The sequence below is a fragment of the Dipodomys merriami genome, unplaced genomic scaffold (genome assembly GCF_024711535.1).
Source record: "Dipodomys merriami isolate MVZ:Mamm:240054 unplaced genomic scaffold, mDipMer1.0.p SCAF_9, whole genome shotgun sequence".
In the NCBI taxonomy this organism is placed as follows: domain Eukaryota; kingdom Metazoa; phylum Chordata; class Mammalia; order Rodentia; family Heteromyidae; genus Dipodomys; species Dipodomys merriami.
This window is the reverse complement of record NW_027206512.1, coordinates 58,747,418-58,989,367: the sequence shown is the minus strand read 5'-3', so window position 1 is coordinate 58,989,367 and position 241,950 is coordinate 58,747,418. Positions and strand designations below refer to the sequence as shown.

The 241,950-nt window shown below is 42.0% G+C and overlaps 5 protein-coding genes across 11 annotated transcripts; 3 read left to right on the top strand and 2 right to left on the bottom strand.

The window, feature by feature from the left end:
• Positions 1 to 14,833: 14,833 nt before the first annotated feature.
• On the top strand, positions 14,834 to 92,683 carry Cc2d2a (coiled-coil and C2 domain containing 2A). Of its 3 annotated transcripts, none has more exons than XM_070012292.1 (37): positions 14,834 to 14,939; positions 21,594 to 21,649; positions 24,027 to 24,110; positions 25,780 to 25,903; positions 33,467 to 33,555; positions 33,877 to 33,978; positions 37,646 to 37,744; positions 38,433 to 38,591; positions 40,707 to 40,869; positions 42,257 to 42,393; positions 42,897 to 43,028; positions 47,444 to 47,653; positions 48,740 to 48,846; positions 53,436 to 53,576; positions 56,488 to 56,644; positions 57,204 to 57,436; positions 58,574 to 58,751; positions 60,868 to 61,024; positions 63,906 to 64,053; positions 65,367 to 65,505; positions 66,130 to 66,333; positions 68,040 to 68,132; positions 68,636 to 68,727; positions 71,405 to 71,572; positions 73,506 to 73,611; positions 73,775 to 73,884; positions 75,835 to 75,931; positions 77,096 to 77,194; positions 80,566 to 80,742; positions 82,760 to 82,963; positions 83,757 to 83,846; positions 84,213 to 84,326; positions 85,071 to 85,205; positions 87,856 to 87,978; positions 89,312 to 89,370; positions 90,999 to 91,176; positions 92,393 to 92,683. In XM_070012292.1, the coding sequence occupies exons 2-37, from the start codon at positions 21,611 to 21,613 to the stop codon at positions 92,579 to 92,581; spliced, it is 4,836 nt and encodes a 1,611-aa protein (XP_069868393.1). In that variant the 5' UTR covers positions 14,834 to 14,939; positions 21,594 to 21,610; the 3' UTR covers positions 92,582 to 92,683. The 3 variants fall into 3 exon arrangements, with proteins under 3 accessions (XP_069868393.1, XP_069868394.1, XP_069868395.1); XM_070012293.1 differs by lacking the exon at positions 14,834 to 14,939 and adding an exon at positions 15,230 to 15,434; XM_070012294.1 differs by lacking the exons at positions 14,834 to 14,939; positions 21,594 to 21,649; positions 24,027 to 24,110 and adding an exon at positions 24,508 to 24,582.
• Positions 92,684 to 97,468: 4,785 nt separating this feature from the next.
• Positions 97,469 to 133,678, bottom strand: Fbxl5 (F-box and leucine rich repeat protein 5). Of its 3 annotated transcripts, none has more exons than XM_070012855.1 (11): positions 133,515 to 133,678; positions 123,455 to 123,670; positions 121,833 to 121,928; positions 120,427 to 120,613; positions 117,311 to 117,493; positions 114,760 to 114,885; positions 112,459 to 112,610; positions 111,783 to 111,865; positions 109,991 to 110,713; positions 104,195 to 104,343; positions 97,469 to 98,228 (listed from the first exon to the last, which is right to left on the bottom strand). In XM_070012855.1, the coding sequence occupies exons 1-11, from the start codon at positions 133,596 to 133,598 to the stop codon at positions 98,152 to 98,154; spliced, it is 2,076 nt and encodes a 691-aa protein (XP_069868956.1). In that variant the 5' UTR covers positions 133,599 to 133,678; the 3' UTR covers positions 97,469 to 98,151. The 3 variants fall into 3 exon arrangements, with proteins under 3 accessions (XP_069868956.1, XP_069868958.1, XP_069868957.1); XM_070012857.1 differs by lacking the exon at positions 133,515 to 133,678 and adding an exon at positions 132,163 to 132,183; XM_070012856.1 differs by lacking the exon at positions 133,515 to 133,678 and adding an exon at positions 131,869 to 131,946.
• Positions 133,679 to 134,244: 566 nt separating this feature from the next.
• On the bottom strand, positions 134,245 to 135,018 carry LOC138820658 (uncharacterized). Its single transcript, XM_070012399.1, has one exon. It carries the CDS (start codon positions 135,016 to 135,018, stop codon positions 134,245 to 134,247), a length of 774 nt encoding a protein of 257 aa, XP_069868500.1.
• Positions 135,019 to 154,930: 19,912 nt separating this feature from the next.
• On the top strand, positions 154,931 to 179,404 carry Bst1 (bone marrow stromal cell antigen 1). Of its 2 annotated transcripts, XM_070013162.1 has the most exons (9): positions 154,931 to 155,159; positions 156,964 to 157,090; positions 160,163 to 160,298; positions 160,834 to 160,916; positions 162,670 to 162,746; positions 163,127 to 163,219; positions 168,852 to 168,938; positions 172,755 to 172,814; positions 178,783 to 179,404. In XM_070013162.1, exons 1-9 carry the CDS (start codon positions 155,002 to 155,004, stop codon positions 178,886 to 178,888), a joined length of 927 nt encoding a protein of 308 aa, XP_069869263.1. In that variant the 5' UTR covers positions 154,931 to 155,001; the 3' UTR covers positions 178,889 to 179,404. The 2 variants fall into 2 exon arrangements, with proteins under 2 accessions (XP_069869263.1, XP_069869264.1); XM_070013163.1 differs by lacking the exon at positions 168,852 to 168,938.
• Positions 179,405 to 207,449: 28,045 nt separating this feature from the next.
• Cd38 (CD38 molecule) lies at positions 207,450 to 237,756 on the top strand. Of its 2 annotated transcripts, none has more exons than XM_070012425.1 (9): positions 207,450 to 207,464; positions 207,748 to 208,028; positions 225,857 to 225,986; positions 226,643 to 226,778; positions 228,627 to 228,709; positions 231,044 to 231,117; positions 233,182 to 233,274; positions 233,560 to 233,646; positions 237,453 to 237,756. In XM_070012425.1, exons 2-9 carry the CDS (start codon positions 207,766 to 207,768, stop codon positions 237,505 to 237,507), a joined length of 921 nt encoding a protein of 306 aa, XP_069868526.1. In that variant the 5' UTR covers positions 207,450 to 207,464; positions 207,748 to 207,765; the 3' UTR covers positions 237,508 to 237,756. The 2 variants fall into 2 exon arrangements, with proteins under 2 accessions (XP_069868526.1, XP_069868525.1); XM_070012424.1 differs by lacking the exon at positions 207,450 to 207,464 and adding an exon at positions 207,497 to 207,618.
• Positions 237,757 to 241,950: the final 4,194 nt, after the last annotated feature.

The window sequence follows — 241,950 nt, the reverse complement described above, 5'->3', positions numbered from 1 at the left end:
CCAGGCTAAGGGAGGCTGGGGAACAGGCAAGCGGCTTCACTTACCTTTCCTCGACCTTGTCTGTCTTTCGTGGGACAGACAAAGACCCAACAGGGCATACCAAGGAAATCTCTGACCCCTGGGCCTTAAGAGACAATAGGACATAAAGTGGTCCAAGACAGAGACAGTGCTCAGAATCAGAGGTGTTGAAATTATTTGATTGGGGAATAATTTTTTAAAAAGGAGAGAAGCCTATAGATTAACTCTATTAAAAACAATATTGGTTATTTAACAAGTTAGCTAACATTTAGTTTGATTATATAAATAGAAACACCTCTTCACCTATTTTCTAAATGTTCCTTTCTTATAGCTTGAAAATATTGAGTATCAGCCAATGTTAAGCATAGTCTATCAAAATTAAGACGGCCTGGCTAGACGATGTGGTTCAAGCTTGTAATACTAACTAGTTGGGAGTAAAGATCAGCAGGCTGTGATTCTAAGCTAGCCTAGTCATAAAAACTTGTTAAACCCCCATCTTAACCAACAGTTAGGTACAATAGAGCAGGCTTGTTATCCCAAACTACAATGGAAACACAATGATGGGACAAAGGAGAGCACAAACAGGAGGATTGCAGTCCAGGCCAGCCTAGGGGGAAAAAAAGGCAAGATTCTATCTTGAAACTAACCAACACAAAAAGAGTGGTTCGATTGGCCTGTTAAGCAAGAGTAAGGACCTGAGTTTAAGACCCAGCACTACTAAAAAATAAAAATATGAAAACCTGGCACATTAACTTAAAACAAGCAGAAAATGTGATAAGGCAACAAATGACTCCAGTGTTGAAATGTTTGAATGTATGAAAGGCCAAACTGTGACACAAAAGGAAAGGGGAAAGGAGGTGCCAGGTTTAGAAAAGAAACATGGGTATTGGCAGTCAGAAGCAACAGGTGACCTCCCCAAAATATTTCCATACAAAATCAAAACCACATTTATTTTGTCTGGCTGTTGCAAAATAAATGAGTTGCTAGGATTTTTTTTCTCTGAGATAATCTAATTTTTGGTAACATTTGGTCAGAATTGACTAAATATGTTGTACCATATGAGCTCAGCATTTGTGATGATCCTCTTCTATGGGTGATCACAATCCTGACCTCTAACGAACACTTCTAATGAGAGAAGATGTTATTCTTGACAGAAGTACATCTTCCCCTCAAACCCTCTGATGTTTATATCACTACCCTAGAAGATGCAATGATACATATAATTACCTGTTTTTTTGTTTTATTTTGTTTTCTTTTTGGCCAATTCTGGGGCTTGAACTCAGAGCCTGGGCACTGCCCAAACTTCCTTTGCTCAAGGCTAGCAGTTTACCACTTGAGCCACAGTGCCACTTCTGGCTTTCTGTTTATGTGGTACTGAGGAATCGAACCCAGAGCTTCATGCATGCTAGGCAAGCACTCTACCACTAAGCCACATTCTCAACCCCACATGCCAATTACCTTTGAGAGATGCCTTGGGGAAAGGCATCCTATGAGTTCTGCCTCTCTGTGAATCAAGAAACACTGGTAGGCCCATTTCATTCTTAAGACAACATAACAGCACTGAAAAGTCAGCCTACAAAACTCAACACTGCCATTCTGTTTTCTTCCTGGGTTTTTATTTTGTTTTGTGTTGTGTTTTTTGTTCCATTGTTATTGTTGTTTGGTCAGTAGGTTGGTTTTAGATTCTGGTTGGCGGTTTGGGTTTTGAGATAGAGTCTGACTATGCAGCTCAAACCATCCTTGACCTAATGATATTCCTGCCTCTGTCCCCAAACCACAGTCCCAGAGTTTAGAAGTTATAGGCATGAATTATCATGTCCAAAGTTTTTTGAGAGATCACACATCAATTCCTAAAGATGCCAGCAGCTCCCATTGATACTGTGTCCTTCATAAATGACTGTGTCATTCATAAATGGCACTGTGCCAGGCGCTATTGTACTTGTAACATGTCATTGTTTTATGCTGAGGAAGAGGCCAAGACATTAAGGAGAACTCAGTACCACTGCCACGACCTTTGCCATAAAAGGAAGAGTATTCATGGATGTGTCAGGGGCCTCCGTTCATGAGAAAGGAGGAAGACAGTGCGTCTTGAGACCACATGACAAGGTCTCTGAGTTCTTCCATCTTGGAAATATGCTACAGAAGCCACAGACTGGAAGCAGCCACATAACTCAAGATCAGTTTGCTATGAACAGGCAAACCAAAGGACTGTATTCAGAGGTGCAAGCAGGGTTAAATGCTCCAAGTAAGGGTGTTGGAGTATCAAAACAACAGGAAACCATTACCACCCAAAGGCAGGAGAGGATGAGGTGGTAGCAATGGTATTGCTGAGCTGAGCATATGAATGCTGAAGATTTAGAAGAGAGACCATTTTTACAGATGGTCCCTATCGCTGGGCCATTCTACAGAAGCTATACCTAGAGAAGAGCCACTACCAGGACCTCACAGATGCCAGGAGGAAAACAAAGCAATAAACCCTTCTCTTCCCTTCTTGATCAATTCTAGAAAGTAAAGGAATCTGGGTGATGCAGGATGTAGACATGGCCTTCTACATGACGAGCAGAAAGGAGGAGGGGAGATGGACAAAAGAGCCAGAAGACTTAGTAGAGGGAATTAACCAGCACAGAATCCCCTCCTAGATCCCTTCCATTCTAAAGTATCCAAAATCCCGTACAGCCGCTGCAGTAAACCTGGCAGCCTGTCCTGAGAAGGGCAGAGGGGACCCCTTCCAGCACGGCTTAGTGCTCCCCATAACTTAAGCTCCAGGCGCCCTCGGGTCTCCAAAGTCATCCAACTCCACTCAGGAGAACATTGGGTGGGAGTGTGGATTCAGGGACTTGCAGAGAGGAGCAGAGGGTTCTCCCGAGTCCTCTCTAAGCCACCCTGCTATACTTACAACAGCAACGAGCAGCTGGCGGAGTATCAGGGGCTCAGAATCCTAGCCAAATAGCTTTCCAGCTCATCATGAGTTCAATGGTCTCCTTGATACTCTAGAAATGAGAATCCAGAGGCTCAGTACACGCGTGATTTAGCCGCCGTAAAGCTTTAATAAGCATAGTTTTACTCCCGTCTATCTGCCCCCAAGTCCAGGCTCACACTGTACTCCTTGGCACAAATGGCATCTGCTTTAAGGTACAGTTTCACAGACAAGGTTGTGACCCACAAGGCATTAAGACTGGACCTCAGGGTCCAATGTGGACCCTTTGCATTGGGTCTGACTCTGCGAAGAGTACCCAGGCATCTTTGGCACATCATAAAGCTTAAAAAAAATACTTCTTTTCCTAACAATAAAGTCTCCTATAACACATACTCTCTCTCTCTCTCTCTCTCTCTCTCTCTCTCTCTCTCTCTCTCTCTCTCTCTTCTCAGGATTCTTCCCACTAGAAGGCAAATGCAAGCAAGACCACACACTTCCCATGGGTCTCATCTATTCCTCAAAATGGTTTGTAGACCAGAATCTTCCAAATATTTTCAAAAACTGAAGAGTCCTTTAGGAAAGAAAAAAATTTTTAAAGACTCTATTATGAGCCTGGCAGAAGCAAGTGGGTCAAGGGTTTGATGCCAGCCCAAGCAAAGTTAGTAAGATCCTGTTTCAACCACAAAATATAAATCAAAGGGCTGAGGCATGGCTGAAGTATCAGATCGTTTGGCCTTGTGGGGACCTGGATTCAATCCCCAGTATCCCTCCCTGCAAATGTAGACACTGGTGGAAACTCACAATGCCTTACTGTGGTTCCCAGAGATGTGTTCACACGGCCTGCCTATTTTTGCTCTACGGCATGAGATCTCACCCTCAGTAACGTTGGCATTTCCAGCCAGAGCATCCAACAGGAAACGTATAGGATGTTTAACTCTGGCCTCCACCCCTACATGTCAGTAGCCCCTCTTCTCCATCATGACAACCAGTAATGTGCTCAGAGATCAGCAAGTATTGAGAAGGTCAGGATTGCCCCAGTTGAGAACCCAGTATGGCACCGATCTGTCCAGTCCCCGACCTACCAATTTGTACAGAGCCATTTTCTTTATTTTGGGGCAGTACTGAGATGTAAGCTCAGGTCCCTGCACTCGCTAGCCAAGGGATGTACTTCTCGAGCCAGGCCCCAAGACCTGCCCAGAACCCTTTCCTAACTAGCCTTTTCTTCTCTTCACTTTAGGTAAGATATATATTTATTCCTTTGTAATCATTTCACAGAAAAGTGGCAAGACACTCTGACCTAGGGGGTTGGCAGTGTGGCTCAGGTGGTAGAGCACCAGCCAATGAATGAAAGCATCAGATACCAAGTTCAAGTCCAGATCTCAGACAAAACAAATTCCACTTCCCTAGCCAGAGTATTTATTTTGTATCTGACAGAGAAACTGCAAAGTCTCCTAGTACTAGGCATGTACTCCCAGAAAATAATGAATAGTGTTTGCAAAGGTGTAATTACACAAAGAGTCTTGCAGCAAACCCTGTGAAATGGCACACTGAGAAACAGCCTAAATGTCTGATAATAGCATGGGTATTAAATGAGCTGTGGCACCATCTCCCAGTGGAATACAGCCAGTAAAAATGAGCTGGAAATGCATTAGTACCACAGGATGATTGAGAAATATTAACAGAACACAGTTGATTTCTAAAGAATAGTTTCCATCATTATTCTATTTTTAAACTGTGTTTATACATTTGCATATGTACTATGTAATTTTTTTTGTTTCTTTGTATGTTTTTCCTCCATGGTACAACCCTGTCATCACTGTATTCGATTCTGGTGTCCTGTATCTTGTAAATACATTTTTCTAATTTGGGGAGGGGAAGGGAAATAACAAAATGCTGAAATAAGGATACAGGATGACCCATTGTAACAATGAGATGTACAAGACATTATGTTGAAAATGAACTTTACAACATTGCAGTGGGGAGGGGAGAGAAAGAGGAGGGAAGAGTTGGGGAGATGGGGAGGGAAGGGATGGTAGGGGGAAAACAAAGGAGGGGGTAACAATGCTCAATAGGAAATGGACTCATTATCTTGCTCGTGTGACTGTAACCGCTCTGTACAGTATCTTTACAAATATATATATATATACACACATATATATATGTATATATGTATATATATATATATATATATATATATATATATATATATAAACAAAAGGAGCCTAGCACTGGTAGACCTGTGCATATAATCTTAGCTACGCAGGAGGCTGGGATTAGGACGATCAATGTTTAAGACCAGCCCTGGCAAAGAAGTAAATGAGACTCTGGCTCAAAGCACAGAGCTGGACAGGTGGTATAAACCTATTGGCTACACCTAGCAAACAGGTAAGTTACACCCAAGCACATATTGGGCAGGAAGTGGGACCCCATCTCACCAACAGCGAGCATAAAGGAGGACTGGAGCCTCAGTGGACAAATGGATCAAGAAATTGGTTTATATACACAATGGAATTCTATGCTTCCATCATAAAGAACGATATTGCCCCATTTGTAAGGAAATGGAAAGACTTGCAAAAACTTACATTAAGCAAAATAAGCCAGACCAAAGGAAACATTGATTGCATGGTTTCTCTCATTTGTAATCATGAGAATGTGCCTATAAATCTACAAGTAAACACAGTGGATGGTAAAAGACAAAAAAATCACATTTGGGGCTGGGAAGGTGGCTCAGTGGTAGAGCGCTTGCCTTGCATGCATGAGGCCCTGGGTTTGATTCCTCAACACCACAAAAGCAGAAGAAGAAAAAAGCCAGAAGTGGTGCTGTGGCTCAAGTGGTAGAGCGCTAGCCTTGAGCTGAAGAGCTGAGGGACAACGCCCAGTTCAGACCCCACGACCAGACCCCCCCCAAAAAAATCACATTTGGACATGATGAATTATTATACAGAACTCTAAAACATTCACACAGTGAGACCAAAGGAGGATATTCTCAGGAGAGGATCACAAAGGCTCAATAGCTGTATGTGCATATGATCATGTAAAATGATGTTTACTGAAATGAACTCCAAGAAATGGAAACAAGAGATTTTTTTTGTAATTTTAGTTTTACTTTTTTCCCCTCTTGGTTGCTGTTTTTGACTTCTGTACTTTTTGTCCTGTATGTAAGTTTATCTGTCTTTGGGAGGGTAAGGGGGAGCAAATGCAACAGTGGTGCTCACCAGATACTATGTGGAAAATGAACTATATATCTTGGGCGGGGGGGGGGGGGGGGAACTAGGAAGGAAAACCTGGGAGAAAAGAGGGAGGGATGACATTGTTCAAAAAGAAATGTACTCACTACCTGACTTATGCAACTGTAACCCCTCTCTATATACATCACCTTTATAGTAAATAAATAAGAAAAATGGGGCTGGAGTTGTGGCTCAGAAGTAGAGATCATCTGCTTACCAAGTGCCAGTCCCTTAGTTCAACCACAGCACCACTAAAATAATAATAGTAATAATAAATAGGTACAAGAGGACTTTATATTTCTACCCATCTGATCTTTATTTTATTTTTTTTCCTATAAAGGTCTTATTTATCTTGCACAATACTTTTTATTAAAGTTTGGGGATCGTAAGGTAATTGCGATTTTCATTGTACTGCCACAGAAATGCAGAGAAAGTAATCTAGAGAGAAACAAAACTAGGATGAAGTATGAAGGGGCATCATGGTTGCATTTTCTGATGGCATACTTGGATGTCTATTTCAGAAGATTCTTTTAACATAAAAAGTAAAAGAAAATAATACTGGTGTATCTATTTTTTAACTAGTCCACCCTAATTTGCACAGGGTAGGAAATGAGTCTTGAATTGACATCATTTTGCCGAGTTTTTATTAGTCCAGAACTATAAACCAGTGCGTTAGCCACAGCATGAAGTCACTTGACACCAATGCATTTGTCAGATGGTAACAGAGTTTACGAGCACCAGCATGAAAAGGCCTGGACCTGTGGCTCCTCTCCAGTGCCAACACGGACATGGAAGGACTGATGGCAAGACTTGCCCCATCTAGCCAGCACTCCAGGAAATGATCACAGAGCACTGCAAACAGTGACCAGAAACTCTAAGGGGTTGCCCACGCTCTTATGTCACCAAAGTACTCTTTTACAGGGTGATGTGTGAGACGCTGTCTTGGCTGAAAGTCAGCAAGAGAAGGCAAAGTCTGTGGTTCTATCCCACTGAGGACTCCAGATAACAAATTGGGCCCGCCATGCCTCTTTGCAGTTACTGGAATCACTCCCGAGCAACAAGCATAGGAACCCACAAAGATGTTCTGCAGAAAAAAAATCCAGAGCCACAAGTATAACCAGCTGGGCACTTCAGAGGTCAGACTTCTGGCAAATAATAATTAGACGGCCAGCATGCAAAATGATCAAGATCTATATACTCTCAGTGACTAGCCAGAGGAAAGCATATCATTGTATATGTGAAGACCTGATTCCAGAAAAGAGTCATTTTCCATTTCTCTTGCCTTCTGCCATCCAGATAAAATGTATTCGGCCTGCTGAGAAACCATAACTTCTTCCCCAACAAGGATTTACCCTCTATTCAGTCATCTCCCATACAAAGCTGTTGGTAAACTGAACTGAATTCTCAACTATAGGAAGGGTTGATGTCAAGTCCAAGGTTTCAATATGTGAAGAAAAAAGAAATCCTGTTTCTTAGCAAATGTATGTTCCTAACCCAAACAAGGAAAGAAAATAGTTACTATCTTGCTTTTGCTTTCCAAGCTTATTTGAATAGTAACAGAATGGAATGTGGCCAGTTTACTTTTTAAGGTACTGACCTCTAGTGGCCAGTAACAGTAATGAGTTTGCTACGGTTTTATATACACATTTAAAATCCAATTGAGGGCTAGAAAAAAAACTTCACAGGACATCTGTCTCCACCCACTTCACATTACAGGAAAGGAAACTGAAACCCACAGAAGATGAGGACCTGGTCAATGGTTCTAAAATGGGACTTGAAACCAAGTTCTGCTGTCTTTGTTTCAGTTCATTCTGTTCCTCTTGCCTGGCACAAATCTAAGAGTTTTTTTTTTTTTCCTTTCATACCACAATTGATAAATCCTTTAAAATGACAGCACTGAATTTTCACAGTGAAATACCAGGAAACATATTTGGATAAACGTGGATAGAGGGGTTTCAACCCATGATCCATGGTAAAAGCTGAGGATGAGGGTTTTATCTTAATCTTCTTTGAATCTAGCTCTTTGTAACAGGTAGTAAATAATTATCCAGTGAATAGGTAACCTGGTGGACAGGTAAACTTTAATTTGAAATTAGACATCAACTAACACCAAAAGCAATATATTTGCTTCATTATTCAATTAGCAAATGACAGATCTAAGATTAGAAGCTAGCAGTTCAGTCTTGCATTGAATACTATCAATTCCTTAGAGACCTCACACTTGCCCTACTAATAATGACCTTCCAAAATTTAACAGAAGCAATTTTTTTGGTTTCTCTGAATCACTGCCCTGACTCACATGTACATTGTGTTTTCAGACTTCAAGATGAAAGTTCTGGTTCTCAAATAAGAATCCAATGGAGACTTTTTTTCTCTCTGTTCTTTCAATCACTCAACATTGTCACTGAGTGTCCACTACCTGCCACGGATTCCTTATGTAATGAGAACCCAAGAAGAAAAACAAAATGATGTATGAACCACAAGAGGAAATCAAAACAGAAGAAAGCCTTGTTAATGACAATGGATCCTTCACCAGGGTGAGAAGTGACTCGAATTAGGAAAGAGCCTTAACAGTATGGCACACATCAATATCTTGCAGAAAGCATGAGAAAATCTCCAGATACCTTGGTAAAATCGCCCAGGCTGGCAGTAAAAACAGGGAATTTCTATATGAGAAGAGAAAAATCTCATGTCCAACACCATTCCCCAACCATTGTTCCAGAGTTTATGTCCCTTCTGAGGATTGTAGCATTCTTTGCTGATACCATCATTCGGACTCCCCAAATCATTCTTCCTTTTCTTCTGTGGTTATATATAACCTACTCAGCAATTCCCCCATAGCACAGATGAGATGGTACAGGAGAAATTATATGACTTTATTACCAGAGATAAGCATCAGAACACAGAGTTGCTAAAAGCTGTTGGCTAGCCATGAAGTCACCAAGAACCCACCCTCGTGAGGTTGAGCTCCACGCCCATCCCTCCTTATCTAACCTACCTTGGAGAGGATATGGAAGTGTAGATTTTTTTTGGGGGGGGGGAGTTGAGGGGCTTTAACTCAGGGCCAGGGCACTGTTCCTGAGCTCTTTTTCCCCAAAGCTAGAGCTCTACCGCTTTGAGCCACACATCACTTCCTGTTTTCTGGTGGTTCATTGGAGATAAGAGTTTCATGGACATTCTTGCCTGGGCTGGCTTTGAACCATAATCTTCAGAGCTCAGCCTCCTAAGTAGCTAGGATTGCAGGCGTGAACCACCGGTGCCCAGCTAGTTTGTGTGTAGATATTTTTTACTATATCCTCAGGAAAACTCCTCGAGTAGAGCAAAGTTCCTCAGAATTCAAGGCCAGGACAGTGGACAGTCTAGTGGTAGGGATTCCTTAGCCCTCTATTTGAGGATACAAACAGCTACCCATTCACAGATAGTTTTGACTCCAGACATCTGTCTGCTCACAGTTCTGTGGACTCTTCCATGCATTTTGGAAAACACCCACAGTAGTTGAGATCAGAAGCAAGTCTGTGAAAGTTGTATGTATACCCTAGTCACTCTAAGGAAAGTAGAGACATACCTTCCCAATTTAACAGAAATCAACACATGAATGGTGATGTCTGGATAGTAACAATACATCCTCTGTGCCAATGGAAGCACTTGAGTCCTTATAGGGCTGCCTGAATTTTCATCAGGAAACCACAGTTGCTGTAGTTCAGGCAGCAAAAACCTGGAATCAGGAAAGAAGCCAATTCTAAACTGAGTCTAGCAAACTACCCATTTTTACAAGTATTTTAGCACATAGTGCTTTGGAGGAAAAGCAGCACAACAGGTCACATTACATGATAAATGGGTTGCATACCCAGAGAACAGGAAGTATTGTGGGGTTTTGTTGTTGTTGTTGTCAGTTGTGGAGCCTGAACTCTGGGCCTGGGTGCTGTCCCTCAGCTCTTCAGCTCAAGGCTAGTAGTACTCTATCACTTGAGTCACAGCACCACTTCCGGCTTTTTCTGCTTATGTGGTACTAAGGAATTAAACCCAGGGCCTCATGCATGCAAGGCAAGCACTCTACCACTGAGCCATCTTCCTATCCCAGAAGTGTTGTTTAATCAGAAGGAATTGTCTGCCTTTTTTTTTTTTGCTCTATTGTGCCCAGAAAGTCTCTTTGTGCATAGTTGTATTCAGTGAGGGTCCTCTGAGTAGCTTGTTCTGATCATGCAAATGGATGAAGGTGGACACATTCTCTAGGAGTCGGATATAAAACAATTTTCTTTAGGGAAATTGAGGGGATGGGTGGAGTTTGGAGAGAAAATGATGAAAGGGTGGACCTGCGCAATGAGCTAACTGAAACTGATCCACCAAGAAAGACGCTTGGTACCATAAAGAGCCATGCTGCACACAGAAAAGGAATTGATGGACTGGGCATTGGTGATCACTGTGAAAACTGCACTCAAGTGGTATGGAGATGGGAGGGTGTGGCTTACAGCTGAGATCCACCCCATCAGATGCTAAACACAACAGAGGTACCACATTGAAAGACCCAGAGACTCCTTCCTTCCTTCCTTTCCTTCTTCCTTCCCACCGTCCTTCCTCCCTCTCTCTCCTCATTCCTGTCTCCCTCCCTTCCCTTTCTTTGTTTTCTCTCTTTCTTTCTCCCTTCCTTCCTTCCTTTCTCTTTCTGCTGTGGGTCCTGGGACTTGAACTCAGGGCCTAGACACTGCCCCTGAACTTTTTTACTCAAAGCCAGCCCTCCCCCCAGTTTGAGCCAGAGCTCCACTTCTGATTTTTTTGGTAGTTAATAGTAGTTAAGAATCTCCTGGTTACCGGTTCTTCAGAGCCCAGGGCGAGACATGCCATGCATTCTGTTGGTCCAGATGTAACTGTTTTCAGTCAAGCTATGGACCAAGGACATTTTTCTGTAAAGGTCAACCAATTATATTTGCCCAGCTTAGCTTGCTTTAAATGTTAACCAATCATGTAATTTCTTATGTAAAAGTTCCTTAAAGTTGTTTGTTCAATACTATAAAAACTGTGCTGATTCTATGCTCAGGGCCTCTTAGTGTCACTGGTTACCGTGTGCATGGAGGACCAAGCTCGAGCTTGCAATAAACCGGCTCTTTGTTGCTTTAAAAAAAAAAAAAAAAAGAATCTCCTAGTTCTTTGTACAACCACTTAAAGATAATAAAAACATTTTTTTAAAGAGCCTCCTGGATTTTCCTGCCCAAGCTGGCTTCAAACCATGATCCTCAGATCTCAGCCTCCTAAGTAGCTAGGATGACAAGAGTGAGCCACCAGAGCCTGGCAAACGCAGTGTTTCTTAATCCAGCAGCTGTTACATACAAGGCTGAAGGATGGTAAAGATGACAATGATGCTGATGGTGATGATGGTGGTGCTGGTGGTGCTGGTGCTAGTGGTGGGTATGTGTGTTGGAGATGCTATAACTGTCCTATGTTGTGTGGGATGTTTAGAAGCATCCCTGGCTCTTACTCAAGAGATGTCAGTAGCATCCTCCTCTACCTACCCCCCTCCCCCCCCACACACAATTGCAACAAACAAAAATGTCCCCAGACTTTGTCAAATGGCCTGGGAGTCTCAACACTGGTTGAGACGTGTTCATTTAAGCTAAAAGAGTGAAAGACCGAAGTTTCAGGTGTGTGGTATCTAGTAAGAGCAGCTGGACTTCTGGGTGTATCCACGCAGCTGAGACCAACTATGGCTCCAATATCCTAGGAACCATTTCCTGCCGTCACTGGCTCCCTGCTGCTCTCCTCTTTTCGCTGGCATTTGAACAAAGGGTTACCCTTTGAATCAAGGAAGCCCTCAAGAGTCGTGAGCAACTCAGTGGCAAACAAGCATCAAGGAGATGTTGGGTCTCCTGCTAAAAGGGCAAGCGTAGTTTCAAGTGACTAATTAGACACGAAAGCCGTGTGGTGATATTTGTATGCTAAGCTGATGAAGCCAGCCCTGGCATCAAGAGGCACTGGAGTAAAGAAATGAGAAAGGAAAAGTGTTAAGAGCTAGAGCAAGGTAACCTTTTCAATGAGAAGAAAACAGGAAAAATCACTGCTCATACTCAAGCAAGCATTTCCTCTGATATGTAAGAGCCTCTGCAGTTATTTCAAATGCTGACATGAATCTCCAAAGAAAATGAAACTTGTGGGGTTTTTAATTCAACAGTTCTGACAGCTTTTTGAGATAGTGGGCTGGCAAATTTATACGAGAAAGTGTAACTCAAAACAGGTTGGAAATCATAGTGCTGTATGAAGCAAATTAAATGCTTTAATATATACAAAATAAAATAGGCCACACAGACAATCTCTCTGAGTCAGTAGGGGTTTCTATTTGCTAGAGTAACAAAGGTTTCCAATTTATGTGAATTCACGCTATATTTCCTGGGGAAAAAATACTTAATTCAGTAAATGGGAAACAATAAAGCCCAAGTCAAAGAATATGATCTTAAAAAGTTTATGACTCAAAGGTGATTCCAACTTGAGCTTTATCTTGGTGGTATATTTTTCCCTTGTGACATATTTTTTATTCTTGGAGAATGAAGGAACTATAATCCTCAAGTATTATATGAAACTCAAAGAACTGAGTAAGAACAACAAATTCACCAAAAGATGAAAATGTGTTCCAGATACCCAGATGTGAAAAGTGTATGCTAGCCATTTCATCCAGCCACAAGAACAGAGTCTCAGTTCCTACCCCAGCCCCAACACTGTTGCAGAGAGCATTCTAGCATCAGCTTTTTGAGGGTATATAGCAGAACCATAGAACATGGCACGCCAAATAAGGCCACAGGGGAAAACTAATGTTAGTCAGGGATGGGTACAGGATGCTATCACGTGAATCATTTCTGTGACTTCTGAGCCATAGACAGGGTTCCTAGTTTCCTGGTACCTGATCTGGCTGTAGCTTTGGATGGGGGAATAATGGTACACTGTGTGTTTGACAAAGCTGATGGCTGGAAGAATGAGTTTACATTCGCTAGTTTGTCAATCAAAAATGGAATGAGTTAGGAGAAAATGAAGCAGACGGGGAATTGCAGACTACAGAACTTGCAGGTGGCTGGGTAACCATACTGCAAACCCAACCCTACCTGACAAGGAAATGGAGGCGGCTAGCTACAAAAGAATGAGGAGATAAGGAAGGAATAGTACATCTTTGGTGTCTCCACCCTCCAGGAAACAGAAAGGAGAGTCAGAAAGCCATCTTCAAGGATTCCAGTCCTCAGTATTTAACCCAAGGCCAAGGCCTGTAATAAAGAAGGACACTGAAAGATGGCTGACATGGGCTAAACAGCCATCTTCCCTGGGGCTCATCCCTCCCAGGCTCCTTCTCTATCTCCTTTAAGCTCTCCTATCACTGTTACCTAGAATCACATCTTACCTGAATTCTTCTCTTGCGAAGACCAAGGTGGTTTAGCTACCCTAAACTTTCTGGTATTCTATTTGGTATGTTGGCCAGGAAGTTAGGGGTTAAGTATGTCTTCTTCTGACTGGGCCTCATTGAACGGTACAAAAGAAGAGTCATTCATTTGTGTTGTAAGGTGGGAAAACAGAGAAGCCACATTTTGAGAGGTCGAATTGTGCAGTCTTTATTAAAAGGCCAGTGACTGCATGGTGGACTCCTGTCTCAAAGACCAGCAGTCAGCAAATACACTCAACACTGTTAGAAAACTGAGCCACGAAGGCCAGAGAAGAAAAAAAGAACAAAAACAATACCAACAAACCAGTTCTGCTCCAATCATGGTGACCAGAAAAAGAGCCAGGAAACTGGACATGAAGTGCCTGCCCCTGCCTCCAGGAATTCAGGCATGCCCATCATGGGGAGGGGAGTGGGGTCAGGCTTCACCTTCCTCTACCATGAAGACAAGACTTCTACCATCCACCATATGGCCAAGATGGCGTGGGCCAGACCCAAACTCCCTATTTCATTAGCTATCTCTAAGAATTAGTTATGTCTAGGAGCATGAGTGTCTCCAAGATATAGACCCCAAATGCCAGAGCATCAAGGATACAGAAAATAACATAGTGAATGTACATATGCATGTATGCTGTGCACATGCATGCACACACACACACACACACACACACACACACACACACACACACACACACACAGGTGTTGTCCCTTGATCTACCCATTCCATCACTCGTCAGTCTGCTCGCCTTTCTCCTGTCTCCATTAGCATTTTTAAGCCACAACATTTATATTCCACTTCAGTGACTGTAGTGGCATTCCAAAAATAAGCAGAGCTCTAACTCCTGCATTCAACCTTTCAGGGTTAGCCCAAAAACACCCCAGTGTGCCCTCCACAAAGATCTGCCCCAGTTAATCAGCCACCTGCCCCTCATATTAATGGCTTTTTAGGATTTTAAATCCTCCCACCTCTGAGCATGTCTTGTGCATTACCAGAAACGACTCTACAACCGGGGGGCAGGTCTGCCCATTTTCCCCACTTAAGTGCCTTTCTCTTTTTCCGTAGCTTGAGTTCCTCTGCTGACTAGTCTGCTCCTGTTCTGAGACTAGCAGTAAACGGTCACTTTAAAAGGAAAAAAAAAAAAGGCGCTGCCTGGTGACCTTCCCTGCGAGCTGGTTGCTAAGCTGCTCAATTTGCCCAGAGACGTGGCTGCGGCTCCAGAAGCAGCCTGAGATTCTCCTCCACTCAGCTCTGCCCTTCCGACTATTTCAGGAGCTTTGTCCGCAAGCCTCGCCTCTCCTCCTCCTCTCTCTTCCCTCCATCCTGGAGAACAGAATCTGCACGGTGCTTTTTGTAAAGTTCTTTAAGGTAAATCAGCTCTTAACAAAACCCCGGCTGCAGTCATGGTTTCCCATTTTCAGCTAGCGCCTAGAGTTCCGCCTCTCGCCGGGGTGCCTGGGAGCGGGCTCAGTGCGTTACACACTTAGGAGCTCCGTTATCTGCATTTTGAGTTTGCGCCCTGGGGATGTGGAGCGAGCGTTACTCGGGCGGCTTTGATTTGAGCTACTTGTCTGGTTGGCAGGAGAAGTAAATCCGGTTCATGAGGATCCCTGGGTGGAAATCCTCTTCGCGGTGCATTTCCGGTCCTTTTAGTTTCCAGTTGGTGCAAGGGTGAGAAGTGCTGGTTCCAGCGGAACTTTCCTTTTCTTTTTTCTTTTTTTTTTTGGTATTGGATGGACAAAGGGCTCTTAACCAAAGGCTGAGGTCCAAGAATTCAGGAAAATCTACTGGCTGTGGTTTAAAACCCATTTGCCTTCTTTGCAAAGAGGTGCTACGGAAAGCTAATAAAGTCTAATGGGAAATGTAAGTCTGCATTTTTATATGCACTTTTTTGCAGACAAATTCAGGGCCAGTAGGAAATAACCTCCTCTCTCTCTCTCTCTCTACACACACACACACACACACACACACACACACACACCCTAGCGCACACACACACACACACACACACACACACACACACACCCTAGCACACACACCCTAGAGCTCATTTGGAAATAACCTCCTCTCTCTCTCTCTCTCTCTCTCTACACACACACACACACACACACACACACACACACACACACACACACAACCTAGAGCTCATTTGTAAGTCATTCATTCTAACACCAGACATGCTGAAGAGGGTAGAAAAGGAATTAAACCTGGGAAGATGCTGGATGTGTGCTGAGAAGACAGATCTATAAGCAGACAGTAATAGCACAATGAGCTAAGTGCCAGAAGAGATTTAGGAAAAGGTCTAAAGAGCTTGGAGGGGCAGGATTCTTTCCTGGGAGGGGCTTCTGTACCTCCTCTATTCTGTAAATGTGCTCATTTGACAGGGCACACAGAGTGCTGGCAGGGTACCTACTTCACTCTTCAAGGGAAATATACATTGTATCTACAGGGCTAATTGGCACTGACCTTTAAACTTTCTACTTTACACTATGGCTAGAATGACATACAGATTTGGATAACAAATCCCAGAAGGGATGTGGCCCTCCTGATATTTCTGAGCTTCCAGAAAGATGGGTAGAAAATTTCTTTCAGGGTTGCAGGAGAAAATACCCAAGGACTGTAGGACAGGATGTTTCACAGCACTATAGATGGACAAAGACCTACAAGTGAGCTGAGCATGGCTGGAGAAGGGGGAGGGTAGATGGCTGGAGAAGGGGGGAGGGTATATGGCTGGAGAAGGGGGGAGGGTATATGGTTGAAGTGGCCAGGGATTGTATGTGAAGCTGAAGTGGGAAATGTAGGCCTGGCGATCCCTAAGGAAAATCTACTGGCTGTAGTTTAAAATCCATATAGCTCATATGGCTGATAGCTCTTCTCTGCACCCTAACAAGCTCTTTTCTCTTCTTTACATCTTTCTCCAGATGCTTCCCGCCCTTGCCAATTCTAAGTACTATAAACCGGTAATACAATCTACTACCACAAGAGGCACTCTACTACACAATTTCTTTTATATGATCTATCTAATCATAATTTTACAGAGAAGTGGCAGCATTGTTCCACGATCTCTGGCAGATGAGTGAGTGGAGCTGGAATTTGAACCAAGGTCTATGTAATAGCTTTTACAAAGTCCTCACTCTTGCTATAAACCCATGATTTCATTGTAACGATTCTATTCATTTTAGGTAGCCGTGGGCAAGATGCATTGCCTTATAAGATTGCCTCTTTCCCACATCTTCATTCTTCTTTCTCTGCATCCTGCATCATAGATCCCTAGATATAGTTCTCATCAGCTGCTGAACCTTAGGAATAGTCCATTTGGTCAAAAGTTTCCATACATTCCTTGAATAACCTAATATAGTCTAAGTGTGTGTCACTGGTACAATGCTTCACAATACTCCATTAGAGGTATTTCCAGAATATTAGACTAGAATAGGGTAATTTCTGATAATTGTGCAAAGGCAAGACTAAAGAGTGAGACTGACAGACAGCAGGGAATGGAGGAAGCCTTTAGAATCATAGAACCTTGAGTCAAATTCTGAATATGACTTATACCTTGTACAACCTGAGGCAAACCACATAAGTGGGAGTCTCGATTTCTTCCTGTATAAACTAAAATATGGAGTCATTGTAGGGGGCGAAGGAGGACATCTACCTCAAGATAGCACAAAATAAGTATGCAGTAAATCCATGGCCCCTACTTTCCTAGCAGTCGCTAGGAACGCATTAGCACGTACCCAGTACAAGTGATGCTACAAGCAGCATATTAAAGTGGGGGTGATGTTGATTTATCTTTTCTAAGCAACAGCATTCATAAGAAAAAAGGATTTGGGTGTCATTGGATTTCCTTAGAAATGTATTCAAAGATGACGGTCAGTAAAGGATGAGGAGAGGAAGTCAACCCCTTTCTATTTTTCATGTTCTACTTCTATTTTTTTCTTCCATGGTTGATTTTTTATGGAGAATCTTTCTTTTTACTTAATAAAATATTTCACATCCTAGCCGGGCACCGGTGGTTCATGCCTGTAATCCTAGCTATTCGGGAGGCTGAGATCTGAGGATCACGGTTCAAAGCCAGCCTGGGCAGGAAAGTCTGTGAGACTTTTATTTCCAATAAACCACTAGAAAACCAGAAGTAGCATTATAGCTCAAGTGGTAGAGCGTTCACCTTGAGCTGAAGAGCTGAGGGATAGCACCGAAGCCCAGAGTTCAAGCCCCACAACCGACTATATATATATATATATATATATATATATATATATATATATATATATCACATCTTTTCTTTTTCCAGGTCATCACTACCAGAGTTCTTTATTAGACAGCATTGTGTTCTTTCACTCCTGGCTGTCTCTAGATTATCTTTTCAGTTCTTTATCTTCTGATATGCTTTCCTCATTTCCTCTCTATATTTTTGTAGCTGGTGAGGGGTTGATGCAGAAGATCCTTTATTTCTGTGTAGCTGCTAGCTCCCCCTGAAGGGCAGGAAGACCCTGAATGAGCTGCCCCATGACCAAGGCAGAGCTAACATTTGAAACCCATGGCATTAAGGACACTTTATGATTTGCAACTTGTGTGTAGTACTTCTCTACTTGGTCTCTCAATCTTAACCTCAGACCTCAGAGGACAACAGAGCTTTAAAGGAAAGGGTCCAAATGTGGCCATCAAGACAGAAACAAGCCAGGTACCAATGGCATATGCCTATAGTTCTAGCTATCAGGAAGGCGGAGATCTGAGGATCACAGTTTGAAGCCAGCCTAGGGCAGGAAAGTTTGTGAGACTCTGATCTCTTATTTACACACACAAAAAAATCCAGAAGTGGCTCAAGTGATAGAGTGCTAGCAAAAGTTGTGTTCAGCAAAAGAGTTCAGGGACAATGAATGACCAGGCCCTGAGATCAAGCCCAAGACAGATACCCTGCCCCCCTCCCCAATAAAAAGACAGAAGCAGTAGCTGAGTGCCAGTAGCTCATGCCTGTAATCCTAGCTATTCAGGAGGCTGAGATCTAAGGGTCACTGTTCAAAGCCAGCCTGGGCAGGAAAGTCTATGAGATGCTCCAATAAACCACCAGAGAACTGGAAGTGGTGCTATGGCTCACGTGGTAGAGTGCTAGCCTTGAGCTGAAGAGCTCAGGGACAGTGCCCAGACCCAGAGTTCAAGACCCATGACAGACAAAAAAAAAAAAAGAAAGAAAAAGGGCAGAAGCAGTAAGCAGTGAGAATATCTACTGTGTTCCAGTACCCCATGACCCAAGACTCTGGGAAGAAAACGTGGATAAAATACTGTCCCTGCCCCCTTACAGTGGGACTTTTTCTAATGGTAGAGAGGCAAGCACATACATTGATCTGTGTTAAGTACTGCAGAAAGATCTTAAGGCACTCTGGGAGTTGTTAGAGAACTCTCAGAGAACAGAGGCGAGAAGTTATCATTGTATTGAGAGCCCTTGTGGAAGACTTCTCTGAGAAAAGGAAATTCCAGCAGAGACCTTAAGGAAATGAGAGCGAGAGGGAGAGTGGGGTAGGGAGGAATCGCTGTGCAAGTTATGGAACACAGATTCTAGGCCAAAGGGACAGAGAGTCCAAGGCCCTGGAGCAAGCGCGTGCAAATGTACAATCATGGAGGGACTTGGAAAATCCTGAAATCACTGATGGATTTTCAGTCATTGAAAGACATGATCATATTGAAATTGTTTTCCAACCACTCACTCTGGCTTCAACATACACAATGTTGTAGCAAGGCAGTGTGGGAAACAGAAAAAAAAATGAAGAGGAAGCTGTAGCTATCTGTGTGGTCTGAAAGAAGACGTGTGAATGGGAGGCATGGCTCAAGTGATAGAGCACCAGTTGTGACCAAGAAAACTGAACGTGAGCTCAAGGTCCTGAATTCAAACTCTGTTACCAGTACAAAAAAAACCTAATTAATTAATTGGGGGTGTTAGAAGTGGCTGGATCTGAATATAATTTGTAGTCAAAGCTGGCAGTGTTCTGATTGGTTGGGGCCAACAGTCTCCAGAGAGACAGAACCAATAGGATACATATGTAAATATATGAGAGATTTATTAGGGAGCTAGCTCATGGAATGATGGTTTCTTTGGTGCCCCACAACAGACTGTCTATAGGCTGGAGACTTTGGAAAGCTGGTCCAACTCACAAGGTCTCAGGCCCAGGGGAGTTCATGGTGTAACCCTAGAGGCTGCTGGACTAAGTCCTAGAGTCCAAAGGCCAGAGAGCCTGGACTTGAGGACAGGATTGTATCCGAGCTCTTAGAGGTTGGAAGAAGAGACCGACTCACCTTCCATATTGTTTTCTCTGGTGGCTGGCTGTGTAGATGGTTTTCCCACCATGAGAAAGGGTCTTCTCCCACCCACCCCACTCAGACTCACACACTAACCAAAGTATTGCTGTCCCAAATCCCTAGGTATTCCTTAATCCAGTCAAGTGACACCTAAAATTAACCATGTCAGGCAGACACGGTGTGTCTAGAAAGAGTGGGAGAATAGATGAGGAGACCTTAGGTTTCTGGCCTGGGCAGAACAGATTTCTGTTTGTTGATAGGAAAATTGTAACACAAGCAGACTTGAGGATAGAAGTAGAACTTCCATTTCAGGCTCATTAAGCCAAACGAAGGTGTCCCTCACACAGCCCACACTGAGGTCTGCCATTCTAGGGAGATGCTTGGACTCAGGCTATCCTTTGAGGAATACACATATCTATCTACCTATATCTGTATCTATATAGATATAGATATATGGAGAGAGAGGATTGAGAACTGCCCTTCAGTATGGAGTTAGAGATGAAAGAAAACAGCAGCAAAGGCATTCAAAAGAAGCAGCAGCCAGTGGTTGAAGGAAATTAGGAATGAACTGGACCCAGAAGTCAAGTGAAGGAGAGGGAGAGGGAGAGGGAGAGGGAGAGGGAGAGAGGGGGAGAGAGAGAGAGAGAGAGAGAATGTGTGTGTGTGTGTGTGTGTGTGTGTGTGTGTGTGTGTGTGTGTTTGTTTGTTTCCATCCTGGGTCTTGAACTCAGGACTTGGATACTGTCCTTGAACTATTTTGCTCAAGGCTAGTGTTCTACCACTTGAGCCACAGCTCCACTTCTGGATTTTTGGTGGTCAACTGAAGATACATGTCTTACAGACTTTGCTGCCTGGGCTGACTTCAAACCCAAACCTTCATTTCTCAGCTTCCTTAATATCTAACATTACCAGTGTGAGCCACTGGCACCCAGCTTCAATTGAAGTATTTCTAAAGGAAATGATAGATTTCCCTCATTGCTAAATACTTTGTATGAGATCCAGCAGGTGAGGACTGAGAATTGAGCCTAAGATGCATCAATGCAAAGGTCATGGTCATTGAGAGATGCTGGCAAGAGCAATTGCAGACAGTGCTAGAAAGAGAGGGTATATACTCAGAGATTTTCCTACAAAGGTTGAAAAATTGAGCAACAGCTAAAAAAGAAGTGAAGTATCTAAGGACTAATTCTAGCATTTCTAAATACTAGTGGAAATGAGCCAATAGAACAGGGAGAAATGATTGCACAGGTGAAAGAGAGAAAGTGTGAAGCCAACTTCCCAAAGGAGGGAAATGTTGGGGCCTGCTGACCTGCAGAGGAACTGGCTGCAGCAAAGCAGAGACAACTCCTGGGAGATGCCACGAGGTGGGTGAGGTGAGGAGGATTTGGGCATCTCCCTGGCTTCGTCTGTTTGTTCAGTAAAGTGAGAATTAAGGTCAAGAGCAGACTGAGAAAGGGCAGAAAGGTGGAAGATGGTGGAAGCATAGAAGCTATGAAATTCTCCACTGGAGCTGGATTCCAACTAAGAATGTGAACAGTAAAGCCAGGTTGCTGGGGATTGAGGCATCTTACAGCCTTCTTTCTTCCTGCCAATTCTGGGGTCTGAGGATTCCTGGTGAACTGGAGAAAGTCTTCTCAGCTTAAATGCTTGCATAACCATCAGTCACCAATGGTAAGAAGAACAATATTTCCGTGGTTTCAAAATGCATGACATCTTTGTTCTTTCTTTGTCAAGGACCCATCCTAGCCAAAATGAATCCCAGAGAAGAAAAAGTAAAGATAATTACAGAGGTAAGTGTTTGCTTGAGACACTCTATGGAGTATATTTGTGGATGAAGAAGTAAGGGCTACCAACAAGCATTTACCCCATATTGAAACGAAAGGAAAATGTGTATTGAAATGAAAACTTGTAACAAATTAAAATTTGACAGGCGTTGGTGGATCAAAAGGCAATTCATGAATCCAGTAGCCTTTGGACTAGAAGAGGTTTACAGGGCTTCACTCTCAGGCAGTATTTAAGGGTGGAAAACAGAAGTGACGTATAGGAACAACTTGATTGGCTGTTGCCCAGGGGTGTTATATTCAAATGTTGCTTCATCAGCCTGTGGCCTGTGATTGGCTAAGCTTGGTTGCTTTGATTGTTGAGGCTCAGCTCTTTGTCACAAAAGTTACTTTCAACATAAACATCCAGTTAGTTTTCATACCAAGTTAGGGTACAGATTGTTAAGTAAATACTTGAAGCACTTACCGCAGGCCAAAATTTAGATTAATGTAGCACACAGAAACTGCATGTGTGGTCAGGGTAATCTTTCAGATAGACAGAGGAGATAGATAATGAAGGGCTTGTAGGAACCCCAGAGGTCTTACCTCTACTGATTTCCCTGAACTGTCACCATGTCATGAATTGCAACACCCAGCAGCTCTCATAATCCGCTGCTGGGCCTAACTCTGCCTGAAGCATCTTGATTTCATTTTTTTAAAGTAACAATTGTGGATTATAATGCTAATGAAATCTGTCCCTGGAGTCTTGCAATTTCTGATTCATGTTATATATAACCGCCTTAAATCACTTCCCAGAGCAGGGGAAGTTAATGGAAGTTATGCGTCTACCTCCTGGAGAATGCAATCACTAAGCAGCAAGAGTTTTTCTGGGGATCCTTACAAGTCCACTGGGACACAAAGGCAGACATTGTCCAGTTTCCGATGTAGTGCTTTAGAGAGCCCCAGAGAATGCCTCAGAAAACCATCAGCTTAAGCAAGATCTCAAGAACAAAACCACACAATCTCTTTATCCATGGGACAGATGTTCTGTAGCCTCTGGGAATCTAGCAATAAAGAAAAGCCCGTGTCTTCATGGAGTCTACATTCCATCTGACTGGAAGTCCTACTTGGCAGCTTTCTATTGATTCAAGATTAGAACATTAAAAAACAAAAGATGGCATGTTGACTCTAGTCCATTCTATGTCAGTAGAATTTAGGAATCATACTTATCATTAGAACCATTTATAATGAAATTCAATTATGTAGCAGATTCAAGTAAAGGAGGCCTGAGTGAGCAGAGGCCTGGACTCAGAGCATGAACCAGAGGCGCATTGCCACAGACCAGAAGTCTCTCTCCCTCCTTTCCCTATCCTCTTCCTCTCACTCGCTTGAAACAATCTTATTATATAGTCCAGGTCAACCAGGAACTCAATCCTCCTACCTCAGCATCCCGAGTGCAGGGACTATAGCTGTGTACCATCACACCCAGCTACTTTACAGTTTCTGTTCATCCAAAAATGCTGATACCCCAGTTTATAAAAGTCTGAGGTTAGAAAACTTGAAAGCTGAAATACTTTTAGACTTTTGAACTCTTGAGATTTGATTCTAAAACATTTGAATGAATAATGTACAACAAGGAAAAGATGTTTGTAGTTTTCCCTTCTCAAAAAGATCTTCCGAAATTTAGCTGGACACCTGGACAGAGAATGAGACCTGTAAACCTAGTTACTCAAAAGGCTGAGATCTGAGGATCATGGTTCAGAGCTAGCCCTAGCAAAAAAGTCCATGAGACTCTCATCTCCAATTAACTACCAGAAAAGCCACAAGTAGAGGTGTGGCTCAAATAGTAGAGTGCTAGCCTTGAGCAAAAAGGCTCAGAGACAGTGCTGCCCGGGCCCTAAGTTCAAGCCCAGGACAGGGGTGTGCGCGTGCACACACACACATGCGCACATACACACATCTACCAAAATTCATACTAAATTTAAATTCTTTTGGTGATTTAATGTAGCTTATTTTCCAATGTAGTATATTTTTCCCTCCCAGCTGGTTAGATTGCCTCCAAAGTCTGCCCTTTGTTCTGGTTCATCATCTGACCTGCCTGGCAGATCCTTGATGATCTTCCTCAGAATGTGACTTTTGAGAGGGGGAAGTATATTGTATTTTTCCCTGTGCCTCTTGGACCTAGAACTCAATATGTGCTCCATAAACGTAGTAACCATGAACAAGGACTGGCAACAACAGCAGCTCCAATATCATTTCATATGGGATGCTACACTGTAAAGACACGATCCACACCGTGTCTGTTTTAAGAGGAGTGTCAGTGAGAGCCACTCACGTGTGTCTTGCCTCAAGATCCAGGTCAATGCTTTCAATGTTAATGCCTGAAAGTCACCTCTTCCCTTTTCAGGAGTTCACTGAAAATGAGGAGGACGCAGACGTGGGAAGGTGGAAGAAGAATTCAAAGGCCCAAAGACGACAAAGAAAGAAACAGGTAGGAAGGGAAGAGAAACTGTGTCTGTCTGCATTGTGTGTCTTTGCTTAATGACCTGCCAGCACTGCCAGTGACCACACGGAATCTGACACAGAAAAAAAAAAAAAGCATCTTCCTTTGGATACCAATTTTTAGTCTGCTTTGGAGAACTAGGAGGCAGACCTGCTGCCTGGCTGTCCCTGTGAGCATGTCCAGATGGTACTCATACTAAGGCTCAAACCCATGCTTCTTTTTCCTCAAGTTTTCTTATCTCCTGAGCCAAGTCTGGAGAAGAGGGCTAGTTGCTGTCACTGACAGCTATAAACGAGGGCAGGCAGTAGATGGCAGTGCAGGATTGCAAATGTTAGAGAACTCCCTCTCTTGCTCCAAAGCCTAATTCCTTGTTAGACTGAGCCAGAAACCAACAGTGCCTGCTCCTCCCCCACACCTCTCCGCAGAAGTTCCCTTCCCAGGCTAGAGCATCTCTCGCAAGGTAAACCCTTTCCAAGCAAATCAATTCTCTTAGTAGCAGCTGCTGCCCTCGGAGAAGGGGAGCAGAGGATGGGGGGTGTGCAGAACGAGGGGCTAGGCAGGCATGACTGAGATGCCAGCCAGGGAGGGAAAGGGAGCGCCATTTTGAGGCAGCAGTCACATGACGGGGCTGCTCCTGGAGCAGTGCATCCTCCCGCAAGCCGGACAGAGAAGCTGACTGCCCTGCAGACCCACGCGGGCTGGGGTGGGGCAGGGCCTGCTAGCCAGGCCACGTGAGCCAGTGTCTGGCCACTCCCGGGAATCTGAGAGACTCACAGCCATGCCTGACTGCTGGAGCTTTAACCTCTTCCCCGCTGGTCACCTCCTACTCTAGAGCCCTGGGCAGAGAAGAGTTAGGTGGCTAAGGAAAAGCATGCAAGACTTCAGGTCCAGATACATGGCACAGCGAGCCGCAGGTGACCAGAGCTCAAGCTGCTGTAAATCCTGGATGGAATAGGAGGATGGGGGGAGGGGGGGTTGACACTGCTGTTTCATAAGTCTGCTTTCCACTTTTATAGACATCCTCCCTTTCACTGATCCCTGATCCCCACCCATGGCTATGTGTGAATTCTAGTCAAAATCTCTGGGTATCTCCTAGATTCTTTTATAGAGGAGAAGGTAATTCATGAAGAAGTGAAATTCTCACCCTAAGTCCACAGTCAGTCTGAGCTGATGACAAGCTTTCAGCTGTCTGGTTCGCAAAGGCATCCTTGCCAACTTTGCCTCCTTGGCTTCCTCCCCCCTGAGACTTGGGGGGAAGGTTCCAGAAGCTCTTCCTAGAGACACCAAAGTTGTGAAAATAATGTTTGTCCCTGATTAGACAGCAAGTTTCTAAAAGATGCTTCCAATATGTCTGGGAGTGCATAATAAAGTACGGCCTTACGGTGTTCTGTAGAGATCAATGCAATACATGTTACCAAGGAAAAGTGAAGATAATGATCTTATTCGGGATGTCAATAATGTTTGAAATTTTACTAGAACAAGCCAAGGTGCGCAGTCCTTCCCTAGCGCAGGCCCATTATGACTCATGCCACAGGAATGTCGCGGCCCCAGGTCTAAGCTCCATCCCTTCACGGGTGACCTGGCTCATCCTGACTGAAGATCTAAGGTGAGCTAAAACTCAGGGTGTCTCTGAACCCTCTGCTCTTCCTGTCCATAGCCTCCAACCACCGACCCTGAGGAAATGGTGTCCGAAAAAGCTCACAACGGCTCCCAGCAGGAGCCTGCACAGGAAGAGCCCGAGACGCATCTTCTGGGCATGACAGCCAAGCGGGGCCCTCGAAGTAAGTATCTCTTTGGTTCTGATCAGATCAGACTTCAAATTGATACTTGGCTCAGCAAGGGAATTATGAGCGATCTCTTAGGGGTATTACGTTTCATGCATAGTTCTGGCTGCTGAACCCCACTTTGTTACAATCCTCATTGCTAGGGTAGCAATTGTGTGGCACAGCTTCGAGATACTTTCTATAACCAGGGCAGTGAGGCAGAATGAATTGAACTAGAAATGGTGCTGATAAAGCCTGGTGCCAGTGGCTCACACCTGTTATCCTAGCTATGCAGGAGGCTGAGATCGGAGGATCCTGATTTGAAGCCAGCCCCAGCAGACAAATCAGACAGACTCCAATTAACCAGCAAAAATCCATTGGCAAAAGGGTGGCTCAAATGGTAGAGCACGAGCCTTGAATGAAAAAGCTAAGGGAGACTGTGAGGCCCTGAGTTCAAGCCCCATTACTGACACAAAATAATGATCACTATAATAATAATAAACAATAACAATAGTGGTGTTGATAATCCAGTATGTAGAAATTACAAGGAAGACAATATCATTAGGGGAAATGGAGCGGGACTTGAACTGGATGTTGGGAGAATGGGTGCAGTTTCTGAGATTCTCTGTGACTGTGTCTCTTAGGCCACCTTCCAAGAGACTTCGCCTATACTTTATAGCATTTGTGTTTCCCCAGCACATGAACCATTATTATTTGCTCATTATAGGGAAAACCACTGCCCACATTAGGGCTTCTCATGAGAAGAGAGATAAATATAAGTCGAGAAACATCTTAGATTTTTCGGTTGTTAGGTAATTGTTACACTATTTCACTGTGGCAGAGCTGGGAAATAAAATAACTGTGGAAAATTTAAGGGCCTTGGAAGCAAGTTGATCTGATGTCCAACCCTAAGAAAAATGTGGCTCTCATCAAAAGACCACAATTCAATGAGAGCTACAGGGAATTGGGAGAAACAGAACCAAAATTTATCCCATATAATTGTTCCTTCCTCTAAATACTCAGAATTCTTCATTATTAGGGTCAGCTCAGGCTACCATGACTAAGTATCAGAAACTGAACAACTTAAACAATCAGAATTTACTTCCTCATAGTTCCAGAGGCTGGAAGTCTGAGCTCTTGGTACCAGCATCAGCCAGTTTCTAATGAGGACCTTCTTCCTGGCTTTTAGGCAACTGCCATCTTGCTCCATGCTCATGTGACCTGTTCACAATTGCTCCAGGAACGGGGGTCACTCTGGTAGTTCTAATAAGGATACTATTCTTAATATATTAAGGCCTCCGCCCTTATGATCTCATTTGCTCTTAATGACCTCCTGTAGGATTTATCTCCAAATATAGTCATATTGGGCACTAGAGATTTAACATATGAATTTAGGGTAGACAATTTAGTCCTGAGCACATGGACTAGATATTAAGTCGTTATTTTTATTACATCATGAGGAAAAGTGTCAGAGAAGGTAGGTTGTTAGTCCCAAAGGCACCGTGCTATAAAAAGTAAATTCTTAAAGGGGAAACAACCATTCAGTGTGACCTTGGGACTGATTATGAAGATCAAAATTTTAAAAACAATGTGGAAGTATACTAAATAGTATAGCATATTAGGTGAATACATAGTAGCTAAGGCATAGGAAACTTTAGACAGGAGTTTGAATATATGCATTTGTCAGTGAGTCACTTATCTCCAATAAACCACTAGAAAACCAGAAGTGGCGCTGTGGCTCAAGTGGTAGAGCACTTGCCTTGAGCTGAAGAGCACAGGGACAGCGCCCAGGCCCAGAGTTCAAGACCCACGACCGACCAGGAAAAAAAAAATTCTGATTTGGAATATGGAGAGGTCTAGCGTTAATACAAAGTTAATCATCCCTCCTTGGTTATAGGCAACTGGAGTCTAGCACTGAACGTTGTTGCTAATGTTGACAGCACTGGTAGACTCCAATATAGAGAAAGCTATCCCTAGCAGAGACGTGGATGGCCTGAAGGGTAAGCAGCCGGAGAGGCCAGAGTGGGTCAGAAGTGAGAAGTCAAAACCAGCAGAGTCAGCGACTCTGTCCAGTCCTGTCTTCCATGAGTCCAGTGCGCGCTGGAAAAGCAGGAGGCAGGAGACAAGCCACAGGGAGGGGGAGAGCTGCACGGAATACAACACGGAGTATGGAACGGCAAACGCCCCATGCGTCTGGGCTGCCCCTTCCTGCTACCAGCCTAGCTCCTTGTCTTGACCTTGGACTCTGTCACACTGCAGCTCCTACGTGCTTCCCAGTGTCTTCAAGGTCAGGCTGCCCTCAGATACTGACGCTGTGGCCGCTGAGGCTGTACCAGACATCATGCCCATGGGTGCCATCTCCCCGTAAAACAGCAGCCCAGATCCATCCCTTGCCTTCTAATTTGCTAACCCGACATTACAAATAGAGAAAGCATTTCATGGCATACACACTCGTTTCAAGTTAAATAGCATCTAATTTTAAAGTCTGCCCAGCCTGCTAGCCTAAAGCCTGTAATCCTAGCTACTTGGAAAAGTAGAGATTGGGTGATCTGGTTCCAGACCAGGCAAGTCAGAAAGTCTAAGAGATTCTGTCTGAATCAATGGCTGGGTGTGGTAGCACATGCCTGTCACTCCAGCTACCGGGTAAGCACAGTGGCACACACCTAGTGTGTCACCCCTCCAGGGACCAGGCAAGCACAGGTAGAGGGGCGGAAGCCTAGCCCAGCCAGGGTCAAAACAAGACCCAGACTTGGAAAGTATCAATGCTGGAGGTGTAGCTCAAGTGGTAGAGCCAGGTGGGGCCTGGAAAGCATGAGGCCCTCCATTAATAACAATCATAATCATATTCATAATCATAATATACACATCCTCATGATTCCATCTTGTACCACAGCATATCTTCAGGGAATCACTGCCAAGTGTTAAGTCATTTCTTCTGAACATAAATTTCTTCACTGCTAACATCTGCTTTCCTTTCATTCACATTAGTTTCTCTGATTAAAATACCATTTCAGAGCCAGTTTCTCAACATTATCTGAAAAGACAATTGAGAATCCAGTGAAATTGGATATAAATGAAAGAGATCATTCATTTGAGGCATAGTGTTTTAAAAATAAATCACCAAAGCCTGGAAAGGCAGATCCAAGACACAAACGCCGTGATGTACAATATGGTGTGAGCTCAGCCTCAAGCACTGAGCCTCAAAGAGATATACATTGCAACCAACAGCAAAACACTGCGAGGGAAAAGGGAATCACCAATCACTCAGCACCTCTCGCTACTTAGATGATTAAGATACAGTACCAAGAAACATCCAGATTAAGATCACCTAAGTTACAAAGAAAGGCATGACCAACCACATCTTCTCTAGTCAGCTTCCATTCAAAACAGAAACCTTTCAGTACAATTTCTCCAGACTCCTCTTTCTCCATTTCTATTGGTCTCCAGTCCTCTTTGGAGCCCAGTCCATAAGTTAGCACACATGCCACTCATCTATTTAAAAATGGCCTTATCAAAGTCACCGAGGAACCACACAGTCATCAAATTGAACAGTCAGTCAGAGCTTGTTCCTTACCTTCCCTGGCTTTCCACCATGTTTGATGTGCTGTACACTCCTTCCTGCTTCTTGACTTGCTCTGAGAAATCCACTCACCTGATTTTCCTTCTGCCGCAGTGACTTCTCTGTTGCTTTCTGCCGGTCTCCCTCACATCCCAAGAACTCTATGTTGGAGAGCCACAGGATCCAGGCTTGGCCTTGCCGGGGAGGGAAAGAAATTTGCTCATTCTTCTTGTCACCTTAAAATCATTCAATTCTATCTAGACACTGACCAGTCCCAAATTTTTATCCCTAAATATAGAACTGCCTACACAGAATTCACTTTTGCATAGCTAATAAGTCGTGTTTCAATAGTCTTATTCAGGTAACTTTACGTGATGCAGTATCACCACAATCTGCTTTGGAACATTTCCATGACCCCTAACGTTCCTTTGTGCCCATTTATCTCCACCCCAGATCCCAACACTATACAAACGGTGACCTCTGTCTATCCCTATAAACAAGACTTGGTAAGACATGACATGTAAACAACATCATCTACACTGATTTTCATTTGGTTTCTTTCACTTACAGATTCACTGCTTTTAATATATATCCGCATTTCATTCCCTTCCATTAGTGAAATACATCCCATCCAATGCATATACCACCTTTTGCGTATTCGCCTATTGATAGACATTTGGATTTCATTCACTGGGCGTAACGAACAGCATTGCTGTGAACACTTGCAGCCGCGTCTCTGTATAGATTTGCATTATTTCTTTTGAGAAGATTACTAGCGTTAGAAGCTCTAAGTCACAATGAGCCATGGGAATCTCCCAAACATTCTGCTGGGCTGGCTTCAAATTCTGATTCCCAAAATCCCAGCCTCCTGAGTAGCTAGGATTACAGACCTGAACCACCTGCAATCTAATCATTTCAGTTTCTTAACTCAGAAGAGATAGTAGTTAATAAAATACCACATCTTGTTTTTTGAAACAATAATTCAAAAGGTTATTCTAATAAACGTGTACTCACAGCAACCATTTTGAATAAGCAGGAAAGCATGGCTGTTATTTTGAAAGGATAGGAGCCAATAAGAAAAAATTATTTTACATGCCGAAAGACATTGTTAATTTTAAAAAGGGATCTTCTGGGGAAGGAGAGGGCAGAGGCACAATAGGCAGTCAGCCTGAGAAGGACCTTGACACCCAGCCTAGAAGGTCCACTGCCACTTGGCATCTGTCACACACACAGATCCAGTGTGCACTCTGTATGTGGCGAGACCTTAGGAGCGGAAGAGGAAGCAGGTGTGAATCCCAAAGCCACACAGACATGCCCATGAATGCAGAATTTGACAAATGCAATTAATTAAGAAAAGCCTCAGGACTCTAAGCATAGAGACAGGGATGCAGTCTGAAGGTTGCATGAGCCTTAAAATGGAGAATGATGATGTAGTGTGAAGTGAGGTTAGAAAAGAGTGCCAAGGCCACGTTACTGAACGGATCAATGTTCTCACGATGAATTTTGAACCTCAACACACACTTGGGCTGCTATCATACTTACCATAAGTATTTCAGGCTTCTGTGGATGAATTCAGTGACATGGTGAGAGGCATGATATAAGCAGTATTTTGTGTCTTCCAATCACAAGAAAGAAAGAAGCACACCCCAAGAACTGGCTGCTTGGGATGATTGTCCGTGTTTGCAGAACGCAGGCTCTGGGAATCTGTGGTGTTTGTCTCTCCTTCTCCTTCTCTCTGCCAGTCTTGTTCCATGTCCTCTCTTCTCCCATCTGTTAGCCTTTTTGTCTTAACCGCTGTGATGTACAATGTACGTACAATGTCTTGCAGCGTTTTCGCCCTGAGGAAGCAGTCTCTTCTTAGAACTTTAGCACTGTTCCTGGTCCCAGTGCTTCACCTTTATGCCCGACCTGGGCCCTCGAGCTCAGCATTCTAGACAAGCACACATTCTTCCAGGCTGTAAACAAATCCCCTCTGAAACCTCCTTAGCCTGGCTTCCTTCCCCACCTGTTTCTCAGCATCTCCACACACCTGGCAGCCCTCAATTCATTCACCTCCACCACCTTCCTTCTCCAGACCAAAGCCTTTACACCTGAATGAGTTTAGAGCCTCACTCTGCTAAGCTGTACCGGCTTCTGATTCAGCAGGCCTGGAGCATAGCCTGAGATTTGTGTACCGAAGGTTTCTAGATGCCATTGCTGCGGCTAAGTCTTCTTGGCCCTCTGTCTCCCAGTCTCCATAGCGGCCTTTAGTATTCTTCCTCATCATCTCCTACCAACCCTCCTTCCTCATGACCTAACAGCAGAGCACGCTCGCTGAGGTTCCCAGCTTTCATCCATTCCACCCAACCATCCTATGCCTTCTGCCCAGGCAGCTTCTGAAAGGCTTCTGGCATCAACTCCCTCCTCGTCTGCATTCTTCAAGACTTCCACACTGTTTGTAGAACATGGTCAGGACTTCTTACAGGGCATAAGCACCTCCTTGTCAGCACCTCCCAATTCTGGAATCTTCTCTCCTCCATCCCAATAGAGACTCACTACTCCATTGAAGGTAACATTCTGTCCACCCGAGGCTACTTGATGTCTACCTCGTTGGGAGTGGGGAAAATCATCAGGGAGCATAGAACTAGCACTACCTACCAAGCCCTTCGCCTCCTACATGTGTGCTGGCCCTTGTAATTCAGTGAGGCAGGGCCTCGGTGTCTTCATCTTCATTCTACCTGGTAGTGACAACACCTGAGCCTCCCTTGTGAGGACGCCAAGTCTGATGGGGAAATGCATTGCATATATCTGCAATCCCCAGCACCCAACTGCTGCCCGATGGCCCAAGATATTGACATCTGTACTCAACACTTTCTGTGAAATATGTGTTGTCTCTAGTTTAAGGTCCTACTTGTAGGTCTGTACATAGTGTTTCTCTGAAGTAAAAGTTAAACTCTGGGACCCCCAACTCACTCACCTGAGAAAGTGCTTACTGAGATCAACCCACAAGGGAGAGCCTCTTCCCAAGGCCATGGAGTTGCTGTTTGGTTGCCTTGAGAGAACAGGTGGCCTTCATTTTATTCTCAGTTTAAATCAAGATTGGTAGGCCCTGGCCAGATGGTTATCCTCCACACTCCATTCCAAAACAGCCCAGATAGGTACTTATGACATAAAAAAGAGCTGTCAGCATACTCATGTTCACTTATGTGAGGCTCAGAATTGGCACAATTCCATTCTCTCATTTTGGCAAGTTTTATTTTCCCTTTGGAAAAATAAATGGTTAAAAGTAGCTGGACACCAATGGCAGTTCAAAGACATAAGAAAGTCCAGGCAGGATAGTCCATGAGCATCTTCTCTCCAATTAACCACCAAAAACCCAGCAGTGGAGCCGTGGTTAAAATGGTAGAATGCCAGCTTTGGGCCAAAAAGCTAAGGGGTGGGGTTGGAAGTATGGCTCAGGTGGTGGAAGGTCAGCCAATGAGTGAAATTGTTAAGATTGTGAGTTTGAGTCCTGTCTCTGAACAACAACAAAAAAAAAAGCTAAGAGACAAGTGGCCAGGCTCTGAGTTCAAACCCTAGTACTGGTAAGAAAGGAAGAAAGAAAGAAAGAGAGAGAAAGAAAGAAAGAAAGAAAGAAAGAAAGAAAGAAAGAAAGAAAGAAAGAAAGAAAGAAAGAAAGAAAGAAAGAAAGAAAGAAAGAAGAAAGAAAAAGGAAAGGAAGGAAGGAAGGAAGGAAGAAAGGGAGGGAGGGAGGGAGGGAGGGAGGGAAGGAGGAAGGAAGAAGGAAGCAAGGAAGGAAAGAAGGAAGAAAAGGAGGGAAGGAGGGAGGGAAATCTAGGTTTAAACTAATTTTCCTTTTCCGTGTGTGTGTGTGTGTGTGTGTGTGTGTGTGTGTGTGTGTGTGTGTGTGTGTGTGTGTGTGTGTGTGTGTGTGTGTGTGTGTGTGTGTGTGTGTGTATTGAAGTCAGGACTTTATAGTAGGTAGCTCTACTGAACTACATTCCTAGCTCTTAAACATTTAATTTTCTTTTCTTTCTTTTAAGGCTTACCTCCAATTCCTTCAGCTTCCAGAACAGGCTTTGCAGAATTTTCCATGAGAGAACGCATGCGGGAGAAGCTTCAGGCCGCCAGGGTAAGGGGCAGCGGCATTAAATGGCATGATTCGGGCTCGCCGTAGTCTCGCAGGGTTTAGCCTGGCTTGCTTGCTACCCTGCAGACAGCTCAGATGTGGACCCCCTTCAATTTCCCTGTCAAATTCTGAGTGTGAATACGGACTTTGCATTGATCAGGTGAAAATGATGGATGAGAATGTCATTCTTCTCAATGATTTCCCCAGCTCTTAAAAAGAGACAGCACATATTTCTTACCAATTATGCTCGATTGAGACGGCAAACGAGCCTTTGTAGCATTCCTGGAGTGATCTAGCAGTAATTTCCCTGTTTTGACTTTGCAGTCCAAGGCAGAAAGTGCGTTGTTGCAGGAAATACCTATCCCCAAACCCAGGCGCCTGCGAAGCCCCAGTTCCAGGGAATTGGAGACGGAATTTGGCACCGAGGTGAGAAATGGAATCTCTTTCCTTTCACATGTGGCTTCTCTACTCTCTGGACCCATTTCTAGTCCTGTGCAAAGGGACAGAGGCAGAACCAAATTCTCTGTGTGGTTTCATGGACTACAAGCAACCTTGTTCTCAGTATTTCAGAGTCCCCAGCACAGGGTAAGTGCTCTCGAGTATGAGCCATGGTCAGAGGCTGGAGTCCAAGAGAAAAGAACACGCTGGGAATGTCTGGCCCACAGGTCAAGTTCCCCCAAGTCAGCCACTGTTGGCAATCTTACATTTCCTCTCCCTTCATGCTCTGCAGCCTTGTAACACATGAACAAATGTCAGTATCAAAGAAGCCGGATCGAACAACATAGCCACCACTAAATAGGATCTCATTTTCTCTATGTGTAGTCCCTGCTTTCTCTCATGAGACCCAACATCTGGCTCTTCACACAGCCTACCTACTGGCCAACTAACCACCCCAAAGCCAGCATGTACAGCCAAGTCTTTCCTGCCAGGGATGGCATAGCTCTGATTACACAGCAGTGTGAAGAAAAATCTGCTCTTCTGGAGTTGTTCTGTGGGGTGACAGACAGTAGAGGTACTGAATAGTTCAGCTCCTTAGTAGCCCAGACAAATAACACCTAACTCCAGCCTTAGATATGGGTTGAATAAAATTTTTAAGTATCTTGAATTAGGCAATTTTTCTCTTTAAGAATATGGCACCAGGGGCTGGGAAGTGGTAGAGTGCTTGCCTTGCATGCATGAGGCCCTGGGTTCGATTCCTCAGCACCATATAAGCAGAAAAAGCCGGAAGTGGAGCCAAGGGTCAAGTGGCATAGTGCTAGCCTTGAGCTGAAGAGCTGAGGGACAGTGCCCAGGCCCAGAGTTGAGGCCCTACAACTGAAAAAAAAAAAAAAGAATATGGCACCAAACACATAAGTAATGAAAGAATAAATAGATTGGAAACCAAAGTTAAATTTTTCTGTGCCTTAGAGGATATCATCAAGAAAAACACACAAACCCAAAAACACAAGAAAGAGTGTTTATTTATAAATCAGGCAACTTGATTTGTATCAGAACTAGTATTGAGAATAAGTATCACTGTAGCACCTAGCATGGTTATCACCCTTGTAATCCCAGTTTTAAAGGAGGTGGAGGTTGGAAGATCTCAGTCTAAGGCTGGCCAAGTGTATGACTTTATCTGAAAAACAAACCAGAGCAAAAAATGGGTGGGGGCAGATTCAAGTGGTAGAGCACTTACCTATCAAGGCCCCGAGTTCAAATCCCAGTACTGCCCATAGATAGATAGATAGATAGATAGATAGAGAGAGAGAGAGAGAGAGAGAGAGAGAGAGAGAGAGAGAGAGAGAGACAGACAGACAGATAGACAGATAGACAGATAGACAGATAGACAGATAGATGGATGTAGGCAGATGTTGATTAGTGGTTTGGAGATGAGGGTTAAAACTGATCCATTTTATAATTATACTGTAATAAAAGTAATGAGGCAACATTGTCCAGTTCAAGTTAGAAGTTCGTGGAAACTTCTTGGAAGATACAACCAATTTAAAGATGAGAAAAAATTCTTAGCTGGATGTAAGCACATGTGATGTTAGGCACTCAATATTTGATTGTTGGATGAAACTGAAAGTAATTCCTTTAAGACCACACATACATTGTTTGTATATTTCTTTAAAAGTTAATTTATCTCTGGGTGCCTATAGCTCATGCCTGTAATCCTCGCTACTCAAGAAGTTGAGATGTGAGGGTCATCATTTGAAGGCAGTCCAGGAAAAGTCCATAAGACTCTTACCTCCCATTAATCACCAAAAAGCCAGGAGTAAATCTGTAGCCCAAGTGGTAGAGTGTCAGATCTGAGCAAAAACACTAAGGGACAGCAAGCACCCAGGCCATGTGTTCAAGCCAAATATTGGATAAAAAGAAAAAAATTAATTTAACAAATCATTTTAAGCATATTTAATGGCCTCAAATGTGCATAAGCTTTCTCCTTTAATTTTTTTAGATTTTGACAAGCAGTATTATAAACTTTATCGATTCCTCATATATTGTAATAAAGCCATCAGTTCTGTGACAGTCATGGAATTATCTTCTTTGTCAAACCAGTGTAGAAAAGATAGAAAGAAACAAAAATAAAGTAAAATAGCCAATCTCCATATAACCACTTATTTTTATTATTGTTATCATTACTATTATTTTAACCTATATTATTCTCAACTCTTATAGATTTGTCTGCCTGACCCTGTGTTTAATTGTCAGATCTCTGCAACCCATAGCTCTCTTAGGCAAAGCCAGAATTCTCTCCTTTCTCCAGGGTTCACCTCTTGCTTTGTTTCCCTCAGTGAAAACAATCCCATCTGCTATTGGGATTCTAAAGTGGACAAGAGAAGGGCATCATCCAAAGTGTGTAAAGCAGCCACAGCTCTGTGTCACGAGGGAGACAAGGCAGAATCTTGGAAAACTCTCCCGACCAACTGTAGCAACCCAATCTTTATTCTAAATACTCTAGATCTGCTCTTATTCTTTATTTACCCTTATACAATGGAATTCTCACCTGCTTCTTTCCTCCTCCTCAAAACAACATTTAAAATTCTGAAACTCACCGAGACAAACAACCAAGTCCTTCACTTCACATTGCGTTGTGGATTGTAAGTAGGAGCAGAACTTCAACTTTCCTGTAAGTGAGCTGGAAGCTAACTAGTTCCTAGGAACAAGACCAAATGAGAAAATAGACAAGTGTAGAATTTTACATCAATCTATACGATATAGTTTCTGTGCTTATTGTAGTCAATTATATCCTACCACATATTCCAGTCCTTGCTTTACTTGGGCCAGATTTTGGCTCATTTCACCTTAGCTGTACCAAGCACCCTTAGCTTTCATCCCAGGGTTTTGTCTGCTCTTCTTCAAGCCCTTTGGTACTCACCGAGTCATTCTCATGAAAACACCAAACATATTCAGACACTTAGAAGCACCAGAGGCTCAACACCCCCAGGGGCCAGCCTTAATTACTTAAGAAACAAATCTCTCCCTTTTTTATGTTCTAAGGAGATAAAATTCGGAGAAGCATTCTACATAGCCTTGTGATGACTTTCCTGTTTCAGTCACCAGCTTAACAATATTCTCTTGAATTGACTTTCAGGGCCGTTATCTTTTCCCCAGCCCACAACTCCTGGTTTTGGAATCAGTTCTCAAAATCAAGCTCAAAAAGCCCTTGCTTCAAGCTCTGATTTTCAAGCAGGCTAAAATAAAACATTCACAATCACATTTATAGACACAGAAAGTAGACATGTAAGAGAAAAATCATGCCATAGTTAGAAGCACAAACTTGGTGCCAGGTAGACTATGTATATTTACATCAAACTTTAGGGGTAATTATTTAATAGATGGTTCAGAAGTTATCTTCTGTAAAATGGATAATCCTTGATCTACAGGATGAAATAACACTTGTGTTTTTATTCTTATGGGGGATATAGTTTTATATTTGTTTAGCCTTAAGAGAGACAAGGTTGAGAAAGATTCAGCAACCTTCACCTTCAGGTGTAATTGAAACTTGTATATATTTTACTCCGTGAGTGAGATGTATCAATGGTCAGAAGATTAAACTCTCTTCCTTCTCTTTGCTTAACCAGCTTATCTGTTATTTTTTCCACTCATGTAGCCAGGTAAAGAGGTGCAAGGGACGCAACAAGAAGATTCCCAGAGTTATTCAAGAGTAAAGTTCCGTGATCCTGTACAAAAAACCAAGTCTAAAACCCAGGTGAGAAGTACTGTGTAATGCCAGCTGCTAGGAAGTGGAGATCAGAACTGAGAGTGCACGTTAGCCCAGTGAAAAGGTAGGGAGACTACATCTCAACCACTAAGTTGGGCATGGTAGTTCACATTTGTGATCTCAGCTATTCAGGAAGCCATATGTGAGAAGACTGCAGACTGAGGCCAGGCTGGAAAAAATACAAGGCAAGATCTGTAAGATAACCAAAGCAAAAAGGGCTGGGGGGAGGTGGTTAGCTCAAGAGGAAGACTGAATGCCTACTTACCAAGTGCAAGGCCCTGAGTTCAAATTCTAACACCAAAAAATAAAAAATAAAGTGAAGAAGAAAGGAAGATGCCAATTCAAGAAAAATCAAAAAGAAAGGGTAACTTATTTTTTTAAGTTAAAATTTATATTTCTAATGAAAATGATCCATTTTTGCCACATGAAGAACCTTTTCTAAAGTTCTATGTGCTTATTACAGTGTAAATAATTGCTGCTAGAGGTATTCATATTTTACACCTCCTACTGCTATCGCTATTGTTAAAAGTCACCACTGGTAATCCAGCTAACCTTCGACAGAGACATCACAGTTAGAATGTAGTGTATGGCAGTGTTGGGGAGCCAGCTGGGAGTTGCTTGTTCCCTGCCAGCTCATTCTTTTGGATATAAGAAGCTCTTCTTTGCTTTCCTCTAGGCTCCTCCTGGCTTCCCTTCTGCAGAAGAGGCCTATAACTTCTTTACATTCAACTTTGACCCTGAACCAGAAGAACTAGAGGGAAAAAAACAAATAAAAGGTAGAGATGGAAATGACCAAGAGGAGGAGTCAGGGGAAGAAGAGCTGCCTGCCCAGGGAGTAAGTGCAACAGTATTTCATGTCCCCATGGTACAGAGGAGGGGGAAGACTCAGAATCAATGTAGACAGATTGTGTAGGGGTGGGCAGAAAAGTCTGTGAGATCCTTAACTCCCATTAACTAGTACAATGCTGGAAGTGGAGCTGCGGCTCAAGGGATAAGGTGCTAGCCCTGAGTCCAAAAGCTAAGGAACAGCACCCAGGTCCTGAGTTCAAGCCCCAGAACCAGCACAAGAATAACTAAACTACAAGCATAAATATAAATAAATAAATTCTGAACACCTGGAAGCCCTTCTCTGTGGTCTGCACTCTGCTCTGCCCAGGTGCTTTTCAAATCTATTCAGATTCAAGTGGATTTCGTCTTTCTGGGTGGTTTAGATAGTTGGGAGAGCACTGGGCAGCTTCTTCCTTCTGTCTTCCCTGCAGTTTTCTCTTAGTGAACTTTTGTTGGTCCCCCAAAAGAGGAGGTGAGGCACAGGCAAGGGAGCTTATGCATTGTTAAGGGTAATCGCTCTGATTTTGTTTTTGTGCTTTTTGGGGGTTTTGGGGTTTTTTTTCTTTTTGGGTGTTTTTGACATTTTACCATCTTCAAGTTATGCTGAAAGCCTGGTTTCCATGGAGATTTGCTTTTTGTTTCTTATTGGGTGGTATAATTGGAGAAGAAACATCAGAAGGCAAGTAGCCAGGCTGCTCCCATTGTCTTCAGAAAAATGAACTCTTCATAGGATTTTAAAAGATACTGCCTAAGTTAAGAAGGAGGAGAAGGGGGTGGGGGAGGAGAAAGAGGGTGAGGAGAGGAAGGAAGGAGGAGGAAGAGAAAAAGAAAGGAGAGCAACAGAAAGAAGAAAAAGAAACTAGAAAAAGAAGTTGGCTATCACTTGTAATCTCAGCCCTGGGGGGAACTGAGGCAGGAGAGTCACAAGTTTGAGGCCAGCCTGAGCTACATAATTAGGCTCTGTATTAAAAAAAAAAAAAAAAAAAAAAAAAGAGGAAGAGGAAGTCATGAAAGAGGAGAAAATGTTGGGGAAACACTCAAAGGGAAGAGACATAACTACCAAATTATAACCACTGGGCATACAATTTTTTCATGCATCATTTAATTTTATCCTCTCAAAGTCCTAAGCAGGAAGATTATTAATATCCTCATGTTACAGCAGAGGGTACTGAAGATCAGAAGGCTAAATTTTCTCAGCCCAGACAGCACAAGGACAAGCTGACACTCAAACCCAGGCCATCTGAGCTGAGCAAGGTCTCTGCAGCTGCCCACTCGCTGCCTTTGTCCTTGGGATGGTACTGAGTGGACATGAGACATAAGTAGGAGCTCAAGTTCTTTAAATAAGTGTTCACATGTAAGCCTTCCAAAGGTGGTCAAGCTTGTTGAGATCTCAGTTGCTTTGTTTATCCCTTTCTGATTGCCGTATATTATAGCTGCATCGAATAGTGAAAAACAACCAATGAAATCCACTTGCAATATGTGAAAGGACAGAGAGCTCTATACTTATTGTTTAAAAAAAAAAGAAAAGGAAAAAAAACCGGGTGGACCACTAACTAGTGGTTCACAGATTACATTGCAAAGGAATCCTGCGCAGAAAAATTTATGAGACTCTAATTTTCAGTTAACCAGCAAAAAGCTGGAAGTGGAGCTGAGGCTCAAGTGGTACAACACCAGACCTGAGCAGAAGTAAAAAGAACAAAAAGCAACTCTCAAGCAAGAGTGTGAAGCTCTGAGTTCAGTACCAGTACTAAAAACAAATTTTAAAATGTTTAATTCAAATTGGTTTAGAACTTGAGAAGCTTAATGAATTTAGTGCCAGTAATTATTTTTCTAGGCAAATAGAATCTAAGTGTAATTTTTTTTTTACTTTTTTTTTTGTCCGGTCGTGGGGCCTGAACTCTTGGCCTGGGCGCTGTCCCTCAGCTCTTCAGCTCAAGGCTAGCGCTCTACCACTTGAGCCACAGCACCACTTCCAGCTTTTTTCTTTTTGCTTATGTGGTGCTGAGGAATCAAACCCAGGGCCTCAGGCATGCAAGGCAAGCACTCTATCACTGAGCCACTTTCCCAGCCCTAATCTAAGTGTAATTTTGCTTGTTGTTTTTCTTTTTTTGACATTACACAGGATGAAGAAGAGCTTCTAAGTGATCAGGGTGCTGAAGACTTCTTGTTGGGCTTAGACGGTGCAGCCCACGATTTTGTGGCTGTCAGACCTGCAGAGTATGAAAGTGCTCATGTTTGGCTACAGAAGGAAAAAGAAATCCTCTTTATCCCTGGTAGACAAACAGGTACTTTTTTTTTCTTCTCTCTCTCAGTTTATACATCTTCATTCTCTTTCCGATGAAATACAGTGGTTATATATGGATGCATTGATTCTTGTTTCTAATCTGACTTCACAATCAAGAAATACACTAAAGTGAGGCACAGTGGCTCATGACTATAATCTCAGCTATTAGGGAGGCAAAGAATAGGAGGATTGAGACCCCATTTCAACCACAGGCTAGAGGTGGTGGTTTACATTGTAACCCTAGCTATGAAGCAGATATAGATAGGAGGATTACAATCTGAGGCTAGCCCCAAGCCCCCCCCACCAAAAAAATACCCTAACTAAAAAATAACTTAAAAGTAAAAAGGGCTGAGAGCATGACTCAAGTGGTAGAGCGTGGGACTGGGGGATGCTAGGCCCCAGAACCGTACCTTCCCAAAAAAGAACATGGGAGAAAAGATCCATTCAGCAAAGACTTATTGGTAAAATAACAAAAGCAATATTTGATGAAACTCCTTCATCAAATCAGTGGCTCATTCCAGAGGCCAGGAGCACACGAGACTCTGAGATTCAGCTACGAGAGGATTCTCACTCTTGGGAAGCAGGCCACAACTGTGGAGCTGGGACTGTGAAATGACCCTCCACTTACTACCATGGTCCTGGTGTCCCTTGCTCTTTTGTTCTGAGAGTGGCAGGGGACAGGCATGTGGACTCACCAGGTCTGTTTGTTCACACATGTACTGCAGAGCACCCTGCGGGGCTGACTTACTTTCTACTTCCGATTGGGAGAGGAAGGAAGGAAATGTGTACATCTTGATGGCATTTGGGGGAAGACTTACTTTCTACTTCCAGTTAGGAGGGGAAGGAAACGAGCATCTTGATGTGATTGGGGGGGGGGAGTAAGAAGGATTTACCCTGCAGTATCTAGGATGACAAGGCTGAGCCACCAGCGCCCAGCTCAGAGAGATTTTTTTCATTTACCAACTATGTCCTCAGCCATTACCTCGTAGAATTCTCAGAGGCTGGGGAAATAAAAGCCACAATCACTTTGTACACAAGAGAGGAGCTCTAGAAGTATCTGGCCTAAATTCATCCAGACAAAGAAAAAACCAGAGTGAAAGCATTCACCTTTTGGAATATTACCACATTCTTGTTCTTCCCTGTAAGCCATGCCGAGAAGAGTAAGCGTGTGGCAATTTCTGAATTGTTTTAGACCTGTGATTCTCCAACATGCTATTGCAAATGAAAGCATTTACCTTCTTGGCTCTGCTCCTAGAAGCTAATTTGGAAAATGGGAAGTGTCTAAGAACCCTAATGAACTCTCAGATGGATGTTTTAACTCACCAAATGGCAGTCTGCAGGTTGAGGTTGGCCCTGACGTTTGTTGTATTGATTTGTGAACTCTCTAGTGCCGACCTATAAAAAGCTTCCTGACAATGTGCAGCCCAGATACCTGGAAGACGAAGGCCTTTACATCGGAGCCAGACCGGAAGTGGCCCGCACCAATCAGAACATCATGGAGAACAGACTGCTGAGGCAAGAACCAGTGAGTGGGGACCTGCCCCTCCCCCCAGTGGAGCCCAGCTCTGGACAGTTGCTTCCACACACCCCTTTCCTCTTGAGTCATCCACAGAAAGCAGTTCCTTTTCTCCTCTCTTATACTCAATCTCCCAGTACACCTAGTGACTCTCAAAGAAAACTACCTCTCAGCCGCTCAAAACTCATCTCCCGCCAACTAGAGCTTGGTCTCTGCTAAATCAGATATGGGCCACCCTTTCTCAGTTCACAAAATGTGTGTGTGTGGGGGGGGGGGGAGTAGCTCAGAATGACAGGTGTGAGCCACCAGTGCCTGGCTCACATAACCTTTGACCTATTCTGGGGAGGCATTGATGAAGTTCAATTTCCACTGGAAACAGAAGCATTTCAAGTTCTTTTGGGAGAGGAGGAGGTATATATAAAGTGTGTCATCAAGGCAGAAATTGGTTTTGTACACGACTTCATATTCCAAGGAAGAAATACAGCTGGTGCTCTCTGATGCTTAATCCACAGGAGAGGAAGTGGTTTGGAGATGATGGCCAGATCCTGGCCCTGCCCAGTCCCATCAAGCCATTTCCCTCACGGCCACCACTGTTCACCCCAGCACAAAGCATCAAGGCGGAACTTGAAACACTATATAAAAAGGTACGATCACCATCCCCCCTCCATTTTAATCCAGTTTAACACGTGAATCTGAAATTGTTTGGCTTATTAAGTGGCTTGGGGTGAGCAATTTTGAACATTCTCCTTTGAGGGGTATTTTTGTTTTTTGTTTTTTAATACCTCACTATCGTGCACATAAAGAACAAAGAGCAGGTATGTACAAGTGAGTCCCTCTGCTCACCTAATCCTTTCTGTAAGAAATGAATTCATTTCCTAGCCAAGAATGGCTATTTGCATAAAGAATACAACTTTAGCCGGGCACTAGTGGCTCACGACTATAATTCTAGCTACTCAGAAGGCTAAGATATGAGGATCACAGTTCAAAGCCGGCCCAGGCAGGAAAGTCCGTGAGACTTTAACCACCAATAAACCATTCAGAAAACTGGAAGTGGCACTGTAGCTCAAGTGGTAGAATGTTAGCTTTGAGCTGAAGAGCTCAGGAACAGTGCCCAGGCTCAGAGTTCAAGCCCCATGACTAACAACAACAACAAAAAAGAACATAACTTTACTTGTATATACAGGCTAGCGTGGCACTTATTTTCACCCTGCTTCTTTTGCTTCTCTCTTTTCAGTCATCATAAATTTGCTGTATCTTTATGCCCTCACTGGAGATTTGTTACCCTTACAAATCCTCTTTCTTCTTCTTCTCTCTCTCTCTCTGTCTCTTTCTCTCTGTGTCTGTGTGATTTGGGGGTTTTAACTCAGCCTCATGCTCTCATTTAGTCAGCTTTGTCTGATGCTGAAATCTACCTGTTTATGTTTTTCTTTTTTAAAAAATGCTTTAAATCCATTCATCCTATATTTTGCATCCCATGTCAGAACAGACTTTCCACCATCATGTGTTTGACATGATGTAGGAGTAGAGAAAAAAAGAAAAGGTAAGAGTTTGTTTTGCTCATAAATTGTTAACTCATCTCTTTCTCTCACTTTATAAGCTGAGAGTAACTTGGGACTAGAACTGGGTTCTATTCCTCTTCATTTAGCAGTTTCTCTATATGTAAAAAAAAAAAAAATCCCAGAGCTGGGCACCTGTGGTTTAGGCCTGTAATACTAACTACTCAAAAGGCTGAGATCTGAAGGTTGCAGTTCAAAGCCAGTCCAGGCAGGAAAGTCTGTGGGACTATTTATCTCCAATAAACTACCAAAAAGCCAGAGGTGGAGCTGTGGTTCAAGCGGTAGAGCACTTGCTTTGAGCCAAAAAGTTCAAGGACAGCACCCTGAGTTCAAGCCTCATGACCAGTACACAAAAAAGTGAATATTCTGCTGTTTCTAAATTAAGAAAAGAACATTAAAGAGAGAAAAATACAAAAAAAGAGATTGAATACCATGCAGAGAAAAAAAAGTTAAGGTCCAAATTTAACACAGAGAATTTAACATATTTTTTAAAAGGACTATTCCAAATCTAAAAAACTAAAAATACAGAATGGGCCATTGTAAGGTAAAGCACAAGAGAACATTCAGTTTGCACAATCAACAATCCCAAGTACAGCTAGCTTTGTTGAAAACCAGCCCCAGCTGTCTTTTTCTTCCTTATTCCTTCCTTCCCATTTTGTTCTTTTCATCTTTAACTAAACTTTCGCGATGTATTCACTTGTGTTAAATTCTAGAAATACAAAGCCAAGTGCGGCTGGCACACACTTGTAATCCCAGCCACTCAGAGGCCGAGATCTGAGAATTGTGGCTTAAAGCCAGCCTGGCTAGGAAAGTCTGTGATACACTTTTCCCCAAGAAACTACTAGAAAGCCAGAAGTGAAGCTATGGTTCAAGAGGTAGAGCACTAGCCATGAGCAAAAAAACTCAGGGATAGCACCTAGACCCTGAGTTCAAACCCCAGGACTGGCACACACAGACACAGACACAGACACAGACACAGACACAGACACACACACACACACACACACACACACACACACACACACACACACACACACACACACACATCTAGGAATAGAGAGATGCAACATTTAAACTTGGCCTTAGCCTGGGGGAGGCTTTGTGCCTCTTGGGAGGAGACAGAAATGGAGCTGAGCTTAAGAGTCTAAGACAGAGACAGGAACAGGCAGTAATGCAGATTTGGGGAAGGAGACATTGCAGGTAATATTCCAGGAACATAAAAGCATTCCATGGTGTGGTTGCTCAGTCACACCAAGTTGAATGCAAGATGGAACTTGAGAGCCACACCCTACTGAGCTCACAACTGGAAAACCTCAAGGAAAGAGGGAAGGCGAGGCAAGAACTAGCAGGCACAAGCAACCAGACAGTGACATTCCACTACAGATAGGAATTTAGTGGTACACTTCTTTGTAAGGTGGAAAGTTTCTAATTAATCTAGGTTATCTAGATGGTGATAAACACACAGATGCTACATGAAGACTGAAAGCTTCTTACACAAGCCAGGTACTAGTGGCTTATGCCTGTAATCCTAGCTTTTCAGAAGGCTGAGATTCATAGGAGAGTGATTTGAGGCAATCTGGGACAGAGAAATCTGAAGAGATTCCGTCTCCAAGGTAACCAGTAAAAATCAGGCTGGAGGTATGGCTCAAGTGGTAGAGCACAAGCTGGCAAACAAGCCCCACATAAGCACAAGACCTTGAGTTCAAAGCCCAGTACCTGCAACTGCTAATACCAATGCAGGTTCTAATGGAATACTTTTATCTGAATGAAAGAGGAAAAAATAGGCCACCATGATAGAGCCTCATGTATAAGAATACCAGTGATCAGAACTCATGTCTGAAAGGCTACATGGGCTCCCATAGGACATGAAAGAGCAGTGGAACATGATCCATAAGGGACATTGGGGAGAAACTGTTGCTATTGTTTTTGTTCTGTTGCTATTGTTTTATTCTCAATGTATGAAAAAGGAAGTTGTATTAGCCAGCGTTCTGTTGCTGTGACAAAATGCTTGAGTGAAACAATGTAGAAGGAGGAAGATTGATTTGGGCTTGTGGTTTTGGAAGTGTCAGACCTTGGTTGCTTGGGCCCATTCCTGTGGGCACCTGCAGTGAGGCAGAGCATCATGAAAGGCCTCTCACCTTGTGGTGGCTAGGAAGGACAGACAGACAGATGAGACACCATGAACAAGATAGGCCCTTCAAAGGTATGTCCACAGTGACCTCTTTCTTCTAACCAGACTCCACTAATGGGGTAGGTAGGAGATGGACTAGCCCCGTTCAATATAAGCTCATCAGCGAGTTAACCCCTTGATGACAGTGCCCTCATGATCTAGTCACTTGTCAAAAACTGTCACCAACTGAGGTCCGAACTTTCAACACACTGTGTCTAGAAGTGTTTATAACTTCTATGTGACCTTATCACATATCTATGTGACCTTGCACATAAAACATTGATAGCACACAATTTCATAGTACAATTTTCAGCTCATCTCTGCAAAAGAGAAGGAAAGATAGAGTGATTGGTTTTGTTCCAGCACATTCTGACTATAGTCAGTATCTACAGCCAGGAGAGAAAACACAAATATGCAATCAGAGTTTGCTCCCTCTTCCCCTTTAAGCTCTCAGCCTCAGTCAGCTATGGGGACTGATGAAGAATACCTTGAAGACTTTATTTAAAAAAAAAAAATCAGAGATTCATCTGACACTGCAGCCAACAGTCCATTGCACTCTCCATTGCTTTTCTGTTTGCATTGAGCCCAGCTTCTCTCCACCCTGCTTCCTGTTATTTTGCATAACGCTGAGTATCAGCAGGAAATACCATTAAGAAAAAGCCTCTTGCTGCTGTCTACCAAACACAAACTTCACATATTTTTTAATGCTTAGGTTCTATCAATGGGAGTATATCTATGATCATTCAGACTAGAATCTATGATTCTCACATTTCAAAATGATCAACATCTCCAGCTACAAAACCCAAGACTTGACGAAACAGGATAGTCTTCATGAAAAAAAAAAAGATTAGAACCATGACCTTCAAGAGTAATAAAGTCTAAAAGACATAAGAAAGTGAGACTGAAATTATTTCTTCTCTAAAGTCTAGCCCTTTGTGTTCAAAAAAGAGCTGGAGTCTGGGTACCACTAGCTCACACCTGTGACTCTCGCTACTCAAGGGGCTGAGATCTGAGGGTTGTGGTTCAAAATCAACTGAGGCAGAAAAGTCCTGAGACTCTTATCTCCGATTAGCCACCAAAAGAAGCTGGAAGTAAAGTTGTAGCTCAAGTGGGAGCTTTTCTTTGGGACAGAGCTGAGGCCCTGAGTTCAAACCCCAATACCTGCACAGAAACAAAAACAAAAGACCTAGATCCTCTATACTGGTAATCAAGCATGTTGTACATGACAATACAGAAGAGAAGGTATTTTGCATCTGACTGCCTTTCCTTTGGGAACTAGCACAGCGCTATCTGGTAAGTGTTTATGTTCCTCCCATTCTTCTTTCTCTGGCAGGCAGTGAAATATGTCCACAGTAGTCAGCATATGATTGGCTCTGGAGACCCTCCTGGAAATTTCCAACTGGACATTGACATTTCCGGGCTCATCTTCACTCACCATCCTTGTTTTAGCCGAGAACATGTTTTGGCATCCAAGCTGGCACAGTTATACGACCAGTACCTTGCAAGGCACCAGAGAAACAAGGCAAAATTTCTTACTGATAAGGTACCTGTGACTTCCACACTTCTTGTTGATGGAACTGATGCATTGATTTGCTCCTAGAAGCAAACAATGTTTCCGCTTCTCTTTTCCTAGGTTAATTCTGTCAAGGGTGGGTGAGACATTGCCTTATGTAAAAGCAAAAGGATGAATACCAATCATTTGCATTTAATAAGACCAATGTCTTCCTTAAAGAGGAAGACTTCTGCTTAGTGCCCATTCTCATGCCTGTAATTCTAGCAACTCAGGAGGCTGAGATCTGAGGATCATGGTTGGAAGTCATCCTGGGCAGGAAAGTCTGTGAGACTCTGAAATATATATATGTAGATAGATAGAGATATAAACATATATATATATATATATATATATATATATATATATATATATATATATACACACACACACACACACACACATATATAAAGTGGGTACCGGATGGAAGACATAGGACTATTACTTGCTGAAGTGATCTCAGATCCTGAGACTACTGGTGGCCTAAGAAAGAATCTCAGTGTCCTTAGAGATTGTCACTTTCTGTGTATTTGCCCATACTGTTAGCACCTAAGCCCAAGCCAGCTGCTTCAACTCCTGGTGAGAACAATGTCTGTATTTGGATTTATTTCCAATGTGACACCCTCCCATTGACTTTTCATGGGTAGTTTGGACTGTAGACAATTTCCATCTTATGCTTTGACTTTAAAACCTTCATGCCCAATAAGACCTCACAATACTTCCTGTTAAGAGACTATACTTTGCTGAATGTCAACATTTTAGAAAAATACCATCAGGTATCCAGAAGCCAAAAAGGCGTGCTGTTAGCTTCAAACATAAATGTATATCTGAGATACTCACAGAGAAGTAATATTGATTATCTAGACTACAGAAGGAGGATGGACAAACATTGCTCCTTATTATCCCAGACAGATGGAACAGTTAATTGTTTGGCAGAGTTTATTTTGGTAAAAGTTTAGATAAGGGTGGATGCCTACTATCGATTTAAATAGTGCACACACCATTTTCCCCAGGTCTATCTAGACCATTGCTTAGGGGATAGAATTTCTAATACAAAACTTATACTCCTATCTTGTCAAGCTCCAAGCTCTGAGAAATGCTGTTCAGACTGGCCTCGATCCAGAAAAGCTCCATCAGCCACTTGATACAACCCAAAAAACCATCAATGAATATAAATCTGAAATTCGGTAAGTAAAGTCCATCACTAGAATGACTGTTTTTCTTTTCCTGTTACCTTGGAAGGTTGTTGTTTTTGGTTTTGTTTTTTTTGTTGTTGTTGTTGTTTGTTTCTGAATGCCCTGGATACATGTGAGATTATGCCAAATTAAAACAGATGGAAGCATCATGTTCACACAGTGTGGTGTCTAAAACTAAGAAGAAGCTGCTGGTGGCTCATGCCTATAATGCTAGTAACTCAGGAGCCTGAAATCTGAGGATCATGGTTTGAAGCCAGTCTGGGAAAGAAAGTCCATAAGACGTTTATGTCTAATAAAGTACAATAAATAAATAGCCAGAAGTGGAGCTGTGGTTCAAGTGGTAGAGTTTTAACCTTCAGTAAAAGAATCTCAGGAACAGCACCTAGACCCTGAGTTCAAAGTCTCAGAACTGGAAAAAGAAAGAAAGAGAAGAGAAGAATATCCAGGTGTCACATCCTTCTCATTCTATGATTTGATTACAAATCCTGAAGAACACCTCAGACAGCTCTTACTTGTTCTGGGACACAGAGGTATGACGTGGAAAGACAGAAAAAAGTACATGCCAGGTTCTATTGTAGAATGAAAGAAATCTTCAAATGTAATTCTAACACTTTATTTTTTTTAAACCTCAAGAAAACAAGCCAAACTACCAGGTGTCAACATATTATCTTTACTTTCCTGTCTCTTTGAATTATTTATAACTTAAAAATTCAAAAATTAAAACTCTGATTATTAGTCATATATAAAATGTTAAAATTATGTAAAGTACCCTCCTTAATAGAAAGCCCTGTTTATATTTTTTCTAATTATAGACTGTGTGTACACACACACAGACTTACACACTCACATAGATGTGCTCGTGTACAACCATTTTATAATTTTTTATTTTATTTATTTTTTTTTTTTTGTCGGTCGTGGGGCTTGAACTCTGGGCCTGGGCGCTGTCCCTCAGCTCTTCAGCTCAAGGCGAGTGCTCTACCACTTGAGCTACAGTGCCACTTCCGGTTTTCTGGTGGTTTATTGGAGATAGGAGTCTCACGGTCTCTCCTGCCCGGGCTGGCTTTGAACCGCGATCCTCAGATCTCAGCCTCCTGAGTAGCTAGGATTACAGGCGTGAGCCACCAGCGCCCGGCTCCATTTTATAATTTTTAAGGAATCATGTTGTATATACCATTCTGCAACTTGCTTTATTATATAGAAAGCATCTTAGATTTTTTTCCTCTTGGAATATGTCTGAGTCTAGCCAGGATGTGGAATTTTTTTTTCTTCCATGGGCCATTTATATATTTGTAAGATCATCCTCAGGCCATACAAATCATCAGGTTGGGCGATGGCTGAGGGCAGCAGATGAGAAACACACCAGAGGCATATGAGAAAAATATATTTTTGTCTAATCAGGTGCCAAGTGTCAGGCCTTATAGGGCCTGTGAGCCAGGCCAATATTCCCCACCCCTATCATTTATCATATAGCTTTATCATAGGCTGTATACGCTCAAGTAGACCGCTAGTTACTATATTATTCCTATATTATTTAAGTTATGTCTTAATTATAATTCCTGCATCGATGTATTTCTGTGTAAGTATTGCCACAGAGCAAGTCCTTAGAACAGAAAATAATCAAAAGTTTTAGTGTATAGTTTTTTTCTTATAATCTAAACATGAATTGGAAATTCTTTTCCAAAGTGGAAATTAATGAAGGTAAAAGAATACATTTTAGGGCTGGGATGTAGCTCAGTGGCAAAAGCGCTTGCCTAGTAAGTGCAACGTCCTGGGTTCGATCCCCAGTACCAAAAAAAAAAAAAAAAACAAAAGACAAGAATACATTTTATTTAAAAATACAATTTATTTTTATGATAATTTTAAAAGGAGGTAGAGAAATCTATTTTTGAAATAGTTAAAATTTGTATCAAAAATCCTGACTGTGCTATGTTCTCAGTAAAGTGATTTTACATTGCAGGTTGTTATTTTCTATGTTCTCAGTGAAATCATTTTATATGGCAGGTTGGCATTTTTCTAACCAGCTACTGAAGTTTTTCTCCTGTTTTGATTTTTGTTTTAGTGACAGTACTGAGGCCTGAACTCGGTGCCCAGGCACTGGCCCTTAGCTTTCTTTCACTCAGGGCTGGTGCTCTACCACTTGAGCCACAGCTCTACTTTCCACTTTCATTGCTGTTGCTGTTTTGTCATTGCTGTTTATTGGAGTTAAGAGTCTTATGGGCTTTCTTGCCCAGGCTGGCCTTAAACCACGATTCTCAGATCTCAGCCTCCTGAGAGACTAGGAGGAGTGAGCCACTAGGGCCTATTTTCAAGTACTTTATTATTTTATTCGTTTCTCTTTCATTGGTGGTGGTGGTGGTGGTGGTGGTGGTGGTGGTGGTGGTGGTGGTGGTGGAGAGGTTTGAACTCAGGCCTGGCCACTGCCCCTCAGCATTTTTGCTCAAGGTTAACACTCTTTTACTTTGAGCCACTGCTCCATGACTGGATTTTGAGTGGTTAATTAGAGGTAAGATTCTCACAGGGACCTTTCTACCCTGGCTGGCTTCCAACTGCGATCCTTAGATCTCAGCCTCCTGAGTAGATAGGATTACAGGCGTGAGCCATGGGCACCCAGCTTTATTTATTTTCTCTTTGCACTTCAGAAGGTTCAAGGGGGCTACATGTTTACACGTCTAAGTGTCCAAAGCTTCTTAATCAGGGCCGCCCCTGCCCCCATTCTCTTTCCTCCCATCCGCCTCTTCCCCCAGACTCATTTCACATTTCCTACTTTCTTTATCAAGTATTCCGGCTGTATTTGTCCTTTGTTCCCTTTTTCATTATACTGCAGTTTAAAAAAAAAAACAAGACAAGGGAGGTAGCAGATGAAGGATAGCATCCCTGTACCACTGATGTCAGGCTAGGTGCACCCCATGTATTAATTAGTATTTTCCCACCTCAGCTAGCAGGAGGAAGTGAAGTAGCTTTTCTAGGGCCAGCTAGCGGGTGGACTAGTTCAACAACTGTACTCCTAATCACTGGGCTTGACTGCTTTTAAGGACAATGTGTCTCAGTCTCTTACTTTTCTAAAGACTTCAGGGAGTCCTGACTCTTGACTACCCAACTACTTGCTGACCATCATCTTTTGCCATCTTCCTTTCTCTCTGCCACCAGTGGAACCATTAGAAACCTAGACCGCCTTCCTTCACTGTACCCTCTCTACAGCCTCAGCTACCCCACCGCCACCCCATGGGTCCTCTGGCACCAGGCCGTCCTGCGGTCTGGAGGTGCTGGTTTCTACAATGATCACTCCCCAGCCTCCCACAGCATGCTCTTTGGCAAAAACTACATTGTATGTTATCATCATTTATATGTGAGTCTGTCTCCTGAGCTACGTTATAAACCCCCTGGCGACAGACACTTCTGTGTGCCCTGGAATGACACATGGCACCTGTCCAAAACCTAAATAATTGTCTCTTTCATTCATTCAATAGCCAGTTCGTGGCATAATAGAGTACATTAGCGTCTGGAATTGGCTATTTATTCTAAAGAGGGCGAAAAGTAAAGTACTAAATAACTCTCAAACACCTTAAACAGTAGAATTGAAGAGACAAAAGCATTTTCAAATGCTGCCTCTTTGAGTGATGCTGAAAGTGTTGGCTTTCTCATTAACAGCGAAACTCTCTAAGGCGTGTAATAGCATTACATCATCTGGCCTCTGCACAGCTCGTGATTTGTGTTAACACAGACTTCAGTGTTTGGTGGATGACTAAGACAGCAGTAGTCTCTGCAGTGATTTCAATAGTTTAAGCCATGAGAACTGTGTTTACTGGCTTGCTTACTTTCTTTTTATTTAAATTAATTTTATTTATTTTTTTTGTTTATATGGTACCAAGGAATGGAACTCAGGGCCTCATACATACTTAGGCAAGCATTCTACCACTAAGCCACATTCCTAGCCCAATTATTTTCATAATTATAAATGAGGCTGTATATAAATGAGGCTGTGCGCACACACACACACACACACACACACACACACACACACACACACACACACACACACACACACACACACACACACACACACACACACACACACACACACACACACACACACACCAGGACTGAGGCTTAAACTCAGGCCTCATATTTTTGCTTGGCTTACTTGCTCAAGGCTGGTGCTCTACCACTTGAGCCACATCTCCATTTCCACATTTTTTTGGTAGTTAACTGGAGATAAGGCTATCATGGGCTCTCCTGCCAGAGCTGGCTTCAAACTTGTAATGCTCAGATATCAATCTCCTGAGCAACAAGGATTACAAGAGTGAGTTACCAAAAATAAGAATTTTTGAAGATAATTTAGTTTCATGGAGGTCATATTCACCTAGAAAGAACAAAATCAAGTAAATCTCTCAAACCCAGAATGGCCTCCTGTTTTCTTTGAATTTTTATTGGTTTCTGCATAATAGTTTACCATACATAATCATGTTATATATCTAATGTCTACTTGAACATATAATCCTTGTAGCATTATGAGTGGCTTTTCATTTACAAACCCACCTAGATAACTTTTTAATATGCACTAACATGTTGCTCTCTTGTAGACAAACAAGAAAACTGCGTGATGCTGAGCAAGAAAGAGATCGAACACTGCTGAAGACCATCATAAAAGTGTGGAAAGAGATGAAATCCCTTCGAGAATTCCAGAGGTTTACGAATACACCCCTGAAACTTGTTTTGAAAAAGTAGGCTTTTTCTGTTAGAAATTCTCTTATATTAATTCATATCATACCCTGAAAAATGTATAAGACATAATTAGTTTTTAAAGAATGAGGCCAAGCACCTGTGGCTCACTCCTGTAATCCTAGTTACTCAGGAGGCTGAGATCTGAGGATCATGGTTCAAAGCCAGCCAAGGCAGGAAAGTCCATGAGACTCTTATCTCCAATAAACCACTAGAAAACTAGAAGTGGTGCTGGGGCTCAAGCAGTAGAGCACTCGCCTTGAGCTAAAGAGGGCAAGGACAGTGCCTGAGCCCAGAGTTCAAGCCCCACAACTGACCACAAAAAAAAAGTGACAACTTAACCAAGTGCCAATGGCTCACACCTGTGATCCTAGCTGTGATCAGGAGGCTGAGAGCTGAAAATCTCGGTTTTAAGCCAGCCTTGGCAGACAAATCCAAAAGACTCTTACATCCAATTAACCGGCAAACAGCCAGAAGTGATAGAGTGCCAACCTTGAGTGAAAAAGCCAAGTGAGAGCCTGACATCTGAAGTTCAAGCCCCAGGACCTACGTGCACACACACACACGCACACACACACACACATGCATGCACACGCACATGCACACACACGCACACACACACACGCACATGCATACACACACACACATGCACACACACTCACACACACACATGCACACACACGCACACACGCTCACACACACTGTAGGCCCCTGGGCAGCCCTGTGTCTCTCTCACAGCCCCTTTCTCCTAGAAGTAGCACTTCTGTGACCATTGTTTTCCTATTTTATTCTTCACCACTAGTGTCTATGCCTGAGAATTAGTGTAATATTGCCTTTGCCTTTCACAGTAGTGGACTATATTGTGTGTATTCTATAGTAAATGCACACTTGTTTCTTTTCTTCAGTACTATAAAGTGCGCCTAGCTGTGGTTGGCTTTTTGTTGTTGTTAGTGCTGATCGGGGCAGTGAGGGAAGGTGGTAGTCACCCCTCAGTTGTGGGAATTTAGGGTCCTCGCTGGCTGCAGGCACCTCATATTTTTTGCCATGCTGGGGATGGAACCCAGGGCTTTGTAGGAGCTCTGCTGCTGAGCTGCACCCTCAGACCCAGCCTCAGATTTTTGATGGATAGCGGTAGAGGTCCTTGGTTCAACTCTCAGCACAGAAAGAAAGTTGTTTGTGTTTTGTTGGTGGTACTAGGGATGGAACTCAGTCTCTCTATCTCTTGAGTTACAGCCCTTTGTTTATTAGTTTGCTTTGCTTGTTTTCAGTTTGTTTTGCAGATAGGGTCTCTTGCTTTTGCCTGGACTGCTTTTGTCCTGTGACTGTGATCCTTTTATGTCTGCCTCTTGAGTAACTGAGATTACATGCATATATCACCATGCCCAGCCCTTGTGTTCTTCCTTCCTTCCTTCCTTCCTTCCTTTCTTTTCTTTCTTTCTTTCTTTCTTTCTTTCTTTCTTTCTTTCTTTCTTTCTTTCTTTCTTTCTTTCTTTCTTTCCTTCTTTCTCTCTCTCTCTTTTTCTCTCTGTTTCTTTTTATAAAACATCATTATATGAATATAGTAGCAGCTTTCAGAGGTGATGGGCCTTTGAGTTGATTCCATTTTTCTGTCATAGATGTCATGTCTATAGATATTTTCAGCCTTGTTTTTTAGGTATATATGCCTAAATTTCCCAAAAATGTACCCAGATGAGTGGCAATGCCTCTTCCTACCTTTACCAGTGTTCTTGCTGCCTACGCTCCAAGGTCATTCCTTCCACCTGATGGGCTAATCATTCACATTTTGCCAAGCCGCTGGCATGTTCAATATTTCCCTCATGCTCATAAAGGCGGGCCTTTCAAAAAATTATTGTTACTCTAAAGCTGATGTACAGAGGAGTTACGGTGCATACATCAGGTAAAGAGTGCATTTCTTTTTGGACAGTGTAACCCCTTCCCTCGCTCTCTCTTAGTTCTTCCCTCTCATCAAAGTGGGCCTTTTTTAAATACATGAATTGGCTATCTGGGTGTGTCCTTTTGTGAGGTGCTTGTTCAAGACTAATGTCAATTTTTTTGAACTGGCTTGTGTCTTTTTTTTAAAGCTTTTTTCCATAACTTGAATGAGTTCTGAATATAAATAGATCTCATATACTGGATATGAGAGTTTGTTGATGGGCTATCCTATAGGTATATATCTCTTTCCGTCTCTCTGTCTCTGTTTTTCTTTCTCTGTATGTCTCTCTCCTTTCCCCTGATGTCTTTAATAGAAAGTCTTAATTTTAAATAGATAAAATATATTAGTTATTTATGATTGGTGATTTTTATACACTGCTTAAGAAATCCACCCCCCTGGCTGGGTACCAGTGGCTCATATCTGTAATCCTAGCTACTCAAGAAGCTGAGATCTGAGGATCACAGTTCAAAGCCAGCCCAGGCTGGAAAGTCTGTGAGACTCTTATCTCCGATTAACCACCAGAAAACCAAAAATGGTGCTATGGCTCCCTGAGTTGAAGAGCTCAGGAACAACGCTGAGGCCCAGAGTTCAAGCCCCACAACCAACACCGCCAACAACAAAAAAGAAATCCACCCCTTGAGTCATGTAGATATTCTATATTATATTTTATATATTATATATTATTCTATACTATATACTATATAATTAATATATTGTATATAACCAATATATAATATATATTATTCTATATTATCTCCGACAATCCTTACATTTTTTTCATGTCATATTTCATCGTTAATCATTCATCATTTGGAATTGATCTTGTGTGCACAAGGTATTGGGTTCTATTCTCCAGCATACTCTACCTTCCAAGAAAAGTAACTAATACAGCATTTTTAGAAGCAAACCTGGCACCTAAGGATTATTACATTCTTACTTGATGTCCAGGCATAACCAAGGTACCCTAAATTGATTTTCAGGGAAAAAGTTGACAAGAAAGCAGATGAGGAAGTATATGAAGCAGAAATTCAAGCTGAAATAAGAGAATTGTTGGAGGAACACACAGAAGCATATGAACAGAAGATGGAAGAGTATAGAACTTCCCACCAGCAATGGAAAGCTTGGAAGAAAGCCCAAGTATGTAGAGACCATTGCTCAACCTGGAACAGGGCTGGCGGGGGTGGGTATGGGAAAGCAGGCCCTGAGACAGGAGAAGAGAAGCTGAACTGGCAGACAGGCATCCACTGCTTGTTCCGTGCTGTCTCTCTTCCTGCCCTCTCCCTGGAAGGGCAGGGGGAAACTGACTGACAAAAGCATTTGTTCAAAGGCCATCCTGCTGTCTCACAGCAGAGATGGCTTTGTAGAGAGTCCAGTGGTAGGACTCTGTATGGGTAATAATAATTGCTGATATTCATGTCAAGTAGTAGTACTAAGTAGTTAGCATGTATTAGCACCTTGAATGTAGGGTATGGATGCTTCTGATAAGTACTTTTACAGGGGTTTCTTCATTTTGGTAGCCCTGGGAGGACTCTCTTCTGCTTGTCTCCACTTGGTGGTGAAAGAACTGAGGCCCTTCAGGGACCAGCTGGGAGAGATGGACTGGGTTTGCACCCAGGTGTACCTAGCATGAATCACTGCACACCTGTGTGAAATTCTCAGGCTCCTACTTGACATCATGTGGTCTCTTATCCAACAGAGGGCCAAGAAGAAGAAGAAGCAAGCAAAAGAGGATCTGGATGAAGAGACTGAGGAGCTCCCTGCTGAGGAAGGCCCTGTGAAGCCCATCCCTCCGGAGCCCACCGACCCAGCAGCCATCGAGCAGCGGGTGAGGGAGCGAGCAGCCCACAGCAGGAGGCGGCCAGGGGAGCCCATGCTGGTACCAGAGCTGAGTCTTGCAGGGAGTGTGACGCCCAATGACCAGTGTCCCAGGTGAGCAAAGTTTGCACACTCATGAGTGCATATGTACACCAGTACATACACAAACACATTGGATACGATGCTATTTATCTTGCACTACACAGTATGAGCAAAAGAATCTTATAGAAAGACTTGATCAAACTTGATAATGAGTCCATCCAACAAACAGACTTGCTATCAAATAGGCTATTAACATTTTTATAATAGAACTAATTAACAAAGTATAAATCATTACTATCACTTATGGTTTGAATTCATTCCATTTAACAAGAGATGCATAGTGGCTCACATTTGTAATCCTAGATGCTCAGGAGGCTGAGATCTGAGGATCATGGTTCAAAGCCAGCAGGGGCAGGAAAGTCTGTGAGACTCTTTTCTCCAATTAACCACCAGAAAACTGGAGGTGGACCTGTGGCTCAAAATACTAGAGCACTAGCCTTGAGCAAAAGAGCTCTAGGACAGTGCCCAGGCCCTAAGTTCAAGCCCTATGACTAACAGAAAGAGAGAGAGAGAGAGACAGAGAGACAGAGAGAGAGAGAGAGACAGAGAGAGAGACAGAGAGAGACAGAGAGAGAGAGAGAATTTCCTTAATGTTTTGTTTGGGATGCAAATGTAAGGCTTGTTTGAGAAAATTGAGACACCAGTACAATGTTATTTCCAGCAGCATACCCCTTTCCATTGTCTGCCAGTGACTTCTCTGTAGGCTTTATGTTACACCTTTTTTTTTTTTTTTTTTGCTGGTCCTGGAGCTTGAACTCAGGGCCATGGTGCTGTCTCTGAGCTTCTTTGCACTCAAGGCTAGTACTCTACCACTTGAGCCACTATGCCACTAACAGCTTTTTGTGAGTAGCTTATTGGAGATAAGTCTGACAAACTTTTCTGCCTAGGCTGGCTTTGAACCACAATCCTCAGATCTCAGCCTCCTGAGTAGCTAGGATTAGAGGCATGAGCCACCAGCACCCAGCTTATGTTGTATCTTTCACTGTACTAAGTTCTAGGAAAGCTGTGGCTATTTTGGTTAATATAGGGGCTGTTAAATAGAGAGTTACCGCCAGTGTCTCTTATGATGTTCATTATGCATTTGTCAATGATTTCAGTGATATTTATTAAATGAATGCTAATGACAGTTGCAAATGGTCTCACCTGCAGGGTGGAGGTCTTGCGAAGGGATGATGTCAAGAGGCGCTCGGTGTATTTAAAAGTCCTCTTCAACAGCAAGGAGGTATCCAGGACGGTGAGCCGGCAACTAGGACCAGACTTCCGAGTTCACTTTGGACAGATTTTCAACTTGCAAATATTCAACTGGCCAGAGAGTTTAACACTTCAGGTGTGCATTTTCATTATAGTCATAATCCCAAGAATTTTGTAGTCTCTAAAGGTTTGAGATGGTTTTAAACCATCTCTTGGCTATGGAGACATCACAATAAATTTTCAAGAAGAAAAGGTTAGTCTCTTCCTTTAGAAATGCCTTTTATTGCCAGACTCCAGTAACTTACGCTTATAATCCTAGATACTCAGGAGACTGAGATCTAAGGATTGCAGTTCAGAGCCAGCCTGGGCAGAAAAGTCTGTGAGACTCTTATGTTTGCTTTAGCAGAAGAAGCCCAAACTGGAAGTGTGGCTCAAGTGGTATAATGCCAGCCTTCGGTAAAAAGCCAAGTAAAAATATGAGGCCCTAAGTTCAGCCCCAGTACCTGCAAAATAGTTTTTAAGGACACATTTACAGATGCACAGATTAATAGTTACAGATTAAATAATGTCTAGGTTCAAGGTATTGGAGGAAAAGAGAATAGTTGAGAGTATGAAATGAGTATGATGAAATGAGATTTGCCATGAGTCCATGATAGTTAAGGCTAGGTACCAGGACCCTCATATCCATTATTATGATGATGATGATTACATTATTGTAATATACATCTGACATCTACCAAGAATATTTTAAGATAGATAAAAATCACCACCCTTTTTAGTGGTAAAGATGATTTTGGACAGGAACATCAGTGTCCCACTATGGCTTCCTCTCATACCACTGCACCACAGGCAAGCCTGCCTCTTGGTAGATACAGCCTTTCACAGGGACATTATGTCTGAGGTCCTGAGTGCAGTTCCTGTGCAAACTTTGCCTCTGACTTTGCCCCACCCCCACCCCCGCCCACTTTGGTCCCTTCAAGCTCACTTAGCTATCTTGCAAACATGGGATAATGGATTTAAGAGAGATGAGGCTAGAATGGTAGCCAGGCCCAAGTTCATCCTCAGGGTGGGAAAGGCCACAGGTCACATGCCTTGTAATGAAGGGTAGGCAGAGAGGATTCAGAATGTCACCTTTGTGCATTGAAGTAAAAGAGAAAATCATCGATTCAAAGGAGGCCCTATTACAAAAGACAAAGTGCAAAGATTAATTAATAGAAGTAAAAGCAGAAATTGAGGCATCAGAGTTCACCAGTGTTACTCAAATGTCATGGAGAAAAAAAAGAATAAAATACAGAAAATAAGTCATTAGAACCATGAAGTATTTTGTTGTTATATCACAAAAGTAATGTGAGCCAAGAATACAGGAGAGACTTGACCAAATGAAACAGAAAGTCTAACTGAGGCTGAATTGTATATTCTTTTGTTGTTGTTGTTCTGGTCCTGGGGTTTTGACTCAGGTCACTCTTCTTAAGCTTTTGTGCTCAAAGCTAGTACTTTACCACTTGACCCACATCTCCACTTCTGGCTTTTGGGGGTACTTAACTGGAGATCAGAGTTTCATGGACTTTTCTGCCCAGGTTGGCTTCAAACCATGATTCTCAGATCCCAGCCTCCTTAGTGGCTAGGATTATAAACATGAACCACTGACTCCCAGCTTTGGGTTGTATATTCTTATCTCCACCTCCTGGTGATGGCATGAGTAATTAGTATCTGAACCCTAGTGATCTACATGGCTCCATCATAGAAGGTCTAGGGCAAAGTGTGTGGGACTTCAGCCATTAACAAAGAAAGTCCTACAATACAATTTTAGAGATTCCCAAAGTGGATTTAAATGTGACCCTCTGGAGTGCTTCCAGTGTAGATACTAGTACAGTAAGAGAGCCTCTAGTGGTGTGTCCTTGTTTCAAACATTTCCTCTGAGGACAATTTGAACCAGGAAAAAGAAGCCCACTCTCTAGCTTGCATTGTTGATTTGGAATAGAAACAGCTGGAGCCCCATTTCACACACAACCTCCTTGCTGCAGGCAGGTAAGCTGGGCAAGAAACAGGGGGTCAGAAACTTGTCTACAAACAAGGGTATAAGTTGTTCTCCATGGACCACGCAATGCAACTCAGCTTTCTCCTCTGAAATGAGACTTCTAGGCTAGGATAATGACCAGCACAAACCCACAAATATGTGGATTGATTATCTAAGAGTACACACATTCTGTTCTGTTTTCTTTTACTGGCTGGCTGTCTCCCCTTGGTTTCAGGTCTATGAAACGGTTGGATACAGTAGTACCAGCTTGCTAGCTGAGGTGTTTCTGCCTATTCCTGAGACTACTGTTGTGACTGGAAGAGCTCCCACGGAGGAAGTGGAGTTCAGCAGTAACCAGCACGTGACCCTGGACCATGAAGGAGTTGGAAGTGGTATGCAAAGCTAACCATCCTCCATGGCTGGAGATTGGATTATGGCTTTTCTTTCACTTCTCAGACAATTCATTCAAATGAAAACAATGATAACACATTATTTTTTTTGCTAAGTCTTTTGTTTTGTGCCAGTACTGGGACTTGAACTCAGGGCCTGGGCACTGTCTTGGAGCTTTTGTACTTATATTAGTGCTCTACCCACATTATCACTTCCAGCCTTTTGGTAGTTAATTGTAGGTAAGAGTCTCATGAATTTTCTTACTGGGGCTGAATTTGAACCTAGAGCTTCAGATTTGAGCTTCCTAAGTAGCTAGGATGACAGGCATGAGCCACCAGTGCCTCACTCACTAAGTCATTTTTGTAAACTGTTATTTGTCCTATGATTTATTAATTTCATATCTAGTAATCTTTTGTAAAAATTAATTATAACTCAAGATAAAGCTCTGTGGATGAAAAATAACAGTGATGTAAGGCTTAATAGAATATTAACTTTAATAATAATAATAATAGAGAAATTATAATCTCATCTCCTACAATTCTAAGAAGGTATATGATTGACCTCACTCTAACATGTTTCTTTACTTTTAAAAAATGCATATCATTTTCTTTCACTGCTACATTCTATTTAATTTCTTTAAATTGGTCTTTTTTTTAATTTAATTTAATTTTATTTGTGAACATACTGTACAGAGGGGTTACAATTACATGGGCAGGATAATGCGTACATTTCTTACCAAGCATTGCACCCTCCTCCTTTGGTTTACCCTTCACATCCCTTCCCAGCCTCCCCCCTCCCTCCCAATCCCAATCCTTCTCCTCTCCCCCCCCTTCCCCCCCCCCCCGCACCGACGTTAAATTGGTCTTTTTTTTAATTGGTTTTTCAAGTCATGAATTCATTCTTCAACTGTGTCTAATCATTGAAATTCATTATTGTTTTGTCCTTCCAGTTAGTATACTTTTTGACTATAGAAATTCTACTTAGTTCTTTATCTGGTCAGTTCTGATTTCCTTTTTCCTATTTTCAGATTATAAGTGATTTCTTTTTCATTCATTCATCTAACTTTATTTGTACATATTAAAATATTTTTACTATTCGGCCTTATCATTTCAATATCTATTTATTAGTTTGATCTCATTGCCTCTTATTCAAAGATGGCTTTTTCCTTAATATTTCTGACAATGATTTTCTCTTAGATTTTTTTTTTGTATGTGTGCCTGGGTGCTGTCCCTGAGATTCATTTGCTCAAAGGTAGCACTCTACTTCTTGATGCACAGCTTCACTTCCAGCTTTTTCTGAGTATTTTATTGGAGATAAGAATCCTACAGACTTTCCTACATGGGCTGGATTCCAACTGTAACCCTCAAATCTCAGCCTCCTGAGTACCTAAGATTACAGGCCTGAGCCTCTAGTACCTGGCTTGTTAGTTGTTGTTTTGTTTTTGCTTATATCTCAAGGTTATCTGCAAGAATTCACTGAGGCCCAAATTCAGTCACCAGTTTAAAAATGTGGAGACTCAAACTTAGTGTCAGTTGTGACACTGAGAAGCTATGTGAATTTAGTGGTTATATACCATGCTTGAACATTTTCTGCCTCATTCATACTCATTGGGGTCATACTAGGGTTTAAATTCAGGGCCTTGGGCTTGTCAATAAGCTCTCTACCATTGAGCTATGTTGCAGCTCTTTGGTCCACTGGTTATTTTGAGATAGGGTCTTTCTACCCAGGTATGTGCCTGGACCACATCTGCCTATTTTAGACTTCCTGTCATAACCAGGGTGGTAGGTGCATGCCACAATGTCCCAGCTTCTCTCTGTTGAAAGAGAAAGAGTCTCACCATCTTTCTGCCTGACCTGGCCTAGGGCCATGATTCTTCCCAAATTCAGCCTTTACATAACTGGGACAAGAGGTACCACCACCATACGTAGGAGGGGGTCTTTCCTGTGCGTTCAGACTGTCCAGTTCTTACTCGCTGCCTTCCATGGATCTCTGCTGCGATGACAGGAGCAAGCCACTGACATTTGGTTTATAGGGTATTTTGCAGATGAAGATAAAGGATGGTCTTTCAATATGAAGGAATGATCTGGAAGTCATAAAGCTGATTAAATCCTATCACCCAGGGAGTCTGTATCATTAGTTTCTAGTTTGCAGAAGGAAACAGTAAGGGCTCATAGTAGCCATAACAGCTTGTGATGATGGCCGGCAGTGGCTGTGTGCTCATGACTGGCCAAGCACAAGGTGCTCTGCAAACATCAATACACTGAACTTGGGCTCTGGCAGCCGCCTCAGGACACTTACACGCACTCCTTCTGCCAGGAGTGCTTTCTCCAAACATTCCTCCAAGTCTCACTGCTTTTCCTCAGTCACTTTTAGTCAGACTTTCTTGGCCACTGGATTTAAATTTTGACCCCTTCCCCATCCTCACAGAGTACAAATTTCCTGCTTGCCTTTCCTACTCTATTCTCCTTAGCACTTAGCCACTCTCAAACACACTAAGTACTTATCTTAATATTTACCTTTTACACACGTTCAAGTACAAACAGTCTGAGAGGAGAACTTGGTTTTTAATCATTATTATTAAAATTGTGCTTACTTCAGTACCTATGACAAAGCCTCACAAATTAAATAGGTTGACTGAATGAGCAAATATAAATACCTTTGAGATAGGTCTGCAAAGACAGCGCTATCAGTTTCCCATATTTACAGGTAAAACACTAAGGCTCAGACAAGTAGCTTGTCAAAGCCACACACACACAGCTGTATACAGTTGCACAGCAACAGAGCCACGCCCCCCCCATTTCAGTTCCATCCGTTTGCGCTTTGTGTTATTACTAGGCCTGGGCTCCTGCTTTTTAAACAAATACCCTGTTGATGTCTCCCTAGGAGTGCCCTTCTCCTTTGAAGCTGATGGCAGCAATCAGCTGATTCTAATGACCTCCGGGAAAGTGTCCCACAGTGTGGCATGGGCCATCGGAGAGAATGGAATACCTTTAATCCCTCCACTGTCACATCAGAACATTGGATGTCGGAGGTAATTGGTGGCAAGAATTAACTGATGACTAATGTCAGTGTTTGCATGAAAGCTATTTGTCCATGCCCGATACAGTGAAAAGCATTTTTAAAATTTATTTTGTTTCTTTATTGTAATTAGGAAGTTGATTTACACAGGTGTGACAGTTGCATAAGTCAGGTAACAAGGACATTTTTCTTTGGACAATGTCACCCCTTCCCTCCCTCTTGGCCAGCTTTTCCCTCCCATCCCCACACATAAGTTGTATAGTTCATTTTCAACATGAAAAGCATTTTAAGCAACACAAAAGGGTCTGAGGTCTTCTTTTCCCCATTTTGTAGATGGGGCGGCACAGCACCGGGTTGTGTGTATTTATCATTGCTAATGATTGGTGTAGAACCTCCTGGTTTCATTTAAGTCCTTCCTTTCATGATTGCTAGCACCCTAAATTTATCTTCAGGCCAACCCTGGCCAGAAAGAACCTGTCCAGAAAGCCCTGGCGATGCTGGTCCAAGCAGCCTGTGGAGTCCCAGGACCTCGGTCCCTCTGTCATTTCTCCATGCACAACCGGAATCTACCATCCTGACATTGAGGCCTGAATCACCTGCCTCTAAACTAAAAGGATTCACCTTGGCTGTAGAGTTGTCATTTCCACTGCGTGAGAAACCAGCAAAGGAACCTGTACTGTCCCTCTCACGCCCTCTGCGTCTCCATACGAACCCCTGCCCCTGTGTGAGGGAAGCGTGGGGCTGTTCATCTCTGCACCAGGCCGGGAGCCACTTCCCACGGGGGCCGGTCGTGCTGCGAGCAGAGGCACTTTTCATTCATTTTCACCTCAGTGCTGAAGAGCGGTCCCAGGAGTTAATGCTTTCAGCCTTGCAAGAGGAGGTGAAACAGAGCATGACTATCAGGAGGTGCCAGACTTGATAAAGCTGCAGCTGGGACCTACGGAATACCCCGGCAACTTGTGATTTCCTGTGCACTGCCTGAGTGACTTAGGACATGCGGTGTCCAGGCATGCTGGACCACACTGACCAGCCTTCTTTCCTAGCCAGGGCTCAGGACCAGGCACATTACTGCACTGGGAGACTTCTTCCAGGGATCACGGTTGTATGCCCTCCAGTCATACTTCTTTATTGCCTTATAACATCTTCCCTCACAATCCTCAAGTAAAGTAGCCCCTAAAGTAAGATTCCTTCTGGTGGAGATAATGGGTTCTATATTCAATTCTGTCTCTAGGATTTTGTGGTCCTGATATAAACTGCTGTGTGGTAAAGTTAGGCTTGTGGGGTCAGGTGGTTGCTGTTCAGTTTGGGTCTTGTTTTGTTTTCCAGTGCTTTGAAGAGAGCGGACGCCATCTCATCCATTGGCACATCCGGACTGACAGACATGAAGAAGTTAGCCAAGTGGGCAGCAGAGTCCAAGCTTGACCCTAATGACCCCAGCAATGCCCCTTTGATGCAACTCATTTCGGTAAGGTGACCATTTTGAAGCTCAGAGAGATCATTGAAAGGGCTCTACCCTCTACTTGCATTTTCTTTTTCACTGCATTTTCAGTGAATGTATAAAGTGGGACATGAGTTAGCACATTATATTTCATAGAACCAACTACAATGGCTTTTTACTGCCAACTTTGTAATTTGTATAAAACCACAATAAGCATGCAGGTGCCACAGAGGGAGACCACAGGATAGGTTCTCGTGATCAGAGCTACAGGCATGATTCCATTGATGGGACAAATGGAAGCTCGATGAAACTCTCCATTCTTTCATTTCCTTCTAGTCTCTTTAAGTCTAAGAACAAGCTTCCTTTTAGTCATCCTTATGTCTTTACTAACTCTTCTTCCAACACATTGCTTCTTAATGTGAAGAAGAGAAATTAGGAAGGAGAGTCCATATTACTTGAAGTACAGTATATTCCATGTAAAGTAGCAAATCACATTTTTATTGTTATTATAAGGTGGTATACAGAGGGCCTACATCCAATAATGATTACATTTCTTTTTGGACAATGTTACCTCTTCCCTTTGTCTCTCCCATCCCTACCCACATTGTCTTTTCATCTGTGGTAGAACTGATCATTTTCTGATGTTTGTAGGTTGCTACCAGTGGAGAATCCTATGTCCCTGATTTCTTTCGACTGGAACAGTTGCAACAGGAATTTAATTTCATCTCAGATGAGGAATTAAGCAGATCCAAGAGATTCAGGCTTCTTCATCTTAGAAACCAAGAGGTACCAGAATTCCGAAATTACAAGCAAATTCCAGCATATGACCGAGAAATTATGGAAAAGATATTCCAGGTAAGAAATTGCCTAAAAGGGCTAAGAAGGTATCTGCTGTGCCATCTGGCACACAATTATAACTTGACTGTTCTTGTTCTCCATAGCAGTAGTTGTTTCTCTTTAGAGTACTTTATTAGTATTATTATTAATCTTTTGGTAGTCATACACAGGAATTGCTACTTAACAAAGCAGTTAAAGAATACAGCACATCTTGATAAATGTCAGCCCTTTTATATATTACCTGTCTCTTACTTTTCTTGAACTTGACATGTAAACACTCTCTAGGTCTCATTATAATGACATATAAACTAACCAGTAACCAGGATTCTGAGTTCGTTGGTCAAATTACCTCCAATTAGAATTGCAAGGTTGATAAGTATCTCGGCAATTACTATGGCTAGTTATTCCTGCTGTAGTTAGGAATTCAATTGCATTTTAATGCATTAAGGTTCATTGGCAAAGCACTCTAGCATCATGAATACCATGATGATTTTTCTTTTTTTCTTTTTTTTTGGGTCCGGTCGTGGGGCCTGAACTCTGGGCCTGGGCACTGTCCCTCAGCTCTTCAGCTCAAGGCTAGTGCTCTACCACTTGAGCCACAGCACCACTTCCGGCTTTTTTCTTATGTGGTGCTGAGGAATCGAATCCAGGGCCTCATGCATGTAAGGCAAGTGCTCTACCGCTGAGCCACCTTCCCAGCCCACCATGATGATTTTTCTTGAAGAAACTATTCTTGGAGAATATTTCTGGTTAGTTGGTTTTTTCCCTTGAGCTTGTTTGGCTTTGTGATCCTATGGGATTAAACCCCCAAATGTTGAACAACCTCAGGCACCAATTGGAGTTTATTGGGTGATGAAATCCCCAAAGAGGCTTAAATATCTAAATACCCTCCCCTGGGAATAGCTGGCACACCTCTGTGCCTCATGTCCCCCTGGATGCTGGACCTGCTCCACTGTCTGGTCCATCTCCATCCTGTCTGGACTTCTGGTGTACTGACTTCCTTGTCAAGGAGGACACGGGTTTTCTGTACTGGGCAGCATGGTCCCCAGGACCAGGCAAGTCTACACCAGCATCTTTGGCCATCAGAAAAGTGTTTTCCTGTCCCAAGTTCAAAAGTCCTGAGAAACAGCTCTGAGTCACTGAACTAGGACACGACTGGACACCCAGCTGTAGGTGAACATGGACACAGGGGAACGTGGAAGTTCCCAGGGGCTCACACAATTGTACTGACAGAAAAAGGGAGAGGCCTCAATTGACAAAGCCAACAGATACATCTCCTGTCTTCCTCCATATAGTTGGCCCAGGTCAGCAGCAGATAGTTTGATTATGATTAATATTTTATCTGGAGCTTTTTACTATTCTCTGAAGTGCTTTACTTAAAATGCGTCAGGCAATACGTAAGCAAAGGCTTTGATGAGCTTAGAGCCTTGGATGATAATTGCTTCCTCTGTGTCACCCAGGGCCTCTGTTCCTCCCTGCATGAATATGCTAACTCTTAACTATGGTACAAGTCTCTTCTGCTACTAAGGCAGTTTAACCAACTGAGTCAGAATCCTGGATACTGCATGTAAAGCCAATTCTAAGCCAAAAATTGAGAGGAAGGGGAAAGAAACACTTAGAACCATATTTTATGGTTTAAATTGTATGTGATGAACTATTCTTTAATTCCAAAAAGGAGCATCAGAGCATACTTTAAAATCATGATAATACGCTTGTGATTTTAGGACTATGAGAAGCGGTTACGAGACAGAAATGTGATTGAAACCAAAGACCACATCGACACTCATAGGGCTATGGTAGCCAAGTACCTCCAGCAGGTAAGAAAACCCATTAAAACCATCGTCCCAGGGAGAAAAGGGCTAGTATTCTACCATGGGAAGCTCTCTACTCTTTTGGCTGCTAGCAAGTCCTCTATTTAAATTCTGAATAGAAGGGATGAATAATCAATTCTGCATTGTCTATTTGAAACTGGTCTGATTTTTTTTTTGTCATTTCAAATGAATTTCATCTCATGAACTTTTGCCATCTTATGTGCCAGGAACATTTCCAGCTACTGAAAATATAACACTGACCTAAACAAGAAAAACCAACAAAGTAAACAGACAAAAACCCCAACTCTGCCTTCAGGGAGCTTACAGTCTAGTGGAGACAACTAGAGAATTTACAGCAAGAGGAAACCAGATCAGTGGAGAAAGTTAACAGCCTGAGAGGCAGTGGACACACTGAGGTGAAATTAGGGCAAAGACAAGGAGTTGAAGAGAGCAAACTCTGAAGCTGAAGTGAGAGAAACGCTTTAAACAAAGCCAATTTCTTTTCCCAGGTTAGGGAGTCCGTGGTGAACCGCTTCCTCATCGCAAAGCACCATTTTCTCCTTACTGACTTGGTAGTAGAAGAAGAAGTTCCTAATATCAGGTAAATCAAGCAAGATCGTTCATACTTTCTATGAAATTTTATTGTTATTCTATGAAAAATGCCAGAGAAGATGCTTTGATCAGCATATGATGTGCAATTGCTCGATTAGTGCCTCATACCAACAGTCACTGAGAGAGTTCTATTAGGATAAGTCATCTCAGCTCCGATCCTGTTGCATCCCAGGAGAGCCCATCGTAATTACCTTCCTGCTCCTCCAAACCAACCTCGCCAGCCTTTGCTATTTTCATTCCAATTCATTGAACTCCAACATCATTGCCTTCCTGCACAAATTCTGCTGTCCCAACTTCCCAACACCAAGCTTTCCTACACTCCCATCGATAAAAGCAGAAGTGACTAAGTCCCCCCAACCCCCTCTGAAGTTCTAGGGTTGGGTCAGCCTCAAAGCTGGGAGGCACAAACCTAGGATGTTTGGTGAAGGTGGTGGGCAGCACGAAAAAAAATTGATGTTGACCTAGAAGCTGGAAAGGGATTGTATTTGCTGTTACTTCGTGTGATACTCTAGTGGTCTCAGTTAGGGAGAAGTGCAAAAAAGATCACAGACAACTTCCTGTTTGTGGTTTTGTGGGGTGTATTCAGTTCCTGACCTTTTCTGTGATCTAGTCTCTTGGTCTCCTGACAAGGTCATTTCCCATGAACTTTCTTTCCACCAATCATGCTCAGACCAAAAAAAAAGGATGTACAACCCATAGCACCTCCTCCAACATTATGATATAGATTCATGCAAAACCTCCATCTTTATTTCAGGCCCAGAGTCCACAGTCACTGAATGTTTTCAGACATGAAAAGTTCACTTAGACTAGATGATGATTGTTCATGCTGTTTTTCCTTTTCTTTTCTTTTCTGCTTTACTTTCTGCATTAAGTTCTGAAGGCTCAGGGTATGTTCCTTTTCTTTTCTTTTCTTTTGTATTTCAGTTTGTTATTGGCTTTAAACTAAGATGTTTGTTTGTGGAATGGTCTCAGGCTGACTGCTATGGAAACATCCAAGCCTCGTGAGAGGAGTCAGCTCCTGAGGAGGGAGAAAGGATTCACAAGGGAGAATCTTGGTCATGTTAGGATGCTGATAAAGCCGTGCAAATTGGGGTTTGGCAGGTATCCTGGAAAAGTGAGGGGATTCTGATAGTTAATGACCTTGAGTTTGAACTCTAGCTCTCCTTCTACTGGTAAAGAGCCTGCAGCAAATCAAAGCACTGCTCAGAGATTCTGAAAAGAATGGGGTAAATCTTAGGCCTTCATGGATAAGAAATACTATATGTAAGGCTCCTAGTGTTCTTGATACACAAAACATACTTATAAATGGTAACCTATTCTGTGCAACCTATTTTGGAAAACAAGTGTGAGCAGCTCCCCGAGATTCCTGTAGGATCTACCAGCCATGACCACGCAGGGCCTGCAGTGCCCTCCTCCACATCTCCTAAGAGTCTGTTTGGCCAGCTCAATAATCACCAGGAAAGCAAAAGGCCATGAGTACTGATGGGTGCATATGGCTGGTACTGCACAGCTGGCTTTAGTCTGTGGCTCTTTGGCATAGTCTTCAATCTCTGCTTTCAGGGACAAAGTCCTATCTGTCTTTCTATTTAATCTCTGGGCCAGAATTTATTTGCTCCGTGGAGTCTCTGGCCTTGTTGCTTTCATCTTCCAACGAGTGTTTATAGCAAATCATGTCAATGAAAGGCAGAGAGAGAATTCTCCTCCCCCGGGTCCCTTGCACTGCTTCCAGTGTAGTCATACAGAAACTGTCATCATCACAACAGCTACCACTTGAGGGCATCTCCTAAGTACTAGGGCGCTCAAACTCCTCTCTTTATACTCTCAGTCACCCCAAGAGGTTGGTTGGGATTATTATCCTCAATTTACAGACGATGAACAGCCTTAAAGCAGTGAAATAAGATGCCCCAGGGCAAAGAATGGAGGCAGGATTCACACCCAGTCTACCTGACACCAGCAAGATCTCCAAACAGCCTGAGAAGACTATGTGACCAACTGTAATAAAAATGATCAGACTATACAACCAGGCACTGGTGTCTCACGCCTATAGTCCCAACAACTCAGGAGGCTGAGATCTGAGGATTACATGTAAAAGTCAGTTGAGACAGAAAAGTCCTTGAGACTCTTATATTATCCAGCCAAAATCTAGAAGTAGAACTGTGGCTCAAATGCAAAAAAGCGAAGGGAGAGCATCATGGCCCTGAGTTTAAACCCTAGTACTAGCGTGTGTGAATTGATTAATTGATCAGGGTAATAGTTCTGGAGAGGCTCAGAGAGAGTTCCTTCCAGTCAGTGTGGCTAGGTCCCTGGGAGAAGGTAAATCTCAGCCGTCTGGCAGGAGTCAGGATGTGAAGAGGAGAGCAGGTTCAGGAGCTGGTTGGTGAGCAGGGTAATGGAGGCCAGCAGGGGCCAGAACATGGCTTTTCTTGTTCTGATGAGAAGCAGCTACAAAAAAAATCATCTTAACAACCCAGGCAATAGGATCAGCTTCATTTCGAGACTATTTCTACCCTGTTTAAAAGGAGAATATTCAAAAAACTAAAAATAGTAATTTAATAAAAAGGAGAGTTTTGGGGGGCCTGTAGTCCTGGGACAGTTTGGAAGGTCATCTCATAATTTTCTGAATGTGTACTTCGAACTGGACCCTAATCTGGCTCTGTAATCATTAGCATTTTGGGCACGAGCCTTTTCAAGCTGGCAGAACAAAAGCGACCACTGAGGCCAAGGAGAAAAGGTCGAAAGAAGGTGACAGCCCAGAACCTGTCTGATGGGGATATAAAACTGCTGGTGAACATTGTCCGGGCTTACGACATTCCAGTGAGAAAGCCAACGGCCAGGTGAGTGAGAGCTCCTACAACCTGGGACGGTGTGCGCAGGGTCCCAGACAGCGAGTCAGGATGCTCGTTCTTCACATCATTTTTAGGCAGCGGGGCCTTGAGGACCTCGCTGAAGCCAAGGTCCTACTTATTGTTTGCAAGTGATAGAGTCAATTCAGTATTGGGAACATCTCCAAGAGAGTTTCACGGCCAGGAAGGTAGAGCTGAACTACATAGTGTATTACAAGGGCTAAGACAGTCTTCTGCGGCCCCTCTCACCTGCCTCCCCCTGAGTTTGCTTCTTCTTTTTTTAATGTGGTAGAAGTGGTCCATATAGCTAGGGCACTCCTAAGCATCACTTGTCAGAAGCTGTGGCTAGTATGGCTTACTATCCTGGGGCCAGTATGGAGCTCTTAACCACAAGTGAGATAAATCTTGAGTATCTCACGCCTTCAGAAAGACATAGGAGGACCAAGAATGACAATGCTTTCTGCTAACAGTGTAACAGAGTAATATGGAATTTGTTGTGCATTCAACTTGTACAAACTATGGTAGCACATTTGCATATGTTATATCATCGCTCCTACTAATTCCACTACGATGTCCATTTTGCCAAGGAAAAGTAGGAGTGGAAAAGTTGTATCTTGACCAAGGTCATCCACTATCTGGATCCAAAGAGCATCATGGTAGCCTTTGGCATCATCTTCTTTCCCTATGTTCTTCTACACTAGCTCTCCATTCCTCTGTCCCCATCACCCCATTATTTTGCTCTGTTTTTCTTTAGTGACTAATTTTCAACCTATCACAAAACATCCATTGGTCCCAACTATTCTCAATGCTTTTCTACTTGTAAGTGTCCCCTTAAGTCCTGAAACCTTTGGAGACGTTGCCCACATACAACTTTCCAAACTGGTGCCTCAAAGCCGGACTCTGGGATGAAAAACTGATTGGTCTCTATGGAATAAATAGAGAGAGAGAATATAGACTATATACAGGATATATATAATATAGAGGTAGAATACATATATTCTATAGAGATCATATAGATAGATCTATATCTAGCTAGCTGGAAAGAGATGTTTCTACCTAGCTAGAATTACAGAGGTGAGCTACCAGTGCCTGACCTAACACATGTTTTTCTGTGTTTTGTTTTTTAAATAATGTAATTGTTAGTTTTCCCAAAAGAAAAGGGTTTTCTCTGATAGTTGTTGTGTTACATGTCTTACTCATATAGTCTCATGATCTGTCTGAAACTTTGTTCAAAGCTGAAAATCTGGTAGAAAGAAACAACTTGTTTCTTTGTCCGTTAATGAATGCAAATGAATTTGGCAAGCTATAAAATTCAGCACAAATATGCAAGCTAGTTAGTTGTTAGGATGGGGCTGGCATTTAGAAGATGCCTTCTAGATACAACCTCCACTTATTCCTTTAAGAACTGCAGCGCAGAAGAGAGCAGGGGGTACAACTCACTCGTAAAGCTCAAGCTAGGAGTTCCCCAGGCTCTTCCCCATGAAGTTCAGCAGGCCCAGAGAAAGAGATGCTGTGTCTGGGGTAGGTGATGGGGGGGGGGGTCACTGGAGAGCGACCGTATTTACTTCAAAGCAAAGATACCTGGCAGAGAGATACATGAGAAGGATAGAGGCTCCCATTGCTGAGGGAAAACAAGTCTCCCACTCAGGCGATTGAAGGAGAGTGAAAGAGAGAGCCTTTCCTGTTCTGTTCTCAGCCACACAAGCAGCCCTGAAGAATGGAAGCTGGAGAATGTTCTGGCAATCACTTGGTAATGGGGGGGGGGGGGGGACCAGAGCACACTGAAAGTCTCCTGAAATGTCAACAAGCTAATGGAGGGCATCTCAGTACATCCCAGGGCCATACATCTTTGAAAATGAAAGCCATCTTTTCTATAGGTAGACTTTCCTTGTCATTAATTTCCACCACACACTTTCCCTTCTAGCAAGTTCCAGCAGCCATCAAGATCTTCAAGGACTTTCAGTGAAAAGCATGTTACATCCCCTAGCCCACACAGCCCGACACCCAGCGCTGACTTCCCCCTGAGCCAGGTGAGCCTCTAGAACCTGGCTTCCAAGCCTTACACACCACTCCACGTATTTTCTACTTCTAGACAGTCTTTCTTTCTGCTTCATCCTTTGGTAACATACTGCTAAGAACAAAATAATTCAAACTAATGATGATGGACTTCGGAATTTGTTCTTGATTTTTAAGGTGTTAGTACGTCCCTTTGTAGAAGTTTCTTTCCAACGAACAATTTGTCACACAACCACAGCTGAAGGACCAAATCCTAGTTGGAATGAAGAACTTGAACTTCCATTTAGGTAAACATATATTCTCCTTTAAAGAATGACAGTACTAAGCCGGGCAATGGGGCTCACACCTGTCATCCTAGCTACTTGGGAGGCTGAGATCTGAGAATTGCATTTCAAAGCCAGGCTGGGCAGGAAAGACCAAAAGACTTTTATCCTCAATTAACCACCAGATAACAGAAAGCAAAGCTGTGGCTTAAAGTGGTAGAGTGGTAGTGGGCTAGCCTTGTGCAAAAAGAGCTCAGGGACAGCACCCAGCCCCTGACCACAACAACAACAACAACAACAAAAAGAACTACAGTACTACCCAAGAGACAAAAGTAGGAAGGATTGTGGTTTGAGGCCACCTCAGGCATAACATTTATGAAATACCCCCTGCCCCATCTCAACCAATAATTTGGCATCATGTCACCTAGGAGGATTGCAGTCTAGACCAACCTAGGCATGAATAGCAAGAGTAGTCAGCCTGGGCAAGGAAAGTCCATGAGACTTATCTTCAATTAACCACCAGAAAACTGGAAGTGTTGCTATGGCTCAAGTGGTAGAGCATTTGCCTTGAGCTGAGGAGCTTAGGGACCAGTGCCCAGGCCCAGAGTTCAAGACCCATGACCAAAAAAATATATATATCAAGAATTAAAAGGGGTGGAAGCATGGCTCAAGAGGCAGAGTACCTGTCTTGCAAACACAAAAGCCTTGAGTTCAAACCCCAGTGTCCTCTCTAAAAATGAAGAAGAAGGAGAATTATAGGAGATATTTTGAAACACTGTGAAGGAAACAGACTCAGTAAGAAATGTCTGAGATGTTTTTAACTAAGGAACTGGGATAAGATCCAAGTATCCTGACACCAAGCAAGTCCCATGTTTCTCCTCTTTCCCTACCAGCTGACTGTCCAAGAATAAAACTGGAACTCTATTAGGACACTCCACTTCCCTCCAGGCTCTGACTTCTTACAGCCCACTGGCACCACCCTGCTTTTCCTTTCTTCCTTCTGCCCTCTCCTGCAGCATATTTCAAACTCCAGTTCCCATAAGTGACCTTTCTCCTTTGCCAGGGACACACAAGCATTCCAGAACTGTGGTAAAGATTTTCATTAGTTGAGAACTTGAATCGGCCTTATCTAATCTCTCTACTTTTTTTTCTCTTGGCAATACATGGGTGAGAACTCAGCCTCATACTTAGCTAGTCTGGCATTCTACCACTTGAGCCATATGTCCAGTTAACCCTCTATGAAGAAGAAATGAAAACACTTAGAAAGAAGGTGACTTACTTAACGCTACATAGTAAATTAGAGACAGATCAGGGATTCAAACTAGTTAAGTCAGAAGAGGGGGACAGTTACTACGGTTACACATGAAACCAACAAGAGCAAAGAAAAAACACAAGGAAATGTACAGATATATGCTAAAAACACGTGGCACCGCATCTCCAGCCCTGCGATGGACAGGCAAGCTCAGGCTGACCTGGATGGGGCCCAAGTGGGTCAGACTTCTTACCTCTGAACAGCTTCACACGTCTATGAGAAATAGGGTGGGCAGCAGGACCAGACCCAGAACAACCTCTGGACTAGCTGGGCATGCTGGGGACATGGCATTGGAAGTCTATAACTGCATTAGCTGGCAACCGTTAGCTGTCCCCAGAGCCATCTTGGTCCTGGTGAACTGGTTCCGTGTAAAGCTGACCATAGGGCAGAGTAGGTAACTCAGCAGCAGAAGCTGTAGAGAGCTCAGAGGATCAGAGAAGTCAAGGGAGTAGGATGGTTTGATCCTCAGAGCACGTGGTCCAGTGCTCCCTCCCTTGGAGGATAAGCATTATATCACCATATCAGCATGTCCTTGTATAAGACAAATCTTGGAGTGGAGGCCTGGCTTTTAACTCTTACAGCTATGCTCCTACTCGGGTATTTTTCACATGTTGATGTTCTGAGTGCTGAGAATTCCTGTTTCACCTGTCTGTATTTTGCAGGGCTCCTAATGGGGATTACAGCACCGCCAGTCTACAGTCAGTGAAAGACGATGTATACATCAACATTTTCGATGAAGTAGTGTATGATATCTTAGAGGTAAGTGCTCCGTTTTTTTGTTTGTTTGTTTTTTTGGGTCTGGTTGTGTGGCCTGAACTCTGGGCCTGGGCACTGTCCCTCAGCTCTTCAGCTCAAGGCTAGCGCTCTACCACTTGAGCCACAGCACCACTTCTGGCTTTTTTCTTTTTGCTTATGTGGTGCTGAGGAATCAAACCCAGGGCCTCTGGCATTCAAGGCATGCGCTCTACCACTGAGCCACCTTCCCAGCCCCTTTTTTTGGGCGGGGGTGGGGTGGGTGTGGGAGGGTCCAGTCGTGGGGCCTGAACTCTGGGCCTGGGCGCTGTCCCTCAGCTCTTCAGCTCAAGGCTAGCACTCTACCACTTGAGCCACAGCGCCACTTCTGGCTTTTTTTTTCTTTTTGCTTATGTGGTAACTGAGGAATCGAACCCAGGGCCTCAGGCATGCAAGGCAAGCGCTCTACCACTGAGCCACCTTCCTAGCCCAAGTGCTCCGTTTTAAGGAAGATGTTGGCACTCATTTCACAGCCAAGTCCCTAGCACATTTTTCATTTTTCTTGTGTTTGGAATGTTTCAAACTTGATCTATTTCAAACCTTTCAAACAGAAGGGGGAGAGAACTCACTTTTTCATATTCAGGAAAGTGTTTACTCTGTTCTAAGAATTATACCAGCTGCTTTGCTTTTTTGGGGGGTAGGAGGAGGGGCTGGTCCTGGGGTTTGAACTCTGGGCCTAGGTGCTATCCCTGAGCTCCTTTTGCTCAAGACTAATACTGTACCACTTGAGCCACAGCTCTGCTTCTGGCTTTTTGGTGGTTAGAGTTAAAAGTCTCACAGAATTTCCTGCCCAGGCTGGCTTCAAACTGCAATTCTCAGATCTCAGCCTCCTGACAGGCAAGAGGCCCTGGCACCCAGCTGCTTTTTATATATTTTCTCATTTAATTCTAAAATAACCTTGTGAAACAGACTGTGAAATCTCCTGTTGATTGACCTGAAAACTGAAATTGAGAAGTCAAATGTATTTCCAAGGGTCACAGAGATATTAAGCATCTGATCTAGAATGTGATTAGGTTGGTATGACCTAAGTCCACATGCTTTCAGCTAAAATCCTGCTACTTTCCTACTGTCACATTAATAAATATGTGTCTGGAGTTATTGAAGCAGCATTCCTTCCCACACTTCCGTTAGGATGACCGTGAAAGAGGAAGTGGAATCCATACCCGTATCGAGAGACACTGGTTAGGATGTGTGAAGATTCCATTTAGCACCATCTATTTCCAAGCAAGGGTAAGTAAAGGCAGCATTCTGTGAGAATGGGGAACAGCTTTCTCCGTGTTTATTCCTGTTAGCATCTCAATAGTGAGAGAAGGTATGTACAAAGCCCTTGGAAAGATAAAAGGCACGACACATAATGTCACTGATCTTACATTCTACTGACATGGGCTTATTAAACATGTATGGGGCTGGGAAGGTGGCTCAGTGGTAGAGTGCTTGCCTTGCATGCATGAGGCCCTGGGTTCGATTCCTCAGCACCACATAAGCAGAAAAAGCCGGAAGTGGCCCTGTGACTCAAGTGGTAGAGTGCTTGCCTTGAGCTAAAAGAGCTGAGGGACAATGCCAAGGCCCAGAGTCCAGGCCCCACAACCGGCAAAAAAGAATAAACATGTATGTTCCTTTGAGTTAATAGTTACTCTATGACTGGTATAATCTGAAATATTATCTTTAAATAGCTGTACAGTTCAACGTGTCAATTGACAAATACAATATATCTTGATCAATATCACCCCTTCTATCATTCTCCCCTCAGCTCTTCCAACCCCACCAAGCCCCCCAAGTTTGACAGTTGATTTATTTTTTTAATAATCTTTAAGTAGTTATACAAAGGAGTTGCCCTAAAACAAAACAGTTTATAAACATAATGTGCCTTGATCAATGTCACCCCTTTCAATATTCCTACCCATCTCTCCCCCCACACCCCTTCCCTCAATCTTCTTAAATTTTTAGGATATACATTGACTTCTTCACTGTATTTTCCCAGCCTTCTCTTCTTCATTGTCTACCATTCGCCCCTTGATCCCGCCCCTTTTCAACTACCCATTTCCTGGTGTTTTATTTTGCTGTATACTTGTATACCACCCATCAAATCTACTTGTATGTTCATAAGCTAATTCTAGCTTCCACCTATGAGGGAAAATTCAACTTTTGCCTTTCTGATGAGGGTTGTTTAAAACATTTAAATAGAAGTGATAAAGGTGAGAAAAAGTCGAAATCTGTCAAAATAACTTAAATGGAATAGAGAGATGTCTGAAAGTAACTTGAAGAAGGTAATCAGGACAATTGATGGCCCATTGAATCAAGAGCATTCTATTCATAGTTCCAAAAATAAATACTATTTAAACCATGAGAAATCATCAGCACAGACATACTCGACAAAGACATTTTTCTTTAGAGTTCCATTTTGCTTCAGAGCATCTATGAGGTTGACAGCTCTTGAAGGACTTATTAGCTTTAATCTGGGACAGTTCAAGATTCTAAATCTCTTGAGCATCCCAGAATTAAATCCATGGCAACAGGAACCCCTGAGTCTCTGTGACGATCACACTGAGTAAATGCTGCCTGGCCACAGTCTCTATCAAGGCCATTAGCAAAGCTTGTTTAGGGTCTCAAGAAACTAGCCAGGTGCCAGTGGCTCATGCCTGTAATTTAACTACTAATGAAGCTGAGAGCTGAGGGTTGTCATTCGAAATCAGCCTGCACAGGAAAGCTGTGAGACTCTTTCCTCTAAATAATCACCAAAAAGCTGGAAATAGAACTGTGGCTCAAGTGGTAGAGTACCAGCTTTGAGCTGAAAAGCTCAGCACCCAAGTTCTGAGTTCAAGCCCAGGAGACACACACACACACACACAAAAGAATCAACTGTAATTGTAATCATCCCCAGGCAAATGAGAGTCTATAGTTATGCTCCAATGGTGTGCCCACTAAAACAATTGACATTTCCCACTCTGGATAGAATTTAAATGATTTGAAAAAAAGAGCACATGACTTTACCAATCAAATTGCCCATAATATTTGACATTTCTGGATTTCACATTTGGAAGGCACTCAGAAATAATAACCCTGATAAAAGGTCCTCCTCTTCTCTGCCCTGCCACGTCTGTGCTCTATCCGGAGCTCACTGCCGCAGGAGCTAGTTTGTCATAAAGTTCTTCCTTGAACTATGCCATTATCTCCATTCCTAGGTCAGTTCTCTGGGACTTCTTGAAGCTAATATAATCTGATTGATTAATAATAATAATAACTAAGACTTCGTTGGGTACATATTACATACCATTTCTAGAAGGTTTGTCACATTAATGAAACCTCATAAAACACCTGGCATCATTAACCCCACTTTAAAAGATGACAACATAGAAGCCGAGAGAATTGCATGTCTTGTTCAAATCACAAAGCTAGGGTTCAACTTTGACCTGTTCTCAACAGACTGACATTGCTTATCCCTGGAGAACAGGATTGGTAAAAGCAGAAAAAAGTGATTCTGCTTTGATGGTTTATATGTTTCAACACATCTTTAGAGAATGACCTCATTACATTTGTCCTTTAAAACAGTTTTGTCTGACTGCAAAGCCCGTGACTTGAAATGTACCCATAGGGAATATTTGGCACTGGCTGAAGACATTTTTGGTTGCTAAGCTAGTGGGGATGGCAACTGGCATCTTGCACAGAGAGGCTAAGAATGTGTCAAGCATGCATACACGGGACAGTCTCTGGACCACAGTTTATCTGGCCCCTATTACCAACCACACCCATGTTCAGAAACCCATCTTAAATTCCCACACCGCAGCCCTGAATAGCTTGATATTTGCTTTGACTTTACACGAGTTAAAAACATTCTGCCCTTTTGAAGCTTCTACATGTTATTCCTTTTTATATAAGTGGATTGTCATTTACTCAGCCTGAGTTTACTGAGGGCCTACTGTGGATTCAAAACACTGCTCTATGTCACAGAAAGGTAACATAAAAGGAGGTGACATGCAGATTCTACTTGCAGAGTTATCATCTAGAAGGACAGGACAAATGCATATGATGATCAAGCCAGGCAGGTCTGTTAATTCCACAAATGAGAGAAACAACATGTGAAGGTAGAAAGACAGTAAAATCATTCACGGGAGAACTGACACTAGATTAAGCCTTGAAAAATTATGGAGAATCTGAAAGGTAGAAAAGGAAAGCTAGACTTTCTAGAAAAGGGGAAAGACTTCAGCCAGTATTTACTGCATAGTTATCATATACCAGACACTGTTCTTAGTTTTACACCTCTCTCCATTCATTCATTCATCCATTTATTCATTGTAACAGTCCTAGAAAATGGGTCCTATTACATTCTCCTTGTTATAAATGAGGACTCTGAGACACTTGAAACTTAAAACAGGATTTGAACCTAGGCAGCCTGACTGTTGGGCGCATTTTTCTGCTAAATAAAGAAAAGAAGAAACGGTGACAGTTTAAGGGATCAAGCCTGGGGTATGCTTTGAATGCCAGCATGAAGTATTATTTTTTTTATTTTAGCATGTTAATTAGGTAACAAGGAGCTGACGCTTGTCTTTGAACATCTGTTGGAAAGTCATCAGAATAGTTGTCAAACCATATTTTCTTCACAGGTTGATGGCACATTTAAAATAGACATTCCTCCAGTTCTCCTGGGCTACAGCAAAGAGAGAAACATGTTCATGGAGAGAGGCTTTGATGCTATCCGCAGCCTGAGTGATGGCTCCTACATCACCCTGTTCATTACTATTGAGCCCCAGCTGGTCCCAGGAGAGTCAGTTCGAGAAAAGGTAAGCGCGTAGGGTTTGGAAAGCCATGTCTGATGCTGGTGTGATATAAGGATGTCCTCCTTTCATCTCTTTATCATTCTTTCAGCTAGGCCAGGATGATGGTCAGAGGGCAGATATGTGCCCTTGAACTTCCCTGAGCCAATAGTTGGGTCAGTCAGTAACCTACACTTTTAGGTAAAGCCAGATGACTATAAACATGCTCTGGTTTTAGAAGAATTTTGTTAAGTTGATGAAAATTAATGTCAACATATTATGAGGTTGGATTCCTCTTTTATGACACATTCATCTGCAAGTGTGCTGAAATAGATTCCCTTCACATCTTGGCTATGCTACACACTGAGTCAGTTCTTAGGATCATAAAGCTGGATGACCTTCATTCATAGGTCACCACAATTCATTTCTACAAAAGAAACAAATGCATACACAATTACACTTTTAAACAGCTCCAGGGAACATGAATTTCCAGATCTGCCATTTGTTGACAAGTGTTCCCCAACCTTCATAATTGGGAAACACCTTTATGAATGTAGAATTGAAGGTCAGCATTTATGCCCACTGCACTTGCTGCAGCTGAGAGAGAGTATTGTGACCTCTCACTTATATGTAAATTAATACATTTACTGTAATGTCCCCACCACCAGGTTTTGAGACCTTACTCTATCCCCAGCACTGTCAGATACTGGGTGTATGTTATTCTTCAATGCAGATGTGTTAAACAGTAGGTCTCCAACTTACAGATGAGGAAAGTAAGGCTCGATTTATCCAGGGTCACAGAGGTAGTATATGGCAGAGGTTATACCTATCTACATAATTCTATATTGTAGATATTCCTGAACAACCAGTATATGACATCTTTTAGCACTGGAGATAGAGAGTAGGTAGAGATTCTTCCCAAACTTACATTCGTGCATAAGAGCAAGTTGTTAAATGGCAAGTTATTGTGCACAGTGCATTGTGCTGTTTGCAATTTTATTAGTTTTTAGTGTTCCACTGTAATTAAGATACCAATGGAGATAAAAAAAAAAAAAAGGCTGCTTCCATTTTCTTTCCAGTATTATGATTTGGTTCCCAGAGAGAAATACTATTTAAACTGATGCCGGTGGATCATGCCTGTAATCCTAGCTACTCAGGAGGCTGAGATCTGAGGACTGGAGTTCAAGGGTGGCTTGGCGAGAAGAGTCCCTGGGATTCTCATCTCCAATAAACTACTCAGAAAAGGCTGGAAGCATTGGTGTGGCTCACGTGGTAGAGTACTTGGGCAGAAGCAGCTCAGGGACAGTGCTCACGCCCTGAGTTCAAGCCCCAGGACCAGCAAAATAAACATAAAATGTTGTTAATATCCCATTATCAAGACATGGATAGGATAGGCAGGCTTCCTGGTAAAACCAATGTGCTGGAATCCAAACGAATCCTAGATCTTGGGCTTTGTCACTACAAGTCAAGCTTCTCAAGAAAACTAATCCATGCATTTCAAATTATTTTCCATAAAGAAAATACTTGTCTTTCTGTGTAAACTCAAGAGAAAACCAAGCAAGCATGTTCACACAGAAAAAGGCTCTCAGGCTAGGCCACAGGAACGGGAGTGGGTTACAACATGATGCCTGCTCTCAAGAAGGGAAAGAAGAAAAATGATCTTAAACAATAGATAATGGTCCGCTCTGGGAATTCTTAACAAAGGAAAATGCAGTCCTGGAGCGCTCCGTCAGGTGGTGAGCGGGGAGAGGATAGAAGCAGGGTGTGGCTGAGACCTGTGCACACGGGAACACCAGAACACCAGAAGTGGTGCTGTGGCTCAAAGCGGTAGAGTCCTAGCTTTCAGCAAAAAAGCTCAAGGACAGCACCCAGGCCCTGAGTTCAAGCCCCTCAACCATCAAAAAACAAAAACAAAACAGCAAAAAAGGATCACTGAAACATACTTTCTAAGCCATGTATTTAGTATGTGTTAGCTGTGGGAGCTGAGCATGGACCATTTTATCTCCCAGAGTCATATAAACTCCCTGAATGTTTCTTTTTGAAGTTTGAGTCTCAGGAAGATGAGAAATTACTTCAAGCAACAGAAAAATTTCAAGCTGAATGTGCCTTGAAGTTTCCAAATCGTCGATGCCTTACAACAGTAATTGACATAAGTGGAAAAACGGTTTTTATTACACGTTATCTCAAACCTTTAAACCCTCCCCAGGAGCTCCTGAACTTCTACCCCGATAATCAACAGGCAACTGCAGTAAGTGTTCATAGATAATCGGTGCTGGAAGACTGAAGCCAAATAGTGATATTTGAAAATGTTTTAAATTTTCAATAAATTGCTGATTTACTATGTATCATAACACTTAGGATATTAACTATATCAAGATCACTAATAATTAAACCTATTTTTAGCATGGGGTTTCCATTAGAAAGGTCTGAAGCAAGCTGGACAACAGTGGCTCACACCTGTATTTCTAGCTACTCAGGAGGCTGAGATCTGAGGATCACAGTTCAATGCCACCCCGAGCAGGAAAAACTGTGAGATTCTTATCTCCAGTTAACCAACAGAAAACTGGAAGTGGTGCTATAGCTCAAGTGGTAGAGCGCTAGCCTTGAGCTAAAGAGCTAAAGAGCTCAAGGACAGCACCCAGGCCCAGAGTTCAAGTCCCGCAACCAACAACAACAACAAAAAAGCCTGAGGGTAACGAGGATGATGATAGTCCTTATTGTCTCAGGGAGTAACTCCCGATATGATCAGGTACAGATTACACAATAGATATATTTAATAAGTTTGGGAAGCCAGGATACTGAAAGTATTAGTGAACAATCAACTGTAGAAATTGATAAGGTTTTTTTTTTAAGTACCAAGTGGAATTTGCATTAGTAGAAGATATAATCAAAATCAGAAATTAAGCAAAGGAAATCAGTGAGTCCTTAAATACAGTTAAATGTAAGTTAAATTAAGTAGTTAGATATAGAGAAAATTAGCGAACTGGTATGCACACACATACACTACTGATTATTTTTGAAAACTAATTTGGTTTACACAGGAACTGGTGGCTCGATACGTGTCCTTGATTCCTTTCTTGCCTGACACTGTTTCATTTGCTGGTATCTGTGACCTATGGAGCACCTCTGACGTAAGTCTTCCTCTCAGAGTTACTGACTTCAGCTGAATTATGCATAATCTGAAATTGCAGCATTCATTAGTCATCCTAATAACTTGGCCATCTGTTTTAACAGGATGAGCTAAATTTTGATTTTTTTTCCTAGCTCAATTTTCCCCAAATTTCAGGAATTAGAAATAATAATTAATAATAATATAGACTGGGAATGTAGCTGCATGGCTAAGCACTTGCCTTCTATATGGCACGCAAGGCCCTGGGCTCCATTCCCAGGACTGAAAAAAAAATTGTTTTTTTCTACACACACATGAAGAAAATCTTGCATGGTCAATCTAAAATAAGCAATTGTTCAATGAAACATTTCCTTTTTTTTTCCATCAGCAATTTCTTGATCTCCTGGCAGGAGATGAAGAAGAGCATGCGGTATTGCTGTGCAATTACTTTCTGTGGCTGGGTAAGAAGGCCTGGCTACTGATGGGCAGTGCTATTCCTGAGGTAAGACAACACAGGTGTCTTTGGCAGAGGGGCAGAGCTGTCTCATCCACAGTACAGACCAGGCCGTGGACAATACTTCCTTCATCACAGTCCTTTGGGGTGTTTGAAAAATAGCCCACAGACATGTGATGGGTTAACAACAGCATTTTAGGTTGGGTTTTATTTTTGGTTTTTTGGTTTTTTGGTAAACCTGGATCCTGTACCATCCAAAACCTTTATTTAGCTACTGAGGAGGCCAAGATCTGGGGTTCAAAGCCAGCCCAGGCAGGAAAGTCCAGGAGACTTATTTCCAACTTATCTCCAACTTATCTCCAATCAGCAAAAAGCCAGAAGTGGAAGTGGCTCAAGCCTTGAGTGAAAAAAGCTAAGCAGAGCTCAAGGCCCTGAGTTCAAGCACACACACACACACACACACACACACACACACACACACACACACACGCACGCACGCACGCACGTACACATGCACACACATACACACATTCCTCAGCGAATTTTAAGAAATGCTGGACAGGAAAAGTGACCCCTATATTTATTTAGTCAACATTGCAGCAGTAACAGATGCAAGATGGGGGGGAGGGCAGGAAAGTGTGTTATGATTTCATTTTTCAAGAACTTCTAAGTTTCAGTGTGGGATCTTAGAAGTCAGAAGTCCAACAAAAATAATGAATAATTCATGCAACCTACTATTGATTTTAATTGCCTAATTAATTGAATACTGTTTTCAATGGATTTTCCCTTTAGGGTCCAACAGCCTATGTGCTAACTTGGGAGAAAAATCACTATTTAATATGGAATCCCTGCAGTGGACATTTTTATGGGCAATTTGATACATTCTGTCCCTTGAAAAGTGTGGGCTGTTTAATTGGCCCAGATAATGTGAGTAATGACATTTCTTTTTAAACTCTTTTGGTTGATGATTGTTTTCTTGATTTTGTTTTTAAATTGATGAACTGCCTTAAGTATTTTATATAGGGAGCTGGGAAGGTGGCTCAGTGATAGAGTGCTGCCTTGCATTCATGAGGCCCTGAGTTCGATTCTTTAGCACCACATAAGCAAAAAAAGCCAGAAGTGGCACTGTGGCTCAAGTGGTAGAGTACTAGCCTTGAGCTGAAGAGCTAAGGAACAGCACCCAGGCCCAGAGTTCAAGTTTCATGACTGACAAAAAATATATATAGCCAAAAATTATGTAAACATAATTATACATGTATTCACAGAACAATTAAAGAAATGTATAGCAGGCACAGTGGCAGACTCAAGTCATCTAATAATCCTAAAGAAACCTGAATGATTTAGCTGATTTACACAGAATCAGAATAAAAATCTAAAAATAAATCAAGTGGAGAGAGGGAAGAAAGGAGAGAGAGAGAGAGACAGAGAGAGAGAGAGAGAGAGAGAGAGAGAGAGTTTGATTCAGAGGACCAGAGTTCCTCTGAATCCTCGGTGTTTGCTTCTAAAATAGAGCTTCCATTGCCTAGTTTGTTTTGAGAACTAAAATTAATCACCTGAAAAAACTGAGTTTCTTTATTTTTACAGGAAGTTTCCATATGCCACCTGGCCTTCTATAGCCTCAAATGATTATGGCTACAAGGTCTGGGTCTGTGAAATCTATTCTCTGAAGCACTTTCTAAAAAACATAAGCTAACGAGTCAGAATGCCTAAAAAACTTCCACTTCACTCATCACTTACTAATGAAAGCCTGGAAAAGTTTCCGAATCTGTCATTCCCTCATTTTCTTCACTGGTAAAATGAAGGTAATAGTGAAGTCAGTGCTTTATCAAGTCAGCACTTTAGTTTCTGTGAGAAATAAAAAGGGTAATTGCAAAAAAAAAAAAAAAAAAAAAAAAAAAAAAAAAAGCGCCAAACACATATGAACAACTCCACTTCCTGGCTGTTTTACAATCATCATTTACCTTACTAATCTCTCAACTTTGAGTATCTGTCAGTAAAAGTGTTTGCACGTGTTGCCAATGTTTTTATTTATAAATTATACTTACATGTGCATAGATATTTGTAGACTATAAAATACTTTTTAAAAGTAACAAAATAATGATAAAATCTGATACTTGGAGTCTATACCCTAACTTGCAAGGCAGCTGGCCTGTTTTTAGGGTTGCTCCTGAAGTTAATTTATGCCAGAGCACTTCAAAATTGTCTTTGATTTCCCCATCTCGTACCTCCGTCTCCTTTAATCCTGTATCTTCCATTATTTCCTCATCCTACATTACTATAGCTACCTAAAGAGTACCCATTTCAGTTCACTGTTTGGTACACTCCTGCACAATTAGGCCTTTTATTTTTATGTTGCTAATCAAGGCTGGGCAACTTGGGTGCACTAAGTGGTAGCCAAGACCATTCTGCCATCGTGTGTTTATGCTGGGACTCAGAGCGGTGACAATGGAAGTCAAGTGCAAGTAGGAGCACACCAAACCTTTTAAACTTAAGCTCATAGATTGAATAAATGCACTCACCCCAGTCTACTGGCCAAAAGTGAAGGGGGAGGGAAGTACGTTTTGTCTCTTTTAGCGGAAGGAACTGAGAACTAAGGAAAAGAAACATATGCTGACAGAAAGGTGCGAAGGACTGGGTCTGGGACTGCATCCTAGAATAGCATCCACTCTCATCTGATATTCCATGTCTTCACTTGGTGACTGTTGTGTCATCTCATGACTCAGCCATAGAGATGGCGCCATTGGCTACTTCACACTGAATTAGAACTGAGGAGGTACTTGATTAAATATCTTAAGTAAATACGTATTATTTGTTTAAATGTGTTGTGTGGATAAATTTACCATTTGTGCGTGGCAATGTGACTACCACAATCTAGGAGCTACGCTAGAAGCTAAAACTAAAATGATAAATAATAGACATGGTAAATGTGCTCAGGTAATAATTCAGTAGTCCAGTGAGGACACAGATGAGTAGACAATTACCAAAAAAAAATGGTAAGTAGTAATAATAAAAGCTCATTCTAGGAAATATAGATGCATTATAAGCTCACTGAATTTTTTCAACCTTATGGTACTTATTATTTTTTAATCTCAGTTTTATAGAAGAGGAAACTGAAGCACACAGAAGTTGAATGAATCATTCAAGGTCACAGTCAGTAAATGTAAGAGCCCAAATTCAAATACAAGTCCTAGAGTCATTGTATCTCATGTTCCCAACCAGACAAGTGCCATCTCAGACACTGCACAGTGCTGTGGGAATGAAGAACTGAACCAAAACGCCATTAGGAGGATGCAAAGAGCAAGAACAGGGAAGGCAGGGTCTTGATGGTCTTCCTAAAAACATTTCTTATAATCAAAAACTGCCTATTTCACCAGACCTACAAGATTCCCCAAAATGTAAAAGACAAAAAATGTGGAAATTTGGTCAATGACAGTTCTATAAAATGTCAATTGTGGAACGAACACAAAGTTTACAAAATAAGTGACCTAGTGTGCAACCCATGTTCACACTTGTTTTCTCTGTCGCCTCCCTCGATGATATCATACATACATGCTAATATGGCTTCATCTTTTTTTAGGTTTGGTTTAACATTCAACAGTATGACTCACCACTAAGGATAAATTTTGATGTCACGAAGCCTAAGCTATGGAGATCTTTTTTTTCAAGAAGCCTTCCATATCCTGGCCTTTCCAGTGTTCAGGTATAATTACTTTATTAACAATTAAACATAAAGTCGGGGATATGGTATTCTTCTATTAAGTAATTAGGTATTTCTTGACTCTCAATTCTACTACTAAATATTTAGAATAGTGTTTTTCAAACTTACTTGATTCGCACCAAAAGCAAATTTACATATAAGAGAGGGAGGGAGGGTGAGTGGGGGGAGGGAGGGAGAAAGAGAGCCCGCGCTAGTACATACATTTTAAATGTATCTTTGATTCTTAGGTAAACAAGGAAACAACTGGAGTGCTTTGAGCAGAGGAGAGACATAATTTGCCTTCCATTTTAATGGGAGTTTTCTTTGCTATTTTGGGTCTAGACAAAAGAGAATTAAAGACAAGTTGTGAGGTCTTCAATTGGAGGCAATTTAAATAATTCAGCTGAGAATAACAGTGAATTGGATGAGCCAGCATTAAAAAAATTTAAAACAGAGCTGGGAGCCAGTGGCCCATGCCTGTAATCCTAGCTACTCAGGAGGGTGAGATCTAAGAATTGAGGTTTGAAGCCAGACTGGGCAGAAAAAGGTCCCCATGAGACTATCATCTCCAATTAACCACTCAAAAAACAAGTGAAGCTGTGGCTTAAAGTGGCAGAGCACTAGCCTTGAGCTGAAGAGCTCAGGGACAGAGCCCCAGCCCTGCATTCAAGCCCCACAACCAACAAATATTAAAACAAAACTATATTTTAGGACCTCATTCACTAAATTACAATCCACTAAAACATAAAATTAGACTCCTAACCAGAAGTAGACTGTACGTAGTAAACATAGCTGTTTTTATTAAAATTTTCACTTTACTGGATAGCTAAATGTTTATATATAAGTAAATATATATATATGTATATAAAGTATATAAATGTATATATAAAATACAAAGTATTTTTAACGGAGCACATACTTCTCAAAAAAGCTTTGAAAATCAACTGTGGTAGAGAAGTTGTGATACACACAAAACTTTTTTTCTTAAGACCATGGCTTGAAAATAGCATTAGGGGCAAGGTGGCAGTGGTGGGGCTCATACCTGTAGTCCTAGTTTATTCAGGAGGGTCAGCTCTGAGGATCAGGGTTCAAAGCCAGCCTGGGCAGAAAAGTCTGTGACACTCCAATTAATCACCAAAAAGCTAAAAGTGAAGTTGTAGCTCAAATGGTAAAGCGCTAGCTTTGAGCCCAAAAGCTCATAGACAACGCCTAAGCACTGAATTCAAGCCCAAGACCCACCAAAACATTTTTTAAATAGCATTAAAAATTGGAATTATGGAAGAAATAAATTATGGTATACAATACAATATTGTCTGAACAATTTCCTCTTTTACAGCCTGAAGAGCTAATTTATCAACGCACAGACAAAGCAGCTGCTGTTGAGCTACAAGACAGGTAACTCGATAAAAATCCACAAATCCACAAGTAATCCCATCACTAGCAGTATAAGACCATACTTTAAACAGTTCTCAGCTTGGATCAATATGAAATAATTAGGGCAATTTAATGTTAATTCACATCTAAAGATACCAACTTCAGATGTGATCTCTAAATCCTGTGGTTCAACAGAGGCCTTAGCAGCAGCAGCACAAGGGGTGGGAAGGACACAGGGGTGAACACAAGGAATATGTTGTCCTCCAAAGACTTTACCTCCGTTTAGAGCTGAAAATCATGCAATTATGGGTCTTGTTGAGACACATCATAATCCACAGCTTAAATATGCTTCTTCTGTCCAATTAGTGGTTTGTGGAACACTAACCAGTTTATGAACCTAGTCCAGGAGGCCAGTGAGAGCCTGTGTGAATCTCTGTAATTTCTCTAGTCTTGGAAAATTAGAACTTATTCTCCCAGTTTCACAAATGTGGAGACTGAGATGTAGGCTGTCTTTTAAGTGCTAAGTGGGAGGGATGTCTGAGACTACAGAGATCTTTTGAATCTCAGAGCCAGTATGTGGTTTCTATTGGATTATGCTGCATGAGGAATGTATCATAAATTACATGGGATTAACTGTGATTGTTTTAAAGACATTATTACTAGGAAACACCAATTTGCTTCCAAGTTCTCCATAAAGACTGCAATTCATATGAATAATGAATTTCTATAAACCCAGTATTTCTCCTGAGCGTTTCACCATACTATTGATTAGGAGCCAGTCATCTATTCCTCCAGTGTTCAAGTGTTTGGCAATTGATCTTTCTTGCTTAGGCCATTCTGAAACCCCAAATAAAGATGTGTTCAGGGTCCAATGGAAAGTTGACCAAATATCTAAATTGGTGCAGTAAGTTAGATAGACAGAAGTATTCAGTATCAATCGTCTTTCTACTTGGATCCCAGCTCTTTGGCCTTTCTCAGTTCATTTCTCTACCGCCACCTCTCCTTAAATCTGTAAAATCGGTATCCCCTATCTCATGTGGTCATTGTTGGGATTTAATAGCAATGGATGCAAAGATTTACTCCAGTACCTTTACAAAGTAATAACTATTTTCCTTCATTCTGTGTGTAAGCTTCAGATCCTATGACCCCCCAATATCTATACAAATTAAGTATTAAATTATAACAGTTTTAGGCAATTTAGAAAATAAGTTCTATAATCATGAATAAACACCACTGGAGAAGAAAATCAGTCATGTGGAATAAGCCTAACGAACATTTGAGGCTCCCAACATAAGCATTGGTCTAGTTTTATGTCACCAGTGAATAAAATATTTTATAAGCTACCTTGCTAAATGTATTGAAGTTAGCTAGTCTCTGGTCATCCAGGCTAGCTTTTTCTGGGTTATTTTCAAGAATGTATTATTGGCCTCAGAATATCATTTCTATTCATAGGTTTATGTCCCATTCCAACAAATACAGAATCCATAAGGAACATTCATAACTTTTCAATTCCCAGAAAGTAACCCATATTAGTTATGAATTTGCCTAATGAATGACATCACCAACAAAAATGTAGTCATGTAATCACCTAGCCCCCACTACATGAGTAAAGTCAAGTCACCAAGAAATGGAGTCTCTCCCATAAACAGGATTGAAAAAATTCTAAAAGAAAAAATCATGGACTGGAGGCCACGCTATCTGACTCGGTGGAACAGGTACTGTACCTCCACTCTGCGTCACTTCCTGCCTCTTCTGGAAAGCAGTCAAGGAGAAGATGTGGAAGATGACCACCAAGCAGAACTACTCAAACAGCTAGGAGACTACAGGGTAAGCACGATGGCTCAAATTGACTCTGCACACACCCATTTCTAATGGGGTAAGTTTCAATTACCCATTAAGTGGTCTTGGGAATCAAAATATATACAGCATAGACTAAAAGGGGTGATTTTTTTTCAAAGCCTTAGTAAATAGCCTATCATTAAATAACAAAAAACCTCTATAAAATTAAAATCCTGCCAAGAGCTAGTGGTTCATGCTTCTAAATCTAGCTACTCAGGAGTCTATGATCTAAGGATCACAGTTCAAAGCTAGGGAGGGCAGGAAAGTCTATGAGATTCTTATCTCCAGTTAATCACCAAAAAACCAGAAGTGGAGCTGAGCTAAAAAGCTCAAGGTCAGTGCCCAGGCTCTGAATTCAAGCCATACAACTGACAAAAATAAAAATAAAATCCATTTTTTCTAAAAGGACCTTATGAAATACAACCCAAAGTACCATTAAACTGATAATAGCTAGCTATATCACATAAGACTGAACTGTACATAAAAGCGAAAAGATAAGGTTTAACAATACTATTCACCAAGAAAATTTCTCATCAGTAGACAACATATCCTCTCTATTGTGCATTGCTAGTGCACTGTGTTCTTACAACTATATATAATAAAACCTGGAGACAGCTGGATAAGACAGTAAGCCATGTTGGCTCAGGAGTTTAAAAATGGATGGTTAAAATGGTCCGAGTAAAACTCAGGTTCTCAGAATGTTTTCAACTTACTAACTGCGAACCTAAGCAGACTCGAGCGGAAAATCTGTGGGCCTACCATCTGTGGAGATGAGCAGCTACCAGGCCTGAGCCCCGCTCTGCGCTCCTGCACGTGGCACCGTCCTCAGGCTGACCTCACTCTGAGAAGCAAATGCCAGAGCAGAGCAGACACCTATCTGCACACATACTGTTCAGATCCGAGCAGACTCCGGACACTCACTGTAATTTCACTGGTCAGGGTGGAGTGGAATGACTAGCTTACCTAGGTCTGCAGAAAGACTTGAATTTTTATGCATTCTGACGCTATCAGGGAAAGGGAACCATGAAGGATGCTTTATACACCAGAATAAACCTCTCTCCATTTTCTTCATCACTAATATATACATAAAAAGAAAGTAGAGCTAATGACCTTGCAATCCAGAAAGGCTTACTATATTGATTACATGAGCAAAATCTGTTATCTGTAAACCTCACTAATGACTACAATGGGTTCTTTCCCCCAGCTCTCGGGATTTCCTCTTCACATGCCTTATTCTGAGGTGAAGCCTTTAATTGAAGCCGTGTATAGCACTGGGGTGCATAATATTGATGTTCCTAATGTAGAATTTGCTTTGGCTGTATATGTCCACCCATATCCCAAAAATGTCTTGTCTGTTTGGATCTATGTTGCCTCCCTTGTACGCAACAGGTAATTTTTCATTGTAATTTTTTGCATCATGTAAAACTACAATTAGAATGTTAAATATTTTTATATTATTATATGAAAAATATTTTTGAGTAATGAAATAAAATTATCTTTGGCTGTTTTTAAGTGTATTATTTTAATCAGTGTTTTTATTAATAGCCTTATCTCTGCCACTTTTGACCCTGAATTCAATGTGACCACCCAGAGTAAGGGACACTGAGATTTCGGCCTCTAAGCCTTCCTGCTTGTTAGCCTGAACTTGGGCTACCCTTCTGTGCCTATCCAGCACAGTATCTACCATACTGTCAAACTGCATTAACAAACAAACATTCTGGAGGAAAAAGAACTTTGCTGCATCAAATTTTTGTAAAGCTCAGTATCTCCTACCCTACAAAAAATACTGAGCAAGCCTACACGTGCACACCCATTAAAATGTAGTATTGGGGGAAGGACCACATTTAGTCACCAAAAGGGGAAGCAGTTCTAAGATACTACTATAGACTAAGTATTGGTGGATTTCACCAAAGCACAGCCCCCACCCCCCACCCCTGCCCCTACCATTCCCTGGCAATCCATGTTAAAACCGTTATGTTCAGCACATTGGGAGAGCTTTCAGGAGGTACTATGGTGGGAGAAGAGTGCTCTTGCAAGAGACTGTAAAGAGCATGTTCTGTCTCTGCCATATGAAAATGAATACATGAAGATTATGTCCTTGTGCATGGATGACTCACACCTATATATAATCCTAGATACTCGGGAGGTTAACATCTAAGAATCATGGTTTGAAGCCAACCCAGACATGAAAATGTGAGATTCATATCTCCAATAAACCACCAAAAGCCAGAAGTAAAACTGGCTCATATGGTAGAATGATGCTAGCTAGCCTTGAGCAAAAATGCTAAGGGACAACAAATGCTAAGGCTCTCAGCTCAAGCCTTAAAACAAAAAAAATAACCATCTGTAAGCCAAAGACAGCCCTCACAGAACACTGGACTTGGACTTATCTTGAACTTTCCAGCCACCAGAATGAAGAGAAATCAGTGTCTTAACTACTCAGTCTGTATTCTGTTACAAAAACATATAGGAAGAGAAATACTTTAGATTACACTAAAGCATTAAGTAGTAAATGTATGTGCTCTGTCTGGAGATGTATACAATGCGGCATCCTCCCTTCAGCCCACTGTAACAACCAAAATTATCTCCTAATGTTGCTTGATGTTTTCTGTGAGACAAATGGTATTGTTGGTAACACTAATGTACTTCTCACTTTGAAAGGAAAACCTATATGAGGTTAGCCCACAAAATGACATGACTTAAACTTAAGTAAAACAAATTAAACCCTCAAAAGATGATCTGCTTATTATACCACTTGCCCTAAAGGACACCAAGAAACTGATAGGCTGTTTTGAAAACATTAACAGCAGTGAAATCAAAATAAAAACACCATCAGTGTAAGATAAAGCTTTACACTGTCAACAGATACCCTCCCTTCAGAGCACATCATCCTTTGAAAGGCTGAATTAACATGCATAGTGAATTCTCATGTCTGTCCCAGCAGCTGACTCTCGCCCATGTTTACATGCCACGGCATTATTTCATCTTTCTGACATAAAATTATACACCATACAATGGCCCAGCATGTGCCTTTTTTTTTTCAAATTCTTTATTGTGATTAAGTGATTACATAATTTCCCAAATTTCACAGTATTGTGGGAAAGTGATGCTTAAAGTCACAAACACATTCTAACTTTCATGGGGCAAATTGTCTATCGTGGTCTATAACATTTATGAGTTCTATGAGCTTTGCAATAGTTATTTCTTCCACATTGGGTGATATGTACATTTGTTTTGCATAGCATCAGCTGTTCCCTCTTTCCCACTTGTTCCCTTCCTCCCATCGCTGCCATTGAGTTGCTTAGTTCATTTTGGTCAATGTCCAGTGCAGCTGATGGGTCCTGCTGTTGTATGTTTTTCCCTGATTCCCTCTAGATCTGTGTCATCCTCCTGGTTTCCCTCCGGTGTGCACATATATACCATACATGTGATCAGCAGCATGGGGTTATTTAGTAGTGATTCGACCAGATGAGTGGAAGTCCTTTGTTTCTTAAGTCTTGTTAATTTTGTCATATCACCTTACATTTTGGATTTAACATCTACTTATCAGGGAGACCATGTGCCGTTTGTCTCTTTGCTCTTGGCTTACCTCACTCAACATGATTTCTTCTAGCTCCATCCATTTCCCTGCAAATGCCATTATTTTGTCATTTCTAATGGCTGCATAATATTCCATTGTATATGGATACCACAATTTTTGAATCCATTCATCTGTGGTGGGACATCTGGGTTGTTTCCATATCCTAGCTATTGTGACAGTGCTGCAATAAACATGGACATGCATGTGTCCTTGTATATTGGTTCCTGTTGTTCAGGATGCCTAGAAGTGGTATGACTGGGCCATAAGGGAGGTCAATATTTAGCTTTCTGAGGACCCTCCAGCCTGCTTTCCAAAGTAGTTATGTAAGTGTACACTCCCACCAGCAGTGTTAATAGGGTTCCTCTTTCTCCACATCCTCTCCAGCATTTTCATTGGCTGACTTTAGGATGTGGGCCATTCTGACTGGGGTAAGGTGGTATCTCAGGGTTGTCTTTATTTGCATTTCCTTCACAACCAGGGATGGTGAACATTTCCTCATGTGTTTCTGTGCCATTTTTATCCCTTCTTCTGAGAAGTCTCTCTTTAGTTCCCTTGCCCATTTAGTAACTGATTTGTTAGGTTTGGGAGGGATTAGTCTCTTGAGTTCCCTGTATAGCTTGGATATTAACCCCTTGTCTGATATATTGCTGGTAAACATTTTTTCCCAATTAGTTGGTTGTCTTTCTAGCTTGGTTACTATACCTTTAGCTGTGCAATAACTTTTTATTTTAAGGTAGTCCCATTTGTCGAGTCTCCAATTTGTTGTGACCCTGGGACTCTGTTCAGGAAGTTCCTGCCTGTGCCTGTAAGTTCAAATATCTCTCCTACTCTGTCCTGCAGTAGTTTCAGAGATTCAGGTTTGATGTTAAGGTCTTTAATCCATTTTGAGTTGATGCTGGTGCATGGTGATAGGTTGGAATCCACTTTGTTTTTTGCATGTGGCTGCCCAGTTTTCCCAGCACCAGTAATTGAAGAGGCTGTGCTTCTTCCACTGTACATCTTTGGCTCCTTTGCCAAATATCAGCTGACTGTAGGCATGTGGTTTTATTTCTGGATCTCCTATTCCATCAGTCTTCGGGTCTGTTTTTGTGCCAGTACCATGCTGTCTTTGTTATTATGGCTCTATAGTAGAGTTTGAAGCCTGGCATCGAGATCCCTCCCATGTTGTCTTTTTTGCCTAGAATTGTTTTGGCTATTTTAGGTCTTTTGTTGTTCCATATAAATTTTTGGACTGTTTTCTGTATCTCAGAAATGTACATCATTGGGATTTAATAGGAATTGCACTGAATTTATTAATTTTGGCAGTATTGCCATTTTCACTATATTGTCTGCCTATCCAAGAGCATGGGAGGTCTTTCCATTTCTGTAATTTCTTTTAAGTTTTTATAGTTTTTGTTAAATAGTTCTTCTATATCTTTGGTTAGGTTAATTCCTAAATATTTTATTGGGGGGGGTGTTTGTGAATGGGGTTGCTTCCTTTCCCTCTCTGCTTGTACATTGTCAGTGTACAGGAAGGCAACTGATTTTTGTGGGTTGATTTTTGTATCCTGATACTTTGCCAAAGCGATTTATAATTTCTAAGAGTTTGGGGATGGAGTTTTGGGGATCATGAAGGTATAGTATCATGTCATCTGCAAAAAGTGACAGTTTAACTTCTTTCCCCATGCAGATCCCTTTAATGTCTTTTTCTTGCCTTATTACCCTGGCTAAGGGTTCCAGGACTATATTGAAGAGTGGAGACAGTGGGCATCCTTCCTGATTTTAGGAGAATTGGTTGTAGTTTTTCCCCATTAAGTATAATATTGGCTATTGGTCTGTCATATATGGCTTTTATTGTTTTAAGGAATATTCCTTCTATTCCTATTTTCTCCAGAGCATTTAACATGAATGAATGTTGTATCTTATCAAAAGCCTTTTCTGGATCAGTGGAGATAATCATGTGGTTCTTGACCTTGGATCTGTTGATGTGTTGGATTATTTATTGATTTACGTATGTTAAACCATCCCTGCATCTCTGGGATGAAGTCTACCTGGTGGTAGTGTATGATTTATGTGTTTCTGGATTCTATTAGCTAGAATTTTGTTAAAGATCTTTGCATCTGTGTTTATCAAGGAGATTGGTCTGTAGTTCTTTTTCTGTTGTGTCTTTGCCTGGTTTGGGGATGAGTGTGATATTGGCATTGTAGAATGAGTTTGGGATAGCTCTCTCCTTTTCTGCTTCTCTGAAGAGCTTGAGGAGTATGGGTATTAGTTCTTCTTGAAAGGTCTTATAGAATTCCGTTATGATGTGCCTTTCTTAATGGCAGGTTTTACTCACAATTTTTTTTTTCGTAAAATAGTTAAGACTTACAAATTCAAAATTTGACTACTGGGCTGAGCACAGGTGGCTCCTGCCTATAACCTTAGCTACTCAGAAGACTGAGATATAAGGATCCTAACTCAGAGCACATTGGGGCAAGAAAGTCCATGAGACTCATCTCCAATTAGCTACCCACAAAGTTGGAAGTAAGCTGTATGGCTCAAGTGGCAGAGTGCTAGCCTTGAAAAGCAGGAATGGCACCCAGGCCCATAGTCAGGATGATACTCAGGATCTACTTGTCAATGTTGTGATTTCAGAGGCTCGAAAGACAAAATATTCTTCCCATTTTATGCTAAAGTAAACCTGGGTTAAATTTATACTAATAAAAGAACAACACAATGTTAAAGTCCTCAAAGTAGATTTTATTTATACATTTCTCCAAATGATTGTGGAATTATTAAAAATCCCTCCCAAATTTGACAATTTAGGGAAACCAATGTAGTGGAAACCAAGGGTCTTGGAAGAAAGCAAATACAAATGGACTAGTGCTCTGCTAGCTCACTGAGCTAACACTAAAGAAGCCAATTTATTCTTAAAGGACTGTAGGTATGTTTGAAGTGGCCCTCTGAGAATTTGTTCAAATAAACAAAATGTAAGAGAGAAGAGATTAGTTTCCAAAATGTGTAACCCTGAAAATCAAACTTTATAAATCTACGCCTGCAAACACCTGCAAAGCTTAGTAGTGTCTACACAGAGAACCAGTAGCCCCACTGACTAAAACTCAGAATAATCTGAAAGGCATGGCAATAGTGACATTAGTTTCAAAGCATATCATTAAAAGTAATCTAGCAAGACTGTTCACACCCTGATGAAAAGACCTAATTCCCTTTCTAAAACAAAAATGTATCTGCGAGAAAAACAACACTGTACAATTTACTGGTAAATTAAGATTTCTGAGGTTGTAAGAAATGGGGCCAAAACAAGACACACTCCAACGGGGATGATAAGAAATGTCCTGTAAGTAAAGTGCATGAAAGGAAGCCTGCTCTGCTAAATGAAGTAGACAAAGGTCAGAAGTCAAGGGTCATTCGCCAGAGCGGCAGCAGGCCCGAAAACCACACTGCAAATTCTGGCATCCACTGGCGGTATCAGCATGAGGACCTGCATGAAAACAGAAGAATGTGAAAGGAGGAATTTCTTAGCAATCATATAAAAAAAATTCTCATGAAACAGCTAAAAAATTGTGTTACCATGTTTATAACACAGAAATAAATGTTAATGAGTGCATAAAGATTAATCAGACACCAACTGCCCATAACAGCCTGACTTTAAATATCCTAATTTAAAAAGTAAACAGAAGAGGGGGGAAAAATACTTTTTGGCAACAATCTAAAAATCTCAGCAAGGAGGACAATACAGAGAGGTAAAATGTCAAGCTAATTTAACATCAGACATACATATATATGAACATCCTCCCTAGAAATACAATTAAGACAGCAACAATCCTGTCTCTCAGTTAAAGAAGCAACTTTTAAAACAAAATCACCTACAGAGACATGGACTTGAGTGGTAGAAATGTTTTTGTTTTGTTGTGCATTTTGTGCCAGGCCTGGGGCTTGAACTCAGGACCTGAGCTTTTAAGCTCAAGGCTAGTCCTCTGCCACTTGGGCCACAGCTCTTCTTTTGGGCTTTGTGGGGTAGTTAATTGGAGGTAACAGTCTTCTATACTTTTCTGCCTCAGCTTACTTTGAATTCTGATTCTCAGATCTCAGCCTCCTAAGTAACTAGGATTACAGGCATGATCTAACAACACCCAGCTGTTTCCTACATTTTATTGAACATTTGTAGCCATCCCCAATCATATATGGTTAGAACTATTTTTCCAAAATTAAGTATATAATAATTCATTAGATACATATCTAAGATAAATAAAAATTGTGACTCTCTTACAGAAAGGAAGGAAAAGCTATCTGTAGAATAAACGTCCAGCCACACAATGGAACCCAGACACTAGATAAAACATCACTAGTGAATGTAACTAGGAATTAGAAAATAATGAAGTGTTCACAGCACAGATTCAGTTTTTATGAAGAAAAGCAAATGTGGAATGGTTGTTTCTACTATACTGCAGTCTCAGTATGCCAGCGCCATGAACAAATAGCTTGGTTAATTAGTTCTTGATGCAACCCCTAGAAAGCCAAAACTCTGCAATTGGGATAAGGCAATGAAAACTGAAGAATGACATTAACTCTAACTTCACTGCAGAACACATCAAATAGATTGTAAATAAAACATCAAGAAACCTAGCATAACTCAGAAATGTATTTAAATTTGCATTGTTTCTAAAGAGTAACACTTCATTGCAAAAGAAGGCCAATATGCTAATACCACTAAAACAAATTAAAATGGAGAAAGTCTTAGAATAGAGTCGCTAAGGTACAATGTTGATACAGTTCACTATGGGAATGATACCACCTATCTTTAAGAAAAGAAATACTCAATTTTACAGATGTAGGCAGAATTGCAACAGCATACATTTTCATTTATGTTCAAATATTTATATATTTTTTCTTTATTGTGAAAATACCGTACAGAGGAGTTACAATTACATGGGCAAGATAATGAGTACATTTCTTATCAAACATTATTGCCTCCTCCTGTTTCCCCTTCTCACCTCCCCCCCCCAAATATTTAATTTTAAAATTGACAGGATGCTGGGGTTAGCTTTCGAGTTGATGGTAGCACATTCAGTGGTGGATATTGTGCAGATGAAGAGATAAGGCCAGATTTAGAACTGTGGACTTACGTTTAAAAATTCCCGAAGGAAAAGGCTTAAAAGTAGTTTATAAAATTTGACAGCTGCCAGCCCATTTTTATTTAATCAAAATTACCTATTCCACTTTTTTCAACTAAGAGTTGAATGTAAAAACAAATTGTCAGCCAAATTTACAAAACCAGAGGTAAAATTTATAAAGCAGCACTTTTGTCAACATTAACTTGCCTCAAATTAAGATACAAAACTAAATCGTCTTAACAGTAATGATTTCTTAAAAAGTACATATTTTATTAACTAGAAATGCCCTGATAAGAAATGTTAATCCTTGGAATTTTTTCTCCCATTATCAGCGTTAGACCAGTTTTCCTGCTTTACCTAACAACAACCCAGCCCCGATCTTTGCACATCTTGGTTTGCCTTCATCGCCTTTACATGATGACTGCTTTGCTCCCACTCTTTTAGTGCCCTTCTCCCAGACAAGCCCTGGCCCATGCCCCATTTCCGGCTCCAACATGACCATCTTATGAACTGCCTAAATTGCTAGGTTTGCCAAGGAATACGTGATTACCATTTTATCAAAAAAAATTCCGTTTCTCAAATTTTTAAGGTAGAAGCAGAACCATACATGAAGACTTTCAATTTTCCAAATGAAAACACTCAAAACTACTTCAAAATGTGTCCTACTGTTTTCCCCCAGAACCAGTGCCTCATTCATTATGTTACCCTGACTGGTCCCAAACTCCCAGACTCAAGCAATCCTCCTGCCTTAGTCTCCCAAGTAGATGCCAATAGAGGTGTGTGAGCCACCCATATGGACCACCCTATTTTTTAAAAAGATGACAGAAAGGTAAAGAAGGAAGGGTAATAGGAATGGATTCAACAATAGTTTAGGGGGAAAAAAGCATAAGCAATAGCTGGAAGCAGTAGAAGTATACCAACTCATTTTCAAGGAAAGAAGTATAAAAATTAGTATACCAGAATGATTGTGAGAAATGAGAAGAGTGGATAGCAGAAAAAGTGATGTACCATCAGAAAGGAATATGACTAAGATATTGGAGATTTCCAACATTATCAAGTAAACAGACATTAACAATTCAAAATATCACTCTCTTTAAGTACCTGAATTATCAACAACAAATTTCTAAATGTAGGAGAACCCAAAGTTATAATATATACGGACTAAATTAAAGAATAAATAGAAATAGGAAAATATACAACTACTGAACTCTTTAAATCATAGTAAAGAATAAATCATAACAAAGCATTTAAATATTATGAGAACTATAAAAGTAGCTATTATTTCCCCAAAATTGTAATTATTACTTGACATTTCTGCTGTATTGTAAGTACTATATATTATTCATGCTAGTGTATATCTGCACTTACCTTCACTTACCTTTAATTCCTCTTTAACTTAAGTTAGAAACATAAGAGAGCAAATCATCTGAGACTTGGTCACCTCCAGAACTATGAGCTAATCTATCTTAATTTATATATTATACATACTTGGAAATGCAAATCAGTATAAAAAATTTGCCATTATTGTTCCAATGTTCTTCAAGGACTCTAAACTGTGTCACTTAATGAACACTTCTTAGATGATAAAGGAGTTTATAAATATTGTGGCTAAGAAATCTTCCTATTCAAATCAAAAAAACAAAATTTAAATCTAGACAATCACCTGAAAGGATTAAAATCACAACTTTATCAGTTCGTAGCAAATTGTATTGCTCAACAAACCAACCATTTAAATATCTGACAACTGAGTTATTTAACCCAAAGCCTCCGCCAATGCTTAGTTAGTTTTACTAGTTAGTTTATAACTACTGCATACCAGTAATTTACTCCTTTTAGCTAATAAACTGGTATTGAAATAAGTATATTTTCTTTTAACAAAATACATTTAAGTTAAATATTGCCTTAAAATATGTAATATAAAATGCTATCTAAATATGTTTGCTTATCACTGTAAGACCATACACTAAAACATGCTAGTACTTTCGGAGAAAACAGTGATAAAAAGGGGCCCACTAAGTACTCACTAAATACTTCCTGTGCAAGCTGAGCTGCTTTGAAAGACAGTGTCAATCTTCCAAACTGTATAAGAAAATCAGCATTTTCTAGGTTGTCCAAAAGTCATTTTAAGGAAAAACTTGTACCAGAGAACTGCTTTAAGAGCAACTAGCTGAAATTATGGAGCACAGGTCACCTTCTAAGTCATACAAAATGTAATTTAATATTGGTTTATTAAAGCACTGAAATTTACTTTCAAATCTTGCAAAGTCAGATACGTTAAAATTTTACTGAAAATTATCACTTAGCAAAAAAAAAAAGTCTTACAGTCAACAAAACCAATATAACAGCACCTTTGGAACAATGTAGTATTTATATATTCTAAACAAATTAAGATGCAAGAATACTGACAAAGTACTAAAATTTAATGATTTAACTATCCTTTCATCTAAATTATTTCAAGACATTTAAAAACACATAAACACAAAATAAGGAGATAAATCATAAAAATGAACTGAAACCCATTATCTTACCACCCAAAACGTCTATATAACTAAACACAATATAACAAATAGGTATAAGATTTGTTCCCAAATATAACCTATACTGAAATTCACAGTGCAATATGAAAATAATTTTCTCAATGTAAAGTAATTGCTTACTCATTACTGTTCCTAGTGTGTGCTATAAATCCTAGGAAGTACACTGAAACAAGAACAAAACAAACTCCAGTCTCTCAAGTCCTCTGCATGAGTAAAAGTAGCTGCTTGGTTTGACTACATTGCTTTTATAGGCTCAGCAGGTGAAGCCACAAGCACTGACTTTTACCATTCCTTGATTATACTGAAGGCATCAGAGAGCTAAGATTTGCTCCAACTTAATGATGTACTAAAAACATGAGAAGTCATCTGTTGCAAAACAATGTAATTCCAGAAACAAGAGAGCTGAGATCTCCTGTTTCTTCATATATATTTTATTTTATTTATTTTTGCAAGATCTGGGGCTTGAACTTGTGGCCTGGGCACTGTCCCTGAGCCTCTTTGTGCTCAAGGCTAACATTCTGCCACTTTAGCTACAGCACCACTTCTGGCTTTTTCAAGTAGTTTACTGGAGATGAGTATCACAGACTCCTGAATGAGCTGGTTTTGAACCACGATCCTCAGATCTCAGCCTCCTGAGTAGTGAGGGTAACAAATGAGCCACTGGCACCCGGGTCATGAGTATTTGAAAGACAATCTAATTTCTGAGCTATGGCAAATTTGCTAACTTCTCTACTTCCTGACATGTCATTACTCTCTAGTCTTTCTGGCTCCTGTCAACTTTCCTGCCTGAGGAAAACCCAAATGTGATCTTCCAGACATATTAACATGAGATTGGCTCTTAAAGACAATGTGTTTGGTACAAAAAGTAAGTACATAATGGAATCTGGGCTGTCTAAATTTCTTCTCAGTGATCAATACAAAAGGATGTTTTATTTAGTAAGATCTGAGAAGCAGTTCTTCATACTTCTGAGAAATTCAGTCTCTACTGGACTATCAAATTGCCCTAAAAGATACTGAATATGGTTTGAAAAACCATTTTCAATATTTCTTTACAAGACAAAATAGGCTTTAAAAATACAAACAAGAACCATCAAATATATATATATATGTGCCAAACACTGGTGGCTCAGGATTGTAATACTAGCACCTCAAGAGGCTGAGCCAAAGATCTGAGATCAAAGCCATCCAGCCAGGAAAGTCCAAAAAGCCAGAAGTGGAGCTGTGGCTCAAATGACAGAGCACTAGCTTTGTGTAAAAAAGCTTAAGGACAGCGCCCAGGTCCCAAGTTCAAGCTCCAGTACCAGCATAAAATAATCTTAAATCTTTAGTGAGATTTATCTGCAATCAGACCCAGAACTCATACTACCAAAGTCCTCCTTTATCTATTGCACTGGTTGAAGTTTTATTGCAGAAAAGAGAAATCTGCAATCCATCAGAAATCCTTGTCTCAGAACATCATTACCTCTAAATTGTTAATACCACACACTATAGAGAAGATTTCCAAAATCTTATAAAAATGTTAGCATTCCTGTAACCATATTTGAATGATGACACCACTACATGACTCTAGTGGTAAAATGGTATTTGAAATATGTATTCCACAAGAAAACTTACCTTTCAAGAAGCTAATGAAAAATCTATTACTTAAAAAAAAATTTAATCAAATTTAAAGGACTAATTGTAAAAATCTGTGTAATTAGGAATCTAGAAAAAACAGAAACCATACTAATTATGACAACTGCTAAAAAGCTTTGAATCAATGCCTTCAAAATTATCTCACTGCTAAAAGGCATTACCGTTAATGTTGTCACAGTAGTAAAAGTATTCATCATTTAGGGAAGGGCATGCTGAAACCAAATCCTGCAGGCCTGCACCAGTTACAGTAAGACAACCAGAGAGATTAAGGTGCTCCAAATATGGCAGCCCTCCTCCCAGAGTCAAAACCCTGTAAGGAGAAATCATTGACAATTAGAATATATTAACTTATAGAATCATCTGTATTCCTATGACACACTGGCTCAACTTTATACACTTACCAAAATTGGGTAACAAAAATATTTTAGAATTTCTGTAAAAACCCTAATAACTAGCTTCATCCTTAGGCAGGAATACAGTGAACTCAGAAAAACTTTCTACATTGTTACTGAAGATAGGCAATAAACAAGTCTATAGGACTTTACCTTCTACGTACAATAGAGTAACTCAATTCTCAAAAGAAGGAAGCACTGAACCCCAGTTTTAAAATGTTCATTCTCTGACCAAGTTATCTAAATAAAAATCAAAACTACTGAAATTTTAAACCTAAAAGTTAGTCCCTCAGAAATTATAGGTAGAAATAGAAAACAAAAACATGTCCACACAAAAACTTCCACACCAATGTTCATAGTAGCATTATTTACACAGAAAAAGCCCAAATATCGGGGCTGGGAAGGTAGCTCCGTGGTAGAGCGCTTGCCTTGCATGCATGAAGCCCTGGGTTCGATTCCTCAGCACCACATAAGCAAAAAAAAAAAAAAAAAAAAAAAAAAGCCCAAATATCCACTGATGAATGGATAAACAAAATGTGGTATATGCCTATATAATTAAAATGTTACACAGCTACAAATTACCTCACAAGTTGTGCCATGCATAAGCCTTGAAAACATAGTTAAGTGAAGAAAGGCATAAACAAAAGCTTATGTAAGTGCAGGACACCACTAACATTATTACTCTAGAATAGGTAAATCCAGACAGTAAATTTGTTACCAGGGGCTAGAGACAAGGAAGAATGAAATGGGAATGCAAGTAAGTATGGGGTTTCTGCTAGGAATGACATTTTGTTGGGGTAGTGGTTGTCATAGGGCTTGAAATCTGGACCTGAGCGCTGTCCCTAAACTCTCTGGTCCAAAGCCAGCAGGCTACTACTTGAGCCACAGCGCCACTTCCAGTTTTCTGCTGGTTAATTGGCGATAAGTCTCTCGGACTTTTCTGCATGGTCTGGCTTTGAACCACGATCCTCAGATCTCAGCTCCTGAGTAACTAGGATTACAGGTATGAGCTCACCAGAGCCCAACTACAAAAAATATTTTAAAATTAGGTAATGGTGATAGTTGCACAACCTTGTAAATATGCTGAAAGTCAATGGACTGCACACTAAAACAGGTATATTCTATGTGTGTGAATTACAAAATAACCCTAAGGAGAGAATCTAATAGCACATTGTGGAAAAATAAAATAAATATTTGTACATAGAGGATAAAGTGAGAAGATGGTTAGAACAATATTAAGAGGTAAAATACATCAAGAACAAAAATCAAAGATGTCCATTTTCTATTCAGTAGAAACTTAAACGATATTACAATAATAAAATGGAAAACTGGGAATAGGAAAGGGATGTCAAAAGAAACTGATATAACATAATGACTTTAAAAAATTATTATGCAAAGCCAGGCACCAGTGGCTCACACCTTTAATTCTATCTACACAGGAGGTTGGAATCTGAGGATCGCAGTTTAAACACAGCCCAGACAGGAAAATCTATGAAACTCTTATTTCCACTTAACTACCAAAAAGCCAGAAGTGGAACTGTGGCTCAACTGATAAAATGCTAGCCTTGAGCTCAAAAGTTTAAAGACAGCAGCTAGAACCTGGGTTCAAGCCTAAGGACCAGCACAAAACATAAAAAGTTATTATGCAGCAACAAAGAAATTAGGAAAGTATTATTAATATGAAAATACTGAGTCATGTATTCAGTGAGGACATTAAATGTTGAAGAATGGGACAGTACATTTTAGAATTTTTTTTTTTTTTTTTGGGTCCGGTCGTGGGGCCTGAACTCTGGGCCTGGGTGCTGTCCCTCAGCTCTTCAGCTCAAGGCTAGCGCTCTACCACTTGAGCCACAGCGCCACTTCCGGCTTTTTTCTTTTTGCTTATGTGGTGCTGGGGAATCGAACCCAGGGCCTCATGCATGCAAGGCAAGCGCTCTACCACTGAGCCACCTTCCCAGCCCACATTTTAGAATTTTGTAGCTACATGATTAAAAGAGGAAACTAATATGGTTTTTATCATATGACTAAGAAGAACTTTTGTGTGCGTGTGTGCAAAACTTGGCTCCTGAATTCAGGGCCTGGGTACTTAGTCTGAGCTTTTGTGCTCAAGGCTAGCACTCTACCACTTGAGCCACAGCTCTATTTCTGGCTTTTTGATGATTAACTGGAGTTAAGAGTCTCACAGCTCTTCCTGCCCAGGATGGCTTTGAGCCATTATCCTCAGATCTAAGCCTGCTGAGTATCTAGGATTACAGGAGTGAGCCACTGTGATTTTCAGCCAGGCACTGGTAGCTCACGCCTATAATCCTAGCTACTCTCAGGAGGCTGAGATCTGAGGATCAGTTCAAAGCCAGCCCTGGCAGGAAAAGTCCATAAGACTCTATCTCCTATCTCCAATAAACTACTCAGAAAACCAGAAGTGGTGCTGTGGCTCAAGTGGTAGAGCACTAGCCTTGAGCTGAAGAGCTGAGGGACAGCACGCAGGCCCAGAGTTCAAGCCCCACAACCAACAAAAAAAAGAAAAAAAAGAATTTGATTTTCTTTGTTTCTTCCAAAGTGTAGCTTTCTGGGGCTGGAAAGGTGGCTCAGTGGTAGAGTGCTTGCCTCGCATGCATGAAGCCCTGGGTTTGATTCCTCAGCACCACAAAAGCAGAAAAAGCTGGAAGTGGCACTGTGGCTCAAGTGGTAGGATTGCTAGCCTTGAGCTGAAGAGCTGAGGGACGGCGCTCAGGCCCAGAATTCAGGCCTCACGACCAACAACAACAACAAAAAAAGTGTAGCTTTCTGCCCCTCTGTAAGCTACAATGGTTGCAGTTCAGAATCTCTGTGGCTTGACAAGGCCACAGCAGCTAGAGAAAACAGTCCTTATTTCTTTAAAGACAAAGTCTTTTCTCTCCCTTTTTTGTTATTGTTGTTTTGATGAGACTATGTAGCCAAACTGCCCTTAAATCTATAATTATCTTGCCTGTCTCTCAAGTGCTTGAACTGCAGACATACTATGTACAGGCCAAGAAAATAGTCTTAGTGAGCACACTAGGGCTTGTACTTAGGGACCAAGATCTGTCAAGCTGTCACTGATCTTTTTGTTCAAGGCTGGCATTCTACCACTTAAACCACTGCTCTACTTCCAGCTTTTTGCTAGTGAATTAGAGCTGAGTGTCTCATAGACTTTCTTGCCTGGACTGGCTTTGAATCCTGATCCTCAGATCTGAATTTCCTGGGTAGTTAGGATTACATGGGTAACCACTGGCTGCCAGGTAAGAAAACAATCAGTAGGTTTAGCTTATTAATTTATAAAGCCTATCATTCAAAATTAAAATTAAAAGATACCACTTCTAAATACAGTCTAAATAATCTCAAAAAGTATCTCAAAGTAGGACAAACTGCATGAAGTAAACTTTCATATCACAAAAAGAGGACTGTCAGCCAAACACCATGCTCAGCAAAACTGCCCTTCAGTAATAAATACCATTTTTATAACAAGAAAAATATCTCAAAAAGACTAACAACATGCTTCAATAAACTAGAAAAAGAGAACCTAAATCCCAAGATACAGCGCAAAAAAAAAGGAAATAATAAAGATCAGAATAGTAATAAATGAAGTATCTTGAAAAATCACAGGAAAAAAAATCATTGAAGCTAAAAGAGGTGAGCATTTTGAAAAGACAAAAATCAACAAAACTCCTAATCACAGTAAAAGAAATAAGTAAAATAAAATAAAATGAGAAAAGAGCCAGGCAACAGTGGCTCATGTCTATAATATCTGTAATCCTAGCTACTTGGGAGGCTGAAATCTGAGGATTGTGATTTGAAGCCAGGGACAGAAAAGCTAAGCTAGAGGCATGGCTAGCAGAGTAGAACAACAGCCATAAACAGAAAGACCAAGTGATAATGTTAGGCCCTGAGTTTAAGCCCCAACAGCGGCACACAAAAAGAAAGATCATAAAAGACTATTATGTTACATGCCAAAGAATTTAAGAGTCAGGAAGAAATTAGAAAATCTCTAGAAAAAAATATAATTCAGCAAAGTTCAATTAGTAAGAAATAGAAAACCTAAATAGACCAGTAAAGAAAAGATTTACTCTGAATCCTTAGCAGTTAGAAAAGAGCAAATAGAAAAGAACAAATATCTAATGGTTTAGTCCTTGAAGATAAAGTAACTAACAACAGATAAATCTATACTCAGACTGCAAACTTTTTCAATTAGCCACCACATACAACACGTTATATATGCCTTTGTCTCCAAAAGGAATTCATTCATCCATCCAAATTATTCCTTTTAAAAATGCCTCAGATACAATGTTCTCATCATTACTTATGAAAACTCTAAGAAAAAAATGCAGCCTACAAGCTGGGTGCCGATGACTTACACATGTCAGCTACTCAGGAGGCTACAATTTGAGGGTCACTGTTTGGAGTCAGTCCAGGCAGAAAAGTTAGTGACACTCTTATCTCCAATTTGCCACCAAAAAATAAGAAGTACATTGGGGGACAAAGGGGCAAATGCAGCAGTGGTACAATAGAGACTTGTAGAAAATAAACTATACAACTTGTGGGCAGATACAGGAGGGAATAACTGGGAGAGAGTGAAAGATGGGGTGGTATTATCCAGGAAGAAATGTACTTGATACCTGACTTATGAACCCGTAACCCCTCTGTACATCACCTTTATAATAACAATTTTCTTTTTTAAGCCAGAAGCGGATCTATAGCCCAAGTGGTAGAGCACCAGCCTTGAGCAAAAAAGCTCAGGGAAAGCTCCCAGGCCTTCAGTTCAAGCCCTAGGACCAGCACAAAAAAAGAAAAAAGAAAAGAATAGAAAAGGAAAAGAAAAAGAAAGGAGAAGGAAGGAAAGAAGGAAGGAAGGAGGGAGGAAAAAAGGAAGGAAGGAAGGAAGAATGAAAGGAAGGAAGGAAGAATGAAAGGGAGGGAGGGAGGGAGGGAGGGAGGGAGGGAGGGAGGGAGGGAGGGGAGGAAATGAGCCAAGGAAAGAGAGGAGGAAGAGAGGGAAGGAGGGAGGGAGGAAGGAAGGAAATGCAGCTTACTTCAAATTCCATTAGCAATAACAAGATTAGATTCTGTTTGTGTGTGCTAGTCCTGGGGCTTAAACTGAGGGCCTGGACACTGTCCCTGAGCTTTTTTTTTCTCCCAAGGCTAGCACTCTACCACTTGAGCCACAGCTCCACTTTCACGTGCGTGCATGCGTGCGTGTGTTCATACATTCTAAAGAACTTCCTTGCCCAGGCTGGCTTTGAACCGCAATCCTCAGATCTCAGCCTCCTCAGTAGTTAGGATGACAGGTGTAAGCCACCAGCCACTAATGCCTAGTTTAATAAGAAGTGTTAATAACTGCCAAAACCATACCATAAAACACAACAAAAACAATTCTCTACTTTTCTGCAAATTTCACTTAAAAAATTAACTCCCTGACTTATCCAGAATATAAAACCTTGTAAATCCATATCGACACAGGTATCCTTCCTCCTAAAATTTTCTGAATGTTGGACCAGAAGAGATTCTGATTCGTTTTCCGCTGAATGCTACACTCTGGAACTGGTTACTCACCTGAGACCATGGTCTGTGATCTGATAACATCCAGACAGACTGAGAAACAAAAGTACTCGTCCAGTCACTTGATCACATTTGTCACTCCCAAAATAAAGTAAGTCATTTTCCCTAGGCAACGTAGTCCTTAATGCTTTTCCACACACTGCGGAAGACCCTGGGAGTGCTGCCATAGTTCTTAGAGCTGTTCCTGTGCAACAGAATGAATGACCGCAGTAAGCAAGAGCCGGAGCAGCACAATGCTGTTGCCAACAGACACTCGTCCTTAGCCCAACAATATCCTTCCTGTAACAACCAGCTGAGGAACAAGCAAAGCTGGATGTTGTTTCCATTACGCGGAGACTTTCAACACTGCGGTGTCTCCATTCTACAGTATCTTCAATGTCAGCCAAATCTTCAGCATCTAACATCCACACGTAAGGAGAAGTGAAACTTTCAGAAGAAACAGGTTTAGTCCAGGCATGTTCATTATCTATTTCTTCTCCAAAGTCCTTGTTAGTTAAATCACACAAACGGGCATATTGCTTGGTAGACTGCATGGTAATGTCTTTATTTTTCCATGTAGTTGAAGCAATTGTATTTGCAGAGGTTTTCAGAAAGTCACTCTGAGAGGTCAGGATGCCAAGTGCTCTGGAAATTTTCTCCAGAGCCACATCTGTGATTTTCTCACATCCAGACAGATCAAGATGCCGAAGACTCTGGCAGCAACCAAGCCAAGACCAACTACAAGTAAGAGGTAACAAGCACTTAGTGAGTACTGTCAAATTACTCAAAAGAACTGAACTACTACATGTATGCATGTAACGAAGATTCTAAGTCTCACATCACCACTCATTAACTGAACATCTACTGTCAGGCAGTATGCTTAGTGTTAGAATTCAGAAAGATAGTATAATGAGGAACTAATAATATTGCTAACCTAACAGAAGGACAAGATGGGAGAAGCTTAAGTTTATTACACAAAAGCAAGTAGCAACCTATTTAATACATACTTAAAAAGTTAGCAGTCAACATATAGATATGAAGGAGAGTAAATGACTAATGATCAATAGAAGAAACAGAAGTAACAAGCTATGGAAACACAGAGCATTAGCCTTAGCGAAAGAACAGTAGATCATTTCCTCCAAAACAGGAAACGCTAGGTGGGAAGGAGGGTGAGCTACACTACAGAAGAGACCAATTATATGCTCAAAAGTGTCAGACTGCAGAGTGTAGCTTCAAGTGGCCTGTACCAAAACCAACTGCGAGGGGCTGGGAAGGTGGCTCAGTGGTAGAGCGCTTGCCTTGCATGCATGAGGCCCTGGGTTCGACTCCTCAGCACCACATAAGCAAAAAGAAAAAGAAAAAAGCCGGAAGTGGTGCTGTGGCTCAAGTGGTAGAGCGTTAGCCTTGAGCTGAAGAGCTGAGGGACAGCGCCCAGGCCCAGAGTTCAGGCCCCACGACTGGACCCCCCCCCCAAAAAAAAAAAACCAACTGTGAAAAAACAAAAGCAAGCTTTGCCAAATGGCACTTAACAGCCCAACCAAAACCTCAGAACCATGTAATAATCTAGATGGTTAAAAAGCAAGGCTAAAAACCTAGCCACAGGACAAGATGATAACACTAAACTTGTGGGATCAGCTTACAGCTATGAATAAAAGACAGAAGATTGGAGAGTGCTTTCAAGTTGAAGCCACACCGATTTAGTAGTAAAATAGTATGATTAAACAGCAGTTATTTAGAAAGAAACTTTAAAAGACTACTGATTCATAGTTAGAATTTATAATGCTTAAATTATTTTAAAATCACTAACCTGTCAAATGCAGAATCTGAGATGTCAGTTTGGGTAAGATCCAGATGCTCCAGGTTAGGACAAAGCTCTAAAATCTGTCTAACCTAAAAGAGGGAAGAAGTCACTGTGAAGATCTATAGACGTTTAGAGTTAAGATAAACAAAAGACAACAGGAATATAGTCTAGTGGTTTCCAAATGCATGTGCATATTTAAAAGACACTCATATTGTGCATTAAAATATATACACACACATATACCCTGGGCTCGAATCTCTGAGAATCTTTTAGCAGTTTTGACACTATACCCAGACAATCCACATCTTTCTTAAGGAAGACCCAAGGCTATTCTAATGTATAAAGTTACCCTTGTATAAAACAGTGATTTCATCTCATCATACCTTACATATGATGAAGAATCTTGAAATCATATGTAGTGAAAATAGGCTTCACCACACATCTACGAAACTAAAGCACACTATTTAACCTCTCCTTGTCTTGAGTCCCTCATCTACAGTATAAGTAATGGTATTCATGCTACAAAGGTTGTTGTAAGAAGTGAAATAATACAAAAGCTAACCATGAATGCCTATCTATATGAAGTCCTCAATTATTCTTTTCCCTTAGTTAAATTTTAGAATAAGCAAACCAAACTATCACTACTTTCATCATACTCAAACTAGTGTTTACTTATACGTACCATTTTGCTGGAAACTGCAGAGCTGTATGCTAACACTAATGTTTTTACAGAAGTACCAACATGCGGTAGAATATTATGAATTAAGCCATGGAGTAAACGTTTTTCCATCTGTGCAATGCTAATAGCAATGGACTCCTCTTCTGCAGACTCTTCTGCGAAATGAATTGGAATTTGTAAGAACTCAGTAACTATAATTAGAATACTCAAAGTCTTCAAATCATTAAATATGAAGTTTTTTGTGCTCTCCTTAAGCTCATTTCTGCAAACAATTCAACTTTCAGGCAATGCACTCTGAATACTTCTTTAAAAAATAGACTGTGCAATGCCGAATAAATGATTACTACCTGTTATTCTATTTCAATAAAAGTAAGATTTAGAAGACATGTGAAACTGATCTCAATTAGCCTAGCCATAAAGAATCAAGCAAAAGAAGGTACCTTAGAATTGCTAGGTGGCTTTGGCATTTTACTTAATAACATCTGTAGGGATTAGGAATTTATGGGTGATGTAATTAACTCAGTGGTAGACTCCTGGTGTAGCCTATGTAAGGTCTTTATTCAATCCCCAGCACTGCATAGGGAGCTGAGCAGTGAACAACTACTACACACCCCAATTTGACATACAGGGGAAACCTTTTGTCATGGGCATTATTAGAAAAGCTACATTAAGTTTCCCCAAAAACCTGATCAATCAATCAACTCTGTTGAAAACTGACTCTTTTCCCTTCCTCCTTTTCTTTCCTTATCTTCTGATACACTGTACAGGGGCTGGAATGTGGCCTAGTGGTAGAGTGCTTGTCTAACATGCACGAAGCCCTAGGATCAATTCCTCAGTACCACATAAACAAAAAGCTGGAAGTGGCACTGTGGCTCAAGTGGTAGAGTGCTAGCCTTGAGCAAATGAATCAGAGACAGTGCCCAGGCCGAGTTCCAACCCTACGACTGGAAAACAAACAAACAAAAAAAAAAACCTGATACAGTGCCCAATTTGCCTGTATCGTTCTTGTTTTGTTTCGTTTGACTATTGATGGTGGTGGTGCTGATTTTTGTACTAGAGTCGGAACTCAGGGCCTCTCACTCTCACTCAGCTTTCATGCTCATGGCTGGTGCTCTACCACTTGAGCCATGCTTCTAGTTACATTTTTTAATTGGAAATAAGAGTCTCAGACTTTTCTGCTCTATATGGCATCATTTCTATTCCAGTATTTTTCATTATGTACCTTGAACTAAGAATTACATACTCTGGTAGTGATACATTCCTATTCACTCTTGAATTTTCCCACAGTACTTCCCAAATGACTGCACTCATTTTTATTACACGACCACATGAAGAATTTCCATCTCAAACTTTTTTTTTGGTGGACATGGTGCTGGGGATTGAACCTGGCTGTAGCTTTACACATGTTAAACAAATGCTACAGAACAGAATTTCACTCCCAACCTACAATTCCTATATACATTATTATTATTATTGTGTGCGCGCACCAGTCCTGAAGAGCTTCCATGCTCAAGGCTAACACTCATCATTTTGTGTCACAGTTCCACTTCCAGCTTTTGGAGATGATTCTCACAGACTTCTCTGTCCTGGCTAGTTTCGAACCATGATCCTCAGATTTCAACCTCATGAGAAGCTATGATTACAGGCATGAGCCACTGGCACTAGACATTAGTTCCTATTTCTACCTTATGACTTTACAAATGAGTAAAACTCAACAGTATCATAGTTCCTTCCTCATAGCCTCAATAAATTCTGATGAACCGATTAACCAAAACAGACCTAGAAAGCACAGTAAACTACAAAGAACTATAAGAAATGAACTTTATTTCCATTCAGAAAATTGGTTATCATTTTGTGTTAAATACAAAACCACAATAACATTAATGTTGCAACAATAAAAATTTTAATCTGCTCATTATAATTTAAGCAGCAGTACATTTAAAAACAAGATTCTTTAGAAAACACAGAACACATTAAATTTTTGGTGTGGGTGCCAGTATATTGGCTTTAACTCAGGGCTTTATGCTCTCACTCAGCTTGCTCTACACAGCTGGTTCTCTACCACTGGAGTCATACCTCCAGCCTAGCTTTTTGCTACTTATTTTGTAGATGGGAGTGTCATGGACTTTGGTGCCCAGGCTGACTTTGAACTGTGATCCCTCTGTTGTCAGCCTCCTGAGTAGGTAGGCTTACAAGTTTCTAGCTCCATCCAAAACACATGAATTGAGTATTTCTTAGTAATATTAAATCCATGTCAACTATGAAAAACACCCTGTGATAATGTTCACTGCAGACACAACTTACCAGATTCATCTATGTCGGCATCTTCATCCCACTCCTGAAATGCACGACTTTCATCTTTCCTATTCTTCACCCACTCCTCATCAGGCTCAGTATCAAGCTCAGTGGCAGGACCACAATACCAGTCACCTACTCAATGAAGAAATAAATACCAGTAAGATCAGGTCTCCTACCATCACAAAAACAACAGACAAAACCTTTCTTACAATAAAAATCTCTTGTGTACAAAACATTTGACCATTAGGTAATAGGAACTCAAGGAATATTTTAATGGTAGCTTAAAAAAATAAAGGAGGAATGGGGGAAGAAGAAAAGAGGAATTCAATTTCAAGCATACTAACAAAGAATTATAACTACTGAAGTTCACTTAAGCAAAACTAATTCATTAACTAACATTTGATATTTAACTAAAACAAATCTAAAACTAAGGAAACAACTATAAAAACAATACAGAAAACTTTTTCAATTTTACCTTTTACAGAAATAAGTATCGTGGTTATAATACCACTTCTAAGAAAAATAATTATCATTATCCTTACATGAAATTTAAAAAAATCAATGAATCATAACCTGACTTTGTAAACACTTTGTACAACCACTTAATAATAATAGTAATAAAAATCATTGAAAATAGCCTAACCTTTCCCCTGACCATGGCTTTACAATTACTCTAGCAATAGCCTTGGTGATGGTACCCAATAAACAAAAGGAACATGACTCCCTAACTCTGTACTCAGTAAGCAATTCAGAAGTCAAAGAAAAAGACTAAGGTGAATTGAAACCATACATTTAACAATACTGGAGAACACACTGTAACCAAATTATCTTGTTATGAATGCGAGACAATTAAAAAAATGTTTTAATTCCTATCCTTATGCCTACATCAGGATTCTCACCCTAGAACCCTGACACTTTACGCCTGGCGACTCTTGAAGTGGGTTCTGACCTATGGATGCAAGGTGCTTCTAAGCAGCAACCTTGGCCTTAACCCACTAGATGATAGAGTCGTATTCAAAGATGGGACAAGGAATGTTGCCTGACATTTCAGATTTCCCCAAGAGAGGGGACAAAAACAACCAAACAAATACCATAAACGAAAACATTTCTGCTGGAACTTTTGGTTTAAACATATTAAAAACACAAAAAAGCATTATTTTAGATTTGGGTAACTTTATCAAAGTTGGCAGAGCATTATCACATCTGATGACATAGATATAAATTCATTATGTATTTTTCTTAATAATGCTTATAAATAGCTGAACAAAAAATATGACATGTTAATATTTTGCCTTGACTCAGTATTCCACTATCATACAATATGAAAAATTAATCCACATAAAAATAACCTAATCATTTGGGCTATCAGTCTACCCAATACATGAAATACTACCCCTTGAAAGTGTTAAATATCTAACAATTGTTTATTTTACAAGTGTTACAAGTTGCATGAGACGCAGGACTCTAATGCTGGCACTTGGGAGGCTAAGGCAAAAGGCTGTCAATTCAGACACCAGTGAGGCAGTGGAGTGAGAGCCATCTCCTCCTGAGACACAATCACAGGGCTACATAGCATTCTACCAAAACCAAAACCTGTTTTAGTAAGACTCATAACTTTATCAAACAAAATTAGGTGAGAAAGGTTACGTTTCTATGTTAAAGAGAACCAGAGTAGAGAACTATTTTTAAAAAGTATTCACATGATGAAAAAAGAGACGTAGCTCAAGTGGTAGCGTGCCAACCATGAGCAAAAAAGCCAACTGAGAACTTGAGGTTCTGAGTTCAAACTCTGATACCAACACACACACACACACACACACACACACACACACACACACACACACACACACACACACACACACACACACACACACACACACACACACACACACACACACACACACACACACACACACACACACACACACACACACACACACACACCCCCAACATGGACTTTGAATCTTTGAAAAGACTTTTAATTCAGTGACAGAAAAATGAATATACCATATTATTGTATTCATAATCACATGCCATTACTGCAGTATACATTCATGGAGAGAACAAAGTAATTTACCACAATGAAATTAATGTGAAATTCTGATTTAAAGAATGATTCACTATCAGTTACAAAAAAAGATAGGCTTTAGAGACAAACTCTTTATTTTGAGCCACAACCAAAAGCAAGCCACAATATCTCCTCTTCAAATTCTACAGAATATAGTTTTTAAAATACTCATCTAGTTTTCTAAAAAATATAGTGCTAGAAAAATGTAGTATAATGAATGTGCATGTACATATTACCTATCTCCAAACATTATCAATATTTTGCCAATATTTTTGGTATTCTCTTCCCCAACTACTTTTTCTTAATAATAGTAAAGAAAATGCTAGACTCATATACTTCAGCACTGCTGGCTTTTTTATACTTTTTTAAATCTACTTTTTGGTCAAGTTCTGTTTCCTTCCCAAGCCTTACTTATAAATGGCTGTGAATATTCACCTAAAAAAGCAGTTTTAAAGTATTTTTTAATAAATCAAAGTCACTTGTACCTACCTCTGGCCCAATGAACAGGATAAAGATGTTTCCACAGTGATCCAGTTTTTGCCAGCTGAGACCATTTAGTGCTGACTTGACTACATCGACATAATTCTTGAGGGTTGAGGTAACTGAAAATTGACAGCATTACCTCAGGAGGAAGATGGGTTATACCTGTGGAATGATCTGACACTTCTGCTTCTGAAATATAAAAAAGAAAAGCTTTAGTAGTAAAGGCAACAAAAGAAAATGCAGTAAGAAATTACTATCATTATTTCTATAAGCAAAGTCCAGTGCCTGAAGTTAGTTCCTTCCTGCTTGCAAGATGTGAAAAGGAAATAACATGTATTAGAGGTAACATGGGGATGTTAAACTTGTTAAGAACCTGTAGGGTTAAACTATCATGGCCTAGATCATACTTCATCAGTGTGAACTACAGTAATGAACACAGAATTGGCTTCCTCTTACAAAGGCGTCACACAAAAAACAATACTCACTTTGTAGCCTAAGTAGCATCATTAGAAAAAAGGAGCCAAACGGGTTATACAGCTTTAAATCAACAAGTATGGAGTCAGCCAAATGAGATTGCAAAGGCATTTTTAATGACACACATAAAGCTCACACAACCATCTCTATCCATAGATTATAACTCCTAATAGAATGGTTCTTGAGTTGCCTTTGATTTGCACATTTCATCTTCAAAGGTCTGTGAAATCTGACTTCTTTAACCTGTATATACCTTAGCCAGTTGAGATAAACATAACCATTTATGACACACAAGGACATTTTTGCCAGAATCTACTGTAGAAAATCAGTGAATATATAGTTTCTTATTAGCTATTATTTCAGTAACAGTTTTGTGAAAGAAAATTGAAAACAGTGCTACAATAAGTAGAAGAATTTTGAATACCTTACATAATTGGTTTGTCTTCACAAGACAACTTAAATACAGAAATGCCATGAACAAGTTACTTTAAACTGTATTTTAAAATTTCAAATACTTAAACATAATGCAGCTTTAATTTACTTTGAAGAAAGGGGAAAATTAAATGCAGTCATTGTAATGCTTTTAAATCCTGTATTACAATTAAAATTAAACAAGACATAACAGGTCTTAGGTTGGTATGTAAGGTACAAGCTATACTTCAGAGTAAAGCTTACAAGCTTTGTAGGTTTAATCATAGCCTACCTTATAAAATGATCCTTTCAACATCAATCTAACTACTTTGCTAAAGAAAATATGAGAAAAGGACAAATCTTAAAAAACTGTGTGCTATTTTAATAGGTATACTATGGCTCCTGACCATCTACAAGAAGCCAAAGAATGAATTTCTACTGGTCTAAAGATGCCAACTTTCTTTTAGTGCAGTTTGAAAAGGAAAAGCTAATGAGATAAATTTAAAAAAAAAAAAAAAGCAGTCTACTGCTGGGCTGGGAATGTGGCTTAGTGGTAGAGTGCTTGCCTAGCATGCAAGAAGCCCTGGGTTCTATTCCTCAGAACCATATAAACTGAAAAAGTCAGAAGAGGGACTGTGGCTCAAGTGGCAGAGTGCTAGCCTTGAGCAAAAGAAATTCAGGGACAATGGCCAGGCCCTGAGTTCAAGCCCCAGGACTGGCAAAAGAAAAAAAAAAAAATGTAAAAAAAGTCTACTGAAAAATGTCACGAATATTTTAGTTGCATTTCTCATTCATCTTCTCAAAGCATATAAACACAGTATATAGAGTATACTATATAGAATATTCCTAGATATAAACAGAGACTTAAGAATAGCAAAGGGTGAAAATAAAACTACAAATGCTCTTTAAAACAACTTTATCCCAATGAACCCACTATAAGGTAACTATGTTAAAGAATAATGCATTTAACACATCTAATATATCCAACATCATAGCTCACCAACATATTATACTATAACTTATTAGTTGTTCTCTGTGGTGCTTGCATAACTAACTGCAATGGGTTACAGCTGCTGCTGAGTACTGCAAAACAGCACCATATAGCATATAACTAGCCCAGAAGAAGACCCATTACTTTCAAGCCATTGGAAAGTTAAAAAAAAAAAAAAAACTGCACACACACAGGAACCGAGAGTATAAACTTGACTTTGAAAACTGATGAAACAACACAAGGAAATATAAAAGCAGACAATATAGTAACTGGAGCTCAAAAAGATGGGTACTACAAATGGGTGCTGGTGGCTCAGGTCTGTAATCCTAGTTACTCAGGGGACTAAGATCTGAGGATCACCAGTGTGAAGTCAGCCCTAACAGGAAAGTCCATGAGACTCTCATCTCCAATTAACTGACAAAAAAGCTAGGCCTCAAGTGGGAGAGTGCTATCCTTCAGTAAAAGGAGCTCAGGAACAGCACCCAAACCTTGACTTCAAACCCCAGTACCAGCACAGAAAGAAAAAGAAAGAAAAAGAAAAAGAAAAAAGGAAAGGAAAGGGAAAAAAAGAGAAAGAAAAGAAAGGAAAGAAAAAAAGAAAGAAAGAAAGGAAGGAAGAAAGAAAGAAAGGGGGAGGGAGGGAGGGAGGGGGGAGGAAGGGAGAGAGAGAGAGGAGGGGGAAGAGAGGGAAGGGAAAGAAGGAAAGATGGAAGGAAGGAAAGAAGGAAGGAAGGAAGGAAGGAAGGAAGGAAGGAAGGAAGGAAGGAAGGAAGGAAGGAAGGAAGGAAGGGAGGGAGGGAGGGAGGGAGGGAGGAAAGAAGGAAGGAAGGGAGGAAAGAAGGAAGGAAGGGAGGGAGGGAAAGAGGGAGGGAAGGGAAGGAGGGAAGGAGGGAAGGAGGGAGGGAGGGAGGGAGGGAGGGAGGGAGGGGATACTACAAAGTGTTCTGAATATAAAAGTTCTCAATTTTGATTAATCAAAGTGATAATTTTAATTATTGTGCACACATAAATTCATTCAAGAAACACTATTCTGCATACTACCTAAGTAATAAGACATTAGATTATCATATGACACTGGATTATAAAGTAGAAACTACTGCCTTTGATTATTTTTTAAGTGAAAATAACTTCAAATGATTACAAACCTGACTTAAATTTACTCCTCAAATGAAATCTATAATTTATACCAAGATAGCAGTGCCCTTGAACTAAGAAACTGTTAGGTATCTAAACAAACCACTCTCACCTCTATCTGACTTTTCATCCACAGAGTATTTGAAGAACTTCTGTCTCTCTTCAGCGTGATTCCACAGGCTAAGGCCTCTAAGCAGCTCTGCAGTATCCTTCTGAGAGCAGTGTTGTGCAATCACCTTCTTTTTAATATCTTTAAGCTCTTCATAGGTAAAATATTCCATTAACATGGGCTGAAAAACCTGAAATAAACAAAAGATTCACAATATACACTCTATGATCTTTAAATTATTAATAATTCAAATATAGTATTAGGAATGTTCCCAAGAGATAGAAATTTTACGCATGATCACTGTTATTTTACGCAAAGAATATCACCAAAGTGTGCCTCCTAATGATCTCTCCAGCTAATAAGTCAGATATTAAATACTTTTAAAGCATCAGGACAAGAACTGCCTGTCAGAACTTGTCAAACACTCCTAATCATTCTCTTGCTAGATATTTATGTCAGTTAACTTCCTTCTTTTAAGTAGTAACTGAATTCTACCCAAACAAGACCTCTACCTCAAACGAGAATGTCTTCAGTATACTGACCATATAAGTCACAACCCTGTTGAGATAATGAACTATTTCGACACTTTCTTAATTCTGGAGATGTTTACTCAAATCACTATTTTAGTGTTGTAGTTCCTATCAAACTTATTCATGGAGATTTCTTCTTAGTAACTGATAGGCAGTCCCAACATCTAATTAACAGAATTACAACCTTCAAAGTTTGAACCAGGCTTTTACTGTTGTTTTTAGTTTCACAGATAATCTGATGTGTATCACAGGTTTAAAATACTACTCTTGTTACTCTGATTTCAATGCCTACTTTATGACAATGACTTAGAACCCTGAAAAAATAACCATGTCCACCTGACTTAATTGGTCTGAAAGGATGTTAAGAAATAGCACATTCTTTTATTAATCTAATAAGGTAAAACCAGTTGAGAATCACTACAGTAACTGATTTAGAGTTGAAAACTACTCAGTTTTTATAGAATACTTTTTCTGTATCTCATCCTAATACTCATCCCATAGAAAAGAACAGTAATGTTTTCCCTATCTGTTTAATGAAGTCCTAATACATGTGTATTAGTCATAACAATGATAAATTTTAAACTACCATTTAACTAATAAAGTCTCATATTGAAAAAAAACACTATAAAAATTCGTTTAATGTGTAGAAAATATTTAAATATCTAAAGATTTTGAAAAGCACTAAGATGACATAAAAAGTTGCTAACAGTGCCATCAACACATGAAAATACCTATTTCCTAAGTAAATGAAATTTAATCATTCATTCATTAAGAGCAACTTCAGACAACCGGAGACTCCTCTCCAGCAATTCCTCTACCTCCTTTGGTATTTAAAATTTTTAGAAGTCTAAACAAATCATAATGAGGAAAAATTATTACCTCTTCCTCTTCTTTCATGTGAGGAAGAAAATCTCTCGTAAAAGCCTCCAATCTCTCTTTCAGCTGTTTGGCGTAATTTAACTGTTCATATTCATTCTAAAAACATAAACAAAAAATGTTTACATTTTGGCCCATTACTTACATTGTACCTGATCCCAGGAGATCATTTTAGCTTTCAGTTTAAAATCCAAAATAAAACCTCAGAACAAAACAGACAAGTAGCAAAGTGGTATGTGTACTTTTAACATAAAAGATGTCTTTTGGGATACAGGTACACTGCAGTTACAGAGAGCTTACCGAGAACCCTAAATTTAATCCTCAGAAATCTAAAACCAATAAGCTTTGAACTTTTTTTGTGTTCTTTGTTTTTATTCTTTTTTTTTTTCCACCAGTACTGGGGCTAAACTCAGAGCCTAGGCACAGTCCGTGAGCTTCTTTACACTCAAGGCTATCACTTGAACCATAGCACCACTTCTGGCTTTTTCTGTTTATATGGTACTGAGGAATTGAACCCAGGGCTTCATGCATGCCAGGCAAGCACTCTACTACTATGCCATATTCTCAGCCCTGAACTTTGTTTAGTAATGTGACTTTACTCCTTTTTTCAAGTGTCATTTAAAAAGTCAGAAAATTGCCCGGTGCCAGTGGCTCACACCTGTAATCCTAGCTACTCAGGAGGCTGAGATATGAGGATCACAGTTCAAAGGCAGCCCAGGCAGGAAGGTCCATGAGACTCTTATCTCCAATTAACCACCAGAAAACCAGAAGTGGCGCTGTGGTTCAAGTGGTGGAGCACTCGCCTTGAGCTGAAGAGCTCAAGGACAGCACCCACGCCCAGAGTTCAAGCCCCACAACCAACCAAAAAAAAAAAAAAGTCAGAAAATTAAGCTGAGTGCCAGTGACTCAAGGCTATAAACACAAAACTGAGATCCAGAGAATCAAAGTTTGAAGCCAGCATAGGCAGACAAGTCCAAAAGACCCCATCGGCAAAAATAACCAGCCAAAAAAAAAAAAAAAAAAAAAAAGCAGATAACTCACACCTGTAATCTTAGCTACTCTCAGACCTAGAGAACCAAAGTTTGAAGCCAGCCCAGGCAGAAAAGTCCTCCAGACCTTGTCTCTAATTAATGAACAAAGTATCGGATAAAGTTGTGGCTCAAGTGGTCAGCTGTTGCAGGAAAACTAAGCAAGAGCACAGGAAGGCCTTAAGTTCAAGTCCCAGTATCAACACACAAACACAAACAAAAAAAGTGATCAAATTCCTTAACACCACCCCTTAAGTTTTATTGCCTTGGACTGGCTACAGCAAAAGTCCTGTAGCAAAAATCCTTCTGGCCTTGATGTTTCTGTTAGTAATTTTCATCCACTGGCTCCCTAGCTATAAACTCCTACTTGTTTTAGTTGTACCTAGCATTACTTAGCATTAAGCTGGCTCGCTCTTCTTTATTGTAAGCCTCCACTACATCTTGAATTAGTCTTCCTAGCCATCATCAACAAGTGGAATAGTGTTTCTTTTCTTTAATAGCATTTACTAGAAACTAATCACAAGTTTTGCCAATGACACACAGAAGATGGCACAATTTCAATTAGTTGTATCTTAGACACCAAGTTTTGCAACTCACCTTCACATTCTTCAGTCCCTTTTCAAAGAGGCTAAGCATCTCAGAGAGTTTATTGTCAGAATGAACATTATAAATTGTCTGGCTGCGTTGCTGAAGCAAGCCAATAATGTATTCATTTTCAATCTGCTCATGCATTTTGAACTCCTTGAAAGTGGCATACAGAGACTGTAGAAGAGCACGGAAATCATTGTTGTTGGAAAAGTTGGTTTTAGAAAGCTGAGTAAAAAAAATGTAAAAAGAAAGGAATAAATAAATGCCAACAATATACCAGTAAGAAACATTCAAATGTGTTATTTTTATACACAGCAAGATATTTCCTTTATACTTGATTAAAGTACAGATAAAGAAAATTCAAAAATGAACAAGTTATAATGGTATAGCTAAAAAGTATGCTAGGCCAGGAAAATGTTAAGTTGGTTTTCTGAAGGACTTTGGTGATACAGAAAAATAAAGTATACACAGGTCACACTTTTTTTACCTAAAATTATTCTGTAGGTATGAAAAATACAGGTAGGTACACCACAGACATTTGTAAACATTAAGTTCTGATAATGTAAATTTTTTTTGTTCAAAATGTCCAAAAGTAGGCTACTCGAGTTTAAACTTTAATTATCAAGTTGAGACTGATCTGTTCTGGAGTATAAAATACTGGGCTGTTAGATCATTAATAGACCATTTAAGGGAGCTACTTTTAAGGCACTTTATATAAATACCTAATGGCTTATGTAAGAAATTGTTGACTTATCTGGCAGGAGTCACTACAATAGTACAACGCAGGAACCTAGAAGCCTAGTCTAGCGCAAAGCATTACTCCAAATAAACCCACTTGAAAGAAAGATACAAGTCAATTTAAAAAAAAAAAAAAGGCAAAACAAAACTTGAACTGAGCACTGAGAGCTGTAATCCTAGCTACTCAGGAGGCTGAGATCTGAGGATCATGATTCCAAGCTGCCCAGGCAGGCAAAGTCTATGAGACTCTTTATCTCCAATTAACCAGCAAAAAGCCAGAAATTGAGATGTGGCTCAAGTGGTAAGAGTTCCAGCCATAGGTGGAAAAGCCAATGGAGAACTAGAGGTCCCAGAACTGTCCCGTCCCCCACCCCCACCCCCACCCCCACCCCCGCCGGCCCACACACACCGAAGGACCAACACATCATTTTCTCTTAATCCTGCTACCGAAGAACAAAAATGCCGATTCCAATCCAATGCTGAATTTCTACTTAGTGCTGAATTACTTCCTAGTATTTTTAAATATATGATTAAAAATCCTGGTTCAAGCTCAAAATAATATTCAAGTCCTTCATTACGTATATCAATCTTCTTTTTTGTGTAAATTCTAGTTTCAAAATTCATTGTAAAGGGGAAATGATCAGGTTAAGTACAATAACCAGATAAATGAAATTGAGATGCTAACATCATAATTCCTAGATTTGCTATGGTCTGATCTAGTATTCTTGAAATGGAATACAATCTAAACTGTCTCATCAGCCTTCCTCAGTAAGAATTTGGTCTGATGACAGTGTATTGAAAAGATGACACATAAATTCTAAACCAAAACTCTTTTAGTGGACCTAAAAGAAATAACTAAATACATTCTACGAAAGACAGTATGCATTCACAGTAAGAGTCCCAGGACTGGATCCACTGTAGCACTTATTTAGCTGTATAACCCGAGGTAAATTACTTTTCTTCCTCAATGTCTCAGTTTCTTCTTGGTGTTAAATGGCAATAAAATATCTATACATATTAATATGGTTATCCAGCACTTAGGAATTAGTTGAAAATTAAACATTTGATAAATTCATGCACTTCTGACTCTATTCAAACATTTACTGAGCAGTTATGAGCCAGGCACTGTGGCACTGTTTCTAGCATTTGAGGTACGTAAGTGAACAAAATGAAGATTGCTGCCTTTATGGATTTTATGGTCTAGTGAAGAGAAGACAAAGACTCATGTGTAAATCATCTTAGAGCAGGACTTTACACAGTAATTATTTCAACTTCTGCAGGGTAGGAACTATTTAGCTGCTGTAGCACAAAAGTAGCCAGACAACAAGTAAGCATGTAACTGTGCTATATTCCCATAAAACTCTGTATTTATGGATAATAAAATTTGAAGTCATGTAACTTTTGGGGGGGGTCTGTCATGGGATTTAAAATCAGGGCCTGGGCTCTGTCCCTGAGATTTTGTTTGTTTTTTTTGGGGGGGGTCTGGTCGTGGGGCCTGATCTCTGGGCCTGGGCACTGTCCCTCAGCTCTTCAGCTCAAGGCTAGCGCTCTCCACTTGAGCCACAGCGCCACATCCAGCTTTTTTTTCTTTTTGCTTATGTGGTGCTGGGGAATCGAACCCAGGGCCTCATGCATGCAAGGCAAGTGCTCTACCACTGAGCCACCTTCCCAGCCCTGTCCCTGAGATTTTTGCTCAAGGCTAAAGCTCTACCACTTAAGTGGTAGGTAAGAGTCTCATGGACTTTTCTGCCAGGGCTGGCTTCAAACCAAGATCCTCAGATCTCAGCCTCCCTAGTAGCTAGGATTACAGGCATGAGCCACCAGTGCCTGACTTTTCATGCAACTTTCACATGTCAAAATATTCGTTTAATTTTTCTAACTATGTAACAATGAAAATATAAACTTCTGAATCTCATAAAAACAATCTGCAGGGCAGATCTGATTAAACTCATATTATAGATTTCAAGAATCCTAAGTAATGCCACACTAGACTCAACAAAATTTATTAGTGGCCAACAACTGTAAAAGTTATGTGTCATTTTACTTAATAAAAGTACAATATAAGTAGTCTTATTAGAAATAGCGCAGCTTAAAGTGCCAAAAGTGTAATGTTCTCACATGAATTAAGGAAAATAACACTACAAATTAGCTACAAAAATGTCTATGTCAGAGATTCAATCAAGAATAGTGGTTAAGGGGCTGGGAAGGTGGCCCAGTGGTAGAGTGCTTGCCTTGCATGCATGAGGCCCTGGGTTCGATTCCTCAGCACCACATAAGCAAAAAAAAAGCCGGAAGTGGCACTGTGGCTCAAGTGGTAGAGCACTAGCCTTGAGCTGAAGAGCTGAGGGACAGCGCCCAGGCCCAGAGTTCAGGCCCCACAACCGGACCCAAAAAAAAAAAAAAAAAAAAAAAGAATAGTGGTTAAGGGGCTGGGAAGGTGGCTCAGTGGTGGAGTGCTTGCCTTACATGCATGAGGCCCTGGGTTCGATTCCTCAGTACCACATAAGCAGAAAAAGCCGGAAGTGGGGCTGACGCTCAAGTGGTAGAGTGCTAGCCTTCAGCTGAAGAGCTGAGGGACAGCACCCAGGCCCAGCTTTCAGGCCCCACGACGGACCAAAAAAAAAAAAAAGAATAGTGGTTAAAAGCATTCTAGAGGCAGATGGTGAAGGGATACTGATAGCAAGCTACTACCTTCTATAAAACTCACACTAAAAACCTCAGCTACTCAGGAAACAAAGATCTGAAGATCAGAGTTTGAAGCTAGCCTGAGCAGATGAATTCATTAGCAAGCAAAAAACCCGAACTGGAGTATGGCTTAAGTGATAGAATGACAGCCATGAGTTAAAAAAAAAAAAAAAAAACTAAACAAATAAGCAAAAAAAAAAAACTACAGCCTAGAGAACTCATGGCTTTGAATTCAAGCCCCAGTACTTAAAGTTCTAAGGATCTACTGAACAGCATGGTAAGTAACACTAATAATACTGCTTTGTTTCTCCAAATTTGCCAAAAGAATAGATCTTAAGTTCCTCATCCTTTCACCTCAACACACACATGCACACACACACATACACTCAAAACCATGGCAATGGATGTATTATAGATGAATTATAGATTTTTTCAGCATTAGACAATGTACATTAACCCCAGTAGTTCACATACCTTGAACATGTATTATTTGTCAATTTTACATTAATAAAGCTAGGAAAAATGATCAGAAGTACATGCTTGCGGAGAGAATGTTTATAGAACAGGCTGAGGAAACAGTTTCATTTGTGTTAAATTCTTGGTGTTAGTAAATCTGATTAATAAGTGAAGACAAGACCAATGGTAGATAGGTAAGAAAAAAATAATGCTCATGCCAGTTTTTCAAAAAGTGTAAATGCTTTTAACCTGGAAACTGAACATTGGCAGACTTAGCCGTTATAATATTTAACAACGAGAACATATTGTATGAGTTCTTAAAAATCTTTTTGCATAAAGTTTCTCCAAAAGGCTATCTCTAACAAAGGTATTCAAATACTGTATATAAACTTAAAAGAAAAAAAATATCTGGATACTAACAATTTCAAGGACACATTGAGGCAGACAATAAAACACTTTATACAAGGTGTTATAAATATTGTTTCTTAAAGCAATTATCAGAACAGAGGTACTATCAGCTCCATACCATAGATTAAATCTACTGCAGCTCAGAGAAACCATTCAGCCTAATCACAGAACGGAGCAGTAGACAACAAAATGGAGTCCCAGATTCTGTCTACAACACCTATGCAACACAAGTTGCCGAAACCATAAAGCTCCCTCCCTTTCCAAATCCAAGACAGCCAATGTTCAGGAAGAATACCTGCTCTGAAGCAGAAGAGTTGACTACAGAGGCATTTTTGCCACCCCTATTCCCCCCCAGAAGATAAAGGGTCAGGTCTAGAGACCATTTTGACTGTCACCACTGGGGAAGTGCTACTGACACCTAGAGGGTTAAAGCTAGGAATGCAGCTAAAGCATCCAACAATGCAGAGGGCAGCCTGCACAACAAAGAATCATCTGGCCCAAAATGCAGAGGAGTGGTTTTCAAACACTGTTTTCCATGACCTAGTCAGTACCACGACCAGATAAAATACAGTACAATCCACATACACACATCACACCTGAAACAGATTTGAACAAACCTATCTCTCTCTCTACTTGTGAGGTACTCTAACATTTACTTCTCCATCCACAAAATCCATTTATGACTCACCATAGATCTCAGGACATTTTAAAAAATGTTCTACAGTGAAATACAAAAGTTACTATTGATCCACATGGTAACACAGTCTGGTGTCTTGCAAATTCAACAAGGAACTATATGGAACAGGATACATATAATCAACAAACAAGTCAACAAACAAATGTATCTTCAATATTTTTAAATAATTTATTTTTTGTCTTACTCAAAATAAAAATACACAAACTAAAATATAAAACTTGACTTCAAACTAAGTGTCAGAAGTGTTGTCACTTTAAGCCAATTAAGTTCCAACATAGGAATGAAAATACATAACAAACATTACTGCCACAAAAAGTTATTATTTTTCTGTCCATTTGGCCAGACAAATGCTTTCATTCAATCAAGAGACTTACCCTCTCTTGAATAAGCTTGAATTCTACATGGTAAAATTTAGATAGAAAAGAGAGATGACCCCCAGATGAAGTATATTTCATAAAACTATGTAGTTAGTAATAAGCAACCGGGAGGTAAGGTGGAAAAAAAAAAGCAGCTCTTCAAAAAGGAGAAAAAAATGCTAAGATTAAAATTCAGACTCTACTAATTACTAGTTGAATGCATCGGGTAAGCTACTTAACCACAAATACTGTTTCCTCACTTTTAAATGAGAGATAATACTTGTCTTACAAGGCTCTGGTAAGGATTAGAACAAATATCAAGCATGTAGTAAGAACCTACTAGTAATATTCTATATTTCTCTTTTCTTTTGTTCATCTCCTTTTTTTTGGCCATCCTAAGCCTGGATCTAGGCTCTGTCCCTAAGCACCTAGTGCTTAAGACTAGTACTCTACCACATGAGCCACAGCACCAATTCTGGCTTTTTCTGATTTAATTGGAGATAAGAGTCTTACAGACTTTCCTGTCCAGGCTGGCTTCAAACCATGATCCTCAGATCTCTGCCTCCTAAGTAGTAGCCATGATCACAGGTGTGAGCCACGGGTACCCAGCTTCCTGTTTCTCAATTCAATATTCTCTTCACTAAACCAGTCCCTCAAATACCAGTCAGTAAGTTCTTACAGGCAAGCAGAAGGAAGAGAAAAATAAGGGGAGCTGATTATATTAATAAATGGATAAATAAACTCATATTCAATGTCCAAAAATATTAACTACTCAAATTATTCTGAGTTTATTTCCTAATGTTTGGGTCATTACATTATTTTTTTAAATAAAAATGATAAAGTACATGTTTAACATCCTTACCCATAAAACATAGGGATGCCCAAAGGCCTAACTAAATTATGTGTAAGTTTGGAGATGCCCATTCTAACCACATTCTTCCACTGGTCATCTATTTGTCCTCAGACATCAAGTTTAAGAGATTTTTAATACTGTAACATGAAGTTCATATATTCATTCTCTTTTGCTCCCATTACATCTATCAGGATGTTACCAGTATGTAATAACATCTAACAAACCTTATTAGTATGTAATGTAATAGAGATGTTATAATAGATGTTATTAGTATGTAACAACTGTTATTACCTACTAAATCATGAACTCCTTAGGAAATGGGACTGTACTTCACATTGACAACACACACTACTGCCAAAACACACTACTTACTGCACAACTGACTGACAAATAGAAACTCTACACTCATCAGCAAAAAGTCAATAAAGTTACATTTTCAGGATTAAAAGAAAAACAGAGTCAAATGGGGGGAAAAAAGGACATTATTCAATGCAGTATTTTACTAAAATCATTCCTATATGCAAAGTCAGTGAAATACCAAAAAAGGTTTCTTAGCAGACCATTACCAAAGAAATCAGAAACTACCACCATTTCATACAAAGAAAATTAAACAGTCTTAATCTTAACTTGAGTAACCATCTATCCTAACTCCTTACACAACCCTTGGCCTTTCTAATCTACAAAGTCCCCAAATAAAGGATAGAAATATCCCTTGCCCCATCTACCTCAAAACAACTTCTGATAACAAAAGTGAAAAAAACTTTTCAGTAAGTCCTTTTATAAAAAAGAAAATTCTGGCCGGGCGCTGGTGGCTCACGCCTGTAATCCTAGCTACTCAGGAGGCTGAGATCTGAGGATCGCGGTTCAAAGCCAGCCCGGGCAGGAGAGACCGTGAGACTCCTATCTCCAATAAACCACCAGAAAACCGGAAGTGGCGCTGTAGCTCAAGTGGTAGAGCGCTCGCCTTGAGCTGAAGAGCTGAGGGACAGCGCCCAGGCCCAGAGTTCAAGCCCCACGGCCGACAAAAAAAAAACTCTATGAGCAAAATTTTAAATTTGGTGTTAGACAATATAAAACATGGCCTCCAACTTCCAAATTTTTCTAACTAAATGAGGCCTAAACATAGAAAAAGGCTTATTTGACATTAGTAAATAAAAGGATGTGTCCATACTATTAGAATCTCAATATTGGAACTAAAACTCCTTTCTTTATTGCTGCTAGGCATTCAGAGTCAAAATTTAGAACATGAGAGAAATAATGTAATAGTGTGACTACAAAAACTATCTACTTATATTAGGCTACTTATATTAGGTGTCTTGAGCTATACAACCAAAGAACAGTAATATAAAACTTGAAACTTTCATTACCTTTAAGACCATTCAGCCATCACAAAACACTTTCCCACTTTTGCTTACAAAGCCCATCCCCAAAAGGATTTCCATTGGCTCCTCCCACCAAGAAATGGCACAAAATCTGATGCTGTTTTTTCCTTTGCTGAATTACTGAGGTCACAGTTCAGAAGACTTTAAATCTTGAACATACACAATAATCTCATTAACTGTATGTAGCTTGGAATTCGTGACAATTTCTTGCAGTGCTAGAGAAAATGGGTGATAATTTTGACTTACACCTATGTCAAGTTGGAAATGTTTTATCAGACTCATTAGGCAAGACAGAACATTTAACTACTGTAACAAACCTTATTTGACTCAGGTAAACCTTTAAAAAGGTAATGCATTTTCTAAATGTGTACTCAAGTGTTCTCAATCACAGAAAAATAACTGCTTTCTTCAGAAATTTAAATAAGACTGAAAGGTCAAAGTTGTGATTTTTTTTTTAATTTTGGGAAGGCACAGTTATGTATAAATTTAAAACCTCCCAGGAAATCCTAGGAATCTCCAGAGAACATGTACCCAGGCACATGATTCCCCTTACAATAGCAGGGGATGTGTGGACCGCCTCTCTCCAATATAAACTGGAGGGAAAAACCTTGAATTCTATTAGTCCTTATTAGCTTCCCCTTGCTGATTTTAACTAGAGTAAAACAAAAGCCTCTCCAATTTTTTCTTCCTTGAAATCAGAATTTACTGTTTCAAAGAACAAAATTCAAAAGACAGGGGAGACAAACGCATTGCAATGCAGCTAACTGGAAAAGATGGGGGCTCAGCAGCTTAGCCACGACTTAAGCTTCTCCTGGTGGTTCTCACCCCTAGCTGCACAGAGCACTCACCTTGAGAGCTCTTAGTCGGACTAGATAGATGTCTGTCTAGGTTTCATCTTAGATGATCCCAATTTTAGTGGGAATTTGGACACCAGGGTATTTTTTAAAACCATCTTTGGAGGTAATTTCGAATAAACGATCAAGTTGAACATCAAAATCTTAACACAGTCCTGGTGTGAAAAAAAATAGTTCACATAAAACTGGGTTTTTTACTTAATTTTCAAAATGGAGGGAAAAGACGATTATGGGGTTAGGGGTGGTAAAATCTGAAACCTCAAACGGTGAGTCTTGAGTGTGACCTACCAATGAAAAGTAGGAACCGTCCACTCATCTTTCTGGACTATATGACACAGGCTCTTTGCTGTTCACCTTGATGCTTTGTGATGCTATGTAACGTGGTTTCTGAAGTGTTACGTTTATTTCTATTTTAGACGCCACTCATCTGGTTCACTTTTACAAGAATGCTCGAAGTTTTAGAGCAATCCAATAACTGAAAAATAGGAGGCATTTTACCCTTGTTTTAGATTCATTAGCACAAGGCCCTACACACTCTCCAAGCCTTTTTTAGCTTGTGCAGTACCAATTAAAAGAGTCCAAAAAGGTTCCCAACAATCAAGCCAACTTTTCCTGAGGCTCCTCCCTCTTTTATGTGATTTCCCCCTCCCAGTAAAGAATTCCAACAAAGAATAGCGGTGTTTCAACAGAATCACATGGGGGGGGGGGGGGAGCCAGGCGTCGGTGGCTCGCGCCCGTAATCCTAGCTGCCCCGGAGGCTGCGATCCGAGCATCACCGTTCGAAGCCAACGCAGACCGGAAAAATCCAGGAGACTCTCTACCTCCCATGAACTACCCAAAAGCCGGAAGTGGAGCCGTGGACAGCGCCCAGGCCTGAGTTCAAGTCCCAATACCCGCATACACCCACCCCCCCACCCCCCCAAAAAAAATAAAAGTTGCCAGGGAGAACATCTCCTTGCATGCAGCATGACGACCTCCAGTTCCCAAGTCTGGCTCCTCCCCCCCCCCAAAATCAACCCAGCGAAAAGCTAGGGGGTCAAAAAGAAAAGGCGGCGGCGGGTGGGGGTGAGGGTCAGACGCGGGGCCAAGGGCTGCCCACGGGGCGCGGGAGAAGCTCGAGGCTCCGCAGGGGGGGGAGTGCGTGTTCGCCGAGAAGGTTCCCCGATCTCCCGACCCCGCACGGTGGCGACGCGGGCGCGAGGAAACTGCGGGCGCGGGTGGGGAACGCGCCCCGGCGGCCGACCCGGATCCCCGGAGGCCGGCGGGCCCCCCCCCGCCCCGACCCCCCACCCTCCCCGCCCCAGGCCGGCGGTCCTCGGGGCGCACGGCGGCGGAGGCCGGCGCGGCGCGCGGCCCGGGCGCCCCTCCCCTCCGCTCCCCTCCCGGCCTGCGCGCCGGGCCCCGCGGGAGGACGCGGCCGGCCGGGCGGGGGGCCGCCCCGAAGGCACGTCGCCGGCCGCGGGGACGCGGGGGCCCCTCGCGGCGCTGACGGCCGCGCCGGCGGCCGTTTCCCGCGGCGGCGGCGGCCCGGGGGAGGGCGGCGGGGCCGCGCAGGCCAGGCCGCCCCAGACACCGGCCCGCGCCCCCGCGCCACCCGGGCCGGAGACCTCCCCCCGCCCCCGCGCGCCGCGTCCCGTTACCTTGTCACAGTAGCGCCCCACGAGCTGCTTCATCCGCCAGTGCGGGGCGGTGAAGACGTCCACCTCTTCGGGGAAGGGCGCCATCGCCGCAGCAGCGTCTGCCTCAGCAGCCGCGGCCGCCGCCTCTCCATAGACACCCTCGCCGCGGGGCAGAGGCGGCGCGCCCCCCTGCGCATGCGCCCGCCCCGTCGGCGCGCGCGCCCGGGCGGCGGAGACGCGGGAGCGCGCGGGCCGCCGCCATGCGGTGCCCGCCGCCCACGTGACGCGCGCGGAGGCGCCCCCCCCCCCCCCCCCCCGCCCGCTCGGAGTGCGCGGGAAGCGGCCGGGCCTGCCCCAGCTCCCGGCTCGCGGAATCACCTTGTGTGCGGGGCGCAGCCCGCCAGGCCGGGAAGCCGACCTAGCCGCTCACCGGGGTCGGGTCGGGGCCGGGACTTGGACACCGGGCCGAATGGCCCCCAGGCCCGGCGACCGCCGAGTGCGACCCGGCCGCCCCCGAGAATCGGTGCCCTCGCTTGGCCGCAGCCCAGCAGCTGGGGAGACCGGGTCTAGGGGCTGTGTCCCCAAGAAGTCCTGCACGTGATCTCGACTGTGGGGCTGGAGACGCCTTGGGCACCATCCTGGGGAGGGATCGAGGGGGGCCGGGGTCCTGGGGCGAGGGGACGGGGTCCTGGGGCTGGGGGCGAGGGGACGGGGTCCTGGGGAGGGATCGAGGGGGGCCGGGGTCCTGGGGCTAGGGGGCGAAGGGGCGGGGTCCTGGGGCTGGGGGCGAGGGGACGGGGTCCTGGGGCTTCAGTGGAGGGGGGCCGGGGTCCTGGGGAGGGATCGAGGGGGGCCGGGGTCCTGGGGCTGGGGGCGAGGGGCCGGGGTCCTGGGGAGGGATTGAGGGGGGCCGGGGTCCTGGGGCTGGGGACGAAGGGGCGGGGTCCTGGGGAGGGATCGAGGGGGGCCGGGGTCCTGGGGCTGGGGGCGAGGGGACGGGGTCCTGGGGAGGGATCGAGGGGGGCCGGGGTCCTGGGGCTGGGGGCGAGGGGACGGGGTCCTGGGGCTGGGGGCGAGGGGGGCCGGGGTCCTGGGGCTTCCGTGGAGGGGGGCCGGGGTCCTGGGGCTTCCGTGGAGGGGGGCCGGGGTCCTGGGGCTTCGGTGGAGGGGGGCCGGGGTCCTGGGGCTTCGGTGGAGGGGGGACGGGGTCCTGGGGCTTCGGTGGAGGGGGGACGGGGTCCTGGGGCTTCGGTGGAGGGGGGACAGGGTCCTGGGGCTTCGGTGGAGGGGGGACGGGGTCCTGGGGCTTCGGTGGAGGGGAGGGGGGCGACGAGGGGAGGGCGGGTCCTGAGGCTCCACGTGTGGAAAGGCCCCGGATGGCCCCGGGGTGGGGAGAGCCGACCGTACCCCTGGGAGTTGAGGCGGGAAGGGAAGGGCCTTGGCACGAAGCCCGCCATTTGAAGCTAACACTCGGAAAGAAAGGGACTGGACGCAACCCCCATGGCGTGGTCAGCCCGCAGCCCATCCACCCGCTCACCTGCGGACGGGTGGATGGGGAAATGGGAGAACGAGGCCGAGGTGAGAGTCCGGGGTTGCTGGGCCGCAGGAGGCCGAGGTGCAGTGCGCCCCTGTGAGCCGCGGCCCGCCACGGCGAGGCCGCGTGGGGTCCACTCGGGACTCTGCCCCGGAGCGCGCACGGCGCATGCTGCAGCCCCTATCCGAAGCCGTGGAGCCTTCTGGAGAGCCCCAGCTCTCCCTGTGGACTCTGGCTATTTCAGGGAGATGGGTGTAAGATTCCAGAATGAGAGAAATGAGCGGGTTCTCGAAAAGGCCCCGCTGGTTGTTTTTCCCTCGGAAAGAAGTTGGCAACATTATGTCCGTATGCGAATGATCATCTGATAGGAGTATATGGAATGTTAGCCAAGAGAAGCCACTGATCGATGTAGTATTGTCATTGTGAGTCCTTACAACTACCACAGACAGGGATTGCTAGAAGGGCCAAGGTTGTCTGTCAATCACCTCTGTATGATTTCTTCCCAATAGACCATCTAACTACTGACAACAGCAATAGGAACTCGATCAGTGTGAACAGAGCGGTGAAAAACGGTGGTATAATGTCTAATAGGATTGTGTTTTTCCTCCTCGTTCTGTCCAAAAAGCTACATTAAAAAAAAACCATCTCTGACAAGCTAAAAATACAATAACAGGCCTTTTTCTGTAGAAAAAAAATCCAGTTCTAGTTTTGAGACTGTCCAGGTAAAGTCTAAGGTATCACTGCTGAGAATGTGGCATGGCATGTCTCCCATAGAGGACTGGTTGTAAAAAGAAAAAAAGAAAAGCAATGGGGGAAGAGGAGCTATGGCTCAAAGTGGTAGAGCATTAGCCTTGAGCAAAAGAGCTTAGGAACAGCACCCAACTCCCAAGTTCAAGCCCCACAACAGACACACACAGGCAATGGGACTGAGATTGTAGCTCTGCTACGATGTTTGGCTAGCAAGTGCAACATGCTAGGTTTGAGCCCCAGTACCAAAAAAGTACAGACAGAAGAATACAGTTTAAAAAAAAATATGAAGCCATGTGCCCATGGCTCACACCTGTCATCCTAGCTACTCAGGAGGCTGAGAGCTGAGGATCAGTGTTCAAAAGCCAGCCTGGGCAGGAAAATCCATGAGATTCTTACCCCCAATTAACCACCAAAAAATCAGAAGTGACACTGGCTCAAGTGGTAGAGCACTTACCTTGAGCTGAAGAGTTGAGGAACAGTTCCCCAGGCCCAGAGTTCAAGCCTCACGACCAATCAAAAAAAAATAAAAAAGTATGTTGCTGCAATTATGAAATACTTGGCATCATATTTAAGAATAGAATTATCAAAAGGTAGCTAGTGAAAAATGCTACATTGTTTTTTAAGCATACTTGGTATATACTTTAAGTATACTTTATCTGCAAATAGATCTTTTAATGAAGTATGTGTGTATAGATCTACATAGACATCTGTCTGTAGTTTTTCCCAAATCCTTACTCTATAATGGGCCATTATTCTACTTTTTTTTTCTATACAGATACAGGCATGTTGCTTTATTGGTTTACTAGGTCTGCCCTAATAAAATACCTTGTTGGATGACTTAGACAGCTGAATTTATCTGATTGTAAGTGTAGAGGCCAGAAAGTCCAAGATCAAGGAGGCCTCTTAATCTTGATCCTCTGAGGCCACCTCTCCCTTTGGTTTACAGAAGGCATTTTGTCACACTGTCCTCATGTGGCCTTTTCTCTATGTGCACCTGGCAAGTCTGTCATCATCTCCTATTTCTATAAGGATACCATTAAGTTGGTGCTGACAATGCCAGCCATCTCATTTTAAACAAAATCACTTCTTTAAAGGCCAGATCTCTAAATACAGCCACACCCCAAGTACTAGGAAATAAGGCTGGAAACACAAATGGGTCCCTAATGCTACAGAAAGAAACGGTAATTTTTCCAAAGACATAGTAAAATGTTTCTCACAATAACAAAATTAAATATCAATAGGACTGTAGAGAGTAGGTACATTATAAAACATTCTTTGATTAGAAATACACGTGTAAGATTTCTATTTACGAGGCTGGGAAGGTGGCTCAGTGGTGGAGCGCTTGCCTTGCATGCCTGAGGCCCTGGGTTAGATTCCTCAGCACCACATAAGAAAAAAGCTGGGAGTGGCACTGTGGCTCAAGTGGTAGAGTGCTAGCCTTGAGCTGAAGAGCTGAGGGACAGTGCCCAGGCCCAGAGTTCAGGCCCCAACCGGATCCAAAAAAAAATTTTCTATTTACATGGAATGAAGCCAAGATTTATATTAATTTTTTTTTTTTGTGGTCAGTTGTGGGGCTTGAACTCTAGGCCTGGGCACTGTCCCTGAGCTGTTCAGCTCAAGTCAAGTGCTCTACTACTTGAACCACAGCACCACTTCTGGTTTTCTAGTGGTTAATTGGAGATAAGAGTCTCATGGACTTTCCTGCCTGGGCTCGCTTTTAACTGTGATCCTCAGTTCTCAGCCTCCTGGGTAGCTAGGATTACAGGTGTGAGCCACCAGGGCCCAGCTTATATTAACTTTTTAAAATGTTAAACATGCTTCCATTTGTGGGATAAAATGTTTCAAGAAAGCCAGATGCTTGTGGCACATGCCTGTAGTCCAAACTACTCAGGAGACTGAAATCTGAGTGAGGATCACAGTTCAAAATCAACACTGGCAGGAAAGTCCTTGAGATTCTTATCTCCAATTAACTCCACAAAGCCTTTGGAGTTGTGGCTCAAGTGGTAGAGCACTAGCCTTGGGCACAAAAGAGATTCTTCCCAGATACTGAGTTCAAGTCTCAGGACCAGCACAAAACAAAACAAAAAAACAACCTTGTAAACTAGAGTTCTAAGATAGAAAGATAGTAGCTGAATGTCTTTTTTAAATATATGTAGTCTTAATATTTTCACTTAACATCAAAATGCTAGTGCTGGCTATCTTTTGGTGATGGCACTGTTTCATTTGGAATGACATTCCCCCTCAATTTTAACAAGTGTTTTCTCAATACTAAAATAGTTGGAAAGCAAAATTTAGGATTTCTTTTAAGTTTTCCGTTTGATCAACAGTCTGCAATGCCAGAGCTATGTCCAGTCTCTGGAAGGGCCAGTCTCCCTCACAGACACATCGAGAAGCTTCCCATACCTGTGTCTAGAGAACTTTGGCTCCATCTTTTGCTACATGGTATTGTCCTGACATTAAATCCCAGCTTTCCATGAAAAAGCCATTCCCATGATCCAGTGAGTCCGAGCTGGCCATTGCTCCTTACACCGCCATCAACTCCACACCACTTCCTGCCTGGAAGACACAGGACACCCACCCTTCGCTACTCAGTCAACCAAAGTAGGTCCAAGTTCCTTTTAAGTCCAGATAGTTGCCAAAGTTGGGGTCATGACTGATCTTGGGCATTTTCTTGCTCAGAAGCTCTTTTGTGCCTACAATGAGTCTGTGTCCATTTTCACCAAAAACAAAAACAAAGGCTTGAACCCCAGCCCATGACATCATTGGACATCACTGGGAGAGGGTGAAACTTTTTTAAGAGATGGCACCTAGTGAGATCTTCCAGTCACTGCAGGTTCATCCTCAGAGGGGATATTGGGGGCGCCAGGCCTTTCTTTTATGTCCCAGTCATGAGGCGAACACTTTTGCCACCCACTGCCACCATGAAGTGCCCCATCATCAAAACATCAGACTCAAAACATCAGAGCCAACCGAGGATGGTGGACTGAAACCTCCAAAAGTGAGAGCCAAAATAAACCTGTTCCCTTCCTTAGTTACCTCAAGTATCTGTTACAATAACAGGATGACTCTACCAAATGTTGTTCCTCTTCTTGCCTAAGGCACCAGATTGCAGTACTGGAACTCTATGCTCTGCACCTTTTGCAATACATCAAATGCTGTTCCCTATAAGTAGCTCACAGAAGCCCAGGATAGAAGAAAGAGGAAGAGGAGGAGGAAGAGTTGAACATATGCAAAAGCATAATAAAAGAGCTGAGAAGAGGAGGTAGTATAAAAGATAAAAGAACAAATAAGACATAAAAAGGCAAGGGGAAGAGTAAAGCAAAGAAACAAGCCACAACTCTCTGCTTTTAGTTCCTCTCAACAAATTACCTTCTGAGCTAAAGGTAAGTGTGACAGTTGTAGAATGTCTGTTCTCTGGCCTACTGGAAGAACAAACCAATACACAAAGAATGATGCATTTCATGCTCAGAATGAAGTCCCACAGGCACATACAGAATGGTGTTTCACTGGACTGTCTAGAAAGAGAAGGGTTTCTGGAATAAATGGCCTTGAACTCAGTCTTGAGATTACATTACCCATCTGGGACTGTCGGAGCTCTATGTCATTCATTCAGCATCAGTGATATACCAAGACCTGAAGTGGGATATATCCCAATTACTGTTTTAAAAATATCACAGCTTTTTAGGAGATTCTGCCTATCCCATCCTGAGCCAGCTAAGTGTTCTATCAACTGTTTTCTCCTTATTAACTGTACTTTTTTTTTTTTCTGGTCTCAGGGCTTGAATTCAAGGTCTGGGCGCCATTCCTGAATGCCCTTTGCTCAGGGCTAGCACTTTACCAGTTGAACCACTGCTTCCATTCTGGCTTTTTTTTTTGAAGTCTATTGAAAGAGTCTCATTACATTACACTTTTCATAACAAAAATCAGAGGATATAAAAGCAGGATACCAATGGCTCACACTTGTAATTCTAGACATACGGAGGCTGAGACCAGGAGAATCACAGTTTAAAGCCAGCTCAGGCAGAAAAGTTTACAAGATCCCTTCTCAATCCATAGCTGGCTAGAGTGACAGGCACCTCATCCTGGCCTATGTGGAAGGAGGCTGAGATCAGGAGGATCACAGATCCGGGCCAACCCGGACGGAAAAGGCAGAGATTCCATCTTAATGGAAGAATTTGGGTGAGTTGACACACTCTCATCATCTCAGCTATAACAGGAAGAAAAGAAAACCCTAGCTTAAAAATCAGCTCAAGAAAGAATCGGCGGCATGGCATGGTGGAGCACCATGAGTTCAAGCCCTAGCCAGTCAAAAAAGAAAAAAGAAAGATTAGTTTATTGAATAAGCAATTCATCTTAATAGCAATTTTAAGTACTTGATAACATAATGTGCTCATCTGCCTTTATCCATGGTCCCTTGTAGTAGGTATAGATAATAGGCAATACTTCTTGATGTACAAATGGAAATTTGAAAGACCTTTACAAATTCCCATTTTTCACTACATAAAGAGTTTTTAAGAAAAATTAACTTCAGTTGGCAATAATTAAGAGTAATATCTAATAAACCATCACATATACCAAATACCTATTTAATAAATTAATTTATAATGGATTTTAATGCTTTTCATGAATGTTTATTTTATGCTAGTGCATACTTTCTGTATACCAATCATTGTCTTTAAAATAAAGTGATTTTTTTTTCAAAAAAAAAAGAAAAATTAACTTCAACAAGCAGTATTTAAAGCCTTCCTTACATTGAACTGCATGTTGCTTTTAAAAATTCTTACTTTGACTCCTGAGGTGGGAATTCATTCCTAAACAGAATAATGCTCACTCGAGGGCAACTCTTTACCCAGAAGTTTCTATTCTTTCTCCCAGAAAAATGAAAATTACACCATATCCCAATGTGGAATAATCTCTCTTAGATCACCTTTTTTTTTCCTTTCTTTCTTTTTCAGTGTCAATCCTGAGGCTTGAACTCCGGGCCTAGGCACTGTCCCTGAGCTGTTTTACTCCAGGTTGGTGCTCTACTTTGAACCACAGCTCCACTTCTGGTTTTCTAGTAGTTAATTGGAGTGTCACAGCCTTTCCTGCCTAGGCTGGCTTTGAATGGTGATCCTCAGATTTCAGCCTCCTAAGTAGCTAGGATTATAGGTATGAGCTACCAATGCCCAGCTGTCAATCACCTTTTGATGAGTAGTTTAGATAATGATAAAGCCAAGATTGATTCATTACAAATATGGAGATTTTAATGTATACAGTTTTTCATTTTTCTTTGCAAACATTTCATAAACAAGACATTTCCATTTCCTAACATACCTGTCCACCACCTAACTTGTTTATTTGTTTGTTGTAATGCTGAGGGTTGAACTAGATCCTTGTATATGCTAGACAAGTGTTCTACCATGAGTAACAGTCCCATCCTCCACCTGTCTTGTTCTTAATAAATATAGCCAAGTTAACACCAACTCTTGGCTTCCAATAAAATAAAGGCTCTGTTATGGGCTGGCTTACTAGGTGCAGTGTATATAGCCTCAGGGAAAGATGGCTAGTTTCAAAGACAACTTGACTCAGTTTTTTGTACCACATAGTAAGGGAAAGCAGCACAAGTTTCAGGAATAAAAAGAATGATATGCTTCTGGTAAACAGGTTTACATTCATTATAATGATGAAATCTGGCAAGCGATTGCTTAATTCCATCCAAAGAGAGAAGAAAGTGTTCAGGGAAATATCTGCTGTGCTTCCTTCCTCTTTACCTCTTATGTAAAAAAAAAAAAAAAAAAAAAAAAAGACACCATCAAATCAGAGTACAAAGCATCCTAGTTATATAAACAACAATTACTTTATCACGTCTTTGTGTTTTGCATATGCTATTATAACTTTCGTGGGTTGTTAGTTCACTTCAAGTTTGGAAAGGTTTTAATCATGAAAACATAGTATTTCTCAACTTTTTTCTTTCTTTTGTTTGTTTTTTAGGTCTGAGACTAGGACTTGAACCTGATACTTGATGCTTTCCCTCATTGTCTGGCACTCTACCTACTGAGCCACACCTCCAACCCCTCCCAAACTTTACTTGCATAGAAATCAACACATCTAAATGGTAGTCCTTGCCTAGAATACACAGTGTGGGTCCTGGCTATTTCATCTCTAAAGCACCTGATGCAATCATGATGCAGACCTCCTAAGAGCACACATTAAGAAATACAGCTAGGGCGAGTTCATACGCTACTGTCATTTGGGATCTCTGGTTGAGGTTTTATGCACTTGTCCATACTGTAGTTTGTTACCTCTTCCTAGTTCACATCTGTAATGATGAATTTAGCACGGACCTAAGAATTCTGAAATTGCATGTACTCTGCCTCCAACTCTGCTATCCATTCCCCTTCCATTGATGAGGTACCCAGCCAAAGCTATATGGTCAGATTTGTTTTAAATGGAAAGTAAAAAAATAAGATGGGATTGTTTTGTAAGAAGACAACACATTGGCTCAAATCTGCTACCTCTGTAGTCTTTGGTTCTCTAATCTGTAAAACAGGGTTGACAGCTAGTGATGGCTGACATCCAGTATAGAACACCCTTAATGCTAAAGAGGAAGGACATAGAAGAATTATGCCATACGAAAAGGAAGAGATTCCATTCCTTAGAAATGTTCAGTAAGAGACTGGCAAGATTAAACATGTGTAGATCAGTGCTTCCTTATGAATCAGAATTCCTTTTAGTTCATTCTAAAGCTGACCTAAATTAGACATTTACATTTAGTAAACATTTCACAACTATTTCTTATTTATTCATTGCTCACCTTGTAGACTCAATAGGACCTGCTAATTTTTGTTGTTGTTGTTGTTGCTCATGGGGCTTGATGTCAGGGTTTGGGCGCTGTCCCTGAGCTCTCGAGCTCAAGGCCAGTGCTCTACCACTTTGCTCCACAGTGCCACTAACTGGTTAGTTAAAGTTAAAAGTCTCAAGGAGTTTCCTATAGAGATTAGTTTAGATCCTCAATCTTCAGAGCTCAGTCTCCTGAGTAGCTAGGATTACAGGCATGAGCCACCAGTGCATGGCCTGCTAATTTCTTTTAAGGGTTAGTTAAACTATCAAAAAGTTGTTTATGGGACTGGGAAGGTAGCTCAGTGGTAGAGCGCTTGCCTTGCATGCCTGAGGCCCTGGGTTTGATTCCTCAGCACCACATAAGCAAAAAGAAAAAAAAGCAGGGAGTGGCGCTGTGGCTCAAGTGGTAGAGCGCTAGCCTTGAGCTGAAGAGCTGAGGGACAGCGCCCAGGACCGGACCCCCCCCCCCACACACACACGGGTTTGAAACCAGAGCCTGAGCATTCACTCAGCTTATGTTTTCACTACCAGCACAAAATCAGAACCTCTTTTTCATCCTTAGAACAAACCCCTTGCTAGTGTTGTTAAATCACAAACATGTTCACTATACTACCAAACCCACAGACATTACAGGGGCAAAGAATTCATAGGTAAAGGTAAACTGTGTCTGGCACCTGATTTTTTTTCAAATGCTTACAAAAAGAAAATTACACTTATTTCTGTTATTATTCAACAAACACTAGGTAACTATCATGTACCAGAAACTATAAATTTATTACATACAACAGTGAACTCACTAATCTCTCTCTCTCTCTCTCTCTCTCTCTCTCTTTCTCTCTCTCTCTTGTTGGTTGTGGGGCCTGAACTCTGGGCCTGAGCGCTGTCCCTCAGCTCTTCAGCTCAAGGCGAGCACTCTACCACTTGAGCTACGGCACCACTTCTGGTTTTCTGATGGTTTATTGGAGATAAGAGTTTCACAGACTTTCCTGCCCGGGCTGGCTTTGAACTGTGATCCTCAGATCTCAGCCTCCCGAATAGCTAGGATTACAGGCGTGAGCCATGGGCGCCCGGCTCACTAATCTCTTTAACCTCTGAGTTTTCCTTTTTTGTGTGTATGTGCTGGTCTTGGGGCTTGAATTCAGGGCCTGGGTACTGTCTGTCCCTGAGCTTCTTTTGCTCAAAGCTAGTGCTCTACTTCTTGAGCCACAACTCCAGTTCTGGCTTTTTTTCCCCAGTTGGTTGTTGGAAATGAGTCTCATAGACTTTCCTTTTCCTGCCTGGGCTGGCTTTGAACTGCAGTCTCCAGATCTCAGTCTCCTGAGTAGCCAGGATTATAGGCTTGAGCATCAGGCTTCTAGTCTCTGAGTTTCTGAAGTCTTCATTTTTCTCATTTCACTACATTTTTTTAAAGCCAGGATCTACTGCTTTCCCAACTTGACTTGAACTTCTGGCTCAAGTGATCCTACTTCAACACACACCACCACACCAGGCTTCTCAATGACTTGCCACTGTTCATGTAGTTGGCCTTTGTTAGAAGAAATACAGCAAATAAATCCAAGTGTAAGGCACTATCTAGGGCTTTGGAACATGAAATTTTGTTTACAGAATGACTATATGAAATAGGCAGAATATTTTCTACATTTTACAAATGAAAAATCTGAACTGGAAGATCCTATAATTTGCTCAAGGCTATATTTCATTTATAAACAACAGAGTCAACATTCGAACAGCAGGTAGTTTAGCACTAAAACCTGTGTGTATTAAGGTATTACATTGTACTTTTTATAAAGACTATTATAAATCCTTAAAAAAAAGAAAGAAAATATAACAAAGCTCCAGATAATAGTATCCTCTTGGGAAAGCACTTTCTTCTAGGAAACTGTCCATTCAGAAAGGGATACACGAGGTATTTAAAACTACCTAAATGTCCTCTTTTTTTAAAGTTTTGGATGAACTTTCACTTTACCATACTTTTATGAGGTATAATAAAAATGTATTTGATCTTTGTCCTGGGTTCAAAAATTCTTTAAGACCTTGGAATTCTCCAAGTGATAGGAATATCTTTTGCAATTTTATAGTGTGTCCCTTTTAATCATGAATTTATGCTAATAAGGTGACACACTGGAAGTGGAGGGTAGAGAGAAACCCTCTGTAGTTCCAGGATGGAGGCTGCTCACCAGGAAATGAAACAAGATGTATATATGGCTAGAACTTTCAGTCCATTTCCCATCTCTGATACCAGAAGAGGCTGAAGGCAGAGTTCAAACAAGTGGCCAATGATTAATCAAACATTGCCAGTGAACACCCATATAGAAACTTCAGCCAGGCTTAAGGAGCTTCCTGTCTAGTGAACATGTAGATCTGTTGGAAGGGAATTAGGCACATGAAACACAAAAACACTTCTCACCTTGTTTTCCACATTTTTCCATTTGGTTATTCCCAAAGTCACATCCTTTATATTAAAACCCTAATAGCAAATATAGCACTTTCTTGAGTTCTATAAGCCATTCTATCAAAGTTGTCAAACTTGAATGGGGAGAGGGGGGGGTGTAATAATAGGAAACTCCTGCATCTAAAGTCAGTTAGACACAATGCCAGAATCTTGGAGATAGCTGAGAGTTGTGGCTAGCATCTGATGAAGGAGAAGGACCAGTCTTGGGGGACTGGACCACCAACACCTTAACCTGAGGGTTGTATGTTCTGAGTAATTAGTATCAAAATGGATTTTGAGTTATAGGACATCTGTGTCAGAGAGCTGCCTTGGACAAAATACATCTTTAATCAGTGTGCGTGTGATATAAACACTTAGATGTACTCCTTTTCTACTTATGTAATAATATGCAAATTGAAAAGCAAAACTATGCACCTTGCTCGGGCATAGGTGGCTCATACCTATACCCATAATCCTAGCCACTCAGGAGGCTGAGATCTGAGATTGATCATCACAGTTTGAATTCAAGAGAAGCATTTGAAAAAAAAATCTGTGTAATCAATTTCTCAAGTAATGAAATCAGCAACCTCAAAAAAGTAAATGTTGACAAAGTCATATAAAGTCTCGGAGTTGAAAATCAAACTTCTGTATTGCACTTTTAAAACAAATCAATTTATACAACTATATCAACCCCCAAAATGTTTGGCTTGGAATAAAAAGATGCACTTATTTTCATTCTTACCAGTTAATAATCAACAAATATGTTCCTTAAAGTTATTACAGGGCAGAGATACATTATACATACACATATAATAATGGAACCTATATCTATTTAATAAAATTGCATAATTATTTAAAAACCAAGGAACCGCTATTGTTCCCAGTGCTGGTGGCGCACACCTGTAATCCTAGCTACTCAGTGGGCTGAGATCTGAGGGTTACTTCTGCTAGCTAGGGCTGGAAAGTCCAAGCCACTCTTTTCTGCAGTTAAGCACCAAAAAGCTGGAAGTGGAGCTGTGGCTCAAGTGGTACAGCACTAGTCTTGAGCACAAAAGATGAGGGATAGCGCAGAGGCCCTGGGTTCAAACCCCAGGACACACACACATTTTTTCTTTCATCAGTGAACTGCTAAAGAGGTATTGTGTCAAGCGAGTCCTATGATGATGAAATACAAGCTAGAACTCTCAACAAGGGAAGATGGTATGCCAACATTGTACATTTTGTGTACAAATACTATCGAAGTACACCCACTTGGGGTGTAAACGAGGGGTGTCAAGGCCGGACGCTGCGGGGCGGGCCGCGTTTACCTGGCCATCGGTGTGGCTCAAGGACACCAGAAGATTCTCCAGGTTCTGTGGTGCTGGTGCAAGGCCTAAAAAACCTTCAAGCACCCAAAGCCGCTGCTCCGCTCCCATGGCAACAGAACGTAAACAGTGTCGGCGCTACTGACCCCGCCCCCCAGGGCCTGGCTCCTGCGCATCCTGGGCGGGGTTACCGCCAGAGCTTTCAAATAACTCTCGCGGGGGAAGAGAAAATACCGCGAGAACGTGGCGAAAGCAAAGCGGGGCAGGGAGGAAGGGAAGCAAACCCGCGTCGCTGCCTTTGGCTTCGCGCCTGCGTAGAGGTCCGCTCCAGCCCGTTTCCGGTTGGATGTGGGAATTCTCCGGTGAGACCGGAAGTGGCGCGGGGCGGTGTTGAGAGGGGCGCGAATTGAGCTGCGGGTGCGCGATCGAGACGGGCCTCGGGTCCTGGCGAGGCCGAGTGACCGAGCTGGCGGTGAGGAGGAAGCAAGGCAGCCTCCGAAGGGAGGCTCTGTGGGACGGAGGGCCTGGGAAGACGGCGGCCCGCGAGCTGCCTCGCCCAAGGCTGCGACGTGCCGTGGCGGCCGCACGGGACCGCGGGGCCGGTGCCGAGATGGCGGCGAGTCTCGGTTGGTGCGGGTGCGAGGGGTTTGCAGGGCCTTCGGGAAGAGAAACTGAACTGTAATAAACGGTAACACAGCGGCGGAGTCCTCCATGTTCTGCGCCTGCGCGTCTTTTTGATCTGACCAGTACAGTTCCTTCTATTCCTTTTCTCTTCATCCTTGCGTCTCTCGCCCCCCCTCCCCCCCACTTCTAGGTGAGCTTGGGCTTCTCTGTCACCCACGGCCTCAGTACTGGCCTCTCTTCTGCTGCAGCCTCCTATGGGAACTGGGATTTTCCATAGGTGTGCACCACCATGCCTGGTCTTTTTCCTGCCTTTTTAACCATTTGAAATCGCCGTCAGTTTTTAGTTCAAATGATACAGCATTAACATTCATCCACTCAGTGAACAGTTACATTAGTAGAGTGTTGGGGACCAGGGATAAAATAGGAAATTGATCACATGTTAATATGGAAGAATATCTCTGTTCAATATTTAGGATGAATGAACTAAGCTAGTAACGCTGACAGATCTTAAAAAGGACATTAAGTAAAACTAAATGCAAGGATATACATATGACAGATTTTTAAAAGTATGCAAAACAGTCCTGTACATATGATTTAAAAGTAAAGCATAAAGGTGCTGGGCAGTGGTAATCATGGGCAAGAGGCTCTTGGGGAACTGAATAGAATGGGGAGCTGACAAGTCTTCATGTACATGTGTGTTACAGGCTTGTTTCTGTTTTCTCCAATGTAGCCAATTTTAAAATTAGATCTTTAAACATAGGTAACTTTGTAAAACTCAAGATGTGTTGTAATCATGCTTAAAAAAATAACAATTCATAAGGTGAAACGAGAATCCGGGCCAAATTTTGTAACCAAAGCAATAACATGAAATGATAACACATTTAAACATGGACCTAGGATTTGTATGTCAGATGGGTAAGATACTCAGTCCTGAAAGTGACTGTCCTGCAGGAAGTTTCTATACTCACAGATCCCTAGAAACTGGAAGCACATGTTTGGATGCCATACCAGGAAGCACCAGGGCTAGTAAATATGCAGAGAAACCACAAATGAGAACCTAAAGAAAATGCTTAAATTTCTTGAGGAAGAATGAGAAAAAGTTCAAGTATATGCACACTTCAGATTAGCTTAGTACTTCTAGCTGATTTGGGGGCACAGGGATTATTCCCACTTGCCTGTTCCTTGATTCTAGGGTTATTTGATCAAGGAAATCCAGGCCAGAAAAGTAGTTCTCAAAGGTAGGTAGGTAGGAGAAAGCTCTGAATTGGTTATAAGCATAGGAATTAGTCAACAGTACCAGGACAGTACTCCCCCTGATTCACAAATTCCCATCCAGATGCCAGAGCATCAAGATAACAGGAAATGGGAAAATACAGGTACTATAAATAGCCCTAATAAAAGAAACAGTTAAGAAATGTTAAACTTCTAATAAATAACTGCCTCCTCAAAAAAAAAAAAAAACAAGGGTTGAGACTGCTGTATTGTAATGATAAGACCTAAATAAACTAATAGTGAATAGAGCAATGCAATAAGAACTTCCAAAATCTGCATGATTAAGATATGCATAACCAAGCTTAGGAAATAGATATGTGAATGAGATATACTATAATACTTGCTATCTTCTTTGGCTTGCTGATGTGCTTTGCAGCTTCTGTGCTGACTTCCAGGATTTACTGACATCATTTGTCTTATAGGAATAGGTCTGCATGCACATTAAAAAGTGCTGAGAAGAGCTATAGGTTTTTTTGCTTCACCACCTACAATTTTAGGTGTCATAAAGGGTCCTATAGCTGGCAATAATACTATGTATAGTGATATTTTAATGCCAAGGCTCTGGTCTTTTTCCCAGATCAAGAATGCATTCCAAGAAAGCTCTACAAAAATAATCAGCTCCAACCTGTTAGTTCACTTGACCATAGGAAAGAAAACCTCATTAGATCCTCACTGGATCCAACCATAATTGACACTCTTTTAACATTTTTCCCACTGTGGAGTAGGAGGGCTGAAAATCTAAGATGTATTCCTGCCACTTGAAGAAGTTTCTATACCAGTCAAGAATAACCTAGCAGATCAGAAACTTTTTCTCAAGTAAGCATACTCAAGCTGCTAAAACAACCAGGCATAAAATGTCCTTTGTGTTTTCAGTTTTTGTGTGACCCATTTGTGAGTCATTTACTTTGTTCTGTATGTCATAATGAACTTTATTTAAAAGCAAAATAAAAGATATCAAAATGCTTTACATTGATGCTTTCTTGAATTTTACACATTTTCAGAAAATATAGGCAAATTTCAGTATCCTAGAAAGGTATCTCTAATGGAAAGTATATGATGAATACAACGTTTACTGGCTGAGAAATGGTTTTCATTCATTTACTAGTGTGTGTCATTTGCTTTTCACAACAGCAAGGGTTTGTGTACTCTAGTTTTTGGGTTTTTTTGGGGGTCCGGTCATGGGGCCTGAACTCTAGGCCTGGGCGCTGTCCCTCAGCTCTTCAGCTCAAGGCTAGTGCTCTACTACTTGAGCCACAGTGCCACTTCCAGCTTTTTTTTCTTTTTGCTTATGTGGTGCTGAGGAATCAAACCCAGGGCCTCACGCATGCAAGGCAAGCACTCTACCACTGAGCCACCTTCCCAGCCCCTGTACTCTAGTTTTATATTATGACTTGCAACTAGATGTAAGGTCTTGAGATATTCAATGAGATTCAGTTACACATGCTGAGTACATTTTTGTAACATTTAAACTCTTAATTTTTGAGTTAGCAATTATTACATTTTAATTAAATAGACAAATTATTTTAAAATTGGATTTTTTTGGACAGTCATGGGCTTGAATTCAGGGCCTGGGCGCTCTCTCTGAGCTCTTTTGCTTAAGAATAGAGCTCTACCACTTTAAGCCACAGTGCCAGCACCACTTCTGGTTTTCTGGTGATTAATTGGAAGAATCTCATGGACTTTCCTGCCCCAGCTGGCTTTGAATCACAATTTGCAGATCTCAGCCTCCTGAATAGCTAGGATTACAGGTGTGAGCCATAAGTGCCTGGTGGATCATTCCCTCCCTCCCTCCCTCCCTCCCTTCCTCCCTCCCTTCTTTCTTTCCTTCCTTCCTTTTTTGCTGGTCCTGTGGCTTGATGTCCCTAAGCTCCTTTGCTCAAGGTTAGCACTCTACCACTTGAGCCACAGTGCCACTTGCAGCCTTTTCTATAATTAATTGGAGATAAGAGTCACACAGATTTTCCTGCGCAGGCTGGCTTCAAACTGCAATCCTCAGATCTCAGCCTCCTGAGTATTAAAAGGAATAATGAAGCACACAGAAACATGTTTAGGTTCAGAGCTTGGATCTGCCAATTTTAAGAAAACATTAACACTAATCTTCCAACTTCAACTTCATTTGAATATTTTAAAAAGAAAAAAGTAAGTATAAGACATTATAATAAGGATTATTTAAAATATAGTTTTATCAAATGTGAAAAACAGTTTGAAAAATGACAGGCCTGAATATGTTTTTTGTAATAATATTGTTGCACCTGAAGCCTTAAAACCTCTAAAGTTTTGCAATTCTTTTTTTTGTTTTGTTTTGTTTTTTGGTTGGTCTTGGGGCTTGAACTCTGGGCTTGGGCGCTGTCCCTGGGCTCTTCAGCTCAAGGTGAGCACTCTAGTACTTAAGCCACAGCACCACTTCCAAAACCTCTAAAGTTTTAACTTTTTAAAGGTACTTTAGAAATTCGGCATGCTGAACTTCCTAGTAAGGATCTTGAGAAAATTTTTAACACAGGTTTTAGTTGTTTTTCTATGATTATTGAGAAATCCTTACTGGCATATTTAGATGAAGATCATGTGGCAAAAGGAAAAAGTATCCCCCACAGCTGCTGAAAATGTATTCTTCCAGGATGTTTAAATATGGTGAACAATTTTTGATCCTAAGACAGCCAATGCATTAAAAACTATACCTAGTGGCAACACATACCTTCGAATCTGTACTGTTGCAGAAACAGTGTACTATTTGTACTTATTTAGAAACACTACTTATTTAGTTGTAGTCTAGTATAAATTTTGTAATCCAGCTTGATGAAACCACTGATATAGGGAACTACACATCACTTACTTTATGTCAGATATGAATGACAAGATTTTTCATGGAGATTTTTTTGTGGTTCTTAAATATAACCTTGCATTAAGATAGTTTAGATGTTTTTACAGAATTAGAAAGATGCACTGTTGATCATTACACGTTAGAAGGGAGAAATTATAAAGGAATTACAAGTGATGTAACAGCCAGCATAACTGGGAGGCAAAAGCAGAGTCATTAAAAAAAATGCTAACCAGCGGCTAATAGTGCTGTGCAGAACCATTGATTTATACATTCTGAAGCTTAGCATCTAGAGATGCTACAGGATCTCATGGACCTATTGAGAATTGCAGGAAAGCACACTCTTTATGTTAAGGAAGATCTTAGTGGTTTCTGGTTTAATATTTTAAAATGTTATGTTCTAATAGTTTATATTATATTCAAATGTTATTGTAATTCCTTTATAATATTTTGACCTTTGTTAAATATTACAATCAAGTGATTTCATTTTATGTTTGTTGAACATACATGTTCTGCTAAAGGCGAGACTCTTCTAGAGATTCTTAGGATACAAAAGTAGGGAAAAAAAATCATTCCTTACTGGAGTGCATATCCTAGCAAGGAGAGACAGACACAAACACAATAAACAGGCTTGTAACACTTTGAAGATAATAAGTGCTGCAGAAAGAATGGTAAGGAGGTCAACAGTGCTTGTGTGCATCTGGTCATACAAAATAATATTTTATCAAAATGAACTCCAGAAATGGAGGGCTTTTTTTTTTCTTTTTAGCTGCTTTTGTTTCCTTTATGTTGTTTGTTTATAAGTCCTTGGGAGTACATGGGGTGGCACAGAAATGGAGGGACAAAGGGTGAACAAATGCAACACTGCTACTCACTGGACACTGAGCATGAGCCACCAGCGCCCAGTGATAATTGTAATTGTTTGATGGTTAGCTTTGTCATTCTGCCACCCTTTTATGAATGCTCCATAAAAGCAAGGACTAACTCCATGATACCAAATAAGTGGGTATTTGAGGTGCATTTGATGGAGCACATGAATCCAAGACGTCAGACTGCAGTCATTTTTCCAGAAATCATATGTGTGACAAACATGTTTATCTGTAAAATCAGATTTGGGGCTAGGAGTTTAGCACAACAGTAGGAAAAGCTATTGCCTAGTATGCACAGGGCCTAGTGATAGGTAAGTACATCATGTAGTGTGCAGCATTAGTTTGTCTTGAGTATGAGGTTCAGACAATTCTAAAGGGAGAGGGTTGTAATAAATCATGCCTACTTCATGTGCCTAGTCTTCTACATCTTCCTTTCAGCTTGTCTGTGACGCAGCTGGCAGATCTATCACTAGGGTTCTGCAGCTACCTCTCTACCTAGCAAAATCATGAACGAAGTAAAACTTCTTTCCTTTGTAACTGACCTAAAATATGTTGTTAGAGCAACGTAGAATGAGGTAGTATAAGTGAGATTCAACATTTTTTTCAGAAAATAAACATTTTTCTTCCTGTATTTGAATTTTTAAGACTTCTGAATGCATATGTATGTGTGTGAACACATATTTCAGTGGATATCTTTTGAAAAGTAAAATAAGTTTTAATGAAATCCAATATATCAGTTTGTTCTTTCATGCATTTAGCTTTTAGTGTTATTGTAACTAAGAAATCTCTCCCTATAAAAGTTTTTATACTTTGGGGGGGGAGGGGGGGAAGGAGAAGGATTGGGATTGGGGGGGAGGGAGGAGGCTGGGAAGGGATGTGAAGGGTAAACCAAAGGAGGAGGGTGCAATGCTTGGTAAGAAATGTACGCATTATCCTGCCCATATAATTGTAACCCCTCTGTACAGTATGTTCACAAATAAAATTAAATTAAATTAAAAAAATAAAAAAATAAAAGATAGCCAAATTAAAAAAAAAGTTTTTATACTTTAGGTTTAGGGTTGTAGCTCAGTGCAGGACATTTACTTGATATGTGCAGGGAACTGGTTTTGATCTCTCCTCCTGCTTTTGTATCTTCAGATGTTATATTTTCTGTAAGGTATTTTTGCTGGATTACATGTGCTATGAGGATTTTCCCCAGTATAGCTAGCTGTCCACCAAAAGTGAAAACAGATTATCCTTTTTCCTCAGTGAATTACTTTTGATATATATATATTTTTTTGGGGGGGTCTGGTCGTGGGGCCTGAACTCTGGGCCTGGGCACTATCCCTCAGCTCTTCAGCTCAAGGCTAGTGCTCTACCACTTGAGCCACAGCACCACTTCCGGCTTTTTTCTTTTTGCTTATGTGGTGCTGAGGAATCAAACCCAGGGCCTCATGCATGCAAGGCAAGCGCTCTACCACTGAGCCACCTTCCCAGCCCCTACTTTTGATATTTATTGAAAATAACATGTGGATCTAGTTGCTGATTTTTTTTTTTTACTGAGTTTATGTCTACATACTAAAACATGCTTTATTGTCTCATTTTACAGTAAGTCTTTTAATTAGATAGTATAGGCTCTCCAACTTTGTTGTTTATTTTAGTGCTAGGATAAAAAAAATCTAGAATCTTAGATTTTCGTATAAAATTTAAAATGTGCCTTTTGATTTATATTATTTAGAAGCTTGGGTTTTTATTGGAATTACTCTGAATCTAAATATCATTTAAGGGAGAATTGATATTTTAATACTAACGAATCTTTGAAGCATGAATGTAGTGACTCTCCATGTAAGTAGATCTGTTCACCAGCTCCTTTCCCCTTTCCAGTATTATTTTGAATTTAATTCTAGACCTAATTTCAATGATAAATATGTATATATCTCTAGTATTTCTAAATGATGTGCACTGTTACTATATTACAATATGTTATAACTAAAATTTTTTTTTTGGTCGGTCATGGGCCCTGAACTCTGGGCCTGGGTGCTGTCCCTCAGCTCTTCAGCTCAAGGCTAACACTCTACCACTTGAGCCACAGCACCACTTCCAGCTTTTTCTGCTTATATGGTGCTCAGGAATCGAACCCAGGGCCTCATGCACGCAAGGCAAACACTTTACCCCCAGCCCCTATAACTAAAATTTGACCATCCATTCCTATTAAGCTGTCTAGTAAAAGTTCAAATTTGTCTGGTTGTATAAGTTTTTACATAATTAAGAAAAGTATCCAGAACACAAATTCCTAGAAACAGCATATAGGCATATTGTTTAGAAATATGGAAACAAATTCTAGGAAAAAGATAGTTGAAAGAATTGAAAGTGCCTATCCCTGGAATGTGGACTTTGATGTAAGGAGAGGCTGGACAGAAGAAAGTGGAGTTTGATTACAGAAACAAGAGACTCAGATAGTACAGTGCCCCCACCCTCCCTCCTTTATGTCAAGTGCTGTTTCCGCGGAAGTGAACTCTTTGCAGAAAGAACAAGGGATTTAGTCCTCCATGAGGAAATCTGAACCCCAGTTCTCAAAACTGCCCTTAGGGTTCCCACATTTATCAGGAAGGGGTTGTAACCTCAGAAGTCAATTAACTCCTTGAGTTTACTCATCTGCAAAACGAGGAGGGAATGTCAATAAGTATTAGGCATGAATGATTGGTATATAGTACCAACTCAGTAAACATTAGTTTTTGTGGTTATTTCCTGAAAACAAAACTCACTCATTCCTGGGCCTTGGGAAAGACCAGATCTATCTAACTTTGCCAGATAGGCCATGGTGTTATAATGGAGCCTTGCTTTGACATTCTCTCAGCTATCCTCAACCTCGCCTGTCCTTTGCCGCCCCCTCCCTTCCCCACCTACCCAGGACTCTGCCAAGAGCACTTGTTCTGTCCCTGGCGTTGTCCAACCTCAGTCTTAGAAGTGAAGGAGAGGGGAGAGAAGGGGACAGATGGTGTTAGGGCAGGACTTGTACCCACTTCAGCTAGGAAAAGTGTCTCCAGAGAGGAGAGGAAGTGGGAGGAGTCCAGGAGGCACCACGCTGGAGAAACCAAAGTCCCTTCCATGGCTGCCTGGGCCTGGGCGCTGCTGCTCCAGCTGCTGCAGCTGTTCTCGGCTGGGGCCACAGCTGGGCGGTGGAGAGGGGAGGGCACCAGCCCGCATCTGCAGAGCATCTTCCTGGGCCGCTGCGCAGACTACAAGCTGCTGAACTCCGACACCCGGTGAGCCCCGGTGGGCTGGGGGTGGGGGGGAAGGATGTGTGTCTTCACATGAGGCAAGTTTTATGGGACAGACAGTCGCTGGAGGGATGTGGGTTTATAGATGGGGAAGGAGCTGCACAGGTTCAGTTGCATTGCAGGTCTAGGTGTGTGTGTTTTGTGTGTGTGCGCGTGGGCGCTTTCAGAAGCAATTTTGAATGACAGCCCTTTGCCAGTCCACACCCGCATAGCTGGAGCCCTCACGTTCCACCCACAGTGGAATTGTCCATGTCAGACCTTGTCCCGTGGAACTCAGATCCTCTTCCCACAGGACTTTAAGGTTTTCATCTTTCTTGCCCAGGCCATGTTTCTTACTGATTTTTCTTCTCCTGGATTCCGTTCTATCCTATTTTTTTTGCTTAGTGTCCTTTCTTGTGCTAATTTTTGTCGTGATGCATTTCAAGCAAGTGAATCAGAACAGAGAATAACATAGGAGCAACTGAGCTATTACCAGAAGCTGACAGAGGAGTAGGCTGTGGTTTTGAAAGTGGGCAAGGACCTCAGCAATGAACTTGGTCACTGGTGGGCATACACTCTGCCTCACTAAGCAAGAAGCTCTGCCCAGCACCTGGCGCTCACTCGTAGGAGCCCAAGTTTTGCCTGCTGGCCTGGTCTCATCTTGTCCCAAGCCCCTGGTGGATCTGGATAATGGGTCCCAATCTGAATTGAATCAAGAAGGTCCAGGGGCCAACACAGTGGTAAAACCTCTGCCTAGCATGGGTAAGGCCTTGGGTTCCATCCCCAGCATGGCAAGAGAAGCAAGACAAAATTAAACTCCCTGACAGGGAGAGGGAGAGCGAATGAGAGAATGGGAGAGAAAGTGAAAGAGAGGGAGAGAAAGTGAGAAAGAAAGAGGAATGAGAGAGAAAGGACATAGATAAACAGAAACTAAAAAGGCACCTGAATACCAAAGGCTATATGGTTTCTTAAACGTTGTTGCTTTGCAGCTTGATACCTCTTCTGCTTACCTTGTCAGCCTCAGACAAGGCTATATGACTTAGTTCTGAGAAATCTATGCAGCACTTTCTGACAGCAACTTCCTGTATCCTATCGCCAAATCCATACTTGAGCCATCACAGCTTGTTTTCTTGCTTTGGTAGGGATTGAACTCAGAGCCTGGGCACTGTCCCTGGGCTTCTTTTGCTTAAGATATCACTTCCGGCTTTTTCTGAACAGTTTTTTTGGAGATATGAGTCTCACAGACTTTCCAGAATGGGCTAGCTTCAAACCGTGATCCTCAGGTCTCAGCCTCCTGAGTAGCTAGGATTATAGGTGTGAGCCACCTGTATGGGGCAGCCTCAGCTTGTTTTCTACATCGTGTGTGTGTGTGTGTGTGTGTGTGTGTGTGTGTGTGTGTGTGTGTGTGAGATCATACTGGAGTTTGAACTAAAAACCTTCCCCTTGCAGGAGGTACTCAACCACTTGAATCATGTTTCAAGTCCTTTTGCTATACTTATTTTTTTGAGTAGGATTTTGTCTTTATACCCAGATGGCCTGGACCATCATCTTTCTAGTTATACTTCCCATGTAGCTGGATAACAGGGACATGCCACCCAATTTCCATTTGTTGAGAAGGTGACTTGCTAGTGCTTTGCCCAGGCTGGCCTCAAACTTTGATCCTCCCAGGCTCCACTTCCTGAGTAGCTAGGATTACAAGTGTGAGCCATCGTGTCTGGCCTTTTCTAGTTCTATAGTAATGGAAATATGTCATAACACATCATGATGTTTCTTCTTTTTTTTCTTTTTTTTTTTGGACATATTTGCACAGGACCAAGAACTGCACGGCTATCTGGGAAGCCTTTCAAGTGGTGCTGCACAAAGATCCCTGCTCTGTGCTTCCCTCAGACTATGACCTTTTTATTAACCTCTCCTGGCACTCCATTCCCCAGGACAAGGTAACTGACTAAGCCATCTCAGATAAATCCTTACTTTTCCTCTGTGGAGGAAAATGATACCAGGCTGGGCATGAGGTCAGCTGCCCTAAGCATCCCGCAGTGTTACTGAGACTTCAAGCAGCAAATGCACCATGTGCATGTTGACCTGTCTGGTGGCAAGGCAGCTTTGTTTCCAATATTCCCTTGGATCTGCTGCCCAGATGTGACCTAAGTCAGCAGGTCTCTGTAGGAATCACTACAGGGAACTCAGGACATTGCCCGACCTTTGACACCGGGCCTCCAAATCTGACCAGTGTAATCTCTATTCCACTTGGTCTTATAGCCTGCATCTTGAGCAATTCACATGCCTTAAATGTTAGTACCCTCCCAGAACAACAAGCTCTCTTTTGGATGGATCTCAATATTATATTTATTTACTCTCAGTTTCTTTTTTTTTTTGGGGGGGGGGTCCGGTCGTGGGGCCTGAACTCTGGGCCTGGACACTGTCCCTAAGCTCTTCAGCTCAAGGCTAGCGATCTACCACTTGAGCCACAATGCCACTTCCGGCTTTTTTCTTTTTGCTTATGTGGTGCTGAGGAATCGAACCCAGGGCCTCTGGCATGCAAGGCAAGCGCTCTACCACTGAGCCACCTTCCCAGCCCCCTCTCAGTTTCTTTAAGAAAACAATTTCTATATTTTATCTACATCCTAAGATGGAGTGAAAAGAAAATAAATGACCCAGAGGTTGAAGGGCCATAATTTGAGGCCAGGCTGAACAACATTAACAAGAGACTCTATTTGAATGGCAGAGGGGGGACAATCAAAGCCAAAAGACTGGGAGCCTGGCTCAAGTGGTGCAGTGCCTGCCTCGGAACTATACAACCCTGTGTTCAATCTCCAGTGAAGAATACAAAGAAAAGTTAAAAAAAATTAAATGCTTGCTTGCCGCGAACCGGCTCTGTCGGGACGACGGAGGACACCTAGGGGAGGAACCTGGAATAGCGGGGGAGAGGGCAAACAGACAACTCACACACAAGAGGAGTGGATGCTGAGTGCGATTTAATGCAGAGGATAACAAACTTTTATAGCAAAAAGTCTCCATGAGAAAGGGCAAAAGGTTACACAATCTTGCTGCATGGCTTCATTCTTGGGTGGTCACCAGCTGGGCACCTGATAGGCACTTGTTTCCGGCTTATCTCTAAGAAATACAATGGGTTTCGATGTTTGTCACCAATTAACCATTCCCTTTTTTTTATAGAGGCCTTAACTGTCCCATAAGATCTTTCCTGTTCCTTCTTTAATAGTAAGCACCAAGGAGACCTAGATCTAGCAAGTCTCTTAGTAAATAGCAGGAAATTCTTTCTCCTAAATAATTATCTCAGCAATTGCCATACATTCTTTCTGTTCTAGCTGAGCCTACAGCTTCTTGTAAATCCCTTACAAACAATTCCTTCTACTGAAATGACTTCGTGAAACCCCCAATACTTTTATATTTACTTATAACTTGTCTACTAGCCTCCATAAGAGGGGTTTCAGGGTAGCATTTAACTCTGGTGAGTTAGTCATATTTTTAAGACACTCATCAGATATTGGAGTCGTCAACACTCTTCAGAAAGAGCTTTGAATAAGGGAACGTTGACAATGAGTAAGTACAAAGAGCAGTAGAAACAGTAAAAGATTAATAGGCACTCTTATGAGGAAAAGAAAGGCAGAAACACATCTTTCCCAGGGGTTTGCCAGCCTTTCCAGAAGTAGGCCTCTTAGAAGCCCTATTCTCCGAGGTAGACTTCGGTGAAGTCCCAGTACTCGGAGATAGGTCTCTGTAAAGCCCCATTCTCTGAGGTAGACTTCGGTGAAGTCCCAATACTCAGAGATAGGTCTCTGAAGCCCCTTTCTCAGGTCTGAAAGCTGGTTTCCCATGCTAAGCAGACTCCACTGGAGTAGGCATGGCACTTGCTGAGTACAGTACCTTGAATTTAAAGCCAGATAGCATCTTTATTTCTCTGATATAATTCTTCTTAAACTGATTTTTCCATGGTGTATTATAGTGAAATCAAAGACATAATAGATTGAAAACAAGATTTCATGGTATATGTTGCATTCTATGTTGTCATTTAAAAATATAAGTTGCTGTCTTCCTGTTGAAAAAAAAAAACCAGGAAGTGTAAGTTCTGTTCTCTCTAGATTTGATGGATTAGGCACTGAACTCAGCACTTACCAGGCAGCTTTCTGTGCATCAGACATTGTGCTAAAGGTTAAGAATACAATAGTGAGCCAGGCACTTGTGGCTCATGCTTATAATCCTAGCTACTCAGGAGACTGAGATCTGGGGATCGTGGTTCAAAGCCAGCCAGGACAAGAAAATCTATAAGATTCTTACCTTCAATTAACCATCAAAAAGCCAGAAATGGACCTGTGACTCAAAGTGGTAGAGTACAAGCCTTGAGTACAAAAGCTCAGAGACAGTGCTCAGGCCCTGAGTTCAAGCCTTAGGATTGACAAATAAATAAAAAAAATGTAATATTGAAAAACAGCTCCTGGACACCTACCAGTCTAGATAGTGACTAGACTATAGAGGTTCTGGCTAGACAATAGCATGGAATATTATCATATCTATTATTACATTAAACTGTCACTTACACTAGAAATTATAAGGTATACCCTAAGAGTAATCTCATTTTCAGGCACTTTCCACTCTAAGAAGTCTGTTTGTCATTCCTATCCACTCAATCACAGAAAGCATTCAGTCTCAATTTTCAGGTATAGAAGATGAAAAGAGATTATATGTCTCCATCACAATCCCACGATCATCACACAACAGAGCCAGAATTGTAGCCCAGATGCCTTGGTTTTTTTTAATACAAGGATCTTACTCCTTTACATGCATTTTATGCTACATGGAAAACCTTGTGTTAACATAGACATAAGATCCTTAGACTGAAAAGAGGGAAGAGGGTAGCAACTTTGAACAAAAGTCAAAAGGAAAGTGCAGTCAGTCTGCAGCTGAGCGACGAGTCGCCTGTCTTATACGGACACTGTGCCTGAGGAATCTGCTCTTATTTTATATACTAATTTTTGTTTGGTTTTCCTTAGTCCCTGTTCTGGGAAAATAACCACCTCCTTGTTATGAGCTATTCAGAGAATGCCCGTCGCTTTATGCCCCTATGCGATGTGCTGTATGGCAGAGTTGGGGACTTCTTGAGCTGGTGTCGACAGGAAAATTCCTCTGGTAAGATCCTTATACACATCATGAGAAAAATATGAGCTTCACTTTCCTGTGCAGTTACCATCTGAGATGTATCCTTTCATATGCTTTTACGTCATTTGCTCTATCCAAATCCTCAGCACTACTGCAACAGTAGAAGTGAGACTAACAATGAAGGCAGTACATACCTTTCCCCAGACACTTGTTTATGTTCTTTATATGTACTGATGTCTTTATGATCTACAATATCCAAGTGGGATCCTCCCATTATCCTTATTTTGACTAATAAGGAAACTGAGGCACAGAAAGATGAAAGAAGTCGCTTTGAAGTGTATAAGTAGTTAGCTTCAGAGTCTCAGTGTGTAACTATAGAGCCTGAGTTCCCAATCCAGCTCAACTCTGCCTTTTAACCCTCATTTTACAGATGAGGAAATTGAGGCCTGGGGACGCTGAATGACTTGTGTACATTGTACAGAATGTAGGATAACTATGGAGTTTAAATCAATGCTTCCTTGTCAGAGTCTTTAAAAGGAAATATGCTAATCTGTTTTTCTCTTAGAACCTGATTACCAATCCTGCCCCACATCAGAAGACTGTGAAAACAATCCTGTGGATTCCTTTTGGAAAAGAGCATCCATACAGGTAATCCTAGGATTAATGACTTGGGTGCCTGTGAAACCCATGAACTTAGAGGTTCAGAAATGGAAACCCAAGAGGTCATTACTTATGTCTATGAACCTCACTTTCTGCTTTTACAATATCCTGATTTGTTTTCCCTGGTCTGTAATGTTGTCAGGATTTAAGGAGAGAAAATACTTTCTATACTGCCTAGTACAGAAAAAGCACTTAACAAATGTTAGCTATTGCTAAGGAATTGCACAATTGCTATTACTTCTATTTTACTAGGGTTGTATTTAGTCTTTCAAGTCAATCTGACCCTTTTGTTGCCTTGAAAAGTGGGGGAACTCTTCATTTCATGGAAGGCCACAGGATACTGGAGAATTAGATGTGGGTGTTAGACATGTCCACACACTAATAACCAGAGGAGAGGAGGTGAGAGAAGATGCAAATAAGCTAGAGACACAGAAATTGTGTCCTTAATGTAGATCTGCTCCCCAGAGAATATTGTCACTGGAGTAGATAAGCTGGCAGTAGCTATGAAATGCCAGAGCTATAGTCTGTTTAAGGCTACAGCTTATGTTCTCTTTTTCTAGGGTTAGAATGAAGAGGGTTGCAGGGTGCTGGTGGCTCATGCTTATAATCTTAACTACTCAAGAAGCTGAGATTTGAGGATGGAGGTTTGAACCTAGCCTGGGCAAGAAGCCATTAGACTTGTATCTCCAATTATCCACCAACAAACCAGAAGCGGAGCTAAGGCTCAAGTTGTAGAGTCATAGCCTTGAGCAAAAAAAGCTCAGCGACAGCATCCAGGCCCTAAGTTTAAGCCTCAAGACAATTGCATTTGCACACACACACATACACACACACACACACACACACACACACACACACACACACACACACAAGAAATGAAGAGAGTTTAGTCTTTAGCTCAGTGCTTAGCACAGAGCTTCTGGCTATTCAATGTTGGCTATATTGACTAAGAGGCAGGTGGAAGTCAGAGTACTTCTGTCCTCCACCAACACAGCGTATCCTGTCCTCTACCTTTGATCTTCAAGAGTCCACTGGATCCAAGTTACAATGCAGAAGTATGTTTATGGTATTCCTGTATTACAGACTATCACACCATATGCCCTTGTGCACAGTGCTTTTGGTGGTCCTGTGCTGTTTACCAAATAGTTCTGGCTTGTTGTCTGCAACTGAGGCCTGCACTTCCTGCCCCTTGAAGTTAGTTACAACGACTTACAGGAACCAATGACATATAATGGAAATGACGCATGTGGCTTGTTTGGCAAGGCCTTTAAAAACTGGCCATGACTTGTCGTCTTCCTTTTATCCTTTCCTGACAATCAGCAACTTTGCAAATGTGGAAATTTCTTCAGCTTGGGGCAAAGTAAGAACACACAACCAGCAAAAGCCAGGGGCCTGTGGTAAACGTTAGCATAAGCATTACATTGGTCTTAGTTGTTTGAAGCCACTGTGATTTTAAGGCTGTGTGTCTTGGCAGCTTAACCTAGTTTATTCCCTCGGATAGGATGTTGTATGCTTTGTATCTTCTTCATAATGTTAGGTGTCAGACATGGAATTACTCTGCCTGAGTTTTCAACATTTGGAAGCAATTTGCTTCTCCAAATATAATCAACTTGTCTCCCTATTACCTATGTGAAATGCTAGACTTGCCCACATTGAGCATTGTTGATATAAAAACAAAACTCATTTCCTAGCAGAAAAACGACATATCTCCCTTTACTCAAAATACTTTTTCTTCTTGCAGTATTCCAAGGATAGCTCTGGGGTGATATACGTCATGCTGAACGGTTCTGAGCCATTGGGAGCCTATCCTACCAAAGGGTGAGAACTCCAGCACCTGTTACCAGAATGTTTACTCAGTTGCTTTGAAGGAGGCTAAAGAGAACTGTGCTAATCCTCAATCTAATGTGTGCTTTTGTAAATACACATGAAGAAAATTAAACGATCTGGGGATTAAAGCTATGTCTACATAATTAAACCATTTATAGTGGATTGAATGCATGAACAAGTAACCTGAAAATAAAAGTATAGGAGCTAACAACTAAAATGGAAAAATATCCTATTACTTTAGGATTTAAAGAAATATCTTCTTAGGCTGGGGATTCTCTGACTATTAAAAGAAAAAATATATGTGTGTGGTTATATATATAAAATATATACACGGTATGTATGTATATACATATTTCTTCCCTGTCTCTCAGATTTTTTGCAGATTATGAAATTCCATACTTCCAGCAACATAAAATCACTCGATTTGAAGTCTGGGTCATGCATGAAATTGGAGGACCATATGTGTAAGTTGTAGTGCTATGGATGAGGGTAACTGTGCAAACATGCTTTTTTTATATCTATGATTGGTTTTGTGGAAATTCCAGCCTTCTCTGATGCTACCATGATTGTAGAGGCTACATTTTCTGGGAATACCAGTAGCTAGTCCTAAGCCCGGGGAGAAAAGCTTTTTTATTTGGCAGATTCTCAGCAGAGAACACAGGGTTCCTTTCTAAGTGACAGGATAGCTTTGGATAGCTATGGACATTGGTGAGAGCCAGTCTCCTTTTCTCGTTTTGTGAAACCAGAAAGCCCTCATCAGGGTTTTCATGATCAACCCAGAGACTCTTTGATAAAGACTTTATTCTCAGGGAGCCATCAGCCTCCACAGGGAGGTCTCAGATTCGTGGTCAAGGACTCTTGGAAGATGCACGTTTTCTAGGAGATCACTAGAGTTTATTTACAAATACAAGTGTGAGCTTATGTTTTCTCACCAGTGAAGGGTACTTCTGGCACAAACTCAAGATACAAAAGCTAATCTACTTGGTTCATAGCCTATTGAAAACCAAGCAACCATGGTGGAACTTTGGCTGCATGCTGGGCCTTTTTCTTAGGAACATGGTGCTACATGGAGAAGAGTTTTGCCAAAACAAGTTGAGGATGTTCCTTTGAACATGTGGATTCTAGAAGCTCTGTTTCTACTCTCCAGACTCTTCATATACTGGGCGTTATTATTGCCTGTCTCTTGGGCAACAGATTGCAGTCAATTTGCAAGTTATTTATTACATGAGTTGTGTCATATGTCTCTTGAGCAGTTGCAGAAAATTGGCAAACCACTAATTACATAAGTTATACCAACATCTCTGTTTCTCTTCCCAGAAGACAAATCCCCCTTATTGTTACATTTTTATGAGCAGTTCTTTATATAGAAGTTATCTTTGCTTGTTGTTTCAATTTATTGGTTATAGAAAGTTGTCCTTTGAAGCTACCAAGATTAAAAATCTACAATTCATCATGTCTCTGCTCAACATTTCTGATAAAGTAGAGGTTCCAAAGGGTACCTCACTGTCACATTTGAGCCACAAGTTAGAGTTGTTTGCAGTTCATGAGCTAAGAAAGTAGTGTCTTGGACTGTTCAGGTTTTAGAGGGAATACTTGGGGACTATAGTTAATAATGTTTTAATATAGTTAGTTCATAATATTTTATACTTAATATTTTTTGTGCCAGTGAACTCGGGGACTGGGTGCTGTCATTGAGCTTTTGTGCTCAATGTTAGTGCTCTACCACTGGAGTCACTGCGCCACTTCTGGATTTTTTTTTTTTTTCAATATAAAAGCCTCACATTCTAGATGCTGGTGGCTCATGCCTATAATCCTACTTACTCAGCAGGCTGAGACCTGAAGAGTGCAGTTCAATGCTAGCCCAGGCAGGAAAGTCCATGAGACTCTTATTTCCAGCTAACCACCCCAGACAAAAGCCAGTAGTGGAGCTATAGCTCAAGTAGTAGAGTGCTAGTCTTGAGCAGAAAAAGCCCAAGGATAGCACCCAGGTGCTGAGTTCAAGGCCCAGAACCAGTGTACACACACACACACACATCTCATGGGCGCTGAGTTCAAGGCCCAGAACCAGTGTACACACACACACACACACACACACACACACACACACACACACACACACACACACACACACACACACACACACACACACACACACACACACGTCTCATGGGGTTTTCCTGCCCGGGCTGGTTTTGAACTGCAGTACTCAGATCTCAGCCTCCTGAGTAGGTAGGGTTACGGTGTGAGCCACTGGCGCCCAGTTTGTGTTACAGATTATTGTTAAATGAGTATATTGTGGCTGCTCTTGTCATAAAATGAAACTCTGTGAGTCACTAGGTTTCTTAATCCCTTTCAATATAGTAACTAGTTTACCGCATTTACAAAATTAAACTGCCTCTTCAGCAGAAAGCAGAAAATAGCATAATTAATATTGGTTATGTTTAGCATGACGTTGGCAGTCTTTACTAAACAAACTGTAAAACAATGGCCTCTGGGCTCTTTTCTGTGTCTAGGAGCATCTGTGTCAAAACTGTAAAATAAATAAATAAATCCTAAGCACTAAGCTTTCCCAGAGAAGGGCATTGTCTCAGGTCTAAAAAAAATGTTCTCAGTACGGTGTCCTTCTCATTCCTGTAATGCCGGTTGCTCATTTTCTCCTTCCACATTGCCTCTCTATCACTTTGGTGAGGAGGCTGTTTATCTTTCCACTCCATATAGCCTGGGGCAGGACTCTGCCTTTTAGCCATGAATGACAGTGCTACGTCTACCATGGTACAAATCCTCTTTACCTAAGTCTGTCTATGGAAGGCAAGAATCAATATGGCTGAGAGTGTGAAAAAAAACACCCCTCCATCCTGCACCTGGAAGTACACATGAAGAGATTTAAAAACCTTGGTGTGTGAAAAACTTTTTTTTCTTTTTTTTTGGTACCAGCCATGGGGTTTGAACACAGGGCTTGGGTGCTATCCCTGAGCTTTTGTGCTCAAGGCTACTCTACCATGTAAGCCACCTCAGGCTGTACTTCCTACTTTTGCCAGCTAATTGGAGATCACAGTCTCATAGATTTTCCAGCTCTGACTGGTTTCAAACCACGATCCCCAGATCTCAGCCACCCGAGGAGCTAGGATTACAGGGTTGAGCCACTGCTGCCCCAGCCCCAGAAAACCCACTTTTAGGAATTTATGACAAGGATACAAGTAACTAAGAATGCATATGAAAATGAAGTTTCAACAGATGTTCTTGTAGTATCAATGGCTTTGAAACATATGAATCAACCTTCAAAGGAGGGAATTGTTGGTATGAGTTATGTATGGCCTGTTTACATAAGAAAGGTACATATTCAGGACAGACATATACATACAGGGGTTTTAGACAGATATGGGTTACAACAAAAAGCCACGAATACATTTGGAATGATTTACAGGAATAGATACATTTTAAAACTCTAGAACAGGATAGAGGAGAAGTCCCCTTGTATCTGAAGGCTGCTACCTTTGGTGGGAGCTTGCAGTTGTAAGCAGTAGCCAGCCCCCCTACATGGACTGTTTTTTTTCCCTCTACATACACACCTGTGTTATACATAGCACTTTTAGGCAGATTTCCAGTGACAGTGATGAAATATCTAAGACAAACATCTTAAGGAGAAAAGGCTGCTTTCGGCTCTCTGTTTTAGAGCTTTCACTCTACATCTTTGACCACTTTGGCTCTGACCACGAGACGAGGCAGAACCATAAATGACAGGCACGTGGGTGTGGCTTCTTATCTCATGGCTGCCATACAGCAGAGACAGGTCTTAGGAAAGACGTAGCACTATAAGGACATGTCTCCAATCCCTTGGGGCTACTGCCTCAGCTACGCCCCAACTCCTCAAGTTTCCAGTACTTCCCCAAATAGTACTGAGCTGGGAAACAAACTTTCAATATAGGAGTCTTCGTTTGTTTGATGGTTTGTTTGTTTGAGAGGGGGCACATTATATCAAGACAGAGGCTCCAGTGAGATTGCAAAACCTTCTTTTCCTGTGGCCCTGCTAGTTGCTGCCCACATGGCCTCTGTCTTGGCCTGGCTCCGCTCATGGCCTGTGGCTTTCCTTGGCCGACCTTCTACATTCTTGGCATTCCAATTTCCTTTAATGGTTAGTGTAGCCTAGGCTTCTCTTTCATAACATTGTATGGTTTCTTGAGGGCTTTCCACGGGGACTCCAATATTGCAACACATTGCTTGGCTTCCCAGATTTTTCTCTGAAATCTGATTGGAAGCCCCCATGACTCCATAAGTTGTATTTTGTGTGTCTGTAAAAACAGCATCTTGTGTATGATGCCTACAATGCTAATGTTTGCCATCACTTTTACTATAAATCTTAGCAACATTAGGTATGATTTCCCACCTTCTCTCTCTGTGCCATTGCTAGGGCTTAAAATCAAGCCCATATACCCTTGCTTGGCTTTTCACTCAAGGCTGGTGTTCTATCATTTGAGCTACACTTCCACTTAAATGGGTTTGTTTTTGTTTTTCTATTTTCCTTCCCTAAGGAAGTACTTCACAGCTTCTCTCTGGCATATCTAAACCTCCAACATTACTAGACTTGTGCTTTGGAGCCATGATTAAATAAAATGAGAGTTACTTGAAAACAAGTGCTGGTTGATCTCATAAGAAAAATGGCTATTCAATAGCTCATGGACAGATAAGTGTACACGGAGACAGTGGACAAGCAGGTGGTCCATATACTGTGTGACATAGAGAGGGTCACTAACAGTACTTATGCCCCACCCCCCCAGACTCCATTATAATGACATCGGTCTTCATGCTGCTCGGAATACGGTACAATTTAAAATATATGGGGCTTTATTTCTGGAATTTTCCACTTGGTGTTTTGGGGCTGAGGTCAACCATGGTATCATGGTTGACCGATACCATAGTGAACACAGATGTGTGTAACTGTCTGTGAAAAGGTTAGCAGCAGGCATCTCTAGGGATGTGAGATATGGGGTTATTTTTTTCCTTTAGTTTATTCACATTTTCTAACATTTAAAAATGTATAATTTTATTGTTGTTTTTACAGTGGTGCACGGAGGATTGCCGTGTAGGAGTCTGGTTCTTTTTGGACAATGCCACTCCTTCCTTCGCTTTGCCCTGGTTTTCCCCTCCCATCCCTGCCCACAAGTTACAGTTTGTTTTCCACATAGGGGTATGCTGAATACCATGACTGTATGTATTCATCCTTCCTCCCTCCCTTTATGTGTCCTCACCCGCCTCCCAAAAAGCAAGAATATCAGCAGCAGCAGCAGCAGCAACAAAAAGCCATGTTACAGCCAGGCACTAGCAGCTCATGCCTGTAATCCTAGCTACTGAGATATGAGGGTTGCAGTTTGAAGCCAATCCTGGCAGGAAAGTCTATGAGACTCTTCTTTTTGGGAGGGGGTTCCGGTCATGGGGCCTGAACTCTGGGCCTGGGCGCTGTCCCTCAGCTCTTCAGCTCAAGGCTAGCGCTCTACCACTTGAGCCATAGCGCCACTTTTGGCTTTTTTCTTTTTTTGCTTATGTGGTGCTGAGGAATCAAACCCAGGGCCTCATGCATGCAAGGCAAGCGCTCTACCACTGAGCCACCTTCCCAGCCCTCTATGAGACTCTTATCTCCAACAAACTACTCAGAAAAGGCCTGAAGCAGCACTGTGGCTCAAGTGGTAGAGTGCTAGCCTTGTGCCAAAGACAGCACCCAGGCCTTTTTGTTATTAAAGCCTAAAGTGAATACACCTGGAGCTGAGCAAACGTCACAGTTTGAATACTGCTGTGTGATGCTAGGGGGTTGTAACTGTACATTGTGAGCATCGAGCATCCCTGGCTCTCCCAGCTCCAGATGCAGGGTTGTGTCTCAGCAATCCTCCACTGCATTGTGCAGCACCTTTTGGACCAGGAACTCTGTCAGGTTCCCTTTGAGAGAAGAATATCCAGGAGTACACAGTCAAGAGAAATTTTAGTTAACTTTGAACAACATCCTCCTCCTTTAACTTCTCACCACCTCCTCCTCCTTCTCCTCCTCCACATTTGTTCCTTTTGTTGATTTTTTTAAAAAATATGTTTGTTTGTTTTATGTTTTAGGGAATCCTGTGGAGAGGGCAGTGTGAAAATCCTGGAAGACAGACTGAAGGCCATGGGGTTCAAGTACAGCTGTATTAACGATTACCTGTAGGTGGTGCTACATATGACCAGTGCAGAATAAAAGGCCCAATGGTGACTTTACCCGGGCTTGGAAGGGTTTTGTTGGTATCAGCTCTAAAGGCCATGGGGTTGTGTTTTCTGAATTGTCCCTGGATATAGGGACATCCAGAAGATTGTCTCAGGGTGTAGCCTGGGTCCCTCCTTTCAGAGGCCATTATAATACCAGTGAAAGGATGCTCTCTGAATTTTACAATTTGCCCACACCCACTTTCCTCTTCTCATTGCTCTGTATACAACCAGAGGCTAGGGGCTGTGGCTTCTGCATTTGTATTCTGTAGGAATCTTGCCCGTGAAAGGTGAGGAGGTGGGCAGGTGAGATTTTTACAGCTAGATGAACCTTGAGCCAGTGTGAATGGCTGCCATGTATTGCGTGCATGGAAACCCAGCACCTTTATACTTACACCTGGGTGTCATTCCAGGGCAGTTCTGCTTCTGGCACACTGAAGTAAGCTCGACTCTGACGCTGATGGAGTTGTAAGCCTGACCCTGGACTCAGACTTCCTGCCCCTGCTCCTCTCTGCCAGTTCAGGGGCTGGAGTGTGACATTCCATGGACTCAGTGACTTTCTTGGACACTCAGAGATGTGTCAGTGTGGCAATGACCAGTCTTCTCGCCAACACCCAATACCATTCTGTGCCCTCTGCCTTCTGTAAAGCTGCATGCACTACGTAACTCTACCAGCCAAGCCCAGTCTCCTGAAACTGGCATGTCTTCTCACCTTCCCAAGAGAAGTCACCCCTATAACAGCAGTGTTGTTATCTGTCTTATTTTGCCCATGTATTATTGCTAAACCTGCAAGAAGCTCAAAGGCTAGGTTATTTATCACCACATTTTAAACCAAATCAAAGCAAATTGCATTTTCTACAAGTCTGACCTATGTACAGGAAAAAGTGCACTAACTTAAGTATGCAGTTGGATGAATGTTAACAAATACAAGGCACTGCAGCTCTCAGATAAAGCAGAACATAACCAATGTCTCCCTAGACCTCACTCTGGGTTACCTCTCTGTAGAAACCTTGGTCTGTCCCTGCAGTGACAACTCTCTAAAGACTTATGATGTCATAGGTTCATTTTGTCTGTCTTGAAGCTTTTGTAGATATTCCTGTTTGATGGTTGAGTCAGAAAATTCAACTCTAGGTGGCCCAAGGATGATAGTTAGGAGCAGAACATCATATGGTCTTGAAGCATGTCTTTCCTTCCTTGTATGTACCAAGCTCCAACTTCCTGAATCAAAGTATTGAGTTTTAGCAGATTTTTTTGGGTTGGCTTTGTTTTTGTACATGTATGGTGGTTTTGGGAGGCTGGAACTCAGGGCTTTGTGGTTGCTAGATAAGTGCTTTGCCACTTGAGCCACACTTCCAACCCAGCAGATTTTTTTAAACAAATGATTCTTACTCTGAAACAACTCAATGTTGGAGAAAAATTGTGCCTAAAAGAACGCCAGAGTTACCACCTTGAAGGAACTCCCTCTAATGGCTATTCTTTAAGTCACAAGGTGAAGTGATAGTAGCCAGGTTGGAGCCCAGGGTCTCTTTCTGCCTTGGAGTTGCCCTGAATCTCAACCTGTGTTACTTCCTCTCTGGCTGACAGTGCTTCCTTCTCAGCTGGCTGTGGACTCTCCTCTTCCTGGCCTGACAATTCACCCTGGTTCTCATTCTTTTTAGTTTTTAGTTGTTATGGTAAAGATGATACACAGTGGGATTAGTTACACAATGTGTATATTGCTTTCAGAACAGTGTCATCCCTTCCTCATTTTCTCCCAATTTCCCTCTCTCTATTCCCTCCCTACAAGTTGTGTAGTTCACTTTCAACATAGTGTCTAGTGAGTATCTCTGCTGCATTTGTTCACCCTTTGTCCCTCCATTTCTGTCCTCCTTACCTTCCCCCAAACAGATAAACTTACATACACAAGATATAGAAATCAAAAACAGTGACAACGGAGGGAGGAAAAGCAAAATAACAAAAAGCCTCTTGTTTCCATTTCTTGGAGTTCATTTTGATGAATACCATTTTATAGGATCATATGCACATAGCTATTGAATCCTTCTGATCCTCTCCTAAAACTATCCTCCTTTGGTCTTACTGTGTGAATGTCCAGAGTCCTGTATAATTGATTGTGCCCCGTTGTATTTTATCTTTTACTCTCCAGTATGTTTGGTTCTCATCACAGGCTGAATTAAGGAGTTTGTTTGTGGTTTTAAAAATTCTTGTTCTTATTATTTCATTATTATTTTTAAAATTGCTTCTGGGAAACAGAAGATATAACAAAAGGCAAAGGGCTAAAGTTTAACAAACCAAACTCCAACCAGATATGAACAAGAAACTCTTGCCCCTCAAAATTCAGGCAGCATTGCCCTCTCTACTGTATTAATTGAGCTGCCCAGGAATACAGAGACCAGAAAGTTCTGAATCTCATTGGAGAAAGAATTCAAGGACAGACATGGAGGGGATTTAAGCAGGAGCAGATTTATTGATACAGATGCAAGTAAAGCTTAAGTGCTCTCTCCAGACAGCTTTTATTAGGGCCTGAGGAAATAGTCTTCTGTCTAGGAAAGCTGGGTTAATGCATCATTAACTCCTGGAAACTGAGTTATTCGTCATCAGGTCCTCCCATAGGTCAGGTGGAGGTATTCTAGGCCTTGGGTGGTTAGAATCAGACTCATTCTCCATGGGCACAGATCAGCCCACCCCTGCTGATCAGTCATTCCCTGAACATCAGCAGTTCAATATTGGTTCCTTATCCACACCCACGTCATTACTTCCAGCCATGAGGTTTTCTAATTCCCTACTTAATTTCTGAATCAGAAAGCTCTCTCCAGGATGCTGTCCTTGGTACAGCCTTTTCACAGTTGCCCTTGCCTCTTGGTTGTTTTCCGCTAACACTGTATTGAAGCCGACTCACTGAAAACTCAACCATTTAGGGTACATAAAATAGTAAGGACTCCCATATACATATATCTGAGAGTACACCTGTAGGCCTTCTACTCGTGAAGCTGAGGCAGGAAGAGTGCCTGAGGTCAGTGTGAGAGATCTCCTGTCTCAAAACTCCCTGCCAATGGCGTGTACGTAATAGAGAAGGTGAACCCGAGGGGCCAGCACACAGCACACTGCTGAGTGACAGGATTTCCTGGCTGTTCATCTGAGTCCTGTCCAGCCATTCTGCCGCAGAGCTCCTGTCTGGCTGGCTCTTCCATCAAGACCTATGTGCTACCGCCTCCTGCTCCTGTCTCCACTGCTGCTCTCCCTTCATTCCTGGCTGTCTTGGAACTTCAAATCATTCTCTTTGATCAGAGTAGTTGAGCCTTTTTGGCTGAATCTTGAACACTGGGAACTGTGTATTTCAAGTCCAGTCTTTGGCCCAAAGGATTTATCAAGAAGCTTTTCCAAAGTCGTATGTGTAAGCCGAGGAAGCTCAGGGTCTTAGTCAGCCTTCGAGGTTCAAGTTCAGCCTTCCAACTGACTGCTTTGAGAACTTGAAGAGGTTGCTGTGGCCAGAACTCTGTATGTAAATCAGAGCTGAAAATAGTATCGATTCCATTTGGTTGTTGTAAGATTAAAGGACCTGCTTGTGCAGAATACACAATCAAGTTTCTTAGTACACAGTAAATGTTCAATAAATGGTAGCTAATTTTTTTAAAATTTATTTTTGGTAGCTAAGATTTTTAAATGAATAGTGTGTATGTTAGGACAGACACTTTCTATTTCCATGACTTTTCAGGCACATCATAAATGTTTGATAGGATGGATGCCATTTAAGTAACACCTTGATATTTTTTTTTGTAGACCAGTGAAGCTCTTAAAGTGTGTAGATCACAGCACTCACCCCGACTGTACCTTAAATTCGTAAGTAATTATCTTAACTCAAATCCCTTTTCTTTCCCAAGATCCTTAGAATTATAGAACACTGGTGACTTGCAATATGACTGAATAGCAGCACTAAAGAGTAGCTTCTTCTGCCCTGCTTCCCTGAACTTGGGGGTAGGTACAAGTATCTGGACATGTGTGAGCCACATCCCAGGTCTGGGAGCAGAGGTGGCCCCATGCCATTATTTACTTCTGCAGTACTTGTTTCAGTGGAAATCCTAGGAGGAAAGCAGAGGAAGACTTTTTAACATTTATTTCCAAATCCTCATTTGAATTTTTATTACACTTTTTGAAAAGTTTACATATATATGTGTATGTATATATAGAGAGATATATGTATGTATCATGAGACAAAATTCAAAATTATGAAAGAGTCAAGGGAGGCTGCAATCTTTCTTCTGCTTTTCTGAGTCATTCTGTTCTCCTACCCTGAGGTTTCTAGTTTCTTGTGTATTCTTCCAGAGAGTGTGTGCCAAGAAGAATATAACCACAGGTATGTGATTACACTCACTGTTCCCCTATGCTAGTCATAATAAACAGTAATATACCACTAGGCACTGGTAGCCCGCACCTATAATCCTAGCCTCACTCAGGCTGAGATTTGAGGATAGATCATGGTTCGAAGCCAGCCCAGGCAGGAAAATCCGTGATACACTTATCTCCAATTAACCACCAGAAAACCAGAGGGGAGCTGTGGCTCAAAGTGGTAGAGCACTAGCCTTGAGTGAGAGGTCAGGGGCAACCCCAAGGCCTTGAGTTCAAGCCCCACGACTGACAAAAATTAATTTAATAGTAATCTACATAGGATTTTCTGTTTTTTTTTTTGTTTTTTTCTTTTACTTAACAACATGTCCTCAAGCTAGTTCCATATGTTTGTTAAAATAACTTGTATCAGTTGAGTGCTGGGTGGCTCAAGTCTAAGATCCTAGCTACTCAGGAGGCTGACAATTAAGGATCAAGGTTTGAAGCCATCCAAGGCAGGAAAGTTTGTGAGACTCTTATCTCCAGTTAACTACCAAAAATCTGGAAGTGGAAATGTGGCTCAAGTGGTAGAATGTCAACCTTGAATGAAAAAGGCAAGTGAGAATGCAAGGTCTCTAGCTCAAACCTATAACACACACACACACACACACACACACACACACACACACACACACACACACACACACACACTCCGATACTGGCACCAAAATGAATAAATACATAAACTGTATTGTATATACTTGAAGCTAACAGCATGATGCTATAAGACATATGTAGGTACTAAAATGACTGTGTTAGTGACACAGGCTAACACCTACCATTTCACAAAGTTACATTTTGTAACAAGAACAGCTAAACCCACTCAATGAAAATCTTTAGTACCAACAGTTTTACTAACTATAGTCCTTGTATTGTATATCAGACCTCTATACTGTTTCTTCTATACACCTATTTTCTTAATATCCCTGGGCTGCACCTGCCCAGTTCCTTTCCCAAATCCTGCCATAACAACCACAGTTTCATTCTCTATTGCTGCAGCACTATTCACAATAGATATAGAAACAACCTATAACACACACACACACACACACACACACACACACACACACACACACACACACACACACACACACACACACACACACACACACACACACACACACACACCTACTGCTCAGAAAACTTAGATCCAGACTTCTTACATGGGTTTCTAGGTTTTTCACATTCTTTCCACATACATCACCTGGAAACTTCCATTTCAGGCTAGTTTTTTTTTTTTTTTTTCTGTTGGTCGTGGGGCTTGAACTCTGGGCTTGGGCACTGTCCCTCAGCTCTTCAGCTCAGGGCAAGTGCTCTACCACTTGAGCCACAGTGCCACTTCTGGTTTTCTAGTGTAAGAGTCTCACGGACTTTCCTGCCCAGGCTGGCTTTGAACCGCAATCCTCAGATCTCAGCCTCCTGAGTAGCTAGGATTACAGGTGTGAGCCACTGGCGCCCGGCTCAGGCTAGTTTTGATCCACTTCCCTAGAGAGCTCATGTGCTTTTCCTCCACACATAACTGTGGATACTCATCCCTGGCCAAGGCAAGAGTGCTGTACTTGCAGTCAGATGATGTCAGATGACCTGAGCCTGTCAGCTTTCTTACCCTCAAAGCTTCCAAGAGGCTACCCTGGTTTCTATATTCTAAATGATACCTGCACATAGGAGTTCATGCCTGTCAGCCTAGATACTGCGGGGGGTGGGGGTGGGGGTGCTGAGGATCTAGGGTGATTGCAGTTTGTGGCCAGCCCAGTCAAAATAGTGGCCAAACCTCATTTCAGTCAATGGAAAGATAGTTAGGTGTGGTGACACTCCCACATCATTCCAGCTACCCAGGAAGTACAAATAAGAGAATTGTGGTCTAGGTTGGACCAGGAAAAAAGTGAGACCTTGTTCAGGCCAGAGTAGGGGCAGGAAGTGGATAGAATGAATAAAATAAAAAACTGGAGGCATGATTCAAGTGGTAGAGTGCCTGCCTAGCAAGTACAAAGGCCCTGAGTTCAAACTCCAGGAATGACAAAGAATGTTACAGCCTCAAAAAAATCTTATAACTCTGACTCTTTAAAAACCCAGCTGCTCCATTTTTCTTTTTGTCTTTTCTTTTTTGGTACTGGGGATCGAACCCAGGATGTTGCACTTGCTAGGCAAGCATTTTGCCACTGAGCTACATCCCAGCCCAATGAGCTACATCGCAGCCCACTGAGCTACATCCCAGCCCTCCATTTTTCTGTTTCATGTAGAGTTCATCATCTTTCCACTTATGACGTTTCTGTACTGTTTTGTCTCTCATCTGTCAAAACATAAGCTTGTGGAGGGCAGGAGTTCTTTTGTTCATGAATAAATGTATCCCAAGGATGTAGACTAGAACTTTCAGCCTGCTGGACAACTTTGGAATGAGTGAGTGAATAAATACTTGGGTGGACGAAAGAATGGATGGATGGATATATGACTGACTTCTACACCAGGAAGGCATAGATTTGAGCTAACCATGTTGAAAGGGCCTAGGCAGCTGAAAGGAATGACAAGTGTTCATCAGAGGCCGCTGGGTAGTTCCCTGGGTAAACTCTACATTTGGATGACTAGGAAGAGAAGCCACCTGCAGATCTGCAGCTCAGTTAGAGGAAGAAAAGGGCAACGAGGTATGTCAAGGATTGAAGAGGATGGACTCTCTAGGGACTCTGGAGCCCCTGGGGCCTGGGTAGGTCGGTGGTAGAGCACTGTTCATGTTCTAGGACCATGTAGGGCTGTGAGTTTTACTCTTGTCGCCTGAACTAGACTGGACATTCCACAGACACAGATCACGTGGCCCTCCTTCTTGTTAAAACCCACCACCCCCTCCCCACCATGCTCCCATTCCTGAAGTAGGCAGACAGGCCACTGTGACAGCTTCCATGCTTTGGGTCAGCATCCTCCTGCAGGGCAGGCAGGAATTTTATTCGCAGGTGTTTTGGAGCACTTTGAATGAGTCGGCTTCCAGCCAGCACCCTGAAGCCATCATCTCATTGTATTCCAACCACATTCCTGGAAAGCAGACAACCTGATCCTCTCCAGTGATTAGAGAGATCTAGGTGTTGGGACTGGAGAGAGGCCAAGGGCGCGCCGGGTGGGCCTCGGTGCGAAGGTTTCTTCCCAGCCTCAAGGTGGGTGGAGCACCCACCACAGCGGACAAGAAAGGAGGCTGGGGTCTTTGCCCTTTCCTTCAATGATTGCCAGTAGGTATGCGTTTCACAGTTTTGTCCATTTCCCCTGAAAGCGAGGAATAAAACCCTCTTTATCTCTTTGCCAATTTTCTCTACTTTTGTTGCCTCGGCAGGAACTTTACTAATTTTTAAAAAAAAACATTCTAGCAATGAATACTGGTGGTAATCTGTAAAAGAGAAACCGCAGATAGTAAACACACCAAGTTATTTAATGACTATGAACTCAAAAGCCTACAATTTCTACCTCACATTCTTTGAGGTACCTTGAGAAAATAGCAGAAAGGCATTTGTAAAGAAGTTATTCAATATGTGGTAAAGCTGTGCTTTGGGAATCCAATTGGAGGGCATATAGACATATAATCAGAATTATAAAAATACTCATAATCTCTGACCTAGGTTAGACTTAGGGTACTTTTGGTATCCTATTTGAAAGAAATGACTAAATATGTAGCTTTAGCTTCTATGATTAATCATATTTACTAATAATTCTTCCCAATACTGAGTGATTAGAGGCTGGACAGAAACATCCACTGGGAATGAAGGCATACTTAGTGAACAGAACAGCACTTAGCCAGCAAAGACAGTAGGAAGGAATATCCTCTCAAGTAATCTAAGTCAATCAAACAATCCTATGTTCATATGCGTTATAATATTGACCAAAATTTCAGTAGACTGGTAATTACAAGTTGAGTGATATTACGAGGAAACAGTCGGTGAGGGTCCAGGACAATCATCAGATCTCTGATCTTGGTTCGGTGTCTCTCAGCAAGCCACCTCCGTGTGACCACCTGCCTGCTCTTGTTTAGCAATAGTAGGGTAAAGGATTTTGAATCTGTAACCATTTAGAATCTGGGGACATGAAATGAGTAAGAACCGAATCAGAAGTGCAATAATAGACAGCTTCCAGCAGGAGGAGCCTTTGCCCAAAAAAGAAGGGGCTACCACAGTTTGTCTTTTTTGTTTGTTTTCTTTCTTGAAACATGATTGGGAATTGAACCCAGGGCCTCGCCCTAACTAGGCAAACTCTCTGCCACTTGGGATATGCCGACCCCATCCTTTCTGTTTTATTTTGTTTTTTGAGATGGGGGCGTGCTAACATTGCACAGGCTGACTTTGAACTCATGATCCTCTTTCCTTTGACTCTCATGTAATTGAGATTACCTAACCTTAAGACAGGTATTTTAATAACCAAACCACTAATCTAGAGCAATAGGATGTATTTCCAAGCCAATGGTGAAACCAAAGATGGTTTCATAACCCTTTCCCAGCATCTTTTTGTCCAGAAAGCTTTTTCTTCATCAGTTATATTCTGGTTATATCAGGGTCATCAAGAAGGAAGTTGGGCTGTGTGCTGATGACTCATGCCTGTAATCCTAGCTACTCAGGAGGCTGATATCTGAAGATCAAGGTTCAAAGCTAGCCTGGACAGGAAAGCCCATGAGACTCTTATTTCCAATAAACTACTCAGAAAAAGCTGGAAGTCAGGTGGACCTGTTGCAACAATGAGAAGTACAAGTTGTCATGTCCAAAACGAGCTTTACAACGTTGGTGGTGGGGGGGAATGGGGGGGAAGGAGAAGGATTGGGATTGGGGGGGAGGGGGAAGGCTGGGAAGGGATGTGAAGGGTAAACAAAGGAGGAGGCTGCAATGCTTGGTAAGAAATGTACGCATTATCCTGCCCATGTAATTGTAACCCCGCTGTACAGTATGTTTACAAATAAAATTAAATTAAATTTAAAAAGAAAAAGAAAAAGCTGGAAGGAGCACTGTGGCTCAAGAGGTAAATCACAAGCCTTGAGTAAAAGAAACTCAAGGACAGTGCCAAGGTCCTGAGTTCAAGCCTCAGGACTGGCACAATAAACAAACAAACAAACAAGGAATTTGGCACTATTCATACCAAAAGACTTCATGCACAAGGACATATGAATTAAATCCATGTGTTCAGTATGAAAGTATGTCTAAGATAGAATGTTAGTATGTACTTACATAAAATGTGTGTGTGTCTATGTGCATAGGTATGTTTTGCTTTTTTGAAATAAGAGATCATATTTTCAATTGTAATTCTCATTGGAAAGTAGAAGTGGAGAGACTAAGCAACTTTTCCTTTCCACAGTATAACTTCTTGTCATATTTACAGTTTTTGTGGTGTGCAGGTATAGTTTTGAAAGTAGATATCATACACCAGTACTGACATTTTCTCTATTTTCTTTTCTTTTTCTTTTTAGGGCAGCGGCATCGACCCAAAGGAAGACCTCTTCTCTTTATACAGAGCGGAGCGTCAGCCTCATCATGCCTCTGTTGGTGGCTCTGACTTCAGCGGCTCGAATGTAACTAGAAGCTCCTCTCTGCTGCTCTGACAGCCAACAGCCCCACACCTTCCCGTGGGAAATAGCCCTCTTGTATGTAAGCTAAGTGAGTCAGTTGTCTAAACACATTTCCTTCTGGGAAAAATGGGATCCTGAGATGGAATTCCAATGGCCTTCATCCTCTGGATTCTGGAAACAAGACATTAATCTAGTCCTGCTTAGAATGAATCTTCTGTATTAGAGTTAGGTCTTGCCAAGGGCTAATCACAGTGAAAATGGAGTACAGGAACTGCTCTGTATCCTCCCTGGTGAGTCCACACATTTCTCAAAACTCTTACTAGTGTCATTGAAAGGAATAAATCTCATGATTAACAAGGTGTCTCCAGAGAACATTTATCATCTAGGAAATTATCAATGATAGGTATAATAAGATACATAACTGCTTACCATGTGATCCCACTGTCTATAATGACTTGTATCATGAGTGTGTGTTTGAATGGTACACATACACTGAAAATGAATGAAAGGAAATAAATCAAAAAGCTGGATACTGTGTTCATCAGTGACTCTAGTGTGGACTTTGGTGTATTTCCAACATTTTCTGCAGTGAGAATAAATTACTTCTATAACCAGAAAAAGACACACACACACACACACACACACACACACACACACACACACACACACACACACACCATACAACCATAGATGGGCAGCTAGTCTTAGACATGTTGGTTCTCTATATTCTTTGTCTAACCCACATCAGGGACAGGTGGCCAGGTACAAAAGCTCCCTGATTCTGATGCCAGAGACCAGCAAATGGCAGGGAAGCTCTTGACTTTCCTGGAGACTTCTAGAATTCCCTGTGGAGAATTCTAGGCACAGTTCTGCTGGTGGCAAAAGGCTCCCTATTTAGAAACACTAAATTTAGAGTTGCATCTTTCTGATGTAATTCTAGAGTTGTATCTGCTCCATAATCTGATTGAGGCCCACCTAAAAATGTGCCACTATTCAATTTTTGTGGATGCTAAGCAAATATTTACCATAAAGCTGAAAAATCTCACCTTTTAGTGATCATTGTATTCAACCAGTATGTCCAATTCAAAGTCCTGATTATACTGCTCAGACTCTATCCTGGGCAGGCCTTATCTCTCTTACTGGAAGTGATGCCAGTTTTCTGGTTTCCTTGACCTTTCACCTTTCTCCGAATTTCTGACTCATCCCCGATCTCTAATCCCTTCCTAGTAGACTGCACACAGGGAGCTCTTCTGTCCAACTGTGCTCAATCCAGGGGTTGTATGTCTGGCAGGAAAGGCCAGGCTGTTTTGCTGTGATTTGAATAGGGTTTGTCTCCCTGTCTTCAGGCAGGAGTTTCATCCCCAAAGTTTTCTTAGGTGAATATAAAAGGTGGGTAGAAACTTAATCCAACTATGGTATTTAGAGGTGGGGCCTTAGGGAAGTGGCTAGATTAGCTTAGCTCATTAGGTTGGAGACTCAAACAGTTGAATCCATCAGGGGGTAGGAGGGGGAGAGAACATGGACACACAGGTGCGTACGCATTCCCTCCATGACAGTCCTTAGCAGAACTTGGATCATGCTGCTGAGATCCTTCACCTCCACAGCGGAGCGAAAATAAACCCTTTTCTTTTTTTTTATTATTTTATTTTATTTTATTTTATTTTATTTGAGAACATACTGTACAGAGGGGTTACAATTACATGGGCAGGATAATGCATACATTTCTTACCAAGCATTGCAGCCTCCTCCTTTGTTTACCCTTCACCTCCCTTCCCAGCCTCCCCCCTCCCCTCCACCCAATCATACCCCCCTCCCCCCCCACACCGACATTGTAAAGCTGGTTTTGACATGACATTTTATACTTCTCATTGTTGCAGCAGGTCCACCTTAAACGACTTGTTTGTCCCCATCAAATATAGTGAAAGCGGGGGTTACACTGTGGGGGAGGGACATACAAAGCAACAAAGAAATAATCTTATAAATGCGTTAGAAACACATGCATGAAAGAAACGAAAACATTAAAATACATATTTAAGGGTTCATTTTCCTAACATCACATTATCTGACCTTTTCCGCTTGACTCATACCTATACTAGATATTGCAAATAAGGGAAACCATGGGACCTATGCTTCTTTGGGCCTGGCTTACTTCACTTAATATAATTTTTTCCAAACCTTTCCATTTCCTAACAAATGGGGAAATGTCAGGGTCTCATATCTAAAATATACTTGGAACTCAAAAAATTAAACCACCCAACAACAAATCCTCAAAGAAACAACTGCCCAATAAATAAGTGGGTGAAAGACTTAAAGAGAAGCTTCTCTGAAGAAGAAAGAAGGATGGCCAATAGACACATGAAGAAATGTTCAACATCCCTAGCCATAAAAGAAATGCAAATCAAAACAACATTGAGATATCACCTCACTCCAGTTAGAACAGCAAAAATCAAGAACTCTAACAACAACAGATGCTGGAGGGGATGTGGACAGAAAGGAACCTTACTTCATTGTTGGTGGGAATGTAAACTTGTTCAACCACTTTGGAAAGCAGTATGGAGGTTCCTCAAAAGACTTCACATAGATCTCCCCTATGATCCAGCAATCCCACTTTTGGGCATTTACCCAAATGTTTACAAACAAGACCACACTAAAGCTACCAGCACAACTATGTTTATTGCAGCATTATTTACCATAGCTAAGATATGGAACCAACCCAGATGCCCCTCAGTAGATGAATGGATCAAGAAAATGTGGTATATATACACAATGGAATTCTATGCCTCCATCAGAAAGAATGACATTTCCCCAAACCCTTTTCTTTTCTTTTTCCCCTTTAATATTTCTGTTAACTCACAGAAATCCTGAATGCTTCCACTATCACCCCATCTGATCCCTTCATCATTTCCTGCCCTTAAGTAACAGTAATCTACTTTATTTTTCATAATATTAGTGATAACTCTCCATTTAAAAGACTTGTCTGTTACAGAAAAATTAGAACAGAGGCAAAAATCATCTGCCACACTCACATTACATGTAAATTATCAGACCTTTTTTTTTTTTTTTTTTTTTCTCCTCTGTTTCTGGAGCTTGAACTCAGGGCCTGGGCACTGTCCCTGAGCCTCTTTGTGCTCAAGGCTAGCTCTCTACCACTTGAACCACGGCACTACTTCTGGCTTTTTCCAGCTTACTAAGATAAGTAGGTTACATGTACTTTTCTGCCCAGGCTGGCTTTGAACCATGATCCTCAGATCGCCGCCTCCTGAGTAGCTAGGATTACAGGCATGAGCCCCTGGTGCCCAGCTATAATCAAACCTTTTTTCAGTTAAAAAATGTAGAAAGGAGAATATATATATATATATATGTATATATATATATATATATGTATATATGTATATATATTTATACACACACATTCCTACACATCTTGACATTTTTAAGCCTATATGACAATATTGGGCATTAAGATTACAACCAGGCATAGAAACTTTAAATCACATTTACCTGTTCTGGACATTACCTGTTTTGGACTTTCACAAGTTAAATTGCTAATAACAAACATATCATTGCTCCCTAATTGGTCTTCCTGTTTCTGCTCAATTTCCTCCTCCTGCCCTTTAGCTTGTGTCCTACAATGCTGCCGGAGCAATAAGCTAAGGTCTTCATTCCATTGCACTCTAGCTCAAACTCATCCATGTCTTCCTACTGTCAGCAAGATAAAACAAATAAAATAAAATAGTGTTTGTTTCTTTGTTCTACACTAAGGATTAAGTCCAGGGCCTCATGCATGCCAGGAAAGCTCTCTACTACTGAGCTACACCCCCAACCCAAAGTCCTTTCTTTCCTGTGCCGCAAAACATCTTCGTAGTCCAGTGCGCTGGGAGACCCCTCCATGCTGGGCATGCCCTTCTCAACACAAACCCTCTATCCATCCAGGAGCTATGTTTACCCGTTCCTTGAAGTCATACTTTGTTCCAGCTTGAGATCTAGTTGTTTTGATGTATCTCTTGAGGATAGTGACCTTAATCCATTTGTCCTGGTGACAGCTCTATGCTTATCCATTCCTTGAAGTCTTGCTTTGTTCCAGCTTTAGATTCATCTGTTTTGATGACTCTTTTTCAGGACAGTGACCTTATCCATTTGTCTTTATGTCTTTCACAGTACTTTGTCCTCACTAACCATGGCCTCTGAGCCTTGATGAGTTGAAGGGATCATTACTGAATTTGCATTAAAATTAAGTGTTTCAAAAGGTGTGGGAACCAAGAAAATGGTTATAGGGAGGCAGTCCAACACTGGCTAAGGGCAGAGTTCTGGGGCTTGACAGTCTGGCTTAAGTCTTGCCTTTAGCTTTTGCTAGCTGTGTGTTCCTGTAGAAATCACTTACCATGTCTGGTCTGGGCTGTTTTCCCTTTTGTTAGTGTCTCTAAGTAGAGACACTAACTATTCATGCAGAAATGAGTCAATGTGCATAAAGAGCCCAGCAAAGTGTCAGTTACCAGATCAATTGGTACTGTTAGTTGCTAGTACTTGGTTATTTCTATTAGAGTTGTTTGGTGCTTGTCTAAACACCACCAGACTTGATGAGATATTCTGTCCATGGGGTATATTTGCTAAGGTAGCAGAGAGAAAATCATAGAGATTGGAGAATATGCAGGTGTGTGTGTGTGTGTGTGTGTGTGTGTGTGTGTGTGTGTGTGTGTGAAAGAAAGAGAGAGAGACAGTCCTGGGGCTTGAACTCAGGGCCTAGGCACTGTCCCTGAGCTTTTTCGGTCAAAGCTAGCACTTCAACACTTGAGCCACAGCTCTATTACTAGCTTTTTTGGCAACTAATTGGAGATAAGAGTCTTACAGGCTCTCCTACCCAGACTGGCTTTGAACTGTAATCCTCAGATCTCAGCCTTCTCAGTAACTAGGATTACAGGCATGAACCACTGCCACCCACCATAGAATATAGAGTTTTAAAGTAGGTCTGGCGCTAAATAGAATAGAGAAAATAAGACCAAATTCCTAGAAACATTCTGTGTGTGTGTGTGTGTGTGTGTGTGTGTGTGTGTGTGTGTGTGTGTGTGTGTGTGTGTGTGTGTGTGTGTGTGTGTGTGTGTCATGGGGCCTGAACTCTGGACCTGGGCACTGTCATTCAGCTCTTCAGCTCAAGGCTAGTGCTCTACTACTTGAACCACAGCACCACTTCCGGCTTTTTCTGTGTATGTGGTGCTGAGGAATCGAACCCAGGGCCTCATGCATGCAAGGCAAGCACTCTACCACTGAGCCACCTTCCCAGCCCCCCTAGAAACATTCTTGAATATTGGTTGACTTAAAAATAATTATATTAGATTAGACCCAAGTGGCTTAGGCCTGTAATCCTGGCTGCTTAGGAGGCTAAGATCTGAGGATTGTGATTCAAAAACAGCCCTGGCAGGAAAGCCCAGGAGATGCTTCACTTTAGTTAACAACCAAAAGCCAGAAATGGAGCTGTCGCTCAAGTGTTAGAGTGACAGCCATGAGCAAAAGAGCTAAAGGATGGAGTCCAGTCCCTGAGTTCAAGCCTTAGTATCAGCTCACACACACACACACACACACACACACACACACACACACACACACACACACACACACACGTTGGAAAGACCAGGATTTTGAGCAAAAAACATGACTCTCTCTTCTGATGGTCTTCAGAGTTGTGAAATGGGACAATCCTAACTTGAGCAGCTAACAGGTTCTTATTTGAAGCCCACTTTGAACACCATCCATGCATACTGTCTTTGTTATAGTTGTGATCTTGAATGTTCCCTGAAGGCCCATGTACGGAAGGCTTGATCTCCAGGCCATGATCTTGGTCTCTAGGCCATGGCTCTGTTTGGAGGCAGCTGAACCTTTAGGAGGTATGGCCTTGGGTAGGAAGATCAGTCATTGGCTTCATGATCTTGAGCAGGGATATTGGGGAACTTGGGCCCCCTTTCCCTTTTAAAACATTTTTGCTTTCTGGCTGCCATGAGGAGAGTAGCCTCTTTCACACACCTCACTGTTGCTGTGCACACAGGGAGACCTGGGAATGCAGTGTCTGGTAGGCAGAAAGAGGACCATACTGTGTGGTTATAGACAAAGTTTATTGGAATGCCACATGCTTATATACAGCACACAGGCAGTCTTCATACAGTAAATCTTCAGTCAGGGGGCAGAGAGTTAATCGTAAACAGTTCTATGGAAACACAGACAATGAGAGTTTAACTTTTAAGTCAGTAAGCTGGAGATAATACTTGTCAACAAATGTGTTCCAGTAATCAAAGTAGGCAAAACACAGGTGAGTACACAAAGGAGTCTCGAGGCATCATTCTACTGGTTTAAGTTGGAGGAGCACAAATGGCACTTCCTGCAGACCTTCAGCTAAGTCTGGCACCGGGCATCTGGACTGTTGCCCCTGAAACTGGGGGTCAAAATAACCCTTTTTCTTTTTAGCTCATTGTCTCAGGCATTTTCTGTAGCACTGGAAAGCCTTCTCTCAAATTCATGTTTTGCATGAAAACCTTAGGAAACCAGCAAAGCAATGGCTAATTCCAGAAAAAGATGCAGAGCAGACTTTTGCTAAAGTGAACACACCAGCTTTCTCAAGTCATTCCTTTTTTCCATGGCATAATACAAACGGAGTTTTGCAACAGATGCCAAGTAGATGCGTGAGACTGGAGTGTGTCACCTTACGAAACAGTCCTGTTCCACTCCGTGTGGGACCGTCCACAGACGAGTTCCCAATGATTGTCTGTCCGTTGTGTTGACCTTTTTGAAATGCCGTGGAAAAGTAGGACTCATGAAAATGCATCTTCGTTGCAGACTTTGCAGTTGCTGGAACTTCATGAACAGGCTTTTGAGATGTAAAACTCAGCTTTAACCTTCTCGGGAGACTTTTGGCACCAAGGAAAAGGGCACGCTGAATGCTGGCTGGCAAGAAGTGCAGGACAATTGTTGAGTCTGAGAAGCTGTCCTGACAAACCTGGCAAACGCTCAAGATGTCCACATTAATAAGCAGCAAAGCAGGTTGTAGAGTCCCAACTATGCTAATTTCAGAACTATCTCCGTTACCTACAACCTCACTATGTTCTGGAATTTTCTTGTAGCCATACTCAATAGTAAGAAATGTCTCTGTGTTAAATCACTTAGTATTTTAGGAATACAGGTTTGTTTGTTTTATTTTTTCTGCAAGAGATTTAGAAAACGCCACAGGTACTAGAAAGCATATTTATTCATTGTTCTATGGCTGAGTTCTTTGCATGTGCAGTTATGTGGCTACTACATGCAGCTGTTACGATTGCCCACACTCACCTGGGAAATGGTTTATTTGGGAAAGAAAATGCTGAACAGCCCATTTTAGTGCAGATTCTCTCTGCACTGAAGCTGAGTGGATTTATTTTGTCTTCTATTGGCCAGCCAGTGTACTTTTGTTATAGAAGAAAATGTGACATAATAGCTCTAAAATGTTGCATATGAGATTTAGTTATTTGGGAATTGTTGCACACACAAGCTTTCAGAAGAAACTATTAAGAGTATTTGAATTTTGTGTGAGTCAGTGATCTACACAGAATCTTAATGAGAGCAAAGCTAGTCTTTAGTACTGTTGTCACTAATAAAACTTAGGGAGAGAGAGTGAGAGAAAGAGAGAGACAGAGAGAGGGGGAGATTTTCTCCTGGATTCTACAGGCTGATGACAGCAATTAAACTAGTAATTATAATTAGTATCTAGTTTTATGCACGTCATGGTGATAACACCAGAGGAAATTGCAGACTGGGAGGCCTTAATCCTGTTTAGCATCTGGGGAGGAAATTTTTTCAACAAAAGCGAATCTTTCAGTCAGGAATTAGTCAGCTGAGAAGTGGAAATGAGAGGGGTGGGTAGGTCAAAGATATTTCCAGGCAAGAAATACTACTATGCACAAAGGTTCATGTTCCCAAATACAGAGCCTGTCTGAGGCATCTGAACTTTATTTATTTAATAAATTCATTTTACTGGGCTAATAAATGTGTGGACTGATTATCTATCTTCATGAGAAATCTTGAGAAGGTAGGGCTGTTCTATGATAGTATTATGTCCAGGGACAGGAGTGTGTCTGGATTTGGCCCTGCTTCTCAGCCCTTCTCTAATGGAATGGCCAAATGAAGTTGTTGTAGCTAAGTAAAATCACAAGAAATCAATGATCATGATTGCTATAACTTGGATATTGAATGTCTTTCAAAGACCCATGTGTTAAAGAGTGGCATTACTGACATGTTGTAGATATGTGTGTGTGTGTGTGTGTGTGTGTGTGTGTGTGTGAGAGAGAGAGAGAGAGAGAGAGAGAGAGAGAGAGAGAGAGAGAGAGAGAGAGAGAGAGAGAGTGTATGAGTGAGATTTAAACTGAAGGCTTTACACTTGCTAGGCAGGGTACTGTGCCACTTGAGTCATGACTCTAGTTCTTTTTGCTTCTGTTATTTTTTTGAATAGCATCTCACTTTTTGCCTAAGCCAGCCTGGACCATGATCCTATTTAAACTTCCTGTATGGCTGGGATGATAGGCAGGTACCACTGCACCCAGCTATTTATTGATTGAGTTGGGGGAGGGGTGTCTCTCACTTTCTGTCCAGGCTGGTCTTGAGCTCCTGATCTCAGCTCTCTGAGTAGCTAGGATTATAGGTATCAGCCACTATACCTAACTCGTTGTGGCTCCTTTTAGGTGGTAGGGTCTTATAGAAGGCTATTAGTTCACTGTGGACAAATCCTGGAAAAGGGCTGTGGAGCCCCAGCTGCTTTCCTGCTCTGTGTTCCTGGACACAGCATGAGCAGCTTTGCTCTCCATGCAGCATGGCCTTGCAACAGGCACAAGGCCATGGAGCCCATCAGTCCCCCAGTCATGACAAAGTCTCTGAAACTGTGAGTCAAAATAAACCTTTTCTCTTCACCAGTTACTCCCCTCATGGATTTTGCTACAGTGATGGAAAGCTGACAAACACAATGATGAACCGCTAGGCCTGTCCACCAAGGCCTGGGCCTGGTGGTACTTGAGGAGAACAGGCCAGGGGATGACACCATATTTATGGTAGGATAATTTTTCCCACATTAAAAAAATGTGGCTCAAGAATTCTTTGTTCCCAGAAATCCTAACTGGAGCTCTTCCTAATAGGAGAAGGAAGTGAGAAAGAGGAGAGCTGAAGCAGGTGAGAAGGGGCAGCCATTGCCTATCCTGTCCACACCTTTGACCTTGCTGGTGTAAAATCACAGTGACAGTTGCTGAAATCTCCCCAATAGCAAAGGAGCCAGCAATAGCATGATCAGAATCCCATCATGAAAAGCACTCAGAGGATGTCAGTCGCCCAAAGCAACAGACAAATCTTGTGGCTGACTTTCCTGGAAAAAAAAGAACAAAAAGAGGAGATCCAATTAGGTTTTAGGTCTTTGTGCAGGTTCTGGGGCCCGAAATTACTTTTCCTGGTCTCCTGGTCCTGCTGACGCTGGTGAGAAGCAGGAGGCATTCCTGCCCCTCGGCCAGGCTCAAGCCACCTGGCTGTAACGTGCAGTCATTCTTTTCATTACATGATTTCCAGAGAGCCTGGTGTTGATGTTTGGGCTGAGTTACTGATCTAGAAGCAGAGCCTAGAGGCAAGACATGAGGAGGGTGAATCACCTTGGGGTAGGAGACTGGGCTCTGCTTGCAAGGCTCCCTGTTCCTGGAACTTGAGATGTTATATTACCATATGAAAGCCCAAAAGAGTCTTCTAGGCTTCTTATTGAAGCCCTCAACCATCCTGTTTCTTAAATTCAGTCTATATAAATCCTTAGTCTCTTGCTGTTCAGTGACTCACCTCTGAGTACTCCTTCCTGTATATAAAAATACACCTTGTCAAACTGGGTGCTGATGGCTCACGCCTGTAATCCTTGCTACTGAGGAGTCTGAGACCTGAGGATCACAGTTCAAAGCCAGCCATGGCAGGAAAGTCCAGGAGACTCTTATCTCCAATTAACTACCAAAAATCCAACAGTAGAGCTGTGGCTCAAGAGGTAGAATGCTAGTCTTGAGCAGCTAAAAGCTCAAGGACAGTGCCAGGCGCTGAGTTCAAGTCCCAGGACTAGCACAAAGGAAAAAACAAACTCTCTCCTTTCTCTTTTTGATCTATTGTTACACAGTTAATTTGTAGAAAGAGGAAATGTGTGTGTCCTCTGTGTGTCCTCTGTGTGTGTGTATGTGTGTGCATATGTGTGTGTGTGTGTGTGTGTGTGTGTGTGTGAGAGAGAGAGAGAGAGAGAGAGAGAGAGAGAGTACAAACTGCCTGGTTGGCATATACCAGTGCCAATTGGTGTCCTTTATCTCCATGCAATTTTTAATAGTATGACCAGACATTTGGCACAGCTAATCAACCTCAGTCCTTGCAATCTAACATGAGAAGAATTCAGGTAAGACAAGAATATAGGTATAAGTGATAGGAACGTTTCTTAGCAAGAGAAAGAGAGTACATGGCATAGGTATTCCACAGGCAGATGGTCATACTTGAGCTTGTCTTCAGCCATTTTGCCATCTCCAAAGTACAGACATTGGCATTCCGTTAAACAGGGAGAAATGAGGGGCAGACTGTGATTGGGTATTCATAGTGGAAACAGCTCAAGTACCAGGGCAGTTTAGAGGTTGCACCCGTAGTCTGATTATCGAGTTTGTTAGGATTGACCAGGTGGGCCTTGTTACAGGAGACTCATTAAGACTAACTAGGGGATCCAGGTCTTCCTGGATTCTAAGATGGCTGCCAGCAACGGCAGGAGAAAAGAGCTCAGGGTCATTCAAGCCCCTTCCCAGGAGCAGCTACTGGGGTAGAGTCTCTGTTCCAGAGTCCAAGGATGGGGTAGAAATGGGGAGGGCGTTACTGAGTTACATTTAAACTCTAGGGTATGGTGTCACTGGCTTAGGTAGGTAAGTTAAACATTTATTTTTAAGAACGATTTGTTGACCCACTTTAGGCCTTAAGGAAGTCTGTCATTTATCCTTAGGTGAGTGGGGTACTGAAAAACCCACCTTGTGACATTTTCTGACCCTGGTGGCCCGCGTGGGCTGCTCATCTGTAAACTGGAAAGCTTAATTACAATGGTTTCTTTCAGAGACCCTGTCTATGATCTTCTTTTCCATTACAGGTTTCCTTTGCAGTCCTCATTGCTCCTGGCTAACCACTATCAATGGTTATCTCTCTTTTATGAAGAGAGAGTCCTTAATAACACCACGAGACACAGAGCCACAAAGGGGTGGCACTCGGCTACCCAAGTGTGAACCTACTAATGGAACAGCTGGAGATTCACTGAAATGGTTGGTCTCTAAAGGTAATGAGGGGACAAGTTCAAGCTCCATTGTACATAGAAACACTCCAGAGAGAGGTCAGTTCCTAGCAGCACATAGATGGCTCTCAAATCGGGATAATTTGAGGTACATTTAACATAGCCTGAGTGGGTGAGAGAGTGGCCATGAGAATCGAAGGAAAAGCTACCCTGAGTAGACAAGTGAATTCCAGGGAGTCCCATGGCCCAAGTTAGCCCTGACGGAGGAAGCCAGTTCAGTGGATTGACGGGCCCAACCCCCGCTTACTCTTCTTCCTCCCTCTGGGACTAGATTCCAACAGAGAGACAAAAGGAGGAGGTGGAGAACAAATGGGAGCATGAGGCTTCTCAGATGTTACCCATGGGATGTGAGCAGAAAAGGGAAATTCAGGTAGAAGTCACAATCTCCTAATTCTCTCTTTCTGTCTTTCGCACTGGGGTTTAAATTCAGAGTCTCGTGTGTGCTATGAAGGTGTTAAATTCAGAGTCTCATGTGTGCTATGAAGGTGTTAAATTCAGAGTCTCATGTGTGCTATGAAGGTGTTAAATTCAGAGTCCCATGTGTGCTATGAAAGTGTTAAATTCAGAGTCTCCTGTGTGCTATGAAGGTGTTCTATCATTTGAATCATGACCCCAGGCTCTCATGGTCAGCCTTGGTGAGCTCAAACGATTTCTTGTGTGACTTCCAGAACTAATGAGGGGGAGGCCCTTGGAACTGGGACTGTGATCTGCTGATCACAGGGAATCCTCAAGACCCACCAAAACATAAATTTGAACTGTATTTTGACTACCAGTTACTTCATAAAATGAGCAGGATCTTATCATTTGTGACACTGAAAAAAATGTCTCAGGAAACAGAAAAAGATAACATAGCCCAAGATGTGTCCTGTAGTAGGTGAGTGGAAAAGTAAACTATGGTATAGCCAAACCATGGAATAGTACCCCGGGCTGAACAGAAATGTGCTATCAAGCCAAAAAAGACAGGAGGGAACGGCAAGGGCATGTGAAGGAATGTGAAAGATGCCAGTTTGAAAAGGTTGCCTTTCACATATAGTCCACTATATGAAAATCTAGCAAAAAAGAGAGGAAAGTATGGAGACAACAACAAAGACAAGGGTTGTCTGAAATTCGAGAAAGATAAATAGGATATATGTTTTTTCAGGTCAAGGGAACTGTTCTATATTATACTATCAGTGGAAGAAATATGGCATCATACTCTGTCTGACCCCATAGAATCAAGAGCGCTAGAGTGGATGCTAATTTAACCTATGGTGGGGCTAATAATGTATAATAATGTGTCAGTGCAGGTTCATTGATCTTAAATGAACCACTCTGCTAGGGGCTGTTGATGGTAGGGGAGGAGGGCATGTGTAGGGGGGAAGGGAACACATAGAAACCTTGGGTTATCTATCTACTCAATTTTTTGTGAACCTAAGTCTGCTCTTAAAATAGACTTAAAATATTCTTTATTGTTATTATAAAGATGATGTACAGAATGGTTTCAGTTAATGTAAGTCAGGAAATGAGTACATTTCTTTTTGGGCAATGTCACCCCTTCCCTCACTCTTTCCCAGTTATTCCCTCCCTCATTTATGTTTTAAAAGGATAAAGTGAAAAAGAGCAGTTGATGAGCCAGGGACCAGTGGCTCACATCTGTAATCTAGCTACTCAGGAGGCTCAGATCTAAGGATCACAGTCGGAAGTCATCCTGGGGCAGGAAGTGTATGAGACTCTTATTGCCAATTAACCACAGAGAGTCAGAAATGCAGCTGTGGTTTAAGTGGTAGAGAGCCAAAAAACTCACAGACAGTGCCCAGGCCCAGAGTTCACACCCCAGGACCAGAAAAAAAAAATAAAAAGCAGCGGGTGACTCAGTATCATAGGACTTGAATGAAATTCTAATTTTGTGCTTTCTCTTGTGACGTTGCTTTCTTTCGCTTTTAGCCTGCCAGGAATGATGCAAGGCAGAGCGAGTAGACCAAGTAGACCTTTAAGCATTCTTGAGCGGAGATAGTTGATCTCTAGGGCCCTTTGGTCTTCAAATACAAGAATGGAAAGCATACATGTCCTAGGGAATGAAGTAAACATCTGATCAGAAAATCTGTTGAGAAAAAAATTGGCACAAAATGGTGTTCTGGTGGGTTTGGAATGAGTAATGTATCAGCTTTGCTCTTGTGCTATGCGTGGGCAGAAGTTGACATCGATGGCTGTGCTTTTCTTTTGTTTTGCTGTTTGGCATCTATCCACCATTTTTCTAGTGTTGAGAGCTCGATTTTCCTGTAGGGAGCTTCTGCTTGCTCTGCCTTCATCCTCAGTGTCAAGCTGTTCAGTTGGTTCAGATCTAATTGATTTAGAGTACCGAGTCACGCGTCAAGCGATTGGTTCAGAAATGGACTCGGAGTTAACATAAGGATTTCTTTCCATGCCAAATGAGGAGGTTGTGTGTGTGTGTGTGTGTGTGTGTGTGTGTGTGTGTGTGCGCGCGCGCGCACACACGCACGCGCACATGCACACACTTGGTGCTGAGGTAGCATAGTGTCAAACAATCATGCATATTAGTGCCCAGTTTTTCTGCACCAGTACCAATTAGCAAAAGTGACACTGGCTAAGTTACCTTTTTCCTCTGAGGCCTTCTCTCTGTCTCTCTCTCTCATGCTCTCCCTTTTTCTCTCCCCCTCTCTCCTCTCCCTCCTTCTCCCCCTCTCTTGTTCTGGACCAGTCCTAGGATTTGAACTCAGGATCTGGGCTCTGTCCATGAGCTATTTTACCCAAGGCTAGCACTCTACTACTTGAGCCACAGCTCCACTTTTGTTGTTGTTGTTTTTACTTCTGACTTTTTTTGCTGGTTAATTGGAGATAACTGTCTCATGGACTTTGCTGCTTGAGCTAGCTTTGAACCAAGATCCTCAGAGCTCAGCTTCCTGAGTAGCTAGAATTACAGATGTGAGTCACTGTCACCCCACTGAGATGCCTTTTTTTTTTTTTTGGTCAGTGGAACCACAAATACCTCGTACCTCGTGGACTTGTCCTGGGATGGAATGAATTACTATTTCTAACGTCTGGCGCAGTGTTTGTCTGCTCAACGTGTTCACTTGCACAGATAATGGGCATCACAGAGTTAAGCTGCGAAAGACTCTTCCCTTCCTTTCACCCCCTTCCTCAGTTCAGTAACAGTTCCGTAAGTGACAACTCAAACCTTTCAGCTGCTGCTCAAGCCTATATCCTGCAATTTTTTAACCCAAACTTTTTACTCTTTCTGTCTTTTCATTCCATCAGTAAATCCTGCCAGTTTTACATTAAGTTTGTATCCAGGGTTCATGTCTGCTCATGGCCACCCAGTTGGAGCTACCACCAACTCTGACCTGCGGTATAACACCACAGCTTTCCACTACAGCTGGTTCTCCCAAGAGCCTAAGCAGCACGTCACTCTTTAGTATACATGATCACCTGTTATTTGTCCTTAGCTCAAGGCAGTTACATCTCCCACTTCCTTCCTCCTTACTCTTTTGCATCTCTCAGTTGACTCTCAAGCACACCAGGCATCTGGCTTAGGCGCTTTCTGTTTACTCTTTTCTTCCATGTCTTCTTCCTGTGGTTACCTCACCCCTTTCAGACCACTATTCATATACCAGGTCTCAGTGAGACCTACTCACACCTCTATCTTCACTTGCAACCCTACAAGTCCTTATCCCATAGTCTATCTAGCTTGTCTCTTAGCCCTCATCACCACCTCGTGTATCATGTAGATTACTCATCTACTATGTCTGCCCTCCATTAGAATATAAGACCCACAGGACAGAATTGTGTTAACTGCTGATAGAGTTCATAGAACAGATGCTCAGTAAATATTTAATGCACAGGTGAACAAAGGAAAAGAGATTTACTGCAAAGTGTACTGTTCACTATTGTGCAGAACATTCTAGGTGCCAGAGACTTGGTAAGCCCCCAGGACATGCCTCAGACAAAATATCTTTTGGGATTTAGTCAAGTGAGGGCAAAAGTGGACATGAACAAACTGTCACACAAAAAAACCAAGAAGTATAGGCTGCATACAGGAAATACTTTATCGATGCTTGTAATCCAGGAATAAAGGTATATAAAAAATAGCCCAGCAAGAAGCAGGGTGCTGGTGGCTCATGCCCATAATTCTAGCTACTCAGGAAGCTGAGATCTGAGGATTTCCGTCTGAAGTCAATCTGAACAGAAAAGTTTCTGTGAGACGCTTATCTCCACTTAACCACTCAAAAACCAGAAGCAGTGTTATGGCTCAAAGTGGTAGAGCGCTAGCCTTGAGCAAAAGCAGCTCATGGACAGCACCCAGGCCCTGAGTTCAAGCCTCATAACCCACAACAGGGTTACCCAGTATAATAAGCTGTCACCTGAAGATCCTGTGAGAGAAAGGAAGAGGTAAAGCATGTGGAGAGAATGAGGTACTGAGAAGTCACCACATCTGGTAGGCTGAAGTGAAAACGATCTGAGGAAATGCTGAGATGTTGATTTGACGTGAACTCAGATCTTTACCAGACTGAGTAGAGACCTACAAGGAAGAACAGGAAACACATGCTTATTAAAAATACGTCAAGGCATTCTGCCAAACCCTGCTTATTTGTGATCCCTTGAGAATAGACAAATAGTTATGAATACCAAACTGGGCCCTGCTCCCTTTCAGGATGTGGGAGTAGAAGTCATGTAGCTCTCCTTTTCATGAATTTCTAGCAGAAGGCAGACCACAGGATGATCACATCAGTGAGTATGCGTGTTATTTTAAACCCCCAGGGGTGTCATTTTAACCCAGAAATGTTGTTTCCTGTTGTTTTTCATCCTCAGCCTCTCTTCACTTTTTTCCTGACTTGAGGTACAAAACATGTTGAAGATTCAAACTCCCCAGGAGAGCTGGCCTACCCTGAGCTTCCTAAGGATTAATGGCTCCTGACCTATACCCAGAACATTTCCAGATGTTCCATCTCCAAACCATAGGCCCTGTCTTGAGAACATACTGATTCTTTCCCTTTTAAGCTATTAATTACTTATCTGTGACACCAGATTCATAAACTATTATGTGGAAGACAGAAGAGGGAGCTGAGCCTTTGGCTGCATGCCATCTTCATGGTGGCTGCCACCCTGGTGCTGAGGACACCGTGAACTTTGTATTGCTGCTGAACAAAGGCAGGCAATGGCTTTGCTTTCATGAAGGGGATTTCTGGTGAGAGGACTGAGGAGAGTAGGCGTCTCTATTTCTAGAGGCTTTAGCTAGAGGCTGGTTTCTATGTGTGTGTTCTTACAGAAACCCTGAGAGATTGAGTTATAAAGGGGTGAACCTTGTAGCTCCCACATTTCAGGCGAGGAAACATGACCTAGCATGAGCAGTGAAATGGAAGCATGCATGTGTGTGTGTGTGTGTGTGTGTGTGTGTGTGTGTGTGTGTGTGTGTGTGTGTGTGTGATTAAATAACGTGTTAAAATGAATTGAAAGGTATGAAAGATTAGAACAAAGTTGGAAAGAAAGATCCCAAAATGTTACTGGTACTTGGGTTAAGGGTTTGGAATGGGGAGATATTGTCTTTCTTTCTTTCCAATCTTTAAAGTCTGTTTCTATTACTTGAGCTGTTGGAGACACAGTGTCAGAAATAAATAGACACATAAGAGATCATAGATTTCATCAAGGCATTTTCCTTTGGTGCAGAAGGGTGGTCTGCCATTCTCCCCAGAGCTAGAGGAGCATCATAGACAAAGTGGTCTGCTTGGTTTTTATCCTAACCCAAAGAGTGACATTGTCCCTTCTCCGTGTTGCAAAGGAGATTTTATATATATATATATATATATATATATATATATACGTATATTTATATACACATATACACACATATACATATCTAAAACCATCCATGGAAGACACCTGCGGGGGGCAGGCTCTCCTTTTGGAGAAAAGCCTTGTCATGGCTGACTGGGAATGATTATAGTTGGAGGAGGTTGGTGAAGTCTGTGGAAAGTTCCCATTCAACTTTCCTCAAAAGAAGGTTAATTCTTCAACTCCCCTGACAAAGGTTTATCTACTTTGCATGAGTGACTGGTCACAAATAACACAGATGATAGTTACAATTGAAGTCAAGGAGTAAATAAGTCCAGGAAATATCAGTACCAGAAAATATCAATACACAAGATGGAGACATTTTAGTTTGACAGAAAAGTTGGACAGATTGCTTCTTTTCACGTGTGGTTTATAAACCGATGATTGATTGAAGCTGACAAAAAAAAAGAGAAGAAAGCTTGAACCCTCGATGTTTGGGACTCATGTTTCTTGTAACGGTCTGGAAAGAGGCACCCCTCTTGGTTTCCAGGCATCTCCAAATCCACGCTGCTGTTCTCCACATGGTCTGCTTAGATGTTAGTTCCCCTTGGGTCTTACACCTTGTTTGCTCTTCAGAGCCTTCCTAAAAACGGCTCTAATTCATGGCCATCCCTCCCCGGTCAGCCACATAGTCATGGCTGTATTAACGCTTAGCCCTTCAATGTATGTTGGGATTCAGGCAGCCAGTCAGAGAGCTCAGTAATTCTTACAGGTATCTTGTTCTATAAAAGAGAAACATTTTATGTTTATTTTTTATTTATGTTTATGTTTATTATTTCCCTAAAAGACACACTAGCTCTTCATGACCAAGAATCTCATGCTCGGTGAGCAGAGACGTGCAGCACAGGAATTCAAGGCCAGTTGATTTCTGGGCCCTCAGTATCTACCATAGAACCTGGCATGTGGTAGGTAGGTTATTAGTATTTGTCGAAATAATAGTAGAGTATGCCATTTTTTGAGCCTCAGTGCATTGTAACTATATACAAATAAGTCCATAGAAACAATTGTGTCATTAAAATAAGTATGTGGAAACATGGTGTCATTACAATGGTCTGTAGCTTGTTCTAGCTGTGTGTACATACATTCATATATAGATGTATGTAGTTATATCTATTTGTTTATATACATATATATGTATATGTATACACATACGTATGTATGTATTATGCATGCATGCATATATATATATGCACATATATATATATATATATATCTCCGAGTCCTGGGGCTTGAACTCAGGGTCTGGGCCCTGTCCCTAAGCTAGCACTCCACTACTTTGAACGATAGCACCACTTCTGGTTATTTGGAGATAAAAGTCTCACAGGCTTTCCTGCCTGGGCTAGTTTCAAACTGTGATTCTGAGATTTCAGCCACTGAGTAGTTAAGATCACAGGTGTGAACCAATGGGGCCTGGCTTTCTCTGAACATTTTTGTTCAGAGACACAGCTCTACTTCCATCTTTTTTTTTTTTTTTGAAATAGTTAATTGGAGGTAAGACTCTCAAGGACTTTCCTGCCGCTCTGGCTTTGAACCGCTATCCTCAGATCTCAGCCTCCTGAGTAGCTAGAGTTACAGGTGTGAGCCACTGGCATCCAGCTTCTAGTTGTATAGATTATTCCCATGAGTCCCTACTTCAGTTTGATAATCAGCATTTCATGGATTCAAAGTGCAATGAAAAATGGAAATTGTCCATAGGAAAAATGGTATTTCAAAACGGAAGGTAACTTGTTCCCATCCTACCTTGCAATATGGTGTGACAGGAAGAGGAAGAGTACTTCTGATGTGGCTGGAGCCTTCTCCAAAGGCATAGCAGAACAATGACATGGTAGCTGACATTGTCCTTGCAGCCAGATAAAATATAGAGTGAAAGCACTCACAACAGAACTTCACTTAACAGCAGCCAAGGGTTACTGAGTCATTTTAGGCTTCTATTTTCTCACATGTGCATTTTATTTAACAGGAAGAAGAACAAAAAGCTGAAGTTCCCACAGCTCCCTGCTGACTGTTAATCAGACAGGAAAGCAAAACCAGTGTGCAATTTTAGTTTTGGAAGTGTTAGCAAAACGAGCTCCCTTTCCATAGCCTAGTCCACTCCTTCCCTCTCCACAGCTTAGCATGCTCCCTTCCTAGGCAACACTAGCCCATGTAGCAAAGGCAGTAAATAATCAGCCTTCAACCCCTTTACCTTGGGATGGCACTTCTCCAGGGCAGCTACCACCCTAGAAGGCAACAGGAGCCCCTTAGAGTGACCTTCAGGTCTGGGCAGCTGCAGGACCCTTATCTACTATTTGGACGGCAGCTGTGAATCCTAGTCCACCATGATGAAGCCCCTGGATCTCAGGGCCCCACCCAGGGCCTCTGCCTCCTAGCCCCTTCTAGCCCCTCCTAGACCTCCTAGGTTATATAGGTTACCTGAGACAATAGCAGGTTCTTTTTCTCACTTCTCCCTTGTGAGAAGGGGTCTGGCTGGCCCCTTTCCCGGCAATACACCTTTCTTTGTTCTCTGTACCTGGATGTCTGTGTGGTTTTCTGGCAAAAGGCTAATAATCTGCATTTCAGGTACAGTTGGCATGTGGGTCAATGGACATAACCTCTTTGACTGCCAAATCTTTCCAAATTACAAATGTTCAAGACCTTTAATCCAGAAAGTCTCCCTTCAGAAAAGTGATATGCACTTGGTATATGAACACCTAAGAATATTTATCATAGCATTTAATGTACTATCAGATTCCCAAGGGCCCATATATATAGGCCTCATGAAACAAAATATAATGGAATACTGGAGCTCATGTAGAATTTGGTACAGTAACATGTGTGCTAGGGCATGGCTTCAATATACATCCTATCAGCAGATACCTGATAGGATATGCCCCATGTTATAATCTTATGAAGCAATGAAGATTTCTATATATAGGCATGTATGTGTATGCTTATGTATATGGACTTTTTGTGCATTAATATGGTAATGCTAATTACCATGTGTCTTTCTCCTTCAAGGAAGGAGAAAGAATTCTTTTCTACATCTATCACTTGAAGCTGTTTGACTTTTATGTGTATTTATCTCACTTACTGTTAAATAAAAATGCCCTTTTTAATTTTGGGGACAAGTTTCAGATATTTTGTTTTTCAAGCAAGAAAGAAGGGGCAGGGCTTATAATCCAGTGTCTGATTTTGAGTCTCCATAGACTCCATAACAAAAGCACAGGACAAACGGCAGAAAGAAGATAGAGAATGCAGCATTTCTTACTCCATGCCCACATCAGAATACCTCTCTGAGGCCACTGCTCAGAAAGGGTTGGATAGTCAATATCGAAAATAAAACTCTGGTGTATCATCCAGTTATTTGTTCAACAGCACCTATCAGCTCCAACCTGAGTCCTGGAATTCTGATTCTGTGGTATGGTAGAGCTCCTACTCATATCCTGGATTTCTTCTTCCATATACATACTTACGCTCCAGAAATGTTACCTTCTCCTGCATTGTCAAGAAAAGGCTTAAGCCAGGCTTAAGTAAGGAGGGGATAAGTGGAAGAAATTCTCAGAGTTACATTCATTCCTGAGCTGGGTGATACAAAGAGAGCCTCTGAGTCCATATTGTTCCAGGAGCTCCACTGGCATTATTCTCTGCCTTACTGACTTAGGAGAATGTTCATCTTGGAGAACTAATCCCCTCTGGAAAGTCCTACCAAAGCTGAGACTTGAAGGATCAGGCATGGTGTGTCTGTGGATGTTGAAGACAAAGGCCTACAGAGAGAAAACCAACAGGACTAGACTGTCTGTCATGGAGGATGGGGACAGAGGTGCTCTCGTGCTGCTCAGTGTGGCTAGGACAAGTGGAAAGGTAAGGAGATAAGAGTCATGTTGGAAAAGTTCCATCTGGAAATTGGGCAGCTGGGAAGAAAACCGAACCCTGGCTGAGGTACAGAGAATGGATGGAAGTTAGAGGCAGTAGATTGGGAGAAAGAAGCTGGTGGACTAAAATGGCGGTGGTGGCGGTGGTGGCAGTGGTGGTGGTGGTGTGTATGTGTGTGTGTAGTAAAGAGATGAAGAGGCAGTAAGAACCAACTATGGGCATGTGGGACACAATGAAGGATGAGTTCAGGGACATACGGACATGTCTAGCTTGAGAGCTAGAGGGAGATTGGATTTTTGTACAGGAATTCAAGTGATCTGGAAGGAGTCTGTTTAATGGAGGAAGATTAGCATTTAGTTTGGGACAAGAATGAGTGCACAACACCCAGGAAACAACCCAAGTGCAGAATCCTCTTCTCTAATGACCTTGTCCCCATCAGAACCTCCCTGACATGAGCTTCTGCATCTCCGCAATGTCTCACAAGACGTTCCACATATTAGTGTCTCCAAAACATAGAGGCATGGACCTTTACTAAAATCCCATCCTTGTTAAACTTCCAACTTCCTTGGCTGTCACTCTGCTGGGCTTACCTAGTGTTAAAGGATGAAAGGCATGCACTCAAAATTCATATGATTAAGTCCTAACCCTCCTGTCTCAAACATGACTGTATTTGGAGGAGGTATTTAAAGAGGTAATTAAAATAAGATTATTAAGGTGGACCTAGATCCAAAATGGCTGTCTTTAGAAGACATGGAAACCAGAGCCGAGCACGGGTGGCTCATGCCTGTAATCCTAGCTACTCAGGAGACTGAGACTTGAGGACCATGGTTCCCAGCCCAGGCAGGAAAGTCTGTGAGACTCTTAGTTCCAATAAACCACCAGAAAACCGGAAGTGGCCCTGTGACTCAAGTGATAGAGTGCTAGCCTTGAGCTGAAGAGCTGAGGGACAGCGCCCAGGCCCAGAGGGCAAGCCCCATGACCAACAACAACAACAAAAAGAAGTGGAAGCCATTATAGGGGGAAGACCAGGTGAGGAACCAGGGAGAAGAGTCCATCTGCAAGCCAAGGAGAGAGTCCTCAGAAGGAACCAACCCTGCCACCATCTTGATCTTGAACTTCCAGCCAACTATTGTATGGTATTCTGTTTGGATACACTGGCAAACTACTGTACCTAGTACCCCACAACTCTGCCAAATTCAACTTTCTACCTCTATTTTCCCTTTGGTCAAAGCAGTAGGGTGTGACTGGACAGAAGAAAACCAGCTCATTAGTGTCCTTTCCTTCGGACTCCAGATCCCTTAAAAACCTTGAGAATTCTTCCATTCCTTAGTCCATATGCTCTCTGTATCTCCTCTCAGCCCCCCAGGGCTCCACCCCAAAATGAGAGGCAGTCTTTCTTTTTTATTTCATGGAGTAGCAATTAGAAGAGAATGTTTCCATTGCACCAGCTCCAAATTGACTATCCTCCCAACCTGTAAGCCATATTCTCTACGTCTCTTTAGCATTGTGGTGGAGCTCCTACCCGCCCTCTAACCTGTATCTGGGGACCCTCCTCCTCTCCCCTCCACACACAGTGCTTTGCTCTGGAAACTTCCTCTGCCTCTGCATTGTTCATTGTTAACTTTCCAGCAAGCTAGCCTAGTCATCCTGCAATCCTTCCAGCACAAAATGTTATCTTCTGACTCCCCATCATCTTCCAGTTCTGTCTGACCCCCAAAACATCACATACACATATATACCCCTAACTCACTGATAGGAGAGTCACAGGTTCTCTTGAAGTTACTCTAGTGGGATATATCTTTCTCATTCCTCTAAAATACTTCATTTTTTTTAAACAGTCACCAGGAACTTCCAAGTGGCCCTTCCTCTATTTTGGTTACTTCTTAGTACTCTTTCCCAGCATTCTCTTGCCTTTTTGACCTCTAGTACAGGAAGTCCCCATGTCTATCTCCAGAAGTCTCTACAAGTTTGTGGCTTTAAACCAGATGCTGAAGTCATCCATATTAATGTCTGTAGTATGAATTTCTCACTGAAAATCACAGAAGTTAGTTAGTGGGGCACTGGTGGCTCATGACTGTAATTCTAGCTACACAAGAGGCTGTGATCTGAGGATCACGATTCAAAGCCGGCCAAGGAAGAAAAGTCCCCGGAGACTCTGATCTCCAATTAACCACTCAAAAACTGGAAGTGTTTTCAACATAGTGTCTTGTACTTCTCATTGTTACAATGGGTCAATCTGTATCCTTGGTTCAGCATTTTGTTATTTTCTTTCCCCTCCCCCAATTAGAAAAATGTATGTACAAGATGCAGGGTACTGGAATCAAATACAGTGAAAAGAGGGGTTATAACATGGGAGAAGAACATACAAAAGAAACAAAAAAATCACATAGTACATTAAAAACAATAGCAACAAAGATAAAACATTAAAAACAATAGCAACAAAGATAAAAAACAAAGATAAAAGTCTCTATCTTGGAGCTGGGGAGGTGGGGAGGGAAGGGATGGTAGGGGAAAAACAAAGGAAGAGGTAGCAATGTTTGATAGGAAATGGACTCATTACCTTACTCGTGTAACTGTAACCCTTCTGTACAGTATCTTTACAATAAAAATATATATTAAAAAACAACAACAAAAACTGGAAGTGGTGCTGTGACTCAGAGTGGTAAAGCTCCAGCCTTGAGCAAAAGAAGCTCAGGGACAGCACCCAGACCCCGAGTTCAAGCTCAAAACTGGAAACAAAATAATAAACAAAAACAATAACAAAAAAACCCAACCCCACTCCAGAAGTTATACTTTATTAGCTCCTTGAGGTCAGCTTTTGGGATTCTGACAGCATTTGACTTAAACAAAGTTCTCCATCTCTTTTTCCCTCTAACCAAATCGAAAGCACCCCACTTTCCCTTTTCTAAATACAGCCATTTTGTCTTTTCATTACTCAGACACCCCCCCCCCCCAATCTTGGAATCATCTTGGAGTCTTCTTTCCTTTTGCAAATCCCACTTCCAAGTCACCACCAGCCCTGTTTCCTTTGCCTCCTCCCTGAAGCAGATTCACTTCTTTTTGTCCTTGCTGCCTCTGCTGGTACTCTACAGGTCAGAGAGCTTTCCACCCACCCCTCTACCATGTATCTGCCATGCTAGATCAAGACACTCAGTGCAGTCTACAGTTGTCCTTATCTGGCCTCACAGAGCCTCAGCGAGCAAGCTTCCTGCGACTCTCCACACTTCTATTCTGTAGAGAGCTGCGAGAGGCTGCACCTGGAAGATGGCGCCGGCTTCCGCCCTCCGCCTTCCCGATGGCGAGTGCTCTCGTGGTAAACAACTCCTGATATGGCTAAGGCAAAGAATCTGGCTTGCTTCTGTGCACCTGAACCTATTGGCGGTTCCCACGTGGCGTATCAGGGTTGGCTACCCAGCGGGTATTTAAGGCTGTGGGGAATTCTCCCCGGGGTTGGGGTCAGAAGATTACTAAAAGGTCCTGAATAAACTGCGGAGAGAAGAGTCCGGTGTCGCGTCGTCATTACCGGCCGAGGCGGTAGCGACACGTGGTGGCCCGTACGGGGACTCAGCCACAACCCCAACGAGGACTCAGAACTCTCTGTGGTCAGGGTGGTGCACCGGTAAGTTCCCAGGTAAAAGGGGAATCCGCCACAAGAGCGGGGATAAGTCCCCAGGTAAAAGGGGAATCCGCCACAAGAGCGGGGAATAAGTCCCCAGGTAAAAGGGGAATCCGCCACAAGAGCGGGGGGATTTTTGCTCTTCTCGGTAGATAAAGAGAGAGCGAGAACCCGGGGCTAGTCAGTAGAGTAGCCAAAAGTGAAAGTAAAAGCTTGTTTACCAGCTTTAAATGTTTGAAACATGGGCGCTTCTTTTTCGCACCCAATTTTTTTGGCTCTCAATGAGCTACTGCACTCAAAAAAGTTAAAAATAAAAAAGAGTACTTTAGAGAGATTTTTGAATGAATGTGACACCGTTGCCCCATGGTTCGCTGTCTCTGGAAGCCTCACGGTGGCCTCTTGGGAGAAACTAGGGAGGGACCTAGATTTTGCCTCTGAACAAGGAACGCTTAAGAGCGGAGTGAGACCAATATGGAAACTGATAAGAGGCTGTCTCGAGGACCAGCGTTGCAGTGAGGCGGTAGAGAATGGTCAGGCCGCCTTAGAAATGCTGCAGGAAGAAAGATCAGAAAGGGCAGACAGCGAAAAGGAGGAGAGCAGGGGGGGGGTCATGCCCTGATTTTGCCGAACTAGAGACCTCTGAGTCTACAGACTCAGAGGAATTACAATCAATCATAGAACAAATAGAAAAAACAAAGATAAGAAAGAGGAGGAAATGGAAGGAGAGAGAGGACCCAGATAAAGACGAATGCACGCCCTCCGTGCACCGCCCCACACCTTCGGCCCCTCCGCTCTATGCGGAGGACCCTGGAAGTGGCAGCCCCGGCTGTTCTTTCAGCCCAGGAGTGTGGAAAGCGGTCAGAACCGAGTTACATCTAGCCTGTCCAATATTTCAGGATCCACAGGGACAGCGGTATCATGAACCCTTAGATTTTAAGGTTATAAAATCTTTAGCTGAGTCTGTGCGGACATATGGAATCACAGCCTCCTTTACTGTAGCCCAGGTGGAGGCCCTAAACAGACACTGCATGACACCCGGTGATTGGAGTGGGCTCGCACGAGCTTGTTTGAGCCCAGGTCAGTATTTAGATTGGAAGGCCTTTTTGATTGAATTTGCTAGTGAAGAGGCTGCGGCCAATCAGGCTGGGGGAAACCCAGCTTGGGACAGAGATATGCTGCTTGGACAGGGGAGATTCGCCAATCAGCAGATAGGCTACCCGGTCCAAGTTTATGAACAAATCAATAAAATTGGCATAAAGGCATGGAAGGCCTTACCAAATAAAGGCGAGGTGAGTGGCAATCTCACCAAAATCCTGCAGGGCTCTATGGAGCCGTTTTCGGACTTTGTTGCTCGTATGGTTGAGGCCGCTGGCAGAATTTTTGGTGACCCAGACGCAGCCATGCCATTAATTAAACAGCTTGTTTACGAGCAGTGCACTAAGGAATGCAGAGCCGCCATAACCCCATATAAGAACAGGGGACTAGAAGCATGGATGAAAGTTTGCAGAGAGCTGGGTGGACCACTAACTAATGCTGGATTAGCTGCTGCTGTGGTGCAATTAACCCAGAAGAAAGGGGCTGGGAAGTGGCTCAGTGGTAGAGTGCTTGCTTTGCATGCCTGAGGCCCTGGGTTCGATACCTCAGCACCACATAAGCAAAAAGAAATGAAAAAAGCTGGAAGTGACGTTGTGGCTCAAGTGGTAGAGCGCTAGCCTTGAGCTGAAGAGCTGAGGGATAGCGCCCAGGCCCAGAGTTCAGGCCCAGGAAAAAACCTATTTAAAAAACGCTGCAAATTTGTCTAAACAGTTGTCTAGTTATCTTTTAGGTAATTGAACTGGGGAGTTCGACAGCCTGATGGAACAGCTCAGGGTTGCCATCGTCGTGGTGAACTCGACCCGAGTGGATGCCGGATTGGCGGAGGGGTTATCTTCATGGATCTCCACTGCTATGAATCATCTCAAGGAGGGGGCGGGTTTGGGAGCCCTGACAGGCCTCCTGGTGTTAGCCTCCTTGGTATGTCTGTGGTGCATTTGCCAAATTAGAGGTTCTCAGCGTCGCAGTGCAGCCATGGTTATCCAAGCCTTTACAGTCATTGGAGCAGGTCAGTCCCCCTAAGCGTGGCTTGCCACCCTAAAACAATGAGCACAGATTGCAAAGCCAAAGTACTGCAGTCGAGAGGCATGAGTTTTGCCCTCGAGGAGAGCATGTTTGATTGCACACGGGTTCGATTCGCCTTTTCCCGTCCTTGTGAAAAACGAATCAATGGACAGGCTGAGTCATCCCTAGAGAAGGTACCCTCTGGGAGAAGGCTTGTATGCAGTCCTTGCAATTGCACAACAGGGATCAGACCTCTGTTCTCATCTGTGTTCTTTAAACAAAAAAGGGGGAACTGTAGAGAGCTGCGAGAGGCCGCACCTGGAAGATGGCGCCGGCTTCCGCCCTCCGCCTTCCCGATGGCGAGTGCTCTCGTGGTAAACAACTCCTGATATGGCTAAGGCAAAGAATCTGGCTTGCTTCTGTGCACCTGAACCTATTGGCGGTTCCCACGTGGCGTATCAGGGTTGGCTACCCAGCGGGTACTTAAGGCTGTGGGGAATTCTCCCCGGGGTTGGGGTCAGAAGATTACTAAAAGGTCCTGAATAAACTGCGGAGAGAAGAGTCCGGTGTCGCGTCGTCATTACCGGCCGAGGCGGTAGCGACACTATTCTTTTTTTAAAAAGTTATGTTCTTGTAAAGATGCTGTACAGTGGGCTTACAGTGACATCAGTAAGGCACACAAGAGTACATTGCTTGTCTGTTACCCCCTCCTTTGTTTTTCTCCCACTATCCCTTCCCTCCCTCCCCTCCCCCAATCCTCCCCTCCCCCAACTTGTAAAGATGGTTTCCAGCACAGGATCTTGTGGGAATCCTTGTTGCAATGGGTCATCCTGTGTCCTTGCTTCAGCCTGTTCTTATTCCCCTTCCCCTCCCCAAATTAGATTAATGTATCTAGAAGATGCAGGGTACCCAAATCAAGTACAGCAACAACAGGGCATATACCATAGGGGGAAGAACATACAAAAGAAATGAAAAAAATTCACATAGTACATTAAAAACAACAACAAAGGAAAACCTCTTGTGTCCATATCGTGGGGTTCATTTTGCTTACCATCATCTTATAGGGTCATATGTACCTAGTTCTAGAGCTTTCCGGCTCATCTGATAGGGTTATCCTGGATGTAAACTAATTACTGCAAACAAGGGAAACCATAGGACCCAGGTATTCTGGATTCTATTCTATTTTTTCTCCCATAGCCTTCCAGCTACACAGGCGTCTTTGCTGCTCCTGGAAGGAGCCAAGGAGTTTCCTGACACTGGGCCTTTGCATTTGCTACCCCTTAGGTCTAGAGAACAATTGGCCCATGGAAAGTCCTGTATAAGAACCGTCATAGGTCTCTGCTGAACGGTTGCCCATGTCCCGTGGAGAAAGAAGCAGCAGGAAAAGCTGCTCCGTTTGTTTTTCAACTCAGTTGGAGCGCCCGAGTCTTGCCTGCCAGGTGCGGTTCCAAGCACCGCCACGCCATCAAAGCGTGATAGAATAGATGACATTTAGTGAACTGCCGACCATGGGCCGGGCAGTGTGTGCTCAACACCTTGGAAATACGAATTCACTTAATCCCCACAGAAGCCCTGTAGGCGAGGCTCCGCACGTTCCAGAGAGGAGCTTGCCCTCGGTCACTCAGCTGGGGCTGGAACTCGGAACTGCAGTCACTGATGCTGCTGCGTGAGAGAACGCGCTGGCTTTTCGTTGGAGACTCGGGGGGGCTGAGCAGGTGTTCATCAGAGCCCTGAGATGGAGGGAGGGTGTTCGTGCCTAGACACAGCGCTTGGTGTGAATGCAAAGAGAGTTCCGACGGTCCTCGGGCTTCCTCCTAGTACACGTGGCTGAGCCGCTGAAGGCGGGGTGCGGGACAGGTTGGCCAGGAGTCGGGGAAGGGCACAGTTACTTGGGCCCCTCCAGAGGGGGAAGGGGGCGTCCTCTCCCTGGAGATGGAGAATCTGGATTGATCTGCTCAGGAGTCCAGAGAGGAGATATAGTTGGATCTTTGAGATCCTTTGAACCAGATGGGTAGGACTGGGAAGGGAAGCAGATAAAGCAAGTGAAAGACTGGGGGGGGGGGAAAGGGAGCCCCACAAGCAGCCCACGCCCCTCCTCTTCCTGCCTACACTCGCTGACCTCTCGAATTCCGCCCCGCAGGCTCCCGCATTCGGCCCCATGGACGGAGGTGAATTCACTCCCGAGTCGTCCCGGGAAAGACTCAGATGCTGTGGGCTCTCCAGGAAAATCCTCGTGTGTCTGGGCGTGGGTGTCCTGGCCCTCATCCTGTTGGGGCTCGGGCTCGCCTTGTTCGCGGTTCACAGATGGCGACTTTTCTCCAAGCCCCTGCAGTGGAACTCGACCCGCACCACCCCGCACTTCTCGGAGATCTTCCTAGGGCGATGCTACCTCTACACCCAAGTCCTGCACCCCGAGCTGGGGTGAGTGGGTGCCCGCTGGCCATGCGCACGGGCGCGCGCGCGCGCTCAGGGCGGGGTGGGGGGTGGCGCGGAGCGCCCCCAAACCGGCAGTCAGCACCCTAGTGGGACCTGAGCACCTTCCCGCAGCGCGGGCAGGAGCGGGAGGATGCGGGGCTCTTGCTGAGCCCCGGGCAGAGGTGCCAGCCTTGGGGATCGGGGGTGGGGGGGGTCCTAGCGCTCGTCCCCAGTCCAGCCGTGGGGCACAGGGCGCGGGGGGGGGGGGGTTGGCGACGTTCCCAAGCCCGGCTGGGGTCCCAGAGCGCAGGCAGGACTGTTCCAAGCGACACCCGGGTTCGGTGGCTTTCGGGAGCCTGCGGTCAGGAAGCCATCCGAAAAGCCAGATCGCTCACGCAGTTTGATCAATCGAACGACTTAAACCGGCACCCGAGGTTTTTCCTGTGGTCCCGGAAACCCACTTGACCCCGAACAAAACGGAAACCAAGTGGGCTTTATAAGCCCCAAGTGGGCTGCTTGGGGAGGAGGGTGGGCACCCCGCCCGCATCAACCTGGCACACACACGTGTCCCCCCCCCCCCCAAGAGAGGCGCTCTGGTCCCCCAGTGCTCATCTCCCGCTGCTCGCTTTGGGAAGAACTTAGTTCTGCGGTTGTGCGCACCCAGGTCTCCCTTACGCACGGGCCATGCTCAGAGCTGTGCCCCGGAGCTCGGGCAGAGAGCTCCACGCGTGCTTGTGTGTGATCACAGACAACCAAACGCTTATTGGAAAGGGAAGGGAGAAGGCAGGGGTTCGGCAGGCTGAGCGCCGAGCAAATCAAAGCAGATCCCAGCTGCTCGCCTGAGCAGAGGCAACTCATTTTTCTGTTCACATAATCTTTTTATTTTATTTATTTATTTTTTATTGTGAAAATACCGTACAGAGGGGTTACAATTACATGGGCAAGATAATGAGTACATTTCTTATCAAGCATTGTTGCCTCCTCCCTTGTTTCCCCTTCCCATCCCTTCCCATCTCCCGCCCTCCCCTCCCCCCCCCCCCCCCCCCCCCCCCCCCCCGCCAAAGTTGTAAAGTTGGTTTTTCGACATAACAACTTGTGCGTCTCATTGTTGCAGTGGGTCCACCTGTATCCTTAGTTAAACGATTTGTTTTTTTCCCTTCCCCTCCACAAATTATACCAACATCAAATACAGTGAAAGCAGGAGTTATACCGTGGGGGAGGGACATACAATCGCAAGAAAGAAAAACCATTTGAGTCCTTATCTTGGGGTTCATTTCGCCTAACATCAACTTATCTGACAGTTTCTGCTTGTCTCAGACAAATAAGGGAAATCATGGGACCTATGTTTCTTTGGGCCTGGCTTACTTGATATAATTTTTTCCAAGGCATAATCTTTTTTTTTTTTTTTTGTCGGTCATGGGGCTTGAACTCTGGGCCTGGGCGCTATCCCTCAGCTCTTCAGCTCAAGGCGAGCGCTCTACCACTTGAGCTACAGCGCCACTTCCTCCAAGGCATAATCTTAACCGTTAACGTTTCCTTTTCTTCTTCCTCTTCTTGCTTTGTCATCGTTCATTGGCTAAAGTCACACTGCAGCTTGGACGAGCTGATCCACACAGCAAAGCGATGCACACAGAATCCTCCAGGGTTTTAGCCAAGCACCCCTCTTCTTGGGTACTTTAGGATTGGGAATTGTGCAGTCCCAAGGATTGGGTTGAAGTCCCAAGGTTCTATCACCATGAGACTGGAGCGGATTCCTTCCTTCACTCTTCTGTGTCTGATGGTCTCACCTGTAAAACAGGAACATTAATACTATAAACTCAATGTTAATTATTCTATTTATTACTAATATATGATTTATAGATACAATGTAATATAAAAATAATCATAAAAATGCGTGACTCATGAACAAATGACAACAACTGACAGGAATAATTTTGTTATACAGTAAGCCCTCAGAAGTATAGATACGGACATGAAGCGTCATAGACACCTTTCCACAATAATAAATGCAGTAGTGCAAAGACAACCATTTAGAAAGGATGCCTCACCGTACATTGTGAAATCGAAATTCAGTACATCAGTCCTCTAGTGATAGAATTCGTGTTGTTTCTAACTTGTTTCTAATGCTCTTCTTTGAATGTAACAGTTAGACTTCATGCTGGTGTCCAGATATCTACTTATTTTTTTAAACCAGCTCCTAATATTCCATAGGCTCTGTGTGACCCTTTCCAGTTGACAGAAAATTCATTTTCTTTCACTTTTTAATCCTCTCTATTCCCTCAGTAACTGCTTGTTGAGCATCATACTGTGACCCAGGAAGAGTTCTGGCTGGTGCCTCTTGATTGAACAGTCAAGTCCCTCCTGGCCGCGGTGAGCTGCTTCACATGCGGACGTTTCTGCACATAGCAGAGGAAGAGGGATTTGCAGAGGAAGAGGGATTTGTAGTAGCGGAACATGTCACCGAAGGGGAAGTGAGAATATTTCTATTGATCAAACTCCAATAGTGTCAGTTTCTCTCCAAAATACTTATACAGGACATACTTCTCCATCTCCTCTTTGTTACTGAATATTTTCCACCTCCCCAGTTAGGAGAAAAGTAGCACCTAATTACTTGGTTCCCAGTGCGTCTAAGCATATATTGGTTGACCATATACTTTCCCTCCTGTTGTCTCGTTCAGGTCCTTCGTAATTTCTGTTGAGTTGTTTTAAAATTTATTTTATGAGGGTTCTTTATATGTTTTGGATATATTTACACACAACACACAGATATATACATAGAGTCTTACAGCTATACCCCTGAAATCCCGAATTTGATTATTATCTTTAGGCTATTTTTTTATTTCTATATTGTTTTCCCAGGAAAACATTTGTTTTGTTTTCAGACCCAACAAATCCTATCATGGAAATGTTTTGTTTTGAGTCTGCATTTTTTAAAAGTCAAGAATTCTTCTTTCTTTCCTTTCTTCTCTCCTTCCTTCCTCTTTCTCTCTCTTCATTTCTCTTTCTCTCTCCCTTCCTTCCTTTCCTTCTTCTTTCTTTCTTTCCTTCCTTTCCTTCTTCTTTCTTTCTTTCCTTCCTTCCTTCCTTCCCTCCTTCCTTCCTTCCTTCCTTCCTTCCTTCCTTCCTTCCTTCCTTCCTTTCTTTCTTTCTTTCTTTCTTTCTTTCTTTCTTTCTTTCTTTCTTTCTTTCTTTCTTTCTTTCTCTCTGTCTGTCTGTCTTTCTTTTCTTTTCTTTCTTTCTTTCCTTCTCTCCCTCTCTATTTGTTTCTTTCCTTCTCTTCTTCTCTCCCTTTCTATTTTTCTCTCCTTTCTCTGTCTTCTTCTCTTCTCTTCTTTTGTTCTTCCTTCCTTCCTTCCCTCCCTCCCTCCCTCTCTCCCTCCCACCCTCCCTTCCTCCCTCCCTTCCTTCCTTCCTTCCTTTCTTCCTTCCTTCCTTCTTCTCTCCCATTCTCTTTCTCTCCTTTCTCCTCTCTCTTTCTTCTCTTCCTTCCTTCCTTCCTTCCTTCCTTCCTTCCTTCCTTCTTTTCTTTTCTTTCTCCCTCTCTGTCTCTCTTTCTTTCTTGGCTTGACTGAAGGCAGCTAAAAGAACAGAACCAGTGCTTTCACATCTTGCCTGGCACTGGCAGCTGCATCTCCACCTTTCCTAGGCACGTTTCTGTGTCTTCTTGACTTTTGTAGTGACAGTGTCACCAAACTTCCTGCCACACCATTACACAGGCCGTCTTGAGGGCAGCCTCCAGCAACCATTCCTGTCCATCCAGCTGCTAACTGACAGTCCTTCCAGACCTTCCTTCTTCCATCTATTCCCCAGTCTCTGTGCTAATGCCACAGTGTACTAGTCAAGGCCTTCAGAGAAACAGAAATAATATGTAAGGTGAGACAGAAAGGGAGGGGGGAGAACAGGATTGGCTAATGCAATGGTAGAGGGTAATCAGCAAGGTCAGGAACTGGAAACCCAGGAGGAGCTGATGCTAGGATTCTCTTTTCCTCCTGCGACCTCGATCATTTCTATAAGGCTCACCTGGTTTGATGAGACCCATCTACATTATGAAGGGTACTATGTCTTAGGTTTACTGGTTCAAATGTTAATTATACTAAAAGAGGATACCTTCACAACAACACATCTGGGGACCTTGGCCTAGCGAAGGTAACACAGTGAATCACCGTGCATGCGTTTTAGGGGTTTGTTATGTAATTCTTCAATCAAGGTACCATTTTCTATATGGGTATGAGAAACTGCTACCCTGAAATGTAAAGCTACAATAATTTATTCTGTTTCATGATTCTATGGGTTGACAGCTGAGGGGAGCTGCTGCATGTGATGTCAGCTGGGTTTGTAGACACCCAGGATGGACCCTTGGCAGGAACATTCCAGATGTTTGTCCACATAAATGGCGTCTGAGTTCGGCTGGGCCGGCTCCTCCTCTTCCTCTCTTAACTGGCCCAAGTTCTCTCCTTCTGCATGTGTCTTCACTGTGCTGTCTCTCCCGTTAGAGTCGGATTTCTGCAGAAGTCATGCTTAGCTGGCGCTCGTTCATTCCCATGTATCCGCGGGTGCAGGCAGACACCAGCCTAGCCCAGGCTCAGGAAGAACAGAAGCAAAAAGCTCCACCTCTTGGTGGAGGGAATAACACAAAATTGTGTGGATGGCTTTGACCTCTCACAGTTTTACTTTCTTTTTCTCTGCTTTTGTATTTTTATTTTTTTTAATTTTTGCTCTTTCATTACACCTTCTGCTCCATCTCATAACTTTCTAGTAAGTAGATTTTAAATGATACAAGTCTAATTTTACCTGATTTCACCTTTCTGTTTTCACCTAGCAGCTGTGTGACCCTAGGTACATTTTCAGCCTGTCTGTTCCTCCCTGTCTCCCTCAGTACCATGGAGGGTAAGTTTCCCTTTCATAGGCGGGTGAGGTGGCTGCAGGAGGAAATCAGTAATCCATTGCCTGCTCCTTTTGCCCTCCCCACTTCTGCTTGTTCCCACTCCAAACAGGCCCTGTTTTACATTACTGTAAAGTCCTGGGACTTGAGTTCTGGGCCTGGGCACTTTCCTGGACTCCTTCACTCAAGGCGAGCCCTCTACCACGTTGAGCACAGCTCCACTTCCAGCTTTTTCTGTGATTAATTGGAGATGAGAGTCTCACGGGCTTCCCTGCCCAGGCTGGCTTCAAACCATGATCCTCAGATCTCAGCCTCCTGAGTAGCTAGGATTACAGGTGTGAGACACTGGAGCCTGGCTTGCCATTTATTTTTAAAAACTTACATTCCACTTATGAAAGAGAACATGAGGTATTTGTTGTTTTCAGTCTAGCTTATTTCCTGTACCATGATGACTTCCAGTTCCATCCATTGACATAATTTTGTTCTTTTTTATGGTTGAATAGTTCATTATAGATAATATATACGATATAAGTAACAATATTATTAATATTAATTAATAACAGAATATACTATCTTACATATAGCATATATATTACATATAGTTTATGTATATAGATGTAGATAGTATAATAGGTACTATTATAGATATTATAAGTAATATATTATATATATGTAATAAATGCTATATATTGCATATAGTATATATACACTATATAAAATATAAATAGATCAAATATTTTTATCAACTTTATCTTCTTGGAAAAACTAACCACTTTTTTTTATTGTAATTACTCTCCAATCCCTCTATTTTGGTGTTGGGCACATAGCCTGTGAACCTTTCTCTCCTGGGATTTCTTTACAGGCTGAAGAACTTTATTTTTCACACTTGTTCCTTTTTCTTGCCAAGTTACCATCTAGTCTCCTGGCGAGGAGTGGCCTTTGAATTAAGGAGGCAGACACTGTATATAGTATAGACACTGTGCATAGTATTTTGACTATAAGTTACTAGTGGCATAAAGCTTGTATCCTTAGGGCCAAAAGAACCATGAAGAATACGCAAACTTATTGGCCCCTACCCGCAATTCCAACATTTAGGGTGCTGGGAATGATGAGAGAGAAAAAACTGACACCTGAGGCCAGAGATGCAAGAATAAACGGAACAAGAAACTAACAACTTTACTTCCTAAGTGACTGATTTTCTTCTAACTATAACAATACCACATGCCCATTTTATAACATTTGTTAAACTTCAAAAAGAAGAAGAAGAAGCAGTTTAGGGCACTGGGGGCTCACACCTGTAATTCTAGCTACTTAAGAGGCTGAGGATCTGAGGGTCATGGTTTGAGGCCAGCCCAGGCAGAAAAGTCCAGGAGACTCTTATCTCCAATTAATCACCAGAAAACCAGAAGTGGTACCATAGTTCAAGTGACAGAGAGCTAGCCTTCAGCAAAAAACTCAGAGACAGTGCTAAAGCCCTGAGTTCAAACCCCACGAACACTACTACCACCAGCACCACCAAAAACAACAAAAACAAGAAAAGAAAAACATGCATGATAAAGAACATGTATTAAGAATTAACAATTTGTGCAAAGCAAAGGATGTGTCTCTTAACCTTCCAAACTAGAATTCTAAAAGGAAAAAAAGAAAAACAAATTAGTGAAGCTTACGGTTTTCAAGAGGAAGCTATATCCCTGTGTGAATGGATAATTTCAGCATAAGAAGTTTTATCAACATAATTAAAATTTACTATACTGCTTTTTCTTAAAAACAAAAAAACCCCCAGCTGAGCTCTGGTTCCCGCTTCCTACTGGAACGAGTCGGAGCAGCTGTGCTGTTGACAGTTTCTCCTACTTGAGTTTCAGTTGTTTTGAGGAAGCATTAGAAGTTCCTCCAAGGTTTGCTTTTCCTGGCCACATCTCTGTTTGCCTTGATAGTGTTCAAATGTTCCTTAGTTTATTCTGACTATCCAACAAGCACTATATTGAAGTCATTTCTCCCCTTGGTACTTCCTAAGTTAACTATAGTGAAATTCATAGTAACATTGATTATCTTGCAGGTAGCAATTGGAAATAAGTTTCCTTATGCATTAAATTATTTGTAGCCATGCCTTAAGTTGGCTGAAAATCAATCTCCTTGGGAATTCTTCAAGGACAAAGACTGAAAACAAACTGCTAAAATGGGGAGAGATTAGAAACCACAAAGGAACATTTTATTTATTTATTTGGCCAGTTGTGGGGCCTGAACTCTGGCCTGGGTGCTGCCCCTCAGCTCTTTAGCTAAAGTGCTCTACCACTTGAGCCACAGCGCCACTTCTGGCTTTTTCTGCTTATGTGGTGCTGAGGATTCGAACCCAGGGCCTCATGCTTGCAAGGCAAGCACTCTACCACTGAGCCACCTTCCCAGCCCACAAAGGAATATTTGAAACTCAGAACAAAGTAAAGTGATTATGTGTTGGAGACCTGTGTTCATGTTTTAAGACTGCTGGGCACTGATGGCTCACACCTGTAATCCTAGCTATTCAGGAAGCTGAGATCTGAGGATCACAGTTTGAAACCAGCCAGGGCAGGAACGTAGTATAATTTCCAATTATCCACCAGGAAAACGGAAGTGGTGATGTGGCTCAAAGTAGCAGAGTGCTAGCCTTGAGCAAAAAGAGTTCTGGGAGAGTGCCCAGGCCCTGGGTTCAAGACTGGCAACCACCACCACCAACAACAACAAAGATTTTTTTTCAAAGGCACTCTGGAACCCCAGAAAGTGAGTGGATCAACTTTACAGCTGAGAACGACACATTCTATACTCAGCAAGTCTGAGAGAGGGTGCCCTCCTCCCTCCAATATTTCCATCACCCTCTTTGGTACTCTTCCACTTATGTTCCTCATTTTTTTTTAAAAATTAAAAATATGGGCTGGGAAGGTGGCTCAATGGTAGAGCGCTTGCCTTGCATGCATGAGGCCCTGGGTTTGATTCCTCAGCACCACATAAACAGAAAAAGCCGGAAGTGGCGCTGTGGCTCAAGCGGTAGAGTGCTAGCCTTGAGCTGAAGAGCTGAGGGACAGCGCCTAGGCCCAGAGTTCAGGTCCACGACCGGCAAAAAAAAAAAAAAAAAAAATTAAAAATATTAAGTTAGGACAATTTAAACACACTGAAATGTTCATTGACTATCGGATCCATTTATTCAACAACAGACAGACAACAGAACTTTGCTGTATTTGCTACATGTCTGTTTTCTTTCTGGTTTTTAAAGAAATACTACAGAATGGGAAAATAAAAAAATACCTCTGCCCAATTTCGTTTCTTCTTTTGGCAGAGGCAAATGGTGCTATCTGTTTCTTTTATGTCTTTCTAGAAATATTCTCTGCTCATACGAACACACATTCTTTTATTCCCACATGTCATCTCCCCCGTGTCTTATGTTCCCCACCCCTCATTTACAACCTCTCTTTATTGTGGGCAAAGCTTGAACTCCTTCTCATGGTGAACAGTTTTCCCTTTTGATGAACTAGTGCTACTCAAGCAGACCTCCATACTGTTTCAATTCTTTTGCAATCTATTACAAATACTGCCATAGTAAAAATCCTTCAGTGTATGCTTACATACGTGTGAAAGAATCCTAGACATGGAGTTGCTAATTTAGTTTTGAAAAAAACATAAATGCCGCAGCTTCTCTTCGCGAGCAGTGAGTTTCTTTTCTCCCACACATTGGACTATCTGACATGTCCTCAAGCTTCTTCAACGCCATGACCAGAAAGAACGTTACCTGGAGTTACTTTTATTTGCATTCATATTAAATACGTTTGCTCTGTAGAGTTAATTTTGTTTTTTTTCCCAGTTCACAGTACTTGGATATTTCAGTGACTTTACTTTTTGAGATTTACCCATGACAAAATATGAGGTCTAGTTTATAAATTTTTACTGTGTCTACTGAAGAACCACAGCAGACTTCCATTAATACAGGTAGACTTGCGTTCAGAATCCAGCATGTGACTGTGTTCTGTGCTGACATTCTGAATGTGACTCTAATCTCTTATCAATTACGTAGCTTACAAATACTTTCCTAATCTCTGCTTGTGGTGCCCCTCGTCTTGCTGAAGATGTGATCATGTAACCATCGCTTTCTATAGCTGTGCGTTTGTCACTGGGTTGGCAGGTGCGTACCGCTGCATGCAGCCATTGATTGGGATGGAGTCTCCTGCAATTTTATTTCCCAGCTGGCTTTGAATTTAGATCGTTTGACTTCTGTCTCTCATGTAACTTGGATTACAGGCTTGAGCTACTCCACTGGCTCTATTGTAACTTGGATTACAGGCTTGAGTTACCACACTTGGCTCTATGTTGTAGATGGCACCATAATTGGGATGTGGTCTATGCCAAAGGGGCATGTGCTAAAAGCTTGATTTTTTTCTTCTTTTTTTTAATTTTTATTTTTTATTGTGAACATACTGTACAGAGGGGTTACAATTACATGGGCAAGATAATGAGTACATTTCTTATCAAGCATTGCAGCCTCCTCCTTTGTTTACCCTTCACATCCCTTCCCAGCCTCCCCCCCCCCGCCTCCTCCACCCCCTCCTCTCCCCCCCCACCAAAGTTGTAAAGTTCGTTTTCGACATGACAACTTGTACTTCTCATTGTTGTAACGGGTCCACAGTTATCCTCACATGACTTGTTTTTCCCCTTCTCCTCCACAAATTGTACCGACATCAAATATAGTGAAAGCAGGGGTTATACTGTGGGGGAGGGACATGCAAAACAACAAAGAAATAATCTTTTTTTTATGATTCTTTTTTTTTAATTTAATTTTATTTTATTTGTGAACATACTGTACAGAGGGGTTACAATTGCATGGGCAGGATAATGCGTACATTTCTTACCAAGCACTGCAGCCTCCTCCTTTGTTTACCCTTCACATCACTTCCCAGCATCCCCCCTTCCCCCCTTCCCCCCTTCCCCCCTCCCCCCTCCCCCCCCCCCCCCCCCCGCACCGATGTTGTAAAGCTCATTTTGGACATGACAACTTGTACTTCTCATTGTTGCAACAGGTCCACCTGTATCCTTAAACAACTGGTTTTTCCCCATCTCCTCCACAAGTTATACTGACATCAAATATAGTGAAAGCAGGGGTTATACTGTGGTGGAGGGACATACAAAGCAACAAAGAGATAATCGTATAGATGCATTAGAAACACATGCATGAAAGAAAAAAACATTAAAATACATATCTAAGGGTTCATTTTCCTGACATCACATTATCTGACCTTTTCTGCTTGACTCAGACATATACTAGATATTGCAAATAAGGGAAACCATGGGACCTATGTTTCTTTGGGCTTGGCTTACTTCACTTAATATAATTTTTTCCAAGCCTTTCCATTTCCTAACAAATGAGACAATGTCATTCTTTCTGATGGAGGCATAGAATTCCATTTTGTATGAAAGCTTGATTTCTAGTGTGGTGATGTGAGAGATGGCCGAGACTCATGGGAGGTGATTAGGTCATGTGGGATGGTGCTCTTGGAAGGTACTAATGCTGGGCTCACAGTGAGCTGGTTCCCATGAATGGATTATTATAAAAACAACGTCCAGCCGGGCGCTGGTGGCTCATGCCTGTAATCCTAGCTACTAAGGAGGCTGAGATCTGAGGATCGCGGTTCAAAGCCAGCCCAGGCAGGAGAGACTGTGAGACTCCTATCTCCAATAAACCACCAGAAAACCGGAAGTGGCGCTGTAGCTCAAGTGGTAGAGCGCTTGCCTTGAGCTGAAGAGCTGAGGGACAGCGCCCAGGCCCAGAGTTCAAGCCCCACGACCGACCAAAAAAAAAAAATGTCCACACTCTCTGGATTCTGCTCTCAACCTACAATACCTTCCATGTGAAAAATCAGGTTATAGCTTATGAATAGAAATGTACTTTTAAAATTCATATTTTTAACATTGGGGAATTTGCATGAGAAACCTGAAAACTAGTTTTTAGCGAGTCCAAGAATTCAAGGAGTGGGTTATAAATGATGGTCAAAATATAAAATGATGTTAAGCAAAATGAACCCCAAGATAGGAACACAAATGGTTTTATCTTTCTTGCTATTGCTTTTAATGTATTTATAAGGTACTATGTGATTTTTTTTTTGTTTCTTTTATATGTTCTTCCCTCGTGGTATAAACCCTGTTGTCACTGTATTTGATGTCAGTGCCCTGAATCCTGTGTATGCATTTTTCTAATTTGGAGAGGGGAAGGGAAATAACAAAATGCTGAAATAAGGATACAAGGCGACCCATTGTAACAATGAGAGGTACAAGACACTATGTAGAAAACGAACTTTGCAACTTGGAGGGGGTGGGGAAGTGTGGAGGGAAAGGATGGTAGGGGAAAAACAAAGGAGGAGGTAACAATACTGGATAAGAAATGAACTCTTTATCTTACTCATGTAACTAACCCCAGTACAGTATCTTTACAATAAAAATATTTAAAAATGATGGTCAAAGAACCCTCTAACTTAAACTTTCTCTTGATAATTTGTTTTGCATTACCTTTTCAGGAAAACTTGCATCCAAACCAATGATTAGTAAGGGATTGACTTAATATCCTAAGAGCAGACATGCTAAGTCTTGAAATGGGGATAAAAGACAGGACATGAAAAACTAATGATTATTGCTTTTTTAATGACACACTTCTAATATGTTTAAACATGAGCAGGGTTCCCTAAGCTCTTCCCCCAAATACTTTATTTCAACATTAGGCCTCCCCCTCTCTACTGCATTTGGAAATTTACAACAGCTCTTGGCATGACTTCCTGACTAATTGGAATGACCCAGTATCAATCTGAATTTGCCTTGACCAATCAGGAGCATCTGTCTTCATTTGCCTTGACCAATCACAAGCATCTGCCATGGCCAATCACTTCCTCATTTGGCTTTCAACACAATCCATTCTTCTGCTCTTTGGTCCTAATCCCTCCTCTAAGTTTTGGTGGGTTTCTTCTGCCATATTTTGTGTTAGAGTGCCTCAAATCTCAAGCCTCATTTAACTACTCGTCTTTGTCCTGTGAACACTGATCTCCTGTGGTCTCATGGTCTTTCCTTCTTAGCTTCACAATCATGTACTTTTATAGCACAGCTTCTCTTGGATGTCCAGTAGGTATTTTACATTTAGTATGTCCAAATGGAACCCTGGCCAATGTCTTCCAGCTAAAGGAACATTATCCTTCCAGTGTCTCAGGCCTCACTCGTTGGAATTATCCATGACTTGTTATTTTTTCTAACACTGTATACTCAGTCCATCAGGAGATTCACAATGAACCTAAGTTCCATCACTTTTCTCCATCTCTACCTCCATCATGCTGCTCCAAAGCATCGTTTGCCCTTGCCCAGATGACTGACCTGCCCGTTTGAGATTTAAGTAGAGCATGTGCTTACTGTGCTCAGAAACCTCTATGCTCCTCACTTCATCTGACGTAGAAGTCAAATTCCTTATCATGACTTCTGAAGCTCTGCCCAGGGGACTTCTTTACTTTTCTGACTTCATTTCCATCGACTCTTGCTGGTGTACTCTGCCCCAGGTCCCCTGATTTCTTTGCTGTTTCCTCAGCTTGCTGTGTATTGGGGATCAAGGGATACTTGTTCCTCCAGTCCTGACTGAAGTTCTCTTGGCTATTTGTGTGCTTAAGTCCCTTGCTTCCTTTGAATCTTTGCTCATTGTCACCTGCTGTCTCCACTTTATTTACCTTTGAACGTTACCACCTCCTCCAACATTACTCCTGACCTTTTGTTCCTAGTCAGTTTTTCTCCCATTTCAGCTAGATCCTATAAATTTCAAGTATACTCTGTACATAACCATTACATTTATTGTTTATTGTTAGTCTTGCTGTAGTAGAAAGTATGCTTTCACAAAGACATCTATGGCTGTTTTGTTCTTGGGTAGATCCTGTGTGTTTATAAATATACATAATATATATTCAATGAATAATTGTTGGATTAATGAAAGAAGGAATGCTTTTTAAATATCTAATGATAGTAAAATTGATTGTTACTTAAATGAGTGTTAAAGTAATTAAGATATTTAATAATGTCTAATTATTAAGTTGTGATAAAAGACATCAAACTATAATTAAGAGTACTTAGAGAATTTGATCAAAGTTTGAGGTATGGCCAAAGTTATAGTCAGAGGTAGATTTTTATTTCTAAATCCTTTCATTATTAAATAATGTGTAGAAGTAGAAGAAATAAGGACTCATTTGTCAAAGACAAGGAAAAGACAACAATAAAGCTCTAAGAATGAGGAGGGTTGGGAGGAAAAAACGAATAGAGTATGAAGGAAGGGGTGACATTGTCCAGGAAGAAATGTACTCCTTACCTGATTTATGAAGCAGTAACCCCTCTGAACATTATCTTTATAATAATGGTGAGAAAAAGTAAAAAAAGAAAAGTATATTAAGTAATATATGCATAAATATAGCCATGAAGAAAAAACTTTAAAAACATCTGAGAATGGAATCAATAAGGATCAAAAGTACATTGGTGAATTCTAAAAATGTGTAGAATTACCACACACATTTGGATAATTTGTTTGCACTCAAAAGCATTAATGGCTTGTTTTAGTTGTCATCATTCTCCTTTTCTCTGAATATTTTTATTATTTCTATGTAATTTGTACAAAAGAATTGTACAGTTTATTCATACATCTCGATCAACGCCTCCCCTCTTCAATAAGAAAGAATGCTTTCTCAACATTCCTTCTGATTTTGAAGACCTTAGGAATCTTGCTTCAGCGACTCTTTCTAGTCACTCACTTTTCCCACAAGGGGGCAATCTTTACTTTTAATACAGGCTCTGAGAGCCTCAAATTTGAGAATGAAATACCACAATTAACCTACCTGCTTGTTTTCCTTGAGCAGAGTCCCTGCAGAAGTTGCGGTGGGGGTGGGGCGAGAGGGAGTGTAGAACTATCTCTCCCCCTGCAGATGTGCAGATTCTTGGGAGCTTAGATTTGGGATGTGATATGGTTCATGGGAACAGCATGCTATAAAGGTGGTGTTGCTTTACTGATGAGAACTTGGAAACATGGTTATTTGGGGGAATGGTGTCAAGTCCAGAGAACAAAAACACAGCACAAGAGTTCTGACATCTCATGCAGGCTGACAATGTGAAAGAAAAAAAAAATCTACGTTTAATGACCAAATGTGTTTAATGATCAAATATATCAGAAGCAGATGCTTCTCACTGCTGGGCATAAGACTTTTTATCCCCCTCATTTTATCTCAGCTTGTGGGAACACCTGTGCCCTGTTCTGAACTTGAACTTCTGAGATCTAGGGGGACCATAATTCCCTGCAGGGTTTTGCTTTATTTCTGCTGGAACCCACTCAATTCTGAGGCTAGGCCTCTGCCTTTCAATTTCCTGTGGGAGGCAGCATTGTCTAACACTAGAAGGCAGCTCGGGCAATGAGCTAGTTGTTTGGCCTTGGGCAAAGTAGTACACTGCTCTGAGCCTCAGAGTTTTGGCACTTAGCACAGAGTCTGACATGTGGAAAGCATAGTATGGCAGTCATCTCTCTCATTCTCCTAAGTCTACCTCTGGCCACCAGAAGTCAGGCTGCCTTGGATAAATCAGAGGAAAGGGTAGGGGTGAGAGGTGAGCTAGCGGAAGTAATGGTGGTAGACAGGATGGGTGGGAGTCCTGGGGTCCATTGCCAGGAGCAGAGTGTAGGAAAGGAGAGAGCATGCCATTTACCTTTAATCTCGACCCTTGGGCCAACCAACCATGAGAACGTTCTTGCCAACAGCCTGTCTGGGCTGTTTCTACCTGTTCAGCTTCTGCCACGCCAATACACAGATGAAGGCATCACACTCATCACAGACCTTTTGATTCTTCGATGTCTCATTCATGATTGGTCAATGCTGTCCATTTCCCCACCTGTGACCACTAGGAACACACTGTCATTGAGCAAGGTGCATCGATTGCTCTCACAAGAAGGAAGGACACACCATATGGAGTTCCAAGGTCAGGAGAGATTTCCGGATGACTTAGAAAATTTGGCTTGTCTTGGAGATTTGTGGACGATTCAAGGAGGCTGGTGTGGCCTGCTCATTTCCAGAAGCAGAGGGTGTGCGTGCAATTCTAAAATACAAGATCTTCATAAATCCCATCCACCAGGTTGGAAGAATGAGGATGGAAGTTGTAATAATAGGTGAAGTAGTGGTCATTCCTATCAGCTTGGATAGAAGGCAGTTTGCTTGGTCATTTCCTTGTGATGTGGATGTCTTTGTGTTCACATCACAGTCCACTGAGATCACAGGGCTCTGTCTGATGTTTGTGTCAAATAAAGAAACTTAAGACTCAGACCCAGGCCAGCTCTGAAGGTAAGAGCCACGGCCTTTCTTTATCACCAACAGCTATGGAAGAGGAAGCTAAAACATCTGGCCTGTGATCATTTCTTGGATTAGGAAATCAGAGTCTCCTGAGAGAGAGAGAAAAGAAAGCTGAACAGTGGTACAATCCACGACATGTGACCCTCAAAACGCATAATGGCACAATGAAGGACGTAAGTGAGAGCAAAGAGAAAGGAAGTCCAAACAATGCGCTCAATAAAACAACACAATTTGTCAGGGACACAAAGGGACAGACGTTTTAAGAAGTAGGCCGATGCCGTTTTTAAAAACATATTATTATTTCTCTCCTCCAATTGCAAACTCAAAAGTAGAAACGACAGGCAGTATGTCCTTTCTTTTTTATTGGCAAAGACATTAAAGGGCCTTATGTTAGGAAAAACCTGAATTTCTTTAAAGATCTCAAAGAGCCAGAAGTTCATGTACGGGGAGATTGAACTGGCTGCGACTCATAATAAGAGCTGTTGAGCATTTTCACGGACCACCAGAAGGAAACGTGTTTTCTTTTGACAAGAAATCACTTGAGGAGGGGCTGGGAAGGTGGCTCAGTGGTAGAGCACTTGCCTTGCATACCTGAGGCCCTGGGTTCGATTCCTCAGCACCACATAAGCAAAAAGAAAAAAAGCCGGAAGTGGTGCTGTGGCTCAGGTGGTAGAGCACTAGCCTTGAGCTGAAGAGCTGAGGGATAGTGCCCAGGCCCAGAGTTCAGGCCCCACGACCGGACCCCCGCCCCCCACCCCCCCAAAAAAAGAAATCACTTGAGGATACCCAGGTCTCATAGTCTTACAAGGAAAGAATTGTATCTGACTAGTGCAGGTGCAATGATGTTGTCTTCATATTTGTTTGTCTAACTGCAGCAGATATATCCCTATATTAGGTGTAAATGCTGGTGGGGACACTCCAGCTGGGGAGTGTTTTTTGGGTTTCTGAGTTTATAGGTAAAATATACACAACCACAATAGGTTTGTGTGTGACTAAGAAGCCAATGAGAGCTGGGCACTGGTAGCTCATGTCCGTATTCCTAGTTACTCAGAGACAGATCTGAGGATTGAGGCTCAAAGACAGCCCAGCAAAGTCTAAGAGACTACTCTTACCTTCAATTAACTACCCCAAATAGCTGGAAGTGGAGGTGTGGCCCAAGGGGTAAAGTGCTAGCCTGGAGCATAGAAGCTCTGGGACAGTGCCCACGACCTGAGTTCAAGCCCCAGGAATGGCATACAAAGAAGAAGCTGATGACATGCTTGCAAAACATTTAGCAAGATGCCCTCTTGAGAAATGCCCCCTGAATGTTCATTCTTGTGATTGTTGCGATCATTGCACTGACTGGAGATGGATTTCTACAGTAGGAGAGATGGCCACCTAGCAGAAACCAGGACTTCTTCTGATTTCATTTAAGTGCTCAGTAAAGCTATTAAATGACTGGTTGCCTAACGCTGGGGATTGTATAGCCCTAGGCTTGTCACACTTCCTCACTGAACTGAACTTCCTATTCAGCCCCATTCCTGAAAGGGCTTAATTAGAGATACTTGTCAGGGCTACTAAGTGACCATTGGGAGTCTTTGGGAGAACTTTGGAACACATTGCCAGTTTTACCCCCTGCCCCTTCCCATTCTGACTTGGTTGGTCTGCAGCTGGGCACGGTGAGCTCTGCAGCTGACCCTCTGTCGTGCTATTGCTGAGGACCTCTGGGCCAGGTCACCTCCAAGGGCATTGCTGGTTCAGGTGCCAAAGGCCTCCGGCCCAGCCCGAGCCCTGGGGACAGCCACCGGGCTCCCAGCTGTCACCTCACAGTCGGCTCCCACTCATCAGGAAGGCTTCTAGTTTGGGAATGAAAAGAATTTGAAGGAAAAAAATAGGTTGAGCATCCATAGATTTTTTTTATTGGCATATAGTAAATTAGTCATAGAAAGGAGTTTCATCCTGACATTTTCATGCAAGCATATAATGAACTTTGATCGTATGTACCCCACCATTCAGTTATTTACTTATTCATTTTCTTTCTTCCTTCCTTTCTTCTCTTCCTCCATTCTTTCTTTTTTCCCTTCCTTCCTTCCTTCCTTCCTTCCTTCCTTCCTTCCTTCCTTCCTTCCTTCCTTCCTTTCTTTTTCTTTCTTTCTTTCCTTTCTTTCCTTTCTTTCTTTCTTTCTTTCTTTCTTTCTTTCTTTCTTTCTTTCTTTCTTTCTTTCTTTCTTTCCCTCCTTTCTCCTTCCTTCCTTCCTTCCTTGTATTGGGGTTTGAGTTTAAGGCTTCATGTTTGGTAGGCAGATATTCTGTCACTTAGATAGCAGTATTAATAGCCTCAATCCCTGGCATCAGACAGACACAGATTGAATCTTGCTCTACCTTTTTGTCAACTGTGTGAACTTGAGAAGGTCATCCACATTTCCTCGAGCTTGGGCAGGGCCCTAATTCCAACCTCATATAAGCAGGTTGTATACATCAGATGCGAGGCACCAGGTACCTAACTGGTGCTTCCCAAAAGAAGTTTGGTTATTTTTTGGTTAGTATACTCCACTGATACTTTTTAATTTGTTTATATTTTGTTTTATTTTTATTTCCCCTGTTATATCTTACAGAAGCACAGACTGCGTCAGGATAATGAAAACATTCAAAAGTGCATTTATTTCAAAGCATCCTTGCAACATCACAGAGGAAGACTATCAACCACTAATTGAGTTGGATACTCAAACTTTACCCTGCGACAAGGTAGATAGGGAAATGTATTGATTTAAAAACAGGAGATACAAGCCAGAGGGAAGAAATCATGACCAAATTTTGATTAAGATGAAGAGCACAATGTAGGCATTGAGTAGTAGTGATTGTGGTTGGCGGGGATGGAGTTTGTTGGGCTTTGGGAAGCTAGAATCATGTCAGGGTTTAGGAGATTTGGGAAAAGAGAGTAGAAATGAAATGGGGACACAGGAAAAGTAAAAGAGATTGGCCCTTAAAATCAGGTAAAACAAAACATAATACTAATGCCAATTCCCACAGAAAAACAAAAGCAACCCAACTTTATGTAATTATGAAATGTCCCTGGTCTCTGATAGTAAATAAATAAATAAATAAATATACTAGTATAGTAGCAATGTTCATCTGCACTTGGGTGCTTTTTATTAGTTTTATTTCTATGTATTTTGCTCAAGTATAGAACACTAGCTTGTGGGCAAAAGCTCAGTAGGAGCTTGAAACTCTCAGTCAAGCCCAGTACCAGCACATACACGTACACACCACAAAGTTACTAATGCAGATAAAAACCCTTACCTCCTTGCCTTTACTGCAGGCCATTTACTCTGATAGGTTTTTCTTTACTGTTCTTTCTGCTAAAATCACTTCTGCAAGCGTTTTCATGAATTCTTTTCCAGTTTGTCTTTTGGAGCAAATCCGGTGAACTGGCTCATCAGTATACAAGGATCCAGCAGGAAATGTTCACCCTGGAGGACACGTTTCTGGGCTACTTGGCTGATGAACTCTCGTGGTGTGGTGACCCCAACACTTATGGTAAGTGCCCTTGAGGGCCAGTGGGGTTCCCAGGAGGTCCCCAAGAGGGAGAAGATCTCTGCTGGCCCTCAGATCCTTATCTGATATGGAAAAAGACTTGGATCACAGGGTAAGAGATTAGCACAATGTTCTTCAGCAAGCACAGCAAAAAACACAGCACATGCCATAGACAAGTTAGGCACCGAGAAGAAAGCAATGAGTCTTTCTAACATCAGGGATATGTTTGCTAAAACAAAGTAGGTCAGGGGCTTAGTTTAAACCTTTGGATTAGTGCTCCTCTTTTTTTCTTCTTCTTTTACCATTGTGGGGCTTGAACTCAGGGCCTAGACACTGACCCTGAGCTTTTTCACTCTACCAAGTTGATCCACAGCTCTACTTCTTGTTTTCTGGTGATTAATTGAAGATAAGAATCTCATAGACTTTCCTGCCCAGGATGGCTTTGAACCTTGATCCTCAGATCTCAGCTTCCTGAGTAGCTAGGATTACAGGTGTGAGCCACCAGTGCCTAGCTAGTGCTCCTTTGTTCTGATCACCTATTATACTCAGCCAATTTTGTTATTACATGTGTTGACATCAGTTTGGCCCATAAATATTAAATCTGGATAGTTTTGCTGAGTCTGAGTCTGGAGATACAGATGTCTGTTCTCCTGAGCATTCCTTTGATCAAAGGGTGATTTAACCAGATGTTTTCCCATAAAATATTAGGTGAGAATGTGATTATCCAGAGAACAGGACAAATTATTATGACACACACAAGGTGAAAGATAACTCTTCTGGTATTATAGCCTAGGGGTGGGTGGAGTAGCTAAAAGAAAAATGCATGCATGTTTATGACCAAGTGGTCCATCAATATAGTATTTCTACTTAGCTATTGTGCTTTCTGGCTGGGACCATTGCAGTATCTTGCTAATCATTCTCTACTCATTCAGATCAGCCTCCATTTGAAAACCACAGTGCCATCTGTGAAATGAAAACATAGTTCTATCCACTTGCTACCTAAGACTTTCAAAGCATTCTTTGGCCTCTTGAGTAATGTCTAAATTCCTTGGCCTAGCCTGGCCTCTGTTTTTCACATGTCTATTCTAGAATCACTGATCTAAGCACATCAGGCTGTCTCAAAATTCTCCTATGCATGTACTCTGCTTGGAGTATCCCCCTGTTTCTACTCAGTAGGAAGAAGATCCCTATTTCTTCTTTAAGACAAGTTTCTATATCAACCTTCCCCGACGAAACTACACAGTGCCCCCAACCCAAGCTGATCTTTCTGTCATTTATTTTCATTTCATCAAGTACTTAACTTCTAAAAGAAGACTCCCATCTAACCCTGTCCCTCAGGACATAGCACTCAATAAACGTTTGTACATGAAAGCAGAGCACCATGGGAGAAGTAATGCAAAACCTATGTGTTCACACTCTAAGTCTTCTCTCTCACTGAGCTCTGAGCCTGAGTTGATGAGGCTGAGTGTGTATAGAGCCTCTGAAACCATCTGAGCCCAAGGATGTCTGGGGAAAGAGAAGGAAACTCCCCATAGAGAAGTATTGCCAGGAACATAGTTCTTCTTGGACATGGGGACTTTTGATCAAGTGAACTGCCATTTCCCAGAATGATGACTCAAAAAAAACCCCTCTGCCTGTATTCCTGTCTGTGCGGAGGGTAAGGCAAGGACTTGGAAGGGTTTCAGGGGACACTTACTTGAATTGGGCTGAGATGTGTCAATTCTCCAGCCTCCATCTTGGCAGCAATGCTGTTGGAAAATGGTTTCAACTGTAATTGAACAGCCAAGGATGAATAGAACATAATGATATGCTCTCCCATTCTAGTTATTTTCCATAAACTATGTCTTTTAGAACTGAACGAGCACTCTTGCCCAAACTGGAGAGATTGCCCTAACAACCCCAAGTCGGTGTTCTGGAAAGTCATGTCTAGGAAGGTAAGTACTCAGCAGTAAAAATTCTAGAATTCTGAGAGTAAAGAATGAAATGTGCTATTCAGTCAGATATTGAAACACACACACACACACACACACACACACACACACACACACACACACACACACACACACACACACACACACACACACACACACACACACACTTCTCAGATCAGAAGTCCTTTATCCTAAGTGAAACTATAGGATACTTCCCAAGGAAAAGATTGAAAAGTCAGAAGGTTTCTACATATAATTTTAGAGCATCTGCAGGGGCTCTGTGGGGTCCAGTTGAAGAGTTCTTGTCTTGACCCATGCCTTTTGGCTATGGCTGCCAGAAAGCTGGGGCTTGGTCTAATCCTCTGTTTCAGGTATTAATTAAATTCCTAGAATAGGGTAAAAGCCTATATTTATAGATCACTTCCTGTGTGCTCAGATCCACACAGATTAAGAACTTCCATCCAACTGGATGCTGGTGGCTCATGTCTACAATCCTAGCTTCACAGGAGGTAGAGATAGGGAATATAGGAATTCAAGGACAGCTGGGGTAAAAAGTTTGCAAGACTCCCTCTCAACAGAAACAGCTGCCTATGGTTGTATGCTCTTGGCTATCCCAGCTACAGTGGGAAGCATAAATAAGGGAATCATGAGTCAGGCTGACCTGAGCAAAATGCAAGACCTTATCTGAAAAATAACCAGAGCAAAGAAACCCCAAAGATATGGGGAAAAGGGGACTAGAGGAATGCTCAAGCAGAAGAATGTCTTCCTACCAAGCACAAAGCCTTTAGTTCAAACCCCAGTACTGTGGATGGATAAACAGATAGACAGACAGATGGAACGTCCATCCTGCTGACATTGCTATGAAGTACTGAGTATTATGCCCACTTTATAGATGACAGCATGGCAAATAAGCCATCTTCTAAATGTGCAACGTTAACAAATAGCAGACATGAGAGTATATTCCAAGTTGTCCGACTCAGAACCAGAATCTGAGTTGAGAAATGCATGTCAGAACCCTCACCCACTATCCACGTCTGACTTATTGGAGGCAGCCTCTGCATATTTATCCATCTCACAAATTGCTGTTTGTAAGTATTCAAGGAATGGCTTCTTTAAAAGTAGACTTTTTAAAGAAAAGGAATGAAAGAATTACGAAAGAAGTGAAAAGATCGGGAAAAAAGAGGGAAGGTGAAAAAGATACTGATTATGAATCTTTAGAGTTACTCTTGGACAGCTGAGGGGTGGAGGCGGGTGTATGAGCTACAATCCTTATGTGCTGCTATAACAAAACATCTAAGAGTAAAGAATTTATAAAGGGCATACGTGTATTTTTTTTTTCACCAAGATGCAGGCTTGGATGTCAAGCGTCCAGCAGATTTCAGTGCCTAGTGGCAGGAGCTCTCTGCCTCCAAGATGGCGCCTCTCTGCTGGGCTCCCAACATGGTGGAAGGCACAAGAGCAAAATATGCCTGGCTAGTTCCCTGGAGCCTCTCATGGGAATATGAATCCCATTTTGAGGGCCGACCCCCTATGACTTCATGCTACACACTGGACCTTAGTTCCCGACTTGTGACTTAGAGGGAGATGTGAGCAGAGGAATAATTGTATTCAAACTATGGTAGTGGATTTGTCACATTTCATGTTTGGCTGGCCCAGAGGTGCCTTCTTTGTCATTTCTAGCCAGGCTTCTCAGTAGATGCTATGAGAAGGAACAAAACTAAGATTCCTAGATTAAGTGACTCAGATATCAGAGCCTACTGTCTAACCTAGGTCTGCCTGATTCCAAAGTTACTTTCTTTTTTTTTTTTTTTTTTTTTGCCAGTCCTGCCACTTCAGGCTTTTTCTGTTTATGTGGTACTGAGGAATTGAACCCAGGACTTCATGCATGCTAGGCAAGCACTCTACCACTAAGCCACATTCCCAGCCCCAAAGTTACTTTCTTTAATTCATTTCTAAAGATCTGTTTATTGATCTCTCTTTGAAGGGGCACATTTGATCTTCTTTAATGCCCTATTGGCACCTAGCTAAATTCTGCTTTAAAGTGATTCAAATAAACCTTGGCCTGGCGAAGCAGGGAACTGGCCTAGGATTTGAGCAGATTCCTTAATCATTTGGACCTTCAGACTTTGTCCAGAGATCAGGACTTTGTTGTTTGAAAGGGTTATTGCTACATTTAAATTCAAATACCACCCTCCTGTTGAGTAACTTAGTATCTATTCATTTATTTGTTGAGGGCCTACCCTGTGTTAGGAAAAATGATAGGGAATGATGTTGTTTGTACACTAAAGAGTAACAGTGTGTATCTTTGTTCTTTCTTTTTTCTTTTTTCTTCTTTAGTTTGCTGAAGCTGCCTGTGGTGTGGTCCAGGTGATGCTCAATGGTTCCATCATTAGTCCCTTTGACAAAAGCAGGTATTTCTTTTTTTCTTTCCTGTGTGCAAAGGTTATCATAGCCTCCTGTTGAATAGTTCATCCCTCAAGCTTTGGGCTAAGGTGGTAAAACTCTTGTATTCTCTGGAGAGATTTATCTTCTTGGGTCAAGGCTGTGGGCAGATTTCTCTTTTGTCTAAAACCTCTAATGTTCTCAATGGCCATCACACTGTTTCTAACCACTGCTCTTGTGTTTTCAAGGTCTGGTATAATTTTCTCAGCATTCTTTCTTTCTCATTACCTTGCAGCCTTCCATTTTCCGTGTTGGTTCATGCTGTTTGCCCATGTGACCTGCCTGCCCTGCCCTCTTCTCCCTGTCTAATTCTCACTATCCAGCAATATCTGCCTGACTTTCCTTTATGAAGAGTGTGACTCCAATTCAGCAAAAAAAAACTACCATTGGGACCTAAAAGAACCTTTGGGCATGGTCTCTTGGCAGTGCATTGTGAGCATTATGTAGTATTCTGGCTACTATTCTGATCTGTCATGGGGCTTGAACTCCGGGCCTGGGTGCTGTCCCTCAGCTCAAGGCCACTGCTCTACTGTTGGGTCTTCGTCGTCTTTGGATGGATGGGGTCCGAGGAGAGGTAAGTGCAAAGTGAAGTGCGGCTGCTCGCCCGTTCCCCAGCCTCCCTTAGCCCACGAGACAATCAGATGCAGCCGGAGTCAAACCAAGCAGGAACTGGTTTATTAACAGGGAGCATCCCCTTTTTAAAGCAAAAGACTGTGTGGGAGGGGAGGAAATGGGATCAACCAATCACTGAAAGGCCATACCTTAACATGCACCTAGGCTTCCATGAGTTGTTTACACACTGAACCTAAACAAATCCGGCTCTGCCCACTCAACTTCCTCTCAGGGCCATCTTTGCTACCCCCCACACTCTACCACTTGAGTCACAGAGCTACTTCTGATTTTCTGAGTGGTTTATTGGAGATAAGAGTCTCATGGACTTACCTTCCTGGGCTGGCTTTGCACCACATCTAGAGCTTTTTATATAATCTGTGTGACCTAGGCACTGGCCTAAGATGAGTCCCCATGCTGGTGCTTAAAGAAGCGATGCTATCTGCAAATTCACTGGAAACACGTATAAAAAAGGCTGTGCTCTATACCTAACTAATCAATGAGTATTACCTACTATTTCTCATTTCATCCTCAAGTCTGAATCTTCCTTCCAGAATCGTCTCTGATTTCTTTCTACACTTACAGATTTTTTCCATTGATTATCTTTTGGCTTTTGCTCTCTAATTTTTTTTTACAATAAGAATGATCAAGAGCTAGAAGCATGTGTTTGCTCTGGTCAGTGTAAAGTGGTTTTTCCTTTTTCTGTTTTAACATTTTGGTTAATTTCACTAAGAAACATTGGCTCATGACTTCCTTTTTCTTTTCTTTTCTCCTTCTTTCTTTCTTTCTCCCCTTTTTTGTAGTTGTGGGCCTAGGCACTGTCCTTAAGCGAGCACTCTATCACTTTGAGCCACAATGTCACTTCCTTGACCCCCTTTTTCTATGGGCCTTTTAGTAAAATCATGAGAACTCCAGAATTTTATAATCTGATATTAAGGTTCTAAGTACTGATGCCAGGGAGGGAACTGTCAGAGACTGACAGGAGAGAGTTTAGAAATGGGAATCATTATCTTTCAAAGTAGGGCTTCTCAGATGGCTACAAATTTGTGCACTTTCTGAGGGCTTCACATGTTCACACATAGTTGTAGGTTGAGTCTGGGAAGTTCTTTCTTGTTCCCTGATTATGCTCATTATTTGAACATTGCTCGAGTAGCAAATGGATTTTTTTTTTAAAACACCAGTAGCAATATACAGTTCAAAATCTTATCTTAGAAATACAAATCTTCAAAATCTGGTCTTTGCTAGCTAAGGGTCATTTTGAATGAGAGAAGGCATCTATCTCTCAGACCATTGGTGGGTTGGCTCTATGGGGTAGGTACTAACCTAACCAATGGTGTCCAGCCTGCTCCCTGTAGATGAAAAGGATGAATGTCACCCCACCTTTTTCCTTGGGCCTGGCAATGGTCTTATTTGTTCTATTTCAGCACATTTGGAGGTGTGGAAATGCCTCGTTTTAACCCAAAGAAGGTTCGTAAACTACAAGCCTGGGTAATGCACGACATTGGAGGACTTTCCAGGTAACTCTTACTACATTTTGTGCAAACCAGCACGCAAAATAGTGGAAACAGATTGATTGGCTCTGGACATGAATAGACCTTGCTCTCCCTTGAGCCCTTTCCCATCAACCTCTTCACTTCACATCCCTGCTGAGAGTTGAGAGCTCTTAGGGGTATCCATTTGCTTTACCTCTTTATCCCAGGGCTTTGCCCAACGCCTGCTATGTAGAAGAAACTAAGAGACCGGGGGGGGGGGGAATATTTGAGAGATTGTGTTATTTTAATATTTTCTTCTTTCTTCCCCAGTGACTCATGTTCAAATCCTTCCATAAATGAGCTGAAGAAGATTGCAGATCAAAAGCAAATTCCATTTGTGTGCCATAACGACTACAGGTGGGTGATTGCGTCTTGAGGAAAAAGCTGTCTTTTCATATAAAGTCATTTCATCACTTTAGGAGATCTCTGAGCTCTGAGGCCTGTGAGAATCTTGATGGTGACCTCATATGGTGATATCTGGTGATCTCTGTTCCTCCTCCAGGCCTAGCTCAGAAAGTTTTACTTGCTGCTGACCTCCACCTGGCCACCCCTCCCTCCCATCCTCTGCTTTCCCTTTCACTACAAGCAATGGTCTTGCTGGAAATGGTCTAGCCCTTGAGGGCCCTATTTTCAGAGTGAGTGACCTGTCTGAGGACTGACACCTACTAGGTTTTAGGGGAACAGAGCATGTTTGGTCAAGACATTTCTCCCAAGTTGTAAAACACTTGTGACTGAGCATAAATTTGCATGTGAAATTTCCTCAGATCCAGATATAGATGCCTAAGCTTGGTAAATGTCCACATTGCAGTCTAACGAGAATTATCTTGTTTGTTTGTTTGTTGTTGTTGTTGCTTTGGCTGGTCCTGGTGCTTGAATTCAGGGCACTGTCCCTGATTTTCTTTTGGTCAAGGCTGGTGCACTAACACTTGAGCCAGAATTCGATTTCTAGCTTTTTTCTGAGTGGCTTATTGGAAATTAGAGTCTCACAGACTTTCTTGCCTGGGCTGGCTTTGAACCTTGATCCCCACTCAGATCTCAGCCTCCTGAATCGCTAGGATAACAGGTGTGGGCCATCAGCACCTGACAAGATTTATCTTTTTTAAATTAAAAAACATAAAATCATTAAAAAATTTCCAGCCCTCTGTGTTTGCTGGAGAAAAATTAAAATGACTCATAGATAATTATTTTAAAATGTACTTATAACTGCTTTCAAAAGAGGGATGTTTTCATTCATCTTTCAGTAGTTATGGACAGGAATATAGAGAGGGATACACCGCTAGTAGCATTTTGGGGGAGTTTTTTCCCCATATGCAATAGCAATAGCATAGAATAAGACAAGAAAAAGGTTTTTAAAGAACATAGACTTGGAAGTGTTGGGAGAATTCTTCATGTCTCTTCAGGTCACCAAAGATAGACTAAAGGAACTTTCACTGCTGATTTCCCAAGTGGCCTAAATTTCCCATCAGTCAGCTAAGTCATCTGGAAACTACCAGAAAAATCACAAAAGCATGCCATTGTTAAATAAGGAAGTGAAGAGCAAAGGGGCATCTATAAAGAAATCTTGTAGACATCTGAGCTATCTAAGTGATTCCAAGATATTCTTCACAGACAAAATGGTATACAGGGAATCTAGGAGAAGGCTGGAAATATAGATGATTTTGCATCTGCAGTACTTATCTGTCTTCTTGTCTCATATTAAACACTTTCATTTCTCTCATTAATGGCTAGAAGTCCTTTCTGTATATTAGAAAGTATCAACTATCCTAATCTGTGCTTCAGATAAGCTCATCCATTCTCCATCGGAAGAATACATATGACTAGCTTCCATGTAGATTTGTATAGACCATGGCCCATTTGAAAGCCATTTGATATCATCTGAAGCATCAAATCTTGTGACCTTAAACTTGTGGGTCATATTTGGAATCACTGTTTTCTCCAAACTAAGAAGACTGGTATATTCAACATAACTCCTTGAAGTATGGATACACTGTGCATCTAAGATCTGTGTGACTTTGTTGGAGGGTTTGTCTCTAGAAAACCCCAAACTGACTATAGCCAACTTTTGTCTACAGGTTTTGGTATGATTATTTAATAAGCAGAAGCAGAAATTATGTTGATCTCGGTTAGGCTTCTCAATGATTCTAATACTACTACTGTAGCAAATTCCATACTACTAATATCTGGCTAAATGTCCTTTAAGAATTATCCTTTCTTTCTGTGTATACTCATTGTCCTGCTAGAAGAATACAGAGTTTGTTTTTTTATTTTTTTTATTGTGAAAATACTGTACAGAGAGGTTACAATTACATGGGCAAAATAATGAGTATATTTCTTATCAAGCATTGTAGCCTCCTCCTTTGTTTCCCCTTCCCATCCCTTCCCATCCTCTCCCCACACCCCCACCAAAACCTCCCCAAAACCTCACCAAAGTTGTAAAGTTCGTTTTCGACATAACGACTTGTACATCTCATTGTGGCAATGGGTCCACCTGTATCCCTATTTAAATGATTTGTTTTTCCCCTTCCCCTCCACAAATTATACCAACATCAAATACAGTGAAAGCAGGGGTTATACCGTGGGGGAGGGACATACAAAGCAACAAAGAAATAATCTTATAAATGTGTTAGAAACAATCACAGGAAAGAAAAAAACATTTGAATACATATCTTGGGGTTCATTTCCCTAACATTAACTTATCTGACCTTTTCTGCTTGACTCAGACATATACTAGTTATTGCAAATAAGGGAAACCATGGGACCTATGCTTCTTTGGGCCTGGCTTACTTCATTTAATATAATTTTTTCCAAGTCTTTCCATTTCCTGACAAATGGGGCAATGTCATTCTTTCTGATGGAGGCATAGAATTCCATTGTGTATATATACCACATTTTCTTGATCCATTCATCTACTGAGGGGCATCTGGGTTGGTTCCATATCTTAGCTCAGAATTTGTTAGCAAGTGTTTTAACCAGTCTCGTGAACAGGGGTAGCAATACCTTTGTGGAGAACCATAAAACAGCAAATGATCAGCATGCAGTCATTTCACAATGCATACAAGCTCACCAATTCCTTGGTTGCTTCAAAATGGACTGTCTTTATTTATCTCATACACTGTTGCCCAACAGAAGAGATTTTATTGGAACATTGTATATAAACAGTTACCTATAGAGAATCTTAATTGCAAAGTGATGTTCAACCAGATTCTCAAGCTATCTTTGAGAAACTATGATTAAGAAGTATACTCATATTGCCCTCATTTTATATAGAGCAAAGGCAACTTCAGAAAACCCTAAACAGCCTGGGAAGACTCTTTTTTCATGGTAGGATTTCCTTGAGGAGGAAGATACCCTTTCTGGAGAAGGTGTTCACGCGGGAATCCCAAGCTATCATGTTGGAGAGAAAGGACTGGAGCTACACAAGAGTCACTGGGCCTGGTGGAACATGACAGTTGATTCCCAAATCAGCCTGACATGTTTTGAGACATCTCTCTTCCAGAAGTCTAATGCTGGCCTTCTTCCTTGACTCAGCAAAAGTCATACTTAGCTACAATTGAACAAACCACTCCCCACTACAGCTAACCCACTACAAGCCATGTGCCTGTTACTCTTTTGTCTGGACTCTGTTGCTTGCTCTCGCACATTGAAGGAATAAAGGCTAGCATTCATTGACCTGTTACATACTTATCTCAAGTTTATTTTCTGCAAGGTAAGGATGGGCCTCGGTCAATGACCTCTAGCCTTCTCCCAGAGAGTCCATAAAGCCTGTGTTGCCTCAATCCTTCAGAAAGTTTCTGAGGAGTCCAAAGCTCACCATCCTTAGAAACTGGGTATTTCTGGTCCCAGTGGCTGATTTGATGTTTCTTGATCATTAGCCCACACTGGCAGCACATACTCAAGACACCTAAGACTCAGGCACTTTTGCCCCCTCATACTACATCAGACACTGCTTCTCAGTATTTCAGAGTGAAAGGAGATTAAATCTGGCCCTTTCTGCCAGTGGTTCACATCGGGGTTGGGCCTTTCTCACTGTTGTGATTCAGGGAAGAGCATCAGAAGATGTACTCTGGGCTTAGGCTAAGGAAGGAGCTCTTTTCATTGGTCAATCAAACCTCAGATGTCTCTCGCTGCCTCTTGATTTCTTGTTTTGTGCTTTCCTTGTACAGGCCTATCAAGCTCATTCAGTGTGTGAAAGATCCTGAGCATCCTTCTTGCAGCTAATAATATCTGAACCATGAGTGGTTTGCCTTTGACTCCTTGGAGAATATATTCCCCATGTGTGACTCAGCAGAGCTGAGGTCTGGAGAGTTAAATATCTGGAGTAGGATTCTGTGACAGCATCAGCACCGGAGATGGAAGCCTTTCCTCACAAAACTATGAAAAATCACATATGTTACTAGCATAGTTCTTATTGTGTCCTACTACTATGCAAAAGAAATATATATTAAAATGAAGTGTTATTGTAAGTTATTTCATACTAACTTTTCCTGTAGTGCTAGACCAACCCTCTACCACTCAATTCTATCCCTAACCCAGCTGGTAGCATCCTACCTGTTGAAAAAAATGATCACACCAAATATTTTTTATTAAGCAGGCAAAGGACAAATAAATGATGAAAGTTTTCATAAGACACCACACTTTTAAATGAATAAATGACTTATTTTTTGGACCTCCCTGTAGACAGATGAACTATAAACTCCAGAGTCATGAGTTATTTGGTGGGGGAAGTGTTCTGAAGAATTTAACTCACCCTTATTCCTGGTGCTTGATGTCTCTTCCAACAGGCCTGGAATATAATGTTATGAATATACTATAATAAATATATAATAGGGCTGCGAAGGTGGCCCAGTGGTAGAATGCTTGTCTTGCATGCATGAGGCCCTGGGTTCGATTCCTCAGCACCACATAACCAGAAAAAGCCAGAAGTGGCACTGTGGCTCAAGTGGTGGAGTGCTAGCCTTGAGCTGAAGAGCTGAGGGACAGCGCCCAGGCCGAGTTCAGGCCCCACAACTGACTAAATAAATAAATAAATAAATAAAACTAAGTCGAACTCTTAAAAAAAATAAATATATAATATAAAATATAACTTAAAGCCATAGATTTAAGATCAAGACAGGGGCTAAATTTTAACTCAGCTCTGTCCAACTCCAAAATATATGTACTAATGTTTTTCTAGAACAGCAAACTGACAGTAGCTTAAGTTTTCTTCCAACACATTTGCATGTTGGATTAAAATGAATCCAGTAGAATCTGGAATGTAATCTTTTTTTCTGGAGGCATCAAAACAGGTTAATTTTTTTCTCTTCCTTTTCTTCCTCCTGATGTTCAGTGCCTTATAAAACTAGTAAGCAGTTGCAAAATATGTTCCTGGTCCCATCAATTTGTGTTTTTTCCTATTTTTTAAAAATCAATCTTCTTTGGGTTTATAATTTTACTTTTTTAAAAATAGCCTTTACTTTTGTTGTGTTTTATTTCAAATTGATTTCTTTTCTCTTTATTTTTAGAAATACAGAATTTTCTTCTAATTTCTCTGAATATCTTTATTCAGTTTTTTGATACAGAAGCTTAGGTGATTGTTTTTTTCAGCCTATTTCAGGAGCCCTGGTTTAGCAGTACCTTTTAAGCTTTGATGAGTATAGTTTCATTAACATTCAGTCTATTTTCTAATTTTATTGTTATTTCAAAATTTTTAGGATCTATAGATGTTTAGTATCTATAGATGGTTTAGTTTATATTAGGACAATTATATATTGAATAAGAATTAATAAACCTAGACTTTTAAAAAAGAATTTGCTTGGTTTGTTGAAATAGCATACATGTTAGGGTCAGGCATTTATGGAATTATATTGTGGCAGCATTCTGTGATCCTGACCAAAACACCTACTTTCTATGCTACTCCAAGATTATTAACTTATCCTTATTAAAATGTAATGAGTATTAATGGACACCAGTGGCTTATATCTATAACCCTAACTATTCAGAAGGCTGGTTCCAGCCCTGGCAGGAAAGTCTCTGAGACTTTCATCTCCAGCAAAAAGTCGGTCATGGATGTGTGGTACAAGTGGTAGAGTGCAAGCTTTCAAAGCTTGCAAGCATGAGCAAAGGTCCTGAGTTCAAGCCTGAGTACTGCGTGCACATGCACGTATGCATACACACACACACACACACACACACACACACACACACACACACACACACACACACACTCGGTAGTAAGTATTAAAGAAAATGACAATTGACAGCCTAGGTCAGAGCCTTGACTATATACAAGCACTCAGCCAATGTGCGCTCCTTTCTGCCTCCTTCTGGTTGGCAGCTTCTTAAGAGAATCCTTGAAACTCTAGCCACCCTGGTCCATCCATGGGGTTAACCTTGGCTGAACAGGGTGTTGGACAGGAGTACAGGTGTTTGGGACAACTTCCGACTTAGATTCAAGTTGCTTCAAGTCTTAATTAGGTCCACTTGCAGAATGACTTCAGAATCATGTTCCTGGCAATGGCTAGACAGCTTGGATGTGGTCTCCTGGACGTTTCTTCCTAAACAAGACCCTGCTTTACTGTCTGGCACCATTGTCCCTGTCCTTGCTCATGATAACACCCTTGCAGGGGCTGCCTGGGTCAGAAAAATGTGGTGCTTCACGTCCCCTGCCATGTATCAAGTACCTAGAGTGAAAACCAATTTACAAGAAGTCCCCAAGTAGACTCATTTGAGTGTCAACATTAGTGAAGTTTAGAGCCAGTGGGGATGTAAGCTTGTTCTGGATTTGAACTGGAGTTTGACTGGCCTCACCATGCTTCCGGGGGAGCCACGGAAGTAGCCTGAGCCTGCAGGGGTCTTTTCTTTTGCATCACCTTGAGCATGTCCCTCACCATGGTGCTGCGTTGCGGCCCTCTTCCTCGCTCTGGCTCCAACCCAAAGCATCGTCCTCTGGACAGCACAGCCACCTCCATCTCTAAGGACTTGGTAGCCTATATGCATAACTAGACACCCTATATTTCTCTTCCTACATGTTCCTCCTACTTGGTATTTGTGTCTCCCCATTCCTTTCTTATTTTCTTTAGAAAATTCTCTTACTATTCTCTCTGTACACCCATCATCATACTTACCCAATGGCTGTAGAAATAACCAAGAGCCCTGTGGTCCCTTTGCAAACTCCTAAGGCTTCCTAAACATTTTTATAATAGCTCTCAAGAGTGCATTATTTGAAGCGCACAATCAAACACAGTTCTGAAATTGTAGGCTGAATCTTTGAGAGGTTTTTCTACCTGCATACACAAACACACATAAGTGTGAACATGTGGGTGCCTGGTTTCCCGCTATTAAAACAGAACCTGTCACCTGAAAGTTATTACAATAGTCAGTATTCTTATATAGCTGAAATCAAATCTGCCGAATATATTGGCAAAACACGTTGTTTCTTTGACTATCTTGGTAACTGTCCCTCTCTATTGTTGTTAAATTGTTTAATACAAGCTTAATTCAAATCTGTATAGGCTATGATAAAGACCAATTTGATTTTTTTTAAAAAAGCATCAGTTTGCTATACTTTTTGGTATCCCATTCCTCATTAAGGCAATTAATTCCTAATATGTTGCTCCAGTGTTTTGGGAAGATTCATGTTACTCTAGACTCTGCTTTGGTTGGTTAAAATGGCAAGCAGTTGCATAGAATGCATAATTTTTCTGTAGTATGAATAAAGATTACTTAAAGTAAAACATTAAAGTACATTTAGGGGACTATGTAACTTTAACAAGCATTTAATAAATACAATTTTAATACAAACATTTTCTTACAGTTTTAGCAAAACAATGAATTTATACTTTTCGGAGTCATTTAAATATGTGTATTTTTTTCAAATCCATCCAGAGTGCAGTATCTTGGTGCACCCTGGCCCTCAGCTCACACACCAACCACAGAAGTCATTGAACTGTTCTTCAAGGGAGCATTTAAATGTTCTGGAAGCCAGTTCACATAACTATACATTCTCATCTTCTGATCAGAATGCAAGATCAGACAGTAGCCACAACCACAGCACCGAGAGGCAGGAGACCCACTGAGCAAGCCCATGAATATCTGTGACTCCCTAGTTTGAATATTGATAAAAGACAGGAATGAATTATATAATACAAAAATAATATGACTGTTTAAAAAATAATTGTCTCTGAGCTTGAGAAAAGAACCAAACAATGTGTTAAGCTTATGGTAAATGCCAAAGACAGCAAGACTTGTACTTCCAATTGTCCCAAGATGGAGGGAATCGACCGAGTTGTTCTCCTGGGTGGTCTCATGGACGGGGAAGGTAGGAATAATTGTCTAGCACTACTGGACACCTGAAATCAATCACTCACTCCCCTTTTTATTGTTTGAGATGTCAAAGAAGAATAGTGGTTTGCGTTTCAATAAGCGTCTTGGTTTGATAGTCATACCATGACACATTTTGTTTTCTGTTAAGAAATTGGATGTGGAGATCACTGAAGAGATGATAGAATGACACAGCAAGATGTATGATTTTTAAGTGACAATGACATGGGTGTGAAACATTTTAAAGGCTTTATTCAAACTGCAGACCTGCGGAGAAGAGAAAACTGTTGTATTTTTTCAGGCATTTCATGGTTGTATTAGCCAGAGATGTTAGCTGCAAATGCAAAATGCATTATGGCTGAA

Excerpts from the sequence above, each read along its gene's own strand:
- Cc2d2a (XM_070012292.1), top strand. The coding sequence starts at position 21,611 with ATGAATCCCAGAGAAGAAAAAGTAAAGATAATTACAGAG. Across the intron at positions 58,752-60,867 it reads CAGAGAGTTTAACACTTCAG|GTCTATGAAACGGTTGGATA; the intron begins GTGTGCATTTTC and ends CCTTGGTTTCAG. Across the intron at positions 65,506-66,129 it reads CTTTGATGCAACTCATTTCG|GTTGCTACCAGTGGAGAATC; the intron begins GTAAGGTGACCA and ends TGATGTTTGTAG.
- Bst1 (XM_070013162.1), top strand. The coding sequence starts at position 155,002 with ATGGCTGCCTGGGCCTGGGCGCTGCTGCTCCAGCTGCTGCAGCTGTTC. Across the intron at positions 157,091-160,162 it reads ACTCCATTCCCCAGGACAAG|TCCCTGTTCTGGGAAAATAA; the intron begins GTAACTGACTAA and ends GGTTTTCCTTAG. Across the intron at positions 162,747-163,126 it reads GGAGCCTATCCTACCAAAGG|ATTTTTTGCAGATTATGAAA; the intron begins GTGAGAACTCCA and ends CCTGTCTCTCAG.
- Fbxl5 (XM_070012855.1), bottom strand. The coding sequence starts at position 133,598 with ATGGCGCCCTTCCCCGAAGAGGTGGACGTCTTCACCGCCCCGCACTGG. Across the intron at positions 114,886-117,310 it reads TCCTGTTCATTGGGCCAGAG|GTGACTGGTATTGTGGTCCT; the intron begins GTAGGTACAAGT and ends TTCATTGAGTAG. Across the intron at positions 112,611-114,759 it reads TGCCGACATAGATGAATCTG|AAGAGTCTGCAGAAGAGGAG; the intron begins GTAAGTTGTGTC and ends TTCATTTCGCAG.
- Cd38 (XM_070012425.1), top strand. The coding sequence starts at position 207,766 with ATGGACGGAGGTGAATTCACTCCCGAGTCGTCCCGGGAAAGACTCAGA. Across the intron at positions 233,275-233,559 it reads GACATTGGAGGACTTTCCAG|TGACTCATGTTCAAATCCTT; the intron begins GTAACTCTTACT and ends TTTCTTCCCCAG. Across the intron at positions 233,647-237,452 it reads GTGTGCCATAACGACTACAG|GCCTATCAAGCTCATTCAGT; the intron begins GTGGGTGATTGC and ends TTCCTTGTACAG.
- LOC138820658 (XM_070012399.1), bottom strand. The coding sequence starts at position 135,018 with ATGGGCTGCGGGCTGACCACGCCATGGGGGTTGCGTCCAGTCCCTTTC.